The 288358-nt window shown below is 42.8% G+C and overlaps 2 protein-coding genes, 1 non-coding gene and 2 pseudogenes across 12 annotated transcripts; 1 reads left to right on the top strand and 4 right to left on the bottom strand.

Annotated features, from left to right (window-relative positions):
* Positions 1 to 43578: 43578 nt before the first annotated feature.
* Positions 43579 to 44224, bottom strand: LOC142430879 (lipoyl synthase, mitochondrial pseudogene; annotated as a pseudogene).
* Positions 44225 to 86487: 42263 nt separating this feature from the next.
* SERBP1 (SERPINE1 mRNA binding protein 1) lies at positions 86488 to 103363 on the top strand. 8 transcript variants are annotated; one of them, XM_075557277.1, is made up of 8 exons: positions 86488 to 86933; positions 90138 to 90288; positions 91096 to 91236; positions 91361 to 91432; positions 92156 to 92230; positions 95744 to 95921; positions 99242 to 99415; positions 100681 to 103363. In XM_075557277.1, the coding sequence occupies exons 1-8, from the start codon at positions 86603 to 86605 to the stop codon at positions 100735 to 100737; spliced, it is 1179 nt and encodes a 392-aa protein (XP_075413392.1). In that variant the 5' UTR covers positions 86488 to 86602; the 3' UTR covers positions 100738 to 103363. The 8 variants fall into 8 exon arrangements, with proteins under 8 accessions (XP_075413392.1, XP_075413388.1, XP_075413390.1 ...); XM_075557273.1 differs by having other exon boundaries at positions 92111 to 92230; XM_075557275.1 differs by having other exon boundaries at positions 91343 to 91432.
* An 11445-nt stretch (positions 103364 to 114808) lies between these two features.
* IL12RB2 (interleukin 12 receptor subunit beta 2) lies at positions 114809 to 205214 on the bottom strand. Of its 3 annotated transcripts, XM_075540012.1 has the most exons (15): positions 205139 to 205214; positions 203366 to 203653; positions 188941 to 189055; positions 187862 to 188046; positions 186499 to 186641; positions 184874 to 185024; positions 165877 to 165956; positions 153238 to 153457; positions 139285 to 139485; positions 136082 to 136180; positions 135837 to 135995; positions 129518 to 129655; positions 123729 to 123819; positions 121134 to 121233; positions 114809 to 115324 (listed from the first exon to the last, which is right to left on the bottom strand). In XM_075540012.1, the coding sequence occupies exons 1-15, from the start codon at positions 205212 to 205214 to the stop codon at positions 114809 to 114811; spliced, it is 2562 nt and encodes an 853-aa protein (XP_075396127.1). The 3 variants fall into 3 exon arrangements, with proteins under 3 accessions (XP_075396127.1, XP_075396137.1, XP_075396139.1); XM_075540024.1 differs by lacking the exon at positions 121134 to 121233 and having other exon boundaries at positions 115291 to 115324; XM_075540022.1 differs by lacking the exons at positions 135837 to 135995; positions 136082 to 136180.
* LOC142437944 (U1 spliceosomal RNA) lies at positions 166911 to 167074 on the bottom strand. Its single transcript, XR_012782442.1, has one exon. It is a non-coding gene; the product is annotated as a U1 spliceosomal RNA (small nuclear RNA).
* A 2016-nt stretch (positions 205215 to 207230) lies between the features above and the next one.
* Positions 207231 to 207384, bottom strand: LOC142438023 (U1 spliceosomal RNA; annotated as a pseudogene).
* Positions 207385 to 288358: the final 80974 nt, after the last annotated feature.

The following is a 288358-nucleotide window of genomic DNA, read 5'->3' as shown; positions in this document are numbered from 1 at the left end:
GATTTCAACATACTCTCCGAGGAACACAATTCAGCCATAAAACTGCATGTACGTCTAGCACAGAGGAAGGCCATGCACTGAATGTTTCGATGGCCCCTGTGAAAATCTTGGTGATGGCATTTCAGCTTCATTTGAAAGTCATAAGAGTGAAATCTGCTATGAGGCACTGGACAAAGCACTGCTCCTAGGCTGCCCCAGTAGCTCTTGTGAATCTCAGCCCACCCCTGAGCAATCAGTCCTTAAACTCATACCCCAAACCATGTGTTAAGAAAACCCTTTTAACACCTATCACGTTACTGCTCTTTTTCTCAAAACCCGCCAGTGGCTTCCCATCTTACTGAGAGGAAAAACCAAAGTCATTACCGAGGCTAAATGTACTGCCCCTTTGGCCTGCTTCCTCTTTCTCAATTAATCACTTGAAGGTTTAGTACCTCCCACTTACATCACTGCTCCTGCTGTTTTTGCTACCTAGAATCCTCTCCTCTATTTATAGGTCATATCTCAGTTCAAATGTCACCTCCACAGAGAGGCCTTCTTTGACCGCCCCCTTCTAAACAGCCTACGTTCACCTCTCATACCTCTTACTTTGTTTTGCTTATTGCAGCTGTCATCTGACATCCGCATTTCCTCCTCTCTTTATTGTCTGTCTCCCCAAATAGACTGCAAGGTCCTGGAGGAAAGGAGAGTTCTCTATTTTTTCTCTCTTATGTTTATCCCTAAAGGCTTGAATAACCCATAGAGATACCCAAAAATGTTGTCTGGGATAGAAGAAAGAAAAGAAGAAAGGAAGGACAGGAGGATGGGCACGAGGGAGGGAGGGAGGGACTATTGACAACCCTATTTCATGACTCCAAGAGGTAAAATAACTTGCTCAAGGTCACTCGGCTAGTTAAATGGCAGAGCAAAGACGCTGCTCATTACCAGGACAAGGTTCTGGCAGTACCTATTACCTCACACATACTGAAGCATTGGAGAGCTCATTTATAATGTGTATTAGGCTGGGTTCTCTAGAGAGAAAAAAAAACAGTGGTGCTTGTGTGTATGTGTATAGAAAGATTTTTAAAAACATTTTGTTAGGGACTCATACAACTCTTAGCACAATCCATACATACATCATTTGTGTAAAGCACATCTGTACATTCTTTACCCTCATCATTTTCAAAGCATTTGCTTTCCACTTAAGTCTTTTGCATCAGGTCCTCTTTTTTTCCCCTCCCAGAAAGATTTATATTAAGAAATGGCTCTCAGAAGAGTAGCAGTAAGTCCAGCCAGTTCAAGTCCGTGGGTCAGAGAGAAGGTGAAGGCTTCTCCTGGCTCCTGTAGCCACAGGGGTGGAGAAACAGGCAGCAGAAAAATGAGGAAGGAAGACCCCAGGCTTGTGCATGCAGGGCAGAATACATCTGAGATCCTCTGAGCGAATCCAAGACTGGAGGTCACCTGAAAAGCTCTGGGATGGGCAGACAACATACAGGAGGTCAACGAGACAGATGCAGGATCTCAATCCAGCAGAAGTCACACCCTGGGAATCCGTACTAAGGTAAGGCCACGTGCTGAATGAAACCTGCCTCAGTCATATCAAGGCTGGGACCAGATGAAGGCTGTCTATGGCACAGTAGTTATGCATTGGACTGCTAACTGAAAGGTCCCCAGTTTGAAACTGCCTTCTCCCGTAAAGAGTCTTAGAAACCCAAAGGGGAAGTTCTATGCCGTCCCAGAGGGTCACTATGAGTCAGAATTGACTAGATGGCAATGCTTTTAAAAAAAAATCATTTTATTAGGGACTCATACAACTCTTATCACAATCCATTGCCCTCATCATTCTCAAAACATTTGCTCTCCACTTAAGCCCCGGCATCCGCTCCTCATTTTTTAATGAATGCCATTCACAGGTTAGTTGCCTTTTAAAATTAATAAAGAAAAAACAGAAAGAACACACGCACACATGGTGAGTTAGAACACAAACTTAGAAGTGCTTGAATACCACAGTTGGTTGTGGTTTAGTACCTCCTTTTCATTCCTTTCCATGTTCACATGGAAAATCCATGGGACACTCCCTTTGTCTGTGACAGGGAGCAGTCCTTCCAAATGCCTGGGTCCTGGGCTCATCTAAAAGGCCAGAGTCCAGACAGCTTCTCTGAATGCTGAACCTATCCTTCTTATTTAATTCAAGGTGGTCTAAATCTTTCAACATCCACTTTGTTGTTCAGCTGTAGCATGCTTGGGATATTGGAGCCTAGATATTATCTTTTCTCTCTCTTTGGTTTCTAGTAAAAAAAAAAGTGGAAGAAACTCAACTCACTGCTACAGAATTGATTCTGACTCATAATGACCTTACAGGACAGGGTAGATAGAACTGCCCCTGTGGGGTTCTAAGACTGTAAGTGTTTATGGAAGTAGAAAGCCCCGTCTTTCTCTGTTGGACCAGCTGATGGCTTTGACCTGCTGACTTTGGGGTAAGCAGGCTCACACATAACCCACTGTACCAGGAAGCACAAGAATGATGTTCAGGGAGCACCTGGTCCACCCATTCATTTTCCAGATGAGGAATGTAAGCCTCTGGGAGGTGAATTTCTATATATACGATGATTATATTTGACATTTGCTTTTAAATTAGCATGGAGATATGTCAAACGAACCCCCAAAGCTGAGAATATATAGCCAAAAAAGTCCATATGTTTCCTTAGGATCTGTGTTGAATCATGACACCAGTTTTCTTGTGTCTCTAAAAAATGTGAGTTTTACTGAAAATGATCTCATGCCTAATGGGGAATGAGACTGCTGCATGGGACTGTTAGCTTCACATTATCCAACTGGCCAAATACTGCCACGCTTTGTGTGCTCTGGGCCTCCTTTCAACCCACCAATCACTGTGGAGCTCCACCTCTGCTCAAGGGTCTGACAAGGAGCTACAGACATGTAGACTTGGCCTCCAGCCAGGCAAGAACTTGAACCTAAGGGTCCTCTCGATGTGCCCTCAGCGAGATCCTAAGCACAGAGAACTCATTAGCTTGGACAGAGAACAGAGTAAGTCTCAACAAGTTCTTTTCTTTTTTTAACCTGTTCCATCATGCTTTGATGCCCTTCTGTTCTTTTTGCTCCCTTCTTGGTAGTAGCATAAGTACATGTATGAAGCATAAAACCTAGAAGGGATAGCGAGGTAATGAGAATATTACCTCAAAATCTAAAATCTCATCAACAAGCCTCCAAACCCATTGCCACCGAGTGGATTGATTCATCACTGTCCTATGTAGAGGCTGCATCTCTTAATGGAAGCAGACTGCCTTAGCTTTTATTCCGGAGTGGCTCATGGCCGTGAACTGCTGACCTTGGCATTTAGTAGCCCAACGCTTACTGCAGAGTGCCACCAGAGGTCACCCAGTAGAGATGCGAATCGTTGGTGTGACATTGAGAAAACAAGCCTGCTTGAGGAAAATCTGGAAACACAGCTCCAACATCACCAACCAGAACCTCCTCCACATGTGCCCAACTGAGAAAGAAGCTTCATGTTGGGTAGGCAGGCCCGGGGGGAGGGGGACAGATATCATGTCATTGAAGTCCTGAAAATAACCCACCTCAAAAGGTGGCTTTCTGGTCAATGGACGTTAATACTACACAGCTGGCATGTCATGGGTAAGCCCCTAGGGGGCTCTGGCGCCAGGCTCCCTGGGTTTGAATCTGTTCTCCGTTAGTTAAGGCAGGAGAGTTACTCAACCCTACTGAGCCTTAGTTGCCCCCTCTATAAAAATGGCGACCATAATGCATTTCTCTCTGGACAACGTGGAGATGTAGTGAGATGGACTTATGGACGTGGTAATGGAGAACCGAGCACACTGCACTGCAACTCACTCCTCACTCAGCATGAGCCGCTCGGCCTGAGGGCTTTCGGGGCAGATCATGGCAACCAGAACCAAAGAAAGAGTAAGAACAGGGTGACTTTGATGGGGATTCATGGAGCTCAAAGGGGGACAAGACACAGTCTGCCAACTGCTCCAAGCGCAGGGTGCCGGAGCAGCACGGGTAAGGGGTGTGAAAACATCTCTGAGACTGAGCAGGCCTGGGTCAACCCCTTCTCGGCTCTAGCATGCTGTCCAGGTGAAATCTAGTTAAAAATGAGGAGTGTGAACAAAAGCGCAGAAGGAATGGAGGCCACCCAGGGATCATCTACAGCCTGGGGAGGAGACGCGCACCTCCAGCGCCCTACTGAGGAGGGCAGGAGAGGAAAATGAAGGCAGTCAACTGGTTCCTGTGGCAGGAAGGTCCTCCGGAGCCAGAATCAGCGTGGGGAACCAGGCCAGGCCTGGTCTGTCAAACCACAGAAAGAGCAATTACGGGGAGAGTGTGCCCAGGTACCTAGGAGAGGGGAGGTGGCACATCCTCTGCAGAGAGAGATTCAAATAAATACTTTTCTTTTACTGTTATCTACTTTTCAGTGGAAAGGAAAACACACACCCTCTCTGCTATAATGAGAGGGTTGCTCGGTGCCTCCATTCGACTTCCTCACAAACAACCACAGGCAGCAGAAAGACTCCTCAGTTGCCTCCCGACCTTGGGAGCTGACCTTTGGAAAGGCATTACACTTCAAGATCTGACAAAAATAAACTAAACCAAGCTCAATACCTGCTTGTGAATGATGGTTTATTCTGCTGGGGGCCCTGTTTTCCCCCTTTTAATTCATCCCTCACTCTACAAATTAAGATAACTATGATACATGCAGGAGCCCTGGTGGTGTAGTGGTTACAAGTTGGACTGCGATCCCCATGGTCACCAATTCGAAACCACCAGCTGCTCCTCAGGAGAAAGGCTGAGCTTTCTACTCCTGTAAACAGTTACAATCTCGGAAACCCAGAGGGGGCTGCAATGAGTCAGCACTGACTCGATGGCAGCAAGTATTACAAACACACACACACACAAGTATATACACACATCAGATCATTCCTCCTCTAAGGAAAACCAGTCACTGCGTCCCACTGTCCTAAAGTTAAAATCCTAACATCGATGAAATGTGCAGAGTTGGAATTAGAAAACCAAGAGGGAAGAACAGAGTTAGCATTCCTCAAGCTAGAAGAACTGAAGGAAATACATTCCAGACGAGGTGCAACATGGACAAAATATTAAACAATACAGGAAGCATCAAAAAAAGATGGTAGAAATACACAGAATCTCTATTTTGAAAAGAATTGGTCCCTACAGAACCATTTTAGAAGGCAGCTTTTGGTCAAGAACCAATGGTATTAAAGAAAGACGTTCAGGCTGCCCTGAAGGCATTGGTTAAAAACAATGCTCCAGGAAGGGATGAGATATCACCTGAAATGTTTCAACAGATACTGGAAGTACTCAAGAGTCTCTGCCAAGAAATTCACCAAAAAGCTTGGTCAATTGCCTGGGAAAGATCCAGATTTGTGCCCCTTCTCGAGAAAGGTGATCCAACCGAATTCAGAAATTCTCAAACAATATCATTATCACATGCAAGTAAAATTTTATTGGAAATAATTTAAAAACAATTCCAACAATACGCACATAAGGAACTTCAGAAATTCAAGCTGGATTCAGAGGATTTGGAACAAAAGATATCATTGCTAATATCAGATGGCTCTTGGCTGATGTATAGATCAAGAGGCAGTCGTTTAAACAGATCAAGAGGATACAGGCTCATTTAAAATTAGGAAAGGTGTGTGTCAGGGTTGTATCCTTGCTCTGTGCTTGTTCAATTTGTTTGCTGAGCAAATAATACAAGAAGGTGGACTATATAGAGAAGAATTTAGCATCAGAATTAGAGGAAGGCTCACTAACAACCTCTGGTACGCAGATGGCACAACTTTGGCTACTGAAAGTGAAGTACTTAATGGATGAAGACCAAAGACTACAGCCTTCTACATAAATTACACAGCAACATAATAAAAACAAAAATCCTCACAACTGGCCCAGTAAGCAATATCATAATAAGTGAAGAAAACATTAAAGTTGTCTAGAATTTCGATGTACTTGGATCTACAATGCAAGCAGCACGCAAGGAACCAAATGACAGGTTTAAAGTGGTATTCATGTTAGGGAAGAAATAAAGTTATCTCTGTGGCATGGTAATAGTCATCAGAAAGATCTGAGGGAGAGTCGCTTAGTATATGTACCCTGGGGTTAGACTGCTTCCATTCCAATCTCCACTCTGTCTACCAACATCGCCAAAAATTTCAGTTCTCTAAGTCTTAACTGAGTCAAGTAACTCATTTTTGCTCACTGGTGAATTGCAATAATTAAAAGTGACAATGTGAACATATAAAAAAAGTCAAATACTGTATTGCTTTGGACAAGTTTACTGTAAAAGATCTCTCTAAAGTAAAGAAATCACTTTGAAAATTAAGGATGTTTCTGACACAAACCATGGTATTTTCTATTGCTCGGATGCGTGTGAAAACAGACAACAAAGAAGCTGGAAGAACTAGGTGACTTGAATTACGATGTTGATAAAGAATACTGATTACCGCTATACCATGAACTACCAGGAATATAAACAAATCCGTTTTGGAAAAAGTACGGCAAGGATGCTGTACTTCATCTTACATACTTTGCACGTGTTATGAGGGCCCAGGAGAACCCAGCCCTTGGAGAAGGATCCCTGGGAGGATAGAGAGTCAGTGAAAAAGAGCAGGACCTTTAAGGACACTGAGACAGCGGTTGGAAAAATGGTCTCAAATATAACAATTGCGAGGATGGGTCAGGACTGGACAGTATATCATTCTGCTGTGCATGGGGTTGCTATGACTACTATCCTACTTAGAGGCCCTAACAATATCCGTAACCTGACTGTGGGCAATAAGGTCTCCCATAATCCTCACTTTGCCCGCCTTCCATACTGCGCTCTAGCTGCTCATTGCTATCCAACGTCCCTGGCCTTCTTGTTGGATGTTGGCAAGCTTAGTCCCACCGAGGAGCCTTTGTACCAGCTCTTCTTCCTGTTCAAAACGTTCTTCCTCCTGATTTCTGCACGGGTCACGACTTCTTGCCTTTTTCATCCCCTTCCAGTGTCACCTGCTCAAGAAGGCCTTTCCTGAATCACTGACTCGGTCCCTTTAGGCTTTTTTCTGTGTGTATTTTTTTTACGGACTGTTGCCTTTTGAATGGGGCATGAGAACCAGGCTCATAGGTCGTCTGTTCTGTTCACCATTAGATGCACTGGGCCTGCGGCATTGCCTGATCGCCTCTGTACCACACAGATACCCACATGCCTTCCTCACCCCACTTGGGAGCTGCTCTTCCATCCCTCTCATTCCTCCATGATCACTCTTCCACTAAACTAGACAATGTAAGCGTGCAACCTAAATATCTCCCCAGAAACCCTGAGCTTTCTCTCAAAGGCGAAGAAGGCAGGGTACTTACTGGTCAAGCCAGTGACCAAGGTCTGAGGTTCACTGTGAATGTTAAATGAGCTCAGCACATGCCTGGCACATTATTAGGCACTCAATAGATGTTAGCTAGTTTTATCACTATTCTTAATTATTATAATTAAAAGTTCTTATTTTATTCTGTCCCCTGCCTCTTCTCTCCCCTTTGCTCCCATTTTACCCTCCTTGGTTCATTTATGGAACCCTTGTGGAGTAGTGGTTACAAGTTGGACTGCTAACTGCAAGGTCAGCAGTTCAAAACCACCAGCCACTCTGCAGGGGAAAGAAGAGGCCTTCTACACCCATAAAGAGTTACAGTCTCAGAAATGCACAGGGGCAATTCTACACTGTCCTATATGGTTGCCATGAGTCAGAATTGGATCGATAGTGGTGAGTTTGGTTTTTTTGGTTTGGTTCATTTATATGCAATTCAGTTAAGACTTCTTGATTTGGATATGAGGGGGTGCACCCCCCCCGAAAAAAACAAAAACAGGACAAAAGCTACACTGGGTGGAGCTTTCATAGTGTGCATTTTCCCACTAGGGGAGCATTGAGCAACTCCCTCTGAGTTAGTGCACCCAGTGGCATCACCTGAGAAGGTTCTCTCTGGTCGCAATGAATTTTTTTTGTAAAAGCAGTTTTGCTTGAACCTTTTTTTTTTGTGATGACTGATTTGAGAGAACAGCGTACACACTCAAGTGGCTTTCTCATTTCAGAAAAGGTGAAATGTCGATTGATGACAAACCTTGTTCCGGATGTTAATTAACCTCCTGAATGGATGAAAATGCTGGAAGAATTTGTGCACTTGTGCTCTAAGATGTCGCTAGACCATTGAAGAGATGGGGAAGTTATCTGGACTACCTTGGAGCTTGGTTCAGGGAATTTTAATGGAAGATTTGGGATGAGAAGGGTCGCTGTGTAATTTGTGCCTCTGGTTCTGGCCGACCAGGAAAAAGAGCTTAAAGTGGAAACATGCCATGCTTTGAAAGAACAGCTCTGAAGTGACCCAGAAATTTTTTCCAAGGTCATTACTGGTGACGAGACAAGGTGCTACTCATATTCTTATGACCCTGAAAGCAAGCATCAATCAAGCCAGTGGAAGATGCCATAGTCACCTCACCCCAAAAAAAGCCCTTCAAGTGAAATCAAAGACCAAGACAATCAATGCTCATTTGTTTTTGTTTTTAATATGAGGGGGATAATGCATTTTGAGTTTGTTCTACCATGTCAGGCTGTTAATCAAGTTTTCTATTTAGAGGTTAACAGTGTACAACAAAAAAGGCCTGATTCGTGGCATAAGAGGCACTGGTTTTGCCACCTCGACAATGCACCTGCTCACGCAGCACCCAGTACACCAGTTTTGGCAAAAAAAAAACAAACAAACAGCATGCCTCTCTTGTCCCACACACCTGACTCACCTGACCTCACTCCGTGTGACTTCTTTTTGTTTCCATGAATGCAGAGGGACATGAAAGGACAGCGATTTGAGGATGTAGAAGAGGTGAAGAAAAAAACAAAAGAAGTGCTATCAGCCATCAAAGCAGATAAGTTTGAAAAATGTTTCCAAGAATGGAGTCACAGATTTGACAAATGTATTTAGGGTAATGGAGAATACTCTGAAGGTGATACGATTTTTTTGTATTAAAAAAAACCCAAAACTTTAAATGCATAGCTTTGAAGATAAAATTCTAGTGCTTTTTGTCGGGGGAGGGTACACACTACACAGAGTTCTGACAGAGTAGAATCATCTCAGAGCAGGTTAGAGAAGAGCTGGTAACTCTCCACGTTCCCTGGGGAAACTGCTGGTTCCATCTAGCTTTAGGCTCTGTTTGTCACCAGTGGACCTTTAAAGCTTTCCAGGTCAGCAGGGAGGTCTCCAAGTGGGGCAGGTGAGGTACAACTGTATTTTCACTTCATGGGCACTCACGAAGCCAATTTCTCCTTTGGGGTGGGGTGGGGCATTAGCTCAGAGTTGACTATGATCCCTAACGACTTTGGAGGCTTTCTTTGTCAAGGTCTCAGGCATCCGGAGAGGCAATCCTGGGAAACGATGGTGAATGCCTGGCCGAGTTCCCTGTGAGGAAGACGTGAGGGTGAACACAAACAGGAAGCTGCTGGGCTCCACACACTGCGGGCCGTCAATGGAGGCAAACTGAAATTGAGCGACCCTTTCTTTACTTCTCCTCAGATAAGTCTCAGGTTCCAGTGTGGAGAACTTTCAACATCCAAAGTCTACGTTTGGGTCAGATTTAACAATCATGATCACAACAGAGAGGGGACAGTGATTATTCTGCGATAGAACCATGCTGTTCCATTTGGAATCCCCGGGCTACAGTCCCGGCTGGCCACCGCTCTATGAGTGGAAGCTTGCATGTTGCTGTGATGCTGAACTGGTTTCAGCAGAGCTCCCAGACTCAGACTAGGAAGAAAGGGCTGGCTGATCTACGTTCAAAAACCAGCCAAGGAAAATCTGAGGCACAGCTGTTTCATCCTGTTATAGAGCTGTCATGAGCCAGGGACTAATTCAACAGCCGCTAACTACAACAACAACATACAATCGATTCTCAGGTATTTCTTTAAAGAATTGGAAATGAATGAGAAAAGGGACTCAGAAATGGGTACGATTTGTGGCCCTATAGTTACAAGTGACTGGCAAGTCTCGGGTGACCCGGACGACTTTATAAAATTAATGGTGTCCATAAACGTGCTGATGGGATGGACGCTGAGCTACATGCTAGGGATGCGGTGATGAAGAAAGCAGGCCCAGTGCCTGGCCTTGTCATGCTGAGTGCACAAGTGAGTACAATAAGGTGTGCTAGGTGCCACCCCAGGAAAGGAAAGGTACAGGGTGATCTATCTGGGAGTGCTTGGAAGGGGAACTAGCCCAGATGATGTAGGGCCCAGACTTAGCTGGGCATTCTTGGAGGTCAAGATGATGCCTGAGCTGAAGCTTAAAGGCTGAGTGAGTCCACCAGGTGTTGGGCAGAGCGAAGGGGAGGCGAGACCAAGAGCATGTCAAAGGATAAAAGATGAGCATGGGCCTCCTGCTTTGCAGAAAGAGAGGAGCAGATTGTGAGGGCTCTCTGGCCAGAGGGTCTGGTTTAATTGGTCTGGGATGGAGCCCAATCTTGCGATTGTTTTAAAAGCTTCCCAGATGACTTGAATATGTGGCTTGGGTTGAGATCCACTGGACTAGAACAGAAGATGAAAATGGGGGCGTGTGAGATTGCTGAAGGGAGCTCGGCCAGATCATGGAGGATGTGCAAGGCTGGGTTGAGAAGCTAGAGTTTTCTTCCCCTGAGCACGGGCAACTACGGAAACACTGGAACAGGGGGATGAGCGGCACGATGCGACTTGGCCTTTCGAACATCCCCGCTGTGGACTATGGATTAGAGGGTACAGGAGTAGAAGTGAGAAAACCAGTTGGGAGGCCGTGGCAACGATTCAGGAAAGATACTCCCAGCTTGAACTAGGCTAGGGCAGCAGGGCTGGAGAGCAGGAGATAATTGCAGAGATATTTGAGAAGTCGAACTGATAAGCCTTGGGGAAAGACTGCCTGTGGGACGGGAGACATCAAGGGGCAGTTCTTGTTTGGCCAGTTGGGTGGATGGAGTGTCATTCTTGAGATAAGGATCACGGAGGGCATCCACGAGGAGGAGGAGGAGGAGAAAGCAGGGTGGCAGCATATGGGTGAGAGCATTAACCCCTGGAGGTGTTGCGCTTGGGGTGTAGTTGTGACACTGAAATGAGGCAAGCAGTAAGCAGATGGTAGGTCAGCTCCGATCAAACATCTGGGTTGGAAATTTAGATTGAGAAGGTATCCAAAGTGAGTGATAATGGATGAGATCATGCAAGGAAAAGTGTGGAGTGAGGCAAGGACCCTTGTACACCCTTCTCACGCTCCTGGTAGATAGTCCTAGAACTTTGAAGGGCAATTAGACTACGTGGTAAAGGGACTTGTCCTAACGAGTCCTTCTCAGGTCTGTGAGCTGGCTTACCTGGGCGAAGTGAACCCTGTTTCTGGCCTGTCTTCATCTGTAGCTGTCAGTGCAGTTGAATCAAGCTGACTTGCAATATGAGGTGACTGCCAGTTATGTCTTGCACCCATGAAGCTTGGCTGTGGAAAGCCAAGTTCCGGATTCCATGGCTCTGTTTAGAGGTTTCTAAATACAGTGGTAGCTCTGTGTAAGACATCTGAGGCGTTTTCAAGAAAAGCAAGCCCAAAGCATCTGAGAACGGGAACAGGTGACAGACGCTCAACGCAAAGGGCCAGGGGAGAATGTGCTGCGGAGAAGGAAAGGATGGGCAGCCAGCTCATCATCGAGTCTCGGTTCCACCGACGGGACTTCTGGTGTTGATTTTCTATGTGCCTGGATCCAAGTGCCCCCACGATGTCCTCCGGTATCAGAATCAATAACCACTACGAAGCACTACTGCACGAAGCAATGACTTTACTCCTAACTATAAGCCTATCAAAGGCACAAGGCCGGTGTCTGCCGCATATTGAAGATGAGGAGGATGAGACTAGAGCTAATCAACTTGCTGGGCGTTGCAGAAAATGATCATGGGGCCAAAGATCTAATCGAGTTGTCTGTTGCCCAATCCACTTCAAGGTCCCAACTCCGGTGCTCACCTCTTTAAAAAGAGGGTTATAAACTCATTCTGGAGAAGAACAAAAAGCAGGATGGGCAAGAAACTTAGCAGGCACCTCCTGTGATTGTTGTGTTTGTATGTGCATGCTTTTGGTTTTGTTTTCCCCCTCTGCTCTTAACCTCATCCCAGCATGAAACACATAAACTCAGTGCCAAAAAGGGTGCAGAACACTGTCTGAAAGTGGTCAGAAAAACCTGATTCCAGATGAATTAGAAACCCCCTGAGCTAGAAGTGACCACATGGACCCTCTCCTTTAATCCCTCATTACAAGTGGCTTGCCCAGGCTTGCAGAGCCACGGTGGTAAACACTGGTCGGAACCCTCACCTACCGCTCTAGACCCATGATGCCGTGTGAAAATAACCTGAGACTGAGGACATGAAAGCAAGCAAACTAATCGTATGAGAGAACAGAGATTTGACATAAAAGAGACAGGACCCATTCTGCTCCCCTGTTCCTTTTTCTTCGGGATCTATTTCTCTAGGGCTCTGAATGAGCAAGTTAATTGAGGGGAATTGTCATGGCGCTCTCTTTTTACTAAAGTCATGGGAGGAGGCAGGTGGAAGTGATGAGAAAACAGAGTGGGTGCAATTGGGAAATTGCTCTGTAAGATTTAGGTTGATGACAATGGGATTTTTGGTCCACTAGTTTATTATTCACTAGTCACTGGAATTAACCATAATAACAGCTTGCGTTTGTACAGCATATTCTAATTTACTAAGGGTTTTTATGACATTATCTCATTTGATCCCCTAGACAACCCTGTGAGGTAGACAAGGCAGGTATAATTATCCCACTTTATGGCTGAGAAAGATGAGGCTTGGAGAACGTACATGACTTGACCAAGTTCACTCGGTTATTAAACCCGAGCCTGGACTAGAAAGACGATGTTCCTACTTAGCTTCAACTTTGGCAAGGAGATCAGCTAAGCAGACTTGAATCCCAGGAAGGCTGCTTCCAGAGCCTACACTTTTAACCACCCTGCTCTACAGGTTATTCAGCCAACATTTACTGAGTGTACCTTGTTTTCTCAGCTCCATGTCTATTGCAAATAGAATGCATGTGCTCTGGCTGAGGCAGGTGCGCCTTAGTGGAGAAAGGATGGGTACAGCATTCGAGGGCCCTCTCCATCCCTCAGCAAACCATTTGACTGAAGATGGAAACACAAACCTGTGGCCTAATCCCAGAGTCCCCACAAACGCTAATTGCAGGGAAGCTAAGCCAAAAGGAGGCTGTCTCACAGCCCAGGGAGAACAAGCGGAGTCCTCGCTGCCTTCAGGCTGTGGGCCCGTGAGGATCTGCTGCGGGTCCCTGTCCAGCCTGAGTGGCAGTGGAAAGGAGGAGGCCAGTCTTTTTCCCCCAGGAGGTTCTTGTGTTGCATTCTGTCTTGTCCAACTAGCATTTCTTCTTAAAAACGGGTCGAAGCTGGTTTTGAAAATCACCCTGCCCCAGCAGATCGAGATACAAATCACACAAGGCCTCTGTGGGGCCAGAGTCCTAGGACTGGCCGCTCCATAAATAGCAACTGTGGTATGTGAAAAAGGAGGTGCGTCCCCAACATGTACTAGTTTTCCTTGGGGATTGCAAATCCTTGAGTCTAAGTAATGCATGCCAGGCAGAAAGGTAGTTCTTAGGATATCGGGGTAAATGCTACACTAATTCGCCAGATACCGGAGCATCCCTTTAAAATTAATTTGTTTGTCAAATAGGTGAATGGACTGAAAATAATAATAACATGTGGTACATCTGGATAATGGAATAATCATTCAGCCATAAAAAGAAATGAGCTATCGAGCTACAAAAAGATTTGGAGGAAACTTGCATGCACATAGAGTGAACGAAGTCAGTCTGGAAAAGTTACATTCTGTCTGATTCCAACTATATGGCATTAAAGAAAAGTAAAACTGAAGAGACTAAAAAGCTCAGTGACTGCCGGGAGTGGAGGTGGGGAGAAGGGACGAATAAGTGAAGTACTGGGTGTCTTAAGGGGAGTGAAACTATTCCGTGTGACCCCACAAGGGTGGCACATGACATTATGCATTTGTCACAACCCAAATAACCGTGCAATGCAAAGAATGAGCCCCACGCAAACTACCCACTCGTCAATGAAAATAAGCCCATATCAAACCATCAAAGGTCGCAAATGCATTGATGCACAGTGGTAGTGATAGTAGAAACATTTCGGGAGGAAGAGGGGGTACATGGGAAACTGTAGTTTCTCTGGGATTTTTCTGTAAACTTACAATGGAATGAAAAATAGCTATTTTAAAATTTTTAAACACTGGTTTACGTTAAAGGTTGTTTGTGACCTCCTCTTCCTCCTCCTCCTTCTGTTTGACTTCCTTCCTCTTTCTTTCCCCCAGTCCGTGACTTACATGCCTTTCCATCTTGTCTGTCAGATGATATTCCATAAGAATCCAGGCTGAGTTTTTCTGGCTCTATTTATAGCAGACAGTTGTGCAGCTTTAGCCATTGCGGGAACCAAAGTTTGGCTCCAGGTTATATTCTATGTGTAAAACTTCTAGAAAATGTATTTGTTCTCAAATGTTCCTATCCCACTTCCCAGCACGTCAAGCGGCCTCTTAGAACAAAATATCCTTCTCTGTTTTTTAATGGAAAATATTTTTCTTAACTATAAAAGAAGTGCACACTCACTAAAAGTTCCAAATAGTGTGTGCATACGTGTGTGTGTATAAACAATCACGCATGGTATAATGTTCTTTGGGTAACATCTGACTTCATATATATACACCCCTGACCCCAAGCCTTGTGTTATGTGAAAAGTCAAGGTACATACAGTGGTTGGTAATGACAAACGCACACTATGTTTCTTTGAACATCAAAACATCATCGTTATTATTAGTGCTGGTGATTATAATAAGATGTTCCGGTGTTCTTCATAAAGTTTTCAGTGGTTAATCCCTCAAAAGGAGACAGCCTATTCCATCTTTATAGTCTGCTCTTAGTCTAGAAGCTCTGGTGCAACCTGTTCTTTGGGGATGACCCCGATTGTGTGTGAAAAACACTGGAGGCTTAGCTTCCAGTATCACAGCAAGCTGAACAGTACTACAAATTGACAGGTGAGTGGTGGCTGTAAGAGGCATCATGATTGGGAAGGTAAAGGCTCAGGGAAATGGAGGAAGACCCTTGACGTGACAGACTGACACCGTGGTTACAAAAAAGGCTCTAACACAGCTGCACTTGGGAGGATGGCAGAGACCAGACAGTGCGTCATTCTGTTGAAGACAGGCGTGCAACGACTTGGAAACCACAGGATGGCACCTAACAATAACACCACTGTAAACTCTTTTAAGCTATCTAGAAGTGTTTAAAATGTTTATGAATTGAAATGTACAATATATACTAGGACAAACATTTGAGTGACATTAGATACTAACTATACCTAACTGTTGTGACTTACATAAAAAAATTAAAGGTAGATTTAGGAATGGAACTTGTTTGGAATCTGGGGAATGACTTTACTAAAAATGGTGTTCAAATAATGGACAAACACATGCTATCCTATTTCACAAATGCATCATGAATTTTAAGCAATGCATGACTTTGGATGAAATACATTAAAGTGCCTTTTAATCTTTCATCAGCGATAATAGTAATTGTCAATGGTTTGGTGTCTTTGGAGACTTTGGTAATGGTCCATGGAAACAGTAAAGAGCTATGTTAGTAATATGTAAAGGAGGAGCTAGATATGAGATATTTCAAAGTATATATTCGAATATAAACCAACCCAAATTTCAAAGTATATATTCGAGTATAAGCCAACCCAAATATCAGCCAAGGCACCTAATTTTACCACAAAACTACATTAAAAATACGATGAAAAACTCGGCTTATCTGTGAGTATATATGGTAAAGTCAACAAGATAGAGGAGCTGAGAAAGGAGAAGAAAATGACCCCCAGGCTTTCAGCCTGGGTGACTGGGTGGGTGGTGTCTTATGGACTAGTCCCAGGGAGTCGAAAGGAGGAACAGAGCTGGAAGATGTTTAGTCTGTTGGGCCTGAGGTCATGGTGTGTCAATTATCATCATTATTCTAGGAACTACAGTTACCAATATTTTAAAAGCCTACAGTTAGCCTCACAGAAAACTGTTTAGGATTCCAAACTCAGATCTCAGCAGATATTATAAGCTGGGAGCGAGGGAGAAAAATCAAATGCAGAACATAGTGACCCATCTATCTGAGCAACCAAAAGTTTTCCATCATCACCTCCAAACAGCTGCTTGAAATGTTTCAGCCTAGTTTTTAATAAGCTCAGTCTTAACCTCTCTGGGAGCTAAACACTCTTTCATCGAAGTTGCTTCAACAAAATAAATAAGAGTTGAGAGCTATAACTTAAGCAAACCTGTATCTAAAGGCTAAAGTAAGATGTTGTTAAAATTCAAAACAAACAAGCAAAAAAGACCAGGCTCACAGAACCAATGAAGAATGATGGGACCCCCCCAACGCTGTGGTCCTTAGTCATTCTTGGACCCTATAAGATACCCCTGTGGCTCACCTTTAAGCCATACCAATGACCCATAATGGGAACAGTAACACCAGGCTGGAATCACATAGTAGAGCAACCAACCAGACAAGATCAAATCAGGAGGCAGGAAGGGGAAGGACAGAATAGTCCAAAGGAAGGACGTGGGAAGAGTACTGTCATATTGTGGGAATTGCATAAAAGTGTATGAATTGTTGAATGGAAAATCAGCTTGACCTGTAAACTTTCACTCAAATCACACACAAAAAATTGTTTTTTCGAAAAGATGTTGTCATCGGTTGCTGTCAAGTCTACCCTGACTCGCGGCAGCCCTATGGACAGAATGAAGCATTTAGTCGTGTGTCATTGTCAAAGTCATCACTAGTTCAAATTCAGTGTGTAACCATTGTGCCAAGTCATCCACCAAGGGTCTCCCATGCCTTCAATGGCCCGCTCCTTTACCAAGTACGATGTTCTGCAGTGATTGATCCTGTTTGTCGAGGTGTCCAAAGAAGTGAACCGGCCAGTGCTCTGCTATGACCCATGGGATTTTCATTACCTGATTTTGAGAAGTAGGTTATCACTCTGTCTCAGTCTGGAAGCTCTGTTACAACCTGTTCACCGCAGGTGACCCTGCAGGTATGTGAAATACTAGTTATGTCGTTTCCAGCATCGCAGTAACATGCAAGCCATCATAGTACCAAAAAACTGAAAGACGTGGGGAAGGTAAGATGTCGACGGTTTCTAAGTTGGAAAATGAGTGTTGCCGACCTACTTGGGGGCACATCAGTCAGTAATTAAGGCAGACGAAGAATCTAACTTTGATCCTGCCACAGTTGTCATTACTTAATGTTGTTGGCATTCGTTGCTATATGTATGACCAAAAAAAATTCTAGCTTTAGGACCTTGACAAACAGGTCCCACTGGTACGTCTCTTCGTAATTCAATAGTCAGACGTCACGCTCTATTAAGTAGGCTATAATCATGCCAGTTCGTATGTACCTTGAACTGGGCCAGTGAGGAGCAGAGGAACCCTCTGGTCCTGGTGGTGCCAGCCTGGGAGGGTTATTCCCGCTGACTGGCAAGTCTAGCTCCCCGAGGCTCTCACTTCCTGCGAGTAGCCCTCGGCAAAGTGTTGGATGGGCATGATTATTCCTATATCTGCAATTTTCTTCTTTTTAATTATCACAAAAGGAAAATAAAAGTGCAGAGATAATATTATGATTGCTGTTACTTGGTTTTGTTTTTTTTTTACTTACTATTTTAGGTCTTTACATCGGTTCAAATAAACTGGAGTTTAAATTCTCTCAGCATAGGCCAAGGTAGAACTAGGATAAATGAAAAGAAAAGGAAATAAGTTAAGTTCCAGCTAAAAATCGAGCAAGAAGGCAGAGGAGCCAGAGTCGGAGCTGCAGCGTCCACCCCCTGCTGCAGCTGGCGGCGAAGGACTTACAGAGGTCTTCTCAGAAACCGTCACCCCTGAACCCTTATCTTCCGCTGCAGTCTCCCCGGGGACATGGAACCCGCCGGAGACATCAAGAAAACAAATTGGCATACTTCTAGAGGCTGTGGGAGATACCCCTATTATGAAAGCGCAGGAGGGGGCTGTAGAGCGGACCGGAAGTATCCAAGGACTGTTGATTTCCTCAAAAAGTTCCTTAGCTTATTCATGTGACTCAGTCCTTTGCCCCTTCCCCAGACCAGGAGGTTGGAACACTCTATGAGGTTTCGGATGATTTACTGCCTCAGCAATAAAAAATTCCTGTGTTTGAATTTGTAATACCAATTTTAAAGTAATGTATTACGTCATTAAACCTAAGGTTAGCTAAAAATAAAAAAAGTTACAGCTACAAAAACCAACCAACAAAAAACCCAGCTACTACCGAGTCAGTTCAGCCCCTGGGTACCCCGTGTGTCGGAGTAGAACCGTGCTCTGTGGGATCTTCAGTAGCGGCTATTTGGGGAAGCTGATGGTCAGGTTATTCTTCTGCGGCACCTCTGAGTGTGCTAAAATCACCAACCTTTTGGTTAGCAGCCAAGTGCATTACCATGTGCATAACCAAGGATGGAGTGAACATCTGCTTGACTATCAATATCTCTCTCTCTTTCTAGCAAGAATCGAGTTTAGGTAACCGAACCCCACGGACAAATGTTGCCAGGTAAAGGTAAAGGCAGTGTTACCGGAGCATGGCAAGGTGGCTGACCATCTGCCAGGGGAGGGGAACACCCCGCCCGAGGCCTGGACAAGTCCATGAACTCATCAATACCAGTTAACATCACACGCCTCACCAAAGAGAAGCCAGCCCAGCCACCGCTTTAGGGGTAGTTCATAGGCTGTTTGACCAGTGTGCCTCCCGAATGGTGTTATAATATCCAAATGATCCCTGGCAGAAAAAAGGCTGCCTCCCTCGGAAAGCATCTAGGCATTATGCAGGTGTCGTCATCAGATTTCCAGCTCACTTTATCCCTTTGGAAAGCTCATAAATGGAGTTTTAAGCATTACTAAGGGCGATCAGCTGCTAAGAGACTCATTTACCAAACACACAGGAGACATAAATACATACAGGCACGCTTCAGAGCTGCTGCAGGCTTGGGTGCAACCATCAAAGTGGAAACAATATCACTATAAAGGCAGTCGCATGCCCTTTTTGGCAGTTTGTTTCCAAGGGCATGTTAAAGATATGTTTATGCGATACAACAATCTATTGAATGTGCAATAGCACCATGAAAACGTTGACAGGCTGTGAGAACTACCCAAAATGTGACACAGAGACCTGAAGGGAGCATATGCTCCTGGAGACATGCTCAACGTAAGGTTGGCACAAACCATCAGTTAGCCAAAAAAAAAAAACCCCAGTATCTGAGAAGCATAATCAAACTAAGCAAATCTGTATATAAACTAGTGAGCTATTCATTCATCTCTATTCAGAAACACATAACCACACAGCCTATCGAACAGGCTAGTCAAGAAGAAAAGCAACAAAGCATACAGACAGGGGCAAGTCAAAAGTATTGTTACGAAATCGTAGAGGCCTCACTAGACAAAAAATATCAAAGTGGGAAGCCATTGTTTCTCGACGGCATCCTCCGCCCAGGACGACACACTACTGAAGGTAGGGTTTCATCTCTCGGACCCTTCCCCAAGGATTCTTCACTCTGGCTTCCACCATCTCAAAATGGACATTTTTGCCATCCTCGAGGGACTCAAATTATATTCCTTTGAAATACCTCTGAGTTCTGGGAAGAAGAAGAGTTCAGAAAGGACAAGATTAGAACTGTAGGGTGATGGGATAAGGCTTCTCAATGAAAATTTCCAAGGACAACCACCCTGCTATTCTCAAAGAATGAACAGGTGCATTGCCATGAAGGGCATAAAAAAAAAATCCTTGGCACAAATTTCATAGCCTTTTTTCCCCTCACCAATTCAGTGTTTAATTTTCTTCAAATTTCTTCCTAATAAGCCACTATGATTATCATGTATCCTTTAAAAAAATCTCTCAAGATTGCACCTTTGGACTCTGTCCCCTTCCCCGCTCGCCCCCTAATAATCACCATAACCTTTTCAGCAGAACCTCCTTTGCATTTAACTGGCCCTGCAGAACTCCTTGGAGACCACTGTTTTGATGAGACCTATTCCCGAAGGCATCCTAGTGACCCTCTTGCTGTTAGGTGCCATTGAGTTGGTTCAGATTCATAACGACCCTATGTACAACAGAGCAAAACCCTGCCCCGTCCTGAGCCATCCTCACAAATGTTCTTAAGTTTGAGCCCATTTGCAGTCACTGTGTCCATCCATCGTGTTGAGGGCCTTCCTCTTTTTCACTGCCCCTCTGCTTTACTGAACATATTTTTCTCCGGGATTGGTCTCTCCTGGTAATATGTCCAAAGTAGGTGAGATGAAATCTCACCATCCTTGCCTCTAAGAGGCATTCTGGCTGCACTTCTGTCAAGACAGACTTGTTTGTTCTTTAGGTAGTCCATGATGCTTTCTATATTCTTCACCAATTCAATGCATCGGTTCTCCTTCGGTCTCCTTATTCAATGTCCAACTTTCCCATGCACCTGAGGTCATTAAAATACTGTGGCTTGGGTCTACATATGACCTCCTCCCTGGTGATGGACAACAGAAAAGTGAATGAAGGATACATTGGACAGTGTAAGATATGACAACATAATAATAATTTATAATTTTTCAAGGGTTCATGAGGGAGTGCGAGGGGAACAGGGAGGGAAGGGAAAAAACGAGGAGCTGATAGCAAGGGCTTAAGTAGAAGGCAGGTGTTTTGAGAATGACAATGGCAACAAATGTACTTGACACATGGATTGATGTATGGATTGTGATAAGAGTTGTACGAGCCCCCAATAAAATTATTTTTAAAAGACCATGGCTCGGGTCAGATGCACCTTAGTCCTCAAGGTAGCATAGTTGCATTTCAATGCCGTGCAGAGTTTCTGGGCTGCAGGTGGACCCAATGCAATGTGTCATTTGATCTCACTGCTGCGTCCGTGAGCGTTGACCAAGCAACATGAAATCCTTGACCACTTCAATCTGTTCTCCATTTATCATGATGCTACCTACTGGTCCAGTTATGAAGATTTTGAATTTCTTTATATTGAGTTGAGATCCATAGTGAAGGCTTCTATACAACTAATGAAGCTAAGACAGGTAGGCATATTATTAAGAGAATATGTCTCTAGCCCTCCACTGTCAGGGGAAATATGTTTAAATATGTTGTGTTTTGAATAAATTTATGCAAATAAGAACAGGAATTGTAGTAGCAATACTTTTAATTTACCTTTATAGCTATATAAGTGAGCAATATTTGTAAGAATATATGTAGCTAGGCAGCTCATACTTTTAGCTCTCTCAGAATTGAAAGAAGATTGGTATTTGGAAAATATGGCCTTTGTGATAGAAACCGTACAGGAGATTGCATAATAAAATTTATCTTAAGCTCTTTGTTAGTTAGTGAAGGTTTAAAGAGCAGATCATAATTTTACCTTCAACAATTCATACATATTCTGATTCAACTCATCCATCGCAAACCGTCAATGCACAATTGCTTACCCCACTTCCTCTCAGTATTTCCTGTTTCCACTCCTCTTTCTTCCCTAAACCTCTGGACTTGGGCCTGTAGTAAAAATGATCTTATTCTAATTTTGAATAAAAATCAGTTCTTCTAATGTGGAGGTGAGCTCCGTTCCAGACTTGTTGGGTAAGGGTCATAGTCTTAGGGGTCCCACCAATCTCTAAGTGACCAGTAGCCTGGTCTCTTTCATTGCATAATAGAATTTTTTTTTGCAGAATAGAATTTTTCAAGATCAACTTGTTCATTTCAAATGCCTCTTTTTCAACAACATAAATAATGACTATGTACAGAGACTTCATGAAGATGGAATATACAGGAGCCAAATATATTTGTAGAAAGCAATGATGGAGAAACTCAGTTTCTCAGTCAGCCCAAGGCTCAGGCTGACAAAAACAGACCATCAATTGCTCATATGCAAGTTAAAGTTGAAGGTGAAAGAAAGTAAAACAAATGCAGGTGAGTCATGTCCCAATTTAGAGATTATCTCAAGAAAAGATTTTACACACTTCACACTACTGACTGAAGAACAGTTGAGTTATGGCATCACCTCAAAAACATCATACACGAGAAATTAAAAAGTCATTACAAAGATGGGAAAGGAAGAAAAGACAAAATGGGATTTCAGAAGAGAGTCTGAAGTTTGCCCTTGAATTTAGAGTAGCTAAAGCAACTGAAGAAATGGCCAAGTAAAAATGCTGAACAGGAGATTTCGATGAATAACTCTAGAACAAAAGTACTGGACTGAAGTATGCAAACAGCGGGGGTTAGAAAAACAAAATGGAAGCACAAGCTTAGTATTTCTCCAGCTGAAAAATCCGAAGCAAAAATTCAATCCTATATAGAAAGTTTCTGTGGAACAATTATGGAAGGACACAGGAGGCATCCAAGGGAGCTGAAAGGCACACACTTGCTGTGCCAAACAGAGAAAGTAGTGCGTGATAAAGAACCGATGACGCGGAAGGAAGGAGGCCAGGATGCATTGAAGGTACTTGCTAAAAACAAGGCTCCAGGGATTGATGGAGTGCCAATGGAGATGCTTCAACAAATTGAGGCAATGCTGTAAGTGCTCACTCATCTATGCCAAGAAATTTGGAAGGCAGCTACCCAGCCAACTGTGGTAGTTCCATAATTTCATGTCAGCTTGAAGAGAGATAAAAGTATAGAGGCGGTACTCAACCTGTCATCCAGGTTACAGCCTGATGATGCCTTCTTATGGGTGTGGCCTTCTCATAACGAGAGTCCTGGGAACCTCCCAGTCTCTCTGTGCCTTCGCCTCCCTGCTGGCGTGCCACTCTGGGACCTGCCAAAGCCTTGTGATGTTTCCACCTCCACTGGATCCACAAGACTTTGCACTCACTGGGTTGTGGTGTTCCTGCATTCTGCATCATTACATGTGGCTGTGTGAGTCTGAAGAGGGACTAATGGACTAGTATCAGACTTGTGGACTTGATTTGGACTGGGCTGGGATATTTTCCTGATATACAATTACTTCTTGATATAAAGCTCTTTCTTACACATATGAGTGTCACTGGATTTGTTTCTCTAAGTCAACCTGGCCCAACACACCAACTGACTAGAAGAGATCCATATTCATGCCCATTCAAAAGGAAGGTAATCCAGCAGATATAGAAACTATCAAACAATAATATTAATGTCAGATACAAGTAAAATTTTGCTGAAGATAATCAAAGACTATTGTAGCAATACATTGACAGGAAAGGATGAACATTACAAGTCAGATTCAGAAGCAAATATGGCAAGAGACACCACTGCTGATGCCAGGTGGATTTTGGTGGCAAGCAGAGAGTTCCCCAAAACATATTTGCATGTCTTATATTGACTTTGAATAGGCCTATGACTGTGTAATTCACAACAATTTACACCTGTCTTAGTTATCTAGTGCTGCTATCATGGACACACAAGTAGATGGCTTTAGCAAACATACATTTATTCTCTAGCACCATCCAAAACCTAAACCCACTGCCATCAAGTCGATTTCAACTCATAATAACCCTATGTAAGGTTTCCAAAGCTGTAAATCTTTCCTGGGGCAGATAAGCCCAGCTTTCTCCTATATGGTCTGTTTTGAACCACCAGGGGTTAGTAGTCTAATGTGGCCAGTAGTCTAATGCTTACTCAAAATTATCCCCATGGGGTCACACTGTGGGGGGCTAGAATCCCAAATTCAGAGTGCCAGCCACAGAGGAAAGCATTCTCTCTCTACTGGTCCTGTGGGCGTGGCATCCCTTGAAGATCTCCATGTGTCTCAGCATCAGTCCTTCCCTGGGTCTAGGAGGTCCACACTCAGAAATTGGAAGTCCAAAGGATGTGCTCATCTCCCAGCTCTTCTTTCGTCATGGGAGTTGGTCCCTTTAGGAATGCAGTATTGATTGTGGTTTAGCACTTTTGTAGATCGTTGTTGTTATCGTTAGGGGCTGTCAACTCAGTTCCAGTTCATGGTGACCCTATGCCCAACAGAAGGAAACACTGCCGGGTCTTGCACGAGCCTCACAATTACTATATTTGAGCTATTTATTGCAGCCGCTGTTTCAATCCATGTCCTTGATAGTCTTCCTCTCCTTTTTACTAACTTTAGCAAGCATGGTGCCCCTTTCCAGGGGCTGGTGTGTGCTGATAACAAATCCAAAGTATGTGAAATAATATCTTGCCATTCTTGCTATTAAACACCATTCTGGCCAAACTTCTTCAAACATAGATTAGTTTGTTCTTCTGGAAGGCCATGGTATTTTCAATATTTTTTGCCGACACTATAACTAAAATACATCAATTATTCGTCATCTTCCTAATTCATTGACTGACTTTCCCATGTATATGAGGTGACTGAAAATAAGATAGCTTGGGTCAAATATACTTCATCCTTCAACGTGACATCTATGTTCTTCAACACTTTAAAAGGGTCTTGGGCAGTCACTTTTCCCAATGCATGTATTGTTTGCCTTATTGACAACTGCTTCGTAAGCATTGATTATAGATCCAAGCCAGAGGAAATTCTTGTAACTTCCTCCATTTATCAGGATGTTTTCAATTGGTCCAGTTGCAAAAATTTTGGTTTTCTTTACATTGGGTTGTTCTCCATGCTGAAGGCTGGAGTCTTTGATCTTCAACAGCAAGGGCTTCAAGTCCTCCTCACTTTCAGCAAGGAAAGCCATGAGCTCTGCATATTTTCGGTCGTTGATAAGTCTTCCTCCAATCCTGGTGTGCATTTTCCTTTCCATAGTCCAGCTTCTCAGATGATTTCCTCAGATTGAATACATATGCTGTAAAGGACTAACACTGGCAGACACCTTTCCTGATTTTGAATCCCGCAATATTCCCCTCTTCCCTTCGAACAGCTGCCTCTTGGTCCATGTGCAGGTTCCACATGAGTACAATCAAGTGTCCTGAAATTCCCACACTTCTCAATGTTATAAAAAGGAAACGCAGGGAGTCCAGGACAGGTGAACCCTTCAGGACCAATGATAAGAGTAGTGATCCCGCTGGCCCCACCATGAGACATGATGCCCCTCAGTGACTAAGGGCGATACAGGGGACAGCACCGGAGACACAGTGTGGGAATTGCACCTGACTTGATCCCACCACACCGAGGCAAATCACTGGGGGAGTGCAGCGGAACAGCAAGGGAATGGAGTGGCAATGTCCCCAGGGAATGCTGAAAGTGGACTTTGGGGCCAGGGCGTGGTGCCCCAACAGAATGGACTGGAAAACGCGCCTAAGGGCCAGCAAACGATCCCTGAACTAACTACAAGCTTTTCTCTTGTGAACTGTTTTGTTCTGTTCTTTGTCAGTGGTTTGTTTTTGTTGTTTTGTTGTCTGGTTGTATACTGTTGCTTTGTTTTCCTCTGTCTAGTTTTCGTGCATGTTAGTGACTCCACAGGTCTGTCTGAATAGGACAGGCTGGATGAACTATCTGGAGGAAAAACAACAGGACCGACAGTTCTGGGGGGACTTGTGGTGGGGGGGGTAGGGAGGGGTAAGGAAGTGGTGTTAACAAACCCAGGGACAAGGGAAAAACATGGGACCCCAAATGGTAGAGAAGGGGGAGTGGCAGGCCTGGTGGGAAATGATCAAGGGTAAGGTTGCTTAGAGAAGAGGTATACTCTAGCCCAGGTGGCGATGAAGCATGGTAGTAGGGCAGGAGGAAAGTCAAGGGAGATGGAGGAAAGAGCTAGGAGTCAAAGGGCATTCATGGAGGTCTAGACAAAGACATGTACATGCAAATATATATAGGAGGATGGGGAAATAGATCTATGTGTCTATATTTATAGGTCAAGTATTAAGGTGGCGGAAGGACCTTGGGCCTCTACTCAAACACTCCCTCAATGCATGAATACCTTCTTTTATTAAATTGGAACTCTATGATGCTCACTCTCCCGACACAACGGCTGGAGCCAAAGTGGGTGAACAAGTAAATGTGGTGAAGAAAGCTGATGGTGCCCGGCTATCAAAAGAGATAGTGACTGGGGTCTTAAAGGCTTGAAGATAAACAAGCGGCCATCTAGCTCAGAAGCAACAAAGTCCACATGGAAGAACACACCAGCCTGTGTGATCGAGTGGTCCCAAAGGGATCAGTTACCAGGCATCAAAGAACAAAAAATCATATCATTGACTGCACACCTCCATGATAGGATCGCTGAAGACAAATGGGTGCACAAGCAAATGTGGTGAAGAAAGCTGATGGTGCCCGGCTATCAAAAGAGATAGTGTCTGGGGTCTTAAAGGCTTGAAGGTGAACAAGCGGCCATCTAGCTCAGAAGCAAATAAGCCCACATGGAAGAAGCACACCGGCCAGTGCGATCACGAGGTGCCCAAGGGACCAGGTATAAGGCATCATGCAAAAAAAAAAAAAGATATAAGTGTGTGTATGTATGTGTATATGTATATATGTATGTGTATGTATGTATGTATGTATATATATATATATCATATTAAATGAAGGGGGAAGTGCAGAGTGGAGACCCAAGGCCCAAGTGTCGACCAATGGAGATCCCCTCATAGAGGGGTTTAGGAGAGGAGATGGGTTAATTAGGGTGTGAGGTAGTATCGATGAAGAACACAGCTTTCCCCCAGATCCTGGATGCTTCCTCCCCCCAACTACCATGATCCGAATTCTACCTTGCAGGGCTGGATAGGACAGAGGCTGTACACTGGTGCATATGAGGGTTGGAGGTACAGGGAATCCAGGGTGGATGATACCTTCAGGACCAAGGGTGTGAGGGACGATGCTGGGAGAGTGGAGGGTGAGTGGGTTGGAAGGGGGGAACTGATTACAAGGATCCACATGTGACCTCTTCCCTGGGAGAGGGACAGCAGAGAACGGGGGAAGGGAGACTCCGGGTAGGGCAAGATATGACAAAATAACGATGTATAAATTACCAAGGGCACATGAGGGAGGGGGATTGGGGAGGGAGGGGAAAAAAAAAAGAGGACCTGATGCAAGGGGCTTAAGTGGAGAGCAAATGCCTTGAGAATGATTGGGGCAGGGAATGTATGGATGTGCTTTATACAATTGATGTATGTATATGTATGGATTGTGGTAAGAGTTGTAAGAGTCCCTAATAAAATGTAAAAGAAGAAAAGAGAAAAAAATGATTAGGGCAAAGACTGTACAGATGTGCTTTATACAATTGATGTATGTATATGTATGAACTGTGAAAAGAATTGTATCAGCCCCAATAAATTGTTAAAATAAAAAAATTAAAAAGTTTATATTCTTCAAAAAAAAAAAAAAAAGAGTAGTGATCCTAAAAGGGTAGGGGCAAGGTTGTGGGGGAGAGGGAAACCGATCACAATGATCTACATTTTGCCTCCTCCCAGGGGAACGGAGAGCAGGGGAGTGGGTAAGGGGAGACACTGGAAAATGGTAGTCATTTGTAAATTATCAAGGGTTCATGGGGGAAAGAGGGTGGGAGAGGAAGGGAAAGAAAAATTGAGGGGCTAATGCCAGGGGCTCAAGTGGAGGAAAGATGTTTTAAAGATGATGATGGCAACAAATGTACAGATGTGCTTGATACAATGGATGGATGGATGGATTGTGTTAAGAGCTGTACGAGGCCCCAATAAAATGATTTTTAAATAATCTCAATATATAAGTAGTTTGTTATGATACACACAGTTAAATATCTTTACATAGTCAATAGCGCAAGTAAACACAGCTTTGTGGCATTCTCTGCTTTCAGCTGAGATCTATCTGATATCACCAGTGATATCCATTTTTCCAAGATCGCTTCTGAATCAGGCCAGACTTTCTGTCAGTTCCCTGTCAATATATTGCTACAATTGTTGTTAATCTTCAGCAAAATTCTGTTTGTGTGTGATATTATTGATCTTGTCCTATAGGTTGTGCATTCTTTTAGGTCACCTTTCTTTGGAGTGGGCATAAATATGGATTTCTTCTAGTTGCTTGACCAGTCTTCCAAATTTCTTAGCATAGACGAGTGAGTGGTTCAGCAAGTTGTTGAAGCATTTCAATTGGTATTCCATCAGTTCCTGGAGCCTTGCCTTTAGCTAATGCCTTCAATGCAACTCTATCTTCTTCCTTCGGTACCACTGGTTCTTGATCAACCGATTCCTCTTGAAATGGTTGGATTTTGACCAGTTCTTTGTGTACAGTGACTCTGTATCCCTTTCCTCATCCTTTTATGCAGCCTGCGTCAGTCAATATTTTAGAACAGAATACTTCATTATTGCCATTTGAGGCCTGACTTTTTTCCTGCCATTCTTTCAGCTTGAGATATGCTGTGTGTTCTTCCCTTTTGCCTTTCTAACTTCAGATCTTTGAACAATTCATAATAATATTTTTTTTTGTCTTCTCACGCTGCTCTTTGAAACTTTCTGTTCAGCTCTTTTACTTGATCATTTCTCCCATTTCTGTTAGCTACTCTACAATTAAGAGCAAGTTTCAGAGAATCTTCTGACACTATGATCTTTCCTTTCTTGTCTTTTAATGATCTTTTGCTTTCTTTGTGTGATGACATTTTTTGTGTGACATTCTTGATGTCATCCCAAAGCTGGTCAGGTCTCCTGTCAGTAGTGTTCAATGAGTCAAATCTATTCTCAAGATTCAGGTGGGATATACTCAAGGTTTTATGTTGGCTTTTGTGGACTTGTTTTAATTTTCTTCAATTTAGCCTGAACTTACACATGAACAATTGATGCTTTATTTCAGATTTGGTCCCTGGGTTACCTTTAGCTGCTAATATTGAGCTTCTTCATTACCATTTCCCACAGATGTAATCAATTTGACTTCTATGTATTCCCACTGGGGAGATCCATGTGCACAATCATGCTTTATATTGTTGAAAAAATACCTTTGCAATAAAGAAATGCTGGTCCTACAAAATTACCTCATGTAACCTCCAGCTTCATGCTGATTACCAAGGCCACATTTTCCAACTGCTGCTCCTTCCTCTTTGCTGCCAACTTTTGTATCCCAATTGCCAATGATTACCAATGCATCTTCAGTGCATGTTTGATCAATTTAAGACTGAAGAAGTTTATAGAATCCTTCCATTTCTTCATCTAGCTTTAGTGGTTGTTATGTAAATTTGAGTAATAGTTATATCATCTAGATTTCCTTGTATGTATATGAGGGGGTACTACCCACAAAAAAACCAGATTCCCGCCCCCCCCCTCAAGCTATATTTTGGAAAATATATTTTTTTACAAAACAACCTTAGCACTTCCAAAATATTCTCCATTACCCTTAATACATTTGTCTATACTTAAAAAAATTTTAATTGGGGGCTCTTACATCTCTTATCATAATCCATACATCCATCCAGTGTGTCAAGCATATTTGCACATATGCCACCATCAGCATTTCAAAGTATTCTCTTCCCACTTGAGCCCCTGATATCAGCTCCCCATTTATTCCCCCCTCCCTCCTTCACAAACCTTTGATAAGTTCTCGATTATTATTTCCATATCTTACATGTGATTTCATTCTTGGAAATATTTTTCAAACTCATCTGTTTGGATGGCTGACAGTATCCCCCTTGTTTTTTTCATCACCTCTGCTGTCATTGAATTGCTGTCCTTTCATGTCACTCTTCATTCGCAGAAGCAAAAAGATGTCACCTATCTAGGTGAGTCAGGTGCATGAGGCAACAGAAGCATGCTGGGTTTTTGCCAAAAACTGGCACACTGAGATGGTGGTGTGAGCTGGCGCAAAACCAGTCCCCTGTCTGCCACAAATTAGGCCTTTTATGTGTCACACCATTACACAATCTTTTCAGAATCTCTAAATGGAAAGCTTGATTAACCATCTGACCTGGTGGAATGAACTCCAAATTCACCACAAGTTGATAAACTGGAAAAAAAAAAACTGCTTGTAGTAAAGCATGCAATCACACGCAAATGAAAATTTCTATCTGAAACTGGCAGAGCACATGCAGAGACATTTCACCATGACTACATTGTTCCTATTGTTGTGGGCCATCCTGGTGACCGGTGTGCAGCAGAATGAAGCACTGTGAGCATGTCAATTACCACGTTCCTCCTGGCCGTTCTACCTGTGTGATGTCGTATGATTCTGGATTCTAGGTTTATGACTATGATCCAATTTTGGAAGGAGTTTTTGTTACAGGATTAAGGTGGGACTAATTCCTGACCTTAGTAGAGAGTATGAACCAAGCCCGTGTTTCCTTATTGGCATCTTGAGGCCTGTTTGGAGGTTCTAGCAGGAAAGCACAGCTACTCATGTGCCCTTGACCAAAGAAGGTCCTCCTTCTATCGGGAAGGTCAGAAAGGGTGCACATGGAGTGCTGAGGGAGGAAGGGGATACCCGTCTAGCCAGCCAGATCAGCCGAATCCACCCTGCCGACTCCTAGGACAGAGTAATCTTCCCCAGTGAATTTCTGAAACTGTAACTATTTATGGAAGTAGAAAACCCTATCTTTCTCCCAGGGAGCAGCTGGTGGTTTCGAACTGCAGACCTTTAGATCGTAGCCCAACATGAAACCACTATGCCACCAGGCCTCCTTTTATTTAAGATACCATCCTTCAGTTTCCTTGGAGGAAAGATCAACTAAAAGAGAAACCACACCTCCATCATAGTCATGCCTCAGTAAATTAGAGCCACCTGGGACACGGGGAACAATTGGAGCACCACTGGAAGAGCACATCCAAGATGTCTATCTGAAATGGTGAGGTCTCCAAGACCAGATGTACTAGCGCAGACACCCAGAGCAGCAGCACTAAGATATGGGTCTTTTCTTTCTCCTTATCTTGCCCTAGACTATGAACTGTGAGATAGAGTGACAGGTGGGATGTCTTCCTGGCCCATGGAGGCAAAGGCCAAGGGACTATGTGGTTGAGAGAGACAGATATTGGGTGAGGAAATCAATGACAGTATTCTCACTGTTTGCTGACCATGACTTGTGGACATTGATTAATTCTCCTAATAAACCCTGTTAACCATGAGCATCGTCTGTGATTTCTGTGTGGCCATTGTAACGAATTATAGAACCCAGCAAAGACGTAGAATTTTGTGAGAGAAATGGTTTGTGTCAGTGAGATAGTTAAGGTTTATTGCGCCAAGCTGACCAATAAACACATGTGAGGTTAATTGAAGGGCAGAGAGATAAATGACTCAGTGAGCCTCACCTCTCTAGTTCTCTGGTCTCTGGCTTTCTGATGGTCATGTCAAACCAGGGTGCAGCTGCCTTAGGTAGTTTCCTGCTTCAACTGGCAAGGCTCACTTCCTGTGAGACATTCCTGAGGAGTAGCCACATGGACCTATTCCGATGCAGCCCTGGGTGCTGGAGCAGCCGTGTGGAGACCCCTGCCAGCGCTGAGATGTTTACATGTTCACTAATTCAGCTTGCCTCCTGCAGTCGGCATCATTGCGTGTGTTTTGTGAGATTAATGAGGACATTGTAGATCAGTGTCGGACATAAGGGTTAATGTTGGACTTGTGGGTTTGGGCAGCACTGGATTGGGATGCTTTCTTAATATACACTTACCCTTTATATAAAACTCTCTCTTATACCTTTATATAAAATTCTGTCTTATACATATGAGTTTCTGTGGATTTGTGTCTCTAATGTACCCTGACTAACACAGTCAGTAAAGAAGGATGGAGGAGGGAGGCCTGTTTTATGTCTATAGGGAAGCCGGAGGAGGCCAGACATGTCCATCTCTGTTGCTGTTTACCTTGCACTGCTCAGTCCACACCATCCTCACCATCATTGTTGCAGTCACTGTGCCAATCCACAGCATTGAGGTCTTCCTGTCTTTTGCTGACCTTTTACTTTGCCAAACCTGCTCTCCTTCTCCAGGGTCTAACCCCGCCCCTTCCCCCCCACCCCCCCACCCCCGAGAACACAGCCAGAGTACATGAGACAATATCTTGCTTTCCTTGTCTCGAAGGAAGGAGCTTTCTGGGTGTGTTTATTCTAGGATGGATTTCCCCCCCATTCTTCTGGCAATCTATGTTATATTCTATATTCTTCACCGGCACTGTAGTTCATATACAGAGAGAAAATAAATGTATGAAAAGATGTTCAATCCCATTCCATATAAGGAAATGCAAATTAAAACCATGATAAAAATGGCTCAAAGACAGTGACAACAACCAAATTTTGGTCAGGTTGTAGAAATAGAAGCACTCAGATGAGGGGACTTCAAAAAGTTCATGACAATTTAGATGAATTTTAATTCCATTTTTTCTTTCAGCATTTTTAAGTCTTCTCACAGATTCTGGTGGATATGTAAAATTGTACAATTTCTTAGGTTGAGTTCTCTAGAGAGGAAAAACCAGTGAAGCTTTCTTTTTATATAGATACAAAGGATTTTACAGCAAGTGGCTCATATGGTCATCGAAGTGGGCAAGTCAGATGTCAGACTGGAGAACTCTCTTGACTCATGCAGCTGTAGAGGCTGATGAACCCAAGATCAGCAAGTCAGACCGCAGTCTTCAGGCTTCAGAGAAAACGACGACAAGGTTGGCAGGTAAGATGACAGGCTGCTGATGACTCCTAGGATCAGTAGGCACTATATCAGGACACTGGCTCAAATCCAAAGAACCAGAGGTGAAGTGAGAAGTCAAGTGCAGGAACCAGATGCAGCCAAGAGCATGCATGCTTTTCCACAGCATCTACTTACATTGGAAGAAGACTCCATGTCCAGAAGACCTCATCACAGGGGATGACCACATCTCAACTGCCAAACCACTGAGAATCGTGGCTCAGAGAAATGGACACAAAACCTTGTTTAGGCTAGAATTCTATCTATAAAACATCCTTGAAAGGGCAATTTCTAGAAAAAGGGAGCAGGTCAATGAATGCCAGGAGTTAAGAACAGTGAAGATGGAGGGAAAGGGGCATAGCTGTAAAAGGGCATCATGAAGGATCCTCACGAGGGTGGAACAATTTTGTCTGTGACTGTATGCATCTCACCATGCTGACTGTGACAGTGTTCCATCTTTTAGCAAGATGTATCACTGGAGAAAACAGGTGAACTGTACAGCTGATCGCTGTGTATTATTTCTACAACTGCATGTGAGTCAACAATTATCTGAAAGTACAAAACCATTTTCAAGACTATCATTGGGCTCTGCCCCCTGCCCAGAGCTGGCTAACATTTTAGGGTCCCTTGAAGATTCGCTTTTGCTAGAGTCTCCAGCACTTGCCGGTGGAAGCTTCTGACCCCCTCAGCATTTCCATGCCTCTTGGGCAAAAGACATAGCTCAGATTTTAAAACAATTTCTTCCTCATCTTTCTTCTCTCTTAGACTGTGAGGAGATGATTTCTTGCTTCTCTTTTTATGCCAGTATATGATTGGCAGCAGTGAAAGTGGTCTGAGCAAATGAATGACTGGGCAGACAGGCTACTTAACTTCAAAGAATTGAGGCCAAGCTAGTTCTCACATAAGGTCAGAAGGTGTTCTTTGTGATCCAGATCAATGAAAAGGCACAATTCCAAGCAGTTTCCGAGTTCCAGAAAATTTCCTTGGTTTATAGCTGTCAAACGTGGCATTTGACAATGAAAAATGAAAGCAGAGGAAATTAAATTAAACAAATCTCTATCCTCAGTACAAACGATTCTTTTATTTAGCAGGCCTGACCCACTCCCTATTTCTTTGCCTCAACTTTCCAAATTGCTCTATTTCTTTCTCTTATGCCCCATTCTGTTCTTTGAGCTAAAAATTCTGAATTCAAAAGGATTATGAAAGTCATCTCTTGTACCTTGCTGTTCAATAAGAAAATATCTTATAGTAAGATTAGGTGTGAACTCGCTAACACCATTAGTGACAGTAGGGATGTAAGCTATATGCTCACTAACAGAAGAAATTACTTGCAAAAGAATCTACTAGTCTCCTAAACCAGTGTAACCATTTAACACATAAAACCAGACTTGTTTTTAAAAAATAGCCAAATTAAAAACTTTGAAATACATTCCAAAGGTGAGTATACAAAGTTTTACTGAATATATTTATGTTATGAGCCTGGTTCTACTCCTGTTGTTGTTATTAAATTCCCTCGAGTCAATTCGTTCATAGCAACACTATGCACAGCAGAACTGAACGTTGCATGGTTCTGGCCCCTCATCACATTTAGTTCTGTGTTTGAGCTTATTGTTACAGCCATTGTGTCATTCAATCTTTGGAGGTATTTCCTTTGTTCGCCCTGATTCTCTATTTCATCAAGCATGATGTCCTTCCCCAAAGACTGGTCCCTCCATACCATGTTCTGAGGACAGGAGACAGTCCCTCCAGCCTCACTTCTAAGGAGTATTCCAGCTGTACATCTTCCAAATCATATTTGCTTTTTCTTCTGACAATCAGTGGTAGATTTGACATTCTTTACCAAGACCACAATTCAAAGGCATCAGTTCTTCTTTGATCTTCCTTATTTGTTGACCAGTGTTTGAATGCACATGAGGTGATTGAAAATACCGTGCCCTTTGAACAAATAATAATGAGTTAATAAATTGATTCATTCATGAAAAGAAAAAAAGGGGAGCCGGCCCCAATCCCAACTACATGGACACCTGCCCCTCCCCCCAGAATAATTTATTTCAGAGGACAGCACTGAAGCAGAAGCTGCAGCTCAGGGAGAGGGACATGTCTGATCAGAGGACACGGGGGCAAATAAAGGGGGAAGAAGAGAGTGGGGGCACATCCTGGGCCACCAAGCCTTGATGACGATATTCCCTCTCAGAGCAGTCAGTCCACAGAGAAGATCATATGGCCAGCTCCCACTATGAGACAAGACATCCCTCACTGACCCATAGCCTTACAGGGTCAACATTGGAGACACAGTGTGGGAATTGCTTCCAATCTGATCCCACCACATTGAGGCACAACATTAAGGACATGCAACAGAACAGCAAGGGGAACAAAGTCCCCAGGGAATACCAAAAATAGACTTTGGGGCCAGAGCTTAGCAGCCCATCAGACTCAACTGGAAAACACTCCTAAAGGCCAACAAATAGTCCTTGAACTAACTACAAGCTTTTATTTTTGTTGTTGTTGTGGGGTTTTCTGTTATTGGTTTTTTGTTGTTGTCGTTTTTTTTTAATTTTATTGCTTGATTTAGCTCTGTCTTGTTTTTGTGCATGCTATCATCTAAATAAGATAGGTTGAATGAACAATCTGTAGGAGAAAACAAGGGGACCAATGATTCCGGGGGGACATGGGAGAGGGGGAGGTGGGGAGAAAGGAAGTGGTGTTAACAAACCCAGGTACAGGGAAAAACAAGTGATCCAAATCAGTGGTGAGGAGGGTGTAGGAGGCCTGGTAGGGCTTGACCAAGGGTAATGTAACCTAGAGGAATTATTGAAACCCAAATGAAGGCTGAACATGATAGTGGGACAAGAGGAAAGTAAAAGGAAATAGATGAAAGAGCTAGGAAGCAACGGGCATTTATAGATATCTAAATACAGGCATGTACATATGTAAATATATTTATATTTGAGGATGGGGAAATAGATCTATGTATATATATTTGTAGGTTTCATATTAAGGTAGCAGATGGACATTGGGCCTCCACTCAAGTACTCCCTCAATGCGAGAATACTTTGTTCTATTAAACTGGCATTCCATGACGCTCACCTTCCCGACACGATCACTCAAGACAAAGCGGGTGCATAAGTAAATGTGGTAAAGAAAGCTGATGGTGCCCACTATCAAAAGATACACCGTCTGAGGTCTTAAAGGCTTGAAGATAAACAAGCGACCATCTAGGTGAGAAGCAATAAAGCCCACATGGAAGAAGCACACCAGCCTGTGTGATCATGAGATGTTGAAGGAATCAGGAATCAGACATCAAAGAACGAAAAATCATATCATTATGAATGAGAGTGAGTGTGGAGTGGTGACCCAGAGCCCATCTGTAGGCAACTGGACATCCCCTTACAGAAAGGTCGTGGGGAGGAGACAAGCCAGTCAGGGTGCTGTGAAGCAACGATGAAACATATAACGTTCCTCTAGTTCCTAAATGCTTCCTTCCCCACAACTATCAAGATCCCAATTCTACCTTACAAATCTGGCTAGACCAGAGGATGTACACTGGTACAGATAAGAACTGGAAACACAGGGAATCCAGGGCGGTTGATCCCTTCAGGACCAGTGTGAGAGTGGCGATACTGGGAGGGTCGAGAGAGGGTGGGGTGGAAAGGGGGAACCGATTTCAGGAATCTACATATAACCTCCTCCCTGGGGGATGGACGACAGAAAAGTGGGTGAAGGGAGAAGTCAGACAGTGTAAAATATGACAAAATAATAATTTATAAATTATCAAGGGTTCATGAGGGAGGAGGAGCAGGGAAGGAGGGGGAAAATGAGGAGCTGATGTCAGGGGCTTAAGTGGAGAGCAAATGTTTTGAGAATGATGAGGGCAACAAATGTACAAATGTGCTTGACACAATGGATGTATGTATGGATTGTGATAAGAGTTGTATGAGCCAGCAATAAAATGATTTTGAAAAAAAAGAAAGAAACAAAGAAAAGAAAGACTAGACCTTGGGTTCGGTGTATCCTAATCCTCAAAGTCATATCTTTTCTTTTTAACATTTAAGGAGGGCTTTTGCCGGAGATTTGTACAATGCATTATGCTGTTTGATTTCTTGAATTCTTCTTCCATGGGCATTAATTTTGGATCCAAGTAAAATAAAATTCTTGACAATCTCAATTTTTTCTCCAATGATCATGCTGTTGCTTCTCAGTCCAGTTTTGAGGGCTTTTGACTTAGGTTGAGATGTAGTCCATACTGAAGGTTGTAATACTTTATCTTCATCATTATGGGTTTCAAGCCTTCTTCACTTTTAGCAAGAAGTATGTGTCATTTGCATATTACAGGGGTGATTAATGGCTCTTCCTCCTATTCTGATGCTCCACGCTTTTTCATATAGTCCAACTTCTTAGATTATTTGTTAAGCATACAGATTTAATAAGTATAGTGAAAGTATGCAACCATGATGTACACCTTTCCGATCTTAAACTATGCAGCATCCTCTTGTTCTGTTGGAATAACTGCTTCTTTGTCTGTGTAGGGGTTCTGCATAAACACACTGATGTGTTCTGGAATTCTCATTCCCGTGACTACGTCAGTTTAGATGGTATGTTAATTTGGCTGAGCCATTATTTTTAGTAGTTTCACAGGCATGTAGCGATGTGATCACCTCCTATCATGAGATCTGCTATGAGTAGCCAATCAGTTAAAACGGAGTTTTCTTGGGGGCATGAGAGCATCCAATATATATATATATATATATACACACACACACACACTCTGGCAAATCTATCTATCCATGCTCTGGCAAAGCTTTCTATCTTTTTGTTCACTCTGGATACTACATCTGGCTCCTCATCACCTAATCTCTGGTTCTTGGGTCTTGAGCCACTGGCCTGCTACAGTGCCTGCTGATCTTGGGCTCATCAGCTTCTGCAACCTGTGAGCAAGCAGCCTGCCATCTGAGTGGCTCCTCTCAAAGTCATTAACCTCTGCAACTACATTTGTATGAGAAGCTTTCAGCCTGATATTTGACCATGTCAACTTCGACAATCAGGTGAGCCATTTCTTTGAGATGTAATTTTCTCTCGATATACACACACATGCATAAGCTTCACTGATTTCGTTTCTCTAGAGAATCCAGTCTAAGGTATAATTTGTTGCTAAGAGTGGGGTGTTGCTCTAAAAGAGACCTAAACTGTGGATGCAGTTTTGGAACAGGGGAGTGAGTCGAGGCTGGATGAGCTTTGAGGTGAGTAATAGACCTGTGGGGCACTGCGGGATAAACATGCACAGCTAACCACCCGCTCAGTGGTGGAAGCCTCCAGAGGAAGCTGTGTGCTTGTGTAGACATTTACAGCCTTGAAAGCCCTCAACTTGTTGGCGGTGGGTTTGGATAACAAGTACAAGCCTAGATTTCCTTGAAGAGACTCTTGGTGGAATTAAGGACATCAGAGGCAATTCTGGTGAGGACTCAAAAGGAAGTGAGGCAAGTTATAAAACTGGAGATGGTGCAGATTGGGGGAAGCAGCAGCAGACAAATGGTGGCAACAGAACTAGGAGACTGGCAGGAGATTGTATGGGAGCTGGACCAGGCAGCCAAGGAGCTGAGTGCAAGAGGACACATGTTTGACCACAATAGAGAGGAATACATTTGTGAAAGGGCGTACTGCCTCCTGGAAGACTGTGGTGATTGCTATTTTACCTAAGTCAGATTTGACAGTGGATGGAAAATACTCTAATTGGATTAACACACTTAACTACAATAGGGCTGATTGGACCTCATAATTGTAGGAGACAAGGGACAGCACTCAATCAACAGAGGACAGGTGGGCATGGTTACACTAATGGACAGCAGTCAAAACCGTAATCGGAGTAGACTGACTAGTACAAGTTAGGAATAGTGTCCCTAGGAGTGGTTAGAGATTGGAAATCTACTAAATAAATAAAGAATTCATTTGATCTGCACAAGCAGCAGGATTCTAGGTCAAATGGACCGCTGTTTAACATGAATGTCCGGAAGAGAAAGTCGTAGACAATCAATCCTGTCCTAGAGTTTGCAGCATCAGAACAGACCAGGTTCCCGAGAGGAAGGACCCCACTGCACTACCCAAAATGGATATTGCTGATCTTCTCTAAGCCTTCTCCAAGGGATTTGGGGTCTTTTAGGAAAGGAAAAGGAAGTAATCAGCTTTTTCTGGGATTGGGATTATTGGACACTAACTCTGAACAAAGGAGGCCCAAAATAATACTTTGGTCCAATGGTCACAGTAGGGCATATGGAAATCAAGTGGTTAATGGAAACAGAGATCATTCCTGTCTCACAGTGGGTAGCAGTGATCTCTGGACCCATCCTGTGGTAATTTCCTCAGTTCCTGGATGCATAATTGGAAGACATACTCAGCAACTGGTGGAAACCCCATATTGGATCCATGATATCTGGATGTGTTAGTGTGGGTAGACTACCAGAGGCATTCATATGTGTGTAAGAAAGAGTTTAATATACAAGAGCAATTGAATACTGAGAAAACATCCTAGCCCAATCCAGATCAAGTTCATAAGTCGGATATTAGCCCAAATGTCTGATACCAATATATAAATTCTTCTACACACTCATGTAGCTCATGCCAAGATGCCGAATGCAGGAAGATCACAAGCCAGTGGGTGGAAAGTCTTGTGGATCAGTGGCAGTAGAAGCATCTCCGTGCTGGGTTGGGTCTCCACGTGACTCCTCCAGCCCCGGGATCTGGCTTCATCAGTGTAGCACCAACAGGTTCATTGTCAATAATGTCTCACAGGGAGTGCGCATGTGTTCCACATCCAGTGAGCTATCTCCTTAGTGCCTCCAAATGAGGTCATCAAGCTGCAACCTGATTGACAGGCTAGACTCTGCCACTCCACTCTTAAGTCTCAAATTGACAAAAGATTATGTAACTACCACAGACCACCCCTTGTCAATTTGACATGTTCACACAACTCTTTAGTCATACATAGTTTTCAAACAACCAATAATAAAATCATATCTCTACTTAACAGGATAAAACTAAAATGCATACAATTCAATATGTGCCCACCCTCATTTTTTTTCCTCCATTCTCCTACTTCTTTTTTTTTTTTAACATTTTATTAGGGGCTCATACAACTCTTATCACAGTCCATACATATACATACATCAATTGTATAAAGCACATCTGTACATTCTTTGCCCTAATCATTTTCTTTTTTTTTCTCCTCTCTTCTTTTTTTACATTTTATTAGGGGCTCACACAACTTCCATCACAATCCACACATATGCATACATCAATTTTATAAAGCACATGCATACATTCCCTGCCCCAATCATTCTCAAAGCATTTGCTCGCCACCCAAGCCCTCTGCATCAGGTCCTCTCTTTCTTTTTCCCCTCCCTCCCTGCTCCCCCCTCCCTCATGTGCCCTTGGTAATTTATACATCGTTATTTTGTCATATCTTGCCCTATCCGGAGTCTCCCTTCCCCCCCTTCTCCACCGTCCCTCTCCCAGGGAGGAGGTCACATGTGGATCCTTGTAATCAGTTCCCCCCTTCCAACCCACTCACCCTCCACTCTCCCAGCATCGCCCCTCGCACCCTTGGTCCTGAAGGTATCATCCACCCTGGATTCCCTGTGCCTCCAGCCCTCATATGTACCAGTGTACAACCTCTGCCCTATCCAGCCCTGCAAGGTAGAATTCAGATCATGGTAGTTGGGGGGAGGAAGCATCCAGGATCTGGGGGAAAGCTGTGTTCTTCATCGGTACTAACTCGCACCCTGATTGACCCATCTCCTCTCCTAAACCCCTCTATGAGGGGATCTCCAGTGGCTGACACTTGGGCCTTGGGTCTCCACTCTGCACTTCCCCCTTCATTCAAAATGGTATGTGTGTATATTTACATATATATACATACATACATACACACACACATATATATACATATACACACATATATCTCTTTTTTTGGCATGATGCCTTTATCTCTAGTCCCTTTGGCACCTCATGATCGCACTGGCTGGTGTGCTTCTTCCATGTGGTGCCCACCCTCATTTAAATATAACATTCTATACGTGACAAAACAGAACCCTATGAATATGTTCCAGTGGTTGTAAGCCAACCACTTCATGACTTTATCCTCCCCATTTTGGATATCCAATTTCTATACTACCCACTTACATCAACCCAGCCCTCTGAGGAAACAATCACAATCCTGACATGAAGTATCTCCATTCCAGTTGGAACCTTGTGAAATCTGCATCAAATCAGGACAGGCCATCCATAAAGTCGGCAGCAATGTGCACCAGGCTCAAATATCTTCTCTTCATCTGGTCGGGTTCTGCTCAACTCAATGCGGGCTGCCTCACTTAGCCTCACCAGAATGTCCATTGGTCGCCTCGCCTTTAGACCATGGGCTCATCATAAATTCTCAACAAGCTTAGCCCCATTGTGCTAAGTCATGAACTTCAGACCAGTCCACCTGATCTCATCTTCTCCTCTAGTTCCCTATAAACCAGGTCCATGGGTGTCAATGCCCAGACTCAACCCATCTCTCTATTGCTTTTCTCCCACTTCCACTCAACAAGGGGGTCCAGATGGTCACCTAGCAAGCATTTCAGGCTGCCACAGAGAGCTTTATAACAAAGGGCAATTGTATCTTGAGAAAACATCCCAGCCTAGCCCAGGTCAATTTCATAAGTCTGATATTATCCCATAAGTCCCATATTAGTCCATAAATTCCTCTTCAGGTTCATGAAGCACTTGCAGGAGGATCACCGGCCAGTGGGTGAAATGTTTTGTGGCTCCAATATTGGTGGAAACATCGCAGCACTGGCAAAGGTCTCCACGTGGCTATTCCAGCTCTCTGAGTGTCGGTCCCAACAACAGGAAAGTGAAACAGCGAGTATGTGTGGTCTGCCTTCAGGGAGAAAGAGAGGAAGTTCCCAGAACCCTATGAGATGGCCACACCCACAAGGAGGCACCATCAGGCTGTCACTTGATTGACAGGCTAAACAACACCCCTTTCCTCTTTTATCAAGTTGAGACATGAAATAGTTTAACACAGTGTAGTAAGAGTTATGGTAGGAAACGCCAAGTGGAAGCCACTGAAACTACTACCACCTAAGAACCATCATTTGTGTGTCAGGTTGCTGTACTGTGGTGGTTTGCATGTTGCTGCGATGCTGGAAGTTATGTCAGCAGCATCTTAAATACCAGCAGGGTTACTGACAATGAACAGGTTTCAGCAGAGATTCCAAACCAAGAACAGACAACAAGGAAGGCATAGGCTGTCCATTTCTGAGGGATCAGTCACTGAAAACCCTATAAGTAGGAGCAAAACGCTGTTGGATACAGTTTTGGAAGATGAGCCCCTCAGGTTGGAAGGCCTTGAAAACGTGACTGGAGAAGAATTGCTTCCTCAAAGCAGAGTCAACCGTAGTGCTGTGAACAGGTAAAGACTGTGAGACCTCCATGTGCTGATGGGGCATGACTCAAAATGAGAAGAAACAGCTGCGAACATGAATTAATAATCAGAACATGGATGCACAAAATATGGATCTAGGAAAATTGGAAGTGGTAAAAAATTAAACAGAATGCATAAAGATCAATATTCTAGGCATTCGTTGGCTGGAATGGATGGAGATTGGCCATTTTGAATTAGACAATCATATGGTTTACTATGTAGGAATGACCAATTCAAGAGGAATAGTGTCATACTAATTGACAAAAATTGATCTTGAAGTTCACACTGCCTGGGATAAGATAATAATACTATATGAGGTCATCAAGCTGTGACCTGATTGACAGGTTATACTTCACCCTTTCAATCTTAAGTCTCCAATTGACAACATATTCTGTAACTACCACATACCATTTATTCACTTTTCCTTTCATGGATCATGCGTTTACTGTCATAATTAAGAACTCTTTCCAAGAAAAAAACTCACTGCCATCAAGTCGTTTCCAACTCATAGTGACTGTAGGACAGGGTAGAAACTGCCTCTGGGGGTTTCCAACACTGTGAATCTCTACTGGAGGAGAAGCCTTCATCCTAAATCCCACCGCTTTCTCCTGGGCTAGTTTTATTAAAATATTACAGGGTTTTGTGTGAATAGAAGTGAATTTGGGTCGTTTCCTTATCTTGCCTCTGTGCTTCTTTTTACAAATTGCTTCAGTGTCATTCTTTGAAAAGGCTACTCTTCCCTCCCTTGAATTGCCTATGTGCTTTTGTAAAGGGAAAAGAAAATTCAGCATATCTTGTAGGGCTATCTCTAGATTCTCTATTTTGTCTCATTGACTATCCTCCCAGCAGTAACACCAGGTCTTAACTACAGTAACTGCATAATAGATCTTGACATGCTGCTCTTGTTAGGTACCAAGGAGTTGGTTCCAACTCATAGTGACCTTATCCACAAGAGAAGGAACCACTGTCGGGTCCTGTGCATCCTCTGCCTGAGCCCATGGGTGCAGCCACTGTGTCAATCCATTTTGTGGAGCGCCTTCCTCTTTCCCATTCCCCTCCACTTTACCAAAAATAATGTCCTTCTCCAGGGACTAGGCTCTCCTGACAACATATCCTAAGTATGTCAGACAACGTCTTGCCATCCTGGCCTCCAAGAAGCATCCGGGCCCTACTTCTTCCAAAACAGATCTGTTTGTCTTGGCAAAGGAGCATCCAACTCTTTCCACAGCATTCTTCTGTTTATTCTGTTTTAGCTATTCAAATTCCTTTACCTTTCCATATACATTTTTGAAATAATCTTGTCTGTATTACAAAAAAAAATCTTGCTGACCTTTTAATCGGAAATACCTTCTACCTAAAAGCCATTTGATGACAACTGCCATCTTTCTTTCTCACGGTAATTACATATATTTAGTTTATGGGCATTTTTCTTAAAACAAAACTGTTGTGGCGGCTCATCCACTGCAGCCGGGCCGCTGGCTTCTCTGTGACCATCCCATCTGCCAGCTCTCACGGCCTTGCCCGTTTGGTCCGTTTCAGCCTAGGAAGGCGTTTGGTTTTCTTTTGGCCACAAGATTTTTCAGGAAATATTCACCTGCTTTATATGGAGAACGCACCAGAGGTCCATTTGCAGTATATTGAAAGCCAAGGTCATTTCCTACTTTTCCCAGGATTTGAACTTTTCTGGAGTAATGTATTCTTCAACCTTCAGGTGGCGCGTTGTCGGCTGCACGTGTTGTCCTAAAGTCAAGCTGCCCACATCTGCCCTCGAAGAGCTTTTGTCGTTGTGTGGACTTGCTCATCCGTCTCCCCCAGACCCAACATGATCGATGTTTTAGAAATAACATCTGGCCGAACCTCCTTGGCATGTGTCAGGACCCGGAGGGACCGGTCGAAATGGTCCCGGAGGTCCCAAACTTTCCTCGGTAGTGCTGGGACTGTTTCTACATGGGGTGCACACACACCTAAGCCGGACAGAGAATCTTTCTGTACTGCTTTCAGATCTCCCCGGGAATCAGGGGTAAGGCACGCCACAAGAATTTTTGGATTCCTTCCCTTTAAGTATGACATGGTCTTGGCAAAGTGCCGAGCTCCGCTGTCAGGCATGTCATCTCGGGCCACGGTCATCTGGATGACATGCTCCAGACCCCACTCTGCAATTGCCTTTGCACTAGCTGCCATCTTTCTCACGTTGATCCTTTCAATCCACGAGCACAAGATGTATCTCCACTTATTTAGGTCTCGTCAAAACTTTTTCATCAGCATATTGTCGTTTTCAGCACCCAGTTCTGTACATGTTTTTAGATTTAACTTAAATATTTGATATTTTTTAGCAAATGTAAACTGGATACTTTTCATTGCAGTATTCATGTGTCTATTATTAATATCTAGAAATACATCCAAATTTAAATTTAAATGTTTTTCCCCTTGTGTTTTGCAACATTGCTATATTCAAGTAATAACTAGGAGATTTTTGTGTTGTTGTTTTTTTTTGTAGATTCTTTAGAATTTTCTACACAGCTCATCATGTAGTACACACTTTAGGGACAGCTTTATTTTTGTCCTTTCTGACCTGTATCCCTTTTATTTTCTTTTTCCTTGGATCGCACACTGCTGAAAACATCTGGCATTATGCTGAATAAGGCTGACTGAAGCAGATCTGCTACCCCGCTTCTCATCTTACAGGAGAACCTTCTTTCTTTCACCATTAAATATGACGTTAAATGTCAGTTTTTGTACATATTCTTTATCAACATGCAATTCCCCTCTGTTTTATATTTTTCTAAGACTTTCTATCACAAACAGGTATTGAATTTTGTCAAATGCTTTACCTGGACCAATTGACATAATTGTGATTTTTCTTCTTTAGTGTATTAATATGGTGGATCATATTCAATGATTTTAAAACTATTAAGCCAGCTTGGCATCCCTGGAATAAATTCTACTTAGTCAGAGTCCACAGTTATTTTATGTATTGTTGAACTCTATCGGTTACTATCTCATTAAGGACATTTAGGTCTATGTTCACTAGGAGCATTAGCCTATCATTTCTTGTTTGCTTTTATTGCTTGGTCTTTTTTCAATTTAACCAGAGCAATAGTAGCATCATAAAATGAATTGACATGTATAGCTTTTCCTTTGCACTTTCTAGAAAAGACGGTCTAGCATCAGGATTAATTTGTTTTACATCTTTGATAGATTTCTCCAATGAAATTATTTAGGCCTGGAGGTTCTCTTTTTAAATTCAGAAATCAAATTCCTTATTGGTTCCATTGTAACCTTCTGTGTTGTGGAGCCCGTTCTGATTCACAGTGACGCTCTGTGGCAGACTGGAACTCGCTCGTGGTTTTTCTTAGACTGCTGCAGTTGTAAAACCACTTGGTGGCTAAGCTAAAACCCAAGGGAATGAATCTGCTCTGTGCGAGAAAGGTGTAGCAGTCTAATTCTAGGAAGATTTACAACCTTGAGAACCCGGTGGGCTGTTTTATTCTGGCTTACAGGATCACATCTAGGAGTCAGAATTCATGAATTCATTCATTAACCGCACACACAATGATTTTTTTTATGGGTTGGCTGACTCATAACTAAGGGCTTAACTATTGTACAACCCAGGATTCTTTAAATAGTTACAGGGCTATACAAATTATCTCCACCACTTGTCGGTCACTTTGTCCTACTATGGTGGCTTGCTGGAAGCTATGTCACTGGTATTTCAAGTGCCAGCAGGGTCACCCAAAGTCAACAGGCTTCAGTGGAGCTTCCAGACTAAAGAACAAACAAGGAAGAAAGACCCGGCTCTCCACTTTGGAGGAAGAAGCCGCTGAAAACCTTATGCAGAGCTCTGAAGCTTTGTCAGATACTGAAAGCTGAAACAAAGGAAGTTGGGGATAGTGCCAGAGGACAGCCCCTCAAGTCCGAGGGAACTCGAAGTGTGACCGAGAAGGAGCTGATTTCTCGGAGAGGAGTCGACCTTGGTGACAGGAGTCAGGTAGAGCCTGCGGGAGTGGCGCCTTCAAGCTGGTGGGGGACAGCTCAAGGTGAGGAGAAACAACTGCAAAAAATCTTCTAGTGATCTGAACTTGGAACGTGCAGAGAATGAATATAAGAAAACTGGAAGTCATCAAAAAAGAAACAGAACACATAAAAATCTATATCCTTGGTTAGTGAGCTGAAATTGAGTGGTATTAGCCAGTTTGAATCAGAAAATCATGATTTACTATCCAGGAATAACACAATCAAAAGGAATGACCTGGTAATTATTAACAGAAAGGATTTGGCTAAATTCATCACAAAGCACAATGCTGTCTATAATAGGATTATATCTATCTGCCTTCAAGGAAATCCAATCCATATAAGTATTATTCAAATTTATACACCAACCACAAAAGCTAGTGATGAAGAAATTGATGAATTCTACCAATGACTTCAGTTGGAAATTGATCAAACCTGCATTCAAGATGCGTTGGTAATTAGTGGCGATTATAATGCAAAAATTGGAAATAAAGAGGAAGGAAGAGTGGTTGGAAAATATAGACTTGGTGACAGAAATAAAGCTGGAGATCATATGATAAAATTTGCAAAACCAATGACTTATTCATGGCAAATACCTTGTTTCAACAACATTAAAGGTCACTATATACATGGACTTCCCCAGATGGAATACACAGAAAACAAAGTGACAACATCTGTGGGATGACACAATGGGGAAGCTCAATATCAGCAGCTAAAACCAGACCAGGGGCCCACTGTGGAACAGACCATCAATTGCTCATCTACACAGGCAGGAGAAAGCTGAAGAAAATTAAAACAAGTCAACAGAGATATCAAGATCTTTATTCCTGAAGAAAGCAAAAGGTCATTAACAAGAAAGACAAGATCAAAGTGGATGTCAGAAGAGACTGAACTTTGCTATTCATCATAGAATAGCTAAAGCAAGTGGAAGAAAGACTGAAGTCAAAGGACTACACCGAAAATCTCAAAGGGCAGCTTGAGAAGACAAAACCTAATATAACAAATTGTGTAAACACCTGGGATGAGAAAAGCAAAAGGGAAGAACATGCAGCATATATGAAATTGAAAGAACTAAAAAAATGGAAGCCTCGAGTTGTGATCTTGAAAAATTCTAGGGGCAAAATAATGCAGGAAGCATGGCGGGAAGATGATGAGAATGCGCATAGTCGCCGTCCCACAAAGAGCTAGCTGCCAGTCTGCTATTTCAGGAGGGGCCATGTGAGGAGGAGCCAATGGTGCTGAAGGAAGAGGTCCGAGCTGCACTAAATGCATTAACCAAAACAAGGCTCCAGTTATCGATGGAATTCTCAGTGAAATGTTTCAGCAATCTTCAGAAAGAACTGGAAGTACTCGCTGGTCTAAACCAGGAAATGTGGAAGACAGCTACTGGGCCAACTGACTGGAAAAGCTTCATATTTGTGCCCATTCCAAAGAAAGGCGACCCAACAGAATGCTCAAACTATAGAACAATATTATTGATATCAAACACAAGTAAAACTTTGCTTAAGATCATCCAACAACAACAAAAGATCGTTCAACAACAGTGGCAGGAGTACATTGACAGGGAACTTCCAGAAGTTCAGGCTGGATCCAGAGATTCAGCTGATGTCAGATGGATCTTGGCTCAAAGAAGAGAAGACCGGAAAGATGTTTACAATGTTTTCAGTGACTATGCAAAGGCATTCAACTGTGTGGACCATAATAAACTTTGGATAACCTTGAAAAAAAATAGGCATTCCAGAAACGTCATTGTGCTCATGGGGAACTTATATTGGATCAAGATGCAGCTGTGGGAACAGAACAGGGGCATACTGCACAGCTTAAAATCAGGAAAGGTGTGCATCAGGGTTGTATCCACTCACCATACTTGCTCAATCTGTATGCTGAGCAAATGATCAGAGACTCTGGATTAAATGCAGAAGAATTTTGCATCAGGATTTGAGTAGGACTCATTAACAACCTGCAAGATGCAGATGTCAAACTTGCTTGCTGAAAGTGAGAAGGAATCGAAGTGCTTACTAATGAAGATCAAGGATTGTAGCCTTCAGTATGCATTACAATTAAATGTAAATAAGACAAAAATCCTCACAACTGGACCAATAATAACATCATGATAGAGATTGAAGTTAGCAAATTGTGTCTTGCTTGGATCTGCAATCAATGCTCACGGGACCAACAGTTAAGAGATCAAAAGACATATTAGGTATACCTGTTGCACGTGACCTCTTTAGAGTATTGAAGAGCAAGGATGTTGCTTTAAGGACTAAGGTTGATCTGACTCAAGCCATGCTATTCTCCATTGCCTCATAAGCATGTGAAAGTTGGACATTGAATAAGGAAGACTGTAGAGGAACCAATGGATTTGAACTATGATACTGGAGAAGATAATTGAAAGTGCAGTGGACTGCTAAAGGACAAAGAAATCTGTCTTGGAAAAAGTCAGGCCAGAGTGCCCCTTAGAGGTAAGAAAGGCAAGACTTTGCCTTACATGCTTTGGACATCTTGTCAGGAGAGATCAATTACGGGAGAAGGACATTGTGCTTGGGAAAGTAGAAGAGCTTTAAAATAGAGGAAGGTGCTCAACAAGATGGATTGACAGAGTAGCTGCGTCAATGGGCTCAGGCATAGGAACAATTGTGAGCGTGGCAGAGAACCATGCAGAATTTTGTTCTGTTGTTCAGAGAGTCCCTATGGGTTGGAGCTTATTTGATGGCACTTAACAACCCAACAACAAGAAAGATCTGTTTCATAATGGGTAAGATGGTGTTTGTGTTCTGTAAGCAATTGATTCATTTTATCTGATTTGTCAGATTTGCAGATTAGCAATTATTACGTAAGTTCCTTTATTTTCCTTTTAATATCTGAGCACTGCCTGTGTCATAATCAGGATGTGACATCTAGCATCATGACTTCCATTCAGTGCACCCACCAGGCCTGAGATCTGGAGAAATGAAGAGTCAGAAGAAAAGGGACCTGACCTGAAAATCCAGGTGTGAGTATCGAACGTAATTGTTTTAACTTGAAGGGGTTACTTGGCTTCTTTACAAGTCAGAAAGAAAAGAAAACAAACAACAACAAAACACCATCTAGTCAATTCCAACTCATAGTGACCCTGGGTAGGGTTTCCAAGACTATGAATCTTCACAGAAGCAGACAACCTCTCTTATACACCGTGAAATAGCTGGTGGGTTTGAATTGCCAATCTTAAGGTTACCAACTCAACACCTACCCACAGTACCACTGAGGCTCCTTTCTCCAGATCTGTTTCTTCCCATTTCGAATCGGACTATATAGGGGCAGGGCTTGGAAATGGTTCATTCCAGCGCCCCTCACTGCTGAGAATTTGCATTTCCACCCCAGATTCTTACAGTTCCCTACCAAATTCTTATAGCTCTATAAGGTTCTTATAGATCTTACAGTTTCTTAGACATGTGATTCACCTAGAAATCGTATTTAAATTTAGATTCTGATGCAGTATATCTGGGGTGGAAATGAAAATTCTCAGAGTGAGAGAGCAGAATGAACCTGTTTGAAGCCCTTCTTTGGTAGCGTGGTCCAGGTGAATTGGCCCTGCTTTGGTAACGTTGTCCAGGTGAATTGGCCCTGCTTTGGTAACGTTGTCCAGGTGAATTGGCCCTGCTTTGGTAACGTTGTCCAGGTGAATTGGCCCTGCTTTGGTAACGTTGTCCAGGTGAATTGGGCCACAGCTCTAAAATACCCGAGCGTTGTGGAAGAAAAGCATTTACCAACTTATAAACAGCATAATTAATGGTATCACTGCCAATATTATTGTTGATGAGGGGGAAGAGTTCAGTGTACAAGTAAACTTGGTAGTTGGAAATATTTGTTTTAGGGAAGTTGTGAGGGTGAGTTAGGTCATGTCTATAAAACACCTGAGTTACAAACCTAGAAACAACGTCATTAACGGCATCCTCGTCACTGTTGACGAAGATTAAGTCCAATGTACCTGTCAACTTAAGAATGGGGAATGTTTGTTACAGAGAATGCGAATCTGAAGACTTTCTATGGGACTTCTCTCTCTCCACTCCCTTATCTGATGGCTTAAAACATCCCACTTCCACAGTCCTGCTGCTCATTGAAATATCCAAAAACCAAACTCACTTCCATCAAGTCAAACCAGACTCATGGTGACCCCATACCGGATTTGAGGCTTTGTAACTCTGTGTGGTAGCAGACAGCCTCGGCCTCACCTTTATCCTGCAGAATGGCTGACAGGTTTAAATCGCCCCCCTTGCAGCTAGCAGTCCAGCGCATACTTGTCAGTGCCACCATGGGCTCCGACCTCTGCTCTTAGAATGGTCATCTTATTCCCAGCAATAAAATGTGTGATTAAAAACTCCCTTGATCCTTCACCCCTCTCTCTCATAAGGCTTCCCTAGGTGTATCATAGGTGGAACTAGAAAGGCTTTCCCCACCTGTGGACTTGTCTACAGGTGGCATTGGTGGCTCAGTGTTGGAATTCTTGTCTTCCATTCAGGAAACCTTGGTTTCATGTCTACCTAGTGTACCACATGTGCATACACCACTCATCTCTCAATGGCGGCTTGTTTGTTGATCTTGTTCTGAATAGGTTTCAGCAGAGCTTCTGAACTGAGACGGAATAGAAAGAATGACCTGGTGAGCTAATTCTGAAAGTCATCAGTGAATACTTTGTGGTTCATACTTTTCTGATCTGAAACCACTGATTGGATGCTAAAGGACTGGGCCTCATCCTGTTGTCACCATGAGCCAGGCCCTACTGGACAACAGCTAACAATACCAGCCTCACCGGTAATGCAATATCTCTTTCAGAATATCAACTGCTAATATTGACTAGGTTCAATTTCATAACGGCCTGGAACACTTTTCATTCTGAACTTTTAGGTCTCTACTGAAAGGTCATCTAATTATAGAAGCTTTTAAGAGAATTCCATATAAAGGAAAACCCTCTCCCCTACTCCTAGTCCTTTTACCTGACTTTTTTTTTTTAACAATAGCATTAAGTACCATCTGACAGATTTCTGTATTGGTCTATATATTCTCTGACTCTACCATAAGAATGGAATGTCGGTAAGGCTCCGGATTTTGGTTTTTTTCTGTGCCTATCGCCAACATCTAATATGGTGCATGACACATCATGAATGCTTACAAAAATACTAGTGAGTGAATACATCACGTTATGAGTTAGGTGGGATTATACTACTTTTCAGATAATGAAGCAGAAGCTTCGAGATTTGCCCAGAGTGCCACCATAAGTATCAGAACTGGGACTGGAAACCCAGATTACTTGACTCTGACAGCTAACCTCTGGCCCCAGGCATCTGTTTTCCGGACAATAGCAGAGAAGAGGCATCAGTGCGGTGGCATGCTTTTGGTAGAAGAGTCATGAACACTCTGATAGGAAGGAAACCAAGGCAAAAGCTGTGTCTGCAATGTCAAATAAACTGGAAGCAAGAAACAGCTTCTAGTGAATTCTCCTTTCCTCGACTCCAACACTTCTCGGATCTAAAATGATATGTCAGCTGTTTCTGGGAGTCTAGATGTTCAGGGCTCTTGGATTCTATCTATCCCTCCTCCTCCTTTAGTCTGCTTCCATCAGTTTACTGCTGCCACGGAATTTTAAAAATGTTGACAATAAGAAGAAAAGAGCTGTTGATGTTTACTGATACGATCCACCTGTCTGTGTTTTATATGGTGGTAGCTGCATGTTGTTATGACCCTGGAACCTATCCGTATTTCAAATACCGGCAAGGTCACTCGTGTGGTAAAAATGTTAGCTTCCAGGTGAAGGTTAACTAGAAAGAAAGGCCTAGAGAGCTACTTCAAGAAAATAACCAAGGAAAACCATGGATTAGACTATTGCCCAATAGAGTTCCAGAAGATGAGTCCCTCCTCTGGAAGGCAGTTGACAATGGGCCTCAATATATCAATGGTCATGAAGGCCCACAGGACCCGGCAGTGTTTGCCCTGTTGTACACGGGGTCACCATCGGTCAATGCCAACGCCACAGCGACTAACAAGTCATGTTAAGGAGTTTTGTACTTCCATTCAGGAACCCAAGAGGATATGATTGGAGTTGTTTTGTTTTTCATTAATTTTGATGTTGAGAATATAGAATGAAACAAACACCAATTCAACAGTTTCTTGTCTATAATTCAGTGACATTTATTACACTCTTTAAGTTGTGTAACCATTCTCCCTTGCTTTTTTTCTGAATTGTTTCTCCCATATTAACATAAACGCCCTGCCCCCTAAGGTTCCTATCTAACCTGTCAAATTCCTGTTGTCAATCAGATTCCATTTGAAGCAGTGGTTCTCAACTTGTGGGTCGCGACCCCTTTGGGGGTAGAATGACCCTTTCACAGGGGTCACCTGACTCAACAGTAGCAAAATTACAATTATGGAGTAGCAATGAAGATAATTTTATGGTTGGGGGTCACCACCACATGAAGAACTGTATAAAAGGGTCATGGCATTAGGAAGGTTGAGAACCACTGGTTTAGAGAGTTAGTTCTTATGGAGAATATAAAGGTCAAGGTAAATTTTTTTTTAACTAGTGGAGCTAAACTCTTGTTTGATTTTAAGAAGACTTCAAGTACTCTTTTGATTAAAGGTTTAAAAATCATCCCTGGAAAATATATAATTCAATTTTTTTATGATTCAATGTTGAATCAATGGTTGCAACAGGGGTTGATAGCACAGGACCGGACAGCATTTCATTGTGGGTGGGGTTCGCATGAGTCAGAGCTGATTTACAGCAAGTAACAGCATTTAGGGGGCAACTAATATGCTCCACCCACTGCCCTAGGCATACTTTTTCTTTTTATCATTTTATTAGGGGCTCATATGAACTTCCTAGTTGGCATTAGGAAGTTCTGACAACCTGAGATCTGCTGAGCATGCTTTCCATTTTTGACTTTCTAACTCCAGGTCTTTGCACATTTCGTTATTATACTTTACTTTTGTCTTCTCTGGCGGTCCTTTGGAATTCTTTCTACTCTCCTCTGTCTATTGTTTGACTGAAAATTGAACTGAGGACCACAGTCTTAGGATCTGATCAGCAAGCCTGATCTCTGTCATGATTTAGAGTTCTGTTCCACCCTTTCCTCCCACTCTATCCAAGGCCTTCGCATGTGATCCCTTCAGAGCAGTCAGCACTGGTAGCCAGACACTAATCGCCAAAGGATTCGGAGTATGAGAGACATAGGTAACATTTAGTCCCTAACCTTTTGGACTTCTGCCAGTGAGAAGAAGGCTGGGATTCCAGCCAAGCTGGAATCACACTGAGAAGAATGGGAATTCCAGAATACTTCATTTGTGCTCATGCAGAACCTGTACATGGATCAAGAGGCAGTTGTTTGGAAAGAAAAGGGTACAAGGGCACAGGAGGGAGGGGTGAGCGGGGAGGGAGGGGGAAAAAAAGAGGACCTGATGCAAAGGGCTTAAGTGGAGAGCAAATACTTTGAGAATGATTTGGGGCAGGGAATGTATGGATGTGCTTTATACAATTGATGTATGTATATGTCTGGATTGTGATAAGAGTTGTATGAGCCCCTAATAAAATGTTTTAAAAAAAAGAAAAGGGTATACTGTGTAGTTTCAAATCAGGAAATTATTTTATCGCCATTTCAGAGACTAGAAGCATGAATTCAGGCACTGGCTCTGGAAAAAGCCTTTCTCTCTCTGTGGGCTCTGAGGGAAGGTCCTCGTCCCTTTGCAGCGTCTGTTCCTGGGCCCCTTAGAGGTCTTCATGTGGCCCAGCATCTGCCTTCCTCTCTGTACTTGTTGTCATCTCTGTCGAACATGAACTTTAAAAACTGTATATATATTGGGTGTGTGTATATATAGATATATATTTACCAATTTTAAGTCGTTTAAAAAAGTCATTTATTTGGGGCTCATACAACTCTTATCACAATCCATACATCCATCCATTATGTCAAGCACATTTGTACATTTGTTGCCATCATCATTCTTAAGACATTTGCTTTCTACTTGAGCCCTTGGTATCAGCTCTTCATGTTTTCCCTTCCCTCCCCATCCCCATCTCCCTCATGAATCCTTGATAATTTATAAATTATTATTATTTTGTCATGTCTCACACTGTCCGACATCTCCCTTCACCCACTTTTCTGTTGTCCGTGCCCCAGGGAGGGAGTTATATGCAGATCCTTGTAATCGGTTCCCCCTTTCCACCACACCTTCCCTCTTCCATCCTGGGACCGTCACTCTCACCACTGGTCCTGAAAGAATCATCTGTCCTGGATTCCCTGTGTTTCCAGTTTCTATACCAGAGTACATCCTCTGGTCTAGCCAGATTTGTAAGGTAGAATTGGGATCATGATAGTGAGGGAGGAGGAAGCATTTAAGAACTAGAGGAAAGTTGTATGTTTCACTGTTGCTACACTGCACCCTGACTGGCTCGTCTCCTCCCCAAGACCCTTCTGTAAGGGGATGTCCAGTTGCCTACAGATAGGCTTTGGGTCCCCACTCTTTACTCCCCCTCATTCACAATGATATGATATGATTTTTTTGATGCCTGATACCTGATACCTGATCCTATAGATGCATAGGCTGGTGTGCTTCTCTCATGTGAGTTTTGTTGCTTCTGAGCTAGTTGGCCACTGTTTACCTTCAAGCCTTTAAGGCCCCAGGTGCAGTATATTTTGATAGCCGGGCACCATCAGCTTTCTTCACCGCATTTGCATATGCACCCATTTGTCTTCAGCAATCCTGTCAGGAAGGTGAGCATCATAGAATGCCAGTTTAATAGAACAAAGGGTCCTTGCATTGAGAGAGTACTAGAGTGGAGGCCCAATGTCCTTCTGCTACCTTAGTACTAAACCTGTAAACATATGCACATAGATATATTCCCCATCATCATATCTGAATATATTTATATATGTACATGCCTGTTTTTGGACCTCCATAAGTGACCTTTGCCTCCTACCTCTTTCCTCTATTTCCTTTTACTTTCCTTTTGTCCCACTATCATGTTCAGCCTTAATTTAGGTTTGAGTAATTCCTCTCGGTTGCATTGCCCTTGATCAAGCCCTACCAGGCTTCTTTTACCCTCCTCACCACCAATTTGGATCACATGTTGTTCCCTTGTCCCTGGGTTTATTAACACCACTTCTTTTCCCCTACCTGCCCCTCTCCCAGGCCCCCCCCAACCATCAGTCCTGTTGGTTTCTCCTCCAGATTGTTTATCCAGCCTATCTTATTTAAATCTGCAGAGATAGTAATATGCACAAAAACAAGACAGAACAAAACAAAAGAAAACAACGCAACAACAGCAACCAATGATAACAAAAAGAAAAGCTTGTAAACAGTTCAAGGTCTGTTTGTTGACCTTTAGGAGTGTTTTCCTGTTGAGTCTGATGTGGTGTCACGCCCTGGACCCAAAGTCCATTTTTGGTATTCCCTCGGTACTTCCTTGCTCTGCTCCCCGTGCTGGTCTGTTGCACGCTCTTAGTGTTTTGCCTCAGTGTGGTGGAGTCAGATCAGGTGCAATTCCCGTACTGTGTCTCTAGTGTTGTCCCCTGTAGGGCTATGAGTCAGTGAGGGATATTGTGTCTTACAGTGGGGGCTGGCCATATGATCCTCCGTGTGAATTGGCTGCTCTGAGAGGGGTATCGTCCTCAAGGCTTGGTGGGCCAGGATGTGCTCCACTCTCTCTTCCTCCCCCTTCATTTACTCCCGTGTGGTCTGATCAGACATGTCCCTCTCCCTGAGCTGTAGCTTCAGTGTTGTCCTCTGAAGTAAATTCTTTTGGAGGGAGGGGTGGCTGGACCTGAAAGGAGACTCTGGGTGGGGCCCCAGTGCCAATCTTTGGGCAAATAGTCAAGCATTTAACTGTTCATACCACCAGGGCCTTCACACCCATAAATCTAGCAGTTAGGGCTGGCCAAACATATTTTTGAGGGGACACACGTGAATCCATCACAGAAGGTGATAATTACCACATGCCATTCAGGGACATGTCTTTTTTTTTTAATGAGTACTGAATACATTTTATTGAATATACACAGGTATTGATGAACATTTAAGAAGGATATTTTAAAAAAACAATTTTACTATGTTTTTGTGAAGGTTTACACAGAAAATTAGGTTCCCAGTCAGGAATTTCTGCACAAATTGTCCAGTGACATTGATAACTTTATTTCTTTATAATGTATCATTTTGTTTCAATTAACCTTGTTTCCTGCCCCTACTTCAACCCCCCAAAATCTTCTCGTCTTTATTTGAAAACAATTGTTAACCATTACTTTTAGGATAAAAAAAATTATTTTTAAAACGTATTAATTGGGAGTTAATAGCATATCATTCCACATTTCAATCACGTCAAGCAGAATTGCACAAGGACATGTCTTTTTTAAAAATCATTTTATTAGGGACTCATACAACTATTATCACAATCCATACATACATCAATTGTGTAAAGCACATCTGTACATTCGTTACCCTCATCATTCTCAAAACATTTGCTCTCCACTTAAGCCCCTGGCATCAGGTCCTCATTTTTCCCCTCCTTCCCTGCTCCTCCTCTCTCATGGACCCTTGATAATTTATAAATTATTATTTTATCATATCTTGCTCTGTCCCATGTCTCCCTTCACCCACTTTTCTGTTGTCTGTCTCCCAGGGAGAAGGTCACATGTAGATCCTTGAAATCGGTTCCCCCTTTCCAACCCACCCTTCCTATGCCCTCCCAGTATTGCCACTCACACCACTGGTCCTGAGGGGATCATCTGCCCTGGGTTCCCTGTATTTCCAGTTCCCATCTGTACCAGTATACATCCTCTGGACTAGCCAACTTGCAAGGTAGGATTCGGGTCATGACAGTGGGGGCGGGGGCGGGGAAGGAGCATTTAGGAACTAGAGGAAAGTTATATTTTTCATCGTTGCTTCATCGCACCCTGATTGGCTCATCTCCTCTCCAAGACCCTTCTATAAGGGGATGTCCAGTGGCCTACAAATGTACTTTGGGTCCCCACCCTGCACTCCCCCACTCATTCACTCTGGTAAGATTTTTTGTTCTTATACCTGATCCTTTGACATCTTGTGATCGCACAGGCTGGTGTGCTTCTTCCATGTGGGCTGTGTTGCTTCTGAGCCAAATGGCCACTTGTTTACCTTCAAGCATTTAAGACCCCAGATGCTATATCATTTGATAGCCAGGCACCATCAGCTTTCTTCACCACACTTGCTTGTTCACCCGTTTTGTCTTCAGTGGTTGGGTCGGGAAGGTGAGCATCATAGAATGCCAATTTAATAGAAGAAAGTATTCTTACATTGAGGGAGTACTTGAGTGGAGGCCCAATGTCCTGCTGCTACCTTAATACTAAACCTATAAATACAGGCGCATAGATCTATTTCCCCATCCTCATATATATATTTGCATATGTACATGTCTTTATCTAGGCCTCTATAAATGCTCTTTGCCTCCCAGCTCTTTCCTCTGTTTCACTTGACTTTCCTCCTGTCCCACTATCATGCTCAGTCCCCACCTGGGTTTCAGCAATTCTTCTTGGTTACATTACCCTTGATCATGCCCAAACAGGCCTCCCACACCCACCTCACCACCAATTTGAATCACTTGTTGTTCCCTATACCTGGGTTTGTTAACACCACTTCCTTTCCCCCACCTCCCCCTATCCCATGTCCCCACAGAACTGTTGGTCCCGTTGATTTCTCCTCCAGATTGTGCATCCAGCCTATCTTATTTAGACAGACCTTCGGAGATAATTACACGCACAAAAACAAGACAGAGCAATCCCAAGCAACAATATACAACAAAACAACAACAACAAACCACTGACAAAGAATAAAACAAAACACAACATGAAAGAAGAGCTTGTAGTTAGTTCAAGGATCATTTGTTGGCATTTAGGAGTGTTTTTCAGTCCAGTCTGTTGGGACACCATGCCCTGGCCCCAAAGTCCACCTTCAGCATTCCCTGGGGACCCTGCCGCTCCACTCCCCCAGTGTTTTGGCTTGGTGTGGCGGGATCAGATCAGCCGCAATTCCCACACTGTGTCTCCAGTGCTGGCCCCCACAGGGCCATGGGTCAGTGAGGGGTGTCATGTCTCATAGTGGGGCTGGCCATGTGGTCCTCTCTGTGGACTGGCTGCTCTAATTGGGGTCATTATCCTCAAGGCCTGGTGGGCCAGGATGTGCTCCACTCTCTCCTCCTTCATCTCCTTCATCTGCTCCCCTGTGCTCCAATCAGATACGTTCCTCTCTCGGAACTGCAGATTCAATGCTGTCCTTTGAAATAAATTCTTCTGGGGGGAGGGGCAGGCATCCACTTAGTATTTGATACTGGAGCCAGCCCCCCAGACCTCTCCAGGTATACTTCATATTTTATCTCTACTTCTCACAGATTCACTTACAGCATTTTAAATCCACATTCTACAGATGAGAAAATGAAGACCCAAAGAGACTAAATATCTAATCTAAGACAGAGCTTGTTTTTTTATGCACGCTCTTTGTCCATACAGATGAAGACAGTCAGACACTGGGGGCTTTACCTAGTTTGTAAAGCCAACGAAATTCTGTTTCGTTTGCACGGACACTGGTGACAATGACAAGTTCTTAAGTATGTTGAATAGTCAAGGTAGCAGGAATTGCCACACAGAACAAAATGACAAGATTTGAACCTCTGCACTTGTTTGAAGTAGGTCATCCTCATCTTCTGCACTTGGTCTGAAGATGCTCTTCAGTCTGGGAAAAGGCACAGTCCAGAGCTAAGCATCCTCTAACTTGGAGGCTTTACTTCTTCCAGGTTGGGTGTCAATGCCTCGGGGAAAGGTCCTGGTTAAAAGCAGTTATCCTGAACTATAGCAGAGTCAGGCTACGAGAAAACTGATCAAACCCTGAGAGACACGAGGGAAGGGATATTAAAGGAATATAACCCTAAGGAATATAATTCCTAAGGAATATAACCCTTAGGAATATAACCCTAAGATTAAAAGGTCATGAGACTTCAGAGCAGGGTGATGGGAAATTGGAGCTGGCACTTTCATCTCTATTAGTACTTTCTTCCTAACTACCTCTCCGGTGTAGCCCACCCAGCCCACACACATTGCCTTCTCCACAGGACATTAAAGTCTTGGTCGAATGAAGATGCGGGGTTTTGTAATATTCTGACCACGTTTCTCCCAATTTTATAAGTTTGTTAGTTTCACTTAATTTCTGTCTCTCAGGTTCCCAGAGAGGTGGCAGATTTCCTTAAGTTCATCCGGCACTTGTATTACTCCCCCTCTGCCTGACACAGTCCTTTTAGATGATAGCTATCGGGGGGGGGGGGGGGTGTGCTTGACAACAACAACAATAGAAGCAGCAACAACAGACAACCAGATTGGTAAAGGAAAAGCAAAGGGTAAAGTACGGAACCAAATTCACATCTAGTATAATTAGATTTGTCGTACATTGCACTCACTATGAAGACACTCCTTCAGTGTGGCACTACAAGGAGCCAACTTATAAATTTTTCTAAGTGTTCTAAAATTATCATCTTTTTGTTTGATTTTTTGGGGTAGCTTATTTCCTGACAAGACCTAATCTGGCCTGGATTCATTCTGAGGTAAAATCTGCACTGTGAGCTCACATGTCATGTGACTAATTATAGTTTCTATTCCCTTTTTAATGAATATTCATAAGCTTATCTCAGGAATATTTAGTTGGGTAACTATTATGAGTCTGTGGTAGGAACTACTGGAGAATTATACAATCTACATTGTACACACATATTATCTTTCCAAAAATCTGGAAAATGCTGAATTCTGAAAACCTCTGGTTCAAAGGTTTTGGATAAAGAATTGAACAACATCTTTCTAAACTTAAGTTTTAATAGCTGAATGTTAAAAATGGAAAATTAAGTCCATATGTTCCACCTTTTAAAGGAGAAGTCATAGAAGAAAAATTAATAGTAGACATCTAGCTTTTTTTTAAGGGTTTTCTTATCCACAAAACTAAACACTAACCATAGAAAGCCGGCCAGATCTACTCAAACACTCCTTCAATGCATGAATACGTTCTTTTATTAAATTGGAACTCTATGATGCTTACTCTCCCGACACAACGGCTGGAGCCAAAGTGGGTGAACAAGTAAATGTGGTGAAGAAAGCTGATGGTGCCCGGCTATCAAAAGAGATAGTGACTGGGGTCTTAAAGGCTTGAAGATAAACAAGCGGCCATCTAGCTCAGAAGCAACAAAGTCCACATGGAAGAACACACCAGCCTGTGTGATCGAGTGGTCCCAAAGGGATCAGTTACCAGGCATCAAAGAACAAAAAATCATATCATTGACTGCACACCTCCATGATAGGATCGCTGAAGACAAATGAGTGCATAAGCAAATGTGGTGAAGAAAGCTGATGGTGCCCGGCTATCAAAAGAGATAGTGTCTGGGGTCTTAAAGGCTTGAAGGTGAACAAGCAGCCATCTAGCTCAGAAGCAAAAAAGGCCACATGGAAGAAGCACACCGGCCAGTGCGATCACGAGGTGCCAAGGGACCAGGTATAAGGCATCATGCAAAAAAAACAACGATATAAGTGTGTGTATATATGTGTATATATGTGTATATGTATATATATACCATATTAAATGAAGGGGGAAGTGCAGAGTGGAGACCCAAGGCCCAAGTGTCGGCCAATGGAGATCCCCTCATAGAGGGGTTTAGGAGAGGAGATGGGTTAATTAGGGTGCGAGGTAGTACCGATGAAGAACACAGCTTTCCCCCAGATCCTGGATGCTTCCTCCCCCCAACTACCATGATCCGAATTCTACCTTGCAGGACTGGATAGGGCAGAGGCTGTACACTGGTACATATGAGGGCTGGAGGTACAGGGAATCCAGGGTGGATGATACCTTCAGGACCAAGGGTGTGAGGGGCGATGCTGGGAGAGTGGAGGGTGAGTGGGTTGGAAGGGGGGAACTGATTACAAGGATCCACATGTGACCTCTTTCCTGGGAGAGGGACAGCAGAGAAGGGGGGAAGGGAGACTCCGGATAGGGCAATATATGACAAAATAACGAGGTATAAATTACCAAGGGCACATGAGGGAGGGGGGAAAGGGGAGGGAGGGGAAAAAAAAAAGAGGACCTGATACAAGGGGCTTAAGTGGAGAGCAAATGCTTTGAGAATGATTGAGGCAGGGAATGTATGGATGTGCTTTATACAATTGATGTATGTATATGTATGGATGGTGATAAGAGTTGTTTGGGTCCCTAATAAAATGTAAAAAAAGAAAAGAGGAGAAAAAATGATTAGGGCAGGGACTGTACAGATGTGCTTTATACAATTGATGTATGTATATGTATGAACTGTGATAAGAATTGTATGAGCCCCTAATAAATTGTTAAAATTAAAAAATAAATAAAAGAAAAAAAAGAAAGCCGGCCAGAATCTCCTCTGTCACCATGTAAATGTGTCTTCTCCAGCTAGAAAGCAGTAGTCTATAATCCAAATCTCAGAAACAATCTCCTGACTGCAGGGCAAAATAAACTACTCTCAATTGACCTCCGTGAAGGGAGAAGTCAAGGCTATCGGGCAGATTGGTTGAGAGCGGATCTCCCATACACACTTCCCCCTCCTCTTTAACAAGGAGGACTCATGATGCAGTCATCACTGCAAGGCAAGCATGAGGTTTCCGCTTTGGAAAGGGGTTACATCTTATAAATCCACAGGGGCAGTTCTACTCTGTCCTATAGGGTCACTTGGAGTCTGCATCAACTCAGTGGCCATTAACTTGGAGTTCTCTATAACAATTCATTTGTTAAATCCAGCCGGTTGATTTTTCAGAGTGGCCTCCCTATATGTATATATAAAATTACTGCCCAGCATAAATCTGATGCCCAAACTTTGGTGGGTTTTGATTATTTTTTGACAGGTGAAAATTAACATCCATAGAATAAGAGTCTCCAAGCACACAAATGTTTTCCCATGAAGCTGGGGCCAGAACTTCTGGTGCTGGATAAATTTAGCTGGGGGGCGGGGGGGGCTCCTACACAGTCCCAACCCGAATCATCTAATTTTATTCTTAATGGTTATGAATCTAGCTTGTTTCAACCTTCTCTCATGGGCTCCCTGAGCATGCATGCCTTTGAGGGTCCTGGTTTATATATATACTAAAATAGGGTTTGAAATGTGGTAACATTTAGAGGAAGTGGTTTGCAGTAACATTTCTGCTAACATATAATAAAAACTTATATTTCGTTATTCACCAAATAAATAGTGGTTAAAGCATTCAGCTGCTAACCAAAAGGTCAGTGATATAAACCCACCAGTCTCTCTGAGGGAGAAAAATGTGGCAGCCAGCCTAAATAAAGACTGACGTGTGGAAGCCCCAAGTACTGTTCTATTCTGTCATTGAGGGTCTCAGAATCAACTCCATGGCAGTGGGCTTGGTATTCACAAAAAATATATATTTTTTTACTTAAATCACTTAAAGTATTAAATCAATACAATTTTAAATGATGATTGATATCACCCCTCAGGTGGTTTAATCCACCAGTAGGACACAAATTGCAAGTTGGATAGTGAACATAATAGTCTTTCTGTCTTGTAACTATCTCAGTAAACAATAACAAAAAATTCAAAACAAAAACAACAGCATAAGGAAAACAAAAAATGCTGCCATAAAGTCCATTTGACTCACAGGGCAGAATCGAGCTGTCCCCTACGATATCTAAGACTATAGCACACAGCCTCATCTTTCTCCCACAGAGTAGCTAGTGGGTTTGAACAGCTGACCTTGTGGTTAACCGTCCAATGCTTAGCCCACCATGCCACCAGGCTCCTTAAGTATATTTCTAAGACAGTTAAACAACTCGCTTTTTAAATAATGCCAAAAGGTTAAATTTGAGGTTTTTGAATGTGATACCCAGGCCACAGGGCTCTCTGGACTGCCTTGTGTCAGGGCTCCTGGGCCGTCTTTGGATTGTTTGCTTTCCTATTTTAATGCTGATCTGCCAACTGCTCAAAACTCAGTCACCAGAGCTGCCAAGTTGGTCCTTCAAGACATTCCCTGCCTTGTGTACTTCTGCTATTAAATTTACAGTATTCTGTGTTTTGTCCATAATCGTTATGGGAAAGACTCACATGCGTGGGGCTGAGACTTTCTATCCAGTGAAAATGAGGCACAGGGACTCCAGGGTGGACGATACCTTCAGGACCAGGGGTGTGAGGGGCAATGCTGGGAGAGTGGAGGGTGAGTGGGTTGGAAAGGGGGAACTGATTACAAGGATCCACATGTGACCTTCTCCCTGGGAGATGGACGGCAGAGAAGGGGGGGAAGGGAGACTCCGGATAGGGCAAGATATGACAAAATAACAATCTGTGGATTATCGAGGGCTCATGAGGGAGGGGGGAGCCGGGAGGGAGGGGGGAAAAATGAGGACCTGATGCGGAGGGCTTAGGTGGAGAGCAAATGCTTTGAGAGTGATTGGAGCAAGAATGTACGGATGTGCTTTATACAATTCATGTATGTATATGTGTGGATTGTGATAAGAGTTGTATGAACCCCTAATAAAATGTAAAAAAAGAAAATGCCTCTTCAGGCTCTAGAATGCTAGCCACTCTTCTCCACACTGGGGTGGAAGGCTGTTAGGGACCTGTGGCTCCAGCCTGTGGAAAAAGAGTGCTGACTGGAAGGCCTTCTTTTCCTCTCTGGTTGTTTCCTGCTTCTCACTGCAATTGTCCCCCTGGCACAGGAACCACCTGCCTGGCTCTCCAGGGACTGAATGCAGCCAACTGACCTGGGCTTTTCTGCTTAACTACTTCATGCCTATCATAGGCCCCATCTACAGACAATGAAACTGAACCTGAGAGAGTTATGTAACTTGTCCACAGTTATATAGCTGATCAACAGCAAAGCAATAACACCTATAAACATGCTTTAGTCTACCATAGCATACAGGTAAGGTAGTCTGACTTGTATAAAGCAAATCATTTGTAACTGATCGTGGAGTCAGGTACAAATCACCTAGCTCTGCTCTTCTGTGACCCACAGTTCTCTTCCTTTTCCTCAAGAAACACATGCAATTCTTTGTTAAATGCCTTGAGTTCCTTATGGAATGTGCAGCAACTATCAAAATAGAAGAGAAGAAATAAGACTAAATCATAGAGCAAGACTTTCTGAGCACCAACCTGAGTCCCTCATGATTCATTCCTCGTGAGTTGTTGTGGGATCCTAGTGGCCAATTCTTCCTCTTCTAGCAGTTCACAAAATAGTCCTTTAACATGCGGTCCCAGAATCTAGCCTAAGATGCACAATGAAGTCATTAAGCTATCGCTTGTAAACTCTGCCTGCTACGCTTTTAAGAACAGCAGGCTATTGATGCACTCCCAAGAACCACAGAGAGATAATCAAGGTGATTCAGCTCCCTTATTTTTAGCCTCTCGGCTCTCATGGCTCCAATACATCTTATTGAAGAGTACAAGTTTATTCACATTTTGTTTGTTTTTTATTTTTAGCACCAATGCCTCTTCCTTCAACTGTTCCTGAGACAGGTACAATGCCTGCTTTCTCGGGACCCAAGTGCAAAAGAAAGCCCTCAGAGCCTTGGAGAGCTGGAGTCTGGAGTCTATGCGTTGCATTGCACAAAGCCCACCTCCTGGTGTGAATTTGAGCAAGGGGTCTTTTCATGGATTTGCTGTTTTTAGCCCTTTTCTGGTCAGGGCTGCCTGCAGCTATTTTGTGGGAATGTTCAGCTTATCTATTATTATGTAAAGAATCATTCCAAAAGCGAGTCACTTAACATAACAGCTTTTCATTGTCTCTCCTGGGTACAGCGGGTTGACTGGTTATAGTTGGCCTATGGTACATGACCATGCAATTACACAAGGCCTTATGCTTCGATGAGGCTTGTGCTTTGTTCAATGCTCTGTTGATGCTTTCTTGAAATTCTTAAAACTTTTTGAACAAAACATCTTGAATTATCCTTTTTCATTGGACCCTACAAATTATGTAGCCAGCTCTGGCTGAGGCCAATGAACTCTGAAGGCTTGGGTAGACTGGGTATCACAGGTCTAACAGCTGGTGGTAAGGAGATCAGCTAGGACTCTCACCTGGAGTCTCCCTATCGACTTCTCTATGACTTAGGTTTGTCTTAAGTATCTCAAGAGTGAGAGATTCAAAGAAATCAAACCAAAAGCTTTGAACTTATTTTTATAATTTATCTTAGAAGACCCAGAATTTTATTCACAACACATTTGTTGTGCAATTACATAATCGCCTATAAATTTGCAAAGGGGTGGAGTCTAGCCTGTCAATCATGCCACAGCTAATGAGGCCTCCTGAGGATTCTGGGAACTCCAATCTTCCTCCCTGGAGGTGGGACACACTCTCTGCTTCATTTTTCTGCTGACAAGACAAGTGGAGGTGCACTGAGAGTCAGAGCCCTGGAGCTGGAGGAGCCATGTGGAGACCCACACCAGCGCTAAGATGTTTCCACCACCACTGGATCCACAAGACTTTCCACCCACTGGCCTGTGATCTTCCTGAATGCTGCATCATTGAATGTGTTGCATGAGTCTGAAGAGGAAGTATCAGACATATGGGCTAATATTGGACTTATGAACTTGATCTGGTTTGGGCTGGGATATTTTCTCAATATACAATTACTTTTTATACAAAACTATTTCTTGTACACATGAACGTCTATGGATTTGTTTCTCTAGTCAACCCAGATTAACAATATTCTACTGATCAAGCAAGTCATTAAGACTATGCCAGATTAAAAGACACTAGACTTCAGCTTTTCATGTAAGATCACATTTGCAAACCAGCATGAGTGAATAAATGATCTTGCTGTGTTCCATCTTGGGAAATGCATTCTACCACCTGGTACCTGGGCGGACAAGGGCTTTGATTCAGTGCTGGGCCAATCTAGGCTTTGGTGCAAGTTCCCCTCTGTTGGTAGTTGTTCCTCATAGGGTTTTCCAGATGACATTCTTCCTGGCAGCAGACCACCAGGTCTGGTCATCTACAGAGCCACTGAGTGGGTTCCAGCCATTGCCTTTTCACTTAGCAGCTGAGTACATAATCATTACATCACGATAGCTCATTCCCGAACCTGATAGAGTGGAAAGAGAAGATTTACAGTTTGATAAAGCTGAGAATAAATCCCAGTTATACCACTTACAAGGTATGTAAGTCTTTAAGAGTTTCTGAGTCTACAAATTAAGACTAATGATACTTATCCCCATGATGTGGTTGTGAAAGAAAGGTGAGATAATATATTAAACAGCAACAGAAAAACAAAACAAAAAAAGACTTACTATCAATCCGTCAATTCCAACTCATATAGCCATCCTATAGGGTGGAGTAGGATTGTCCCTTTGGGTTTCTTAGACTTTGGATCTTGACAAGAGTAGACACTTCATCTTTCTCCCATAGAGAGACTGGCGGGTTTGAATCACTGACCTTTGGGTTAGTACCTCGATTTGTAACTCACTACACCACCAGAGCGCCTTTTGGGTAATGTAGTTGGTAGTCAAAATATGAAAACTGTTCATAGTAATCAGAGTCTTTGACCGATGCAAACAGTTATTTGCTCGGCTGCCAATCAAAAGTGTGGCAGAGTGAGTACACACAGAAATGCCTGAAAAGAAAGATCTGGCAATCTCCCTAAGGGGGAGTAGTGGAGTCGGTGGGGGAATCAAACATTGAAAATCCTGCAGAGCACAGTTCTACTCTGAGGCATACAAGGTCACCATACAATGCCAACAGAAAGAAGTTATTAATAAGTGTGTCAGATCCTTGATTCAAGTTATTTTTAGACTGAGACCTGAGGATCCCTGGTGGTGTAGAGGTTATGATTTAAGCTGCAATCTGCATGGTCAGCAGTTCAAAACCACCAGCAGCTCCTTGGGAGAAAGACTGGGCTTTCTACTCCCATAAACAGTCACAGGGGTTCACTATGAGGGTACTTCAATGTGTTAGGATGCTGTGAGGTAGGGACTGTTATATTTCTAATTTTAGAGATGAAGAAATCATGTTTGGTGAGAGGAAGCAATTTGACCAAAGTCACCAAAGCATGCAGCATTGGTCCAGGGCACAAACCAAGGTCAGTTGGCCATCAGCAGCTTTGCCAGATCATCATGAAATACAGATATAAAAGCCTTCACATTTCTGATCCCTTTACATGTGATCTGTGATCCCAGGCTCATATTTGGTGGCAGGTTTGGGAGCTAAGCCTCAATATTTTATCATTAAGTCGGTCTGTGAGATCTTGGTGATGTTATGGTGTGAATTGTGTCCCCAGAAAATATGTCATAATATGTGACTTTACATGTGAAACTCACCAGATGGAAAAGAGAGGAATCAAATTGCCAACATCTTTGGGAAGAATGATGGAGAAGCTAACTACCATCACCCAAAACAAATCAGGGACTAAGTGTAGAATAGGCCACAAATGGCATCGGTAGGAGTTCAAATTAAGGCTAAAGATAATCAATACAAGTCCCCAAAGCACAAATACAACCTTGATTACATCTCACCTGAATTTAGAGACCATCTCAAGAACAGATTTGATACCTTAATGAATGACCAAAGACCAGATGAATCACAGGATGACATAAAGAAAACAATTATTTTAAAGACCAAAGTAGATACCAGAAGGAACTATGAAGCTTGCTCATGAAGGTAGAGTAACTAAAGAGAATAAAAGAAATTATAAAGATCTAAAATTTAGATTATAAAGATCTAAAATTTAAAAACTAAAAACAGACTTTGAGCTCAAATAACTGAAGGGTGGAAAACATCAAACCTCAAGTTGCAATATTGAAAGACTCTATGCACAAATATTGAATAATATAGGAGGTATCAAAAGAAGATGGAAGGAATACATATCATTATGCCAAAAAGAATTGGTAAACATTCAACTAATTCAAGAAGAAGCATATGATTATGAACCAGTGGTACTGAAGGAAGCAGTCCAAGCTGTACTGAAGTTATGAATAAAAAGCGAGCCTCAAGGAATTGGCAGAGTATCAACTAGCATATTTCACAAATTAATCCAATACTGAAAGTACTCACTCATGTATTCCAAGGAATACATGGCCAGATACCTGGAAGAGATCCACAAGTGTGCCCATTCCAAAGAAAGATGACGCACCAATGTGTGGGAATTACCAAGCAATCTGCCCACTATCACATGGCAAACAAAATTTTACTGAAGATAACTTAAAAATAGTTGTAGCAATATATGAACACGAAACTGCCAGAGATTCAAACTGGATTCAAAAGAGGATGAGGGATGTCATTGCTGTCATCCGATGAATCTTGACTGAAAGCAGAGAATATCAGAAAGATGCTTATTTGTGTTTTATTGACTGTGCAAAGCCATTTGGCTGTGTGGATCATAACAAAGTATGGATGGCCTTGAGAAGAAATATACTTCCAGAACACTTCATTGCCCTCATGCAGAGTCTGTACCTAGACCCAAAGACCCCCATTCAGTGCAAAGGGATGGGGCATGGGTGAATGTCAGAAGTGTTCATCAGGGTTGGAGCTTTCCCCCAGACCCATGCAATCTGTATGCTGAACAAATAACCTCGGAAGCTGGACTATATGAAATAGTGGCATCAAGACTGGAGAAGGCTCTTAACAGTCTGTGATACGCCGGTGCCACAACTTCACTTAAGGAAAACTAAGAGGCCTTGAAGCACTAACTGATGAAGATTAATGAGTATAGTCTTTAGATGGCATTGGGATGAAATCCAGGGGCAAGGTGGTCACTGAAGACAGTAGAGGGACCCTATTAGAAGCTGCTGAGGCTTAGACATAATAATGTTCTGGATAGAAGGTCTCATTCCAAAAACTGCACCCAGAGGAAATGAAAAAGAAGATGGGTGAGGACATGAGTTTCTCCATCCGGAACTTTTGTATCTCTGTGGCCTTGCTGTAAGTCACTCTGTGTATCTTAAGTCAGATAGCATATGAAGGTTTGGCAGGACATGTGAATGTATGACATGAAAAGCCCACTTTCAGTTTCTCCTCGGATCTGCAAATGAGCAGAACTAGGAAGACATGAGACTCTGCAATTGAACAGAACTGAAGATCCTGCTTCTTAAGAGAAGATTTGCTTTGGTGACTGACTTTGATAGCTAAAATATAAAATTAATTGAGAACCATGAAAAGATTTCTAGTAATGGTACTTTACTCTTGTTAGGTGCCGTTGGGTCAGTTCCGACTCACGGTGACCCTATGTGCAGAAACAGAACACTGCCTGGTCCTGCCCTTCCTCACAATCCTTCTTCCTGTGCTTGAGCTCACGCTTCAGCCACTCTTATGTCTGTGATATTTAGCCTCCATGAAGGCTGACGGAACTGTACATAATGCCGAACTTCTTTTTGTAGAAAATGTTAATTGTAAAATAATTGGGTCTAAAGACAAAACAAACAAAAACAAATACTACAGCCTTCAGTATGGATAAAAATTCAATTTAAAGAAAACAACACTCCTCCTAACTGGTCTAGTAGACAAAATCACGAAAAATGGAGGGTGGGGGAGATGGAAGTTGTTAAGGATTTCATTTTATCTGACTCCATGACCAATGCTCATGCAAGCTGCTGTCAAGAAATCAAATGACCTATTTCATTGGACTAATCTGTTGCACAAGACCTCATTAAAGTGTTAAAAAGCAAAGACATCATTTTGAAAACGGTGAGTCTGACCCAAGCTATGGTATTTTCAACCACCTTGCATATTTGCCAAAGCTGGGAAATAAGAACTGAGGAACGGATGCATTTGAATTATGGTGCTGGCAAAGAACATTGACTACACCACGGACTGCCAGAAGAACTAGCAAGTCAGTATTGGAAGAAGTACAGCCAAAAGCTCCTTAGAAATAAGGAGGGCAAGATTTCGTCTCAAGTAATTTGGACATGTAATCAGGAGGGGCTAGTGCCCGGAGAAGGGCATCATGCTTTGTAAAGTGCAAGGTCGGTGAAAGTGCAAGCCCCTCAAAGAGACGGAAGGGCAGTGGTTGCAGCAATGGCCGCAAACATAGCAACAGTTGTGAGGACGGCACGGGACCAAGCAGTGCTCTGTCAGTTGTGCATCGGGTCAAGTGTGACTCAAAACTAGAGTGGCCACCCCTAATCCCAACAAGAACAAGAAATCGAGTCATGGAGGAGTTTCTAAACTCATCCGCCATTTCGGTTGGAGATGCGCATGTCCCTGTGGGATGTAAGCTTGGAGAGGGCAGACCTTATGATGGGCCGGGCTCTCAAGCACGTGGTGGGGTAGCTTTCAGCAAGGCCTCTGACATTTGACATTTTCCCTGGAAGGTAGCCACGAGGATTGAGTATTTCTCTGTTTTCTTTTACTTTCATTCGTAACCTTTCCTCTCAAAATAAACAAAAAGAAACCCAGAGATTTTACGAGTAGACATGCATTTTTAAAAAGTTGTTTGTGAGGGAAACTTTGTAGCTGGAGGGGAAGGGGAAGGGAAAAGAATGGGTAATGGAACAGGACCCATAAAATATTAACAGAATTCAGAATTCCCTTAAGCTAAAAAACTTTTGGGTAAAAGTAAAAGCTGCTCAAATTCCTCAAAAAAGAGGCATTCTGTAAGTGTCACACATGGTCAAGCATCTCTGAATGAGCTGTAGAGAATCCCTGAGGTCATTAGTGATTTTTGTTGCCATCCCCATCCCAACATTTCATTTTAGTGAGTCTTTACAATGATCTTCTCTTTCCTAGCATTGAATTCCCAAACCTACTGAAAACAGCAGGAATGTGTTTATGGCTGGAAGATTTCTCTTCCATGTTCAACTCATTTTGAAAAGATGTTGGGAACCCTTCAAACCATGGACCTGACTGCTTGGCCATGGTGCCCCTGCACAGACCCAAGGGAACAAAACTTATTTTCCCCCTTTATTTATTCTTTTAGTAGTTCATGTCCTGACTGGTCCTAAGTGTTTGACTCATTAGAACACAATTTTACTCAGTGCCCAAGATTAACCCATTGAACCCACATCACCCTATGAGAGTCCTAGTAACTGCATCCTCCTTAACAGGGGAAGAAACAGCGGCTTAGGGAAGTTAGGAAGCATGCCCAAGTACAAGGGTGATGGTGTAGTGGGAAGGTCTTTATTCTGTAGCAGCAAGGTATAGTCAAGCGAAGACAGCCCAGGCTTCAGAGCAGGTTCTGTCACGTTCCAGTAGGCTCTTCAGCCAATGCATAATTGCTTACACAGCCTGCCGTGCACCTGAACTTCTCATGGCATTTCAATCATTTTTCCTAGGTTAAAAAAAAAGTTCATTCCGGTTCCTGATGCATCTTCGATCCTCCTTCCCTAAAGACTCAAGAGCTCCTGGGATTCTACTTCTGTGAAGGTTGCAAAGGGTTCCAGTGATTCACCCCCTTATCTCACATGCACTGAGAGACACCCAGGCACTATGGCCTCGTGTGAACAGTGCAGACTGTGGACCCAGACTGAGCTGTTGGAATTGCATCTCTGCCACAGACTTGCTCAGGTTTCACTGCTTGTGATTTAACCTTTCTGTGCCTCGGTTCCCTTATGCAAATGGGTTCAGGTAGCACTGACGTCACAGAGTTATTATAGATTTAAATGAGTGGCCTCAGATTAAAGAGTCCCTGGATGGTCCAAATGGTTAACTGTCTGTTAGTTGAAAGGTTGAACCCACCGAAAGGCACCCTGAAAGAAAGCCTAGGATCTGCTTCTGGGAAGTCAAAGCCTGGAATAGCCTATGGAGTGGTCCCATTCTGCACACGGCAGGTAGCCAGGAGTTGGAATCAACTCAATGTACACTAACATCAACAACAATCCATATTCAACACAGTGAAAAGACACAGAGGCTGTATCTGACCTCCTTTGGCTACAAAAGGGAGGAGAGACCATATCCACATCAGCCAAATAGCCAAGGCCTCCACCCTCCATCTTTCCCTACCTACGCTGATCCCAAGCATCCCTCCCTCCCATGATCCTCTGCTTTTCTGCTGAGTTCGACAATTTGCTGGAAAGGCCATGCAGAGCTCACAGACAAGACTCAGGATTATGAGGTCTCATTAGGGAAGGTATCAGGTTACCACAAGTCAGGATTATAAAACATTAAGTAAATAGTCTTTGGTCCTCAACAGCATCTCTCCTTAGGCAGCAGCCAAGTTCCTCACTCTGGTCCTGAGTCTCTCGGTATGTGATCCCTTGACCTCTGCCTCCATGGACCAGGAAGCACAGCTGCTGCTTTACCACACCATCTCATGGAATAAGTGCTCAGGGGCACAGCCCCTCTGCTCTGTCTCAGCATGGCTCCTTTGCTCCCCTAGTTTCTGGGCTGTGGCTTCTGGTGCCTCTGCTTTGCACCCTCATTGCTTTAGGCAGGGATCTCAAACATGCTCCCAAGTGTGCGCTCTTGGTGTCTTTTCTTCCTTGATGGTCTTGGGAATTTTCTCCATCTTCCTGTTTCTCACATGGCTCTTTACACGCAGGAGTGGCAACTCAAACTGGCCAACCCCCTTTCTTAAGTGTTTCACACGCCATATGTGTGTAGTCCCACCCAATCATTTGGGGGGAGTTTCAAAAGCATGGATAGAAGAGCCATATATTAAGAAACTTCACTCCACCACAAACACTTAGAACAGTGCCCAGCACACAGCGAACACTCCATAAACATTAGGTATCATTGAGCGGGTACTTAGGAAATAGATGCATGGCTACTAAACAAAAAAGAGCAAAGGTTCACATAGTTTAGAAGGAAATGCAGGATGCATTTATTGCTTCAATGGATACTTTTGTGTGCTGAGCCATGAATCCAAGGCCTAACAAACACCACATATTTCCTAACTATTAGAAAAGGTGAATGTTGAAAGTACCATGGACTGCCAAAGGAACAAAGATATCTCATGCAAGTAAAGCAGAATGCTTCCTAGAAGCAAGGATGGCAAGACTTGGTCTCACGTACTTTGGGCAAGTTATCCGGAGAGCCCCGTCTCTGGAAAAGGACATCATCCACAGTAACGTGGAGTGGCAACAAGACGGAGGAAGACCTTCAAGGAGAAGGACTGGTGGAGTGGCTGCAATGATGGGTTCAGACATAGCCGTTGTGAGAATGGGGCAAGGCCGTACAGTGCTCCGCTCTGTTTCCATAGACTCACTATGAGTTGGAACCAACTCAACACCACATAACAACACAAACGGTAAATAGACACAGGCTTTATATGGGGCTCACGCAGGAAGGAGAAGAATAAGCAGTGTTGTATGGCTTGAGAGCTCCACTACAATAGAATGTCAGGGCATTGGGTGCTGTTTGGACTTTATCGCTTAGGTAACAGGGAGCCATGAAAAGCTAAATCTAGGAGTGATATGATGAAATAATCCAATTAAAGTTAGGTAAGGAGCGGAGCTTCCAGTACAGCGGCTGCGATGATCCTCCTAATGAGAAAAGAAGGCCTGCATTGGATGGGGATGAAGAGTAGACAGTGGGAGATAGAAAAAAAATAGGTAAAATGTAATGACTAATTAAACCTTGAATGGAAAGGTAGTCATATCCTCCATCATCCAAACTTTCTATGCTTCTAGCCAAGATGGGTACTTTGTTTAAGAAATTGGAAAAGCATTGATGGCATAGGAGCTGGAGGGGGTGGGATTCAACAATTTCTACCATGGGTTAGTGCCAGGTTTATTGTTAGGTGCATCGCTTTGGTTCTGGCCCATAGAAACCCTATGCATAACAGAACAAAACACTGCCTGGTCCTGCACTACTCTCACAAACCTTCCTACGGGTAAGCCCCTGGTTGTATCCACTGTGTCAATCCATCCTGGTGAGGGCCTTTCTTTTTTCGCTGCTGCTCCACTTTCCCCAACACAATGGCCTTCTCTCCGGACAACATGTACGTAGCATGTAAGACAATGCCTTGCATTCCTCGCTTCTAAGGAGCATTCTAGCCATACTTCTTCCAAGACAGATTTGTCTTTTGGGCAGTCCATGGTACTTTCAATATTCTTTTCCAGCATCACAATCAACGGCATCTGTTCTTCTAGTCTTCCTTATTCAATGTCCAACTTTCATATGCATATGAGACAATGGAAAATACCATGACTTGGGTCAGGCCCACCTTAATCCTAAAGGCAACATCCTTTATCTTTAATACCCTAAAGAGGTCTTGTGCAGCAGAATTATCTAATGTAATACATCCTCTTGACCTCTTGACTGCTGCTTCCATGAGCAATGGCTGAGGATTCCTACAAGACAAAAATCCTTGACAACTTCAACTTTTGTTCCATTTATGATGATGTTACCTAGTTGTCCAGTGATGAAGATTTTGGTCTTTTTTACATTGAGCTGTAATCCATACTAAGGGCTGCAATCTTTGATCTTCATCAGCAAGTACTTCAAGGTCTCCTTGCTTTTAACAAGCAAGGTTGTGTTATCTGCATATCACAGGTTGCTAATAAATCTTCTAATCTCAATGCCACTTTCTTCTTTGTGTAATCCAGTTTCTCCATTTGGTCAGCATACAGATTGAATAAGAATGATGAGAGAAGACAACCCTGACACATAACTTTTTTTTTTTCATTTTAAACCATGTGTTATTCCCTTGGTCTGTTAGCACAACGTCCTCTTGATCCATGCACAAGTTCCCCATGAGCGCAATGAAGTGTTCTGGAATTCCCAGTCTTCTCAAGCTCACTCACAGTTTACGATCCACATAGTCCAATGCCTTGTCATGGTCAAGAATACACAAGTAAACATCTTTCTGGTATTCTCTACTTTCATTCAAGATTCATCTGACACCACCAATGGTATCCCTTGTTGCATATCCTCTTCTGCATCTGGCCTGAACCTCTGGCAGCTCCCTGTCAGTGTACCGCTACAACTGTTGTTGGATGATCTTCAGCAAGATTTTGCTAGCATGTGAGATAAGTGATATTCTATCATTTGAGTATTCTGTTGGGTCACCTTTCTTTGGAATGGGTACAGATATGGGTCTCTCCCAACCTGTTGGCCAAGTAGCCGTCTTTCAAATTTCCTGGAATCGGCAAGTAAGTGTTTCCAGGGCTTCATCAGCATGCTGACACAGTTGATTAGGTATTCCATGAATTCTTGAAGCCTGTTGTTCCTTCTGGCCAATGCTTCCCGTGCAGCTAAAATGTCTGCCTACGTCGCCGTCAGTCATGTGCTCCTATGCTATTTCCTGAAATGGGCGAATGGCAACTAGTCTTTTTGGTGCAGTGTCTCTGTGTATTCTCTCCACCTTCTTTGGATGTGTCCAGCATCATTCAATGTTTTGCTCATGTTTAGTGTAGATAATAACCTGATTTCACTGTGTATGAGTATTAATAAGATATAAAGCATTTAGCACAGAGCCATCAATGATAGCTGTGAGTGTTCTGGGATTAGAGAATTAAACCCTAGTCTGAGATGCATGTTTAGCAGCAATTGTTCTTAGTATTTGGGATATTTTTAGATGCTTTTTAAAAAGGTAACTTGGTTAAAATATAATTCACATATCATATAATTCACCTATCTAAGATTTCCAATTCCAGGTTTTTACTACGCAGAGTTATACAACCATCACCAACCACAATGTAACTTCATACCATTTCATCGCTCCCTAAGAAATCCCACACCCATCAGTAATCACTGACTGTTCTTCTGCAATGCACCTTCAATTCTCCTCCCCGGCCATCACTAATCTACTTCTTGTCTCTATGGGTTGGTCCTTAGATGCTTTTGAAGATCTTATGAAAGTAACTAAACCTCTATCCTGAAACATGGAAGTATGTTCAAATTTTGTATGCAATTTGTAGGATATCTGTGACCTTGGATTGCAATTTTAAAAGGAATACCCTTAAGAAACAGGAACATAGACTCTCCAAAGTTCCCACTGAAGGAAGAAATTTCCAGCAATGCAAGTATTGGTAGTGGTGGTGGTGGAAGGGGTGGGCAATGGAACATTTTGGCTCTCAACTCCTGTATCTGCCTGACCAAGAGCTCTGAGCATACACACACTTTTCTCCAAAATGTCTACGGACAATCTCTGCTGTGAATATCAGCATGAGGCTGCCCATCTTTGCACTTTCCACTTGTCACCTGTGGGAGCTGCAGAAATCTGATCGATTACAGGCAGCAACCACAGGAAGTGTTATCTCTGGAGATTGTCCTTAAAGCCACGAGATAGTGGCTACCAGTTGTTATGCGCTTACTATGGTTCAGCCAGGAACTTATTATCATGTCTTTTATATGTCACCTCTAATGATATCACCTCAACATTTCACTTTCCATTCTGTGGTTAAAAAAGTCACCATCCAGTCCATTGTACGTCACAATGTCTTCCAGTGTGTCAGAGTAGAACTGTGACCCAGAAGGTTTTTAATGGCTGAGGGTTTTCCTCATAGATCTCCAGGCCTTTCTTCCAGGGAATCTCTGAATACATTCAAACCTCCAAACAATCTGCTAAGCAAATGAGTATCTGATCCTTTGGTACCAACCAAGGACGCTGACCTCTACAGTGTTGTTGTTCAATGCCATCAAGTCACTTCTGAATCAAAGGGACTGTGAGTTAGGTTGTAAGTAAACTTGGGTGGGCCAGGATTCTCCCATGAGATGATGTACCATGGTTTGGTCAAGTCCATGGTGGAATCTTCAGTGAAGCATCTAAGTCAGGCATCCTCAAACTACAGCCTGCGGGCCACATGCGACCCGCAGAGGACATTTATCCAGCCCGTCGGTTGTTTTGTTTTTACTTCAAAATAACATATATGCAGTGTTCATAGGAATTTGTTCATAGTTTTTTTTTTAAAACTATAGTCCAGCCCTCCAACAGGTCTGAGGGACAGTGACCTGGCCACCTGTTTAAAAAGTTTGAGGACCCCTGATCTAAGTCATTGTGGAAAGAATACAGTAGCGTACCACCTTCTTAAGTGGTGACAGACTTGTTACAATTGAGGAAGGTTTCAATTGGGTGTGGCTCTCAGTATGGATTGAGTGTGCAGAAGCTAGCCCACATCTGCTGCTGGAACTGAACCCTGCATCCAGTTCTTTGACCTTCTTTTATATCACCTGCCATTCCTATGAGCCATCAATGGACTACCAACCTTAAATTAATTCAGCTCTACATCCACCAGCTTGTGGTCTTCCTGCTTCATCTTCCTGCTTCCTGTTCATCAGCCCCTGAAGCTACAGGAGTCAGGAGGAGAAGCCTTCAGCTTACACCTGACTCGGACTTGAACTGAACTGGACTTACCCATTACTACAACTGTATGAGCCAGTACTTAACAGAATCTCTTTCTAGATACATACACATGCACGCATCACTGGTTTTGTTTCTCTAGAGAACCCAGCTTAACACAGCCACCCTCCGTATAACAACAAAACACTTCCCAGCCCACCCCAGATTGTGCCATCTTCACAATCGTTATATTTAAGCCTATTGTTGCAACCACTGAGTAAATATACCTCTTTGATAGTCTTCCTCTTTTTCATTGACCTTCTATCTTACCCAGCATCTTTCTCCCCCAAAACAGCTGGTGGCTTTGAACAGCTAAACTTGTGGGTAGCAATCCAGTGCTTACCCAACAACACCACCAGGGCTCCTTACTTAGATGAGTAGGCATTCAAGAAACAGTTGTTAACTGTTTTTCAGAATGGGTAAAGTTTTAAGTGTGAGTTATATTCTTATATCCCCAAAGTTTATATGATGTATTTGGAACATCAGGGAACATATTTAAACCTAAAAATGTATTTGCTTTGTGAAGTCCAAAGTACAATGTTTGTTTTTAAGGCTAAGACGAATAATATCATTATCTTTATTTGTTATTGTTATTTTAAACTTTTTATTTTTGGTTTGACAGATTCAAATTTAAGCAAAAAGGAGGGAGAATTCATGAAACACAAAAATTAACTTAATATATATCACAGACTATGTTAGTCCGGATAGACTAGAGAAACAAGTCCAGGAAGACTCATATGTGTATAATAGATAACTTTATACCAAAGAGTATTATATATTAAGAAAACATCCCAGTCCAGCCCAGATCAAGTCCCTAAGTCCAATATTCGCTCGTATGTCCGATACCAATGTATAAGTTCCTCTTCAGACTCATGCAACACATGCAATGACGCTAAATGCAGAAGATCACAGGCCAGTGAGTATAAAGTCTTGTGTATCCCGTGGTGGTGGAAGCTGTGTGTGGGTCTCCACGTGGCTCCTCCAGCTCCAGGGCTTTGGCACCATCCACAAGCTCCATGTGGTTTGTCAACAGGAAAGTGTAGCAGACAGCGTGTGTCCCACCTCCAGGGAGGAAGAGAGGAGTTCCTAGAATCCTCCGGCGAAGGCCAAGCACAGCAGAGGCCTCATTGGCTGTGGCCTCATTGACAGGATAGGCTCCACCTCTTCACAAGTTGACAGGAGATTACGCAACTGCCACACAGACCTAAATGGAGGATCTTAAACTACTTACACACACACACACACACACACACACACACACAGCAACAGACCTTTAGAAGAAAAATTATTTATATGCCCTTGATTAGGAAAAGGCTTGTAAGATAACACCAAAGCACTTGTGATAAAATAAGAGGAAAACAGATAAGTTAAATGGCATCAAAATTTAAAAAGCTTTTGTAATACAAAGATCTACCAAGAAAGTGAAGAGTTATCCTACAGAACGAAAGAAGATATTTGCACATCATATATCTGGTAAGGAACTTATATTTAAAACATAAAGAAAACTTGCAACCCAATTATAAAAATAGTCCAGTTAAAAATAAGCAAGCTTAATAGATGGTGTTGCTTTCACTAAGATGTACAAGACTAGCCCCTGGAGAAGGACTAGTTTGGTAAAGTAGAGGGGCAGCGAAAAAGAGGAAGGCCTTCAACAAGATGAATCGACACAGTGGCTGCATCAATGCACTCAGGCCTAGGAACAATTGTGAGGATGCCTCACGCCCATGCAGTGTTCCACTCTTGTGCATAAGGTCATTATGGGTCAGCTCTGACTTGATAGAACCTAACAACACAAACAAGATGTACAAATAAGCCAATCATTATATGAAAAGGTGTTCACATCATTAGCTATTGTTATGGCAGCTGCTGTTGTTAGGTGCAATTGAGTTGGGGGCACATTATAGCGACTCTATGTGCCATGGAATGAAGAACTGTCAGGTCCCGTGCTATCTCACCCATCTCATGGAGGGTCTTTCTTTTTTTCCGCTGACCCTTGACTTTAGCAAACATGTTTTCTCCAGGGACTGGTCTTTCCTAATAACACTGTCAAAGCACGAGAGATGGAATCTTGCCATCCTCCTTTCCAAGAAGCATTCTGGCTGCACTTCTTCCAAGACAGATTTGTTTATTCTTCTGGCAGTCCATGGCTTATTCAGTATTCTTTGCCAATATCATAATTCAAATACATTAATTCTTCTCGTCTTTCTTATTCATTGTGTAGCTTTCACATGCACACAAGGGGAGAGGACGTACCAAAGTGACCCTCTCACTGACAGCAAGTCAATTCTGAGACACAGCAACCCTATAGAGCAGAGTAGAAGTGCCCTGTGGGTTTCCAAAGCTGTACATTTTTATGGGAGCAGAAAGTCAACTCTTCCTCTTGTGGACTGGTTGGTGGGTTTGAACTGCTGACCTTGAGGTTAGCAATTCAACAAATAACCCACCATACCACCAGGGCGCTTAGGCTTGAATAGGTGTACCTTACTCCTGAAAAAGAAGTCTTTTGCAACATATTTGCCCAAAGCAATACAATATGATTTCTTGACTGTGCCTTTTTTGGGCATTAATTGTGAAATGAAGTAAAATGAAATCTTGGATGACTTCATTCTCGCCCCCCCCCCATTAATCATGATGTTGCTTATTGGTCTCCATGTGAGGATTTGGGTTTTCTTTACATTGAGGAAAAATGCATGTCAAAATCATAAAGCGATATCACTTTATATCCTCGAGGATGCCTAGAAAAAATAGTACTGATGAGTATATGAAGAAATTAGAACACTAATCATTGTTGTGGGAATTTAAAATGGCAGTCTCTTTGGAAAAGCTTGGCAGTTGCTCAAAATGTTAAATATAGTTACCATATGATCCAGCAATTGTACTCCAGTTACAGAAGTGAAAACACATGTCCACACCAACCTTGTACACAGATGTTCATACTGGCATCATTCAAAATAGCCATAACGTGGAAACGACCAAAATGTCCATCAATCAGTGGATGTATAAATAAAACTTGGTCTATTCATACAATAGAATATTATCTGACAGTAAAAAAATGCAATACTGATATATGCTCCATCATAGATTGAAAATAGTACACTATATAAAAGAAGCCAGTCACAAAAGACTATATATTTTGTTAATCTATTCACGTAAAATGTCTTGATTTGCCCAGAAATTAGACCAGTTAGCTGGGCCTAGGCAGCAGAAGGAAGAGTGAGCACCAATGAAGGAGTTCTTTAGGGAATAATTCTAAAATTAGATAGTGATAATGGTTGTATAATTCTATAAATATACTAAAAACAGTGAATGGTATGGTTTTAATGAAAGATTTGTGTGGCATAAGTACTATTTATCAATAAAGCTTTAAAAACAAACAGACATGGTGGGTGAGGAGACAGGTGGCTCAAAATCAAGAGTATCACTCCTGAAAGTAAACTTAAGGTAACAAAGTAGGGATATAAATATTTCTATTTTTAGCTCTGCTAGTCTAACTATAGCAAGAGGCTATCCTTACAATAGTATACTTAGTATTCCATCCTCAGACATAGAGAATTTGCCCTTTTCTTCATAAACCCTAAAACCAAATCCACAGCTATCAAGTTGATTTGACTCATAATAACCCTGTATGGAGTTTCCAAGACTGTAGATTTTTAAGGGAGCTTACAGCCTTGTCTTTCTCCCAAGGAGCAGTTAGTGGGCTTGAACTAATGACCTTGTGGTTAGCAGTCCAACATCTAGTCTATAGCACCACTCGAGTTCCTTTTTACTCTATAAGAACGATCTTTCTTAGTTTTAAAGATACTTTAAAAATGTATTGTAGGGGCTGGTCCAATCCCAACTATGTGGACAGCCCCCTCCCCACCTCTCAGAAGAATGCACTTCAGAAGACAGCACTGGAGCTACAGCTTGGGGGGAGGGCATGTCTGATTAGAGCACACAGGAGAAACGAAAAAGGATGGAGAGGGACACAGTGTAGGAATTGTGCACAATCTGACCCCATCATGCTAGGGTGAAACACCAAGGTCATGCAACAGAGCAGCAAGAGGAGCAAAGTGATGAAATCCCCGGGAATACAAAAAATAAACTTTGGAGACAGAGTACGGCACCCCATCAGACTCAGCTGGAAAACATTCGTAAAGGCCAACAAACAGACCTTGAACTATTCATAAGCTTTTCCATTTTTGTCAGTGCCTTTCTTTTTGTTGTTGTTTGTTGTTGTTGTTGTTACTGTTTTGTTGGTCTTGACTCCCTTTGTTGATTTGTTTGGCTTTGCATGACAACAGGATCAATGGTTCTGTGGGGATACGGGATAAGGGAGGGTGGGAGAAAGGAAAGGGGGTGGGGACAAGTGAACTAAAATCATTGGAGAGAAGAGCGTAGGGTGCCTAGTGAGGCTTAATCAGTGGCAATGTAGCAGCAAGGAATTGCTAAACCTGAATGAAGGCTAAACATGATAGTGGGACAAGAAAAAGGAAATACAGGAAAGAACCAGGAGGCAAATGAGATTTATAGAGGTCTAAAAACAGACATGTACATATGTAAATAGATATATAATGAGAGGGGAATAGAGCTATGTAATCATATCTATATGTTAAGAATTAAGGTTGCAAATGGACATTGGGCCTCAACTCAAGTATTCCCTCAACACAGAATACTTTGTTCTAACAATCTGGCATTCTGTGATGTTTACCTTCCCAACACGATCGTTGAAGACAAAATGGGTGCATAAGCAAATGTGGTGAAGAAAGCTGATGGTGCCCGGCTGCCAAAATATATAGGGTCTGGGGTCTTAAAGGCTTGCAGATAAACAAGCGGCCATCGAGCTCAGAAGCATCAAACCCCACATGGAAGAAGCACACCAGCCTGTGTGACCATGAGGTGTAGAATGAACCAGGTATCAGACATCAAAGAACATGAAATCATATCATTATAAATGAGGGTGAGTGCAGAATAGAGATTCAAAGCCCATCGGTAGGCAACTGGATACCCCCTTACTGAAGGGTTGTGGGGAGATGAGCCATCAGGGTGCAAGGCAGCAATGATGAAACATATAACTTTTCTCTAGCTCTTAAATGCTTCCTCACCCCCACTATCATGATCCCAATTCTACCTTACAAATCTGGCTAGACCAGAGGATGTACATTGGTACAGATAGCAACTAGAAACACAGGAAATCCAGGATAGATGACCCCAACAGGACCAGTGGTGAGAGTGGCGATGTCTGGAGGGTGGAGGGAATGTGTGGTAGAAAGGGGGAATCAAGTACAAGAATCTACGTATAACCTCTTCCCTGAGGGATGGACAACAGAGAAGGGGGTAAGGGGAGATGTCAGACAGTATAAGATATGACAAAATAATAATAATTTATGAACTATGAAGGGCTCATGAGGGAAGGGGGAATGTGGAGAGAGGGGGGAAATGAGGAGCTGATATTAAGGGCTCAAGTAGAAGGCAAATTTGTTTTTGGTTTTTTTTTTAACTCTGTGAGATGTTTGTTATTGTTTCTCCAGCACTAAGAATAATGTCTGGCATATGCAGACATTCAATAAATACATTTAAAGAAGATTCTTCTAAAATTCACTCTTAAATGGAATGAAACATATTGATAGTCTTAGAATACTATCACTTAGTCAACTAATCACTTAATAATTATACTAATGCACTAGCTGTATCCCTAACACATACATAACACATATAAATTTTATTTTATAATATGGTAATATTAAATACATTTTAAAAATCCCTTCAAGTTAATTTGTATAGTTGTAAGTTATTATTTTCTTAAATCATTTTATTGGGGCTATACAACTCTTATCACAACCCATACATACATCAATAGTGTAAAGCACACTCATACATTCGTTGCCCTCATCATTTTCAAAATTTGCTTTCCACTTGGGTTCCTGGAATCAGCTCATTTTCCTTTATTCCCTCCCCCTCCCTCCCCGCTCCCCTCTCCCTCATGAACCCTTAATAATTTATAAATTATTATTTTATCTTATCTTACACTGCCCGGCATCTCCTTTCACCCACCTTTCTATTGCCCATCCCCCAGAGAGGAGGTTATATGTAGATCCTTGTAATCTGTTCCCAAAGGCAAATGTTTTGAGAATGATGATGGCAACAAATGTACAAATATGCTTGGCACAATGTATGTATGTATGTATGTATGGTGATAAGAATTGTATGATTTCCCAATAAAATGATTTTTTAAATAATAATTAAAAAATTAATATTAAAAAAAAGAATTAAGGTTGCAAATGGACATTGGGTCTCTACTCAAGTACTCCCTCAACAAAAGAACACTTTGTTCTAACAATCTGGCATTCTGTGATGTTTACCTTCCTAACACGATCGCTGAAGACAAAATGGGTGCATAAGCAAATGTGGTGAAGAAAGCTGATGGTGCCCAACTATCAAAAGATATAGGTGTCTGGGGGCTTGAACATAAACAATTAGCCATCTAGCTGAGAAGCAACAAATTCCACATGGAAGAAGCACTAACCTGTGTACTCTGAGGTGTTGATGAGACCAGGTGTCAGGCACCTAAGACCCAGAACAAAATCATACCCAATGTGAGTGGCAGGGGTGGTGTTGGTGGTGGCACGAAGGGCATGGAGTGGAGACCCAATGCCTATCTGTAGATAATTGGACATTCCCTCACAGAGGAGTCACAAGGAAGACATGAGCCAGTCAGAGTATAGTATACCACCGATGAAACACACAACTTTCTTCTAGTTCTTTGGTACATTCTTCCCCCCACCATCATGACCTCAATTCTACTTTACAAATCAGATTAGACCAGAGCATGCACACTGCTACAGATAAGAGTCCACAACACAGGGGATCCAAGATAGATAAACTCCTCAGGGCCAACAATGAGAGTAGAGATACCAGGAGGATTAGGGAGGGTGGGGGGATTAAGGGGAAATCAATCACAAAGATCAATCTATAACCCCCTGAGGACAATGTAAGATATGACAATAATAATCTATAATTTATCAAATGTTTGTGAAGGAGGGAGGGCAGGGAAAGGAGGGGGAAGAAATGGGAAACTGATATCAGGGGCTCAAGTGGGAAGAAAATGCTTTGAAAATGATGATGGCAGCGTATGTGCAAATGTGCTTAACACAGTGGATGAATGTATGGTTTGTGATAAGAGATGTAAGAGCCCCCAATAAAAGTATTTAATAAACAAAATTTATTGTACATTCAGTGTACACTTCAAATTAGAGAGTCTCTTATTTACAACTGGGTGGTGCCTGATTCCAGTGTTGCCACAGTGTTAGAAGAAATAAGACCTACATTTGGTAGCATTACAAGGTAAAGGATAGTGTTCTTCCTGCCATGTGCCTGACAAATACAGTAGGTGGAATCAGAGTTCCAGGACTCGTGTAGACCCTACTTTGAATTTGGAAGAGGCACTTACCCTCAGTTAACCTAGCGATCGAAGGTCTGAACCTAACGTAAAGGTATCTGAAAAGAAAAAGACCTGGCATTGGCTTCCATAGAGCACAGCCAAAAACACCGTATGGAGCAAGTCTACTCTGTAATGCACACGTTGGAATCTACTAGACAGCAATGGCCTTAAAGTTTTGCTGGTTTGTTTTGGGGGAAAAGAATGGATATGTTAACATATGGAGATTTCCCAATTTTTTTCTTGAGCTATTTTCAAGGGGTTGGTAAGACTGTTCAAAAGCTCCTAGTCTGCTCTCTTGGTAGGAGCCACAATAGGGAGAGTCTATGGACAAAGGGAGTGTGTGTTCTGGACGGAGCAAAAGGAAAATAGACTGGCGTGGGGACTCTAAAAGCAAGGCATGCTACCACATGCCTGTAACATGACTCTTGTCTTCTGGTTTCCCTGTGAAAGAATTGATTAAAATCTGCTAGGAAATTGATAAAATGCATTAAACACTCAGACCAACCCTGACCAACATGCAATGATGTTTAAATCCTATTCAGCATTAGGAACTAGTAAATGATTGGGCGTGCTATCAGAAGCCAGAGTCTAAACAGTGGATGTCAACAGTGTCCTAAGGAGTTAGGTGACTGGGCACTGGCATTTAGCAGGGGTGTGAACTTGGTAAGTCATCCCACCTCTCTGAAGTGGCTTTACTTGTGGAAAGGGGAAACATTACAAGTTGTTGTGGAGCTTAAAGTTACTCATGGACTTTGGCATGTGAGAGGTTCACTTTGTGTTAATGGGGAAAGATTTAAATATCATTATGGGCTATTTAAACACTTAGCGCTAACAAATGTTTGCATATGCATTGACGCTGAATTAGCTTAATAGACCTTCAGATTCTCAACCAACATCACTGCTTTTAGTACTGTCAGTGAACGTGCTGCCACGCTTTTCTCCCCAAACGAAACTTCCAAGCACAGAGATGCTCTAGCCCAGTCACCAAGTCCTGTATCCTAAATACTAATGAACAATTACATTCGCTCTGGAAAATTTTTCAAGTGCCATTTCGAGGCTTGCCCAGGGTCTAGTGCTGAACCGTCAGAGCCCTGAAGCAACAGTCGCAACACCGGCATTTCTGGCTTGGGAAAAGCGCGCAACAGACCCATGCGAGGGTTCAATTTGTCTTTTTGATTAATTCTGCTACCGGAGTTCGCGTCTCCATGAGAGGAAGACTATTCCGCCTCGTAGTAAACAGAAGGGCCTCGCTGTTCATTATTAGAGGTGTCGAAGAACGACTCCAGCAACCGAGCGGCTAGGTCCTCGGAACCGACGGGGTCTTGCCTACCGAGGCCGGTGCGGCACCTCTGCCCCCCACCCACCTCCCCTACCCCGGAAGTTTGTGAGTCTCCCGCTGAAAGATCTGAGAGTCACCTTGACCCTCCAGGAGAAGTGGAGAAAGTTAGCCTTGGCTCGGAGGCGGGGTGAATAAAACCAGAGCCTGAGCACTTTCACGAGTACAAGACGCCGTCACGTTTTCCTGTTTTCAGAGTAGCTGGAGACCTAGAGAGTTTAAGGGCGGTGAGAGCAGGTGGCAAGACTCCGCCCCCCACCACGCTTCCACCCCTCCCTCAGCTCGCACGCTCAAAAACCTTCTTCAGGTCCCGCCTCTGAGGCGCGCGCGAAGAGTTGTCACGCGATGCATTCTGGGAATTGAAGTTCAGCCTCCGAGAGCCGCCTCTGGAGAAGCGACTCTGGCCTACATAGCCCATGGTGCCGTGCGGCGCTGGCCGCTCCCGGATGTGTGCCTGGCGCCGGAAGAGAAGACGGCCCCCCTCTCTCAGCCCGGCCATCTTGTGGGAAGAGCTGAAGCAGGCGCTCTTGGCTCGGCGCGGCCCGCTGCAATCCGTGGAGGAACGCGCCGCCGAGCCACCATCATGCCTGGGCACTTACAGGAAGGCTTCGGCTGCGTGGTCACCAACCGATTCGACCAGTTATTTGACGACGAATCGGATCCCTTCGAGGTGTTGAAGGCGGCAGAGAACAAGAAAAAAGAAGCCGGTGGGGGCGGCGTTGGGGGCCCAGGGGCCAAGAGCGCAGCTCAGGCCGCAGCCCAGACCAACTCCAACGCGGCAGGCAAGCAGCTGCGTAAAGAGTCCCAGAAGGATCGCAAGAACCCACTGCCCCCCAATGCTGGCGTGGTTGACAAGAAAGAGGAGACGCAGCCGCCCGTGGCGCTTAAGAAAGAAGGTAAAGCTTGGGTGGAAGGTGGGTAAGACCGGGGACGGAGGCGAGGACTGAGGGGAGTCGGTTTGCCACTTGCCTCCCCAGCTCCGAGGAGCCGCGACAGATTTTGCCGCCTCTTCCCGCACGTTTCTACCACGCGACAAAAGCCAGGTCCTGTAAAGTGCAGAGAGCGTGGGTAGTCCCAAGTTCAAGCCACTGTCTGCAAGGCTCTCCGGAGCCACCCCCTTCCCGCCTCTGGCTCAGCGTGGAGGAGCGTGGTGGCGGACGGAGGAGCCCTGAGGAGCGCTCTTCCCGCCGGAATCCCGCGGGCGGGCGGGCGGGCGGGCGCATGGGCCGAGGTTCGGGGCCCCCGGCCGTAGCTCGACTGCCGCTTGCTGCGCCGAGTTCTTTCCCAGCGGGTTCCTTTGAGGTGGCGGCGTCTGTCTGAGCCTTCCATCCTGCCATCTTGTCCCACGACGGTGTGAAGCTGGGGGTCGGCGTGAGCCCCGAGCGGCTGTCTCTGCTCGAGACTAGCCGGTCCCGGGGAGTCAGGCTGCTGATTGGGGTGCCGCGTGTGCCTCACCACCAGCCCCCCCCCCCCCCGAACTTCTTAGAATCGCGTAACTTGTGGAGTTCGTTCTGCCACTGGGATAGGGCAGGACGTGGAGGCACTCGGCCCGGCGGGCGGCGGAATTCTGGAGACGGATGGTTGCGGGAAATCCCGAGACTCGGCCCTTGGGTTCTCCCCGCGCCCGCACTTCGGGGCGCGTGTGGCGCGGCGCGGCCGGAGCCTCGTGGTGCGCGCCGCGCGGCCGGGCTGTCACAACACGAGCCTCTGCGGCCCCTGGGGAGCCTGCAGCCTTTCACACGTGCGGCAGCAAGCGGGGTCCGGATTTTCACTGGCCCCGGGGTGGCGGGTGGTGAGAGTTGTTTCAGGGGCCTGTACGTTTCACTGGATGGGCTCCTGCTGGGCTGTAATAAGCCTTCTCGCTCCGGACCGGTTTCTGTTTCGTGTGTGAAAACGCAAAACAGTTGGAGTTGAAGGGGGAAAAAAAGTAGGTGTGGGCTTTAAGTTGCCTGTTTTCATACGACGAGAGAAGAAATTGCATTATCTTTTAATTCACCTTTTCCAGGAATTTTGAAGCCGGGGAGGGGCAATCTTGAGAGTTGGAGATTACCACGTGCTCTAGAGTGAAGTTGATGTTCATTAGCCTTAGTTGAATTTAATGGCCTTCCTTGGGAGGGGGCGGCGCTGCCGAACAAAATTTAATACGCCTTCAGAACATTCGTATTTACGAAATTTTGGATATTTTGCTTAAATATTTTTGAGACGAAAAACTAGATGATACATGGGAAAGAATTGTTAGGATTGTGGGTTGGGGAAAGCAGAGTATCAGGAAATTTTACAACACTTAGATGATCAGTGAAGTTTTATGGCCACCTGTAGCACAATGGAATAAAACATTTAATTACTAACTTAGGGAGCACACATTTGAGTAATTGTTTAATCTTTGCTCAAATGTGTCTCCTTGATTACACTCGTCCCAAAACACGTGAAAGAATAAAGTATGAAACAGCTATAATGTTACCAGGTAGGTGTGTTTACATGATGTGAATTAATGAAAGTATATGAAGCATGGTTTAATGCCTCAGTTGTTTAAGTAGAACCAAGTTCACCTATCTATAGTCCTTTTCTTGGACTTTTTCATATTAACTCAACATTTTCCTTAACATTTCACAGCACTCTTAAACTTGAGTTGCATAATACACAAGCTTATGAATACAGAAAAAGTTGAAAACGAACATTTGTCTTTGGTATAAGCCTATAAATAGTGTCCGCCGTCTTGCAGTGGGAAGGATAGGCCTTGCTACAGTGATATCGAATAAGTTATGAGGTGTTTATGTTATGTAACTTGATCTTGGACCATTTGAAGAACTAGAGAGAGGGACAACAGAAGAGCATGTAACCCATTCAAGTTTTTAAAGCATGGGATCTAGTGTAAATCGGTCTGGAGTGTATAGCAAGCAAATGTGACAATCATTGCTCATTGGGGAATTGATTTTACTAAGTTTTCTAGAGTTCGTAGCCTCTTACTGACTATTGGGTGGGGAGGCACTCCATTGTGGGTCGGGTGTGTTCAGCTGGGATAGCAGTGTGGGGACTGGTTCCATAGCCCCACCCCAATATGCTGTACCTCAGAAGGAACAAATGCTGGGGCATAGGGTCTAACACCTGAGGTCCGTGCTGCAAGTTTAAGTGGCATGAACTTTAAATTTTCATTAAAAGGTTAGATAATGTACTGTACTGACTCTAGTTACTGTACACTAATTAACTGGGCGTGTCCTGATGGTGTTCCACTTTCTTAGAAAGAACCAGAGTGAATCAGTTTAAGAACTTATTTCAAAAGCAACCCCTCAGCAGCATTTTGGCTTTGTCAGAAGTTGTGGTTTGGGAATTACAACATACCTGAGATCTTACAGGTGACTTTATAAATTGATGAACTTACCTCATCAATCAGTTTATACTTAAGGAAATCAGTAAAGCATAATGGTTGCTTTTTTGGTGGGCCTCACACACTGAGGGAAATCGTAAAAGCTTCAGCTATCACACACGTTTTCTGCTTGAAGAGTGGTTTAACGGGGAACTAAAAAGACTCTCCTTACTCTCCAATCAAAAATAAATAAAATTTTTCAGTGGGCTTATATAAACATTAAAGGTTTGGTGTGTCTGCACATCCGAGCAAGATGTACATGCGTATATCAATTGATGATGGTACAGTTTCTGCTTTAAATGGCTATTTTAAAATAGCTATTCAAGTAATAAATGCCTTTCAGATTTATAATACAGAACTTTTTTTAACTACTGTGTTTTCTTTCAGATAATAGAGAATAAAATCATATGGCCTTAAACTTATTTCTGAGGGGCCATATGGATCTGATGGGTGTGTTGATTTGATTATTTATGAATGACTAGTGTCTTATCAAATGTATCATTTCCTCAAAAAACATTAATTTATTAATGGAGTGAGTGGCACTTTGAAAGTGAGGGGAAATGGCTCCCCAAGTGATTTCCAAGCCAGTTACAGGGACTGCTTCAGAGGTGAAAAGTGACTTGGGCAACTAAATAGGGGTGTGAGGCACATTTACTGTTTTCTAATAGGAACTACTTAGTGAACTGAAAGTAGTCCTTTATTTAACAGTTTAGATCTAAACTTGTGTTGCAAAAATAATTTGCTGTTAACTTAGGAATAAGGCGTGTTGGAAGAAGAACTGATCAACAACTTCAGGGGGACGGGAAAATAATTGATCGAAGGCCAGAAAGGCGACCACCTCGGGAAAGACGATTTGAAAAACCACTTGAAGAAAAGGGTGAAGGAGGAGAATTTTCAGTTGATAGGTAAGTTTTGTTTCATGTTTTTTTTTTCATTATGGTGTTAGATCTTAACACAAAGCTTTAAGTTGGACCTAATTGCTAGGTAGTAGCGTACTTGTAACAGGTGGTTTGTTTTAAGAAAAATATCTGGATTTATGTTATACTTTGGACCATTTGGTAATCACTTTTAGTGTTCAAACTTAGATTTCTTGAAATGAAACACTGGTAGAATTGGCAACTGAGTCCTTTCACCAGGAGCCCTGATTACAAGTAGGTAATGGGCCAGTCCGCTAACTAAAACGTTTGGAACCTACCTGCTGCTGCATGGGAGAAAAGCCCTACAATCTGCTCCTTTGCAAAGGTTTCGGCCTAGGAAACCCTAAAGGGAGTACTCTGGTTGTACTCCGCCCTGTAGTGTTGTGAGTTGGAATCAACTCAGTGGCACACAACATGTTATCGCCTGCTATTGCTTAGGTGTTGAATTTTTTTTTAAAGCAAAATCTTTTTAGTTATAGCAAACACTTGTACAAATGGTTTGTGTTTAAAGTTTTGTTAGTTACTAACGGTTTTGTCTAGATTGATAGACAATGATGAGGGGGGCTAAAATGTTCACTAGTGGTAGTTTTTGATAAAATGATTTATTTAGTTTTCACCGGGGGGGGGGGGTGCAGACTATGTAATTACTTTAATTTAGCATACTTTAATTTTGGAAAATGCTTTTGTTAGATTACGAGCCAAGTAACCTATTTGTCTGATTTTTGTGCCACTGAATCATGTCACTCCCTTTTCTTTCTTTCTGGGAACCTTGGATGTGTGTGTTTTGTCTTGCAGGCCGATTATTGACCGGCCTATCCGAGGCCGGGGTGGTCTTGGAAGAGGGAGAGGAGGCCGTGGACGTGGAATGGGAAGAGGAGATGGCTTTGATTCTCGTGGCAAACGTGAATTTGATAGGCATAGTGGAAGTGATAGATCGTAAGTCTTTGATGAGTTTTCATTTTACTTTTATAGTTTAATCTGTCCCTTAACAAAATTTGAGTGTCTATAACTAAAGAGTATTATGTTAACTCAGTTTTTTTAGTTCTTTTTCACATTATAGTGGCCTGAAGCACGAGGACAAGCGTGGAGGTAGCGGATCTCACAACTGGGGAACTGTCAAAGATGAATTAACGTTGGTATTTTTTTTAAAGTTTTATTAAATTAATTGATTACCTAACTAGAGATACATTCATACTTGTATTTTTGTCCGTTCCTGGCCAAGAATAAAAATTCATATTATCTCAGCCACTTATAATCAAGATAATATCTTATTGGATAGGTTTAGGTTGTACTTTATTAAATGACCAGTATGTGTACTCACACGTATGCATATATAGAGTTATATAGCTTTTCCTGAAATCTTAAGTTGGCTATAATTGGGTCTTCTGATTACCCAAGTCTTTTATTGTTTCTTTTCTAGCTTATGTCTTTTCAGTCATCACAAATTTTATAAGTAAAGTACTCAGACCAACTTGACGAGTATACTTTTTTATACTATTCTGTTAAGAGGCCTGGTGGAGAGTAATTATAATAGAGCAGTTCTCAACCTTCCTAATGCTGTGAACCTTTAATACAGTTCGTGTTATGATGACCCCCCAACCATAAAATTATTTTTGTTGCTACTGATTTCGCTACTGTTATGAATCGGGCCACCCCTGAAGGGGGTTACGACCCACAAGTTGAGAACCACTGATAGAATAGAAAAGGACTATTAGGGGAGTTTGGGGAATTTTAATAATTCTGCATTTTAAAAATCCTTCCACTACATGTAAATGGACCTAGATGCCTTTCTTTTTCTTTCTTTCCTTAGAGAGTGCCCCAAATACATTCAGAAACCAATGTCTTATAATTGCAGTGACTTGGATCAATCAAATGTGACTGAGGAAACACCTGAAGGTGAAGAACATCCCGTGGCTGACACCGAGAATAAGTAAGTGGCTTATAAGTAATAATGCTTAATGGGCCAGCATTGGAACCAGTTTAAATTTCTAATACAATAATAGCATATAATCCCTTTTTTTTAGTGCTGTTTGCTTGGTTTTCTAAATCCCTATGCTTCAGAAACCTAGCTTGATACTTTGCATTTATGTTTGTCTAGTGTTGGAAAAGGGATGTTTTTAGTATGGTTACTTCTAACTTCATTATTTTTCCATTGTCATACATGTGCTGGAGAGTATACTGTTAATTGCCGAAACATAATATATATATACATATACATATATGTATCTTAGTAAAACCTGCTGACCCTAAGCACAAAAATTACCTTCCAAATGTGACGTGAGAATGAAGGCTAGGAATAAGTTATTAGCTCCAACTCCCTTGCTCAGTAAATGGGGAATTCTAGTGATGGTTGTTTTGCTATTGAACATATGGTAACTGGATGCCGGGTTTCCAAAAACTCTTTGTTATGGAGTCAGATCCGACTCCTAGCAACCTTATAAGACCCAAGATAGAATTGTCGCCAAGAGTTCCTGAGAAAGCAGCTGGTGGTTTCAAACTGTTGGCCTTGGAATTAGCAGCCCTTTGTGAACCCTGGGATGTTCCCAAGGCTCACCGGATGCTGGATTTAGGAGCTTCTGGAAATTAGTGTTATCAGGACAGACCAGACCCTGGAAAAGGATGTCATGTTTGGTAAGTGGAGTAGTAGCAAAAAACAATAGAAGACTAGACGCGATATATTAACACCATGGTTGCAAAAATTGGCTCAAACATAACACTTGTGAGGATGGTGTGGACCAGGAATTGTTGTGTTCTGTCGCTATAAATGTGAGAGGACTTGATAGTGCCGAAGAACAAATTGTGTTAAATGTTTTAAAGTTAAAGAAGTAGTTACTGGTACTATTTAGAACTCATTACTCTACTTTTTAATTCTACACAAGTCGATAAGGTTTACTCTGGTAATAGTTAAGTGGTAGTACACATGACCATTTCAAAATTTGGTTCCTCCTATCTTGTTACATGTGAGAGGATTTTTTTAAATATCCAGTTATGTTAAGAGATGATTTAGTACCTCTAGTTTCTATTGAGAAGCCCTGGTAGAGCCCTTGGGTAAGCGTTGGACTGCTAACCACAAAGTTAGCGATTCAAACTTACCTGTCACTCTTGGGAGAAAGATGAGGCTGTGGCAGGATAATTGGGTCTAGTTTCCATCAACCACGCTGATTATGGTTTAAATTTGTATCAGTTTATTTAGGACTAGCTTGCAACCAGGACTACTGAGTCATCTTCAAAGTTTTCTGCAAAAACTTAATAGCTGTTTACCACAGGGAGTGTATTATTAATAGGGTATTGGAAACGAATCCATAGCTCTCACAGGAATGAAATTCAGGATACTTGGTCTAAAAAAGATAACAATCACATTAGAGTGACTAGGTTGGTTTTTTTTTAAAAAAAAAAGCCAAAAAAAAACCCAGTGCCATAGAAAGTTGATTCTAACTTAGGGTTTCTGAAACTACATTTTTGAGGGGAAATGGCCTCACCTTTTCCTGCGGAGTGATTGGTAGGTTTGAATTGCTGGCTTTGTCTAACAGCCTACCTAACCACAGGGCCACTTATCAGTGCATTTTTTTTTTAATGATGGAGTTAGGCCACTCGTCCTCGGCATATTTTTGGTCACTAGTAAAATTTGAAAATAAGAATGCAGGGTTATTGTCCATTAGAAAGTTCCCCAAGGTCGATAACCTCTGCAAAAGCAGATGCCTACATTGTATCCTGGATTATGGGCACAAAAGGTTTAATGGGGGGTGCTCATGGACCGGTGGAGTTTTTTTCTTGGAGAAGTGAGTCTAGTGAGTTTGGGCACTTCTGCATGACGCTAGAATAATTACAGCCATGTATTTAATTCTATTCATCAATCTACTGGTGATTTGAAATTATTCGGTTACACAGTTACAAAACCAAGTTCCGTACATACTAGGGGATCTTCCAAAAGTTTATGGAAAAGGAATAATTCGACAAACTTTCAAAACCTCTTTGTAGATTTACTTAATTTTATAAGCAGCCTTTCTGAGTTATGTAGGTGGGTGGGTCAACTTCACAGATCTTACCTAGATCACTTGGTAAGAGGCAGGTGATTTCGTTTCTGGTCTGATCTGGCGCCATAGCAGGGGTAATCTAAGTCTAGAATGGCATCTTGGATGTGGAAACATAAATTTAAGAAACATAGCTTTGGTGAACTTAAATTAGCTACTTTATTTTTTGGCTCTAATTTGATTTAACAGCCTTTAAAGTGTAGTGTAATGACTGCAGTTAAAAGGATATGCTGGGTTTTTTCCATATCAAAAATTATAAATAACTAGGTGTGTTATTTAGCACTTTAAAGAATGAAATTATTTTCTGGCTTGTTTTTTGTCTGCCTGGAATTGGTGGGACACATATGTCCCAGGAGGTTTCTCTGCTTCTGTGGTTGGTGGGAAGCAGCTCATTCTTTCAGATTCATGCAGTTATGCAGGACCCTCTCCAGCAGTACACAGTAGAAAATGAAATTGCTTCCTCCAGTAAATCCTAGGGTGGAAATATAGGAGATTCTTCTGTGTACCAGAGATCATGAAAGGGTTCTTTTCAGTGTTAAAACTGACAAAAGTAAACTTGGTAGCCAAGAAAGAGCCTGCAACTTCAGTGTAAAGTTGCCCTCAGAGACTTTATGACCGGGTTTGTCAGACAGTAAATGGCAGCATCAAATGGAGATATTTGAGCTGCAAGGCTTACTGAATCACCCGCTATCTTTGGAAAAGAAGCAGCTCCTAAAATAGAAAACAACTTGCTTTGGTGACAATTGGAAATTGAGATTAGACTATAATTGGTTTCTTGGTCCATGCTTTGTTTTTCTTAAAGAGAGAGATGATGTAAAATATTTATAAGCTGAAAATTATATTTGGAAATAAATTTAAGTATGGAAACCAAGTGTGGTTTGTAGAGAAGTCTATCCCTAATGAAGGCATTCGCTCCTGCCATGGATATACTGGTTTGGAGGTTGGAATCTAGAATTTGTGGGAATTTGACTTGTTTGTTTATGTGTTAGGTGCTAGAATCAAGGATAGAGGAAACAATTCACTTACATTCTAAAGTATAAAGCCTGGTTACTTATCAGGTATCCTAATTGATTTCTACTGCATGTGTTTTAACAAGTTATGTATTAAGAGAAAGTAGGCTAAGGATTTTAATAACCGAAGAGTACGGTTTTAAAGTAACAATAGTGTAGTTTAAGAAATGTGTATTTTAGCTTTGGTAAGACCAGTTTAAGACTTACTGACTGATGATGTAAAAATTTATAAAGGTAAAGTTGAATATTCTGTGCCTTAACAGTTGAGTTCTAAAGAAAACTTAACCCTCCCACCTGTGTGAACTTGAGTCTTTAGCCAACCAAGATGAACTTTTTAAACAATCGTTTGTTTGAAATATATTTATATAAATTATCACTATAAAATTAAATTTCTCTTCACAGGGAGAATGAGGTTGAAGAGGTAAAGGAAGAGGGTCCAAAAGAGATGACATTGGATGAGTGGAAGGCTATTCAAAATAAGGACCGGGCGAAAGTAGAGTTTAATATCCGAAAACCAAATGAAGGTGCTGATGGGCAGTGGAAGAAGGGATTTGTTCTTCATAAGTCAAAAAGTGAAGAGGTAAAATTTAAGTTTGGTGATTGAAAATAATTAGATGTGGTTTAAATAATACTTGATTTTTATTTTAAATTTCCAAATGGATATATTTCTGAGAAGAGAAAAACACTGTACGTGGGATCATTGGGGACGATTAACTATTGATAAAAGGAAACCTAAACTACATTACTTAGTCTAGTCCTTTAATCCATTAATACATATCATATATGGTAATGGCTCTTGAAAAGCTATTTGCCAGAGGAGTTATACAATTTGTTGGTCTTTTGAAAAAAATAGGGAAGTAAAACCTACAAAAGCTGCAATCTATGATGGAAACCTGTCAGAAAGGGAAAACTCAAATATTCCCCACCCAAATGAGTAGAAAGTGGTCAGACTGCAAGCTATCAAAGTTGGAAAAATTGCAAGACCCAGAAAAGGCAGTTCCCTCAAGTTCTGACAGGCGTCGCTACATTAGGTTGGCATTTTCATCTGGCAAAACCAAAAAGTCTAAGTGGCTTTATTTAGTGCTTGTCTTTGAAGCTATTGGTATATTCCATATGTAATAGTCAGGCTCAGTAAATGGTAGCCTGCCTCCTCCTTTACTGAAAAAATAGTCTTAGAAAATCAGGATTTTTCTTTACTTTGGGTGACATGGAAATTAGTGAAAATACTTGAGAAAATCACTGGCATTTGATATGTTGGCTCCTGCTTAGTCTTGGGCACATTTTTAAAGGAATATCCTATCCTATTTGTACATCAAATGTCAAAATGAGTTTGTATATTTTCTAAATCAGGCTTTGTCAGAAATTCAGAATGCAAATTCTATCATTCCTTTTAAAAAGTAAAATTGAAATGCTATAAAGATATCCTTTAAAGTATTTTAAGTTATTCAAATGGCCTCGTGTGGTGATTAGTCATGATTATAAACTTATTACTTGGTTAGTGTCGCTATTTGTTCCATTGATGTACATTGCTTTGTTTGAACCACATAGATTTTTATGTAAAAGCATAAAGAATTAGTAAGTGAGCTGCTGAGACTGCTTGGGTGCAACCAAACACAGGGTTTAGATCCTTTGTTTATTGGTTTAGGTTAATGGTATCCTGGAATATCCTTTAGTGCTTCTGTCTACTAATTAGTTGTATAGCGCCTTAGGTCTTAAAAGCTTGAAAGCAGCCTTCCAAAACAGGATAATTGGCTGATTCACATGGAGCAACTAAGGAAGGAGTCAGGAGCTGGAGAGCACTGGAATGTACATGGTTAATTATTTACATGAACAACTCCCTGTGCCGTATTACCATAAAACGCAGAAATCTCAGATGGTGCCCAGCTACTAATACTGTACATTTTTATTTTCAAAAATTCCACAAGAATTCTGACCAAAATGGAGATGATGAACCAAATTTCCAAGTGTCTTAGATTCTAGCCTCGTAAGCTGTGGAGACTGAAAGAACACCTAAAAGGCAAAGGATAGCATTGAAAGGTGGTGAGCTGATGTTCATGCGGGAGGAGGGCCACTCAAATGAGGGAAATACACAAGTAAATTGAAATCCGTGTCACTGACCTGCACATCTAGAAACTTGGGGTGAATGCTTTATGTACATTCTCAACAGCAGCAGAAAAGAGAAGGGAGGAGAAAGAATTGGGAGTCATGGGAAAAGGGGAGGGGGAGTCAAGTCCTATAAGTGGTCGGGGGAAACAAAGCCATCTTACTTTTTTGTTTCTTTGCACCTGCCCCATAAATTTGTTAATGTATCAGGGTAAAAGTCTTAAAACTTGATTTAGGTATTATGGATCAGTTTTAACCGATGACTAAATTGTCTAAGTATAAAGATGCACCTACAACTTTAGGAATATTCTTTGACTTTTGACAAGTCTTGCCTGTGGGCTTTTTTCCTTGTACAAACTGCACATAAAATTCTGGTTGTAATTATTAGGTGATTAATAATAATTGCAAACATCGCGTCAGGCCAGATGATTAGTTTTAAAACCAGCTACTCAGAAATAACTTACACAAAACAATGGTTATGAGCAAATTTGTATCAAGTGATTTTCATTGGCCCACTTGACATGATCTCGATATAAAAGTTGCATACAACTCTTGAAGCACTGTTACATCCTTAACAAATAAAACGGGGCTTCCAAAAGCTTCTGGGATGCTGAAATGTTTCCGTGAACTTTTTGAAACTCCCTGATCTGAGGTAGAGAAAAGTTAACTTTGAAAATGTGGAACAGGGAGGGAGGGGGGGAGAAATGGGGAACTGTTATCAGGGGCCCAAGTGGGAAGAGAATGCTTTGAAAATGATACGGCAGCCTATGTGCAAAGGTGCTTGACACACTGGATGAATGAATGTATGGATTGTGATAAGAGATGTAAGAGCCTGCAATAAAGGTGTTTTTTTGTGTAGAACTGAGTTGTGAAAGAGCAAACTAGCATTGTCTCTTGATAATTGTTCACGGGTGGGGGTGTTGGGTTAATTTATACTTGCAATTGCTTCAGGGTGGATTGCCAGGCCTGAAACTGTACCATTGGGTGGTGGGATTTGAGTGCCGACCCACTTGTTGATGGTCAAGCATACATGTAGGTGCCACACACAAAAAAGTCCGCTTACTATTGTAAAACTTATTTCAGTTGAGTATTAATTTGTGCTTTTTGTCGTTGCTTCTATGCTCTAGAAACCTAGTTAGTGAACTGATAAAACCAAACTCTGGCAATCAAGTCAATTCCAACTCATAGCAGCTTAATAGGGGCAGTAGAACAACAGCCCACCCTTTGTGGGTTTCCAAGACATTGACATGGAGTAGCAGCTGGTGGTTTCAATCTGCTGACCTTGGAGTTAGCCCACTACTAAGGGGTCCACTGAATTGGTAGTGTTTTGAAATGGCAAGTAATTAAATTTGGCAATTCATAAATATATGTATAGTTCATTGCTTTTCATAATTTGCTTTCTTGTGGATTTGTTTGTCTTAGCTTTTCTAAGTGCTTGTAATATCAACAATTTTAAGAAGAACCTAAACTCTGTTGTCCTTCAATTACAATATTTATTTTAAGGCATTGCCACCAAAGAATATTTCGTGTTGAATTTGAATGATGTGGATTGTTGCTGATGACTCGAGTTGAACTGCTCTGGGGATTTTGAGGAGAATCCGGCCTATTTTGTGGCACCTTTGGATGGATTTAAACCACTAAGTTTTCATTAGTATTAGCACTTGTAACCACCCAGGGACTACTGATGTGCATCCTCATAAAATACAAATAGAATTTTTGGCCTTTTTAGGACAGTTACTTTTTTGTTTGTTTGCAGCATTTATATTTTCCTTTTGTGGTTGTTGTTTCCATTTTTAGGCTCATGCTGAAGATTCTGTTATGGACCATCATTTCCGGAAGCCAGCAAATGATATAACATCTCAGCTGGAGATAAATTTTGGAGACCTTGGCCGCCCAGGACGTGGTGGCAGGGGAGGAAGAGGTGGACGTGGGCGTGGTGGGCGTCCCAATCGTGGCAGCAGGACTGACAAGGTAGTTTTGCACCTTTTTTTCTCCTTTTAAATGAACACGCTTCTTTTTGGAAAGTGCTTGCTGTGAGCTTTATATAAGAAGGAAGAATAAGAAAACAATAGCCTCCCAAGTAGAAAGTACATGTTTTTAATAGTAATGATGATGGCAACAGATGTGCTTGACACGATGGATGGATGTATGGATTGTGATGAGAGTTGTAGGAGTCCCAAGTAAAATGGTTTTGAAAAGAGAAAACAGTAGCCTCCAAGAAGCTACATTTAGGCCATCTTTTTGCTTGGAGCAAAATGCAACCAGTTGTTGAATAATTGCTCAGAACTATTCTCACTGAGTTGGCAGTGGCTCGGTGGCGATGAGACTATGATGACGTCCCTGTTTACAGAAGAAGAAACTATCTTGAAACACCAGCCTTTTCCCTTTACTTTGATAATTTCATAGTTCCTAACTTTTTTGAGATCGTTGAACGGTTTTTCCTCTGTGGCATGCACTCGATGGCTGTGGCCATGCACACATACACTTGATTTCTTACTAGACTACACTTTTAGAGCTGCCGTTCATTACAGCCTTCTTCCCACACTTCCCGTTGCCAGTCAGAGTAGGACAAGGTAAGTCCTTGATGAATTCTTGATAGAGAGGCCCTTCTCATGAATAAACTGTTTTCTGGTGATATGCTCCTCCGTACTTTTAATGATGATAAACCGTTAAACTTTAAGTACAAAAGGTAACCTTTGTGTCACATCATTGTCTCTTTTGGTTTAATTGGAGAAAAGCCATAATGCCCTTCTGAATTCTCAATCTGCAAAGTTAGAAAACTGACAGCTTGATTGGTTAAGCCACTATTTGACTTTATAATGATAACTTAGTATTAGATTTTTATGATGCCTCATTGTTTGTACTTTGTGGGTATACTCAGCGGTTGGTTCTAGTATTGATGAATACACTACTTAAATAATGGCAAATGGATTTCTAGTCTATTTGAAAATTGATAGGCAAAGTATAAGAAACCACAGGCCTATTCAAGAGTCTATTATGTGATTCATTTTTAAAAACTTGCATTGGTAGTTAGTAGGAAACACTGATGGATCTTAAAATTTGGAATAAAGCGCATTGCAGATATTCAGTCTCTTTGGATCAATAATTTTGCCAAATAAGAGCTTGACACATTTTACTTAGTGGTCACTTTTAAAACTGTGTCTTTGTTATAGATATTGACGATCCATTATTAAGATCTGAGCATTGTGGTTAATTTTAATTTGTTTCTCTTTCAGTCAAGTACTTCTGCTCCTGATGTAGATGACCCAGAGGCATTCCCAGCTCTGGCTTAACTGGATATGCCATAAGACAGCCCTGGTTCCTCCGTGGACCCTCCTCCGAGGCTTTGCATGCTTAAGGATCCCAAACGACTAAGAAATTTAAAAAAAAAAGACTGTCATTCATACCATTCACACCTAAAGACTGAATTTTATCTGTTTTGAAAATGAACTTCTCTCGCTACACAGAAGTAACAAATATGGTAGTCAGTTTTGTATTTAGAAATGTATTGGTAGCAGGGATGTTTTCATAATTTTCAGAGATTATGCATTCTTCATGAATACTTTTGTATTGCTGCTTGCAAATATGCATTTCCAAACTTGAAATATAGGTGTGAACAGTGTGTACCAGTTTAAAGCTTTCACTTCATTTGTGTTTTTTAATTAAGGATTTAGCTGTTGCCCCAATTACAAAGTGGTTTTAAATAGTGGACATAATATTGGTCTTACTACCTGCTTTGCATTTTCACACATGGTCAGCTGGGACATGTAACATTGATTTGTCCAATTTTATGCTGTGTGGAATACTAACTACTTTATGTATTTTAACTTAGTTTTAAGATTTTCATTTGGGCGAAAACCTCTTTCAATTCTCATGATAGCTGTTATATATGCTAAATCTTTATATACAAAAATATCAGTACTTGAACAAATTCAAAGCACATTGATTTATTAACCCTTGCTCCTACGGTGATGCATGGTTCATTAGGTTCAAATTAGATTCACAAGTCAACGTTATGACTTCCCATTTTAAAAACTAAATTAGATACACTATTGATTAAAGTTGTGTATGTTTATTGTTGAGGGATAAATCCTATCGAGTGAAGTGGTTACATGCTTGTGGATTTTTTTCACCCTCCATCGATGAGTGGAATGGCAGTCATAATATTTAAACTATTTCTGTAAAATAGTTTATGGCCCTTAGGTATGATTTGTATATTTGAAAGATCCCCAAATCAGAATTTTACTTCTATAAACAGCCCTTTAACCCTTGCTTGTTCTAATGAAACCAAAGGGTACTGGTTGGCATGGAGCGAGGGAAGGAGTGTTTTATATTTAGGACTCGGGAAGCAGACAGCTTTAGAAGCTTTGAACAGCAAGCAGCATTAGCCATGAAATATAAACCAAACATTCTACTGTTTCTGAGTTTCCTATGTTGCTATTCTGATTTTCAATTGAATATTTGTTCCACACAAGGTTAGCAAGAATCTTCTTCCTCTTCCACCATTAGGAAACTAGGTTAATAATGGGTTCCTTGAATAGGAGTACCACCACTTACTGAAATACACTTGGAGAGATCGATTAATAATAAACAGGTTTTCTAGGACTTTTCTGCCACATTTATTAATAGACATGAAAGGAATTTTGTTTCAAAAATCTTAAGCCACTCAATTTTCTCATAATCTAAAAATGGTTAGTGCCTGGTTTTTAAATTAGGGAAGATCTTAAAAATATCTGTTTAACTGATTGGTTCTGCCACATACATGGGGGTTCAAAAATTTTGTGGGAGAACATTACCTTCTAAGTACATTTTCCCAAGAACTTTTTTGAAGCCCCATCATACAGAAATTGTAGCGCATCAGAATTATTTGTGTTCGATTTATTCATCTTTATTTGATATTTTAGGGTAAAGATGATTATTTTTTTTAATGGCCAATAAAACATGCTGATATTTTGGATCTTAGGATGCTGGGCATGTTCTGCACTGGTGCTAATGTCTAATATAATTTTATATATTTACAAACAAATTACCCAGGGGCAAGTATTGAGTCCATATGGGCTGTTGACCCCTCTCAAGAATATAGCATACATACTCCTAAACCAGTGTGTTTAGATTTAAGCATCTAACTCATTTCTGAACATGTGTGGCATTAGCTATAAGTCACTTGATTTCTAGCAATATTTTAGAAAACATTAAGTAGAAAATTCTTTAAAGGTTCACTCACTGTCACTGCTGGCCGTTTGTGAGGAGAATACGAAATACCTGGTATGTGCGAGCTTTCCAGATAGCCTGTGCTTTACAAAGGTGCTCCATTAGTTGTCTCTAACGGATAGAAATTTGCCTCATTCACTTTGTCAAGAACTAAAACTGTGAACCTAACTTTCTTATTGGTGGGTAATAACTGAAAATAAAGAATTTATTTTCATGCTCACTTTTTAGAAGTTATAAAAAAACAATCAAATAGGAGCCCTTTTAAATGTGTGTCATTTGTTAAGCCATATGGCTAAATCACATTTGAGAAAGATAACCCTTAATGGCATTACAGTTAGAAGTGTTAACTGTAATGTCTCTTAACCCGTATCTTGATGGAAGATTAATCACACTGTGCCACTTTTTACTGAGAATAGCTATATTAGAAAAATCCCTTCTTGGACACATCCTAAAATGCAATTAATTGGTGGCTCTAGAATATTTTTGTGAACTTGACACTTTTTCAATAAATAGAAGTATCAGCTAAAGGATAGATTAAGGTATTTCCGCTTGCATTTAAAATAATTGAGGATGTATTTATTAGGTAAGATACTGTTTTGAACCCTGTTGAATTAAAAATTGTCAGGTACTATGCCTGCCTTAGCAATTTAGTTTGTGATTGGATGCAGGACACATGATCTCCAGGGTTTTAAATATACTTCAGGCTTACTTCTGGTATGGATTTGTAGAGGGGACATTTAATATTTTATTCTGATTGTTTTATTTTTCTAATGAGATGCTTGCACCCAAAAAAAGTGTTGTTAGTGCTTTGGGCGGTGGGGTGTGTGTGTATACAAAGTCTCTTGTACATTCAATATTTTTAATCTTGGAAGAGAGCACTAGGTAGAAAAAACTATGAAGCTGCTAGAACCTAGGTGGTGTTGAGTTTAAAGGAAAGAATACTAGATATATAGCTAAACAAATTCTAGGCCTTTTGGGTGTACACAGTTCACTTTTATGGCAGCCCAAAGCTTTATAGTTTGAAAAATAGCATGTAAATAAATGATTAGTGGATCCAAATAAGCTAGAGCTCAAGTTTCACTGTAAAAGACCTGAAATTTTTAATTAAGCTTTTGGGGCTATATCTAGTAATACGCTAGTGGTTAGAATGGAATTGTTTGTCAATGTTTGCAAAATGAATTGTCTTATCATTGGGGTTAGTCTTAAGTGGCACTTTTCAGGAATTTTGAATTTTTGCTTAGAATGTATAATAGAAACTAAAAAGATCTCTAATTTGAAGCAGTGACATTGCTCAGTTTGAGAGTCTAAAAATAATCCAGTTTCACTTGGGTCTTAACATTTGCTCATAATTCTGTCAGATTTGAGATGTAAAAGAAATTTATGACTAGAATTTAAGACAGTTTGCATTGGGAGCATTGCATATAAGGATTTCAGAAAGTTAGTTGGGAAATTCTATTTCACCACAGACTTTGGAACTCCTTTGTATTGGATTCCTGTTTTCACAGCTTGGGTATATGAATCCACAGTCAAATTGCTTCATTTGGCTAATAACACTTTGACAATACTTCAACAAGTGGTAAGTTTGGATATTGCAAAGAAGTTTAACACTCTCAAAGGAGATGGTGGTGGTTTGTCTGTTTTGAGGCTGTGTATGTTTAGGCTAAAATGGTTGGTGAAATGAACTAAAGGCAGAGCTACCATTCTGCTCAGAGAGAAGATTCATTGGTTGGTTGCCTTGTCCATTTTCTCTGAAAATGATTTTCTAGTGTACCAGTTTTTTGAGGTAAAACAGCTTTTCCATGGCTGTAGTTCCAAGTTGTATAGCACCCCCTGTTTGGCAGGTTCACCTAAGTGCTAATGTCTAAATTTGCTGCTGAAGAATACATGGTAAGATTGGATTGAGTAAAACTTTTTAAGGTAGAAAATGTAAGGTATATATATTGTGTGCCTCTAAGGGATTGTATTTTGTGCATGACGGTATGTATCTTGATTGGTGCTTCTCATTCTGTATTAATGAAACCCGATAGATGCAAGTGTTTTTATTAACAGTTGGATGACCTCCATCATCTTGAGCCAAATGCTAATACTGGAAGTCATTTGAAGTAGAGAAGTGAGTGCTTTGGATGCTGTTTAATGATCAGTGAATGAAAATACATCTTCTGAGGAAAGTTCTCTTCAGGAGAAAATGGACTAAGTCATAACAGGAAATTACCAATAAATTTGCTTGGAGATCTTAACTAGCACCTCATTTACAGGAGGCGCAGATGTCCCCACCCCCATCACCCATCTTTTGCAACTTAAGGGTTGTTGAACTCTAAAGATGACTGCAAATTGTTCAGGATAAAAATTGAAGATTGCATCTATAGCTGGAGAAAAGACTTATTGACTTAATTATTTTTGCAAGTTATTTATAACCACTACCCTTTAAAATTTTATTGCGAGCAGGTCAAAAGTAGGTGTTATTTTTTAAAAAGCTGTTTGCACCTGCTCTGGAAGCGCTCCTTCCATAGATCAGATTGGGGAAAATGAAGGGCAAAGTATTTTTACAGGCATAAATGGGGAATCTAGTTGGAATGGAATTTCGGCACAAGTGACAGAAATGAAAAACCTTTAGGAGACATCTTTCACAATGCTGTGAAAAGGAAAATATTTATTCCTTTGTGATGGAATAAAGCAAATACTGTTTCTGTGAAATCTTAAAGGCATCCTATCTTCATCTTGGGATTTAAAAATTTTTTTTTTTTTCGTGGGTTTGTATATGCTTGGTTTGGCCCACAGGAGAAAAATACCTTCAGGTTACACAGGTCACCTGTTCCAAGCAAATCTATAAGGATATCAAATTAGCAAGTGAGTTGTTACCCAACTTTGAAACATGTATATATAGTTTTTGTTTAACTAGCAAGAGTGCCCAGCACGTGTTGGGTCCAGTAAAAATTCAGGCTTCTAAAGATTCTATGAGAATGAGGTAGCTTTCAGTAATGTCTTGGGTCTTATTATCCACCCTTTTACACTGCATCACCTCTGGAGTTTAGGTTGTAAAATGTAGAAATTGACTAGGGAAAATGTGAACTTCACCTGCATTTTTCAAGACAAGAAACTGTCTCAGAAATAAATTTTGTCAGGATTTTTGACAGTTGGAGGACTATGACAGGGTCTAATGGCATAGTGTTGGGTACATTTGGGCCTTTGTGGGTAAAAAAAGTGACTACTCTGAATTGTGGAGCAATTTCTATAGAATGAAGAGTTCAGATTTATACAAGATTGGGGGTAGATGCTTTTTTGTAACTTACATTCCAAGTTTTAATGCATCCCTAATGTACTTAGTAGGTATAAGGAACATTGATTGAGTGGAGTTAAAGCTATTTTAGTTCAAAGGAGGAGCAGGATACATTACTGTTTATCCCGTCTTAAAAGTAATGGTTTAATAAGGATGCTCCCATTCTTTAAAAGAATATACTTGAGTGGCACGTGCCATCTATAATCTGCCTGTACCTTGTATGTAACCTTAGAAGACTGAGGGAGATGTACTAGCAATCTCAGGGGTGCTAGATTTTGTCCTTATGGTGATGTTCTTTTACCTGTTTTTTTTTTTTTATGTACTTGAACTATGAACTACAAATTAGGGTGGTGTGGTGGCCTAGTAGTATAAGTAATTTGAAAGATCCTATAATTTATTGAAGAATTTAAATTCATGTATATTTCTCTGGAAAGCTGTCCAGTGCACAGAAAGGAATGAGGCGTGAAACCAGACTGATAGGAAATACTAATTGTGTGACTTGTACAAATTACTTTAAAAAAATTATTTTATTGGGGGCTCTTTCAGCTCATCACAATCCACACCCACGTCCATTATATCAAGCACATTTGTATGTGTTGCCATCTTTTTCAAAACATTTTTTCTACCTTAACCCTTGGTATCAGCTCATTTCCCCCTCACACCTCCCTCATGAACCCATGATAATTTTTCATTTTCATACTTTACGCCGTCCACTGTCTCCACACTTCTGTTGTCCATCCCCCTGGGGGTGGGTTACAAATAGATCATGTGATTGGTTCAACTTCTTCCCATCTCTCCCTATCTTTATCACTACCCTTATTGGTTCTGAGGGATTTATCTGTCCTGGATTACCTGTGTCTGGAGCTCTTATCTGTACCAGGGTACATGTTCTGTCTAGCCGGAATTGTAAGGTAGAATTGGGATCATGATAGTGGGGACCGGGGAGGAAGCATTAAAGAACTAGAAGAAAGTTGTATGTTTCATTGTTGCTACACTGCACACTGGCTTGTCTCCTTGTTACCATTCTGTAAGGGCATGTTGGACAAATTACTTAACCTGTTTCCTGTCTGATGGAGACCACAGGACTGCTAAAGCAATTGAAAACAGCATGTACTGAATCCTGTGTTAGGTTCTATTCTTATTCACTATTAACTGTTCATCTTAGAATGAGAATTTAGCAAAGGTTGACTCTAGGTTTTGAAAATCCATTTATTCATTATTACCCTAACCAACCTGATTCCTAGGTCTATGTTATGTTTTTGCCTTTCTGTTGTCTGAGAGCAGTGCCATGGAAATGCTAGGCACTGACAGATCAAAATGGAGGATGAAAGAATGGACCAGTAGGCAATTTCTGCAAAGTACTGTATATACGTGTATATAAGCTGAGTTTTTTTTCACATTTTTTTGTGGTAAAATTGGGTGCCTCAGCAGATATTCGGGTTGGCTTATACTCAAGTATGATTCAGGTCTAGAGATAGTCACACATAGTATTCTTTTAGAGTCTTCGTGCATCAGTCATAAAAATGATCATCTGATACGGTGTTTTCAATGTCAAGCCTTGACCCTATAACTGTCATGCACTGATCTACATTTTTAGAAGGTCAATGCATTTTATAAATCCTAGGGTCCATCCCAATTTCAGATGTTAAAATGTGAGGGTGGAATCATAATAGCATGTGTTACGTGCCAGCGAGTTGTTTCTGAGCAGGGGGACCCCATGAACAAGGAAACTGCCGAATCCTACACCATCTTCAATTGTTCTTGTGTTTGAGCCATTGTGTCAATCCGTCTTAGGAAAGGTTTGCCTCTTTCACTCCCCCTCTGCCAAGCCTAATGTTCTTCAGGTACTGTTCTCCCCGACAGCATGACCAAAGTACAAGTGATGAATCCTGCCTTCTTTGCTCAGGAACATTCTGCCTATACTTACAAGACAGGTTTGTTGGTTCTTGTGGCAGTCCGTAGTATTGTTCACCAGTACGTAATGCAAACAACGTTGATTCTTCTGTCTTCCTTACTCTGTCCAACTTTAACATGAGTATATGAGGCAATTGAAAATACCATGACTTGGGTCAGATGCACCTTGGTCCTCAAAAGTAACCTTGCTTTTCAACTCTTTAAGAGATCTTAAACAGCAAACTACCCAGTGCATTGCTTCATTTGATTTCTTGACATGTGGATTCAAGCAAAAGGAAATTCTTTTGTTCTTCTCTCCACTTATGGTCCCTACTGGCCCAGTTGCGAGGAATATGGAAGTTGTAAACCACACTAAAGGCTGTATGTCAGCTTTGGTCATCAAGTGTTCTGAGTCTTCACTTTAAGCAAGTAAGGTATTACCTGCATATTGCAGGTTAATAAGCCTTCAGTCCTAATGCTGCATTCTTCATGTAATCCAGTTTTGCTGGCTGTACAGATTGAATAAATACACTGAGAGGATAAGCCTGGACATACTTCTTGATTTTGAACCATGGGGCATTCCTTTGTTCTGGTCTCATAGCTGCCTCTCGATCCTGTGTGCAAATTTTGAATAAGCTCAAGTGAGTGTTCCAGAATTCCCATTCTCAAGGCTATCCATAATTAAGATCCACACATCAAATGCCTTTGCATAAGTAATAGGCTACCTGGTATTCTCTACTTTCTGCCAAGATCCATCCAAAACCAGCAATGATAGTCCTGGCTTCACATCCTCAGCTGACTCCAGCTTGAACCTGTCCAAGTTCCCTGTCAATGTACTGTTAACACCATTGCATGATCTTCAGTAAAATATTACTTGCATGCGATACTAATGATAGTACACTATAATTTGAGCATTCTGTTGGATCACCTTTATTTGGAGTGGGTACAGATAAGGATCTCACGATTGGCCGTGTAGCTTTCTTCAAATATTCTTGGCATAGACATGTTTCTGGTGATTTATCTGCTGGTTGAAACATTACCATTGTCCTAAAATGGTTGAGTGTTGGCTCGTTCTTTGCTTCAGTGACTATTTGCATCTTTTGTTGTTTCCTCATCCAAATTTTTGTCCATAGAATCTAAGTACTGCCACTCCAGGCTTGGTGACTTTCTGTAGCTCTTTCATTTTCAGATATGCTCTGTGTTTTTCCTTGTTGGTTTTCTAGCTAGGTTTTTGCATTGTAATAGTTTTTTTGTTCTTTTCTTCGAGCTGCCCTTTGAAAAGTTTATTTGCAGCTCCTTGACTAAATCATTTTTTCCATTTGCCTTCACTACAAGTAAGAGCAAGTTTCAGAGTCTTCTCACATCTACACTTGTCTTTTCTTCCCTGTCTTTAATGACCTTTTGCTTAATGAATGGTGTTCATGATGTCATCCGACAGCTCATGTCGTCTTTCATTAATGTTCAATTCAGCAAACCTGTACTTGAGATGTTCTCAGAATTAAGATGGGAAGTAGGCAGGGTTCTATTTTGGTTCTAGTGGACTTGTTTTTTTCTGAAGCTTCAACCTGAATATGATCAGTTGGTGCTCTTTTCCACATCAGCCCCTGGTTTGGATTTAGGAGTAGTACACATAGTCACCATTTGTGTTGAAAACAGTATTTGCTATGAACAAGTCATTAGTTTTTGCAGAATGCTATCCTGTTGCCAGCTTCATTTCTGTCTCCGAGACTATATTCTCCAATTATTGTTCCTTCCTCTGTTTCCAACTTTTGCATTCCAATTGCCAATAATTACAGTGCATTTTGATTGCATGTTTGATCAATTTCAGACTGAACACTTAGCGTAAAGTTTTTCAGTTTGCATTTGCTGGCTTTAGTTACTGATGTATAAATTTGAAAAATATTTTTATTGATTGGATTTTCTTGAGTGTGGATAGATAGAATCCTATCACAATTCAAGAAAGATCTTGTAATGTCCATTTTGATATAGTGTCAGATGATTTTATCATTCAAAATGGCCAGATCCAGTCCATGTCAGCTCACTAATACTTAGAATATCGATCTTTATGTGGTCCATTTCATTTTTGACAACTGCCAATTTTTCTAGATGCATATTTAACACATTCCAAGTCCCAATTATTTACAGGTTTTTGCAGCGCTTTATTCTCGTTGACTTTACTCCATGGGAGCCATTATGGTCAACTACTTTGAGAAGGCAGCGCTTCCTCGGTCTGATTATGAGGGCCTTCTGGGCCGTCCTCCAGCACTCTCTCACAATGTTCCGTGCTACACATAAGGTGTTCAGTGGCTTCTTCCTCTGCAGTAGACAGCCAGCCAGTTCCTTTGTAGTCCATTCCAGTTTGGAAGCTCCACTGGAACTTGCTCATGGGTGAGCCTGCTGACATTTGAAATAACCAGTGACAGCTTTCAGTGTCCCAGCAACGCACAAGCCGCCACCGAACAACAAACCCGACAGACAAGTGGTGGATATAATGGCATCCTAGCGGGCGATTTTTTTTTTAGAACATAGTATGGTGTCCTTAAATGGTGCAAGCTTGTATAGGTATGATTTAAACAAGCCCCTCCTAAATGCTGTCTTCTATAATCAATGTGATAAATACCACGTTCAACTTAGATTTATACTGCTGCATCATGAGCGGTAGAGTTGCTGGTTTACCTTTTACGGAGTATTGGCCAATTGCCCTTGAGAAAGAGACCAGCAGCCAACCTCTGGTTGCAAACACAACTTTCCCTTAAAGGCTCTTTTTTTCCTCTTTAATCTTTGCGAGTCTAAAGTGAAGGGGGAAAGGGACAGTGTCTCACTTAATTTTCATGTGTGTAGGCGATTGCTTACTCTTGCTTATTGGGCACTTGCATGTTTTTGATGAGTTTCTCATCCACAGTACATTTTCTTTGACCTTTTTTTCTCATCGTAAGCAATCCTTGTTAAGAAGCGATCTGAGTCAAATCTCAAAACTTTTTTTGGTCTAAGTTTCAAAATACAAAAATGTATTTTGCAGGGTTTTCATTATTGAAAAATGTATTCTGTTGATGTAAAGATGTGACTTGTTTTATCCCATTGTTTAAGGCGCCAGTTACTTGAATTACCTTCCTTTGGTGGTAAAGCTGCCTTCCTGGTTTGGAGTCCTGTTTCACTCAGCCATTCATACGGGTCCATGATGTGAACTGTCATTCATTCCTGCTAGGAAAGGAAGGAGAGCAGGTGACAATTGCATTAGGTGAAAGAAAAGGGACCTAAAGGGAGGAGAAACAAGATTCTAACATGGAATTGACAAATAGAGTGTTCAACTTGACATCTCTCACTGGCCTCAGGACATTGGTGAGTTGTAGCGTTAGACAGTTATTGGCACAGAGTGGAAGAAGGTAGCATTAATTTGACTATCCTAAGGTCTATAAGGAGGAGCCCTAGTGATGTGATCTGCGAGGTCAGCAGTTCACAACCACCAGCTCCACAGGAGAAAGATGGCTTTCTGTTTGCATAAATAGTTATAGTCTCAGAAATCCACAGGGGCTCACTATGAGTCAGCATTGGCATGATGACAATGGGTTTGGTTTTGGTAATGTCTATAAAAATTCCCTAGCTGATGCAAACAGTGAATGCCCAGAGGTGCCTCAGAAGAAAGGCCTGGCCATTTACTTCTGAAAAATCAGCCATTGAAAACCTTGTGAAGCGGGCTTCTGTTTTGATACCTGGAGGTGCCCTAAGTCAGGGTTGGTTATAAGAATGACCTGCCAAGAAGACAATCTGACCAGTGAAAGGGATGCTCTTTCAAGGAATAATTAAAGGTAAGAATCTCTACATAAGCAATGGTGTTAGAACGTCCCATGGATTCATTAAGAACACACTACAGGTTTTTATTATTTTAGTGGGTCAGTGACTAGGTCCTACAGAATTAGGTGATTTTATATGTAAACTTCAGTAAAAGATTCTAGGTTGGCTTTGGAATGGGCTGTCATACCAGGAGGGAGCACGTTAAGTTACTGTGCAGTTTCAAGTAGAATGAGTGCTTGGCTTTACAGGTGTGAGTGTGTGCCTTCTGATCCTGGGAAACCTGGTTTGAGGTTTTCACTGGCAGGGAAGGAATTGTGAAAGCTACTTGGCAAGGATCGGGGCAAGGCTACCCATCTTGTCATTCCTGGCAGAGTAAGCAGAGGCTTGTTTAAACATCTTCAAGAAACCCCTCCAAGATCCCTTCAATGCCTTCAATGAAGGGGTCCAAAGAGTATGTAAGCACAGCCAGAGTGACTTGAAACAAGGAACAAGATGAAAGGAGGCAGATGACCTTTTAAACTTTTTATTGCAAAACATCACAACCAGAGAAAGGTTGAAGTGGTCAAGTATTTCATTTTACTTGAACCTACAATTAACCCCCATGGGAGCAGCAGTCAGGAATTCAAACGAAGCGTTGTGCTGGGAAAATAAATCCATTACAACTATTACAAAGCAAAACTTACATGAGGACCAAACCATAGCATTGTCCATCGCCTCATGCACACCACAGCTGGAGACCAGTGATGCCTTTGAATTAAGTGGCGGAATATTGACTGCCGAAGTAAAAAGATGTTCACGTGCTTTGGACACGTTCTCAGGAGGGCCCAGGAGAACTTCATGCTTGATAAAGTAGAGGACTAATGAAAAAGGAACACCCTCAGAGAGATGCATGAAAACAATTGTGAGGATAGCCCAGGGTCCAGCAGTGTTTCCCTTTAGTACAGTCACTGTTGTATGAGCCAAACTAACTCGGCACCTAACGACTGACCCACAGGAGCTTTGCTGACACAGTGGCTCAGTGCTCAGTTGCTTATTAAAAGGTTGGCGATTTGAACCCACTTAGCAGCTCCATGAGAGACTTGACAATCTGCTCCCCAAAGATTACAACCTAGAATGCCCTATGGGGCAAATCAGTATCAACTTGACAACTGTGGACCAAGAGTGGTACTGGGAAAATATGCTGAGGTTCCTGCTCTTTTAAGTTTACAGACCAGTAGAGGAAGTACATGCTTGGGACCATAGAGGCAGGGGTATCGGCAGCAGTCTAAAGGGAGGGACCATGGGAGACATCAGTAGAAGTGATGTTTAAGCTTTAAATGTTCTTTTAGGGAGACACGAAGACTAGTCACCTGTGGCTCAAAGGGAAAGGGAGTAAAGGAAACGAGTCCAGTGGTGGGAACAAAGGACAATGGGAAGAACCCCCAGAGGGAGACAAGTAGCACTGCCAAGAGGTAATCAATGGGGTGGCCTGCATCTGAGGAGATGGGCTTCCCTGTGGTAAACAAGTTGAAAGGGCTCTACATCCTGGGGGCAAACCAGCCACAGCGGATGCAAGGAACCATGGGGGGGCGGGGGGGGAGGAAGGGATGCATAGTAGCTATGTGGAAATTTAAGGGGAGCTTGAGGTTACAGTCTGGGAGGTCAGCAAGCAAGACTAGAACTTCAGTGGGAACAAGCAGAGCAATTGTTCAACTAGAGCTTGGGGGCATCTGGTAAACCAAAAGGCTGAGAATCAAGGAGGCCTGGTGGTGCAGTGATAACAGTGCTTGGCCACCAGTGCCCCACCAGGGAGAAAGGAGGGCCAATCTGCATCCATACAGATTCCAGCCTTGGAAACTATGGGGCTGTTCCATTCTGACCTATAGGTAACATTTGGAATTGACTAGAAGGGGGTGGGTTTGGGGCTGTTAGTATGAACGCATTTCTAGTTTGGTTAAGGAAGAAGTAGACATCTGTAACTTTTATTTAAAAACAAACATCCAAACAAAGGGTAGTAAAGATGCTACCTCAATTCCAGTGTGAAGTGGTAGACATGGGGTGTGGTATGGGCCAGCTGCCAGGTTCGGAGAGGGATTTAAGAAGATCCTTTGTGGACAGTCATCATTTGGAAAGATTACCGCCTGAGTTGCACAGGAATGAATGATGAGCAGTTTGGCCTGTGACTTTCCCACCAGCTCAGTGGAGGAAGTGCTTATGGTGAAGGCAGAGAGGGGAGGATGACAAGCAAGGGTACACAGGTTCCAAGCTGTAGAACATGCATTATGATTCCAGTCTGAACTTGACCAGCTTAAAGTCTTTTGAGAAAGGCTTGCTCAGAGTGCTTCCTTCAGTGGGTTTACGGTAGCACCCTAAGCTGCTCTTGATTCATCGAAAGAGGGTGAAGGCAAAATAAAACCAAACTGCAAAAAATGAGTAAAAGGTGTGTTGATAGACCACAAACCGGTGTTCATGCACGTCTTATCTTCTCCAAAAGAGTAGGGCAGTTGTTTTGAAAACCAAACTCACTGCCATTGAGGACAGGGTGAAATTGCTCTTGTGGGTTTCTGAGACTCACTCTGCCAGAGTAGAGAGCCCAGCCTTTCTCCCGAGGAGCAAGGAACAACCAGTGGTTTTGATTGCTGACATTGAAGATCACAGCCCAATGTGTGACCACACTGTTTTGGCTCCCTTTAATGTTCCATAGTGGTCTTCACCATCCAAGGGGGGAGCTACAACCACTGGGTATTTCCATTTAATTGTAATGGACATTCCATGTCTGGGTTGTGTTGGACACAACCCAATAGCCAGGAGTCACATGTTGCTATTGTACCATATCGACAGGACAGTTGTCATCGCAGTGCTGATCTGGAACACACAGGCTGGTGTGCAGGAGGTGTTCTTTAAAAAGCTGTTGCATAAATGATTCCTTCCCTTAACCCCTCTTTTCTGGCCAGCATAGCCAAGAAAGTTGCCAGGGACCCAAGTTGAAGTCTTTAGGTCTACACAGTGGAGGATGTAATGTTAAGGCTCTGGAGAAGACAAGATGAGGTGTCTGGGTGAACCATATGAGCTGGCTTGAGGATCCTCCCCTGGCATCCAGACCTGATGGCAGCACCTGGAGGCATTGACTGCTGGAATGTGTAATTGTGCCCCACTTGGAAAGGGGACTGCTTAGGGGCCCAGCAACTTCCCAGGCTTCAAGGTTCAGTCTCTCAGAGCATGAGGGAGCCACACCCCATTTTCAACCGGTCCAGAGTCAGCTTCTCACCACAGGAGAAGCTAAGCGGGTGAAGGGAACTTGAGGGGAAAATGGAAAGGGAGATGTGCTGAGGCTCCAGCTCTTCCAGGGGCTCCGGGACAGGAGCCTCGTGGGACGGGAGGTAACCTATGTTGGAGGGTAAGTAGCCCTCCTGGGTGGGAGGGTAGTCCACTGGGAGGACGGTCAGGGGGCTGACTGGGTTTCCAAGGTCTGTGACAGGACCCCTGCCCCCCAGCACCTTGTACAGATCCCCTGGTTGTCTTGTCTCAGCTCTTGGAGGCGCCAGGTCTTCCTCGGCAGTGTAGGGACCTTGGACTCCTGGTCCGCTTTGCACTGGCCAGTTGGGGTGATGTGGATGAGTGAAGGCTGGGGCTTCCTGATGAATGACCTCATTGATGACCAGTGTCTCGGGTTCTTCTGGAGAGTGGCCGGCTATCAGGAGCCTGTCTGAGGGCAGCTGCATCTTCTCCTGAGAGAAGGGAGGTGGAAGAGGTTCTTAGGAAGTAAATAGCCTGGACACCTGACTTCACTCCGCCCACAGGCCTCACAGCCTGCACTGCCCACACAGGGCAAGGGGCATGGGTAGAAGTCAGCATTGTGTGGGAGTCTGCATTGGAGGAAGGTGTGGGGATTTTTTCAACTCCACAAGTCCAGTTGAAACTTTTACCCGGCTCTCTAAGGTGAGTCACACTGCAGACCACCTGCTTCGGTAGCCTAGAAGGCACAGGGGGTACAGAGGAAAGGCCGGCCTGGCCAGTGTCTGGGAGGGCTCAGGGATAGTTTTATGACCACTCCCACCCCACCCTGGGTCATGAGGTGATGCTGAATTGAGTCCGGACAGATGTATAGGCATTCCCATGTGAGGAAGTGGCAGGCCCTTAAGACTGTGTTTTCTGGAACCAGGGTCTGACCACCAGCCATCCACGGTTTGCGACTCCATAGAAACGTAAGGGAGGGGCAGGGTGATTTAAGATAGCCTGAGGATAGGGGAAACTGGGTTCTAGTCCCAGCTTGGACAGTGTCTGGTCTAGGAAAACCCCTTCTCTGGATCCCCGCATTTGTCAGATGGCAAACTGCCAGATGGTTTGGTCTGGAATGGCCTCTGACTGGTCCAGAGCCCAACATCATCCCCTTCCTTTGCTTTGGACTCTGCAGGAGTCCAGAGAGTGAAAGAGACTGCTGTCTCCAGCAGACTGCCCCCAAGGGCCCTGGTGAGCAAGGAGTCGGGGTGTGGGTGGTGTGTGTATGTGTGTGTGTACACGCACGCATGCATGTGCACTTCTCTGAGGATGTTTGCACCAACTGGCCCTGGCAACTCGTGGCAGCTTTGGAAAGCAGCGTGCCCACAGAAGTGGCGGTGGAGGTTACACAGAGCCTAGGGCGGGCTGCCTGCGTGTGTTCACTAGGTGAGGCGCTCCCTCTGCCTGCGTGAAGTGTTGGCAGTATTGACTGAGGCTGCTCCGCAGGGCTTTGAAGAAGCAGGCTCTCTGGCCTGCACATCCCAGGAGGAAGCCTTCTGTAACCACTCGTAGCCCAGGCACCTCATGCCTGGCTTTGAAAGCTGTTTTTAGTTTTCATGAGCTCAAAATGAGTAGCATCCCAGAGACCCTCTTTACGATGTAGCCTTTTATCCCCACAGCCATGAGATGTGGTCTGTCAGCTACACCTTGGGAAGCAGTGGAGGGGTGCAAGGTCTGAGAGATCTGGACACATTTTGCTGGAGGTGAAGGATAAAGGCTCGAGTTGCTGTCTTCCTCCCTCAGCCTAGCGCGCCAGGAAGGCAGTTTCATTCTTTAAAAAGGATCTACCTGCTTCAGGGTCAAGCAAGCCTGAAGTTTCTCCAAGGCCTTCATGTCAAAAGGTTATGTTTAAGCTATATATAGATACTATATATACTCGTGTATAAGCCGAGTTTTCCAGCACATTTTTAATGCAGTTTTTGTGGTTAAAATTAGGTGCTTCGGCTAATATTCAGGTCAGCTTCTAATGAGTATGCGGCACATCTTGGTGGCGAAGTGGGGGGTGCTTTGGGCTGCTCTGTGGGAGTAAGGCTTCCTAGTGCTCTAGGCGTTGTTGTTCAGTGCGGGCAGTCAGTTCTGACTCACAGACACCTGCTGCACAGGGAGAACCAAACCTCCGCAGTCCTGCACTGTGCTCACAGGTGCTCTCGTGTTTGAGCTCATTGTTCGGCTGTAGTGACAAGCCAGCTCCTTGCGGTCCTTCCGCCACTGCCCCTCAGTTTTACCAAGCTTGGTGGCCTCCAGGGACTGGTCTCTCCAGACAACATATCCAAAGGATGTTAGTCGAAATTAAAAGAGTCCGAGTCTCGGAAACCCACAGGGGCCACTCTCGTCTGTTCTGTAGGGTGCCGAGTTAGAATCGACTCGCTGACAATTACTTTGCTTTTTGTGCCTATGTGTGAATATAAATGTATATATTTTACTGGTTAGTTTTGAAAACTATATTATAGATTTTTAATTTTTTTAAATCAGAGAATTGTGAATTTCTCCCCCTCCCAAAAGGCAATACCCCATAACTTTATATATATCATATGAAGTTTATATATATCTTACAAAGTTTATATATTATATATTATCATACAGAAATATCCTGTGCATATTTGAGAAGTGTGTGTGAGGCAAATCTCACTTCTTTGTATGCAATGGGAACTCATTATACATGATTCTTACAAACTTGGCACACACACCCCCCCACACACACACACTTAAAATACCTTGGAAAGAAAATCACTGAGGAAAAAAAAAGAATGTTGATATGTGGAAAGTGTAGCCAATTTCATTAAACAATGTGTATAGAAATTGTTTAATAGGATCCTATTTTGCTACATAAATTCCCACCAAACACAACAAATATATAAATAAAATAAAATGCCTTGGAGATATTTGGGAACACACAAATCTACCTCATCCTTTTACACAGCTGCATAATGTTCCCAGTGTACAAATGCATGAGAGCAAATTGTATGAACCGTCTCACCGCCCCCCACCCCGGGTTGGGCTTTTACATGATACTCAGGTCTTTCCCCCTTATTTATAAGGTTGTAATAAACACACTTCTATGCCATGTTGGACATAGGGTCGGCCATTTCTGAGTGACCGTCTGCCAGTGTGCTTTTCCTCAGGCCTTGGTGCGTCTCTCTTAGCACTCCTGGGCTTTCTTATGGCGTGTCACTGGTTCAGCAGGCTGCCGCCTCCCTGATGAGTTAGGCAGAGGCCACTGGAGCCCATGATGCCCAAGCAACCAGGCTGGTGTCTGTGACTGACCAGGACTAATTCCCACCGTGTGCTTTCAGGCTTGTGGGACACAGGAATGTGGAAGGCCAGCATTAGGTGATCCCCGAAAGCCCCGCTCGTTCAACTCCTGGTCCTTGGAGCCTCTCTAACCCTGGCAATGGCAACTTCCCCTGAGGTCAGCACAGCACTGTCCCCAAGGGAAAGCCCAGTATGGAGACACCACTCTAGTTAATGAGTTCACACTGGAGACATTGACTGTTACGACACTGCCCCCCTCCTTGTGCCGAGAGGTGCTGGCCAGCATGTGTTCTGGAGCCGTTGTGTCTGGAAGTGAATGTAAGATCCACCATTTGTTGACTGTCTAGCATTGAACAAATGGGCGCTGATGGTGTCGCGGGTTAAGTGTTGGGCTGCCAGTTGCAAGGTTGGTGGTTCAAGCCTACCAGCCTCTCCATGGGGAACGGTGCAGCTGGGTGCTCACATAAAGACTGATAGTCTCCCTAGGGAATAGCTCTACTGTCTTAGAGGTCTCTGTGAGTCAGAATCAGAGTCATGGCAGTGGTTGGTTTTTTTTTTTTCAATGTTGGGCAAGTTACTTCAACCTTAATGCTTCCAGTTCCTTGTCTGCAGAATGAGGAAAATAATGGCATGAACTCTGAAAGCTGTCCCACAGATTTAAGGGTTAATGTCTGCAAAGTGTTGAAGACCGAGCCTGCCACAGAGAAAGTTTGTTTATATATACACACACACACACATACATACATACACACACACATACATACATATACACACACATACATGCATACACACACACATATACACACATACATACACACATACACACATATACACACATACACACACATACATACATACACACACATACATACACACACATACGCACACACATACATACACACACACACATTTTAGTTGCCATTATTGTTATTCTCCTTCCTGTTGGATCTCAGCAGGGACAGAACTTCTTATCAGAGAAAGGAGTGTGAGATTTACTGAGAAGAAAGTGAGGTTTTTGGGGGGGGTTTTTTGTTTGTTTGTTTGCTTACATGGTGTCTTATTTAAAGCTCACAATGGTATTCTGGTAAGGTGCTGTTGACTTCTCTTTCATACAGCACCTGAGACTCTCGCAAGCTACCCAGGGCTTAAACATGGAGCCAGTAGCCCAGGCGTGGTGTGCATCCATGCCTAATTCCAAAGGCACAAAAGTTTAGCGACCTGAAATTCCTACCGAGGCAGACATGGCTTGGGACGCCAGTTTGTGGCCTGGGAAGCAAGATGTGGATGACTGCAGGAGAGAAGGGTTGTCCCGCCTGAGAAAGGGAGCCTGGGACTACAAGCCCCCCACCCCCACCCTAACCCCCAGCAATAAGAAGCCTGTTAACAGTGAGCTTCCCTCCCAGATTGCTCCGGGAAACGCTTCCATTCCTGCCACACGTGCAGAGGGCTTCCGGCCTTTCCCGGGAGCCAGAGCACCTGGCTTCTGTGGCTGCCTCGCCTCCCTCTCTCCCTGTCTCCTCAGTGCGCTCATCTGCCTCCTGCCTTTAAATCCCATTCCTGGCAGAAGGGAATGGCTTCCTGGCTTCTTGCCCAATCCCAAACAGTCTGGGTTCTGTTTATCGTTCCAAGCTCAGCTCAGACCGGGTATGTCACGAGAACGTGTCAATGCCCTTGAAGCCGGTAGTCAGTGCTCGGGCTAACACTTAGCAAATGGCAAAAATGCTTACCCAGTGTCCCCGCCCCCCCCAGTCCCTCACCTCCTCACGTTGAGATGAAGGGGAGTACATTCATTCATACAATAGGACATTCATTATACAAGGGGGCTTCAAAAAGTCTGTGGGGGGAAATATCTAGTTCCATTTTCCCATGAGGATTTTGAAGTCCCCCTCGTACCATTGTTTGAAAGAATGAGATCTCAGTCTCTAAGTAACCATTGACATTGAGCTGATTCTGACTCACAGCCACCCCTACAGAGGGTTTCCACGAATGTACATATTCACGGGAGCCAGCAATTTCATCCATTTCCCTTGGAGCAGTTGGTGGGTTTGAACCTGAACCCTGCAGTTAGCAGCCCAACAATGCCTAACTTATGGTACCACCTGGAACAAAAAGAGCATGCTTTTTTTTTTCCTTTTAGTGTTAGGATTACAAATTTTAGAAAATTCTTGTGCATATGTTGCTCTTAAAACCCAGGAAGCCAACGGGGTGAGGACTCTGGTGGTCACCTATATGGGGGACTCATCCTTAGAGTTGAATGAACCCAGGGTTCCTTCTCTTGGGGACTGCATTGTTTCCTCAAGAAAGCCCTGTTCACGTGGGTAGGCCTGATTCTCAGTGTGAGGTAGCTGCCCTTTTTTGTGACCTGACACAATTATCTTCACTGTCCTGGAACCCATTCCAACTCCTAGCAACCCCAGAGGAGACCCACTGTCACTGTGGGTTGAATTGAGTGTTTACAGCAGTTGAAAGCCTGGCTTTCTCCTATGTGTTGTAAATCCTAACCTCTGTAATGTTAATGAGACAGGATGAGAGGTGGTTAGGTTGAGGCCAAGGAAAATCTACTGGATCAGGCTGTATCTTAGTCAATCTCTTGAGGTATAAAAGATTAAAACACAAGTGAGTGGAGATCAAAGTGATCTCAGTACTAGCAAAAAAGAAAAAGCCCGAGCGGAGCTAGTCTTTGGGACACTGGGTCCCTGTGCTGAGGACTTCCTCCACCCAGGGGAAGAGTGATGCCAAGAGTCACAAAGGACCCACCCAGAACCCAGAGCACCTTCCCCTAGACCCAACACAAAGAAAAAGGCTGCCCTTGAAGCTGGTGCCTTGAATTGAGACCTCCAACTTCCTACACGGTGCGAGAATTCATTTCTGTTTGTTAAAGTCATCCACTTGTGGTATTTCTTTTACAGGAGCAGCTGGTATGAAAGACACCTTCTAATTTACAAGGGCAAGCATAGGTGGCCAGCTAGCACCCCATCAAGCAGACACTAAGGTTTTATACATTACCTCTGAGATGAGATATTTTTTAGCCCAACTGCTATTTGCTGGGTCTGGAATTCCTTTGCTGTTCCAATGCTGTCTGAGAGTCATAAGGAGAACAAACACCCTAAAGGCAAAAAGAAAGAGAGAAAGAAAGTGATGTCTGCTGGCCTTGCTATACAAGTTCTTAAAGGCGGTCCTTTCAGGGTAGGGCTTGCTTTTGTTTGCAAATAAGTGGGGTCAAGGCATTGAAGGAGACAGGTGAGGTAGTATTCCAGCCTGGAGTCACTGTCAGGTTTCACTTCCGCCACTAGGGGTTTGCTAGCGACATCATGAAACTTTCATTCCGCACAATGCTCAGTTACTGCCACTACACAGGCATGCACTCATTCAGCAAACACGGATTGAACATTGATTGACATATCACCAGCAAAGGCCCTATGCTGTGGGCAGAGCAGAGAAGAAGACATGGTCCTTGCTTTTGGGAAGTTTCCTATTTAGTTAATTAAAATGCTTACAAACAAGTTGTGATGACAGGGACCTCATACAAAAAGCAAAAGCAAACAAAATAAAACCCCAACATACAGGGTTCAAACTGCTATCAATGGCTTGAACAAAAATATATGTGTTTTTTAAAGACAAGGAAAAGTATCCTAGGGAATGAATCTGAGCTGTCAACAGTGATTATCTCTGTTGATGGGGGAAATAGGGATTTTTTTTCCTCTGAGTTTTGGAAAATATTTCTAAATGAGTCTATGTTACTTTTATTGCATAGAAGAATCTTAAAAATGGTCTTCTAAATGCTTTTGACATCAATAGTTTGAGTATCTTTTAACAACCCAAGCAATATGAGAATTACTTGTAAAGATCTAGCTTCGGTAAGCTTTGTGTCTAGTTGCGGTGAGCTTCTGGGGTGCATTTAAGACTTCTGAAGCCAGAGACACAGCCACGTGACTGATTTATCTCTAAACAAATGTGAGCAGACTTGCCTGTGACCTAGTCCAGGCCATGCAAATGAGGACTATGCCGCCTGACTGCTGGGCCCCTAACCTGAAAGAAAATCTGATCCCTAAGCGGAGTTTCCCACCACTGACTGACCTTAGGACGATTAGTTGAGAGAGAATTGGGCTTACATTTTATCTAAACCACTGTATTTTGGAATCTCTTTGTTATAGCAGCTTAGCCTTATTCCTTATTGATATTGCTCACTCGCACCCAGAAGAGGACACACACCCATCCTAGTTGGCTGCTTTTCTGTTACAGTTTTTCAGAATTAGCCCGGAGAGCTGTGCTCTGGAGCATCTGCCATGAACCCCAGGTGCAATCAACCCCAGGTCTTCCAGGCAGGTTGGGAGAAGGACTGTGCCTGTTTCCTGACACAGCATCAGGAAAGTACGTCATTGAACAAAGAAATGCTCTTCACGGGATAATGGGTGTTTGCTAAGGGAAGGTTAGCAAATACAGTGGAGTGGGTCTGACAGCCTCTGTGAGTCTGTCCCCTAACGGAACCACCACTGTTCTTTTTGTCCAGGTCCTCGGGGCACAAACAAGCGGCCAAGCCCATTGCTGCCGAGATGATCCCAGCTCCTGCGACTCCGCGTGTTGCAGAGTTGCACTGCTTCATGGGCTTTCCTGCTGTCATCGTCACAGGAGCAGGTTGCCAGGCCTTTCCTCCATGGTACCCACCCGAGTGACTTTGAACTGCCTGGCTGTAGGATAGCAGTCAAGTACTAACCATCGATGCCAGCCAGGGACCCAGCTTTAGGAAGAGAACCCTAAATTGGGGGTGACAAAATGAGACCGATTAAAAGTGCACCTTTTCCCTCACTTCACCAAATGCTAGCCACGTGAGAGGTACCCAAAAGTGTCATGAGTGACTTTTTATGGGCACCTTCAAAAGGAAGCCCGGCAGCTTCCTCCCTTCTTTGTGGAGCAGTGGTTCCTGCAGTCATTGGATCATGGGGTGAACTTGAGGATCTCAGGATGGCGGAGCAGAAAATTAGTTGGAGCCTAGGGCCCTGGCAGCTCTGGTACCACCGCACTGGCCCTTTAATGGGGTTCACTTCCTCCCCTTGAAGGAGAAGCAGTTAGTGAGGTGGACCCCTATTATTTTGATCTTTATGACACATACAACCAAAGCTGAGCTAGTGAGCATACCGGTACTGCATATGCCTGCGTGTGCATGTGTACGCACAATTAAACACGAACATTCAAGTACATAGTTTTGCAACCTGTTGTTTTTTGTAATACGTGATAGTGTAAATATTCTTCTAAGCCGTTTAATTTTCTTCTGCATCGAGTTCCGTGCAGGCACCACATTACCACCGTATGGGCTGTGCTGTGCCTGAGTAAACCACACCCACGGGCTCGGGCATTTAGTTTTCAGCGAACATATTTGACACTAAATATCTGTCTACCTCTATGACATACTAAGCATAAATCCCTCCGGAGAACTCGTTAGGTCAAGAAGTATCATATTTTAAAATCATTGGTTGCCCAGGGAAGGCTGATAAATCTTACACCAACAATATCGGAGAGTACTCATTTCCCTGACCTTAGCAGCAACGGCTATTATTGTTTCCAAGAAAACACTGGTCAAAGGAGCTGATGTGACCAACTTACTTTTGCCGGATGTAACGCATTGAGAAAACGCCCACCAGGATGACAGCGAGGCAGATACTTGGTGCCAAAAACACATTCCAGTGGGTTTTACCTAAAAAGATATTAAATCTTATGATGGAATTCTCTTCCACGCACATTTCAAAATTCTGACTGTTGTGTGACAGGCACCCACGCCCAGCCTGGGCCCTACCTTCAGGAACAAGACCAACTAATTTAGGTCCATTTAGTGGGCCCTGAAGGTAATTATTGATAGGAGCCCTTGTGGTGAATAGTTACCCTTGGCTTGCTAACCACAAGGTTAGCAGTTCTAAACCACTACCCGATCCCTGAGAGAAACACAGGACTTTCGAGTCTCATAAAGCATCACAGCCTTGGAAACTCACAGGGCAGTTCTACCCTGGCCTGTAGTGTTGCTGTGTGTCAGCACTGACACAGTGAGTTTGGGGTTTTTTGAAGGATGACAATACTGTGGCTCTAAGGGAGGCAGGAAAGGAGATGGGAGATGGAACACAACGTACTGAGGGTGAATCAAGAGCCCTGAGACCTGGCCTTGTTTCTGCAGCTCCCAGCTGTGCAACCGATGGCCCTCGTTTTCATGATCCAGAAAATGTGAATGCTAATGTGACGCCTACCTTGCAGAGGGCTGTGAGGATTAGAGATGGTGTCGTTAAGCACACAGAAGGGTCTCAACTTCAGCCCGGTGCACCAATACGTGAATGCAACATACTGGCATGAAGCAGGGAACCCATAGAGAAGCCTGAGGGGCCAGCCCCAATCCCAACTATGTGGACAGCCCCCACTCCCCGTAGAAGAATTCACTTCAGAGGACAGCACTGAAGTTGCAGCACAGAAGAGAGACATGTCTGATCAGAGCACACAGGAACAAATGAAGGGGGAGGAAGAGAGAGTGTGGAGCACTTCCTGGCCCACCAAGCCCTGAGGACGATATTCCCACTCAAAGCAGCCAATGCACAGAGGGGACCACAGAGCTGACCCCACTATGAGACACAACATCCCTCACTGAACCATAGCGCTACGGGGACAACACTGGAGACACAGTGCAGGAATTGCGCCCGATCTGATCCCATCAAACACTATGGGTGTGCAACACAACAGCAAGGGGAGCAGAGCAATGAATCTTCCAGGGAATACCAAAAATAGACGGGCCAGGATGTGGCACCCCATCAGACTCTACTGGAAAACACTCCTAAAGGTCAACAAACAGACCTTGAACTATTTACAGCAGCGATTCTCAACCTGTGGGTGGAGACCCCTTTGGAAGTCGAACAACCCTTTCACGGGGGTTGCGTGATTCATAACAGTAGCAAAATTACAGTTTTGAAGTAGCAATGAGAATAATTTTATGGTTCAAGGGTCACCACAACATGAGGAACTGTATTAAGGGGTCGTGGTCACGGCATTAGGAAAATTGAGAACCATTGATTTACAGGCTTTTCTCTTTTTTGGTCATTTTTTTGTTTTGTTGCTTTGTTTTGTTGTCTTGTTTTTGTACATATTATTATCTCTGCAGGTCTATCTAGATAAGATAGGCAGGATAAACAATCTGGAGGAGAAAACAATGGGACCGACTGTTGGGAGGGGGGACATGGAAGAGGAGGAGGTGGGGGGAAAAGAAGCGGGTATTAGCAAACCCAGGGACAAAGGAACAACAAGTGATCCAAAATCGATGGCGAGGAGGGTGCAGGAAGCAGGGTAGGGCTTGATCAAGGGGAATGTAACCGAGAGAAATTACTGAAACCCAAATGGAGGAATTACTGAAATGAAGGCTGAACATGATAGTGGGACAAGAGGAAAGTAAAAGGAAATAGAGGAAAGAATTAGGTAAAGGGCATTTATAAAGGCCTAAATATAGGCATGAACATATGTAAATGTATTTATATATGACAATGGGGAAATAGATATATGTGCATTTATTTATAGGTTTAGTGATGGACATTGGGCCTCTACTCAAGTATGCCCTCAATGCAAGAACACTTTGTTCTATTTAAAATTGGCATTCCATGATGCTCACCTTCCCAACATGATCACTGAAGACAATGTGGGTGTATAAGCAAATGTGGTAAAGAAAGCTGATGGTGCCCGGCTATCAAAAGATATAGTATCTTTGGTCTTAAAGGCTTGAAGGTAAACAAGCAGCCATCTAGCTCAGAAGCAACAAAGCCCACATGGAAGAAGCACACCAGCCTGTGTGATCACGAGGTGTCAAAGGGATCAAGTATCATGCATCAAAGAACAAAAAATTGTATCATTGTGAATGAAGGGATGTGTGGAATGAGGACCTAAAGCCCATCTGTAGGCAACTAGACATACTCTTACAGAAGGGTCACAAGGAGGAGATGAGCCAGTCAGGGTGCAGTACAGTACTGATGAAACATACAACTTTCATCTCGTTCTTTAATGCTTCCTCTCCTCCACCATCATGATCCCAATTCTACCTTGCAAATCTGGCTAGACCAGAGCATGTACACCAGTACAAATAAGAGCTGGAAACAGGGAATCCAGGACAGATAAACCCCTCAGGACCAATAATGAGAGTAGCGGTAGGAGGAAAAGGGGAAGGTGGGGGAGGAAGGTGGAACCGATCACAATGGTCCACATTTGACCCCCTCCCTGGGGAATGGACAACAGAAAAGTGGGTGAAGGGAGATATCAGTGTAAGACATGGCAAAATAACAATTTATAAATGATCAAGGGTTCTTGAAGGAGGGAGGGAGGGAGGGGGAAAATGAGCTGATACCAAGGGCTCAAGTAGAAAGAAAATATTTTGAGAATGATGATGGCAGCAAATATATTAATGTGCTTGCAACAATGGATGTATGGATTATGAGTTGTATGAGCCTCCAATAAAATGATTTAAAAAAAAGAAGGGTGTGAACACAGGAGGCCCTCAAGAGCAACTAACTATTCATTTGGCTAAACCATGGGACAGATCCTCCCTGTAACTAAGGTCTTACATGTTGCTCCTTTTCTTCCAGTGAAAAGAGCGACCGCGTTTCCCGGCCATCCATTAATTCATCCAACACTTATTAAGTATTTACTGTCCAGTGATGGGATACAAAGATGAACAGGACATGGGCCCGGCTGTCTCAAAAAGTCAGGAAAACAGTACAGGCAACAGATGTGAGGACATGCAAACCATACTGCTGCGGGATAGAGGCGTGTAAGAACGGTCATGGAACAGTTTGCAAAACTATCTCAGGAGTGAGTCAGCTAAGACTCACTAGGACAGGTTTGGGAAGAGAGTAGAGGAAGGAAACTGCAAAATCCTGGAGGGAGCACAGCAGGAAAATGCAAGGAGCCTGCCCTTGCTTTAAGGTGCAGAATGTTGGGGTGAGCGGCAGAGGACACTCACAGGGCCAGGAAACTAAGGAGTTTGAATTCTAGCTTGAAGGGAGGCCTTTGGTGAACTGCTGATGGGTTGCAACAAGGGGTGGGATATCTGGCGTGGGTGTTTTATGAGATGCTTCTTCTGGTTGAATAGTGAGGCTGGGAAGGAGAGTAAGTTGGGAATGGTGGGTCCAGGTAGGCCCTGTGAGAGGTGTGTCAACAGGGCCTGAACTGGGGAGTTCATGGAGGCCTGGTGGTGTAGTGGCTACACATTGGGCTGCTAACCTCAAGGTCAGCAGTTCACAATCACCAGTTGGTCCACAGGGGAAAGATATGGTTTTCTACTCCTAAAGAGTTAAAGTTAGTTCTGATGACATGATCCTGCTTGACACACACCTTCATGAAATGACCACTGAAGATAAGGGTGCTGCAGCAAAGTGTGAAGAGAGAAGATGGTACCCTGCTAGCCATCAGAATCGATAGTGTCTGAGGTCTTAAAGGCTTGTATTCTCACAAGCAGCCAACCAAGCGAGCAGTCAAGTCTACATGGAAGAAACACACCAGCTTGTGTGATCCAAAGAAGACAATAACAAAATTTACATATGACAAAGGGAAAAGTATTGAACACCCAATTTGTAGAAGGCTATAGAGGACAATGGGAGCCCAAAACTGATCTGCAGAGTATCCAGTCAGATTAAGCTGCTGACAGATCCCCTCTAACACAGGCAAGGGTCTCAAACAGCTTTACTATCAGCTAGAGATCACTGTAATCGTGATTATACTGGATCAAACCTGATATTTGGTCAGTTAACCTCCCTCTTGACCCCACCTGAAATTGTTCTAGGTGCAAATATTTCTTGCTTGATCCATGGCAAAAATTATTCCCCTGGCCGTTTAAATACTGATGGTGGTCTTTCCTTTCTCACATATTATTTGTATTTTTAACTTTATATTGTTAGTATTTCATCCTTACCACTTTATTTTGTTTCTGTGTTTTATTATTTCTATTGGATTTTCCAGTTTGTGAAGCACAGGAGTAGATGAATAGAGACAATAACTGATGCAAGGGTTTATAGGGGAGAGAGGGGTTGGGGGTAGGATAGGGAGGGTGAGGGGGTTGGAGGAGCAAACAAAGTATGGGAGGGAGGAGGGAGCACTAGAATGGAAGGTAATTGCTCAACAACTCCTTTGAAAAGCAATTTAACCATGAAAACAATGTTCTAAAATGGAATTGAGTAATGATTGTACAATTCTTCTTGACATGACTGAATTATTGGAACTATTGAATTGTATGACATGTGGATTGTATGCCAATAAAAATAAAAGGGAGATAGAGAGTTCCAGTCTTGGAAACCCACAGGGGCAGTTTTACCCTGTCCTTTGGGCCTCTGTAAATCAGAATCAATTGGTGGCAGTGAGTTTGGTTTGGTTGGCCTTGTTACCACCCTTCAGTTGGCAGAATGTGACTTTTCTTCAGTATCTGCCTGCCTTCCCAGACAGATGGGAGGAGTGTGGAGTCCCACTTGTGGAAAGATGCTGAGTTCTTAATGCCCGCTCATTGGCTACACAGGTGGGCTGCAGAGATGAGGGCTTGTCAGTTCCCAAGTGGAGAGGAACCTGGCCTAGAGCAAGCTTCTGAGTGATGAGCCCACGTCCCAGAGTAATAACACATGTTTGATGCGTAGAGCAGATGCAGGCAAGCTTTGCCAAAGAGAAGAGGACGGGAGCCCATGCTAGCTGGTTCACTCCATCAGGTCCTCAAAGCTCACTGAAGTTATGTAACAATTGGAGTGACTCATAGTTGTACCACTCACCACTTCTATGACCTCAGGTAACCTTGGCCTCCTCAGTTGTCAAGAAGCATAATTATCCCTCCTTCTTTTATTCATTTCATACCCAGTGTCTGTCGCCTGGGCCACAGACTGTGCACGATGGTTGTAAGGATGAGAAGATCAAAGGTGTGCAGTGTGCTTAGCACAAGGACCGGCACATAATCAGCAGCCCAGGTGCCCTTGCTGCGTGGTTACAGTTGGTGTTATCCTCATCATTCACTGGACAGAGATTTCAGGAGCCTGTGCTGGGCCCTATTCTCCACCTTGGAGGTCAAGGTAAAGAAGTACCAGACCCGTCCCTGCTGGTGGTTAGGCCTGGGGGTGCAGTGCATATTAAGTTCTGTAGTGGGTGATGAAAGGCATATGGAGGTGCGTCTGGGTAGGCTGCTTGCAATGGAAATATCCCCGCTGAGTTTAGAAAACTAAGTGGACCCCGTCTCCAGGCAGAGCAGTAAGTGTTAGCGCACTGCAGAGAGGGGAGCACAAGCGTAGCATGGAGCTGCAAGGAAGTCGTTAGTGAGTTCAGGCTGCTCATCCGCAAGCCAGACATAGTGGGAGGACACAGCCAGCATCCAGGGTGGGCTGGCTGTCTCTAAAGTGGTCTCTTACCTTGCAGGTTCAATTCCCACTCACTTCCTCTGGGGCTCTCACCGGCAGCTGTCAGCGCTGTCATCCACAGGACGTAAGCCACTCTGGGCTGCAGGCTGTTTATTGCATGTGAGTTTTGGGAAACTTCATAGGGAATTTCTGGAAGGGAGGGTAACGATAAAGGGAGAAAAGGCACAGATGAAAGAAAATGCTAGAATGTGGGCTTTTATTCATTTAAATATTTAATATTTTATTTACTTTCAAAGGAAAAACAAAACAAAAGTCCCACCCCCATCACCACATTGCTGTTCTCAAATAGTTCTGGTGCCCCAGTACTTAAAACCCGAGTAAGCCTCCGACATTCTTATGGAGGCCCTACTCCACAGCACATAAGATAAACATGTTTTTCCTCCTGGAACATCTTTTGAGAAGAAGCCTGGTGGATTGATGGTTCAAAGTCCATGACTGTTAACTGAAACATGGGTGGGTCACACCCACAGCCAGTCCTTGGGAAAGAGTCTGCTTCCGTAAAGATTTACAGTCTTGGGGACCCCACAGCGCCGTTCTACTCTGTCCTATAGGTTCACCATGAGTTGGAATCAAACAAGAGCAACAAATTGAGTGGTTTTAAAATCTTTTGATTTTAAAAAAAATTTAACATCTTGCTATTTGAAATTATAGAGCTTCAGTAAACTTTTATTTCCTATGACTCTAATTTTTCATGGGGGGGATGAAATGTACAAACTATTTTCAAAGTAATAGAATCTTTACGAAAACTAAGTTTAGCAATTAATGAAATAGACATTGAAGTCACATTGATTCATTGATTTTGCACCCTTTGGGGACGGGGGGTCAACTCAGGGTAGTGAGTATAGGGGCTGAATCATATGGTGGATCTTCTTCAATTGGCGTGAAAAAGCATGGAAACATGAGTTTCATAAATAAGCTATTTATCCTCCTGTGATCAGCTGGCAGGAGTGTGGGAGGCACATCTCAATGCCAAGCTCAAGCTCCCTGCCGTCAAGTCAATTCCGACTCCTAGCAACTCAAAAGGGGCAGAGGAGGGTCGCTCCTAAGGTTTCTGAGGCTGGAGGTCTTCATGGAAACAGCCAGCCTCAAGTTGTAAATGCTGACACAGCTTCCCAGGGCACAGCCACCAGGGCTCCTTAAAGGACAGTGAAGTCCAGCCCAAAGATGGGCTGGCTTCAGCAGACTGGCTCTTGAGCGGGACAGGAAAGTGGAAATCAGAGCGCAGCACTCGGTACCTGACTTGTATGCCTGCTCACAAACTCAGGGGCAGGCAAAGTGATGGGTTTATTTCAACGTTCACAAAAATGTACTCAACCTCTCCTCGAAGCAAGGCACTGACTATTCAGAAGTTCAGAATCTGCCTCGAGGAGTTCATGGATCTAGGGCATCTCATAGTGTCCTGCGCATGCCGGCCGGGAACAAGGGTCCAGGATGCTGTCTCTGTGTGAGAGACGAGGCTGATTTGAGAAACCCTTTATTCTGCAAGCGAGAGGCAGGAGACAATGGTGTTTGCGACCACCAGACTGCTTCAAAAATCCTGTGGAAACCAGGCCACTTGTACCCTAAACTATGTGACAAGAACAAGGTTTACAATGATACTTAAAAAAAGGGGTGTGTGTGGGGTGGGGCAGGCTTTGCAATGATCATAGGGAATTATGTGTATCTACATTTCTCCAAATTATCTCTATCTACAAACCTTTCTCCCTGAAGCCTCCTGCGCACCCTTGTTTATCTCAATTGGGGAATGCTTCCACACCTGGCCTTCCCAGACCATCCCTCCCTGAGGCCTCATGGCTGGCCAGCGCTTCTTGTCTGGTGACAAATCTTAACAGGCCTTGCTTACTACTTTCATGAGATAGACCATCCCTACTGATTAAGCTAAAAAGGAACTTTTACTGCAGGGGAGGGGGCTGTTACATTTTGGATTCCTAACAAACCAAATAGGAAATCATGGTATATTTTTAATTACCAGCAGGCTAGCTCTTCTACCCGCTCCATCACTGTCCCTGCTTTCTCTTTGGTAAGGGACAAGATGGAGCCCATGCAGATGATCCCCACTTAGCCTGAAGGGGCTGGGGCCTGAGCAGATATTTCAACAGCTGTGAGCACAGAGGGTTGTTTTTTTGTTTGTTTTTTTTTACATTTTGCATCCTATTGAAGAAAGCACCTTGTGGAAAATTCCCAAGCTTACGCTAGCCTGATGAAATTGCTTTCACAAATTTAAGTTATATGATTGAGCTAAAAAATTTTTTTTAAGCCTTTATTTCCTAAGGCAGGGGATTAAAGAAATAAATTTCAGAGAGGTTGTTGGCTCATCTTGCTGCTGCAGAGCCTTGGTGAGGGCTAGGGAGTCAACAGCACTGCTGTATCGGGCGTCCTTAGTTTGCGTGAATGATGGGACGGTGGAGCAGGACAGGGATCTGTACTGAAAAAGTTTACACACACACACACACACACAAACGCACACAGGTGCGCACCAGGAGAAGCAGAAGATGCTGGAGGTGTCGTTTTGACTGGCTGCATAGGGAGAGCTGAGTAACGAGAGAAAGAAGCAGGGAATACTGTCCCTGTCGCCTCCCCTTGGGCTTTGATCCCTGGCAGTATTAGGAGGACCGTCCAATCCTCTGTCTGAAACCCGAAAGGTTAGGCTCCTTCAGCTCAGGGTGGCTGAATGGCCAAGGCGCCAGTTTATGAGTGTTAGTGGTATTAGGAAAAATAGCTGTATTGTTACTGGAAATAGGTTTTTAACTTAACAATCTCCATTGGCTTGACAAAGTATGGGCGCGGTCCTCAAAGCCACCTGGAAATGGAAAGCCAGTGCATCAAGACTGACTCATGGTGACCCCAAGCATGTCAGAGGAGACTGCTCCCGAGAGAGTTCAATAGCTAAGTTTTCACCAGTTCGATTGCGAAGGCTTTCTTCCCTCACGACCCTAGGTATCCTTGAACCTCGGCCTTTCAGTTAGCAGCAGAGCAGGACCACCCAGGAAGGTCACAATGTTCATCCATTTTTTTATTCCACGAAAACAGCACAGATTGCATACCCATATTGTGTCTGTGTCTGTTACAGGTACAGGGAGGACAGTGGTGAGCCAAAATAAATAAATAAATATTTTGGGGGGGCATGGCTTCTGCTCTCATGATGATTGCAGTCTGATAGAGAAGACTGAGAGAAGTAGGAAGTCTGATAGAGAAGTGGAAGGAAGTCTCCTGTGTGCTCCAGTAGAGAAAGGTGGCGTGTGCTTGGTGCACAAGACAATGACCACAGATTTCTAGAGGAATGCCTGTCCTCCAGACTCCCCTGTGGATCTATAACAGGTTATTCCCCGAGTTGAGGCCAACTTCTGGAGAGCCCATGTGTGCAAAGTAGAACTTCTCTAAGGAGGTTGCAAAGCTGTGACCCTTTGGAGGCACATCATCATCAGCCCTGTCTTCCAAGGGGCCTCTGGGTGGGTTCAAACCATCGATCTGTGGCTGGTCATCAACTGCTTAACTGGGCCATCCGGGGACAATCTTGGATGTCTGGCTCCCCACAAATTTTACACTTCTCTCTTGACCAGTTGAGGCTGCTCTCAGTACTGCTGCCGGCTTGTCCATGTCCACGGACTAGAGAGAAGAGGCCCTGCCTGCGTGGAGCTTCTTTCTCCTGTCTCTCCAGGTGTCTTTCTCTTCCTGTCCCTGCCACTCCCTAGACACTGCCTGTGGACTCATCAGTGACTCCCAGATGCCCAATGCAATGGTTCCTGTCAGTCCATGCTTATTGCACATGCACCGTGTCAGCATATTTTCCAGGTCCGCTACTTAGACTGTGAGCCCTCTGCAAGGGATGAGTCTTTATTAGTATGTGCTAGCTGAATTAAACAAAAATGTAACCTAAATTGGTTTGAAGCTCTCCAAGTGCATGCCCCACCTCCTTTTAAGCCATTGGGAAGAGCCTTATAAGTGTTTCATGAGTTGGATTTGGAGCAAAATGAGGTTAGTATTTTACTCAACATCTGAAAAACTGCTTCAAGAACCAGCTGATCATGTTGATCTTTCTGGCTGTAAATAAGCATCTCTGTTTATATACTGCCAGAATGGAGAAGGAAAAAAAGGAGGGAGGTAGGGTGGAGTGGGCAGTGGCAAATTTCACGCAAAGAATTCCAAATGGATCAAGAGGAAACCGATTCACTCATCTTCTCTTGGAGTACATTTCAGAACTAACATTACCAGGCATCCTCCATGGGAAGCAGTTCTGGTTCAGTGTTATATAACCTGTCCATCCATGGGGTCTACTCAAACACAGGATCATAAGCCTTTAAATGGGAGACTTCAGAACTGTTAAAAAAAGAGTAAGGCAGATCCATATCAAACGATGTGTAAGTATCTGCAGTATGTATTGCTGGTTGGTAAAAGGAACCACCGCAAAGAATATAAAATAAGAACCCAAATATCTGCTTGTATTTTTTCTTCTTCAAGTACAATTGCTAATAGTAGTTATCTGTTAGAGGGAAATGGGCCTAAGTGTAGTCAAAGGAAGACCTTTCATTATGCAACTTTCTGAATTATTAAAGGTTCTCACCATCTGCAAATATTATTTATATGAATTTCCCAGGTAAAACCCCTCTAGCAGCCAGCTTTCTGTGTCTACTTCTCAACGTGGCTTTGCTATAAATTCTTCTTGTACCTTATAATTCTCCTAAAGGATTAAAATATTATTTCTTTTGAAACACATGCCCTGGAAGAGAATGCCAGTGTGTATGTAGTAAAGAGAAGGTTAAACTTGAGGGCGGATGGAATAACGCTCTGAATTATACAAAGATGGAATATCCGACTTGGCTAGGGGCTTGGGGCTATTGTGTGAATGTGGGAGTCTAGGAATGCATCTGAGGTCATCCCCCGGCCAGAGTTAACTGCAGTCGCTTTAGTCTTAGGCATAGAATTAGGGTCATATGGGGCTACTTCAGCTGTGTTGTATTTTATCATTTTAGGGAGAAAATAACATGCTATGGTGATACTTAGGTATTGTATTCATTTGGCTGGGCTTGGATTCTTAGGGGTTTGGCTTTTAAGACTTTACTAAATTACTAAATCCCCATTATGTGATCTATGTGATCTAACACAATGTGATCACCTCTATAGTGGGATCTCCTATATGCAATCAATCAATTTTAAGAAAATCAGTGTGGGATGCAACTCGATGACAGTTCTGATGCAATCAGAAAGTTTTCTCCAAATGAGACTGCTGCCAGTATAAGGGGATGCTGTGGGAAAGCTTGCTTTGCTTTTTGTTGGGTTTGGATTCTGTAACTGCCTCATGGACCTCTGGTTTGTTGAACTTGAGCCAGCAGCCTGCCATATTGCCTGCCAATCCTGGGAGTAGCCAGTGACCTGCCATCTGACCCTCAGACCTAAGATTCATTTGCCTTTGCAGTCACAAGCCTGACCTGTTGACCTTGGAGTCAGCTGCCTTTGTAATCACAAGCCTATGGTCTTTCTGCTGGTCTTGGGCCCCACACCCCACAGCTATGAAAGTCAGGAGAAGCCCCCAGCCTAATATCTGACCCATGGACGTGGAACCTGCCTGGGCTTGGGCTTGCCTGGTGTTATATTTTCTCAATGTAAATTTCTCTTCATGTATACATATATAGGCTTCATTGGTTTTGCTTCTCTAGAGAAGCTGGCACTTACAACTGTGGAGAATCAAAAGTTCCCCAAATATATTACTTTTGAATCAGCATGGTCTATATAGCGTTGAAGTGATTTTGTTGCTTTTTGAAACACCAGCTCCCTATTGAACTAAGCAACTTAAGAGCCTAGTCAATGCTTTGCACTTCTGTATCCTTAGTAGTTTATTTAGTAAGTGACATCTCTAGTAACTGTGTGTGTGGGTGGGGGGGTGTGTTTGTTAGCTGCAGTGTAGTCAGTATGCTGCCTGGTCCTGTGTTGTCCCCATGATGAGCTGAGGATTGGCCTGTTACAATCTATGGGACTTTCGTGGGCTGGTTTTTCAGAAGTAGATCACCAAGCTTTCCCTTCCTAGTCCATTTTATTATGGAAGCTCTGCTGAAACCAGTTCAACAGCATAGCAGCAAACCAGCCCCGTGAAAGATGAGTGAGGTTTGCTCCTGGGGTACATTAGCTGGGAATAGAACACAGGTCTGACTGTGTGTGTGTGTCCAGCTGTCGTTTATATTCATATTCTTCACTCATTTAATTCTATAACATTTGCGTGAGTGCCCACTAAGCCCCAGGCCTAGTGCTAGCTAACACCTGTAAGCACACATGCACAGGCATGGATGCTTCCACTGAACTTGGTTCTCACACCTACCACAGAGCTGAGGCTGGGAATCTGAGTCCTGTTTCTTCCAGTAGATCCTATAAGACCAGATGCAGCCCATTTGTTCCTTGACTGGAATTCTGTTCCATGAAATCAAAACCATTCCCTTTTGCTCTGTGATGCCATTAATATGAGGGCCACTCCGCAGTGCTGTGAAGTAGAACAGAGAAGGTTTTTCATCATTCTCCATATCAAAATCACAAAAGCAACATGTGGCAAAGGGACCCAGGGCTCACCTTTATGCTTGGAGTCACCCCGAACAAAGCTGCAGCCTGTCTGGTCTCCTGACAGTGCGCACACTCGAATTTCATAACAGATGTAGTGCTTGATGTTCTCTGTAAGAAAGGAGACTTCTCATTATAACAGATGTGGCACAAGGAACTGTAGGCAGATGCATAATTCAAAATATCCAACAGAGCCATGTCCTAATGTAGTTTATAGTAAGCATTGCTCACTTCTGTGGGGTCTCAGGGTTTACCAAGTACCTTTTTGAAAATAGTGTCTTGTGATTTGAGGGGCAGAACATCCCTGAAGGAAAACTGGTCTGATTGCAACAATACCAAGATCAGAGATCAGAAGACTTAAGAGGAGATTGCTTGTCCTACAAGCATTGCTTGTCCTACACCATTAAGACTAAGAAAGGTCTTTCTCACGTTGAACTAAAATCTGCCATCTTAAAATTACCATGCCATCTTAAAATTACCTTTCCTCTCCAGAGCAACAAAGGACTCATGGTCTCTAAGACGCACCAGTCAAAGCCAGCAACAACCATCAAGCGACCCCTACCCCATGTCTTTCACACTTCTAGAATTCTCTTACACACAAGCTAAATGGACTCTAGATAATAAGTTCCCTCGTGTCGCATTTGCCTTCTCTGTGTGCGTGTTAGGTAATCCAAGTCAGGACTCTCTTTAAGTGTAGTGATTAAAACAAGCACACCCAACCACTGTGGGTGGGAATGGGAAATGATATAGCCACCTTGGGAAACAGCTTGTTGGCTCTTCAAAAACCTGAACATAGCACTACCATGTGATTCAGCAATCTTCGTTGTGTGTGTGTGTGTGTGTGTCCATGTGTTAGGCCTAGCTGACCAGAGAAAGAATCTAGGGACACTCATTTATGTGTAAGAAAGAGCTTTATGCCAAGAAGTAATTATAGATCAAGAAAATGTCTCAGCTCAGTCCAACTCAAGTCCATAAGTCCCATACTAGTCCACATCCACAAGCAGTGACACAGAATGCAGAAGATGACAGGCCTGCAGGTGCAGAGTGTGTCGAGCCAAGGCTGGTGGCAACATGACAGCTAGCAAGCAGGAAAGTGACCGGGAGAGAGCACGCTGTTCCTAGGGCCCTCTTTATGAGACCACACTCTCAAGGAGACAGCACCAGGCTGTGACCTGACTGACGGACTGTATACCTCTCTTATGCTTTTTTGTATCTTCAAGTGGACGTACAATTATTGAACTGCCACAGCCATGAAGAGGTGAAGACAGGGATGCAAACATGCGTGTTCGCTGCAGCACTCTTCACGATAGCCAAAGGGTGGAGAGAATGGAAATGACCATCCACAGGAGGATGGCTAAGCAGTGTGGGTATCTACTACTCAGCCATAACGAGAAATGAACCTTAAGCATGGGTGAACCTTGGGAACATCTCTGCTGAGTGAACTAAGTCAGTAACAAATAGACACATTTGTATGATTCCACTTATATGAAATAAGTAAATATATAAACTGAAGCTGATTAGAGGCTATCAGGGGTGGGAGTGAGTTCCTTGGTGGCCCACCCACAGGATTAAACCCTAGCCTTCAGGCTGTGAGGATTGGCAGTTTGAAATCACCAGAAGAGCCTGGAATACTGGCCTGGTTATCAGCTTCGTAAGGTTGTAGCCTTGAAAACCCTTGGGAGCAGTTCTAATCTGTGCACACAGGGTTGCTATAAATTAGACCTGACGCAGCAGCAGCCAATAAGAGCCGAGGTGGAAGGGATGGGGGAGGGAGCATTTTTCCCCTTAGTGGGCATTGAGCTTATGTTAATGATGGTGGAATAGTTTGGAGGGCAGGGAGAAGGATGGTACCACTTGAAGAATGTAATCAATGTCACTGAACTAACTGTACAAGTAGCAACGGTTGAGAGCAGATCTGTTTCCCTATGTATGTTTTCATCAAACTAAAGAAGACACACAGCCCACTAGAATCCGAGGAACCCAGACCACAAAGAGGAGGGTCCTATATTATTTGATCTGGGTAAGTTTTGACTACCTCAGCAGGTCGCGCATAGTCTCCAGGACAGTTGTAATGATTGTTGTGGTATAATGAAAAATTGTGAGACTTAGAATTCTAAAACCTATGCAATTCTAAGCACAGTTACATATAGCACTACCTAACTACATCGAGCATCTAAATGTGTCAAATACTGTTCAAAACGTTTCTATGTGTTAATTATTTCAGTGTTCACAATAACCCGATAAGGCCAGTCATATAATTAGCCCCATCTTACTGATCAGGAAACTGAGGCACAAAGAAGTCATTTGACCTACATCATGCAACTAATAAGTGGCAGAACTTAGACTCAAACCTAGGAAACCTTGCTCCAGAATCAGGACTTTAACCATTACATAGAACTGCCTCGTGCTTAAAACTGACATTAATAATCCTTTTCATATATTCTCAACTACTTTCACTTGGATTTAACAATGAACAAACAAGGAAACTGAGGAGCAGAATACGTCATCATCACAGAGATAATTCTGAATTTGTGATCACATGAATAAGCAGTAGATTTTGGGACTGAAATGTAGATCTCGTGGTTTTCTCATGATTGTCTGAGAAAGGAATGAGCTCTCAAATGCCAAGGTGTGTCCATCGCGTTCACTGGTTACCAGCTCTCTACTCAATCACTCCATTCAGAAGCCCTGGTAGCATAGAGGTCATGCCTTGAGATCAGCAAGGTCAGAGGGGACAAAGAGGGGATATCTACTTCTGAAGAGTTACCTTCTCAGATACGATGACTCAACATCGACTCAATGGCAGTGAATTTAGGTTGAGCGTTGTAGTAGCTGTTGGGTGTTGGGTGCCACGGAACTGATTCCGGTTCATAGACCCCCAAGTGTGGGGAGAATTGCTCCAGGGGGCTCTCGCTGCCGCGCTCCTCACAGAGGCAGGTCGCCAGGCCTTTCTCCAGCACATTCTCCGCACACAGGCATTTTCACCACCAGCCTTTTGGTTGGCAGCGGAGTGGTTATGGGAACTCCTCCCTGGCTCCGCGGGCCTCGACTTAAGCATTCCCAATACTGCTGGCCTTGTCGGACCCCAGCTGACCCTCAGAGGCTGGAGTGGTTAAAATCTGAGGGGCTGTCTGGGCGAGCTCTAGGCCACCCTGCTCCCTCTTAGCCTGGAGCCCCCTCGGTGACACTCTAAAAGGGAGGTGAACCATCAGTACCTGAAATCAAAGCCGACGTGTTGTAGGCGGGGCTCCTCAGCCAGTCCAGATGGGGCTGTGTGCCACGTGCTGAATGAAGGTCCCGCCATGCCACTACGTACTCCTGGACAGCAGCCCCCGTGCTCTGTGGGGACTCCCAAGTCACCACCATGCTGTTCTCGCCCTCTGAGTGTACGGAAACCCGGCGAGGAGCCAGCAACTCTTTATGGGGAAAGGGGGGACAAAAGTGTAGGGGATAAAGATGTACATAAAACACCTCATCTCCCCCACCCCCTGCCCCCCACCAAACCCCAAACCACGGAAAACTTTTTTTCTCTTCCTGTTTTTGCTAAGGACTTCAGGTTCACACATTTAAGTTCAACCTACTTCTCAGCTCCTGGCAAACTAGCACCATCAATTTATATGAGAATCCCATGCAATGCTATCTAAGAATGATTTTCCCCTTCATCATCCATTCCTCGCTGCAGTCCTGTGTTTCCGTTAGTACCTGCTCTAGAGAATGTCATATACATCCTTTGAATCCATCCTCCAACAGAGTCCAGGAGGTGGAGTGGGTTACTTGTTGGATTGCTCACCACAAGGTCAGTGATTCAAAACCATTAGCTGCTCCCTGAGAGACAGAGGAGGCTGACCCAGAAGGTTTAAAACTGCTCAGAAACCCAAAAGAGGAATTCTATTCTGCTATATAGGATCTCTATGGGTCCAAATGGACTTGACAGAACAGTTTTAAATACATTTTCTATTGTTTATTTCACCAGAATAGACAAAAACAGTTGTAGCAGAAGAGATACTGACTCATAGCGGCCCTACATGTGTCAGAGTATAGACATTCTTCATTGGGTTTGCAATAGTTAGTTTGGGGACTTTAGGTTGCCAGACTTTTCTTGCAAGGCATCCTTGGGTGAACAAGAATTTCAAGTTTTTAGTTGCTACCAATCACATGAACTACTTGTACCACCCAGGATCAATATGTGGTTGTTGCTGTCATTAGCTGTTGTCCAGTTGGCTCTGACTCACAGTGCCCTTGTGTACAACAGAGGAAGCACTGCCTAGTCCTTTATCATACACGCAATGGTTCTTGTGTCTGAGACTATTGTTGGAGCACGATGTCACCTCATCTTGTGGACGGCCTTCCTGGTTTTTGCTGGCCCTCTACTTAACCAAGCATGATGTCCTTCTATGGGGCCTGCTCTGTACTGATAACACGGCCAAAATTCACGAGACAAAGATTTCACCATTTTTGCTTCTAAGGAGCCTTCTGCCTGTACTTCTTCCAAGACAGATTGATTTGTTCTTATGGCAGTCCATGGTACTTTCAATATTCTTCTCCGGCACCACCATTCTAATGTTCTGCTTCTTCTTCTGTCTTCCTTTTTCAGTGTCCAACTTTCACGGACATATGAAGCAATTGAAAATACAAACCTGGTTAGACCGGAGGATGTACAATGGTGCTGATAGGAACTGGAAACAGGGAATGCAGGACAGAAGAACCCTTCAGGACTAGTGGTGAGAGTGGTGATACCAGGAGGGTGGAAGGGGGGTGAGGTGAAAAGGGGGAACTGATTACAAGGATCTATATATAACCTCCTCCTTGGGGGATGGACCACAGAAAAATGGGTGAAGGTAGATGTTGGGCAGTATAAGATATGATAAAATAATAATAATTTATAAATTATCAAGGGTTCATGAGGGAGGGGGGAACGGGGAGGGAAAAAAAAAAGAAAAATGAGGAGCTGATTCCAAGAGCCCAAGCGGAAAGCAAATGTTTTGAGAATGACGAATGTATAGGTGGCTTTACATAATTGATGTATGTATGGACTGTGATAAGAGTTGTATGATCCCCCAATCAAAAGATTTTTTTTAAAAAAGAAAAGAAAATATCATAGCTTGGGTCAGGCACACCTTAGTCCTCAAAGTAGCATCCTTGCTTTTCCACACCTTAAAAAGGCCTTGTACAGGAGATTTACCCAATGCAAAGCATTCATTTGATCTCTTGACTGCTGCTTCCAGGAGCATTGATTATGAATCCATTTATAAGTATCCTTGAAAATTAGTGTTGCTTCGTGCTTGAGTTTTATTTTCAGGAGATGCACTGTGAAGTCAATAGAATACTTTTTCCAGTTCCCTTTTTTGCTCTGCATTATGCTTCTGGGATATCCCCATCCTGCTGTTTCTCCAGCTCACTTAATCAAGCTGCTATCTAAACCCTTTTCTTTTCCAATCTCCAAGTTGGAAGAGTCTCCACGTTCCTTCCAGTTCCTTGCTAACACTTCTTATGTGTCCATGTGGCTCCATCAACACAGAACTGCTTGCACTCAGAGTAGACACACACATATTATTTCATGAATTACTGACAGATTGTTCTCGAAAATAGCCCATCAGTGGACCATCCAACAAGAAAAATATGAGAGTTTCAATTTCCCCTTGGTATTTCTTAGTTTCTAATTTTCACCAAACTGATACTTGTAAAACGGTTTCTAATTATGGTTTTATTTTCATTTTCTGGGTTTTTTTTTGTTTTTTCATGAGATTAAATTTCTCTTTATATATTACTAGCCTCATGAGGGCTCCACTCATTTTTTTTCTGTTGAATTTTCTGTCTTCTCCCTGATTTGCAAAATTGCCTTTTGTTAAAAAAAATGCCTTTGTAGTCTAGATATTAATCACATTTCAGTTTTCAACACTAAAAATATTTTGCCCCATTCAGTCAGATCTCTAAACCTTTTAAGATGTGTTTTTTGCACATAGGCAGCCATGTTGACATAAGTATATTTGCGTATTTTGGGTCCTGTGTGTATGGAATCCTCTCCACTCTTGGTTTCACTCAGCTACTCAGTCACATTCCCTCCCATTAGCATTTAATTTTGCTTTTTACAATTACGGTTTTCATCTAATTCCATCTTAAAGGTTTTCTCCCACTTTGTTTTTTAGAATCAGGAGAAAGATGGGATGACTGTGAGGTGCTGTTGAATCAGCTCGGACTCACATCAACCTTCTCTATGCATAACAGGATGCAACACTGCCCAGTCAGTCGCATGTCATCTTCGCAGTTGTCGTCCTGTTTGGGCCCATTGTTGCGATCACTGTGCCGACACATCTTTTTAAGAGCCTCCCTCTTTTTCAATGATCCTCCACTTTACCAAGCATGATGTCCTTTCTGGGACTGCTCTCTCTTGACCCATAGCGATCCTATCTGGCAGGGCAGAATTGCCTCGGTGGATTTCTGTAATGGTAACGTTAGAGGAGAGAAAGCCTCAACCTTCTCCAGCTGATTGACTGGTGGTTTAGAAGTGCTGACTTTGTAGTTAGCAGCCCAACTCAGAACCTGCTACGCCACCAGATTCTATGAGTCAGAATAGACTCGAGGGACGTGAGTTTGGGCTTTTGAGTTGGCCTCTCCCATAACATGTTAAAAGTATGAAAAGGAAGTCTTGTCCTCCTGCTTTCTAGGCACATTCTCTCTGTAATTGTAACGCAGATTTGTTTGTTGTTCTGGCAGACATGGGACATTCAGTATTCTTCGGTCACACTATAATTCAAATGGATCATTTCTTCTCTGGTATGACGTATTCATTATCCAGTTTTCACATGCATATATATGAGGCTATTGAAAATACCATGGCTGAGATCAGGTACCCTTTAGTCGTCCTCAAAGTGACATCGTTGCTCTTCAACACTTTAAAGAGGTCTTGTACAGCAGATGGAATCAATACACTACATCATTTGATTTCTTGACCGCTGCTTCCATAAGTGTTGATTGTGGATCCAAGCAAGATGAAATCATTTGATCTTTTCTCTATTTATCATGATGTTGTCTATTGGTGCAGTTGTGAGGATTTTTGTTTTATTTATACTGAGGGGTAATAATGATCGAAGGTTGCAGAAAGTGCTCAAGTTCTTTGCTTGCAGCAAGCAGATTCGCGTCATCAGCACACCACAAGTTGTCGATGAGTCTTCCTTCAATCCTGGTGCTGTGTTCTCCATCTAGTCCAGTTCTTTGGATGATTTGCTCAACATTCAGATTGAAAACGTATGGTGAAAGTCTACAACTCTGACACATTCCTGTCCTGATTTTAAACCAGGCAGCAACCCCTTATTCTGTTCAAATGACTCTTGGTCTGTGTACAGCTTCTGTGTGAGTGCAATGAAGTGTTTTGGAATTCCCATTTCTGACAATGGTATTCATAATTTGATATGATCCACACAGTTGAATCCCTTTGCCTAGTCCATAAAATACTAGTAAAAAATTTTTTCCTGGAATGAAGTGTCATTACTTTTTCATGAATTGAACCAATTTCCCCCCAACAACTTCTAAGTATCCCTCTAGTTTGTGACTCCTCCTCTATCACCCACCACGTTTCATACTCTCATAGCTCTGAGTCCTGGCTCTGCTTCTTCATCAGAAGGCACTGGCCATGGCATTGGGCTTGGGTGGGGATGGCTATTAGGATGGTAAAGTCTCTTTCTCTGTGGCTCTTCTTTTTTCAAAGTGGTATGAGTGTTCATGAACTTTCATTCTTCCATATAATTTTTAGAATCAGTTCATTAGTGTTCCCAAGTATTCCAACTGATATTAATTTAAATGAAATTAAACAAATGATTTAATTTAGGGAGAGTTGATAGTTTACTATGTTAAATTGCCCCACTAAAATGCTATTTGTTTGTTTGCATAATTATTCAGATCTCCACTTACACTTTTCTGTGGTGGTTAAAAAAGTCCTATTTAATATTTACTTCCACTCTTTGTAAGGTAAGCTCCTTAATTCCTAGTCACTTTATCTTCTTAGTTTTCTATCTAAATGGCATTTTATTTCCTGGTGTTAAAAAACAAAAAACTATTAATCTATGGATGTTGATTTTATTTCTGGTAAACCTGCTAGCTCCAATAATTTATTTCTTACATCGCCTTCTTAAATTTTCTCTGTAAGCAATCACACTGGCAGCAAACTAACGTATCCTCTCCAGCCAATCAGTACAGTAAACCTTTTACTTCCTTTTTTGGTTTTTAGCTTATTCCTAACTTTAAAGGGTATGTGCTTGCAATGCTTTCTTAATAAGAGGTTTGTTGTACGTGTGGGGGAGAACGTCTTCAAAAAGTTCTTTTCTATTGCTAGTTTTCAAAGATTTTGAAATTTTATGACATGCTATAGAACATTGCTAAATTCTTTCTATATCTGTTGCCTCTTTTAAGACGGCAGCCTTTTTATCCTTTTAAGTTTTAATATGATTACCTGCATTGCACAAATAGGGATTCGCTCTATTTAGTCATTCTACATGAAATGTTTTATGATTTGTTAGAATTTTTTATTTTACCTCCATTATAAAGAATTTGAATGATGTAGAATATGCCCGATAACGTTCAGGCGCTTTTCGCTCTATCTCTGTGTGATGCTCTTTATTTAACGAGCCGGTTACGAAGCTGAGGGTGGCCTGCGGGAGCAGTTTCCTCTCAAAGTTTTAAGGGGAGCTCAGGGCATCAGACATGGGGGTTCCTCCGCTTTCAACCAGCCCACCAAGTCTAGACGTGTAACGAACCTGAGCTTTATTTTATATTTTCTCCTATTCTAAATTTCAAAGCCAGTCTTTTAAAATGCATTAATTTTTTTGTTATTGTTCAAGGTATTTCATCTTTTTGAGTGCTTTTGGACAAATGTGCCCCCGACCTCACGTTCACTCATTCAGTCTTCAGACAAGCCCTGTCTGCGAGTTAATCTCTGGTGAAATTCTTTACTTCAACAGCACACTTCTCGGACGGAATCGACGTGGCTGCCTCTCGGCCCTTGGTCTCTGACATTGGGCAGGCCTTCTCCTTCTAAGGTTATGTGCTATGTTTATCCCAAACGCCTGTTTCCTGGGGTGCAGACTGTTCCGTGGGTTGCCTTTCTTTCTCAGGACTTGAGCTCCTAATTTTCTCCCTTGGGATCACATTTTATTTCCTTGGACTGATCGGCAACTTAAGCCTTTGTTTTATTTTGTGGCGGGAGGGGTGAAAGCTTAGCTGTGGCTCCTGTCCTCTGGTGAGGTTAGGGGAAGAAAGAGGACGAGTTTCCAGGGACTAAAATCCAAGGTATGGAGACTCTGAGCTGTCCCCAGGTGCCAGTGTGCATACCTAGCACCCCTGGAGCTCAGCAGTGCCTTTGTGAAGGGCAGTGACCAGGGGAGTGCCCACAACTGTTTTCTTTTCTGATTGCCAGGTCCGTGGGGTGGGTAGCAGGAGGAAATAGTAATACCTGCTCATAGTCACTCTGCTCTCAGGCCCCCTCGCCAGCTGAATTCCAGGGCTTCCTTGAAGTTTCTCTGCCCTGTTCCTTAGCTTCCAGCCACAGTAGCCACAGTCACTTTCCTGCCCATATAGTAGACACGGCTGGGCAATGATCAGCCCAGGACAATGCCAACAACAGGAAAAAGTTTCACTAGAAAGTGTTCCCTCAGTTCTCCAGGTACCGCAGCCAACAGCAACATTCCCCAAGACAGAGAGCCTCGGTCAGCCACCTCCCTCTCCTGCGTCATTATCAGGCAACAGCCTGTCACCACCTCGCCAGGATCTGGCATTTGCTAGCAGTGACTCTTGTTTAAGTCATTTGCATTGATATTTGATGTCCTGCTGACACCATGGGATTGTTTTTGGAAATCAGATTTCTCCATTCAGAAAATCTTTTTTGGGCCAGGTGATGTAAGAGCTCTGGTAGTGTAGTGGGTTACATACAAGTCAAAAGGTCAGCAGTTCAAACTACCAGCCTCTCCCCATGGGAGAAAGATGAGGCTGTCAACTCCCATAAAAATGTACAGCCCCATATGGAAGAAGCACACCAACCCGTGTGATCATAAGGTGTCTATGGGATCAGGTATCAGACATCAGAAGACCCAAAACAAACAACCATTTTGATGCAAACGAGGGGGGTCAGAATGGAGAGCCCATCTGTAGACAGTTGATCATCTCCTCACAGAAGGGTCACAAGGAAGGGACGAGCGAACCAGGGTGCAGTATAGCACTGACAAAATACACAACATTCCTCTAGTTCTTTAATGCTTCCTCCCCCATCCCCCCAATATCATGACCCCAGTTCTACGTTACAAATCTGGCTAGACCAGAGCATGTACACTGGTACAGATAAGATCTCTTGACACACAGAATCCAAGACAGATAAACCCCTCAGGACCAATACTGAGAGTAGGGAAACCATGCGTTGAAGAGGGAAGATGGGGGAAGAAGGAGGAAAAAGGGGGAACCAATAGCAATAATTGACGTACACCACCCCCCCACCACCCTGGCCCTGCAGGGAGACGAACAACAGAAACATGGGTGAAGGGAGACAGCGGATGGTGTAAAATATGAAAATAAAGATAATTTATAAATTATCAAGGGTTCATGAGAATGGGTGGGAGGAGAAAAAAGAGGAGCTGATGCCAAAGGCTCATGTAGAAAGAAAATGTATTGGAAATGCTGATGACAACATATGTACAAATGTGTTTGATGCAATTGATGTATGGATTGTTATAAGAGGTGTAAGAGCCCCAATAAAATGATTTATTAAAATAAAAATTTAAAAATGTATAGCCCTAGAAACCCAAAAGGAGAATTCTCCTCTGTCCTATGAGTTGGGATTGACCCATTTTAAGCCAGACGATGGGATAACATTGCCAAAGAGGTTTTCTAACCACTGCTCTAAGCAAGTCAACTTGGCCTTGCTCACAGCCTCAGCCTCTGAGTCACCACGTTTGCCAAGAACTGGTTGGAATTTCCTCCTCCGTGATGTTTGTCAGGACATGTTTTTTTCCTTCACAGCTTCGCTAACAAATCACCTTCTTCTTTTCACTTTGCCAAATGATTTCTTTTGCTTTTATCGCTCAGCTTGCCATTTCGATTTTCACTGAGAGCTCTGAGTAAGTGAAGCAGTTTGTAGGATATGTGAAAAAATGTGTCTACCTATGAAAGAGATAGGCTGTTAGTCCAGCCCAGTCCTGCCACTAACTGGATGTTCGATCTTGGCTCAGTTGTTTCACCTCAAGAGCCCCAGATGGACATTTGGTCAGGCCCCTGTTTATGATTGTGCTGGCTTCTAGCTCTTCTTATACTGCAAAAGTTCTTAATCATAGGCACAAGGTTTTTGAGATGTTAAAAGCTCTATTCTCTGACTAGTGAGTTTTATACTGACCCAACTTCCATCATAATCCAACAAAAGCATGCTTGTGTCTCTTGATACACAATGCCCTGGCAGCTGCCTTTCAGGATAAGTGTATCCCTGGTTACTAAAAATCAGCACCCATCGGTCTGTGGGGCATTATTTTTCTCTTTCTAGAAGGAAAGGCATAGATGAGGATAATGGGAGCATATATGAAAAGAGAGGGAGACAAATATGGATTTCTTCCAGTGGGTTGACCATGTGACTGTGCTGTAATTTTCTTGGCACAGATGAGTAGGTGCTTCCAGCATTGCACCAATCTGTTGAAACATTTCAATTGATGTTCAAATTCCTGGAGCACTGTTTTTCCAGCTTGGACCTCTTCTTTCAATACCACAGATTCTTTTAAATCATTTTATTGGGGGTTCTTCAGCTCTTACCACAATCCATACATCCATTGTGTCAAGCACAATTGTATGGCAAGCACATTGTATCAGCTCATTTTCCTCCTCAACCCTCCCTCCCTCATGAACCCTTGATAATTTACAAATTATTATTATTTTCATATTTTACACCAACCGCTGTCTCCCTTCACCCATGTTTCTGTTGTTTGTTCCTCTTCTCAAGGAAGGGGTTGGTGGTTTATACATCGATCATTGTGATCAGTTCCCCCTTCCTCCCCTTACCTTCCTCCTACCCTCATGGTGTCGCTACTCCCATTATTGTTCCTGAGGGGGTTATCTGTCCTGAATCCTGTGTGTCGGGAGCTCTTATCTGTACCAGTCTATGTGCTCTGGACTAGCCAGATTTGTAAGAATACCACTAATTCTTCATGATCTGCCCCCTTCTGAATATCGACCACTTCCTTTTGACACAGTGTATTCCTCCCATCCTTTTTTGATGGTGCTATTTTGCTCATATGCATGTCTTCCATGTGAGGAAGGCCCTCAATTAGATGGATCCATACAGTGGCTGCCACAATAGGATCAAACCTAACAAGGAGGCACAGGGCCAGGTTGGGAGGATGATGCATTGTGAGGACGGAGCAGAAGCAGGCTAGGCTTTGTGCTGTTGTACAAGGGGCCAATTTGAACCCTTCAATATTACAACTCTACTCTTGAGTTTGGTTTTTTTGCTTCAGACATTTGAATGTTTCATTATAATACTCGGTCTCCTTGAAGGAACCTTGGTGGCACCGTGGATCACTTGTTGGGCTGTTTACCGCAGAGGCTGCCGTTCAACCCTGCTGGCTGCCCCACAGGAGCGAGATGAGGCACTCTACTCCCAGCAGATCTACAGTCTCAGAACCTCAAAGGAGCAGTTCCACTGTGCCCCAGAGGGTCATGATGAACCCAGATCAACTCCCTGGAAATAGGGTCACTTTGGATTAGTTTTCTTGAGTTGTCTTTTGATGACGTTTTCTTTTTGGCTCTTCTGCTTCATCAATTTTTCATTTGCTTTAACTGCTGTTGTTAGGTGGCCTCCAGTTGGTCCCCACCCACAATGGCCCTTGCACAACAGAATGCAACACTGCCTGATCCTGCGCCATCCTCAAATTGTCCCTGTGCTTGAGCCCATTGATGCAGCCACGGTATCACTCCATCTCCTGGAGGGCCTTCCTCTTTTTCTCTGTCCCTCTATTTGATCAAACATCATGTCCATCTATGGAGACAGGTCTCTCCTGACATTTCCAAAGTATGCAAGACAATGTCTTACTATATCCTTGCCTCTAAGGAACACTCTGATTGTACTTCTTCCAAGACAGCTCCGTTGGTCCCTTTGGCAGTCCAGCATACTTCCACTATCCTTTGCCAGCACCATAATGCAAATGCCTCACTTTTTGAGCCTTCTTTACTCAAGGGCCAACTTTCACACACATATGAGTTGATTTACAATACCATGACTTGAGGCAGGCACACACTAGCCCTCAAAGTAACTTCCTTGCTTTTCAACACCCTAAAGAGTCTCATGTAGCATATGCCATTTGATCTCCTGACTGCTGCTTCCAGAAGCGTTGATTGTAGATCTAAGCAAGATGAAATTTTTGACAGCTTCAATCTTTTGTATGAAGTACTCTACATCTAAGAGCAAGTTTCAGAGCCTCTCTGACATCCAACTCTTACCATAAATCCAAAACAATCCACTGCCCTGGAGTGGGTTCTGATGCTCACAGTGACTCTATAGGCTAGGGAAGAACTGTCCCTTATGATTTCCCAGATTGTAATTGTATTTCTCCCATGGAGCAGCTGGTGGGTTTGAACCACTGACTCCATGGTTAACAGCCAGTGCCTAACCCACAGTATGACCGGTTGCTTGTTTATGTGTATTCTTGAACTTGACTATATAAGGAACTTCAAGATCTTGAATACACACACACACATACATCATATATACATATTGTATATATTTACACATATATTCTAATTTCCTTATGTAGTACATGCTGAACAAATTATTACTGAAGGAATAATGTAGTAGTGAACTGGGTAATAATGAATGTGGCATTTGAGAAGTTGTTACTAAGCAAGGTATCAGGAATGGGCCCATCAAATTCATGAAGTTTATATTTTCTATAATGGGATTTTACGAAGCAATATGTTCTGATAACAAAAGAAGCAATGCATCCCGATCATTTTTAAAGCATCGAGATGCTAACATTAGTATGATTTAAATTTTCTCCGGACTGCTCTTTGAAAAGTTAGATATACTGTACTCATTCACTTTAGGGACAAAAACTAAATATGTCATAGCAAACAGGAGAAAAAGTCACACCTAATCCCTTGATGCAAAGCTAACCTCCGTATTCTGTTAGATATTTGCTACTGTGCAAACTGTGTGCCACTTTAAATGTATAATCCAGTGGCACCATTCCATAGCCTCCTTCTATACATAGGGTAATGTATGCATTTTACCATATCAATCAAAACATAGGTGTCGCTAACATCTCTTTAGCATAAATTATGCTGTGGGATTAAGGCAGGGTGAGGGCGGTGAGTGAGGAGTTTAACCTGTCATATTACATTTGCATATCTCCCAGTGTTTCACTTTTTCAAAAATGTTTCACAAATATCTTGGTGCTTACATTTTGTTTTCAGCACTCATCTTCATATCTGTTGAATACCCACTCCTAGTGGTATAATTTCTTGGTCAAAAGGACACTTATATTTAGTGTGTTACCCATTGCCAAATCCCTTTCACATAGTTGACCAATTTGCACCCCCTACTTGCAATGAACCCTAAAAACCAAACCTGATGCCACTGAGTTGATGCCAACTCATCAGTGACCATATGGGGTTTCTGAGGCTGTAAATCTTTATAGGAACGGATTGATGGTGAGATTTGAACTACGGATCTTGCAAAACAAAGGGGAAAAAAAACCAAGAACATGACTTGAAGCAGGCCAGTTAAAATAAGGTTTATAAGGAGAAGGAGGCTTAAAAATGAACCCTGATAATTACTCCTTAGGCTTCATCTGTTTCCGTTCCTTTTGTATCTCTTTTTTGAGTTCCCTGTTCATACCTTCAGTTTACTTTTCTATTGAGATGCTATCTTTTTGAGAAAAATTGTTTATATATTTATATCTGTTTATATATATACATACATCTATATGAAGATATCAAACTTCTTTCTGCATTTTTCTTAAATTGCTGTCTGTGTCTTAAAGTTTTATTATTTTTTAACCATTATGGATAACTGTATGTGTTTCCTAGAAACACTTTTAATAGTCCATTGTCTCCTTCAAGGTTTCTGTCTTGGGTGCCTTCCCTATCTGAGGCAGAGATTGGCAGCTGCCTTGCAAATATCCTCTTGCCTTCTTGGACAGGGACTAGCCCTTCAAGAAGGAGCCCCTGGATGATGCAAATGCTGAATGTAGTGAGCTTAGCTGCTAGAAGTTCAAATATACTCAGAGGAAGAAAGGCCTGGCAATCCACTTGTAAAAAATTCAGCCACTGCAGAGCCTCTGGAGCACAGCTCGAGCTTGACCCTCTCAGGGCTGCGGTGGGTCAGACTCCACTCTACAGCAACTGGCTTTAGCGACACCTCTGCTGGAAGTAGCCTCCTGGGCCTCCTCAGTAAGGAGGTGAGGGCTGTGTATGGGGGGAAGACTCTTCTTTCTCCCTTCTTCTTCCTGGCTGCCTAGACTCTACTTAGAGGCGGAAAGAGCAGTTTGGGAGAGGAAATAGAGAGACTGGAACTGAGGCTCCCAATGCTGTCATGAAGCTGCCACACCAGCCCCAGGCTGCCTATAGCTGGACTTCTTCAACATAGAAGAATAAAGGACCCATAAATAAATAAGAGCATTAATTCATACACCAGCCAAGGTCATACCAATAAAACCCAACCAAAATCTCTGCCGATGAGTCGATGCTGACTCATAGCAACCCCCTATCGGTTTCTGAGACTGTAACTGTTGACAGGAGTAGAAAGCCCCATCTTTCTCCCATGGAGCTGCTGGTGGTTGTTTAGAACTACCAACCATGTGCAACACGTAACTACTGCACCACCAGGGCGCTAAGAGAAACCTTATACCATTACTTACAACCTTATAGCAATCTCACCTGTATTTTCTCCTAGTAATTTTCATCTCCTACATTATTTATAAGGGAAGCCTGGTGGTGCAGTAGCTATGCATTGGGCTGCTAACTGCAAGGTCAACAGTTCAAAACCACCAGTAGCTCTAAGAGAGAAAGACAGGACTTTCTATCTACTCCTATAAGGACTCTCAGACACTCACAGGGGCAGTTCTACCCTGTCCTATTGGGTCATTATAAGTTGGAATGGACTCAATGGCAGTGGATTTTGTTTGGCTTTGACACAGTATTACATATATAGGCATGAAAAAACATAGAATCAAGATTCAACCATTCATGAACAACACTAATAATTTGATAGAAATTTCTTCAAACTGATGATACTGGGTCTACATGTCAATAAAATTAGACTGAATTTGAAAGAAGACTCTAATTAGTTTCATTCCATGGTGGAATGTTTTTAAGAGTTAGGTTATGAATCTTGACATACAATTGCTTGTCATACAGATCTTAAGAAACAGCCCTCCTATCCACTTTCTGGGCTAATCGTGGATTTTTACCCTGAGAAGTAAATTATCAGAGGGCGTGAGTTTGCCTAAACATAATGTGTGATTCTATGTTTAGTTGGGAATTTAAAAATATAGGTAATTGAATACATGCCCATGTCTATGTAATTAAGGGAGACAGTACAGTGGAATTCTACTACAACTTCATCATTATTGGCTTTAACATTTATCTTAACTACAAGTGTAAAATGTTTTGTTTTGTTTTTCCTAGAACTGGATGATACATGTGAGGGGGCTTCAAATAGCTCATGGAAAAATCCCATTATCTTCTCATTTCATTTTTTCATGAACATTTGGAAGCCCCTTCATATTATTCCTGCTTTTATCAGCATTAACCCCGTTGTCAAGTTGGCTGACTCATAATTATCAGGCCAATGCTTCATCTGTTGCACCACTAGAGTGTCTTCTATCAACATTAGTCAGATTTAAATGTTTAATTTACTGTAGCTGCTATTTACTTAATTAGCATTTATTAAGCACCTACTATGTACTAGTTTTTGTATTTAATCTCACAGCAAGACAAGAACTATCATCCTTCTTTTAGAAAGGCGAAAACCTAAACTCAAAAGTGTGAATTCATTTGCCCAAGACACAAAGAGTGTGTGGAAAAGACAGCCTCTGAAAGCTATTGACTCCCAAGGCTCAACTCTGGTGCCAGGCCCTGGGCTGGTCCTGCAGGAGATAAGAGATGGTGTATCCCCAAGGCACTACTGAAGAGAAGTTGGCACTTACCTGGCCCGCACAGGTTCGTTATGTTAATCCGAGTAGGCAGGGAACTGCCTTTTGAGTTGACAGCAGACACAGTCATAGCCCATCTCTCAGTTCTAGGAATGACCCAGGTCCAGGAGTTCTGTTTTGTGGTGTTCTGTAGTGTGGCCTTCCCACCTGCCACTTCCTGTAAGGTCACCTGATAGTGGAGGATTTTTCCTCTTGCCTCTGATACACTTAGATTCTGTAACAGAAGACATCACTTACTATTTGCTCTCCAGATATTCAGCGTCCAGACCCACCCCACCCCCCCAACTCACACCCGCCACACACACACCTGAGTCACCTTTTCCTTTATCCTCTACCACATACTTTCTTTGAGGCATGTTGTCCTTTAGAAATGAAAGCAGTTCACATTCTCTCAATACAATTCTTCAAAGAGGTTTTCCTCTCTTGCCTCAAAATGAACTGGAGAGGAGCCAATCGGATCACATCCAATGGAGCACCTGTGACATCTGAACTCACCAGGTCTGAGTTGGAGTTCCTGCTGTACCAGTCACCCGCTGAGTGGCCCAAGGAAAGGTGCTCATCCCTTCCAAGTCTCCATTTCTAAAGCAGAGGAACATGTGTGCACATATGCACACACACTAGAACTTTTTAATACAGATAACACCAGACTGCTTAAGAAATCAAAACCAACATCTTCAAGAGCTAAATTGGTAAGATCCACATGCAGTGACTTGGATTAGCCATCTGCACTAGGAAACTCAGATACTGTTTATAAATGTATGACTAACAAGTTTTATAACTACAAAAACTTCAGTGGGGATTGTCTGGGAGCCATCCCAGGAAGTAAGCTGAAAATTAATTATTGGTATTGTCACCCAGTTTGGGCAAGGACCATGGGAAACCCAAGCATGGCAAATGGAGAATTCTCAGCATCGTGGAGACAAGGCGTTGACAATTTCCATGCATGCCTCTTGGCAAGCTTCTCTCTTCCACGGGAAAGGGTCCGCAGCTGTCGCTGTTAAGAAGCGCACCTTATCATCAGCACATGCCCCCTTTCCTGGTTCCCTGCTTATCAAACACCCTTCTAATGATTTGGCTTTCTAAGCAATGTATCTGTCAGAAGAGGCTGGGCTCATATGCACATCTGGTCCACTTAAGATTGTTTTTTTGTTTTTTTACTTAAAGTGTGTGTAGTAGCCTTCTGATTACAGTTTGGCCGCAGAAACAATTAGTATCCCGGGAGAGAATGTTCCGGTCTGCTGACTCAAGCTTTCTGGTTGGCCCAACAGCTGCATTTCTCACTGTAAATTATACCACATCCAGCTTCTTACATTTCAGCTGCTGGTATCTTAATTAAGGTGGGTTCTATCTCAAGTGTCCTTGTGTAGGACCACCAGGCCCAAGACTGGATCTTCAGCCACCGGCACTGCACTGAGGGGAATCCCACATTACAGGTGGAGGGTTTCCCTCACTGGAAGTTATCCTGTGTTCCGCCAGAGAACCAACAGCGGGAGCATTTCAAACCTATGTCGCAGTTGATCTCTTACATCATCGTGTGGATTAAAATAAGCAAGTGATTTTTAAACTGTGATGTTCTAAACTGTTATTAGAAAACAACAAGGTGACATTTAGTCAACAGTTGACTTGGAATGTTATCCCATCCGTTATCTCTCACCTCATCCCTTGTACCTGTCTTCTCTGGAGGCCCAGAGTTAGCACTGCTTGCTTGCTTGCTAGCTTGCTCGCTCATTCACTCACTGCCAAGGAGTCCATTCAGATTCATAGAGACAGAGTAAGACTGCCCCTGTGGGTTTCCAAGACTGTATCTTTACAGGATCCCACGTGATGGTCTCCAATAGATCGCTGAGCTCACACATGCAATTGAGTTCAATTGCACTCAAACAGTTAAGGAGACGACTAATTAAAAAGTAAAACAAAATGCTTTGCAAATCATCTTTTATCACTTCCCTCTTGCTGTCTTTTGTAGATAACCCCAACACAACTCCTCCCACATGATCTCATTCAAATTGTTGCTAAACTGTTGAAAGAAGGGGGAAATATCAAGTTGTCTTGGGTTCAATGCATTGGAACAGTGGCTGCTGGGGCAAAGTGGCCCAGTGGCACTAAGGTAGTGCACCGAGGGATGGAGCTGAAAGATGAGGGGAGGCTCCCAGAGCGGTGAAGCCTCAGACCAAGAGCCTCACAACTGCATGTCCCCGCAAAGCCCATGTTTTAGAGCAGAGATATCAGGGTGATGTGTGTGCGCGTGTGTGGGGAGGGTGCTAAGTAAATAGAGTAGACTGCAATATGCTGTGTAAGGTGCTACGCTCAAGTGTCAGGTATTTGGAAACAAGCCTGACCAGTCTAACAGGGTCCACTTAGAGAAAAACAGGTATTTAGTCAGCTGAGCAATACTATAATCAGCATAATGAGTTTGGCCCTGATGGAATGAAATAGCGTCACAGAACCAACCGAACAGGAATTGAGTGTAAGGATTAACAAATTAATTCAACGCGGCATCTTATACACGGGAAACAAAGGCCCCGCGAGGTGAGGTTATGTGCTCATAGAGGAGCTAAGAGTCGAGCAGAGGGCTTCTGACTGGCAGGTCTCTGCCAAGGTGTCTGTTGTTGTCAGCTGCTGTCAAGTTGACCTCACACAGTGGGGCCAAGGGCGGCCCAGTCCAGCCTTCTCCGCCATCCCTCACGGATCGCTCCGGGCGTCTACAGCTTTCTCACTGGCTGCGTGTGAATTGCGAAGCGTTTCTCCCTCTTCTGGGTTAGTCTGCAAGCTTCAGCCGGCCTGTGCAGCACCGCAGTATTGCTCCTCTGAACTACAAGCCCGAGACAACCCAATATGGCCTCCCCGGCTCACAGCAGGAATCCCAGCCACCCGGCTCGCCGAAAGCTGCAAAGCAGCTTCTCTAATTGTGAGGTGGTGACGCGTCTGATGCGGCGCATCAGCACCTGGCAGGAGTGGAGCAATTTGAGGAGGGTGGGGACGGGACGCAGGCTTCTTTTCTTCCAGAGGCAGCAGGCCCTGAGTCACAGGGAGACACACGGGGAGCCCCGCACCAGACGCCACGCGCGAGCTGATTCTCCCCAGATAGGCGTTCATCCGGTATGTGGGCGGGAAGCTAACGTTTGCTGCACGCCACGCGTACCAGGAGCTGAGTGTCCGAGCCAGCCCGCACAGCGCCTCGTCTGATGAGCCAGACATTAAGAAGCCCTTCGCTCGGACCGGAAGGAAGTGGCGTGAGGGGCCTGGCGCGCCCCCTGGTGGCGCCCCGAGCGCGCGCGTGCGCAGAGCCACCACGTGCCGCGCTGCCCGTGCATTTCTCCGTCGTGCTTCCGGCGGGTCTGGGCCGCGTTCGGGCCGCGGGTTGCTCAGTGCGCTCAACAGGAAACGCGGTGCTCGGGCCTCCAGCCTTCCGCCTTACTCCTGCTTCTCCTCGTGGGAAATGACCTTTCTGACTGGCTTGTGCAGGACGCAAACAGCTCCCTCAGTAGGCCCAGTGTGGGCGTCCTGCCGCCCGCAGAGGCCCCTGGCACCCACGTTTAAGAATGCCCGCCATCTGCTTTCTCCCGAAATGAAGAACACCGTAACGGAGGGCAAGTGTTTCTGTGCCGCGGTGAATCCTGCCGTGGGTGGGCTTGGCAACCCGACAAATAAACGTAGCAACACGGCAACAACCAACACAACCGCTGCATTTCCATTATCTTGTTGTTTTTCCTTCTAAATTTCCGCGGATGCCAATAATGAGACGGTTCACGAAAGCTGGGGGCGTTTGAGCTTTTTTTATTAGGCACGGTTTTGCCTGTGAGGACGTCTTGTGTTGGCTCCTTTGCGGATTGGAGCGTGGCTGATGGACAGCTCTCGGCGGAGTTGCCAGACGAACCCCGGAAGAAAAGGCTGGTAATCCACTTCGGAGAATCCGCCAATGAAAACCCTGGGGATCTCAACGCGCCTATCGGCCCCACGGAGTCCGGAGAGGTGAAGGACCAGGACAGCGTTTGTTCTGCTGAGCACGGGACATGGCCGCGGCCCAAGACCATTTCAGAACCGTGACTACCTTCGGCAGCTCCAGTCTAAAGTGAAGGAACGACTCACCCGGAAATGGTTTTTTAAAAAAATCACTGCGTTGAATATGGATTGATCTTTCCACTAACTTGCAGGTTTCTCTTTACACCCTCGATGTCATACACTAGTATGTATATACACATATATATACACACATTATATATACATTACATATATATTTCATGCACTCGTATTGCCATCAAATCAATTAGGACGCCTAGGGACCCCGCAGTGTTCCCAAGGCTGTCGATTGTTTCATGAGCAGAGAGCCTCCTCTTCCGCCTACAAACAGCTCGTGGGTTTGAGGCTAACACTGACCCGAGAGCCCCGGCAGAAAAGAAGGAATGAACAGACGAGCGACTGCAGCTTGATTTGTGCATCGGGCATTTCTCATCCGGACCTGTAGCCTCAACCATCATTGCAGGAAGTTTGGGATTTGCCATGATCGAACCAGTAAGAGGACTCCAAAGTAGCCAGCAGAAAAAAGATTGGAACGGTTCATGTGCCGTTAAGGAGACCTCATGGTGAGGCGGTTCTGTGTTGAGCTGCTAAGCGAAAGGCCATGCTTCAAGCCCGTGCGAGAAGAGATACGGTCTCTGCTTGTTCGAATAGTGCTGGCCGTGGAAACCCAGGGCAGTTCGGCCGTTTCCTGTTAGCTCACGCTGAGTGCAATCAATGCGGTGGCAATGAGTTGTTTGTTGGCTTGCTTTTAGTGGGACATTGACCAGCTCAGCTTAGCTTTTCCAGGCCATACTTACATCTTCAGGGTGATTTTCTTTTTAAAGGCTGCACGCTGTTTCCACTAGAGGAAAAGGGGAAGCACGTATTGAATTGCTTAGAGGCCAGGGAAGCAGCACGGAAGGGGGCGGTAGCAGGCGTTGGAGGAGGGGCCCCCAACCACAAAAGGGTCACAATGCAGGGCTGTTGGCCAGACCACAGCATGTTCTGCAGGAGAAGGGTTACTCTGTTACTGCATTTGTTGTTTTCCACCGAGCATGGGTGTTTTTGTTTTATTTCGTACGTTTGGTTGCCTGTTTTGGCTCAACACAGAACATTTTTGTTGTTGCTGCTGTTTTCCTTTTAAAAATAGCCATGCACCAAAATAACAGGATGTGTTTGAGGAAACAGCTTTTAGAGGAGGCAATCAGGTGTTGGGAAATTGAGTCACTACATGGGCAGCATCATCAAAGCAGAGGAGTCGATCATTTGTGACACACACACACATCACATAAACCTGCACACACTCAAACATACCTTCATACACATATCAACCCCCACACCTTCACACTGACGGATTCACTCACACCCGTGTGCGCAAGTACATACAGACATATACCCCTTCCACAAGTTTACAGGAGCGTACTCATGCTCACACACACTTGCATACTCACTGTCACTTATATGCACTCACACAATTCACACACACAGACACACACCCCTCACACACTACATACATGCATACTCAGCTCACACACAGAAGCTGCACCCACCATGCCCATCGAGCTCTCCTGCAATGTAAACACCCTGTAAAAGTGAGAGGGCTCCTCACGTTTCCCCAGGCCCAGGAGAAGGGTCCTCTGGCTTTGTTCACAGGCTCCCTGAGCTGACCATAGGGCTTCCCTTGGGGCCAACACCTTCCCTCCCTGCAGTGGCTGGTGTCCCCTCACTCGTTCCTTTCCCCCTATTGCTCAAAGAAAGATAAAGTCAACAACGGGACAAAAGCCATCGCACACACATCTTTTCTGCCTTTCCTCCATGAGGTGTGACGGGCTCCGCCACAAAACACCCGTTCTAACCTGAAGCCTGACATTTCAATGAGCCCCTATGTAGCTGCACCCCACCCATACCCCACAAGCCTGTGGAGAGTGGCAGGTGGGAGTGGGAAGGGGGGCTGCAGCCCAGGAAACTCCCACCAGCAACCACCATCGTACCTGAAATCCCCTCACGTGAAATCACTTCATGTGTCTAGACCCTAGTTTCGTATCTGTGGCGAGAAGGCAGAACTTTCACACTAGCCTTTTCTTATTCTGGGCTCCCAAGCAGGCCTGCTTACCTCGGTAAGTCAGGGCAGTGTTCTTGCTCCTACCCCTGGTGAGTGGCCTGTTTGGGATCACTGAAAAGTCCCACATTTGGCAGCGCAGGACTCCGTTTCATAATGGCCCTGCAGAACTTAGGACTGGCCAGTGTTTCTTAAAGAGATCGGCTGGTGAACCACGGCACGTTGTTTTGTTTTTGCATCAAAGGTTTTAAAGTTGTCCTATTATGATGACTACCTGGAGCCAGGTTGTAGACGCTGTTAGCATTTATGAGTTTGGTTTCTTATATGGCCCCAGTTCTACTCCAAAACATCTTTCTTGGGCCTATCATCATTTTGGCTGCCCAAAACAACAACACAAATGCTTTTTAAATAAGAAGAAATGTGCAACCCCAGCCGGGGTCATGTACAAAATAGGATCTTACTGTTGTGGAAAGTTCCGTCAGAGACATCTGTCTGTCCTAGGAGCATAAGGAAGCAAGGTGGGCTATAGTTAGTCTCATGTTGTCATGTTGACATGGCATTCCAATGACGAAAATGTTGCCTTTCCCTGTGCCATGCCTATGATCGCTGTAGACTGAGACAAGGGTAATCCTGGAGAGCAGTGAGCTGAAGCCAACGCAGCCGCCATTGAGTAGACGGCCCCTGAGGGTGGCCTCGTGTGTTACAGAGTACAGCTAAGCCCCAAAGGGCCTCCACGGATGTGACCTTCCAGAAGCATCGCATCAAGCCCATCATCTGAGGTGTATCTGGATGGGGTTAGCGCACCAACCTTCCAGTTAGTAGTCGAGTACTTAAAGCCACCCAGGGGAGCCAGACTGAGCCAGAGAGCAGGGTTTGCATGTGTGTGTTTGCTCAGTGTTAGCAGTGGCTCGCACATAATAAGGGACCCCTGGTAGTTCAGGGGGAAAGAGACAAGTTTTCTACTTCCATGGAGAGATAGTCTCAAAACCCTGCAGGACCACTTCTACGCTGTCCTGTTGGGATCAGTTGGAATTGGCTTGATGGTGGTGCTTTATTTATTTATTCACTTGTTTATTTTTTGCGTTTTGGTGGTGTGATGGATTGTACATTGGGCTGCTAACCATAACGTCAGGAGTTTGAACCCACTATGTCCTTTAGGGGGGGAAAGACAAGACTGTCTACTCCTGTAAAGGACATCCTAGGGAAAAATCCTCAGGAATTATAGAAGAGCTAAGAACTGGAGTGGACTCTATAATACTCAAAGTTCTACTCTTTGCTATGGGCTCCCCGTGAGTTGGAATGGACTGATAGCAGTGGGCTTGGTTTTAGCAAATACATACTTTGATATCATACTGTCTCAGAGTGATCGTGCCTTTTATAAACTCTGTTACAGTGAGAAGCTTCACCAGGTGTGGAGTTCGGTTTCCAAAACTCGGAGAACACTTCGAGATATATTAGACATCGAATTTTATGTTGGTGGCCCTGGTGATTTTCTATATGGGTGTCCTCTGAGTTACTGGCCCCAGGTGGTCTAGTCCACTGGGCAGAGCCTGGTCCCATCACCTTCACTCAACTCAGAGAAACCCTTGAGCAGAGACGAGTGGAAGACGACTAAACCAGCCTATCTTTCAGATCCCTGTGGAGGACATTTCCAGGGGAAGGAATCTTTTGGGGAGAGGATTTTTGGTTTTAACCAGTCACTAACTTATGAAAAGAACAACCGAGAGCCAAGAACTGAGCTGGGCTACTATGTAATATTCACAGATTATAGCTGGGAGAATGGTCCTCTCATTAAAGGGGCTTAATTTTAAAATAAAATTAAAGCTGTCCTTTTAGTTTCAAAAAGACTCACCAACCTAATTATGGTAGACATGTATCATTGTCTTATGTTTTCCAAACCAATAGTCTTACACTATTTATTATTAAACTTTTTTTCTTTTATTCCCCCCCACCTCCCCCCTATTATTAAACTTTCAATGCGGAAGCATATAAACCAATGAAAAAGATATTTGCCCATTGAGTGTTCAATTAATCAGATGGTAGCAAAGCCTTAAACTGAGCATGACAGCCGCTAGTGAGCCTTGGGAAATGCCATCCCTTGGGGCGGTGGTGAGGGGTGGGGGTGGAGGGGGAATACTCCTTCCAGACCCAGCCTGGTTCTTCTCCAACATCTTCTCTTGGGGTTGTACCTGATCTTATTACAAGTTTTTATTTGAATCCATTGGGGGATTCTGCTTTTGTTTCTTTTCAGGACTGTTGATCCTGAAAGTCTTATGAGACGATGTTGTGAAGATGGAAAACCACCACACTCCGTCTGGCGGCACAGCAGAGAATAGAGTTGTTTTTGTTGGTGTTCGCTGCCCGCAGTGAGTTCTGACCCAGAGGCACTCTATGTCCGACAGAAGGGAACCCTGCCGGGTTCTGCACCACACTCAATGTTTCTGATGTTTGAGCCCACGGTTGCAGCCACGGTGTCAATCCATCCTGCCCAGGACATTCCCCTTTTTACTGCTCCCTCCACTTTTACGAAGCACGATGTCATTCTCCAGGGACTGGTCTCTCCTGATAGCATGGCCAAAGTCCTTGAGACGAGGTCCTGCCATCCTTGCCTCTCAGGAGCATTCTGATTGTACTTCTGCCAAGACAGATTTGTTTGTACTTTTGGCAGTGCATGGTACTTTCAATATTCTTTGCCAGCACCACAGTTAAAAATGCATCGATTCTTCTTCGGTCTTCCTTGTACAATATCCAACGTTCACATGCATATGAGGAAAACACCGTGGCTTAGGTCAGGTATAATTAAGTCCTCAAAGTAACATCCTTGCTTTCCAATACTTTAAAGAGGTCTTGTGTAGCATGTTTACCCAACGCAATGTATCCTTTGATCTCTTGACTGCTGCTTCCGTGAGCATTGGTTGTGGATGCAAACAACATGAACTCCTTGACAACATCAATCTTTTCTCCACGTATCGTGGTGTTACCCGCTGGTCCAGTTGTGAGGATTTTGGTTTTCTTAATGTACATTGAGTTGTAATCCATCCTGAAGGCTACAATCCTTGATCTGCGTCAGCAAGTGCTTCAAGTCCTCCTCACTTTCCAAGGTAAGGTCATATCATCTGCACATTGTAGGTTGTTAATAAGCCTTCCTCCAATCCTGACACCAAGCTCTTCTTCACAGAGTCAGCTTCTCTGATTATTTGATTAACGTACAGATTGACTAAGTATAGTGAGAGGATACAACCCTGACACACACTTTAAAAAAATTTAAACCTTGCAGCATTCCCATGTTCTGTTCACAATTGCTTCCTGATCTGTGCACAGGTCCCACATGGGCACAATAAAGTATCTTGGAATTCCTATTCCTCTTAAGGATATGAATGGTTTGTTATACATACAGTTGAATGACTATGCATAGTCAATGAAACACAAGTAAACATCTTTCTGGTATTTTCTGCTTTCAACCAAGATCCATTTGAAATTATCAATGGTATAATTTGCTCTGTGTCCTCTTCTGAGTCTAGCCTGCATCTCTGGATTTCTACTTCGTGTCTTCCAGCTTCCGATCACTAATTGATGTTTGCAGCCATTTCTTATCATTTTGAGTCCTGCCCCATCCGCAAATGAAGGTTCTGAAGGCTTCACTTCCACAGGTTTTCCATTTAAAGTAGACATCTCTTATACTAGACCGTGTGTGTGCATGCGCGTGCATAAGAGAGAAGAGATAGAGGAAGCAAGGGGTCATTTCTTAAAACCCAATGACTGCTGGGATCAAACCCCTCATGCCAACCCTATCAGAAGATTTTACAGTCATTACTCTGATGCTTCTGCTTGGTTGATCACCAGATTCATAATTCCAAAAGGGTTTATTTAACTTGGTGGTTTAATGAGGTACACATTGGGCTGCTAACCAGAAGGCCAGCAGTTTGAAACAACTAGTCACTCCGAGGGTATACGATGAGGTTTTCTATTCTCATAAAGAGTTACAGGCTTGGACACCCACAAGGGTAATTTTACCCTGCCCTGTGGGATTGCTATGAGTCTGATTCGTCTCGATGTCACTGAGTCTGGTTTTTTTGTTTGCTTGTTTGATTTTTGGGGGAGGGATGTTTTTTTGAGAAGAGATATAATGAAAGCTATGAGAACTTGGGAAAATTTTTAAAAAATACAGCTCACCCCAAAACCTCTTCTAATGTGTCTCTGTTCAAATGGTATTTTCTTAATACAAAGATGAGTCATGTTGTGGCTCAGAGTTCTAGGTGTTGTACAGGGTACAGATCAGAGCTGGAAACACAGGGAATCCAGGACAGATAAACCCCTCAGGACCAATAATGAGAGTAGCCATACCAGGAGGGTAAGGGGAAGATGGGGGGGGAGGGGGAGCCAATCACAATGATCAACATATAACCCCATCCCAGGGGCATGGACAACAGAAAAGTGGGTGAAGGGAGACAGCTGTCAGTGTAAGACATGAAAAATAACAATTTATAAATTATCAAGGGTTCATGAGGGAGGGAGGCTGGTGGAGGGAGGGGAAAAATGAGAAGCTGATACCAAGGGCTCAAGTAGAAAATGTTTTGAAAGTGATGATGGCAACAGATGTACCAATGTGCTTGACACAATAGATGAATGGATGGATTGTGATAAGAGGTGTAAGAGCCAATAAAATAATTTTAAAAAGAAATAAATACCAAAAACATGACGAGAGAAAAAAGAAATGTTCACATTCTACAATTGTGTGAGAGTTCGTTGTTTTCTAGGAGATTGCTTAATTTGCTACTGTTTTATTACTATTCCTGAGCAAAGTTTGCTCTCTATACCTGTTATTTTCTGTTACTATTATTAGTATTCTGTAGTACCTGAGTAGTGCAAGTGGTTATTGTGCTCAGCTGTTAACCAAAATGTTGGCTGTTGGGATCCACCCAGTGGGTCCGCAAAAGGCCTAGAAACCTCCATCTGATAAACTAGCTTTCAGAAACCCTCTGGAGCATCATTTTGTTCTGACACATACATGGGTCACCCTGGGCCAAGATGACATGACTGCAGCAGCTGGGCTTTTATTAGTATCCAGAGGGGAGACCGCATCTGCTGCACCCAATACTTCCCTGACTAAAACCATGTTCCTAAATCCCCCCATCCTCACTTCCCTGGTGCTTACTGCCAACAAGGAAGTTGACATGGCCGCTACCAGACATATTGTATGTAGGGGCGATGAGGACCAGCAGAGAGTTAAAACTGAGAAAAGTCTGAAGTAGTGTAGTTGGGGTCAGAGGATGGAGGACTCCTGAGGATGGACTGGGAGTGAATGTGCTTGTTCAGAGGGGGGAACCCTGTCAGAGCTCTCACTCTTGTCTGTCAAAATCAGACAACACTGAGCCACGTATGAGGGCATGTCTGATAAGATGAGCTCTAACCAAGTCACGGAAGCCTTGTTTCAAAACCACTGTAAACAGTCTGACTGGAAAATTATGGTGATAGGGTTTTTTTGGGTGCCACCCTGGCACCCTTAAGAAGGTCACAGTCTGATGGTACTTCCTAGTGGGCATGGTCTTCTCATAAGGAGGATCCTGGAAACCTCTTTCTCTCTCTGCCTTCACCTTCCTGCTGTTGAGCCACTCAGAAACTTGCTGGAGACCTGTGGGAGTCCTGGAGACGCATCCACTGCCATTGGATCCACAAGACTTTGCATGTACTGCCTTATGATAGCCCTACTTTCTGCATCATTGCATGTGCTGTATGAGTCTGAAGAGGGACTTACGGACTACTATTGGGCTTATGAAGTAATATTGGGCTTATGAACTTGACTTTGGACTGGGTTGGGATGTTTGCTCGATATATAATTACTTGCTGAAATACAGTTCTCTCTTATATATGAGTGTCTCTGGATTTGTTTCTCTACCCAACCTAACACAGTTATCATTGAGTTAAATACAGTGGTAGTTACATAATCTGGTGTCAATTTGAGACTTTAGAGGATTAAGAGTGAAGGGGTAGAGTCTAGTCTGTCAATTGGGTCATACCCAATAAGGGCCTTTGTATGTGCATGGCCTTTTCCTGAGGATTCTGGGAACTCTTGTATTTCCTCCTTCGGAGGCAGGAGTCTCTCTCTCTCTCTCTCTCTCTCTCTCTCTCTCTCTCTCTCTCTCTCTCTCTCTCTCTCCTCACTCCCTGAGAGACATCCTTGAGTAGAAGCCACATGGACCTACCCTGATGCAGCCAGTGCCCTAAACTGGAGGAACCATGTGGAAACCCCTGCCAGCACTGAGATACTTACAGTGCCACTGGATCCACAAGACTTACCACCCACTAGATTGTGATCTTCCTGCATTCAGCATCATTGCATGTGTTTCATGAGTCTGAATAGAGCTTTATAGATTGGTGTCAGACCTATGGGCTAATATTGGACTTATGGACTTGATCTGGATTTGGCTGGGATGTTTTCTCAATATTCAATTGCTCCTGTATATAAACTTCTTTCCTGTATACATATCAGTGTCCTTGAATTTATTTCTGTAGTCTACCTGGACTAACACAAGTATCTAATTTCATGGAATTTTAAGTTGACACTGAAAACTTACCTTCCAGAAAAGAGAAATCTGTTGTCTCTCGTGTCCAATGTGCTCGTTCACATACCACACATCTAGCATCCCAATAGGCTCTGTTTCAAAGGATAAGAACACATTTTTATACATGTCTACACAAAATCTTTAAAAGCCAAAGGATCATCTATTAAATCAGCAGTTCTCAACCTGTGGGTCGCGACCCCTTTGGGGGTCGAACAACTTTTTCACAGGGGTCACCCAATTTATAACACTAGCAAAATTACAGTGATGAAGTAGCAACAAAAATAATTTTATGGTTGAGAGGTCATCACAACATGAGGAACTGTATTTAAGGGTGGCGGCATGAGGAAGGTTGAGAACCTTCAATGGTCTTGAGTAAGGGTTGAGAACCCTCAATGGTCTTGAGTAAGTAGGGCTATAGGATAATTCTCTCTGTACTTCAGTATCTTTCTTTACAAAAAGAGAAGAGGAAAGGGGGGGACTAATTTAACTGAATAGATATGTAATTCTTGGTCATAAAATTCAGGAAAAAAAGCAACCAAAATTACATTTAAAACAAAAAATTTAAAAGGTAACATATATATTTAAAATCAAGATAATATGTTTACTTATATCTATTTTACTAAACAGCAATCCTTTTAAAAAATGGTAAAATACAAATTGCAAACCTTAAGTTCGTCCCCATCCCTGAACCTGCTGTGTTGTATGTAAGTAGTTTTGTGGATCTCTAGTCAATGACTCAAGATCTCTTTCCTCTGTATTAGTAATCTTCCACCTACACATTCGAACAATGCTTAGACTGCATTCAGCTCTCCACTCTTAAATGATGGACAAAGAAATGTGCAAATCAGCCAACATTATCTACTTCATGCTGACACTCACACTGAATGGATAGAAGAAACTCTGTCCTGTTTCCCTAAGTGGGAGATACCATCTCTTGGTGGGGACTGGAATAATTCAAGGTGCTACAAAAGCAGATACCTATACTTATCCTGAATTATGAGCTATAATACAAAAGTTTTCATTTTTATTTATTAATTTTTTTAATTTAGGAGAGAGTGCGAACACAGTCCCCCACTACCACAAATTATGCAGTTGAGTTTCCCACATTTGGGGAAATTGCAGGGGTCAGCACATCCGGAGTGCAATGGATAAGCCTCGCCCCGGGAAAACCACCTTCATGATCATGGTATCTCCCCTGCCAGGTAAAATACAAAAGTTTTTCATTACCAGGGAGTGGGGCGCTGAGTAATTGTTTTGTTTGAAAAGGGGGCAGTAAGCCAAATAACTTTGGGAACATATGTTCTAAGACAATGAGACCATTGTCTAGTGTAACTTTAGAACATTATCCAAACATTAGCTCACTATGAACTAGACTTGACGGCAGTGTTGTTGTGTATGTGTGTGATCAGTTATTAAGAAGTCTGTGGGTGGAGCAAGCAGTTAACACTCACAGCTATGAACCAAATGGCTGGTGGTTTGAGTTCACAAAGAAGACCTTGGTGAACTACTTCTAAAAAATCAACCATCAAAAACCTTATGAAACACTGTTCTACAGCTTTTGTGTATGTGTGTGCAGATTTACATACAGGTTTAAATGCTAAATATTTAATTTTTTATTGTACTTTAAAAAATATCACTCTTAAATGTAAACAAAACTCACTGCCATTGAGTAGATTTAGCCATATAGAGACCCTGTAGAACAAGGTAGGACTGCCCCTGAGGGTTTCTGAGACTGTAACTCTTTATGGGATTAAAAAGCATAGTATTTCTCCCTTTAAATGTAAAGTTCCCCAAAATATTAGAAAGGAGGATGAGGCACAAGAATTTGGGCATGGCAGAAATGTGAATGTACAAATAATCAAGAGAAGGAGGTCCAAACCAAGAGGAAAGTAAAAGGAAATAAAAGACAGAACTAGGAGGCAAAGGGCATTTATAAAGGTCTAAGTACAGGTATGTATCTATGTAAATATATTTATATATGATGATGGGGAAATAGATCTATGTGCATATATTTATAGGTTTAATATTAAGGTAGTAGATAGACATTGAGCCTCCACTCAAGTACTTCCTCAATGCAAGAACACTTTGTTCTATTAAACTGGCTTTCCATGATGCTCACCTTCCCGACACAATCGCTGAAGACAAAGCGGGTACATAAGCAAACGTGGTGAAGAAAGCTGATGGTGCCTGGCTATCAAAAGATATAGCATCTGGGGTCTTAAAGGCTTGAAGGTAAACAAGCAGCCATCTATATCAGAAGCAACAAGGCCCACATGGAAGAAGCACACCAGCCTGTGTGACCACGAGGTATCAAAGGGATCAAGTATCAGGCATCGAAAAACAAAAAGATCATGTCATTGTGAATGAGAGGGAGTGCAGAGTGGAGACTCAAAGCCCATATGTGGGCAACTGGACATCTCTTTACAGAAGGGTCATGGAGAGGAGATGAGCCAGTCAGTGTGCAGTATAACAGCGATGAAACATACAATTTTCCTCTAGTTCCTAAATGCTTCCTTCCCCCAACCCCCACCCCCACTATTATGATCCAATTCTACCTTAAAAGTCGGGCTAGACCAGAGGATGAACACTGGTACAGATAGGAACTGGAAACACAGGGAACCCAGTGGTGAGAATGGTAATACTGGGAGGGGGGAGGGAAGGTGGGATAGAAAGCGGGAACCAATCACAAGGATTTACATATAACACCCTCCCTGGGGGGATAGACAACAAAAAAGTGGGTGAAGGGAGACGTCGGACAGTGTAAGACACAACAAAATAATAATAATTTATAAATTATCAAGGATTCATGGGGGTGGGGCGCAGGGAGGGAGGGGAAAAAATAAGGAGCTGATACCAAGGGCTCAAGTAGAAAGAAAACGTTTTGAGAATGATGATGGCAACAAATGTACAAACGTGCTTGACACAATAGTTGTATATATGGATTGTGATAAGAGTTGTACGAGCCCCCAATAAAATGATTTAAAAGAAAAAGAAGGAAGGAAGTCCAAACAAAAGCAAAACAATCACAAATAACCATCCACAGGGGCTGATGACATGGTTTCAGGACTTTGTCTCACACTACACCATTTTATGTTGTGGCATTCAGGAGGACAAGTTAATTAGTGGACTTGCCAGATCAACATTCCTTTTCCTTTTTCAAACGGTGTACACCAGTTCTTTATGTTTTTGCTTTCCAATAGTTGACTCATATTTGTTTTGGTTTGCAGCCAGGAGTAGGATCGATAGAAACCACCACTGAAAAGAGACCTCAGTGGCTGCAGTCGAACTTCTTAAACCGTGAAAGCTGAATGTGGATTTGAGGTGAGGCTGCTCTGCGATTCTTTCTGGTACCCCAGTGGACCTTCCCAGGCAATTAAGTGGCCATTTGGACAAGCTGTTGGGAAGAGGTGACAAGAGAAAGGGATGTGGATTGACAGACTGGCGTGATCTGAGCAGGTCTATTCCCAAGGGCTGTCTCCTGCCACCTAGCTCACTGCGATGATGTAGATGTAGGGCAGCAGCTAAAGGGCGAATTGGGCAAATCCAAAGCCATGAGGTTAAGCACATGTCGACCAGTGTTTTCATCTGTCAAATGAGTACAGTAATACTCTATATCCTGCATTGCTATTGCGAACATATTCAACGAAGACAGTACAGCCTGCAGATAGCAAACACCATAAATTTCACTGCTGCTATTTTCTTCACTGGACAACTGAAGTCCTGAAGGGTTACAGCCACTGTTCAAGGACCCCAGACGAGGAGGTGCGGGATCGGGGCGTTGAACACAAATCTGTGGCATCGCCCATTCCATGGTCTGAACTGCACCACGGAGTGGCTTGGCCTGGAGAAAGTGTGTGCTTTCTCTACGATGGTTCCATCCTCCATCATGTGTGTTTCACTCTCGTCCTTTGTCACTTCTTCCTGTTTCTCTCACCTGGTTCTTTCCTTTTTCTTCTAAACACTGATTTCTTTTCCTCCCTATAGCCGTCTTTTCTTTCTCCTGCAATCCAACCAGTGGTAGTATTTCCCCCTTGCTTCAAGGACATAGGGGTAAAGAAATGTTTACCCCAAAACATTCTTAAAACACTTCCAATCTTTCAGGATTAGGAAGAAGGACTCAAGGATCTTTTTGCTGCTCCAGTTGTCCAAATGAAAATAAACCTGAAAAGCCCCACAAGTAAGAGGGGCAAAATGAAACCTGCCATTTCTTAGCCAGCAAAGGTATCCAACTGTGTGGGTTACTGAGAGTGTTAAGGTTTATTGTGCCAACCTGGCCAATAAAAACATGTGGGATTAATTGAAGGGCGGAGGAAAAATGGCTCAGTGAGCCTCACCTTTGTGGTTCTCAGGTCTTTTGCTCTCTGATGATCGGATCAGGGTGTAGCTGCCTTAGCCAGTTCCTTGCTTTAGCTGACAAGGCTCATTTCCTGTGAGACATCCCTAAGGAGAAGTCACATGGACCTACCCTGATACAGCCCTGGATACTGGAGAAGCAGCGAAATGACCCCTGCCAGCGCTGAGATGCTTACACATTCACTGATTCGGCATTTCTCTTGCAGTCGGCATCATTGCGTGTGTTTTGTGAGATGGAGGAGGACTTTGTGGATTGGTGTTAGACATATGGGCTAATGTTGGACATGTGGGCTTGGAAACACTGGTTTGGGATGCTTTCTTAATGTACACTTATCCTTTATATAAAACTCTCTCTTATACACATGAGTTTCTGTGGATTTGTTTCTCCAGTCTGCCTAGCCTAACACAGTCACAGTGACCTCTGACTGGCCTTGAGAAGAAGGGGAATTCAGAACACTGCATTGTGCTCATATAGATCATTGTGCTATACATGGATCAAAAGGCATTTGTGCAAATGGAACAGGGAACTTGGTTTGATATCATGATTCTATCCTCTCACCATACATATTCAATCTGTCTGCTGAGCAAATAATCAAAGAAACGGGATTCTATACAGAAGACTATGATACCAGGATTGGAGGGATGCTGATGAAGAAAATGTTGCTGCTGACCGCATTCCCACTCACTCTGACCCTAGAGAGCAGAGCCGGACTGCCCCAGAGGGTTTCTAAGGCTGCCATCTTCCCAGAATTAGACTGCCACGTCTTTTCGGCGTGCCTCGGGATTTGAACCACCCATATTTTGACTGGCAGTTGGGTGCTTAACGACTTGAGATGTAGTTAATTAAAAAAGCCCTTCTGGCCATTATTCCTGATGTCTTATAATTCTGGACTCCAGGCCTGTGGCTAGAATCCCATTTAGTTCTCTGTTATAGGATAAAGATGGGATGCATCTTTAGGCTTTACTACTAGAGTGTGTGACTTAAGCCATATCCTTTGTACCTTGGAGGTGTGGTCTGCTAACAAACGAAACCACACCTCCACCAGAGCCATACCTTCTGTGTATAAGGGCCACCTCAGAAACAGAGAGAACTCCTGGACTACTGGAAGAGTACGTTCGGATCTTTGAAGTCGTGGAGAACAAGAGCAGAGGCGCAGTACTGAACCTCTGGAGTCCCTTCTCCCTATCTGGCCCATGACTATGGGACTGTGAGACATCCCCAGATGGGCAGGCTTCCTGGCTCACAGAGACAAGCCAAGGGACCACGTGGCTGAAAGGCTAAGGACATTTGGCTGCTGGCTGAATCTAAGTGTTGCTGTGGGCCACTGACTGTGTCCATCCTGTTAGCTCATCCTGACTTAATTATTCACTTCCCTAACAAACCCTCATGATTGCGAGTACTCTCTTTGAGTTCTGTGTGGTCGTTGCAAGGAACGGTTGAACCCAGCACAGAAGTAGAGTGGCATGGGAGGAAGGGTTGGGGTCAGAGTGGGTAAAGAAGATTGGAGGGTGGAGACATGCCAGACCCCTTCTTTGTGGCAATAGGGAAGCCAGAGGAAGTCAGATATGGCCCCAGGCCATTTACTGAATGTACTGCTAACTCCCCCTCCCCCCAACCCCCACCCCCCAGAGCGCTTTCTGTTCTCACTGCAGTGTGGAGCAGAGTAGAACCCTTCAAAGACTAGATTGCCTTTGACTATCGAATCCAAATCTGGAACCGTGAGGTCTCCACAGTCTTCAAAGGCAGATAGCTTGTGCCTTAGCACTGAATGTTAATTACATGTTGGTAAGAAATTGAAAGAGAATGCCTATTATCTCATTTAAAGACCTGTAACCTAAAAAATGAGTATAACATTAAAGATGACTTATCAAGGCTTAATTTCTTCAAGGATAAATTGCAAGTGAAACTTATTTTTTAATGGTGCCTGCCCGAAGTGTGAGCGTATGTGGGCGCACTATCATTAATTTAACCTGTGCGGGTTTTGAAGTGTAAGATTTCCTGACCAGGGGTGTCAAACCAGTGCTGTTTACAACAGCCTTAGGGCTCAAACTGAAGCGAACATTGCCATTCAACAGTCTCACAAACCAATGGGGTCCTAACCTCAGAGCTAGCTACGGGACAGGTGGAGCTATTATGGAACAGGAAGGTGAGAAAGAGAAAGTCAATCGCCGGCGTGTTGGAGACACAAGGCTACCAATGCTTAGAAATACAAATGTGGGAAATGCAAGTCAGCTCTCCTGAGATGAAACTATTGCTCTCATAGAAAATCTGTCACTTTAGTAAAGAGGAGGAAGTCACTGAGGGTAGAAGCAAAGGGGCTAATTTAAGCAGGAGACTGGCTTAAATGACCATGAAGGGTCATTCCATTCGAAAACCCTAAAGTTCTAGGATTTCATGAAACAGGATGTGTGCTCAGTTCATCAGAAAAAGCCACGTGTTGCTTCAGAGGTAAGAATACAGTCACTTCTCTATTGTTTCATTGGTTGCTTGTTTGTTTTTTTAATCAGCATTTGACAAAACTGACTATTCCCACAACCTTTTAAAAAATTTTAATGAAACACTATCTCTTAAGATTCAGAACCCAAGTGGCATGGGTGTCCTCTGATAGAAGCAGAGATGTTTCCATGGAAGTGTTGCGTTCAACGGGGAAACAAGTAGTTGCAGAAGGTCATATACCTCCTTGTGCTTGTTGTTAGGGGCCATCTCCTCAGTTCCGATTCATCACAGAATGGAACGATACAAAGCCGTGTGCTATAAGCTTGAAGCCATGGTTGCAGTCGCGGGCAATCCATCTGGTCAGGGCCTTCTTCCGTTTTGCCGCCCATCTATCTCTTCTGAGCATATCCTCAAAGATGAGACGAAGTCTTGCCATCTTCACTTCTAAGGAACATTCTGGCTGAACTTCTGTCCAGACAGATTTCTCTGTTCTTTTGGCAGGACATGGTACTTTCAAATGTTTCCATTCTTCTTCTGTTTTCCTTATTCAGTATCCAACTTTCACATGCATACGAGGTGGTTGAAAATACCATGGCTGTGTCAGGTGTACCTTAGTCCTCAGGGTAACACCCTTGCTTTAAACTCATCTTGTAGCAGATTTGCCCAATGCAATGCGCCCTTTGGTGTCTTGACTATTGCTTCCGTGAGCATCGATTGTGGATCCAAGCAAGATGAAATTCTGGCGACAGCTTCAATCTTCTCTCCATTTATCGAGCTATCACTGAAAGGTGCAGTTGTAAGAAGTTGGGTTTTCTTTAGATTGAGTTGCGATCCGCACTGGAGGTTCATCTTCATCAACAAGCGCTTCTGGTCCTCTCCACTTTCAGCAATTAACATTCTGCCATCTGCACACAGCAGGACATAAATAAACCTCCTCCAATCCTGATGGAAATTCTTGTTCACACATTCCAGCTTCTTGGATCATTTACTTAGCATACAGATTGGATACGAATGATGAGAGGGAACAAACCAGTCACTCACCTTTCCTGAGGTGTAAGCCATGCAGTATTCCCTGTCCTGTTCTCGGAACTGCCTCTTGCTCCACGCACAGGTTCCGCATGAGCACAAGGAAGTGTTCTGGCATTCCCGCTCTTTCAAGACCATCCATAGTTTGTTATGATCCACGTGGTTGAACGCCTTGGCATAATCGTTAAAACACAAGTAAACATAATTCTAATATCCTCTGCTCACAGCCACGTTCCACCTGACGTCAGCGATGATGTAATTTGTTCCGAGTCCTCTTTATCTCTGGAGGCTTTACCCTGTCCATGTCGTTGTGGTTGACTCTGCTTTGAGAAGACAGCGCTTTCTTGTTTTTACTGAGTGCCTTCTGACCTGCGGGCTCAGCTTCTGCACTGTATCTGACAATGCTCGGCTGCTAACCATTATGTTTTCAGTCTCTAACAATGCTTTGCTCTGTTCACAAGGCTTTCAGTGGCTAACTCTTCAGGAGTGGACAGCCTTTTCCTTCTTCATAGTCTAGCCTTCGTATGGAAATGCTGCTGAAACCTGCTCACTGTGGCGACTCCACTGGTATTTGAAACATCCATGACATAGAAACAAACAAGCTGCCACAGTACAGCAAGCGGACAGGGGAGTAGTGGTGCGTGCTCTTAGGTTCTATTAAGTCTGTCTGACTCACAGAGCCCCTAAGGACAACACAATGAAGCACTAACTAGGCTACACCATGCTCCCAATTACTGCAGCCAAATTATTGCATCAATCCTTCTGGTGAAGTTTTCCTCGTTTTCTATGACCTTCTAACTCACCAAGCATAATGCCCTTCTCCAGGAACTGGTCTGTCCTGATACTGAAAAACTTGAAAAGGGCTTTGTTTCTAAGGAGCATTGTATCTGTATTTCTTTTAAGACAGATATATTTATTCTTCTGGCGATCCATGGTATATTCAATATTCATTGCCAGCACCATCACGCAAATGAATCAATTCTTCTGCCTTCCTTATTCAATATGCAACTTCACATGCTTATAAGGATAATAAAATATCCTGGCTTGGACCAAGTTCACCTTAGTCCTCGAGGAAATCTTGTGCAGAGATTTTCCCAGTGCAATATAGCATTTGGTTTCTTGACTTCTGCTTCCATGAGCATGGATGGTAGAGCCAAGTGAAATGAAATCCCTGACTGCTTTGAGATCTTCTGTCTCTCATGAGGTTGTCGATTGGTGCAACTGTGAGGGTTTTATTTTCTGGTCATGAATTGTAATTCATACTGAAATTTTCAGTCTTTGATCTTCACCTGCAGGTGCTGTGCGTTCTCCTGGCTTTCAGCAAGCAAAGCTGTGTGATCTGCATAGCACAGGCTGTTAATAAACTTCCCTCCAGTCCTGATGCACCGTTCCTCTTCTTATGATCTGGTTCTAGGATTATTTGGTCAACTTCCAGAATGAATAAGTAGGGAGAGAAGATATAACCCTGACACACCCCTTTCCTGATTCTAAACTAAGCAATGTTTCCTTGTTCTATGGGGATGCTGTCTCTTTGTGTATTTTCAGGTCCTGCTCAGTTAATGCTCTGGAACTTCCCATCTTTTTGCACTGTGATGTTTGTTATTACCCACGTAGTCGAATGTGATTTGGACAGAGCCCCCAAACAAGCACGTCTCAACATTGTTTAGAGATACAGCTGTTTGTGGAAACTATGAGGGAGAAAAAGGATGAGGAGGATAAACACAGAACCTAAAATAGCAGTTCGTCTGAAATAGCATTGATAACTGCAACGTAAGCCCTCATTTTGCTGGCCAGATTGTGTACAGGAGAGCATATTGATGTCTCACTTCAAAGCCACTAAGGAAATGGAAGATTTTTTTTTGCCTTGAAGTTCATCGTTTGAATATCTAATTCCACTGAATTTTAAGTTGACAATGAAAACGTACTTTCCAGAAAAGAGGAATTTATAGTCTCCTGCAGTCGTGTGCTGTTTCATGTACCAGACAGCTTTATGATGATCAAGTAACTAACTAGGATGGGCACAGTGGCAGGGGCGAGAATGAACAGATTTTGAGAATATCCTGATAAAGAATCAATTGCTCAGACAGGAGAAGAGGGGAAAGGAGAAATTACAGCTGATTTCTCTATTGTTGACTTAAGTAACTAGGAAGACAGTGGTGCCGTGTAATGAGAGAGGAGAGAGAAAAGCAGAAGCACTTTGTTCCAGAAGATAAGTAAAGGTTTTTATTTCATTTTTGTGAGTTTGAAACCACTGTCGACATAGCAGTGAAAATATCGCTGGAATACAAATCTAAAGTTCTGGTGAGAAGGTAGACGTGTGTGTGTGTGTGTGTGTGTGTGTGTGCGTGTGTGTGTATGTGTGTGTGTATGTGTGTGTGTATGTGTGTGTGTGTGTGTGTGTGTGTGTGTAAGGCACTGAGCAGCCACCAGGGAAAAGGAGGCCCAACGTTGAGTCTTAAGGCATCCATCCATTCCCTTGAGTTGGAAAAGAGGAAGATGAGCAGAGAAAGCATCTCAGTAGACGAGGCCAGTGGATAGAATTAAACACTAGGAACGCTAAATTTCACCAGTCTAGAACATCAAGTCCTTCAAGGGAGGGTCGCTCCCTTGGAGGCCACGTGTCCCAGAAGGAGGGGCTGCCAGCTTCTCTTTGGGCGTGGCATTGCACCTTGGTGTCTCTTCCTCCAGCCACCTTGCTCTCACCTTCCACGACACAGTCTAAGCCATAGACTCTGGGGGTCTGGTTGGCTATTGGAGTTTTCCAGCACCTAGCACAGTTCTAGAGCCACATACTCCTCACCAGCCTTACGGAGAAGTATTTAATACTCCAACACATGTCTTCATATTCAGAAGATCCCTATCTTGCCAGATGATGAGCCCAGACATCTACTTATCCCAGGGTGGGAGTAGAAGACGGGGTGGTGGTGGCTATTACTAGATCTGAAGCATAATATTCACCCGCTAATGAAGATGTTTACATATATCCTTTTTGGAGAGTAGAGAAACACACACTCTTGATTATTTAAGCCTGGGCACAAAGACATACATGCACCCTAAGTCTGCTGGTTCAAGGGGCTGTCGTGGCAAAACCATTAAGCATTGGACTACGAATCGAAAGGTAGGAGGTTTGTGCCCATCTGTTTATCTGTTATCTGCGCCTGTTTTCATGGTACAGCAGTGCATTCTAGTAGCTGCAACAGAGACCAGACAGCAGTTGTGTGGTTCGTTTCAGAAAACGTGCGCTGACTCCTCAGCCGAAGTGTTAGGAGATGCTTGCCACCCAAAGGGTGAGAGAGTGTCTGGCATTTCTTTCTTTTTTTCTCTCTTTTTTTAATCATTGACTTAAAAAAAACACTATCTTAAGAATGTCTGGTATTTCATTGGTCATGCTTGGGCAATATTTTGAAGTTATGAATGGATGAATGGATTCTCAGCATAGAGACAGGTGGCTGGAGCTGTTGATCCGGCATTTTCTCTGTCTTTGGGGATCACTCTTCACTGACACCACTACCACGGGAAAAGACTCCTCTTTTAATGCTCTGGCCCAAGCATGGGCAGGCAATGCTTAATGCTTCCTTTATTATCCGTCCATAGGAGAGTTGAGTATGAGTTAAAAAAAGCAAACAAACTACGGAAACACAACACCACTTAAGTCAGACGTTAGGAAGCAGTGAATGAATTGGCAGAAATATGTAACGGTTGAGCTTGTCCTAATGTACAGCTCATTCATCTCTATTTTAGAGCCTCCTTCTGGGCTCCACACCACCTGCATACATTCTCAAGCAGGCTTTCCCACTAGAAGCAAAATGTGGCTGCTGGCTTCCCAGAAGAACGATTGCAGACCCAGGAAAGTTTTTTCTTCCTGCCCCATACTCCCAGCCCCCCTAACCCATTGCCATGTGTCATTCCGACTCACAGTGACCCCATATAGGGTTTCTGAACCGTCAGCCTTTGAGGGGGCCGACAGCTTCATCTTCCTCCCATGGTGCAGCGGGCGGGGTTGAAATGCACACACATTTCTCACAGCGGACCTGGACCGACCGTAAGAGGAGTTTAATCTGATAACACAGAAGAGGGTCATAGAGAGCAAACAGTGCCCTGATACTGTGCTGAAGCGATGCCGATAACTGAGTCCACGGGATAAGAGGGGGTCACGTGCCTCTCAGTTTGGGGGAGCAAAGACTGCAGGAGCTCTGTCACCTAACCACCAGCAGTTTTGAGAGTAACTGAAAAAAGCTTACAGCCAAATTCTCTCTCTTTTTTACTGTGCTGCCAAGTTACCTATGAGGACACACAAAGAGTTAAAAGGAAGAAGTGTTTAAAAAAAAATCACACCTTTTTGTTTGACCTAAGTTGGTATTTCATAAAGAAACTGGTGACAGAAAGTGGTTATCAGGTGAAAACCATGCAGCTCAGTCAGAGACCAAAGAGCCTCTGTCCCCAACAACCCATACAAATATCAAAGGCAAGAAAGGGTGATTCAGATGTTACAAGGAAGCTTAGTGAACGTGGTGGATCTGAGTCTCCTCTTTGTGAATGTCAGCAAAGGCAAAGGAGTAAGCCACTTCCCGGCTCAGTTCACCGCCATCCACACACCCACCTGCTCTGCAGCACTCACCCCAGGGAGGTGGTATGTTTTATGGCATGCCAGAAAGAAAACACCCAGTTTTGTCATTTCAGGGGGGGGGGGGCCAGTATTTGACAGATAAACACTTTTTGAAAAACAGCCAGGCAAAAACCATCCACTAGAAAAAACTTTCACACATCTCAAAATAGGTCACTCTCAAATATAAGTGATAAGAATCCACAGGCCTAGAGTGTCCTTGTTTATAGTTGAACCTAAAGTGGTACAACTTAAATACTGCTCGGCCTTATTTACTACCTCGGACTTAGACACCAAATCTGACTCAGTTCTTAGAATTTTGTCGGTAGCATGTAGAAACAGGGAGAAAGACGAGGCTTTCTATACCCATCAAAATGTGTAGTCTGGAAACTCACAGGGCAGTTTGACCCCATCCTGTAGGGTCACTGCAAGCCAGAGTCAATTTGATGGCAGTGAGTTTGGTCCAGGGTATAAACAAAATCTAATTTGTAAAAATAAAAGCATATCATTTGCAAAAAGAAGAATCTAATTTATAAGCTATTTTAAAAATATATAGCACTTGGACTATGTGTAACCAATAAGGATATTAATGGTGAGCTCTTGCTTTTTAAAATGACAAGTATTTAAACAGAGAAAGTGGCTTAAAATTAATTTAAGACACTTTATTATAAAATGGGAGAGAGAAAATTATAATTTGTTGGGTTATTTGATTAATATTTTTCTTTTTTCTTTATTATTTCTAATCATTTTATTGGGAGCTCATAAAATTCTTATCACAATCCATACATACATCTATTGTGTAAAGCACATTTGTACATCTGTTGCCATCATCATTCTCAAAACATGTACTTTCTACTTGACCCCTTGGTATCAGCTCATTTTCCCCCTCCCTCCTCCCTCCCCACTCCCTCATGAACACTTGATAATTTATAAATCATTACTTTGTCATATCTTACACTGTCTGATGTCCCCCTTCACCCACTTTTCTGTTGTCCATCCCCCAGGGAGAAGGCTATACATAGATCCCCGTAATCGGTTCCCCCTTTCTCCCTTACCTTCCCTCCACCCTCCTGGTATCGCCACTCTCACCTCTGGTCCTGAAGGGATCATCCGCCCTGGATTCCTTGTGTTTCCAGTTCCTATCTGTACCAGTGTACATCCTCTGGTCTAGCCAGATTTGTAACGTAGAATTAGGATCATGATAATGGGGGGTATTTCATTTTTAAACAACATTTTTAAAAACTAGCAAGATGTGATTAATACAAGAAGAAAGGAAAGGGAGGATAGATGATTATTCTACACATGTGTATTTAGAATTTACTATCAGGTATCAATCTAAAACTAGGTATTATATTAAGTATGAAAACCCACATTAGGTATTATAAATTGGCTCCTTTGGTGGCTGCCTCTCATTGGAGTATCATGTCATCGCTTACAAAAACCATTAGTGGCTTATAGAAAATGAATGCAACTTCGTCGGGAAGCTAGTTTATGTGCAAATAAGTCTCACTAAAAAGCATTTAGAGCAGTGGTTCTCAATCTTCCTAGTGCCGCGACCCTTTCATTTGTGGTGACCACCCAACCATAAAATTATTCTCGTTGCTACTTCATAACTGTAGTTTTGCTATTTTTATGAATCGGGCAACCCCTATGAATCGGGCATTCCACTTCCAAAGGGGTCGCGACCCACAGGTTGAGAACCGCTGACTTAGAGTTTCTCACAGCAGTAATAGAAGGACTTCAGGTAATAAGGCGTCGACTCATCTGTGCACAACTTGTCCTTTGAGCCAAATGTCCACAAGCTATGGAAAGATCCACACGATCTCACTCAATTAGTCAGATGGCTTCTTTGTGTGTCTCCAAGGACCTTTTAAAATTGACATGAAGTTTATGTCTGCATTTTTGCCTAAGTAAAATATTTGAATCCACTTCAATAAAATTGCTTTCCCATTAATTCCCCCCCAAATATATCATAATGAAAAATACGTTTGATATTTTTGATAGCTACACACAGTCTGGTGATGTTAATCTGGATAATGGATGTCAATAGCTTGAAGAAATACGTAAAATGTAGCCATTTGAGTCTTTTTTGGGGGATGGGTGGGTTCTTTTTCCATCTGAATCTACTTTGATAGTGGTGGTCCATGTGCATCAAAAAACCCTTGCCCCACCAGATTTTCAATATGAATTATTTTGAAGTAAGCAAGTTGTCAGGTGTTCCTACAGAGAAGTGTCTGGGTATACTTGAGCCTCTAACTTCCACATGAGCTGGCAAGAAGAGCATCAACCATCTCAACTAGCCAAGACTCCCTGAAGATGTACACATTTGGAGAAGAGAGGATCGCTAGAAATAAAATTTTATTTTAAAACCATGATTCCAGACCTATTTTTTTTCACACTTTCAGAACGTAGGATAGGCATTGGGCTGCTAACTGCATGGTCGGCGGTTCAAATCCATCGGCGACCCTGCCGGAGGATGATAAAGGTTTCTGCTCCATGAAAACTTACAGCCTCAGAATCCCCAGAGAGCAGTTCTACTCTGTCCGATAGGTTCACTATGAGACAGAATTGACTTCAGGACAGTGAATTGGCTTGGTATGCAAAAATTCATTACCATCAAATCAGTTCCAACTCATAGCAATCCTGTAGGACTGTAGGGTAGAGCGGGCCCTGTGGCTTTTAAGACTGTAAACACCTAGATGAATAGAAAGCCTCATTTTTCTCCCATGGAGCAGCTGGTGGTTTCGACCCTCCGGCCTTACAGTTAGTAACCCCATGTGTCCACCAGGGCTATGCCACCAGGCCTCCTCTAGTTTGGTATAGAGCCACGTTAATTTTCATAGAACCAAAGAAGGTAAAAAGCAGCAATGTTTAAATATTAAGCATGAGATTAATCACTCAGAGCTTTGTGGAGTAGAAGAGTAAGATGGTAATGAACAATTTGACCTGTAACAACAGAGCAGAATTTGCCTAATGTTAAACATTTGTCAGCAATATAAACATATCTCCTTGGGAAGTATTAGCACTTAAGATAACGTAAAGACTAACTTGTCAAATGATATAGTCATGTTTTCTATTTAATACGGGTAATTTAAGGTGCTTAGGGAGTGCCACGAGGAGCCCTGGTGGGGTGGTGGTTACAAGTTGGGCTGTGATCTGCATGGTTGGCAGTTTGAAACCACCAGCAGCTCCTCAGGAGAAAGACTGGGCTTTCTACTCCTGTAACAGTTAGTCTTGGAAACCCATGAGGGGTTACGATGAGTCAGCATTGACTCCATGGCAGTGAGTTTCAGGGTGGTGCCATGGACTGCTAACTCATCAGATACTTCATGGGAGAAAGGCAAGAAAGTTTGCTTCTGTAAAGATTTACAGCCTCAGAAACCCTATGGAGAAATTCTACTCTGTCCCATAAGGTTGGAATAGACAAAAGTTAGGGGTACCTGTAATTTAAAAAAAAATCCCATTCCAAGGAAGTTATTACAGGCAAATGTAAATCAAAACCTTGCTCTACAAGGATTCAAAGAGAGAGAGAGAGAAAGAGAGAGAGAGAGAGAGAGAGAGAGAGAGAGAGAGAGAGAGAGAGAGAGAGAGAGAGAGATAGGGAGAGAGACTGATATAACCAACAAATTCCAAAGATCATGAATTTGGTAGAGCATATAATGGAATACAAGATAGCCCAAAGGATATGTCTACCTCATGCCACTGCTACCCTTCACCTGGTTTATAGTTTACAGTTCACCAATAAAATCACTCCTTGGTTCTCATTCCACCATTCTCAGTCTGGTCAAATTACTAGTTTATTTAAACTTAACTGTCAATCTACTTGATATTCACACCAAAAGAGACACTGGAGGAAAAAATGACACAACCCTGATGTTAAATACATGGTTAAAAATCTCCAGGGGGCTACTCCATGCTTCCTGAGAACTGCATCATACTTCCTTATTGCATTCAATACCCAACTCTTCTAGCACAAACCCCTCCTTTCCTTTGAACATCCAATGACCCTGGTGCTTATTACTGTACCTAAAATATGTGGAAAAAATGGAACAAATCAGAAGAGAGTCCCTACACTGTCCTAATTCCCAATAGACTGAGCCACCTCATTTGTTCTCAGACTCTTTGTCTTCTTTCCAGAAGATTCCTTCCGTCCAGAGATTAAGGCCACTGCAGATGCCTTAATCTCTCCTCCTAACAAAAGATCTCTTCCTCTGGGCTCCATCTCCATCCATCCCCGCGTGCCTCATCAAGAAACTTGTTTCTTTAATATGCTTGTCTTCAACAGAGACATTTGAGAATCTCAAAACATTAAAAATAAAACCTTTTCTTGGCCCTGTGTCGTCCTCCCTCCTCTAGCCATTACAGCAATTGTCTGCTATTCATTAAAGCAACATTCAAGAAAGTTACCTGTGGGCACCCCTTTCCTCCCTGTATCTGCTTCTCAGGCCATTCCAAACGAGTTTCTGTTTTATTTCCCCACGGAAACTCTTCTCATCATTTTCATTATATCTACTGCAAACTCCAGGTATTACTTCTATCCTATTTGATGTCTGAACAGCATCAGATACATTTGAATACTCTTCTCTCGGTGTATCTGACACCATACTCTCCCAGTTCTCATTTTGGCTCACTAGTCGTCCTCTCTTCACTTTTATCTATAAAGGTAATGGAGCCTTAGGAGCCCCTTACACACATTCTCTCTACAATAGCCCATTTAGTCCCATTACATTCCGTATACCGTCTCTGTACCGATTCACAAAATTGTATCTCCAATCCACAGCCTCCCTAGAACTCTAGACAAATATAGTAAACTATATATTTGATAGCTTTACCAAGCTGTCCAATAAGTATTTCAAATAAGACCTAAACAAAATTCTTATTTTTCTCCCTCTTCCTTTCTGCACATCCATTTTAGCCCTAAATTATTTCTATTTCAGGACAAATTATCAAGGTGCTAAAGTCAAAGAGCCAGGCACAATCATTTATCCTTTCTTTCTATCATCTGCCACCTCATACCCATTGATAAAGCCTGTTAATTCTGTCCAAAATATATTCCAAATCCATTCGTTTTTCTCAATTTCTGTCACTACCACTTTACTCCATGCCATCCTATCTGTCTCCTGAATGCAGCAATGGGCTAAGTGGTTTTTTCTTTCTGCGTTTACTCTTGCCCCCATCCCCTCACAATCAGTTCTTCACCCAATAGCCAGAATAAACACTTCTAGCATTAATTGAAATGAAAACTCATCAAGAGCTTCCTACTACACTTAGGGGGAAAAATCCAATTCCTCACTCTGGCTTTTCAAACCCTTATGATCTGGCTCCGGCCTATTTTCAGCTGTTCCCTCTTCATGTTCCATCCAGACCTTCACATCACCAACCCATCCCTACTCAAATCCAGTTTTTCATGTTACGTCTTCAGAGAGCCCTTCCTTATAGGCATCCCAATGCCATGCCATAACCCTAGTGTAATTTTCTGAATTATACAGATATCTGATATTTTAATGTTTGTTTCCTATAATTCATCTTTCCCAACTGTGATGTAAGCACTACAGGGTCAGAATTTGTCTGTTTTTCTATGACTCCAATACTGTATTCACTGGTGGGGCGTGACTATAATCAAATATTTGCTGGAATGACTGAAATGCTATATTTGGGGTTGTGATGGTTAGGGATACAGTCAGCGAGGCACTCCTGGCTAAGGATAGGGGTGGAGCCCAATAATCAGGACACAGTCTGGTGACGCCTCCTTGGGGGCGTGGCCTTTTGGATAAGCAGGAAACCCAGCAGAACTGATTTCTTTCTAGTCCTTTTCTACCTGCTGGAACCTGATCCTAAGTCTGTCTCATCGATTTCCCAGGAACCATCAGCAGACTACCAACAGTGGATTCATCCAGCAGACCTCAGATTCGTTTACATCTGCACCCTCCAGTCTGCTTCGTCATCCTGCTTCTTGTTTGTGGCCTTCCACAACTTCACGAGTTAGGAGAAGCCTGACTTGACCTGGACTAGGTTTATCTACTTCTGCAACTGTGTAAACCATTTCTCTATGCAACTATATCGAGATTTGTGTTCTATATACAACACATACAAGCCTCACTGGATATGCTTCTCCAGAGAACTCAACGTAGCACAGTGTCCCATAGTGATAAACTGCACGAAACAATGTAAGGTGAAACAGAGAGCAAAAAATGAGCATTGATCCATTCAAAAATGAATACCTTACTAATCGTAAGGACTTGAAGTAATGGTGAAATGAAAAGAGCTGGAGTTAGGTAAGTCCTAGATTCATCAATTAACAATCTGTTACACATTAGACAAGCGTCTTGGGCTACTCATTTATTTAGAAAATGAGGCTAATCCTACCATTTTAACAAGATAATCACTGTGGCCGACAAATGTGTGGTATCCTGAGTATTCTGTAAATTTTAATCTATCACTTGGTAATCGAAACAGCAAAAATTATCTAGCAAATTAAATTAATATCTTAGTCATCCTTACCATTGCCTATTAAAAATTCTTGTATTCTCCTTCCAAAATGTGTCCCCTCTCTCCTTCCCTCCCTCCTGTGTTTCTTTTTTAATACTGACCTTCTTCTGGCGTTTGAGCCCTCAGCGCCTCGCTCCAGTCGCCCCAGCTTCCTGTCTGAAGATGAAACTTAGAGGAAATCTGAAATTCATATTCTGTATAGGGTTTCAGGTCAAGCAAATCGTGTCTTCCTTTGGCACTTGTAGCATTAACCTTAAATCAAACACATTTTAAAAGATGTCTATTAAGATTAAGTTGATTTAAAGAATCTTAACACAAAGGGAATAAGCTAGACCAGCTGACCCATTTTAGAGAAATATTTCAAATCTGTAATTTTGTGAGAAGAAATATCAATTAAGTTTCTAAATGCACATGATGCTAATCTGAAACAATGTAGGATTTGGGGTGGGGAAGACACCCACAAACCCTCCTGGTTAAGAGCCCTCCACATGGGTTCTAAGGACCTTGAAACTGCTGAACAAGATTAGAAACTCCCGTTTCAAAACTCTTAGCAAAGCTACAGCTGAGATTAAAAAAAAATCTGGTTACAATTAGGATTTAATAAGCTTTTTTGTTTTGTCTTTTAATAAGCTTTTTAATACAGACATGGAACTTGTTTCAAAAAGAAAACTTCAATTAGTTATACCTGCCTTGTGTACTGGGTAAGCGTGGAATTAATTCTTTATTATTATAAGGCACTGTGTTTTATAAAAGTTCTAGAAAATATCATAATCCTAAACCTTATATCATTTAAAAGATAATACTTATTAGTGTATCAAATTGTGGTCTTTTAACTTATCAATCATCTATTCCATATAAGACTCTATGGATATCCTCTGATATTTCTGTTTCTAATATTGTAAAAAATACCCTCCCCCTCAAACCCACTGCCATCAAGTCATTTGGAAATTAATGTTGATTTTCAGATGCCCATGACTTAAAGATTTTATCATTAGTTATAAAAATTGAAGCTTAAGAGTTGATCCTCTAATATATCCCAAGCACATACTTTTAGGCTCACTCAAAAACTCAGTGTCATCAAGTCAATTCCAAGTTAAAACAGCCCTATAGGGCAGAGTAGAACTGCCCCCCTTACAGTTTCCAAGCTTGTAAATCTTTAGGGGAACAGGAAGTGTCATCTTTCTCTCACAGAGTGGCTGGTGGTTTGGAATGGCTGACCTGTGGTTCACAGCCCAACACGTAATAACCTCTACGCCACCAGGGCTCCACTTGGGGGCTGGATCTACTTAAACTGCTTATTTTTTTAAAACATTTTATTAGGGGCTCATACAACTCTTATCACAATCCATGCATATACATACATCAATTGTATAAAGCATACCTGTACATTCTTTGCCCTAATCATTTTCTTTTTTTTTCTTTTCTTTTTTTTACATTTTATTAGGGGCTCATACAACTCTTATCACAATCCACACATATACATACATCAACTGTATAAAGCTTATCAGTACATTCTTTGCCCTAATCACTCTCAAAGCATTTGCTCTCCACTTAATCCCTCTGCATCAGGTCCTCTTTTTTTTCCCCTCCCTCCCCGCTTCCCCCTCCCTCATGAGCCCTTGATAATTTATAGATTGTTATTTTGTCATATCTTGCCCTGTCCTTATTTTGCTAAAAAGAAAAGACAAGTCTGAGACGCCTTCCCCTTTACTCTTACAGCCATTACCAGAGTCCAGGACCCACTGTTAGTGGGCCTGTATTTGAGTCGATTAAGTGTCACCATTCCATCATCTCTCCAATGAAGGGTACATCTTCTCACAGAAGTATTTGCAAATGTGATTCTGATGTCCCACGGAGGAAGAGGTCTCACTAGCAACCAGGACAAAAAAGGATAATTCAGGCTCCATGCTTACAAACTGCCCTATGTATTAATATTTAAAGAACTGAACAATGTCATTCCTAAGATGCACAACCATCAAAGTTGGCAAAATACATGTGATAAATCCATTGTTGTTTTTTAATAAAAATTTTGACTTGCTCATAAATCATTAAGATAATTCCCTTTAATGCACTATGATTTTTACCAAATAAAATAATACCAACATTCTCAATGGTATCAACTCTTCTTACTCTAATGACTTAAAAGAAAACTATCATGCTAATCCAACAGATTCCTAGGGATAAGAAGGCAGAGGTGGCTGCTGGTGATTGCTCCTAGAAGGAGATGATATATTGGTATGAAAACTCTTAGGAAATGGACAGAGAAACCAGGAAGCAGGTGCAAAGGCTACGAGGAGTGAAAATGCTCAGAGAGATAAACTGTCTGTGGACAATAGGATGTGGAGAAGTGTAGAAGGAATTTGCTTTGAAAACACAGATGCACAGACTCATGTAATTGGCTGCATGTATGGGAAAAGATATTAAAAGAAGAGATAAAATAGAAAGGTTGTGTTCGGCTGCCATTTCAGGTAGACTAGAAGTCCAGCCCTGCCTGGGACCGTCAAGACTCAGAGGTGCCTAACATTGGCCTCTGACTTAACTGGTCCCATAGTATTTACTCAGAAACGTGCCAGAGCTGGTTCCCGCCAGCTCTTAAGCTGATGAGAAGGTAAATCAGCCCAGAGAAAGATGAATCTATACCTGGATACATTCTAGTTATGGTTTGTATCTGACTGCTCTTGCCCAGCAGGACAACACGCAGCCATCTCGAGTCCATGGCAATATCCATGGGGTAAAACACCTCCCTCCAGAGGGGCCTAGACTGAGCTTCTGGAATCACCTCCCAGTCCATGGTATCACAGGCAGTTGGTGCCCTCATGAAATGAATGCTTTCATGACTTGAAGCCAGGCACTCTGATTTATCCAACATCGAGAATAATGTTCAACATTCCATTTCACACAGCCATCTCTATATGGTTCTCAGCATCCTCTTTTATTTGAGCAAAGTCACGTCCACCCTTTACCTATCCCCGCTGGCCGCTTCCTTCCACCACCGCCTCCAATGAAACAATCACTTACATGAGACTGAAGTATTAAAAAAAAAAAAAGAGCCAGTGAATGATACCTCGTCAAAGTGAAATAAAACACACCTATCTCCAAGAATGTGAATGTGGATGGGAATGAAGAAGAACGTCCAAGCTTATTGCTGGCAGTGACCTTGGCTGTGTAATTGGATTCAATTGACTCAGGGGGTAGGCTTATTCCAAGATCCGATTTATTACAATAATGACCCTTACATTCCTTCTGCAAAGTTAAATTTTTGGGTCCCTCTAACCTGTAAAAAAAAATACAAGTATGTTAGGAAGATACTTGATGGGCTACTTTCTCCTTTATATACAAAAGAATAAAAAATAGACATTTTTTAAAGCTCAGTGTTATGACCAAGGGAAAAACCATGGTAATATTTGTATTCTATGACCATAAATATGACCAGATTTCTCTCTCTCTCTTTCTTTCTGGATAGAACTTAGTTTATAATTGTGGATATTTATAATATTTATATAGATGAGCAACTCTCTTGAATATGCTGCCCGAATTAACAGACTGCCATCTTGCTCCTGAGAGTAATTTCAATCATTATCCACAGGATGTCTGGTGGCCATCTTGGCTCCAATTGTACAAAAGAGCCAGGTCCTGGTATAGCCATGGCCAAACTAGAATCCTGGTCACACCTCCTTCCAGAAACCAGCTAGGTCTTTGGATGGGATCATGGAATCTGCTCTTCAGGTCTTCTCTTCTTGTGGACTCTCAGGTCTGGAAAAGTATTTTGAAAAGAGAGGCCTTCACAGAAAGCTACCCCAAGGAAGAATCTCTTTACACATCACAACCCCAAGAGTTTGCCACTGCGAAAGAGGGAAGTAATATGAAGTGGTTAGTGGAATCTTACTAGACCAAGGAACAACTCACAAAACGTGAGCACTGGATGCCCTGAAAGAGTTCTCTGAGTTAGAACTCAGAAGAATATTTTCCATGTCATCAGATCTCACATTTTGGTTCAAAGAACCTGCTGTAACTAGTGAACACTGGAGTGTTTAAAAATTTAAGTCTCTAATTGTCTGGAGGTGTCCATTGGTCTTTTTTTTTCCCCCAAGAAAAATATGTGTTATATATTTTTAAAGCTCATCAAAGAGATGTTCTAAGGGCCGCAAAAGTTCAGCCTTTCACTCACTGTAAAAGGTAGATGGTATAAAGGTGGGTGTCTCTTCCTTGGTTCCAGCTGCAGACCACAGTCCCACGCTCTCCGTTCTGTGTGCAAGATATATTTTGAGGTTGTTCTGGAACAACTTTAAAAAGAATATCACAGAAGGGATATTTAGATCTTGTATTTGACTAACAAGATGACAGTACTTGCCAACCCTTCTGTCTTCATATCTGGGAGGCATTATATGAGGGGGCTTCAAAGAGTTCATGGAAAATGGCAGGAGATGACCATGGAAAATTTCTGGAAACTTTTCGAAGCTCCTTCATAGAATCCACCAAGTTCACATTCACTATCAAAGCATATATATTTTTAATACTTGTAAAATTCCAATAAATATGAGCTAAGCTCTTAGTGCATGTCAAGCCGCATGCTAAGAGCTTTACATGCTGTTTTTCTCAAACAATATAGCAGCCATATGAAGTACATTAACCTCATTTTATCAACAAGGAAACTGAGAAGTTAAGTCGCTTTCCCAAGTTCACAAGTGGAAGAATCAGACCAGAGACTAAGTACGGCTCATTTGAGTCCAGTCCTTTCAACCCTACCTTCTTCTGCTTCTTTGTTTGTTTTGTTTTGTTTTTCAAATCATTTTGTTGGGGGGGTCTTACAGCTCTTATCACAATCCATCCACCCATCTATTGTGTCAAGCACATTTGTGCATATGATGCCATCATCATTCTCAAAACATTTTCTTTCTACTTGAGCCGTTGGTATCAGTTCCTTTTCCCCTTCTTCCACCTTCCCCCCTTCATGAAACCTTGATAATTTATATATATAATTTTCATGTCTTACACATTTCTGTTGTTCGTCCCCCTGGGAGGGCGTTATATATAGATCATTGTGATTGGTTCCCCCTTTCTCCCCCTACCTTTTCCTTATCCTCCTGGTATTGCTACTCTCATTATTGGTCCTGAGGGTTTATCTGTCCTGGATTCCCTCCCCGTGTTGTGGGCTCTTATCTGTACCAGTATACATGCTCTGGTCTAGCCAGATTTGTAAGGTGGAATTGGCATAATGATAGTTGGGGTAGGAGGAAGCATTAAAGAACTAGAGGAACGTTGTATGTTTCTTTGGTGCTATACTGCACCCTGACTGGCTCCTCTCTTCCGTGTGACCCTTCTGTAAGAGAACATCCAATTGTCTACAGATGGACTTTGGGTCTCCGCTCCACACTCTTCCTCATTCACATTGATAGGATTTTTTTGTTCTGGGTCTTTGATACCTGATCCCACTGACACCTCATGATCACACAGGCTGGTGTGCTTCTTCCATGTAGACTTTGTTGCTTCTCAGCTAGATGTCCACTTGTTTATCTTCAAGTCTTTAAGACCCCAGATGCTATATCTTTTGATAGCTGGGCACCATCCGCTTTCCTCACCACATTTGCTTATGCAGCCATTTTGTCTTCAGTAATCATGTCAGGGAAAGTGAGCATCATGGAATGTCAGGTTATTAGAACAGAGTGTTCTTGCATTGAGTACTTTAGTAGAGGCCCAATGTTCGTCTGCTACCTTAATATTTAACATGTAAATATATGTACATAGATCTATTTCCCTATCATAATATAAAAATCTATTTACATATGTACATGCCTGTATTTAGATCTTTATAAATGTTCTTTGTCTCATAGTTCTTTCCTCTATTTACTTTTAGTCTTCTCTTGTCCCACTATCATGTTTGACCTTCATTCAGGTTTCAGTAATTCCTCTTGGCTACATTGCCCTTGATCAAGTCCCACCAGACATCCTACACCCTTCTCGCCATTGATTTTAGATCACTTGTTGTTCCCTTGTCCCTGGGTTTGTTGACACCCCACTTTCTTTCCCCCACCGCCCCCTCTCAGTCCTACATTCTTCGTTTCTCCCTGAGAGTGAAAATCCATCATCTGCTCTGTTACTTAGGGTGACTGGTGAGTTACTTTTTTTAGAGTGAAGTCCATTCAAATATTAAAACCAGTTGTCATTTCAGACTCAGACTCATGGCGAAGCCATATGTATCAGAGTAGAACTGTGTTCCACAGGGGCAGTCAATGGTGTTGAGATCATACCTCACCTCCTCTAACTTCTCTATTGCCAAGAAGCAGGGGTCAGCCATGCCTCCATGCTCCATCCTCATTTTTCTTATTCTGACACTGACCATTTCTCCCACACACTCAATTTCTCTGCTGGGTTCTGTAATTCATTGCAGTGGCATCATAGAACTCCCAGGCAATACAATTATTAGGTTTATTAGGGAAGTTAATAGGGTCTCACAGGTCAGGGTCAGTACAGAGTAAAGAGACAGTCTTTGGTCCACAGCAACACCTCTTCTTAGTCAGCAATGAAATCACTCTCTGGTCCTCAGCTTCTCAGTCACGTGTTTGCTTGGTTTCTGCCTTCCTGCACTAGGAAGCCCACCTGCCATTTTGCCTCAAGTTTCCATAATCTCAGTACTGCTCCTCTTGCTCTCCCCCTTGGTCTCCGTTCCACCTTTCTGATGCCTTGTCTCCGCCTCTGTCACTTCAGATAGAGATCTAGAACGTGTTCCTCTGATGGACCTGGGCTTTCTCTCACTGCTGCTGCTTCCAACCTGACCCCTTTGGGTGGGGGATGGTGAGATGTCATCTCGGGGAATTTGGTCATGTCATCAGGAGAGGCCACTCCCTGGAAAGGACATCATGCTTGGTAAAGTAGAGGGCCGTGAAAACCAGGAGGGCCCTCAAGGAGGTGAATTGCCTCCGCAGCTGCAACCAGGGGCTCCAGCAATTGTGAGTGCACAGGATGATGTGGTGTTTAGTTCTGTTGCACACAGGGACACTCTGCGTCTAAGCCAGCTACAGCCCTGAGCAGCAACACCAGCTCCAGCCCTTTCCCCCGGGCTAGTCTCCCTGAATGTGATCTCCAGAGTATGGCCATGGTCAAATTAAGCAATTCTTCTTATTCACAGAGAGCGAATACTTCTCAAAGGGCAGGCACAGCGTTACTGGTCGAAATGCAAAGGAGAATGTGTCAGATGGCATCCCTTCTCTCATAGGGAGCGTATGTACAAAGGAAGCCACTTGATGTTCAAAGACTGAGAAGGTTTTCCACATATAAGGAAGGACAAGAAACGATTCTTTTAGTTGTTCTCCTGTCCTACTGTCTTAGGAAGATCTACCCCTAAAAGTCTATCTGCATAGAACAGATAGTTTCCTTTGATTAGATAAAATAAATATCACCCCAAAGCAGGAAATGGTGTCTGTTACACACACACACACACACACACACACACACACACACACACACACACACACAGCTGCAATCAACGGGCTAAATGCTTTGTTTTGTTTGAGTTGTCTGTGCACACACTACAGGCATGGGAATGACATTGGCCTATTGTGTGACCTTTGACAAAGACCATGTGTTTCTTTGTCTGTAAGCCAGTTGCAACAATATTTAGCTCATATAGCTTTGTTTTAACAATGACATATGGACAAGCTTCAATGAGTCAAATAATTGCACAAGGTTTGTTACAACAAAAATAATAATCTTCTGCTCCCTCCCACCAACTCTTCCCTACCAGAATCTATTGCTGTCAACTTCTTTTCATCCGATTACCTTGGCATTTTCCTCCCCAGAGCATATCCACGTAGCATATCATGCTATTGACTATTCATTTTTCACATAAACTGTTTGGTAAAGACTACTCTAAGAGACCTTGTGTGGTGCGAATGGTTAATATACTCAGCTGCTAACAAGAAGCTCTGGAGGTTTGAGGCCAACCAGAGGCTCTGGTGAACAAAGACCTGGTGGTTTACTTCCATCAAACCTGACACTGAACCCCTATGCGGCACTTCCACTCATGCACATGGCTTTACCAGGAGTTAGATTCAACTTCACGGTATCCTGTTTGGTTTTGGTTTAAAGCACTTTCAACGTGGTTATTTAGCTGTCTTTTCTCCCTCTTGTGAAGCTATAACACATTTTGATTGGGTCAATATTCAATCCAGATTCTTATAATAATACACACATATATATATATATATGTAGCAGGAACCCTAATGGCATAGTTGTTATATGTTGGCCTGCTGCCTATAAGGTCTCCATAGGAGAAAGACGGGCTTTCTACCCTATCCTCTAGGGTGACTATGAGTTGTCATTGACACAATGGCAATGAAGTGAGGCTTTTTGTATTGTTTGATCATGTTGCTCTTAGGTGCCTTCAAATCAACTCTGACCCATAGTGACCCTAAGCACCACAGAATGAAACACTGCATGGTGCTGCGCCAACCTCACAATTGTTCCTATGCTTGAGACCATTGATGCTGCCACTTTGGAAATCCATCTCCTCAGGGGCCTTCCACTTTTGCACCACCCTTCCACTTTACCAAACATGATGTCTTTCTCCAAGGACTGGTCTCTCCTGGCAATCTATCCAAAGTATGTAGGACAAAGTCTTGCCATCCTTGCCTCTAAGGAGCACTCTGACCTGATTTCTTCCAAGACAGAGTGGTGTGTCTTTTTAGCAGTAGTTTCAATAGTTTATGGTAGTTTCAATATTTTTCTCCAGCACCACAATGTAAATGCATTGATTCTTCCAAGGTCTTTCTTATTCAAAGTCCAACTTTTGTATGCATACGATGCAATGGAGAATACATGGCTTGGGCCAGGAAAACCTTTGTCCTCAAAGTAACATCCTTACTTTTCAACACTCTAAAGAGATCTTATGCAGCAGATTTACCTAATGCAATACGTCTTTTGATCTCTTGACTGCTGCTTCCGTGAGCATTGATTGTGGGTCTGAGTAAGATAAAATCTTGTTCCAGTTGTGAGAACTTTGGTCTTCAATACATTGAATTGAAGGCTAAAATCGTGATCTTCATCAGCAAGTGTTTCAATTCCTCCTCACTTTCAGCAAGCAAGGTTGTGTCATTTGCATACCACAGGTTATTAACATCAGCCTTTCTCCAATCCTGATGCCACAATCTTCTTTCTATAATCCAGCTTCTCTCATGGTTTGCTCAGCATATAGATTGAACAAGTACAATGAGAGGATATAACCCTGAGGCACACCTTTCCTGATTTTAAACCACGCAATATTCTCTTGTTCTCTTTGCACAACTCCCTCTGGATCCATGGGCAAGTTCCAAACGAGCGCCACGAAGTGCTCTGGAATGCTCATTCTTCTCAAGGTTGTCCACAGCTTATTATGAGCCACACAGCCGACTGCCTTTGCACAGTCAATGAAACACAAGTAAACATCTTTCTGGTATTCTCTGCGTTGAGCCAAGATCCATCTGACATCAGCAATAATATCCCTGTTCCACGTAGTGTTAGTCTGGGTTGACTACAGAAACAAATCCAGGGGCACTCATGTATGTATAAGGAGCTTTATATCACAGAGTAATTGTGTATTAAGAAAACATCCCAGCCCAGTCCACACCAAGTCTATAAATCTGATATTAGCCCATATGTCCGTTACCAGTCCATAAATTCCTCTTTAGACTCACACAGAACATGCAATGATACTGAATGCAAGAAGATCACAGGCCAGTGGGTGGAGAATCTTGTGGATCCAGTGGCAGTGGAAGCATCTCAGCACTGACATGGGTCTCCATATAACTCCTCCAGCGCCAGGGCTCTAGCTTCCATCAGCATAGCTCCACGGGGCTTATCAAAAGGAATGTGTAGCAGAGAGAGAATGTGTGTGTGTGTGTGTGTGTGTGTCCCGCCTCTAGGGAGGAAGAGAGGAAAGTTTCCAGAATCCTCATGAGACGGCTATGCCCATAAGGAGGCACCAATCAGACTGTGACCTGATTAACAGGCTAGATTCTACCCCTTCGCTCATGTTGACAGGAGATTATGTCACTGTCACACAGGTCCTCTTCTGAATCAGTTCTGAACGTCTTTCTGACAATTCCTTGTCAATGTACTGCTGCGACTGTTTACTTGTGTGTGGTATCAATGATGCTATTCTATAGTTTGAGCATTCTGTGAGGTCACCTTTCTTTGGAATGGGCACAAAATATGGATCTCTTCCAGTCAGTTGGCCAGGTAGCTGTCATCCAATCTTCCTGGCATAGACAAGTGAGTCCTTCCAGTGCTTCTTCAGTTTTCTGAAACATTACAAAGAGTATTCTGATAATTCCCGGAGCCTTGTTTTTGGCTAGTGCAATCAGTGCAGTTAGAACTTTTCCCTTCAACACTATTGGTTCCTGCTCACATGCTGCCTCCTGAAATGGAGGCGTGTCCACTAGTTTTTTGGGTACAGTGGCTCAGTGTATTCTTTCCGTCTTCTCCAGATGTTTCCTGCATCATTCAACACTTTGCCTATAGGGTCAGAATTGCACATCACAGCTAGAATTTCTTCTTGTTTCGGATATGCGGAGCACGTTTTTTCTCTTCTAGTTCTCTAATTCTAGGTCCTTGCATATTTTGTTATAATAGTTGGCTTTGTCTTTTCCAGATGCCCTTTGAAACTTGCTATTCAGCTCTCTTCGACCTTTTGGCTTTAGCTACTCTACGATTAAGAGCAAGTTTCAGAGTCTCTTCTTGACATCCACTGGGATCTTTTCTTTCTTTCTTGTCTTTTGAATGACTTTTGCTTTCTTCATGTGTGATGTTCTTTATGTTCTCCCACAGTGTTCAATGCATCACATCTGTTCTTGAGATGGTCTCAAAATTCAGGTGGGGTAGACTCAAAAGTTCCTACTTTGGCTCCTGTGCACTTGTTTTAATTTTCTTCAACTTTATCCTGCACTTACATCTGAGCAATTAATTCCACAGCCATCCCCTGGTCTATTTTTAGCTGCTGATATTGAGCTTCTCCATCGTGTCTTCTCACAGATGTAGAAGATTTGATTTCTGTGTATTCCTTCTAGAGAAGTCCACGTGTTGTCGAGGGGAAGTTGCCTTTTGTGTTGTTAAAAAAGGTATTTACTATGAACAAATTTTTAGGTAAAAAAAATTCTAGGATGCCATCTCCAGCTTCATTTCTATCAAGTCCATATTTTCTAACTACTGTTCCTTCCTCTTTGTTTCCAATTTTTTTTTGCATTCTGATCATTAATAACCATCTTGATTGCATGTTTGATCAAATTCTGACTGAAGTCATTGGTAGAATTCTTGAGCTTTTTTATCACTAGCTTTTGTGGTTTGTGCATAAACTCGAACAATATCTGATCAGATTTAATTTCTTTGAAGGTAGTTATATATAATCCAGTCACATATAATACCATTGCACTTTATGATGGATTTAGCAAGATCCTTACTGACAATAAATGCCACCCAATTCCTTTTGATTGTGTTATTCCCAGCATCGGATTTCCTGACTCAAAAAGGCCAATCCCAGTCCATTTCAGCTCACTAAGGCCTAGGATATTGATCTTCATGCATTCCATTTCATTTTTTACCACTTCCAGTTTTTGTAAATTTGTACTCCACACATCCCAAGTTCGAGCCATGAGAAGATTTTTGCCACTGTTTCTCATTGCCTTGAGTCCTACCCCATCACCAAATGAAGATCCCAAAGTCTCCACTACCACAGGCTTACCCTGCTCCCATCACCATGGCTGAATCCTCTCCAAGAAAGTGGCTCCTCTTCAGTCACATTTCTGGTACCCTTGGACCCGAGGGGCCTATCTGCCAGCACGGTCTCTGACAATGTTCTGCTTACTTTCTTTAAGCTTTCAATATCTGAAAATGCTTCGAAGCTCTACATAAGTTTTCAACGGCTTCTTCTTCCGAAGTAGGGAACTGAGTCCTTCTTCCTTGTTTGTTCTTAGTCTGGAAGCTCAACTGAAACCTGCTCACTTTGGGTGGCTGCCATCTTAAATGTCAGTGACGTAGCTTCTAGCATCACAGTAACGCACAAACCACCACAGTACGACAAACTGACAGACAAATGGCAGTTTGATCATATGTGCTATGATAAAAATACACAGGCACACCACTACTCATGATTGAACCACCTACACTGCTATGATAACCTTTCATTTTCTGTGCTACTTTTTGTTTTTCCTGGAATTAGTAATTGTCTTGTGTAAGAATGGAGTGGGGGCCATGTCCAGTCTCCTCTGTTGTCCCAAGGGGGAAGAAGAAGCAACTCTACATCAGCCCAAAGGCAACTCCTATGAAGCTGAGGTCAGACATGCCGCTACCTTTCAACCTTCTTACCAATTCTGATACCAACCATCCTTCCTCTGGCACTCCCCACTTCTATTTGGGGTGTAATAATTAATTGCAGGGGTCACATAGACCTCATAGACCACACTCACAGCTAGTACATTTATAAGGGAAGTTAACAGGATCAAGAATGCTCAGAATACAGTTCTACTGGTCAAGGCAGTCTCTTCTCAACTGTGCTTGTAGGCAGGCCTCTCTCTGGTTCTTAGCTTCCAAGCCACAAGGACCCCCATTATTTGCCCTCCTCTGGCAATGTTACACTGCCAAACGGGCACATCACTCAATTGTAAGTCACAGCCCAAGGGCATTCAGTTCTAACTCCATAGTTCTAGCACCCCCATTAAGTGCCTGGAAGCACCCCACTCTGCAAATTGAGCCTCCTGTCCAATGGTACTCAGCTTTACTGGCTCCACAGGCTGGGAAGTTCACCACTCAGTCTTGTGTTTTTGGTTATGATCCCACCACTCCATTGCTACTCCTGCTCATCCTCTATCTTCTGGATCAAGAGGTTCGGCATAGGGATCTCAGGGTCCAAACGATGAGCTCCACTCCTGGCTCTTCTTTCTTGATGGTAGTGACATTCCCCAATTCCTGCTTCTGACTCATTTTGTACCACGCAAGATGGCAAAATAGACTCATCCTCATGTTAGAGTTCCATACACCCTATTTGCTGGGTCACACCCAGTTATTTGGTGGGTGTCACAAAGGCGATGGCTAGAAAAACCATATCAAATAATTCACAGCACCACGGCATGCTTTCCATTTGCTTAGTTCTCTACGTTCCTTCTTATTAATGTGCTTACAAAGCCTTGTAGCAATCACCTGGGTCACTGTGCACATATTTGGATGCATTGGAAACTCCACCAGTAACAGCGACTTGAAACTCTCTCTAGCCATGTGAACTTCCCAATCAAAACTAGTTGCCTCTGCACTTGGGTACACAACTGCTATTCTGAGATTGCCTGCCTTCAACATTTTCAGGATTCATTCCCCATTTTCCTGTATTCAAATTCCTATTTCTTAAATTCAGTCCTTTCTTTTTTCTTTCACTTCCTTTGGAAAAAGTACATGGGAGGAAAAACTTTGATCATGTCCATATTTACCCTATACTTGGTAGATTCTTTAGCTGAGTATGTTGACATTTTAAGTTGGAAAGAATATTCTTTCAGGATTCTGAAGGCCATGAAGCCATTCTGATTCTTCATCTATTATAAATGATCTGTTTCTTCTCTGAAAGATTGCAGAACCTTCTCTTTGCCCAATCCCTGAATTTTCAGAAAGGTGTGCTAAGGGAGGTTCCATGTTCACCTATTCTTATTAATTCTCAGAGTTCATACATTCTTTGAACATTTGACCTTCAGTGTGGGAAACATTTTCTTAAATTATTTCCATAATTATCCCCTTTCCCCCTTTTTTTTCTTTCCAAACATCTCTATTGTTCTTGAGTTGGACATTCCTCTAATTTTATCTTCTATATTTTAAAATTCATAGTGTTTTTGGTCTGCTATCTGGGATCTAGCCTCAGTTTGTATTTCTATCTTTCACTGAGTCTTTAATCTCTGTATACTATCTTTCTGATACAGGGTCCATGCTTTATATTTTATGAATGTTTCATTGTTTATGGATTGCATCATGGACTCAGGAGACACCATGATTGCTGAAGCAGGGGGTAGTGAAAAGGAGGATGATTTTCGATGAGATGGATCGAGCCAGTGGTTGCAACAGACATTAAGAATGATTGTGTGGATGGTGCTGTGCTGAGCAGTGCTTCATTCCGCTGTCCACAGACTCACTATGAATCAGAACCAAGATGGCACACAGCAACAACAATTCTTGTTTTTGTGTGGGCAATATTTTTTCTTAATTTTTGAAGCCTATTAAAGATAGTTTTTTTTAAAATTTCTTAACATTTCTTCTCCTTGAAAACTTTCCAGCTGTTTTTCTACTTTGCTTATGTGCTTTGTTTCATGTATTTTATTTTTTTTTGTTTACCTCTTTTATGTTGGACATTTTCCTCAGAACCTGTATTTTCAATCATGAGTGCTTGAGTGACACCAACAGTTAAGATGTTTGACTGGTAACCCAAAGGTTGGAGATTCAAATCTACTGAGATGCATTTGGGCGGGGGGGGGGGGGGCGGGAAGAGAAAGCATGGTTCTACTCTGAAAAACTGGTCAATGAAACTCCTGTGGAGCACACTTCTATCATGAGCCCTATGAAGTCACCAGGAGTTAGAATCCACTCAGTGGCAGCTTGGGTAGGAGCAGGACATTCAGCTGTAGATTGGGGCTCAGTCGGCATGTCAATTTGGGAGCATTCATGGCCTTCAGGTTTCATCCCCAGGTGATGTGGCTAAATATTTTGGGGAACTCCTATTGTGGTAATTTTAAATGATTTCCTCTTGATCTGATCACATTTCTCAGAAAAAGAATCTTCGAATCTGTCTGGAGAGTATAGACCTGGCTGCGAGCATTCTGGGGGCTCAGTAAGAGTTGTGGATCACTATTCCCGAATACCTTGGGTTTTCAGTCTGCCAAAGAAGACCTATAATGACCCTTTGGGGCAGACTAGAACTGCCTCCGTGGCTTTCCAAGAATGCAAATCTTCACGGGAGTAGAAAGCCTCATCTTTCTCATGGGGAGCGGCTGGTGGTTTTGAACTAGCCTTTGTGGTGAGCAGCCCAGCATGGAACCCACGATAAAACCAGGGCTCCCTGGCTTGGGGACTTGCATCATCCAACTCCGAGAGTCTCCGTGCAGTTCTAGCCTTCGGTCCGCATGGGTAGGAGCATCTGCAGCATTATGTGGAATTGGGAAAGGAATCTGAGATTTTAACTGCATTTTGGATAGATTTTCAACCGAAGTGCACAGTGATATCAATTTTGGGGTCTTGAGGGGAGGAGAGCTTCTGCCAGAAAGCATGTTTCACCGTCATTTGTCACTGTAGGTGAAGCCAGTTACCACTGGGCCACCTACTTCTCAGCTTCCCAAATCTTGTCTATATGTCTCCCCCGGCCCCTCCCTCAATCTTTCTGTCCTTGAGGGCTTAAGCCATTTGGAATTCTTGTAGTCTTGACCTTATGTCCGGAGAAATGAAGATTCAGCCCATCATTATTTCCCTCAACACTTCTCAAGGTGTAGTGAGGAGCAAATGAGATGTGACGTGCGCGGGGCTTTTACATAAAGCAGCAGCATTCTCAGCGCCTCTCTGCGCATACTTTGAAGGCTTCATGATTTGGGGTGTGCCGCATGCACCTTCGCGAAGTCAAGGTGTCCTCTTAGTGCACACCTGGCTTTGACACAGCCTGCTTTCCGCCGATGAGGCCCTGGTGACATAGGGGTTACATGTCAGGCTGCGAACCTCACGGTCCGCCATTGGAAACCACCAGCGGCATCTCGGGAGAAAGATGGGGATTTCCACTCCAGTAAGCAGTTACAGTCCTAGAAATTCACCGCGGTACTTCTACTCCATCCTAAAGGGTCACTAGGAGACAACATCTGCTTGATGGCAGTGAGTTCGGTTTTGGTGTCGTCTGCCACTGAGGAAACCAGAAATACTTCTCATTGTTCGTGACAAGGCAAGCGCAGCAAGGATTTGGGAAATTTAATCAGCTTACAATATTAGCAATTGTTATAAGTAGCATGGTTATGGGTGCTTTTAAAAGCCTTGCTTACAATGGGAAGTACATAAATCGCAGAAAAACTAATTTCAGAAATAGTCATGGATAAAGCATATGTTAAAAACCACCCAGACAAGAATTCACCTCCTGTCTTGATTGCCTGAATGGTCTGTGGATCAGCCCTCTGAGGGTAAGTAGAGAGAGGGCTGTGTTTAGTTATTCCAGGCCTGGAGAGCCAAATCCCCAAATCCATTGCCACGGAGTCAATTCCAACTCAGAGCAGCTCTACAGGGCAAAACAGACTGCTCCTTAAGGTTTCCCAAACTGCACATCTTTGCGGGAGCTTCCAGCCTCATCTTTCGGCTCGGCTGGTGGGTTTGAACCACCGATGACGAGGCCCGGGGGGAAAGTGAAACCTGTGATTCACAGGAAAGTGTATTCTTGTGAGTTGCTGAGACTTTGAAATCTTTCTTCCTCAAAATGGCTGGTTGGGGTGAAGTGGCTGACCTTGTGGCTACAGGTCCACATGTGGCCCCTCGTGCCACAAGAACTTCTAAGGTCTCTGAAGGGGCCAGGGGGACAGACTAGAATGTGGCCTGCCTGTTTCCGGTTCTGAAAAACCGGCCAACTTGCTGGACATGTGGTGACCCTATGCACTTGCACTTATCACAGGAGAGAAAACGGGGAGTTCACTCCTTCATTAGGAATGAGCATATCACGCTGGGTGGAACCAGAATTCGCGGTTTCTTTTCTTGGAATGACTACCCCTACTCAGAAAAAGGCATCACTTCCAGGCAGTCCTCGACCTCAAAGGCGCTAAACTTGCTCAAAAGAGCTGTCACTTGATAGTGTGGTTACTGCCTATTCATGTTGCGTGAGCAGCGTTAGGGCAGCACCACCCAACTCAACTGTGCCAGGACAAGGTCAGCTTCGCGAGTCCCCCCCCCCCCATGCCCCCTTGCCTCCGGGTCCTGCCATTGTCACGGATTCACTGGATGGAAAGGTGAAAGCTACAATCCTCGCTCTCGTCATCCAAGTGCCTCCTGTGTGCCCGGCTCTGGATTAAGCATGTTGAATCCAAATCATCTAATCACGACCACTAGCTTATTCGGTAGATGTTCCTATCTTCATAACAGAAATGGGGGAACTGAGGCCCAGAGAATGGAAGGTAAGGGGGCACTGCCAGAGGCAGGAGGCTCAGACTCCTTTCACTCACCACAGGCTGATTAGGAATGCCCCCCCCCCCCCCAGCTGAGCTGGGAGAGAAGTACTGGATCTAGCTCCTGCCACCTCTTGCCTTCCTGATTCCCTGCCAATTGGCTTGGCCGTGGTTTTCTGAGGACCATCTAGGAATATGACCTGGCATCAACCATATCCTTACAGGATATAGGGATGAGGCTTCCATCTTTCCGGATTCTCCTGGCGCTCTATGTCACTGCTTTCATCGCAGAGAGCCTGCCCTGGCATGCTGGCCAGCCAGGCTGCTGCTGTAACTCTTCTTCCCCTCAGACTTCTTGCTTCTGCTCCACAGCTTCCCTGGGACCGCTACAGAGGTGGCCACCACGGCCTCCCTACGAGCTGTGTCTGCACACTGGCTTGCCTGGCTGGGCCTGCAAGGCTAGAAGCTGCAGGCAGGTGTGCTGGTGACTTGCCCTACAGACTGTGGCTTGTGGTACAGACACCTGCTCTGACATCTTAGTTCGTGCCCCTCGGCAGCTGCCTGGAGGGACCATGAGCGCAAGCCAGCAGCACTGAGCTGTTGCCCTGGACGGTGATCTTTGATCAGGGAGAGGCAGATAAATTCTTTTCCCCCTGGTGTTGCATTTCCATATGCTCTTCTGGGGAGGCCCCTAGTGACCAAGCAACTAGCTGTGCTTTCCGTCAAAGCTGGGGCCAATTAGTCACGGGACTACCTTGTGTTTGCTTTCCCTCCTCTCCTGGCTCGGGTCCTCACCCGCCTCCCGAGGATGTACACTTCCCTCCCCCAGGTAGGTTGGCATGTCACTTTTGTCTCAGGCAGTTTTCTGGAGAACCCAGGAATAAATATAAGTATCAGGGCAGGTCTGCTGAGTACGGTACCTAGTGGTCAGAGCTGATTGTAGTTGGAAGCAAATGAAAAGAACCAGGAGAACTAGGATTTAAAACAATATTTTAAAACAAAATTTGCCTTTTGAATACTGCCTTGTTTATTTACGAGAACTGATTTTTGTGCAGTTAGAAGGAGGGAGAAGTGTTCACAACCTGGGAAGCCAAAGGCGAAAGACACATCTTCTCTCTCCTCCCCTCTCCCTGGGCCTTTTGGAAGTCGCATCTTTGAAGGAAACCTCTTGCTGAGAAGGCACGAAAACGGCGTGCCAGAAATTCCTATTTCCTGCCACCGGAGTGCAAGGAAAGTGCACCGATCAATGGTCTTATTGGCCCAACCAATCAAATGAACAAGGGCAATCACCATCCCCTGCCACCACCACCCCCCCCCCCCTCAGTCTTTTTGCACTTCTCCAATTGAGGAGCTCACCTGGAGCTATCAAGATAAAGTGCTCCCATGGATTGCAGAACTATTTGTTCTCTGTTTGGGTTGCTCATCTCAAGTAGGAAATGTACCCCATCTTTTAGAAATCCAAGGAATGCTCACCACCAACGAAGATCTCCGCCCCACAGATTCGAGTCTCCTCGCTGCCGCTACAGGCCAGGTTGCAGCGAAACATGGTGGTGCCCAGGGGGAGGCCTGAGACTTGAGCGCTGAGGGAGGGGCCCGGCTGAACATGGACTGTTCTGTTGAACTTGTAGAGGATCAACCTGTTAGACCTGGAAGAGCCAGCGCAGCCTTGTTTGGGCTTCAAAGAGCATGAAATATTGACAGCTGATCCAAGTGAAATTACATGGGAAGGCTTCACGGTCACACCTCCTTTCTTGCACACATCTGCAACAAGATACAAATGCAATTCTCAGCTGGCAGTCAGAAGCCCATTTCAGAGTAGAAGGTGTGTGGCGTTCCTGGAGGCCGGGTGAAATGAGCCCTGTCGCATCATGGACACACACTCCACACCTCACTGGCTGCTTGGGCAATGCATGATTGAGTGATTGAGACCAGTGGGCAGCCATATAAAAGCTTAACTGTATTTGAATTAAAATACGCATCCTTCTCAAAACAGTAATACCACAACCAGGAGTGAGAAAATGGTGTTGAGAAAACGTTCAGGAATACAGATTCGGGAACAACCAGCCTCGATTATAGGCAAATAATTCACCAGAGCACTCCTGAGGGTTTCTCAGAATAATATTTGTTTTTATCATTTGCAATTTATAACGCCTACTCTCTAATCATCATACCAAACAAATTCTAAAAGGGTACTGCAAATTTCAGGGAAAGATTTAGGAGTAAGTTTTCCTCTTGCTCTATCAGTAATGCAACATAGAGTAATCTCAAAGATTGCACATAACAAACTATTCGGGGCCCGGGTATGTTTGTAGTTGCTGGGAAAGGTATCAAGTCGGTATTCCGATGTCACGGTCCAGGATTTCTTCAAGAGGTAAGAACCATCGCTATATGTTCAAGAACCATGACTAATGGTTCAGGAAATGAACCATGACTCTATGTAAGCAGTAAGGAATGGCATGAATATGTTATTCTTCTGAGGGCAAGTTCTCCACTCTGCTGATATACCATGTGCCCTATGAAACTCTCCTCTAAGAGAGAGCGTGTCCCCACTCCCCTGGAGCTCCATATTAATAAACAGCTCTCTACTCAGACACTTGTAGTTGTTTGTGGGATTCAGTAACTATTGATGATAAGAACTTCATAATTATCGATTCACTCAGTATTTTCAGATGTGATATAAAGATTCCACTGAAGGTCTCTTTTATAAAACTGTAAGATAACTTGGTTCATAAAAGACATTAAAAGGGAATTAAATCAAATAAAGGAAATACTGAAAATCACTTTAAATGAAAAAGTTCTCATTTTATTTTCAGAGCAAGTCTCCCTATCTCTTACCGCTGCTTCTTTTATTTGCTTCCTCTTCTTAAAGAGTAAGAAAGACAGAAACAAGCACCTAATCAAAAGAACAGAAAATGCTTGCCAGTAGTTTTCAGCACAATTGAGTTCATCCATGAAAACCCCTTTGTTAAAATGTACCGCAATGGGAAACCTGCTATCTTGATGCCAGGCTGGACTACCTACCCACTACCTTCACAGGACAGCATGTGATTGGACAGACATTAATAATTGAAAACTTAAAAATACACGATCACTACAGGCACAGTACTACACTTCTATACTTAAATGATCCCAGAGGGGCTATGCATGACTAACGACGAGAACCTTTACCAGAAAGGCATGATACACTGGTAACCGAGAATGTAAATCTCCAACCCTTCCACAGATCAGTGTATGGAAAGCTCTTACCTATTTCCCCTTTAATAGACAGGCACGTGACTGTGCAAACAAATGCCAGCGCGCATGCTCTCGCAGGATGCGCCATCAAGAGTCAACTCTGGAGAGCACGTCGGTATTCTTCCTTGTCAAAGACACAAATTCATTCACGTTAAGCACGCACAGAAAATACTAAAAGCAAAATTGTTCAGAAGGCCGAAAAGGCCATTTTATTTTTATATGTTGCAAAGACACTGATGTTTAATTTTTAGAACTAAAGTACACCTTTAAAATTACAACATTGGAACTTTTAGCTCTCCTCCCTACCAATGAGTCTTGGATCAGCTAAGGAGAAGCATGGGTTTGGGAGGTCTAAGTACTTTGTGACCATGGTCAAGGTTATTTAATATTTCTGAGCATTAGCCCATTCCACAAGAAAACAGGAATATTGAAACCTATCTTTCAGAGTTTTGATATAAACAAGTTGTATGTATAAAAGCATAGTGCTTGGTATTGAATAATATTGGTTTGCCAGACAGCCCCTTCTTTAACATGCAGTGTATTGTGATCCAGTAGTATCATGAACACCCTTTTTGTTTCTTGAGGGAAAGCTCTCTTTTAATACCTATCATTGACTGAATTAACCAAAATGCTAGTACAATGCTTCCTTTGATTCGCTAACTCACTATCCATTCAAACACTTGTCATTTGCCTGCTTTATATCAAACACTGTGCTTATTGAAGAGTTTGCAAAGAAGAATGGGAAAGGTGTAGCTCCTCCCCATGAGGGTCTTAGAGTCCAACATGGGAAATAAATATCAATAATTATAATACAAGGTGTGATATTCCTATAATAAAGGAACAGAATTATAGAAGGACCATAGAGGAAACAATTGATATTTTGTGAGGTGAGGCAATTACTGAGGAAGAAAGAGACTTACAACAAACCCAGGGACAAGGGAACAGAAAGTGATTCAAAATCAGTGGTGAGGAGGGTGTAGGAGGCCTGGTAGGGATTCAGCAAGGGCAATGTAACTGAGAGGAATTACTGAAACCCAAATGAAGGCTGAGCATGATAGTGGGACAAGAGGAAAAGGAAATAGAGGAAAGAACTAGGAGGCTAAGGGCATTTATAGAGGTCTAAATACAGGCATGTACATATGTAAATATGTTTATATTTGATGATGGGGAAATAGATCTATGTGCATATATGTATATGTTTTGTATTAAGGTAGCAGATGGACATTGGGCCTCTACTCAAGTACTCCCTCAATGCAAGAACACTTTGTTCTATTAAATTAACATTCCATGATGCTCACCTTCCCTAACACAATCACTGAAGACAAATGGGTGCATAAGCAAATGTGATGAAGAAAGCTGATGGTGCCCGGCTATCAAAAGATATAGCATCTGCGGTCTTAAAGGCCTGATGATAAACAGTGGACATCTAGCTGAGGAGCAACAAAGCTCACATGGAAAAAACACGCCATCCTGTGTGATCACGATGTGTCTATGGGATCAAGTATCAGGCATTAAAGAACAAAAAATCCTATCATTGTGAATGAGGAGTGTGGAGTGGAGACCCAAAGCCCATCTGTAGGCAACTGGACATCCCCTTACAGAAGGGTCTCAGGAAGGAGACCAGCCAGTCAGGGTGCAGTATAGCAATGATGAAACATACAACTTTCCTCTAGTTCTTTAATGCTTCCTCTCCCCTCCCCCGTCCCCACCATCATGATCCCAATTCTACCTTACAAATTGAGCTAGACCAGAGGATGCACACTGCTACAGATAAGAACTGAAAAAAACAGGGAATCCAGGACAGATAAACCCCTTAAGACCAATAATGAGAGTAGCAATACCAGGAGGGTAAGGGAAGGGTGGGGTAGAAAGGGGAAACTAATCACAAGGATCTACATATAATACCCCTCCCTGAGGGATGGGCAACAGAAAAAATGGGTGAAACAAGACATCGGACAGTGTAATAATAATAATAATAAGTAATAATAGTAATAATAATAAGTGGAAGGAAAATGTTTTCAGAATGATGATGGCAACAAATGTAAAAGTTTGCCCGACACAATGGATGTATGTATGGATTGTGATGGGAGTTGTATGAGGCCCCAACAAAATTATTTTATTTTATTATTATTTTTTTTATACGAGTTTCCCACATTTGGGGAAATCGCAGGGGTCAGCACATCCGGAGTGCAATGGATAAGCCTCGCCCTGGGAAAACCACCTTCGTGATCATGGTATCTCCCCTGCCAGGTAAGTATCCAAAATTATTTTAAAAAGAAAGAAAGATAGCTACAAAACACTTTAAAGAAAAAACAGAGGACATCTAAATTTGGTTTGAAGGGCATCTAGTTAGAAAATGGGAGAAGAATTTTAGAATATGTTGTCTACTAAAGAGTCCTAACTTCCATGAATCATAGATACCCCCCACCCCCACCCTCAATGTATATCATAAAAATATCACTTTGACAGAAGAGACCTCCCCCCAGCTGGGGGTCAGTTTTTCAAGATGTAAAGAGTGGGCAGGGAGAGATGATCATTAGTTGCTGCCGAACAAAATTGTGCTGTCTCCCCGAATCTGCTGACACTCCTCTCCAGAATGCTAAGAGAACCTCACAGGAAATTTAAGTCAAGATGCGAGGAGGGAAGTATTTTTTAAAAAGAGTCTTAACTGCTGTTTTCTGAATTCGGTTAAGAAAGGGATTTCTGTTAACCATCAGACTCACTAACAATATTCTCGGGGTTCCATCCCTGGGCTTTGATGTGTTAGCCTACAGAGACATCCTCCCACGGCTAGTAGTCCAGATGGTTCAAATGATCTGAAAGTGCCCTCATACTTCTGCAGGAGATGTTAGCCCCATTTCAATTGTTCCTTCAAACAGACCAGAATATAAGCAAGAGTTACTGTCTGTCCCCAAAAGAAGACATGTGAGCAGCATTACATTGTGCTTGCTGATTGCCCCAAGGCTGCCATAAAACTGAAAGCCAAATGACTTTGAGTTCATCCTTGGTGTTAAAATAATCATTAGGCAAGATATATTCTTTATTCTAAAGGGGTCTTCTCCTCCTCCTCCTCAAATAATAGTGTTAAACTCCAAAAAGACTGAAAATTCTGATCTAGGCATATGCTTCTGGAAAGAACACTAGATGCCAATGGATCATCCTCCCACCCCACCCCAGCCCCGCTCCACACTCCCTCCTTGCCATTCAGAACTTAGTGAAAGATCAATCTGTTTGGCAGTAAGAAAGGAATTCCAAGAGTTATAAACATAATGCTTAGGCTTTCCATAGAAGCTTAATTTCATTTCTTTTACTGAGTATTTTCATCGTAAGTTGCTCAGAAGATAAACCTGATGAATCTGATCTGCTCCAATGGCTGGTTCTCCCAGTCATTGACAAGTTCTCTCTCCAAACCTCCCTGCCATGGGGGTCAAATCTGACCCCCTGCAATCCCACAGAGCACAACAGACCTGCCCCTGAGGGTTTTTGAGAGCATTGGAGTAGAAAGCCCCATCTGTTTCCTAAAAGTGCCCAGTGGATTCAAACTGTTGAACTCACAGTTGGAAGCCCAATGAGTAATTCGTATGTGAGGGAGAAAGGCTGGGCTTTCTACTCCCATAAAGACACTTACAGGGACTCCTACAGGGAGTCACTATAAGTCACCATTGAGTCGATGGTAGCGAGAGGTTTTTGTTTATTAAATACTTTCATTGGGGGCTTTTACATCTCTTATCACAATCCATACATTCATCTATTGTGTCAAGCACATTTGCACATGTGCTGCCATCATCATTTTCAAAGCAATCTCTTCCCACTTGAGGCCCTGATATCAGCTCCCCATTTCTTCCCCCTCTCTCTCCCGCCTGCCCTCCTTCACGAACCCTTGATAAGTTATAGATTATTTTCATATCTTACATTCTCCTCTGTCATCCCTCACCTACTTTTCCATTGTTCATCCTTCTGGGAGGGTGTTATAGATTGATCTTTATGATCAATTCCCCATTTCTACCCCCACCCCAATCCTCCTGGTATCTCTACTCTCATTGTTGGTCCTGGGGAGTTTATCTATCCTGGGTTCCCTGTGTTGCCAGCTCTTGTCTGTAGCAGTGTGCATGTTCTGGTCTAATCCGATTTGCAAGGTAGAACGGAGGTCATGATAATGGGGGGAAGGAAGCACCAAAGAACCAGAGAAAAGTTGTGTGATTCATTGGTGCTGTAGTGCACACTGACTGGCTCATCTCTGCCCTGTGACCCCTCTATGAGGGGATGTCCAATTATCAACAGATGGGCATTGGGTCTCCACTCCATACCCCCCACTCCCATTCATATTGGGTATGATTTTGCTCTGGGTCTTAGATGCCTGATACCTGATTCCATCGACACCTCATGATCTCACAGGCTGGTGTGCTTCTTCCATTGTGGGCTTTGTTGCTTCTCAGCTAGACAACCGCTTTTTTATCTTCAAGCTTTTAAGACCCCAGATGCTATATCCTTTGATATCCAGGCCCCATCAGCTTTCTTCACCACATTTGCTTATGTACCCATTTTGTCTTCAGTGACTGTGTCGGGAAGGTGAGTATCACAGAATGTTGGATTATTAGAACAAAGTGTTCTTGTGTTGAAGGAGCAATTGAGTGGAGGCCCGATGTCCATCTGCAACCTTAATTCTTAACATATAGATATGAGTACATAGTTCTATTCCCCTCTCGTTATATATATTTACATATGTACATGCCTATATTGAGATCTCTATAAATGTCCTTTGCCTCCTGGTTCGTTCCTCCATTTCCTTTTACTTTTCTCTTGTTCCACCATCATGTTTGGCCTTCATTCAGGTTTAGCAATTCCTCGCTGCTGCATTACCCTTGATTAAGCCCCACAAGGTATCCTATGCCCTTCTCGCCATTGATTTTAGTTCACTTGTTCCCTTGTCCCTGGGTTGGTCCCCTTCCACTTCTTTTCTCCCACCTCCCCTTCTCCGTATCCCACCGGGAACCATTGGTCCCATTCTTTTCATCTCTGAGTTGTTTTTCCTGCTTATCTTATCTAGATAGACATGCAGAGACGGTAATAAGTGCAAAAATCAGGCAAAGGCAAACAAAACGACAAAGGAAGTCAAGACCCACAATACAATAACAACACCAACAAAAACCCAAACAACAACAAAAAGAAAGCCACTGACAAAAATGGAAAAGCCTATAAATAGTTCAAGGTCTGTTGTTTGTTGCCCTTTAAGAGTGTTTCCCAGTCAAGTCTGATGGGGTGCCACATTCTGTCTCCAAAGTCTATTTTTGGTATTCCCCTCCCCTGGGATTGCATCACTTTGCTCCCCTTGCTGCTCTGTTGCATGCCCTTAATGTTTCACCCCAGCGTGATGGGGTCAGATTGTGCACAATTCCTGTGCTTTGTCTCTAGTGTGGTCCCCCACAGCGCTATGGTTCAGTGAGGAACACTGTGTCTCATGGTGGGGCTGGCCCTATGGTCCTCTCTGTGCACTGTCTGCTCTGAGCAGGAATATCATCCTCGGGGCTTGGTGGGCCAGGATGTCCTCCCCTCCCTCTCCATCCCTTTTCATTTCTCCATGTGTTCTAATCAGACACCCCAGCCTCCCCAAGCTGTAGCCGCAGTGCTGTCCTCTGAAGTACATCCTTCTTGGGGGGTGGGGTATGGTAGTGTCCACATAGTTGGGATTGGGGCTGGTCCTGCAGACCTCTCTATTGGTTCCCTAGTGCATGCCCGATATGTTATATTCACCTCTCACCTCATGGGGTTAAAACCTGGTCAGCAGCGAGAGTTTTAGAAGATGGAGGTAGGGTCCCCAAACAATGATTTGTATGTCTTGTAGGTCATGGTTAAAATATTTGAGAAACTAATCTAAGCCCAAATGTTATGGTTTCCCCTCTATCTAAAGCCCAAGGTCATGACAGACAATGCTTTTTATGAGCAAATTCCTCTTTATCACCAGTCACATACACCACTACGCTCTGCAGACACCATCAGAATGCCTAGCAATACCATGATACTTATCCTTCCCCTGGGCTCCCAAGGCTCATTGATGCTTCTGCATCTTTGTTCATGCTAATCTCTCTCTCTCTTTGGCCCCTCCCCCATATCCTTAGAATAGCTTCATCTTACTGACAGTCCAAACTCAGCTCAGATACTTTTCATTTAATCATTTGTTCAACAAATATATATTATACACCTGTGATGTGCCAAGGGCCACCACCTTTTGGTTGTGTCTGGAAGTTATGCCACTGGTGCTTCAAATACTAATAGGGTCATCCATGATGGATAGGTTTCAGTGAGGCTTCCAGACTGAGAAAAGGAAGAAAGACCTGGTGATCCATTTCCAAAAATTTAGCCAATGAAAAGCCTATGAATCAAAAAATAATATGCCTAACATGGTGCTGGAAGATGAACTCCCTATGTTGGAAGGCACTCAAAATATACAGTGACCACAACAATGAACTTGTGACTACTAATTTGTGACGATCGCACAGGATGAGGCAATCCTTTGTTCTGCTGCACATGGCCAGGGCTGCCACGAGGCAGTGCCGACTCAACAGCAGTGACCAACAGTGTCAGGTGCCAGGGGCTAGGATACACTGAATAACAAGACAGACAGGACACTGTAGATTGGAGAGACGAAAAAGATAAACCACAAGCACATATACTCAGATCATGAGTGTAAAAGGAAAGAAAGCCTGGGGAAGGAAGAAGCCGGTCAGTGACAGCACTTCTAGGAGGGGATGCTTGAGTTGAGACTCAAATGAGCGGAAGCACCAGCCAAGCGACAACGGCAGGAAGAATTATCTAGGAGAGAAAATGGGTAAAGCCTGAGGACAGAAGGCTGAGTTTGCCTTTCGCGTAGTCGTCTGTGCTGTGGAAGGGGTCCTGGATTTTACCATCAAATGTATGGAAAACTACTCAAGGGTGTAATTAGGGGCACTGCAAAATATGAATGACATTGGGGTCGGGGGAGAGGGAAACACCCTGGACTCGGAGTATGAGGGCCAGAGTAGAAGCAGGCCAATGGGCAATTGAAGGGTAATTGCCCAGGTCCCACGGAGGAAGGAAACGATGACGATGTGGATGGTGGTTAGATAACTGGAGAGAGAGAGAGATCTCAGCAGGACTTACCTAAGTCTTCAGTCTATCTCAAGACTCCTACCAGTATTGTCATAGTTTCCTAGCAAATCTTAACTTATTGCCATTAAATCAGTGTGAACTTATGCTGAACCCATGTGGGTCATACAAGATCTGAGCTCTGTGGGGTTTTTCAATGGCTGATTTTGTTTTTCTTCCAAAGTGACTGTGATGGACTTGAACTGTCAACCTTATAGTTAGTCCTGAGAGCATTAACTGTTTGCACCACCCAGGGTTCCTAAATTCACCTTAAAACAAAACAAAAAGCCATTGAGTGGGTTCCAACTCATAGCAACCGTAGGTAGGGTTTCTGAGACAGATAATCTTTACAGGAGTAGGCAACCTCATGTTTCTCTCACAGAGAAGCAAGTGGGATCAAATGGTCAGTCTTTCAGTTAGCAGCCTAAGACCTACCCCTTAGCACCGCCAGAGTCCCATATAGCCCTAACTTAGTACTCCTCTATAGAATAGAACTAGTGTATTTAGGGATTTTCTTTTCTCCCCAGAGAGCACACCACAATGAGTGATATGCAATAAATACTCAACACATATTCCAACCTGACAACACGTCTATGACTTTTCTCTGTTGATTAGTTTGTAGTTTCAGTTTAGTTTGAAGTATTCACAATAAAGGAAAAAAACAAAACAAAACAAAAAACACCCAAAGCTGTACTGTCTTATAGTGTGGTCAATATCATTAATAATTTTTTAATACAAAGAATATTTATTAAGTTTTAACTGGGGCAAGGACAAGAAAACTACAAAGATCTATTATTTGGATGAGGGAGACCATTACCATGAGGTTAGAATGCTGTCCAAGGTTTTGCTGGTATGCATAGCTTTAAAAAGGACTTGGGTGGTCAAAGAAAATTGTCACATAAACGTGGTTGTTGGCAGATCAATATAGCATAGTTCTGGTGTGACTCTTAAGAGTGGGATTGGGGTCATGATTGGGGCACATGCATTATGCAAGATGAATTTGCAATATTTGTCCAAGGCAACCAGGGCACAGATTATGACCATGTTACCTCCCAGCATGGGATCTATATCAAGGACACACACAGATAAGCCCGTAAGGAAGATTATCCCTCCTTGGGCTGGTCAGAGGTGTAGAAGTAATCTGCTTTCCAATGCACTTTGTCCCCACAAATTCAATGTAGGCTTAGCCCTTGTAGGGACTACAAGGCTTAGTCCCTTATAGGGACTGCAAATGGATTTTGGGCTTTTGCTGTCATGCATAATCTTCTGCAAAACAGGTGTTCAAAATTTAGGCTTAAATACAATTTCCTCCTCTGATCATGAATTTTATTATTAAAAATCCTTGGATCACAAAGGCTGGTATACTCCTTCCATTTAGAATTAGCCGACATCTTACTTGGATGGCTGCTTGCTTTAAGACAATCCTTTAAAAAAATAATTTTATTGGAAGCTCTTACAGATACTATAGCAATTCATAATCCAGTTAGATCAAGCATATTTGTACAATTGCTGCCACTATCCTTTCCAAAACATTTTCTTTCTTATTGATCTCTTTGATATCAGTTCCCCCTTATCTTCTCCCTCCCCTCCTCTACTCCCAGGCACCCTTATTATTATATAATATGTTGTTATTATTATTATTTGGCCTATATTACACTATCAAATGTATCCATTAACCTACTATTTTATTATTCATTCCCCTCGAGTGGGGCTATACAGTCATTATTGCTATCGGTTCCCCCTCCCCCCCCTTCCTATACACTCAGGGAATCATTACTCCCATTACTATTTCTGAAGGCAATCCTTTAAGATCCTAGATGTTACTCTCTCTGATAAATAGTCACCAACAGATTTTTTCACCACACTTTACTATCACACCCATATCTTCAGCAATCACTTCATAAGTACAAATACTGAGCAGGGCCATATTATAAGAACAAAATTGCTCTTCGATTAGTGTTTATGACCAAATGCAAGACAAAAATCCATTCACATACCTAAGATTTATATATATTCCTGACCCACTTTAGAAGCAAAAGTATCAGCTTCTTGAGAAATAATATAAGTAACCTACCGGTGAAATCTGGTAACTCTAATAACCTGATTTATCTAGCAATGGTATAGAATTTAAAGTGAAAAAGGAAAATATACACATATAACAAAGCTTAATATACTAAAACATGTGAAAGCAGTGAGATTTAGACACAAGGCAAAAATTTCTCTAACACTTATTCACTAAGGCAAAAATATATCTTCAGAACTAAGACGTGTCATAAAAAACAAGGAAAATATGAAAATAGCAAAAAACATATTGGAATTAAGTTTTCAATTATTGGACAATCTTGAAAGCAAGGTATTTGAACAAAAGACCAATGACTTCAAAGTTGGAAGAGCAGTCATCTGCTTATTCTCACCTTAGGATGTTTCAGCTTTAAGTCCAAAGGAATGTTTCAGTTCTTTTAAACAGTTCATGTGTTTTTCTTTATTGTAGCTATTTTAGTTGCTGCATTAAAACCTGGACTATTCTTACATAGAGGAAGGGACAGATTGAGCTAAAAGACAATTTGATGGGACAAATACATACGAACTAAATAGGTCTTTGCTTCCTAACTGCAAAAGACATCTCCAATATAGCTTTATACACTTTCTCCATTAGCTTGGCAATTTACAAAGCTATATAGTATTTTCTGCATAGTAAAGTATTCAAGTGATCATCCTGAGGAGCTTTAGAATGAAGATATACACAGAAGAAGGAAATCAAACAGAAAACAACTCTTGAGTTTTTATAGCACAATGACTTAAACACAAACATGCTCCTTTTCTCTAAATACCAGGTAAAAAGCAGCTTCTCCATTTATGAGAAACTCAGAAGCCCCACATTTTCAAGTAAATGAGCTATCTTCCAATAAAATGAAACCTCCTATCACTGTAAACATCCTTCATATTACTTGCTTGGAAGGTTGATATGAACACTACAAACCTCTCTTGAGTCAGAAAGCCAGAGTATGCTATGTCATTGACTCACCACTTAAGTTGGGGCAGTTTCCAGATGGCAAAAACAACGTGTTAGATGAAAGGGGAACCACAGCCAGAAACACAGCGACTGGCAGGAGGGCAGAGGGGACAATTACCCCACAGTTGAGTCTCGTTCCCTACAGAGAAGCACAAAATATGCAGCTCCTTCACGATCTTTGTTTTGTTTTAAACTAGTCTGGGAAGAAACCTTTCAGCCTTTCTCTGCAGGTGATCCCTTCAGATTGGTAGGATACCTTTCAACTCCTGCTTCATCTTTTGTTACCTGGAGCACTATATTAAGTGCAAGGAGCAGTACGCTATGATATTATGGGGAAAGGTGATCAAATCTGCGTTGTGCTGTATGTATAACGGTGAGAGGTCCACTTCTCATCTGTACAAAAGAGCCACAGTGGCACAACAGGTAAGCACTTGGCTACGAACCAAAAGGTTGGCAGTTCAAACCCACCCAGCAGCTCCATGCAACAAAGACCTGGCCTTCTGCTCCTGGAAGGATCTCAGCCGAGAAAATCCTTTTGGGCAGTTCTCCTCTGCCACATGGGATCCGTGCCAGGTGAGGTCAAATTTGACACCCCACAATAACAGCAATGGCAAGGGGAATAATAATCCCCACCTACAAAAACTGACTGTGAAGGTTAAGTGATAATCTCAAAGGCCTATGAGAATACCTAGTACAAAGTACACACCCCACTGAGATAAATTATCATTTCATTTTAAAGTTACCTGTGACTTTCAAAGTATGGGATCATATATTGGTTAGACTACAGGTTCAAAGTACTCACTGTCATGGAGTCAGTTGTGACTCATAACGACCCTATAGGAGAGGGTAGAACTGCTCCTGTGGCATTCCCAGACTGTAAGTTGTTTTTTTAAATACTTTGATTGGGGGCTCTTACATCCCTGATCACAGACTGTAACTCTTCAGTGGAGTAGAAAGTCCCATCTTTCTCAAGAAGAGCGGCTGATGGTTTCAAACTGCGGATCTTGCCGTAACCACAATGCCACTAGGGTGCCTTAAGACTGCATGTCAGGAAATATTTCTTTCCAATCCTGGCTCTCAAAGAAGTTTAACAATCAGGAGTGGAAAGAGCCCTTCAAAGTCATCTAGTAAACACCACACCCTGCGACTCTCCCCCAGCACAGCTGGCCTTCAGGCGCACTCCTTCGAGTGGAGTGCACAGCCGTGCATCCAGCAGGGAGAGGGCTTTGCAAGAGCCTCCGAACTCTCTCTCTCTCTCTCCCCCGCCCCCCCCCCCGTCACAATAGGAATTGCTTTTATTTTAAGGCTCTTTATATTTAGCTAATAATTTTTCAATGTTAAAAGAATGTGTTGTGGCAATAGTGGTCGTTTCAATTACGTACACGCTAAAAAAAAAACAGTTACCCTGTCCTATCATTTAGTTACTTTAAATTGGGAGTAATTTGCACATACCATCTCACTGCATTTAAAAAGTCCAAGTTTTCACTAAGCCCCTGGAGGTCATTATCTCCTCTACAATATATCAAGCCGTGAAAGTAAGGCATCGGGTAGATAGAGCATTCAGACTGTGGAAGAGAAAAAAATACAATGTTTGATTACATGCATACTTGTTGAATTAATGCAAAGCAGATTAATTATGGATATCTACTTCAATGAAGAGCTTTGCATTGATAAATATTTTATATGATATTTCTTCGTAGGGCAAATCTACTGATATCTTATATTCTTAGCATAATTAATAATTAGTGAGTTTGCATTTGTAGACAGTAGAGACTAGAAAAATGATAATGATCTTTCTTTCATAGGATAGGCAATTCCCTGGGTTATGAATTAGTTCCTTCCCTAAATATGAGTTTAAGTTGAATTTTTACATAAGTCAGAACAGGTAGGTATGATTTGTCTAACACCAGTTAGTCAGATATTTGTCTTACTACATCGCAGATAGTGCACCTTTCTATGCATAATAATTAAAGAAATGTTTCCAGATACCCTAAAACATCTTTAGCATAATAACCCAGTAATAACAATAGTAGTGCTTTGATGCACACTGCAAAACAGAACCTGTTTACTATTATGAACTACTACATGTACCTCAAAATTTCAATATAACAGGCTTTACAGGGGTTGGTTTGTAATTCCAGATTGGACATAAACCTGATGTCTGTAACCCAGGACTGCCTATAAATATTTATTGTCCTGTAGTAAATTATACCCTTGATTAGAAATAGAGGCCAGAGATCAGCAATACTAGTGATTTTTAAATGCAATATTTCAGCATTTAACTTTAAGTTTCTCAGTTGTACTGTTAAGTTTTATAAAAAATACAAAAAAAATTTTCTAATACAAAAACATTTCTTATACCTAGTCCTCCTAGAAGAATCTGTACACTTCTAACATATTGATGACCTTCTTTATCACAGAAAACAAAGTCTCAATTGATCGAGGTCCCCGACTGTCCCCAGCACTTAGGAGGCACAGGGTAACTATAGTTGACTAAAGGCGGAAACAGAGGCTTGGACTAGATGAGCTCTTTGGGAATTTTGTGAACCTTTCTTAGTGTGTGATTCCCCATCACTACTGTTATTACCTTTAGTGGGACTTGTTAAGTTGGTTGTTTTGCAAATGTATGTCGCTAATTATCCAATGAGACAGGATACAAAATCTTTCCTCACTGTTAGCAAAGCAACTTAGAGACATCCCTGCCCACTGGCCCATCAGTCTGGGGATAAACGTATCTACCTGTCCAGGGAGGACTTTGGAGTTTCTCTACTCCGCCTAGCCCACTATACAGATGGATAAACCAAGGCCTACAAAAAAGAAGGAACTTGTGCAAGACCATAGTCATCACAGAATCCAGTCAGTGCTGGGTCTCCTGAGTTCCAATCTAACATTCATTGGAGCACGCGAGGCTGCTGCTGGTCAGTAGCAAGAGCAGCAGTTGAAAACCAGGGCTAATATTAGCAGTAACATTAAACCTAACACTAATGCAACAGGTTATTGATCACTTACTGTGTGCTCGGCACGATGTTTGATACATTACATATATTCTAGAGATAGAGATCCCTATAATAAATACCTAATGCTTTCATCTTTGGGTGCCTGAACCGTTCCTTTTGAGACCCACCACACCAAAAGCAGATGAAACAACAGTAACAACCAAGACCAGCGCACATACAATATGAAAGGAAGAAAAAAAGTTTTGCTATAAAAAATAGGAGCCCCTTTTAAAAGCAAAAGCATCAAAATGCGAAGTTACTGCTTTGGGGCCTCTACCTGTAGGATGGACAAAGTAAGGTTTCTCAAGGGAATGACCCTAGGACAGACCTCGCTACCTTCACAGAATGAGCAGGCACGTGGTTGTCACGAAACAAGCGAATTCCTTGGTACACATCTCCTGGCCTTTGTCTTAACAATGCAATTTTCAATGAAAAGACCAAAACTTCTTCCTACTAAGCCCCTGTGAGTGATCATCCTGTGTCCTTAAAGAAATTCTATCAAGATTGCCCCAGGGACTCCCCCGGAGTACGGTGGTCACTGTCACTTTCTGGTCGGATCTCTCTGCCTGTATTGAACTGGCCCAGCAGATCCTACAGGAAGCCAGTTGTAAAAATTGGATCTAATTTTTTCTAAGGCACCCTAATGAGACTAACACGAGTGTATGATTTCAAGAACTTGTCCGAGAGACACATTTAAACATGTTGTACTTTGTATAAACCCATGACCATGTAAACTGGAGCCCAAGTAGCAGTATATTTTTTAAATCGGTCTTACATATCCAACACTGGTTTGTCAGTCTGTTGTACTGACAAACATGTTATAACTCACATGTTTCTGTAATTTCAGAAACTATGCTACTAGTATTTCAAAGGTCAGCAGTCACTGAGGGTGGACAGGTTTAAGTAGAACTTCCACGCTAAAATGGACTGGGAAGAAAGACCTGGTAAACTTCTTACCAAAAATTAGTCAATGTGAGCCTTATGGGTCACAGAAATACATGGTCTAACTCACTCCTTGGACACGTCATGAGGAGGGATCAAGAACTAACGAAGAACATCATGTTTGGTGATACAGAGGGCAAACAAAGGGAGGGATCCCCTGAGTGAGGTGAATTTACCCAGTAATGCAAAATACCAAGTAGCTAACTTGATAACGCTCCTTTTAAGCATCGAGGCAAACCTTCTCTCCTCTACGGCTTTTTATGAGCTACATTATACAAAATATTCTCCTGGCTGAAGACATGCTTCCTTCTTTTCTTCTGAGTCTACTATTTGATGAACAACCGTGAAAAACCATAAGCAGACTCGGCACGGACAAACGATGAGAGATGGACTCCAGCCGTCGAGTCAGCTCCTGGGTCACGTCATGGCAAACGGCTTGGGAAAGGAGGAAAGTGACACCACACACCCCCTCTGCTTTTTCTTCTTCTTTTTTTTTAATTGGTGATCCAAATGGGTTTTTATTAAGGAGAGAAGGTGATAGAGAGAGAAGAGAAGAGAAAGAGAGGAGAGGGGGGGAGGGGGAAAGAAAGGATTGAGAGAGAGAGAGAGAGAGAGAGAGAGAGAGACAGAGAGACAGAGAGAGACAGAGAGAGAGAGAGAGAGAGAGAGAGAGAGAGAGAGAGAGAGAGAGAGAGAGAGAGACCACAGCAAAACAGCTGCTTTTTCTTCTTTTGACCCAATAGTTCAAACTCTCTTTACAGGAGCCAATTCAACACACACACCTGCTTCCTTCTGTTGTGCAGCTGTTAAGACTTCCTTGAATTTTCTCTCATCTCACTGCTTAGTATTTGCAGTCTGGTAGGTTTTATTCTAGCTTCTCCTAATTATAGAAACTTTCTCTCTTGCTTGAATTAGAGGTTTCTAAACTTTCATTCTTTTTTAAAAACAAAATCCCAGTATGTTTATTCCTGGCCCTCTTGCTGACTTCTTCATTATTTTTCTTTTTAAAGAAGTGTCCCTTATCTTTTTGTCCTTTTTTCTGTAAACAGTTTTCTTTCTTTGCATTTCAGATGTATCAAGCTTAACACAACAAATGGGCCCCTGAATGTGTGTGAGCAGCATCTAAATGTATTAGAGCATCTTACCCTAGTTCCTTCCTTTCACACTCTTGAACAATTAGCACTGTGAACTATTTTACACACTGAACAAAATTAATCCAATATAACACCAAAGATGAAAGAAAGAAAAGGATACGAATGTACTCTTGAAGAAACAAGACATTTAGAAGTCTACTGGATGTTACCTGCTACACTTCCTCTTTTCTTGTTTAGGTCCCCAAAGTCTACAACTTATATGGAACTTGTACAATGACACTTTAAAAAATCCAACTCTTTATTTTTACTCCCTGTGCCTTCCTAAAAGCATGAAAATGCAGTTTTTAAAATGCACTTTTCTACTGGGAAAGGTGATATGCTAGAAAGAAAGTGGTCTCTGGAGCTGGAGGAGGAGCCCTGATCACACAGTGGCCTTTGCATTGGATTGTTCATAAGGTCAGCTGTTCAAAACCACCACCAGTAGCTCTACCGGAGAAACGAGACTCTCTATGCCCATAGAGATTTATGGTGCTAGACACTCACAGGGGCAATTCTATAGTATCCTCTAGAGCTGCTATGACTCAGCATTGACATGATGTCAGTGAGTTAAAAAAGATGATAGAGGACCAAATGTCATCAGTGTTTCCTCCACATATATCATCACCATTACATGTAACTTCGTATTTCACGTTTCCTTATTTAAAAGTGAGGATCTCTCAAAATGATATCATATCTAGGAATAAATCTAAGCAGGGACATAAAAGTCTTAAAGAATGTAAACTACAAAACATTAGCATAAGAGATTAAAAGAGACCTACATAAATGGAAAGACATTGCTCATGAATTGGGTGATTTAATATTGTGAAAATGTTCATACCCTCCACTTCTCAAAGGGACCTATCACTTCAATATACTCCTGATCCAAATGTCAAAACTCTTCTCTATTAAAATGGCAACGCCAGTCACCAGCCTTACGTGGAAAAGCAAGAGGCCAAATCATGAAAACAATATCGCAAGAGCAGCACAAAGTATGAGGCCTCATGCTTTTGGTATTGTGAACAGTGTTACAATGAACATGGGTGTATACATATCCGTTCATGTCACTTCTGATAGGTCTCTCAGGTATATACCCAGAAGTAGGACTGTGGGGCCATTTCTAGTGTTTTGAGGAAGGGCCAGGTCATTGAGGTTGTACCATTTTTCAGTGCCATCCACAGTGGCATGTAGTACGAGTTCAAGAAATATGATATCTGTTATTACTCTTGTTATTATTAAAAGAAGTATAATAATACTAATTACTTTTCTCAAGGACATTGTTGGAATTAAGAAGAGCAGTCTTGCTTTTGACCTTTCTCCATGTCCATTCATCTGGGTCTCAGGCCACCTTTAAAACTCAGTCTCAAACCTCCTGATTTTATTAATTCTTATCTCCACAAATTTTGAAATTTTTGAAGATAGAAATTGGGTCTAACATTTCTTCATGTTCACCACAGTATCTAGAATAATGACTTGAACATAATGGATGCTCATCATATATTTGTATTTAAAACAAACATCATTATCAATAGTAAAGAACACCACAAGATTCCAAGAGAAAAGGAAAGTGGATGTATCTTCTTTGGGGATTTTTCTTTCTTTCAGATTATTCTATACAAGTATATACATCGAAGTTGAGAGCAGCCCTGGGAGAGTAATTACAGAGATGACAAATAATTTGCCAGAGAACAAAGTAGGTGCAGAATGGTAGTTATATAATCTGGTGTCAAGTTGAGATGTAAGAGTGAAGGGGCGAAGTTTAGCCTGTCAATTAGGTCACAGCTTGATGACCTCATTTGGAGGCACTATGGAGATAAATAGCTCACTGGAGGTAGGACACACTCACTCCCCATGAGACAATCCTGTGGAGAAGACACATGGAGCTACACTAGAGCCCTGGAGCTGAAGAAGCCACTTGGAGACCCCTGTCAGAGCTGAAATGCTTCCTCTGTCACTGGATCCACAAGACTTCCCACTCACTGGTCTGTGATCATACTGCATTCAGCATCATTGCATGTGTTTCATGAGTCTGAAGAGGAATTTATAGATTGATATTGGACATATGAACTAATATCGGACTTAATAGACTTGATCTGGACTGGGCTGGGATGTTTTCTCAATATTCAATTGCTCTTGTATATAAAGCTCTTTCTTTTTTTTGTACCCCCATAAAACTTTCTTTCTTATACACATATGTGCGTCTATGAATTTGTTTCTCAAGTATGCCCAGACTAACACATGCAGTAATTCAAAAGTAAATTCACAATTGAAAAGTGTACAACTTCCATTCTGTTTCCATAAATATAATTCATGTGCTATAGATTTTTGAAAATATTAAAATGCATTCTAACACAGCAGAGATTCAGAGTTTGTCAACATTTGGACATTAACATCCAATATAATCATCATGGCATTCCCAAACATGTGGCAATTAAAATAAAATAAAAAATCATGCAGCAAAATCTAGAGTCTGCTATGCATAACAAGTAATGCATTCAGGATTTCACACATACACCAAACCCCAAAACAAATTCACCCCAAAACAAATACTGACTGTAACGGCCCTATAAGACAAGGTATAACTGCCCCTGTGAGCTCCTGAGATGCTAACTCTTTTCTCCAGCTGAGCAGCTGAGGTTTGGAACTGCTGACTTTGCAGTTAGCAGCCCAAAGCATAGTCACTATCACACACACACACACACACACACACACACACACACACTTTGGTGAGTAGAGTGGCAGCTCTTAGCTTCGAAGGTCCTTTCAGATGTGCTAAAGGAGAATGAGCAGGTGCATAAGCAAATGTGGTGAAGAAAGCTGATGGTGCCCGGCTATCAAAAGATATAGTGTCTGGGGTCTTAAAGGCTTGAAGGCAAACAAGTGGCCATCTAGCTCAGAAGCAACAAAACCCACATGAAACTACACCAGCCTGTGTGATCACGAAATATCAAAGGAATCAGACATTAGGCATCAAAGAATAAAAAAATTCATAGAGAATGTGGGACAGTGCGAAGTGGGGACCTAAAGCCCATTTATGGACAAATGGACATCCCCTTACAAAAGGGCCTCGGGGGGGGGGGGGGGGAGACGAGCCAGTCAGGGTGCAGTGTAGCAACGGTGAAACATACACCTTTCCTCTAGTTCTTAAATGCTTCCTCCCCACCATGATTATGATGCCAATTCTACATTACAAGTCTGACTTGACCCGAGGATGTAAACTGGTACAGATAGGAACTGGAAACACAGGGAATCCAGGGCAGATGATCCCTTCAGGACCAGGGGTGAGAGTGGTGATACCAGGATGGTGGAGGGAAGGTGGGGTAGTAGGCGGAAACTGACTATAAGGATCCACATATAACCCCCTCCCTGGGGGATGGACAACAGAAAAGTGGATGAAGAGAGACATCAGACAGTGTAAGACATGACAAAATAATAAAAATTTATAAATTTTCAACCGTTCGTGAGGGAGGGCGAGCATGGAGGGAGGGAAAAAATGAGGAGCTGATACCAAGGGCTCAAGTTGAAAGCAAATGTTTTGAGACTGATGATGGCAACAAATGTCAAATGTGCCTGACACATGGATGGATGGATGGATGGATGGATGGATGGATGGATGGATGGATGGATGGATGGATGGATGGATGATGATAAGAGTTGTACGAGCCCCAATGAAATGATTGTTTTTAAAGGAGAATGAGAGTCCTTTGCATTGCTCAGTGATGTGTCTCTCATTATGACCCAGAAGCTTAGGAAAGATCAGTTAGGAGCCGGAAACCTGCAACTCCCTGTCCACGTGAAAGTTTCTACCTCAGGAAAATGGGAAAATAAAAAGTGGCATCGTGCGGATTGTTTGAAGGTTTATATAGGAAAACGATGGGTACCCAATGGTCATGCACACAGGAGCTACTCAACAAAGATTTCCACCTTCCTAGAAGCACGCGTGTGCACACACGGAGAAGTTAGTAACAAGTATTCAAAGTTCAAAAAAGAAAGAGATCGATTGGGTCCTGTCCTTGAGCTACCCGGAAAGAAGTCTTGAATTTGTAGGAGATCAGTCTTCCTAAAGCTTGACTGTAACCGTAATAGCTTCCAATGTCTACATTTCGTGCCCCACCCCATCCCCACCTCCCCGCCCCAGCTGCGAAAGAAAGGGCTCCCTAACGCAGATGGGAGAGCGGAGGCTGGTCCGCTAGGAGCCCCGCCACTCACTGGCCGAAGGAACCCCAGATCTGCCTAGAAGTGCCTCTCTTCCATCCCTAAGTATCTGACCGTCAGGCGGTGGGGCTAGCCCCAGGCTGGACCCGAGGCCCGGGTCTCTGCCCTCTGTTCTTGAAACACTACCCTCCCTCTATCCCCACCCCAGGGAGCGCTTCGGAGGACCCCTCCTCTTAGCCCGCTCACCCCGCACCCACCCGAGCGAGCGGCACAAGGGCCCTTCGGTGCCCGGAGGATGAGGACAGCGATGGTGGGAGGCCGCCATCCGAACACCCCGCCGCCCCCCCCCCCCCCCGCGAGACTCAAGGCACAGAAACCCGCGCTTTTAGAGCCTCAGCTGGGCGCGTGCCCGGGAGTGTCTGGTGCTCCCTGGGTCCCGGTCTCTGTCCCCGTGCCCGTGCCCGTCCCAGAGCCAGTGGCCACTCACCGCGCGCCGCGCCGCCAGCCCGCGCGCCGGGTCCGGAGGTGGGGGACCAGGTGGCCCGGTCACCCAGGGCGCTCCTGCGTCCTGGGTCGCTGCGCCCCCGCAGCGGACGGACGCCGGGCAGGTGGGGACAGCGCTCGCCGCGGGGACAGCCAGGACCGCCTCGATCCGTGCAGAGCGCTTGTCATCCGCAGGCAGCGACTGGACGGGCCAGGGTGGAGGTCCGCGTCTCCTGGGTTGGGCCTCTGCCGCTTCGGTAAGGTTAGTGTCTCCTGCCTCAGTTTCTCCTGGTATGAACCCGCCCTAAGATTGCTCGAGGGCTGGCTGAGAGAGCACCCAGAAGTGCCAGGCAGGCAAAATCATGCTCTCCGCTTTCTCAGCCGCCAGAAGTGGCACCTCGGTGACGCTTATCACAGAATTTCCACAGACATCTTCCTCTGTGTTCACTGGGCCCTCCCAGCCCTCACCACACTCGTCTGTGGTCTAAGAGGCCTGTGGGGGCAGAAAATGTTATCATTCTCATTTGCATTTGTTTTCTAAGAAGAAAAAGAGAAGGGGGGATACTTAGCATTTAATAATAGATGGCATTGTAGTGGCCCTAATTGGGCCCATGTTCTAGAAACAAGGCTCAGAGGAATGAGGAAAGTTTTTGATACCATAAATGTCCTCATTTCATTGACCCCAACAAGTCATCTACCATGACACATCTGATTATTTTAGTATCAGTAAGAAACAAAATGGTACCAAAGAGAAATAAAAATAAATGAAAATAAAACCCCATACACTACGACACAATACTTTCTTACCATTTAGATGCTTTCAATGGAAGTTCCTTTAAAAGAATTAGTTATTGAAACCGCTTCTTTAGATAGATTTATTTAGCTAGCTGAGTATTTGTTTACTGTCACTGAACTTGTGGGTTCAGAGAAAGGAAATAAGCTAAATGAATTGTCCGAGACCTTCTTTAGACGTCGCCCCACAGAGTCCAGCACTTACGACCTGTTTCTTGGTTGTTTGGTTGTTGTTCCGCTGAACTCCACATCCTTCTGGGGGACATCGAATGACACGAAGACAGCATTTGTTCACAGACAGCTGTATTATTATGCCTGCGGTATTACGCACCTCAGTTTTCCTTCCTGACCTTTCACGGACAGCGCTCGCCCTTGATGCCCGGTGAATCGTATGAGACTTCTTGAATTTGGAGGTAATAAATGCGCACTTGAGAGTTGACAATTTACACTTCATTGCTTTTGTGGGCTTGAGATATAAGCCAGCAATTTATCTGCCTGAATAACTTGATAACAAATAAGCTCAGGGTTGCTAGGTAATGAGAGAATGAATCATTTATCGCAAAGTTAAAAGAGCTGTCATCTAAAGACGAGTTGCTTTTTATTTTGCTGTTTTTAAATAAAAGGCAAATATTCTAAACTTGCTCAGCGTTTCTGTGTTGATTTATGACTTCTAAGGAGTATAAGGTAAGCAAAAAGTACTGCTATAAAATCATAGACTCTATTAGATAAAGGTATCACCATGTGAAACTATTGTTTCTTCCCATACCCTCCATGTACTTCTACATTTCTGAAGGTTGAGTTTCCATCTCGCTGACCTTTCTTCAAAGAGTTCTGGGCTCTTGGATTTACACCACATCAAAATGGCAGTTTGGGAATCCCCAACAAGGAATGGGTTCAAATCTTGTTTTCCAATGTTCTGAGTTTGGGGGGGTGGGGGAGAAATCTGAAGGAGCAAGTTCCAAGCTGTAGGGTAAACGGGGTCTGGTTTCCCAGCAACAGTCTCGTAGAACAGCCCTTGCTCCCCTCCCAGAATGAGCAGCGGCACTGTCATCACCAGAACCCCAAACCCCTTAGTGCTGCTTTCCTGGCCTTTTTCTCACCAGTGCAATTTTCAATTTTCTCAAAACTCCTTCCTAATAAGTCCTTGTGTCCTTTGAGAAAACCTTTCAAGATTACCCCCTTTGAGATCCCAATAAACAAGTCACCATCTCCTTCTGAGCGGACTTCTCTTCTTTGAGTTGAGCTGGCCTCACTGGTTCGCTTGGTGAACACTACAGTAACTGGACTTTTATTTTAAGTGGTACTTTCAGGAGGCTAAGACACATGAGAGAACTTGTCTGCAGCCATCCACCAATCACAAAGTCATGTTCAAACTCGGTTTAGAATAAACCCATGGGTGTATGAACCAGAACTCGTCACAATACTGTGTTGATTTACTTTTGTACGTACCTAATACTCTAACTTTTTTTTTTCTGAAAAAGAAAATCACAGGATTCTTTATTTCCTCAAGGTAAAGCAAACCTTTTAAATCTGGGTGAGAAAATGTTATGAAGAAAGCATTTTGAATATTTCCCCATGTTGCCACTGTTGTGTTTCTGGTGCTGACAAGTGGGCTAATCTCTCATCTACAATAAAGATTCTTGAAACACTTAGAAACCACATGCCAACCCGTTTCAGTCTTCCAGGTGAACATTTCAGTGGGTTGTTAAACAATAGGAACAACAGCTTCTGATTAGTATGAATCAGTAACTGACGGATGTCAAGAGTAATTTATTTAGAGCGGACACATTGATAAATAAGACTGGGATCGTTCATAGATTAATTTATTTTATAATAATTTTGAGTGAGAAGACATATTTTAATTTGTTAATAGATTATTCCAAAATAAATCTTTTTTATTCTCATATAAAAATGTAATACATGTTTTTGTGTACACTTTGCAATGCCTGAGGAATTTTTAAGTAAATAACAGCAACAACAATAATGGAACATTCATTGGGAATGCATTTTCAAAGCCCCTGTTTTCATGTGAAGGAATATGTAAATTAAAACGTGTAAAGACCACTAGTCTATCCACTTTTAATTTTAATCTCAATATCTTACAACACCACCAGGTTAACATAAGGTGATGTTCCATTTTCTCTGGAAGGCAAGATGAGAGGCGGTGGTGACAAGACTTCACCTTGGTCATAACCCATGGCCAAGAATTACACAAATATGTTAAGATGCAAGCTTTCCCCCCCTCCAAATGGAAATAAGTTGGAGGATGCATTATTAAATAAGTATCCATTGGGGGAAATGGCTGACCTTATAATGTCCTATAAATAAATATTGCTAGAGGCGTAACTGTCAGGGGAAGACTTGGACTAAGCATTAGTAAAAACAGTAATCCTCTTGTCTTACATCATCCTTAGATTGCACAGTCTGTGAGTTCAAAGATGACATGTTTCTTGTTTTACTTCATGTTTCCCGGAATCTGGGCAAGAGTGCTATCAATATGACAGTTTTGTCTCCAAAATTGGCTCTTTCTGGAGAACTCTCATGCTCTTTGACTCATCAAGGTTGGAATTGTTGTTGAAGCTTCAACACTTGAAAGAGTTAAAAACGCAGCTGGAAAATTAGGAAGTCGGCAATCCTTCCTTAGGAATCCAATAGCTCTAGAGAAGTTTCTTCATAATTTCTACTTCTTCCTTCCTTTTTCTGCCCCTTCCTCTTCTGTATAGCGATTAAAATATTGTCTGTCTACTTAGGGGAAATATTCTTGCTTCTGTATTTCCAGACAATGATAAATGCTTAATGAAGCTGGAACCCAGCACACAAACCCAAAGGTGAAGATGTACTTGTTTGGATAATTAGTTTGAAAGCTACTGGGGTGAGACAGCTTTCTGGGGAGTTGAAGTTACATGAATGTACTTGCAAATCAAAAGACCAAGGAGGTGAGTAACCACAGTGACAGCGACAAAGCCTTTTCTAGGAAATAGTAGTTCAGTTTCCATTTCTGTTATTTTTGCGTTTCTTTAAAAGTCTATTTTGGCTCATTCTTGATACCAAAAGTCCTGAAACTATTTCAACACATCGTTGCTGATGAGCTCTGGTCTGCTTTAGCTATCACTTGGTGGGATAACTGTCGCGAGGTGATGGACGGACCCGGAGAGTGACTTCGGGCTTCAGGCACGTGCTCACACCAGAAAGTCGGCAAGAGAGCCTGGGCACATACTTTTACAGTTTGCTCGTAGTAATGACAGCACCAACGACTATCTGCTCTTCCCCACTTTGCCAAAGTTTCATTTCTAATAGTTCTCACCGAATTAGGATTAGACTTATCTAAAGTCTTACATTTATAGGACTTCAATATAACTCTAAATATACTCCCAGTGTTATATGCTAAAAAGATTTCTATAAAACACGCACTGCAGGATTCTGAGATTACCAGCAATCTCCAAAGATTTTTAAGTTGCAGAGCGGACATTTTCCAAGGCTGACACTGAACAATCACAAGATGTTCATAGGGCAGCGGTTCTCAACCTGTGGGTTGCTTTGAGGATTGAACGACCCTTCCACAGGGATTGCCCGATTCATCACAGTAGCAAAATGACAGTTATGACGTAGCCACAAAAATAATGTTATGGTTGGGGGTCCCCACAACATGAAGAACTGCATGAAAGGGTTGCGACTTGAGAGAGGTTGAGAGTCACATGTAAAGTGCCAGGGCTTGAGTAGGAGCAGTATATTTTCTTTTTTTTTTTATTTTAGTCACTTTATTGGGGGTTCTTACAGCTCTTATCACAATCCATCTATCCATCCATTATGTCAAGCACATTTGTACATATGTTGCCATCATCATTTTCAAAACATTTTCTTTTTAATTGAGCCCTTCGTATCAGCTCCTCATTTCCCCCCTCCTTCACCATCCTCCCTCTCTGATGAACCCTTCATAATTTATAAATTATTATTGTTTTTTCATGTCTTACACTGACCTATGTCTCCCTTCACCCACTTTTCTGTTGTCCTTCCCCCAGGAAGGGGGTTAGATGTTAATCATTGTGATCGGTTCCCCCTCTCCTCTCCCACCTTCCCCTTCCCCTCCTGGTATTGCTACTCTCATTATTGGTCCTGAGAGGTTTATCTGTCCTGGATTCCCTGTGTTGTGAGCTCTTATCTGTACATCCTCTGGTCTAGCTGGATTTGTAAGGCAGAATTGGGGTCATGATAGTGGGGGGAGGAAGCATTAAAGAACTAGAACAAAGTTGTATGTTACATTGGTGCTATACTGAGTCCTGACTGGCTCATCTCTTCCTTGTGACCCTTCTGTAAGGGGATGTCCAGTTGTCTACAGATGGACTTTGTGTCTCCACTCCACATTCCTCCTCATTCACATTGATAGGATTTTTTGTTCTGGGTCGTTGATACATGATACCTGATCCCATTGAGAACTCATAATCACAAAGGCCTGTGTGCTTGTATGTGGTTTGTTGCATCTCAGCTAGATGGTGACTTGTTTAACTTCAAGCCTAAGACCCCAGATGCTATATCTTGTAATAGTTGGGCACCATCAGCTTTCTTCACCACATTTGCTTATGCAGCCATTTTGTCTTCAGCAATCGTGTCAGGAACGTGAGCATCACAGAATGCCAGGTTATTTGAACAAAGTGTTCTTGCGCTGAGGGAGGACTTGAGTGGAGAGGCCCAATGGGAAGACTAGATTATTTTAGAATAAAAAAAATTTTAATGAGGATTAGAGATAGGGGGATATAGATTATTTCTTTAAAAATACTCTTTGCAAAGGGCTTAAGTGGAGAGCAAATGCTTTGAAAATAATTAGGGCTAAGAATGTACAGATGTGCTTTATACAATTGATGAATGTATATGTATGGATTGTGATAAGAGTTGTATGAGCCCCTAATAAAATGTTAAAAAATACTCTTTCGTGTTTGATTTTGGTAGTTATTTTCCCTTCTCTCTTAGCCATAGTTGACCTGATTGATGTTGGTCTCTTTTTATAGAACATTGTTGGTCTACAGGATGGATTCTCCTTAGGAGAAATAGAATTCTCCTTAACAAGGTGTGTTTTGTATAGATTTCAAGGTATTTATCACTTTCTATGTATAGAATTGTCACCCATCTGTGAGTTTGTTATACTACCTTGCCTCATGGGTTGCTACGATTCTGGAAACGATGCCATTGGTATTTCAAATATCAACAGGGTCACCCACGGTGGGCAGATTTCACCACAGCTTTAAAACTGAGAGAGACTACAGGAAACAGCTTGGTGATTGCCTTTCAAGAATTAACCAATGAAACCCTAAGGACCACAGTCAAATGTTGTTTGATACTCTGCTAAAATATAAACCCCCTACGTGGGAAGGTGCTCAAGCCGCAGAGTATACACCGAGCATCCCAATAATGGTGAAGGGGCTATGAGAATGGGCAATGTTTCGTTCTGTTGCATGTGGGGTTGCCGGGAATCTGAAATGCCTTGACGGTAACAGTGCAGTTATATTTGTATAGATCCCTCTCTTCCACAGAACGAGTACTCCCTCTGAGAGGCAGTGTAATTGGAAGTTTTGAGCATGGGCTCTTGCTGCTGACTTGATTCTAGCCCCAATTCTGCTATTTACTAGGTGGGTAAACTAATCAATTTGTCCCTTAGTTTCTCTCCTGTGAATCTGGCCTGATGATGGCCTCTGCCTTATCGAATTATAGTGAGGGTTAAGTGAGTTAATTCATGAAAAAGGACATGGTAGGGTTACCTGTAAAACTTCGTGAATATTAACCATTGCTGTGATTTTGACAGGCAAACTGAGATAGCCTGCTATTAACCAAAGTACTAAAATCATGTTATTTTAATATTTAGTTTGTTAAAAATTCAAAATGTAACAGCTCCCTCCATTACAGTAAAAATTCCTTTAAAGCTCAATCTGTATGGATGTTCTAACTCAAGAAGGCGGGAAAAGGCCATTTAGACAAGTAGCCGGGCAGAAAGCATCCCCATTCAGAGGCTTCAGGGATGGCATTCTGACAAGGCCACGTGCACGAAGCTTCAGGGGACAGTGGTCTAATGGCCTCTGGAGATATGCAGGTATAAATAATATCCTGGTGATCATTGCAGAACCTGTCTTCCTAGAGTATCAATTGTATCCTTTGATTATTGTAAAAACCTGCTAATAATTTCCTGTAATCATTGTAAAAGCTTGTTTCTGTCACAGAGTTGAAAGTCTATAACTTGCTTGACTTTTGCTGCATCTTTGGAGAAGTTTGGGAGTAGTAAGCCCCATTGCTTCCTTCTGTTAGTGCTTGCAAAAGTAAACTTAAAATTATTGACTCAATCTGGTCACTTTCTTTAGCTGACCAGGGATAGAATTTTGTAGACCATTGTTTCTTGGCATCAATTGTATTACCAGGATTTTTTGGGGGGAGGGGGGTCTCTAGTGCCTTCCTCATAATTGTTAAGTTTGAACTCACTGCTGCCTCCGCTGTATCTTTCCATCTTGTTGAGGGTCTCGCTCATTTTCTCGGGCCTTCTGCTTTGCCAGGTATGTCGTTCTTTTCCAGGGATTAGAAATGTTTAGGAAGAATTTAACAGAAGAATGATGGGTCATCTGATTTGCATGGTAAGAGGAATGTGCAACCTATTTTTTCCCCTCAAACTCAGCTCCACTTCACGATGGGGAACAAAACCATCTAAGACTCCAGAATCGCACACCTTATACCTCATCTTCTGGGATGGGAAGTCTGTTCCCTTCATCCTGTGGTTGAATGGCAGCCAGAAGCTCTCAATTAGGTGGTGACAATATAGAGAGACACAGGGTGTGTCCTTCAGTTACTTTCTATTCACCATTTTAAATACTGGCTGAAGGTAAATGTGGTAGTGTATGTGAAAGCTAGACCGTGGGCCTGGTCCCTTACTGTCCTGTTCACTGTTAAAGCTCTAGCTCCGCCTCTGTGTGCAGAGTGTGGCTCCTAGAGATAAGTAGATAGGTAGCTGCTATAAAGTCAGCTCTATCTCAAGGTGACCTTATGTGTAACAGAACGAGTCCTTACAGAGACAATCAGCTTGTTTGAAAATCCATTGTAGCTCTAGTACAATTCTTCACACCAAGTGTCTCCCTTGCCTTTGCTGGCCACCAGCTCCACCAAACATGAGGTCCCCCTGCAGTGATCGATCTGTCCTGACGCCCTGTGAAAAGCAAGTGGATCAGACAGCATTCTGTTGTCATCTGTAAGACGTCCTTAGCTCATTTTTGGAAGTAGGTCAGCAGGCCTTCTTCCTCATGTTTTAGTCTGGATTCTCCACTGACACCTGTCCACCATGGGTAACTCAGCTGGTATTTGAAATACCAATCTCATAACTTCCAGTGTCACGCCAACACATAAGCCACCACCAGAAGACAAATTGACAGGCAGAGATAGATGGTGGCTGACAAGGTGCAGCGTGAAACACCCAGTTAATGCACTCTATTAGCTGAACATCCACAAGCACAGAGTAGGGAACTGGAATGAGCTCACCGAAGGCCAGCCGAGCGAGTGTGTGAGGGACACAGGGCTTCAGCTCAGCCCGTGGGCGGCTTCTGCACGTAAAACCTCCCTCCCTCATCTGCACGGCTTTCTTCCTTCACTTCCTCACCTATCGAGAAGATAAAGATCGTGTGCTAAAGCTGTTATAGTTCTTGCTTTCCACCTCAGGAGGTGCGTGCTTTATTCTTCAGGCCCCTGGAAGAAATCATCACTTTTGGTTTAAGATCAGCACCGAGAACACTGATGCTCTCAGCGCTGTGCCTTACCTCCCCCTTCAATTATTGTGAGTTTTTTATTAAACATTTTATTGGGGGCTCTTACAGATCTGATAGCAATCCATACTTCAATTGTATCAAGAACACATGTACATATGTTGCCATCATCTTTTCCAAAACATTCTTTTTCTACTTGAGCCCTTGGTATCAGCTCCTCTTTTTTCTCCTCCCTCCCCTACCCTCCCACCCTCGTGAATCCTTGATCAATTATATAGTATTATTATTCCCTACCTCATACTGTCCGTTGTCTCCCTTCACCCACATTTCTATTATTTGTACCCCTGGGGGGTGTTATATATCCAACCTTGTGATTACTTCCCCCCTTTCTTCCCCACCTCCCCCTAACTGTCCTGCATTCCATGTGTTGAGAGCTCTCATCTGTACCAGTGTGCAGTACTCCAGTCTAGCCAGATTTGTAATATACAACTGGGTCGTGATAGTTGGGGAAGACAGGGCGGGGTAGAGGAAGCATTTAAGAGATAGAGGATTGTTATGTGTTTTGTCAGTGCTATGCTGCACTCTGGCTAGCTGGTCCCTTCCTGTGACTCTTCTGTGAGGGCATGTCCAATTGTCTACAGATGAGCTTTGGGTCTCCACTCCAACTCCCCTCTTTTACATCGATATAATTGTTTTGGATCTTCTGATACCTAATACCTGATTCCGTTGATACTTTGTGATCACACAGGCTGGTGTGCTTCTTCCATGTGGATGTTGTTGCTTCCCTGCTTGTGGGGCACAGAAAGATTTCTCCCAAGGCGTCTCCCCCAAATATATGTTAGACTTAGGACACTACTTGCAGCTAATGGTAAATTATTGTCAAGTCACCTCCTTGAAGGCAATCAGCTGCCAGACTACTGTCTGATCCCATCACAGGTAGAACCCACGCCCTGCTGTTAAGGACAATGGGCTACTTCTCCCCAAAGGCTTGCAGCCATCAGTCTGGTCCCTGTAAGGGTGGGTTTAACCCTACTCATAATGGTTTCTATAGTGAGCCAGAGAACAGGCCAAACCGGTTCAGTAACATCCAAAGTTAGGCTGCCATCCTGAATCTAGAATCTGCCCATCTTGTCACATGTGTACCCCAATCCCTCCTCTTCCTATTGAGTGGATACCCCAAATCACCCCCTCCCATTACTGTATTACCTATAGCACAACCCTTTCCTGTGACATATGTCTGTAATTAGGGGGCTTTCACGTCTCCAGAGAATATAAAAACTTGGTTAGCAATCAATATCTCTCTCTCCATGTGGACCACCAAGTGGGGATGAGGTGAGCATGCTACCATGAAATGGGTCTGACTGCATTATTTCAATCTCTCTTCTATATCTCATGCTCTCTATAACTTCACTATAATCTTTACTTATTATCGCTCTACAGTTATGCCTACCGGACTCATGATGATGTGTTAGGGGCTGGTTAACCCTGACACCTGCTGGATGGCAGCTTGTTTAACTTCAGGCCTTTAAGACCCAGATGCTATATTTTTGAATAACTGGGCACCATCAGCTTTCTTCACCACCTTTGCTTATGCGCACATTTTGACTTTAGCAATCTTTCGGGAAGGTGAACGTCACCAAGTGCCAGATTATTAGAACAAAGTGTTCTTGTGTAGAGGGAGGCGTTGAGTAAAGGCCCAAAGTCAATCTGCTCTCTTAATACTTAACATATAAATATATGTGCATTGACCTATATCCCTATCATTATAAATTAATATATTTACGGTACATATATACATATCTATAAATCTATAAATAGCTTTTGGCCTCCTAGTTCTTTCCTCTATTTCCTTTCCTCCTGGCCCACTATCATGCTCACCCTCCATTAGACTCTCAGTAATTCCTCTTGGATACGTTACATGTGATCAAGCCCCACCAGGCATTCTACACCATCCTCACCATCAATTCTGGGCCCCTTATTGTTACCTAGTCTCTGAGTTTGTTGGCTCCCCACCCTCTCCTCTCCTACGTCCTCCCAGAATCACCGGTCTCATTGTTTTCTCCTTGGGATTGTTTATCCTGCCTATCTTACATAGATATACATAGAGAAAAAGAGAAGAAAGAAAGAAATCCTATAAATAGTTCATGTCTGCTGCTGACCCTTATGAATGTTTCCCAATTGGGTCTGATAGATATAGTGCCAAGCCCTGCCCACCACGTCAGAAGTATATTTTGGGGACTCCTCTGGGACTTTGTTACTTGGATCCCCTTGCTGCTCTGTTGCACTCCCTTCATGCTTTGCCCACTGTGTGTGGGGCAGACAGGGCACGCTTTCTGCACTGTGTCTCCAGTGCTGATTTCTGTAGCATTGTGGGTCAGTGAGGGGACATCATGTCTCATGATGGGGCCAGCCCTATGGTCCTTTCTGTGCCTTGGCTACTCTGAGCAGGGATGTTGTCCACTGAGCTTGATGGGCCATGTTGAGGTTCTCTCTCTCTCTCTCTCTCTCTCTCTCACTCCCCCCCCCCTCTTAGTTTGCGCATGTGTGGTCTGGACAGACCCGCACCCTTCCCGGGTCTATATTTTCAGTGCTGTCCTCTGTATTACATCTTTCTGGGGAGGGGGCCAACATAGCTCATCTTGTGTCCTGCCCCCTTGTCCTCTCCTTTAGTTCGCTGCTCCATGCCAGTATGTTACTCTCCAGACTTGGCACTCCAGGATGAGGTCTGATCCCTCCCTGCCTTTCCCGTGGAGACATAAACAATATCCTCCCGGGGGTGGGTTAGTGCCCTGTTCCCCCACCACTCTCATTTATTTTTATTTTCTCCTCCTTTTTAGTTGGATGCCATATACATCCCTGGGTTGGGTCTGACCCCTGCCAAAGTGCTTAGACCTCAACCAGGATTTATGCATTAAGGAACTTATCCTCTATGCCCATTGTGCTCGTTTGTGCTTATCTCAGTGGACTCATGTTGCACTTGTCCCTTTGTGCTTGGCTAACTTCGCTTAGCATAATTTTTCCAACTCTTCCCATGAGAGTATATGCTCCATGCGTTTGTCACTGTGTTTTAGAGCTGCATAGTACTCCATTGTATGTATATATCCATTCACCAGTTGACCCCATCAGTTATGATTACTCTATATTTTTGTTTTCCTTTTTCATTATTTCCTTCCACATAGTCTTCAGTAGGCTCATGTATATCAGTTCTAAAACAGAAAATTAAACTTAAAAGAAAATGAAGATAACTTTCAGTTTGAGACTTCTGTCCTTCAGACGGTAGCCTCTTACTTCCTTTACCTAAACGTCTTGAAGGAATAAAATATGCTTTGTGGTCAATTATTTTCTATACTCACCCCATAAGTCCTCAAATGAAAAGAATTTCACAACCATGGTTCTGGCGGTTCTTTCTAAAAAATGCTAACAACATCAACCAACTGCAGACATTTGGGTTTTTTAAAAGCTTGTGTCCTCTAGAACGGTTGATACATGTTAAGACTGTCATCTCCCGTGACTTCTTTTCATGTGGCATTCACTACTCTCCTCTTGCCCCTTTGACTACTGTTTCTCTTTGTTTCTTTTTCCTCTCAAATATCTTAAGTATTCATTTCTTACACCTCTTCCCAGTGCTCATTTATTGTACTTGTTGGAGAGTAAATATGGCCTGTTGGTGGACCAGCGTTCATGGTCATATGTTTCCTCCTTCAGTTTGTAACTTTTTACTTTGGGTTCTTGTCCACTATTATTTTCTGCAAAGACATGTTGCACCAGGTAAATCTGCTACATGAGACCTATTCAGAGTGTTGAAAAGCAAGGAAGCTACTTTGAGGACCAGGTCTGCTTGACCCAAGTCATGGTATTTTCAATGCCTTGTATGCATGTGAAAGTTGGACATTGATTAAGGAAGACCAAAGAAGAATCGATGCATGTGAATTGTGGTGCTGGAGAAAACGATTGGAATTATTGTGGACTGCTAAATGGACAAGCACATCTGTCTTGTAAGAAGTACAGCCATAGTAGTCCTTAGGAGGTAAGGATGGCAAGATTACATCTTCTGTATTTTGGACACGTTACCAGGATAGACCAGTCCCTGGAGAAGGACATTGTGCTTGGTAAAATGGAGGGGCGTGAAAAAGAGGAAGGGCCTAAATGAGGTGGATGGACACAATATGTTTAGGCATAGAAACAATTATGATGGAATAGATTTGGGCAGTGTTTTGTTCTCTTATGCATAGGGCCAGTATAGGTTATAACCATTTTGATGGTACCTAACAACAATAACAACAACATTAATAATTCTCTATGGGTGTGGTAGTTACATAATCTGGTGTCAATTTGAAAGGATTAAGAGTGAAGGAGTAGAGTCAATCAGGCCATAGCCAATGAGGCCTCTGTGTGGGCATGGCCTTCCCCCTGAGGATTCTAGGAAATGCTGTTTTTCATCCTTGGAGGTGGGAGACACCACTCTCTCTGCTCACTCCTTGAGAGACACTCTACTGACAAGACACCTGGTACTATGCCCTGGGAGCTGGAGAAGCCACATGGACCTACCCTGATGCAACCAGATCTCTGGAGCCAGAAAAGCCACTTAGAGACCCCTGCCAGCACTGAGATGCTTACAACACTATTGGATCTATAAGACTTTCCACCCACTGGCCTGTGATCTTCCTGCATTCAGCATCATTGCATGTGTTTCATGAGTCTGAAGAGAAATGTATAGGTTGGTATTGGACATATGGGCTAATATTGGACTTATGGACTTGACCTGGACTGGGCTGGGACGTTTTCTCAATATTCAATTGCTCTTATATATAAACCTCTTTCTTATTCACATATGAGTCTCTTTGAATGTGTTTTTCTAGTCTACCTGGACTAACACAGTGGGAGTCGCATGCGGTCTGAGGTGTGGAGAGAGCCCTACAGAATGGCTTTACGTTTGCTTGTACTGGAACCCTACAAGCCTCACCATACCAAGCACCAGAAAAACCAGTGGTCATCAAGTTACCCCAACTTGTGGTGGCCTGTGTGTGTTAGAGTAGAACCGTGCCCCCTAAGGCTTTCTTCCACTTAGTTTTTGGAAGTAGATCACTAGACCTTTCTTCTAAGTCACCTCTGGGTGGGTGAGCTCAAAACTCCTATTTTTTGGTAACCAGACAAGTTCTGTTTGTCCCACCAAAGGAGTTCTCATCCACTAGGCCAGCTTCTATGATAAATGATATGTCTGAGTACCTGCTTGGCAGGGGCAGTGTGACTCAGACCTTGCCGCTTTCTGTGCGGTAGCCTTTGGGTTAAATTTCTGCCAGTAACCCCTTCTCTATGCATGGTCACACAAGCCAGAGTCCTTTCAGCTTCATCAGGTCAGAAGGCAAAGCGAGGGGTATTTTTGTTTAAGTTTACATGCATTTACTTGTGTTTCTTTGACCTTATCTATATCATTCCAAAAATAGCTTTAGGCAACTTATTCTATCTAATACATGTCACACAAGTAGGTAGAATATAAATAGAATTTAAAAGGCCATGTTTAGTAAACATAAAGGTTAAAGTGTTAACTGAGATTGGAGGGAGCTTTCAGAAACTGCTGGTTGTGAGATCCTACACAGAGTAAATTTCATCTCAGCAGATAAATATTAAGGAGACATGAGGTCCAGACATCACAGATTCCATAATATAAGATTTGTTACCTCATCATCATAGGCAGAATTTTGAGTTCTCTAAGTGAGCTCGTTGTGGGTTCTTGGAGCATGGAGTTCCTTGATGGTGAAAACTGTAGTGATGTTTTGTAGTGGCGCTCTTTTACTTCTGTATGTTTCTTTTCTATTTTATGTGCTTCTCAATTAGTGTTTCATGAAGAGCCCTCTGGGACATGCATGCTTAGTGAGTTACACTTTCTGTTATTTTCCATTCTTCTAGGCTCCAACCAAGGGTCCTTGGTGACGCAGCAATGGAAGCTTTCCATTACTACCCCAAAGCTCTGCACTTAGACCCTACCAGTTGCTTCGTGGCCCAGAGAAAGATGTGGCTATCTGCACCCTAAAGATCATAGCCTTAGCATCAAAGAACAAAACATCATATCATTGCCAATGAGGAGGAGTGCGGAGTGGGGACCCAAAGCCCATCTGTAGGCAACTGGACATCCCCTTACAGAAGGGTCACAAGAAGGAGACGAGCCTGTCAGGGTGCAGTGCAGCAACAGTGAAACATACAACTCTCCTCTATTTCTTTAATGCTTCCTCCCCCCCACTATCATGATCCCAATTCTACCTTACAAATGTGGCTAGACCAGAGGATGTACACTGGCACAGATAGGAACTGGAAATCCAGGACAGATGATCCCTTCAGGACCAGTGGTGAGAGTGGCAATACTGAGAGGGTGGAGGGAAGGAGGGTAGGAAAGAGGAACTAATTACAAGGATCTGCATATAACCTCCTCTCTGGGGCATGGACAACAGAAAGGTGGGTGAAAGGAGACATTGAACAGTGTAAGATAAGACAAAATAATAATAAATTATCAAGAGTTCATGGAGGGGTTGGGGAGGGAGAGAAAAAATGAGAAGCTGATACCAAAGGCTCAAGTAGAGAGCAAATGTTTTGAGAATGATGATGGCAACAAATGTACAAATGTGCTTGACACAATGGATGGATGTATAGATGTGATAAGAGTTGTATGAGTCCCTAATAAAATGTAAAAAAAGAAAACAGGAGAAAAAAATGATTAGGGCAATGACTGTACAGATGTGCTTTATACAATTGATGTATGTATATGTATAAACTGTGATAAGAATTGTATGAGCCCCTAATAAATTGTTAAAATTAAAAAAATTTTTAAAAAAGAGTTGTATGAGCCCCCAATAAAATGATTTTTAAAAATGATATGGAAATCTTAAAAAAAAGAAAAGATTATAGCCTTAGAAATCCCGTAGCTCTACTCCACCCTGCAGGGTCATTATGAGTTGTAATCAATGGCAATAGAAATTAGGCTCAGATCCTTGCTTCTACACAAAACATAGCCTCCGATTCACAAGTGAGATAACCCAAAGTCCCGTGCAATCTGTGCGCAGCAAGCCTTGCTTATGGCACAGTGAACACAACTCCTCTGGGTCAGCAGCCCGTCTGCTACTTGCGTTCTCACTTTACATTCACAACGTAGAGTGGTGGAGCAGGAGCATCGAATGCACCCTTTGGAAAGGAGGAAAATGCAAGATGCTAGAAATCACTGGACAGAAGCCCTTTTGTCTATAGGGTTGATGTGTTGGAGATTTTGTTTCTGGCCTAAAGGACATCTGGCCCTCTATAGTAGAGGACCAACTATACAGTGTCCTACTGCTGCCATAATTCAAACGTGACAAGGATGTAGCTTTAAATACCAGAGATTTATTGTCCCACTGTTTGGGAGCCATGTTTGAAGTCAGGATGGTTGCGGGACTTTGTTTACTCTAGTAGATCTATCCTTACCTCTCAGTTTCTGGTAACCCCAGGCATTTCTAACCTGGTCTTGATTGGCAGATAGGTTCTCACAATGTGCCTTCCATTGGGTGTTTGTCTATTCATATCTGTGTTCCCTTTTTATAAGACACTACTCAGTAGGGTGTCTTTTAAAAAAACTAACCCTCTCTAGCTCAGAAGCAACAAAGCCTGCATGGAAGAAGCACACCAGCCTGTGCGATCATGAGGCGTTAAAGAGATCAGGTATCAGGCATCATTAGAACAAAAAAATCATATCATTGTGAATGAGGAAGGAGTGCTGAGTGGAGCTCCAAAGCCCATTTGTACCACTGGACATCCCCTTACAGAAGGGTCTCAGGAAGGAGACGAGCCAGTCAGGGTGCTATGTGGCAATGATGTAAAATACAACTTTCCTCTAGATCCTAAATGCTTCCTCCCCACCCATGTATCGTGATCCCAATTCTACCTTACAAATCTGGCTAGACCAGAGAATGTACACTGGTACAGATAGGAACTGGAAACACAGGGACTCCAGGGTGGATGATCCCTTCAAGACCTGTGAGTGGCGATACCGGGAAGGTGGAGGGAGGGTGGGTTGGAAAGAGGAAATTAATTATAAGGATCTACATGTAACCTCCTCCCTGGGGAATGGACAACAGAAAAGGGGTGAAGTGAGATGTCAGACAGGGCAAGATATGACAAAATAATAATTTATAAATTATCAAGGGTTCATGAGGGAGGGGGGAATACGGAGGGAGGGGGGAAATGAGGATCTGATGCCAGGGGCTTAGGTGGTGAGCAAATGTTCTGAGAATGCTGAGGGCAATGAATGTACAAAAGTGCTTTAAACAACTGATGTATAAGACTAGAGCAGCTAGACCCCAATTAAATATTCTTTTTTTTATCTCTCTCTGAGCTTTGCTGCCGCCTGGCTGGCCACGGGGCAGGAGCACCCAATTAAATATTCTTTCATGCAATTATATCACTGTAGAGTTATATCAAATTTTAATAATCTTTACTCTTCCTTTTAGTCTCTACCTAAAAGGTAATAGTCTTGTAAAATCATTCCATAATTTTCTTCACTCCTTTATAGATGTATAAAAGCAATAAACTGTTTACTCTATCTTTCTCTTTCCCTACAATTTATCTTTTATTTCTTTCAGTCACACATTATATATAAACTTCATTCCATAGCATGCATAATAGATTTAACTCATTTTCCAAAGATCACAGTACTTATTAGTCCTGGGGATTTTATTTTTCAGTTTACCCCTTAACAAATGATGCAATATGTTGTTAGGTGTAGTAGAGACTGCTCTGACCCACAGTGACCCTATGTACAAGAGAACCAAATAGTCCCGCATCTTCACAACTGTTCTCATGTTGCAACCATTGTGTTAACGCATCTTGTAGAGGGCCTTCCTCTTTTCACTATCACCTGACTTCACCTAGCATGATGTCCTTCTCTGGGGACTTGTCTCTCCAGACAACATGTCCAAAGTACATGAGATGGAGTCTTGCCATCCTTGCCTCTAAGGAGCATTCTGACTGTACTTGTTCCACGGGAGAGTGTTTGTTCTTTTAGCAGTCCACGAGACTTTCTATATTCTCCACCAGCATCATAATTCAAACTCATCCTTTCTTCTTTGGTCTCCTTATGCAATGTCCAACTTTCATATGCATATGAGTTGATTGAAAGTACCATGACTTGAGTCAGGCACACCCTAGTCCTCAAAGTAAGATCCTTGCTTTGCACCCTCATAGTGAAGAGGTCTCGTGCAGTGGATTCATTCATGTAATGCGTTCTTTGGTTTCTTGACTGCTGCTTCCAGGAGCATTGATTGTGGATCCATGGAAAACAAAATCCTTGAAAAAGCTATTCTTTCTGTCTACACTAAGAAATTTAGAAGACAGCTATCTAGCAACTAAGTGGAAGAGGTCCACATTTGTACCAATTCCAAAGAAAGGTGGCCTAACAGAATGCTCAAATTATAGAACAATATCACTAATATCACATTCAAGTAACATTTTGCTGAAGATCCTCGAATAACAGTTGCAGCATGACAAGGAGCTGCCAGAGATTCAGGCCAGATACAGAAGAGAACATGGAATAAGGGATAATCATTGCTGATGTCAGATAGATCTTAGCTCAAAGTAAAGAAAATCTGAAAGATGTTTACTTGCGTTTCATTGACTATGTAAAAACATTCGACTCTGTGGACCTTAACAAATTATGGATAGTCTTGAGAAGAATGGAAATCTCAGACACTTACTTGTGCTTACGTGGAACCTACAAATGGATCAAGAGGCAGTTGTGAGAACAGAACAAGGTAATACTACATAGTTTAAAATGTTTTAAAAAGATGTATGTCAGGGTTGTATCATCTCACCGTACTTACTCCCTCTGTATGCTGAGCAAATCATCAGAGAAGTTGGGTTACCTGAAGAAGAATGTGGCATGAGGATTGGTGCAAAGCTTATTAACATCCTGTCATATGCACATGACACACCTTGAAGCAGTTGCTGATGAAGACCAATGATTGCAGCCTTTAATATTGGTTACAACTCAATGGAAAGACCTGAAAGTCCTCACCACTGGACCAGCACATAACATTGTGATGAATGGAGAAACGATAATGCAACATACCTACCAATATAAAAATAGTCTGCCCCCCCCTTTAAAAAAAAAAAACTTCTCTGTCATCTATCCAGTGAATTCTCCCTTCTAATCCCAAATAATGTATCAAATAATGTTTCACTTAGTATCAAATAATGTTTTGCTTAGTGTGAAAAAAATTTTTGTACTCTTTACAATAGTGGTCTCATAATATTTATCCTTTAATGATTGAGTAATCTCACTCAGCGTCATGTCCTCTGGGTTCATCTATGTTATGAGGCATTTTTCAGATTCATTGTTATTCTTTGATGTTGCATAGAAGTCCATCCATTTCCCCACTGGTGATCATTTACGTTGCTTTCATCTCTTTGCTATGTGAGCAGTGCTGCTCGAATGAACATAGGTGGGCATATATCGACTGATGTCACAGCTCCTATTTCTCTAGGGTATATAGTGAGTGTAAAGATTACTGAACCATTTGGTATTTCTATTCCCAACGTTTGAAGGAAGTGCCATAAATACTTTCCACAATGGGTGCACCATTTACAGCCCCACCAGCAGCATATGAAGGTGCCAGTCTCTGCTTACTCTCAGTAACAACTACTCTTTCCTTATATGCTGTTGCTAAACAAACAATGGATACCTGCACACTTCGACCACATTCCCTCCTCAGCAGGAATGACTCTCAGTAACTATATTAATTTCGGTTTCTTTTCTAATGACTATGTCTATATTTCAACTACTTATTGAGAATCTCAACTTGGGTCTTAATATTTCAAACTCAACACAGTAAAAATTTGATGTTAAGGATGCATGAATATATCTACAAATTCTTAGTTGTAAGAAAAATATTTACTCATGTTCAGAGTCTTGCATTTTCATCAAATACACAAATAAAGTTGATTTTAATTACTTTATAAAGAACTTGCAATCCACTCACTAAACAATTGGCTAGGTTCAACAGAACTACAAATTGGATATCAGGAACCTCAGGGTATCTCTAGTGTTGTCAGGACCTAAATGCTGCTGTGTCTTCTGTATTTTCAAAATCTAACTTCATGCTATTCCTCTAAACCAGCTTTTGTAAAAAGCTACTATCATTGCAAGTTTTAAGATAATGATAGGTTCATTAATGGTATCACCATCCTCCAAACTATCTACCCCACAATTTTAATTTGGTGATCTGAGATTTTGAGTAGGGAATGCTTGAAAAATTATTTTCCTAATTTATTATGCAAAAGTTTTGTGAAAGATTTCATGTGCTTTCTTCTCATGGGTGTCCTCAATTTTCGGTAGATTTTAAAAGAGGCTTATAACGGAGTAAAATTGGCTTACAAGTTAATTTTGTTCCCTTCCTCTTCCTTCTACTTCTGCATAGCTGTCAAATTCTTTTAACTTGGCCACCTTGATATTAGTGTTTCTACCAGTATTTCAGTAGAGTTCTGGTGGCATAGTAGATTATGCATTGGGCTGCTAACCTCAAGGACAGCAGTTCAAAACCATTGGTTGCTCCATGGAAGAAGGATGGGATTTTCTACTCCTGTAAAGAGTCCCAACCTTAAAATAGCACAGAAACAATTCAACCTTGTCCTTATAATCACGAATGAGTTGAAAACTAGTGTAGCAGTGAGTTTGATTTTAGAGATCACTACTTCGATCATTTTAGTTTAGGCTTCCTTTTTTTCTCATTAAACTCCTAATTAATCATTTTACCAAGTTAATTTTCCTAAAGCCCATAGTTGAATGTTTGTTTATTCATTAATCTATTCCATCAGTAGTGATGAAAGTAGGTTTTATGTATATCATGGGTATACATATATTTGTGTGTATAATATATAATTATATGGATCATTGGTTCTCAACCTTCCTAATGCTGTGACCACCTCATGTTGTAGTGACCCTCCCAAGCATAAAATTATTTTCATTGCTACTTCATAACAATAATTTTGCTACTGTTATGAATTGGGCAACCCCTCTGAAAGGGTCGTTCGACCCTCAAAGGCATCACGACCCACAGGTTGAGAACCACTGATACAGATCATGGATAAGATTAAGGCATAAGAATAAATTCCAGCTGTACATATTGCCGTGGGAATACCAAAACTCATTTTAAAGAAATTGAATGTGAAGATGGCTCCCAGGAAAACAGCACATGCTGAGTTCTTTCGTACATGGTGTGTCTGGTGCCCAGGTGGCTTAGTGGAAGGATTCTGGTGAGTGAGAGGACACCCTGGGATAACCCCCCTCTCCACCCCACACCCTCACACATCTGTCCTGAGCTGGAGCCACTGGGATCTGAGATCTGATCCTTGGGACATCTCGGCTCATCAGGCTGAGCTGCCCCTGCACCGCTGCTGCTGCCACAGTCACCAAATGAACCACCCCACCGCCAGGCCTTGTCTCCACGCCAGGAGGTGCTTGGCTGCCCCGCCAAAACTCAAACAGCTGTGGCAGGACCCCCTACAGAAGCTCTCCACTTGGAGAGCAGCTCCATTTCCTGTGGTTCCCCTCTCCCCACATGGCAGTGATCTGCTGTCAACCTTGGGTCTCTACTTCCATTCACCCAGGGCCCCAGGACCTGACCTGCAGTCTACTGTAGCAGGTTAGGTGACCGGAAACTGGGGGGAACCCACCCCCATTGTTGCCTCCACCAGCACCCCGCCTGCCCACCTGCTTCAGCAGTACCTGTGCGCACCCACTAGTGCCACTGCCACTCCCTGCATGGGGCCACACGGCTTCCACCACTCCAGAGCACCAGAAGATGCCACAACAGCACACTTCAGCATGCTTCCTGAACTGGCAACCCTGAGCGCTCCCACCCCACTGCTCCAACCAGCCTCAGCCCACGCCACTACCATGTGCTTCCTGCCGGCTCCGCTTTTGCCACTGGCTCAGTACTTCCCTACCGTGCCAGGCCAGTGGGGAGAAGGGGGTAGGTAGTGCATCCTTGATCTGAAGAGCACACATTCCCCCACACATAGCCTGGTTCCAAAGCCCTTGATCAGTAACCCCTCCCATGGCAGAAAGGCCTCTTCCACCTTTGCCTTCTATTAGGTATCTTTGAAAAAAAAATTTTAATTAAACAAGAGAAAAGGCTGCTAAGCATGGCCTGACAGACCAGGTCAAAGCAGCCCAGGGGCATACATATAGGCTCCAGACCCCATTCCAGTCACTGAAACTCCTCACCACTGTTGGCCACTGAACCACCAAGGAACTCTGCCTACATGGTAGTCTGGCCCACCTCTTTAGTAGATCACAGGTAGCCCCCTGAAAGCATCCCTATCAGTAGCACAGAGAAAGACTTCAGGGACCCCTGGTCTCCCAGAAACATGGCACCTACCTCCATAAAGGGGTCAGGGAAGCATAAACAGACCACATCACTCTAAAAAAAAACCCCAAAAACCAGAGACACAAAACATAGTAGTAAAGTTATTGATGCTCATGGAAGAATTACACTCAGATCTACCACAAAAAGAAATCTTCAGAAGACTACTTGGAATAATACAGGAGTTGAAGGAAGCAATGCAGAATAAGGATGCAATGTTAGAAGAGATGAAGTCCACAATTGACGGGATGAAGACCACAAAGAGGCACTAACAGAGGAGGTAGCAAAAAACAACACATCATTTTACAGAAATTATGAGTAGACCTGAGGCAGAAAACCGTATCAGTGATTTTGAAGACACTAAAACAAACTTCAGCAAGTGAGAAAGACTGTCATATAGGAAAATGAAAGAAGCGTAAGATACCCTGAGATCAGTGACAGATGCGATGAGGAGGAATAATATTTGAATAATTGGTCTCCCAAAGCAGAACACCCCACACAATTTGACAGCCAACATAGCAAAGGAATTTATGGAAGCAAACTTTCCCGCCTTAATGAGTGAGAATCAGGCAGTCATACAGGAAGCAGCGGACACCAACTAGAGTAAACCCTAATAAAAACTCACCAAGACATATAATAGTAAAAATATCCAACTGTGAGGAAAAAGAGAAAATTTTAAGAGCAGCAAGAAAAAGGTAGACAATCACATACAAGGAAGCTCAGGTAAGAATATGCTCAGACCTATCAGCAGAAACCATGAAGAGGAGGATAGAGTGGAGCAACATCTTCAAAAAGTTGAAAGAAAAAAACTACTGCCCAAGAATCCTTTACCCTGCCAAATTATCCATTAAGATAGATAGGGAGATAAGGGTCTTCCAGGACAAGAAAAGACTCAAAGAATATGTTGCAAGATACCCAACCCTGAGGAAGATACTGGCCGACTCCCTATGGCCAGAGGATCCATCTCCACCAAGCACAAGCAGGAGGCCACAATATAGCCCAACTCCATCCGGAAGCTAACATGCCAACAACAATCACCAAGGTAACAGGGCGTCAGATAGTAAAGAAGACAAGGGAGAAGACTTCACACAAACACAGTACACTGATATGAAGGGACATGGGAAAACACTCTAAACACAAGACACGATATGCCAGCAATGAATCCACAGATCGTGATAATGACTCTGAATTGCAATGATCTCAATTCATACATTAAAAGAAAAAGGCTTGAGAACTGGCTCAGAAAACACAACCGAACAATCTGTTAAGCCCACAGACAGAAATAAACTAAGAATAAAAGGCTAGAGGAAAGTATAACAGGTAAATGGCAACTTAAAAAAAGCAGGGATGGGAATCCTAATCTCCGACAAAATTGGCCTCCAGGTTCAAACCATAAAAGGAGACAAGGAGGGGCACGATATAATGCTCAAAGGATCAGTAAACCAGGAACTAGTTAGCATATTGAAGATTTGCTCACCTAACAATGGAGTGGTGGATTTCGTCAAACTATTAAAAGGATGAAGAAAAAATTCACAGATACAATAATCATAGTAGGTGACTTTAATACTCAGCTATCAGAGAAACATAGATCACTGAGAAAGAAGCTCATCAAAGAGACTATAGAGTTAAACAATACAATTAGGCAACAGGACCTGATAGACATTTATAGAGTTTTCCATCCAAATGCAAAAAATTCACATTCTACTCAAGCCCACATGACTCATTTTTGAGAATAGAACACATGCTAGGACATAAGTCAAGCCTGAGTAAATTCAAACACATAGAGATTATTCAGATGTCTTTCTCAGATTACCACCCCATAAAGCTGCAAATTAATAAAAGGGAGACCAGAAAAGCCAGGCAAACAATTGAAGGATGAATAACAATCTTTTGTGACATGAATGGGCCTAGATTAGAGGAAATTAGGAAGTTTCTAGAAACTAATGAGAACAAGAATACAACGTATCAAAATTTATGGGATACTGTGAAGGCAGTTATCAGAGGTAGCTTGATATCAATATAACTGCATATGTTAAAAAAGAGAGACTTATGGTTGATATGTCATCACAAAACTTCCAACAACTGGAGTAGAGTCAACAGAACAACCCCTCCAATAGCAAAAGAAAATAAATAATAAAAATCAGGGCAGAGTCAAACCAGTGGGAAAACAAAAGAAAGATGCAAAAGATTAATGCAGCAAAAAGCTTGTTCTATGAAAGGTTCAACAGAATAGACAGACCGCTGGTGAACCTAACCAAGGAAAGGACAGAGCAAACACCAATAGCCAGGATGAGGGATGAAACAGGGGTAATTACAACAGATCCCAATGAGATTAAAAGGATAATCACAAAGTACTATGAAGGACTGTATTCTAGTGAATTAAAAAACATGGAAGATATGAATAAATACTTGGAAAAACAGTCGCTCCCTAGATATCCCAGGCAGAGGTCAAGAACCTCAACAAACCCACAGTGAAAGAAGAAATAGATAGGGTTATCAAGAAAATACCAACAAAAAAAGCTCCCAGACCAGATGGCTTCACAAGAGAATTCTACCAAGCATTCAGGGAAGTGTTGACATTGATACTCCATAAAATATTCCAGAGCATAGAAAAGGATGGCAAACTACCAAACTCATCCTACAAAGCCAGTATAACTTTGATACCCAAGCAGGCCAAAGATCCCACAGGAATAGAGATCTATAGATCGATATCTCTAATAAACATAGAAGGAAAAATCCTTAACAAAATATTGGCCAATAGAATACAAAAGTATATAAAACACATCATTCACCTTGACCAGGTAGGATTCATCCTAGGGATGCAGGGATGGTTTAACATCTGAAAAGCCATCAATACTATACATCACTAAGATAAGAAAAAGTATAAGAAACACATGACAATATTGATAGACACAGGAAAAGCATTTGACAACATTCAATGCCCATTCCTAATTAAGGAACTCATGAAGGTAGGCCTGGAAGGAAAATTCCTTGAGCTAATACAAACTATCTATGAAAAGCCAACAGCCAACATCATAGTCAATGGAGAAAAGACAAAAACAATCCCACTGAAAAAGGGGACCAGACAAGGATGTCCCTTGTCCCCACTTCTATTCAATGTCGTACTGGAGGTTCTAGCTAACAACATAACACAGCGGAAGGATATTAAAGGTATCCAGCTGGGAGAGGAGGAGGTGAAACTATTGCTATTTGTAGATGACATGATTCTGTATACTGAAAACCCCAAAAGCTCCACAACAGGAGTACTTACTGTGATAGAGGAATATGGAAGAGTGGCAGGATACAAGATCAACAAACAGAAGTCGATAGGTTTGCTATTCATTGGACAGGATCATGGAAGAGGAGGTCAAGAAGGCAGTACCCTTCACAATAGCCAAGAACAAAGTGAAATACCTAGGAATATATTTAACAAAAAACTAAAGACCTATACAAGAAAAGTTACAAGACCCTACTAAAGGAAATCAAAAGCAACCTCCACAAATGGAAGAACATCCCATGCTCGTGGATTGGAAGGCTCGACATAGTAAAGATGTCAATCTTACCCAAAGCACTTAATACGTTTAATGCTATTCCGATTCAAATACCAACAACCTTCTTCAAAGAATTGGAAAAACTGACCACCAGTTTTATAGATAGGGAAGAAGCTCAGAATTAGCAGAGAACTCCTCAAGAAGAAGGACAAAGTCAGAGGACTTTGACCACAGCCACAGTGGTCAAAATAGCGTGATACTAGCATAACGACAGATACTCAGACCAGTGTAAAAGAATAGAAAGCCCAGAAGTAAAACCATCAGCATATAGACAACTGATCTTCGATAAGGGTCCCCAAAGCACTAAGTGGGAAGCAGATGCCCTCTTTAACAAGTGGTGATGGAAACAATGGATATTCACATGTAGAAAAATGAAACAAGATGCTTACCTCACCCCATGCACAAAAACAAACTCAAGGTGTATCACAGACCTAGAAGTTAAACCTCAAAGCATCAGGACCATCAAGGAAGGAATCGGGACCTGCCTAAGATCATTGGCACAAGAAATACACAGGATCATTGCAGTAGGAAAGGGTACACACACGGGTAAACTAGAAATTGACAAATGGGATTTAATAAGAATAAAACACCTGTGCACCTCGAAAGACTTCACCAAGAGGGTAATAAGGCAACCCACTAACTGGGAGAGGATTTTAAGTAATGACACATCAGACAAAGATAGAGGAAAAGAGTTACCCCCATGAGGAAGTGGGCAAAATAACTGAAAAGAAATGTCACTAGGGAGGAGATCCGTATGGCCAACAAACACAGGAGAAAGCATTCCCATTCATTAGCCATCAGGGAAAGACAAATTAAAACAACCATGAGATACCATCTAACACCCTTGAGGTTAGCCAAAGTCAGAAAATCAGAGAGCAACAAATGTTGCTGGTGGTCTACTGCTGGTGGTTGTGTAGATATGTACAGCCACTGTGGAAAGCAATCTGGTGATACTTAAAGAAAATGGAAATTGATCTACCTTATGACCCAGGCATCCCTCCACTGGGCATTTACCCAGAGGAGGTAAAAAATCAAACACGACCAGTCATCTGCACTCCAATGCTTATTGTGGCACAATTCACAATCACAAAGCGTCCGAAACAACCTAAATTTCCATCAATAGACGAGTGGATTAGTAAACTATGGAACACATACACAATGGAGTACTACACAGCACTAAAAATCACAGACAATCACATGAAACACGTTGTTTCATGGGAAGAGTTCGAAGGAATTATGTTAAGCAAGGTCAGCCAATCACAAAAGGACAAGTATAACATGAGTCCCCTGAGCTAAGTATCATCAGCACAGTAGGACTAGAAGAAAAGGCACTTATCCCACAATATATGGGTGTAGGCACAGGCAGTTGGGTAGAGGTCAGACCAAATCCAGGGAGGTACATGTGAATCCAACATAAAGAAGGGGAAGAGGGGAAAGAGGAGGAATAATGGGGATGGGAAGAAATTGAGATGATGACATGGGGGGAACAAGGTACTAACCCACCCAGGGGGAGAGTATTGGGCTAGGAGGGGCAGTCCTCAGATCTCCCCAGGACCAGGGGGGAGGGACTTATGGGGGCCAGCAAAGAGACCTGGATCGGATCCATGTAGGGTTTTTTCTTCTCTTTCCTTTTCTTTTTTCAACCATATGTTTTCTTATTGTTCAGACTAGGACATTGCTGTTTTACCTACTTATATGGGATGCACATGGGAGGGAAGCTTGGGGAGAAGGCAACGGAGCCAATGACCCCAGAAGATCTAGGGGGAAGAAAGGGGTGGGAAGAAGGGTGTGGTGAGCGGATGGTGTCATGGACAGGGGAACAATTAGCGAATCAAAACCAATATCTAGGAGAGGATAGAGATTCTGTGAGTATTAGAGCAACATCACGCTAGTGGAGAGGAAACACAAAGAGGTGGAAGAAGGGGGAAAGTGATGGCAGGGCAGGAGGAGGCAAAAGGAAACAGAGGTAAGCTCTAGGAAGCAAAGGTATAGATAGGGATATTAACAGAGGTGTGTACTTATGTAAATACATTAATCCATAAAAATAGAGGTATTGACCTATGTACATATAAGTCAATCCACTGAGGCTGCAGACAGACCTTGGGCTTAGCTTATACCTTCCCTTAATACAAGAACACTGTGCTAACAAATTGGCATTCTGTGATGCTCACCAACCACCCCGCTGATCTGCTGAAGACAAATTGGGTGCATAAGCAGATGTGGTGAAGACAGAGAATGGTGCTCAACTATTAAAAGGTATAGTGTCTGGGATCTTAAAGGCTTAAACAAGCAGCCATCCAACAGTGAAGCAACAAGCCCACATGGAAGAAACACACCAGCAGATGGGGTTTGAGGTGTTGTTGAGACCGGGCAACAGGCACCAGAAGATTCACAACAAACAAAAAACAAACATGCATTGGTGAGAATGAGGTGGGGGTTCAAATGGAGACCCAAAGTCCATCTGTAGATAATGGAACATCCCCCCACAGAGTGGTCGCAGGGAGGGGATGAGTCAATCAGGGTGCAGTAGAGCACCAATGGATCATGCAATATACCTCTGGCCCCTTGAGGCCTCCTCAACGCCCACTAACATGACCCCAGTGCTGCTTTCCACTCTGGAATAGACAGGAGCATGTACATAGGTATAGGCAAGAGATAAAGCTCACAACACATGGAACCCAGGAACAGGAATGGGAATAGCAATACCAAAAGGGTAGGGGGAAGGGTGGGGGGAGAAATGAGAAGGGAGGTGGGTACCGATTGCAATAAATGGCACATAATCATGTACTCTCATCCAGGGGGAAAAACAACAGAAACCAGAGGGGAAGTGAGACAGCAGTCAGTGTGAGATTTGAAAATAATTAATCTATAATCTATCAAAGGGCCACGAGGGTTGGGAGAGGGGAGGAAGAAGGGGGAAGGAAGAGGAGCTGATATCAAGGGCTCAATGGAAAGTAAACGTCTAGAAAAAAATGATGGAATATATGTACTAATATGTCAGATACAATTGATGTATGGATTGTAACAAGAGTTGTAAGAACCCCAATAAAATGTTCTAAAAAAAGAAATTGAATGCAGAACCTTATAGGATGTGGCACTTATTCATCGAGTCTGGAAGGGTGAGTGGAAACTTTCCAGGATGAATGGGGTGTGAAAAGGCAATCTTGGTAGATGAAATAGTGTGGACAAACCCCCCAAAATTGTACAAGTGCAGGTTGTACTTAGGGAGATGTGAGTCGTTTTATGTAACATTAGGATTCATGGGCTAAAAACAAAAACTAAAACTGCCATCGAGTCAATTTTGATGCATGAGCTCTCCAAGGCCATAATCCACTGTCATCAAGTGGACTCTGACTCACAGTGATCCTATTGGACAGAGTAGAGCTGCCCCTGTGGATTTCCAAGTCTATAAATTATATGACAGTAGATAGCCTCATAGTGACATGTGGTTTAGAACTGCTGACCTTGTGGTTAGCAACCCATTGAGTAACCACTATGCTACCAGGACTCATGGGCTAGAAGAAGTATATATGTCCCAAACCAAACTTACTGCCGTCAAATCAATGCTGACTCATAGCAACCCCCCTGTGAGTTTCTAAAAAATGTAACTGTCTAAGGGAGTAGAAAGCCCAGTCTTTCTCCTGCCAAGCTGCTGGTGGTTTTGAACTGCCGACCATGGGGATCATAGCTCAACTCATAACCACTACACACCAAGGCTCCTGGAGTATATATGTAATCAAAAATATTTAAGAGGCTTGATCAAAGTTTCTATAAGTTATATAAAGAATACTGATGCCGGGAGCAGACAAAGGGGCAGGAGGAGAGAGTGGAGCACAGCCTGGCCCACCAGCCCGTGAGGATGATGTTCCTGAGTAGAGCAGCCAGTCCACAGAGAGAACAACATGGCTGGCCCTAATATGAGACATGATGCCCCTCAGTGACTAAGGGCGATACAGGGGACAGCACCGGAGACACAATGTAGGAATTGCACCTGACATGATCCCACCACACCGAGGCAAATCACTGGGGGAGTGCAGCGGAACAGCAAGGGAATGGAGTGGCAAGGTCCCCAGGGAATGCTGAAAGTGGACTTTGGGGCCAGGGCGTGGTACCCCAACAGACTGGACTGGAAAGCGCTCCTAAGGGCCAGCAAACGATCCCTGAACTAACTACAAGCTTTTCTCTTGTGAACTGTTTTGTTCTGTTCTTTGTCAGTGGTTTGTTTTTGTTGTTTTGTTGTCTGGTTGTATACTGTTGCTTTGTTTTCCTCTGTCTTGTTTTCGTGCATGTTAGTGACTCCACAGGTCTGTCTGAATAGGACAGGCTGGATGAACTATCTGGAGGAAAAACAACGGGACCGACAGTTCCGAGGGGACTTGGGGTGGGGGGTTAGGGGGGGTAAGGAAGTGGTGTTAACAAACCCAGGGACAAGGGAAAAACATGGGACACCAAATGGTAGAGAAGGGGGAGTGGCAGGCCTGGTGGGAAATGATCAAGGGTAAGGTTGCTTAGAGAAGAGGTACACTCTAGCCCAGATGGCGACGAAGCATGGTAGTAGGGCAGGAGGAAAGTCAAGGGAGATGGAGAAAAGAGCTAGGAGTCAAAGGGCATTCATGGAGGTCTAGATAAATACATGTACATGCAAATATATATAGGAGGATGGGGAAATAGATCTATGTGTCTATATTTATAGGTCAAGTATTAAGGTGGCGGAAGGACCTTGGGCCTCTACTCAAACCCTCCCTCAATGCATGAATACCTTCTTTTATTAAATTGGAGCTCTATGATGCTCACTCTCCCGACACAACGGCTGGAGCCAAAGTAGGTGAACAAGTAAATGTGGTGAAGAAAGCTGATGGTGCCTGGCTATCAAAAGAGATAGTGACTGGGGTCTTAAAGGCTTGAAGATAAACAAGCGGCCATCTAGCTCAGAAGCAACAAAGTCCACATGGAAGAACACACCAGCCTGTGTGATCGAGTGGTCCCAAAGGGATCAGTTACCACGCATCAAAGAACAAAAAATCATATCATTGACTGCACACCTCCATGATAGGATCGCTGAAGACAAATGGGTGCATAAGCAAATGTGGTGAAGAAAGCTGATGGTGCCCGGCTATCAAAAGAGATAGTGTCTGGGGTCTTAAAAGCTTGAAGGTGAACAAGCAGCCATCAAGCTCAGAAGCAAAAAAAGCCCACATGGAAGAAGCACACCGGCCAGTGCGATCACGAGGTGCCAAGGGACCAGGTATAAGGCATCATGCAAAAAAAAAAAAACCAACGATATAAGTGTGTGCATGTATGTGTATATGTATATGTATATATATACCATATTAAATGAAGGGGGAAGTGCAGAGTGGAGACCAAAGGCCCAAGTGTCGGCCAATGGAGATCCCCTCATAGAGGCGTTTAGGAGAGGAGATGGGTTAATTAGGGTGCGAGGTAGTACCGATGAAGAACACAGCTTTCCCCCAGATCCTGGATGCTTCCTCCCCCCAACTACCATGATCCGAATTCTACCTTGCAGGCCTGGATAGGACAGAGGCTGTACACTGGTACATATGAGTGCTGGAGGTACAGGGAATCCAGGGTAGATGATACCTTCAGGACCAAGGGTGTGAGGGATGATGCTGGGAGAGTGGAGGGTGAGTGGGTTGGAAAGGGGGAACTGATTACAAGGATCCACAGGTGACCTCTTCCCTGGGAGAGGGACAGCAGAGAAGGGGGGAAGGGAGACTCCGGATAGGGCAAGATATGACAAAATAATGAGGTATAAATTACCAAGGGCACATGAGGGAGGGGGGAAAGGGGAGGGAGGGGAAAAAAAAGAGGACCTGATGCAAGGGGCTTAAGTGGAGAGCAAATGCCTTGAGAATGATTGGGGCAGGGAATGTATGGATGTGCTTTATACAATTGATGTATGTATATGTATGGATGGTGATAAGAGTTGTATGAGTCCCTAATAAAATGTAAAAAAAGAAAAGAGGAGAAAAAATGATTAGGGCAAAGACTGTACAGATGTGCTTTATACAATTGATGTATGTATATGTATGAACTGTGATAAGAATTGTATGAGCCCCTAATAAATTGTTAAAATTAAAAAAAAAGAAGTTAAACATAAAGGAACAAACATGGATATATAAAAAAAGAATTCTAGCTATGTGGCAATAAAGCAATCTCATTTCAAAAAAAAGAATACTGATGCCAGATAAGTCAATTATAGTTGTGGAACTTGGGGTGGCCAGGTAAACAAGAAATTTATAGAGAAGGCATGATAGTCTGGGTTGACTAGAGAAACAAATCCAGAGATACTTATATGTGTATAAGAAAGAACTTTATATAAAGAGTAATCATATAGTAAGAAAACATCCCAACCAGTTCAGATCAAGTCCATAAGTTTGATATTAGCCCATATGTTCAATTCCAATTTATAAATTCCTCTTCAGACTTCCATAACACATGCAATGATGCAGAATGCAGGAAGACCATAAGCCAGAGGGTGGAAACTCTTGTGGATCCAGTGGTGGTGGATCTCAGTGTCGGCTTGGGTCTCCGTGTGGCTTCCCCAGCTCCAGGGCTTTGGCTCTATCAGCATAGCTCCATGTGGCTTGTCAACAGGAATGTCTCTCAGGGAGGGTGTGTGACCCACCTCCAGCGAGCTATTTATCTCCAGGGTGCCTCCCAAAGAGGTCATCAACCTGATTGACAGACTAAACTCCACCCCATTAACTCTTAATAGTCTCAAGTTAATACCAGATTATGTAACTACCACAGAAGGTGATATAAATGGAAGTGTTATTTGGATTTGGCATCAAGAACAGTTTGTTATCATCTGAGTTAAGAGGGTTTTTCCAGAGGTAGGCAACTAGTCTCTAGTAACAGAATCGTATGCACCTACCATCCTTAGATGGCAATTAAGCATGGCCCTTGGGAGTGTCCTCTGGCAAGAATTGCAAACACAGTCTTTCTAGTCCTACCTATTCCAGGGTTTCCCTGGGTGGTACAAACAACTAAGCACTCAACTACTAGCTGCAAGGTTGGTGGTTCAAACCTATTCAGAGGTGCTTCAAAAGACAGGCCTGGTAATATGTTTCCCAAAACTCACAACCTTGAAAACCCTGCAGAATAATTCTACTCTTCCCACATGTTGTCTCCATGAGTCAGAATCACTCATTGATCAGCTAACAAAAACAGCACTGGCCCTACTCCAGATCTGCTGAACCAGAACGTCCGTTGGCAATTTGAATGCACTTAAAGTTAGAGACACGTTGTTTGAAACTAGCTCATTCTCTATGTGTCCGACAGTGGAACTAACTCCACCCCTGACTCCTCTTTTGAGCTTGGCCTAGACAATGAGAGAATTGCATTTCCCTAGTAGTAGTGATGAATTAATTTAAGCATAATTATGTGACGCCTAGGATATGTCCAGCAACGTACACATTTGAATTTGTATAGGAATGAATTATCTGAGAAATTTGTTGTTTCACAGGACTACTAGAAGTCTGGGTGATATGAGTCTGGGGTTGTTGGGGCCACCACATGAAGCCTGAAAATGAAGCCCAGCTTTTCAGAAGGCCAAGTCAAGCGATGGGAAAAGCTAGATCCTGATGCCATCACGGAGCTCCTGGATCAAGCCGCACTTGAAGTCAAAGCTGTCCCTAGACTTAAAAAAAAACTTTTTAGAGAGGATTTGCATTTATAGAACAAAAAACTGCAGCGAGTTCAGAGGTCCCATATTCCTCCTCTCTCCCTGCACGGTGTCTCCTATTATTAGTATGCTGCATTTGTGTGGTACATTTGTTACACTGACAAACAAATATTGATATGGTACTGTGACCTGAAGTCCATGGTTTCATTAGAGTTTACTCTTTGTGATGTCCAGTTGGGTTTGACAAATTCAGGGTATGTGTCTACCTAACAGGATTACACAGAAGAGTTCATTGTTCTCCAAAGGCCTTGGTTCCTTATCCTTTTCCTGGGAATCACGGACCTTTTTATGATCACTATAGTTTTGTCCTTTCCTTAAAAGTGTCTTCCACCAAGCTCATGAGTCAAATAGAGACCGGGGATCCCTCAGGGCTATGGCCTTGCGCTACAGGCCTGGAATGGCCACATTATAATCGTTGCCACATTAGAATCACGCATCCTTTAAGATCAAAAGGGCAGCATCTCCCTAAGGACAAAGTTCTGTGGGCTAAGGAAGAAGGAGGGAAACAGGAAACGCGGGGAGGAGGTGGGGTAAGTGAGAGTGTATTGAGGAGAGTGCAGAAGGGAAGTCGAATAAGCGTGTCTATTTTTCCAAAACATTTTCCTTCTACTTTTATGTACAAATGTCTGTGATAAAATTGATGTATGGAATGTTATAAGGCCTGGAAGAGCACCAATAAAAATGATTTTTTAAAAAAAAGGTATCCCTCAAGGAGATGGATTGACACAGGGGCTGCCACAATGGGGAAAATTTTAAAAATTAAAAATAAAATAAAAGAGGGAAAAATAATGTTTATGTATGGCTGAATGTTAATCTATTTTCTGCTCTATGAAATCTAATCACAAAAGGTTTTTTAATGTAGCAGTTATAATCTTGCAGTATACATTTTTTTCACCCAGACTGGCTTCTTTCACTTAGCGCTATGCATTCCAGGTTCCTTTGTGTCTTTATGTAGCTAGATAACTCATCTCTTTAGTTCAATAATCTTCCACTACGTGGCTGTACCAATTTGTTTATCCACTCGCCTGTTGATGAATATCTTATTTGCTTTCAACAAGGCTGCTCTAGACACTTATGCACAGGTTTTTGTGTGGAAAATGCATTTTAAATATATCCCTGAGCTTTTTCGTTACTGGAGGGCATAAGTTCCCAGTTCCATTTAAGCTAGTTTGTGTCATCTTTTCTCTTCTTTGATACTAAAAGAGCCTTCTCAGATATATTCCTCTTCTGTTCATGGTTTATATAAGGTGACCTGGCGATGTGTTTGCTGCACTTTGTGTGTGTGCACCAGCAGATGCACACTGTGCTGGAATGATTCTATTTGATTAACAAGCTGAAGAAATTCACTGGATTATTAACACATTTCCACTTCATTTTATTTTAAATTATACCAGTCCTTGATGAAAAATATTCTCCATTGCATGTGTTTTCCTTTCTTCCTCTTCAACACACACAATTCCATTGTAGCTTTTAATGGAGGTCTGGCAAATTCCAATGTGTAATAGCATGTTTCCTTCGGGGTGGGGCTTCCTTAGTTGGTTCCCTGAGCCAACAATGCTGAGAATGAAAAGCTCCGTTTTCACATCAGAAAACAAGCGTATCTTTGACCTGAGTCTTACCACCCTCATGTTCAAAGTTTCTTTTTCAATTGTAGCTTAAGTTTTATTAACTCAAGGAAATGATTAACCAGGCTTTTAAAAAATACATCAGAGTCCTTTTCTCTTCCAAGCATTCCAACCCATATTCTAGTTATCTCTAACTGTGCTGCAGGGTAAAGAATTTTCTCTGTAAAAGCCCCCAATAGAATTATTTTTTTAAATAAGAATTTTCTTGAATGTTTATTGAATTTTGTTACATGAACTCTACAGGCACGCATAAGCAGGCTAAAGGTTATGAAATCTTTTTGAAGTTTTCGATCTAATTGAATATAGATCATAAAGGGAGCCACTTTACATGATTTTTTTTCTTGTTGTAAATGGATTATCCCTTTCTCATGGTTTTAAAGAAATAAACATTATAGATAAAGCTAAAGTTCTAACTCTACCCATCTTTTCTTTCAACTCTTTCCACAGAGGTCAAGTCTTTGGCAAAGTCATGTGCCAGGCCAATGTATTTGTTTTTGTATCGTTTTAGTGACTGAAAATTAACATAAATGGAAACTTTGTAAGTGGATCTTTTTGCAGCTGCTCCCTTCCCCCTCTCTCACTCAACATATGTTTTGGAGATTTATCCATGTCATTACACATGGGTCTCCCTAGGAAACACTTCCACACGATCGCAAAGAAATATGTAAAAGATGCTCAGCAGTCAGCTTTGTAGTGGTGCAAAACTCAAGATGAGCCGATGTAGGGGAATGGATGAGCCGAGGCTGGTCAGTATAATAGAATCGGGCCTGCTTTCCACCATTTGGTGGCAGTGTGGCATGATCAAGAGAAGTTATAGGAAATTACAAATCCCACTCAAATGGGTAACAGAAGATCTGAACCCCTTAATCCAGAATTCCTGGTTCTTAGCCTAGCACTACTTTCAAAATTAATCTTATATTTTCACTGATTTTAGAATTTAGAGAACAATTGTGGAGCCACTACAAAGAATTGCCACATACCCCGTATTCACATTACACGCTTCTGACAATTAGTCACATTCTTTTATTCTCCCTTCAGTATCTCTCTCACCTTGTCAGAACAGATGTGGCTCATCTGGGGAACGCCCCTTTAATACGTCACTGTAACTTTATACAAGTGAAGACAAACCACACCGAAGAAGCTCACTGCCTTCTGGTAGATGGCAACTCACAAGAACCCTGTAGAAAGGCTCTTAAATTCTCATGACAGGTATCAATTGTAAGAAAGTTAACATTTACCATTGATACACACACACATACACATATGGACGAGGGCGAGTGAAAAATTATTACTATAATTTTTCTAGTTCATACAGGCACCAGTTTATTTCAAATAACAATGCGTTTAAATGCATCTCGACAATCAGCCCACAAGATCTCTCAGTACTAATCTTAGTCTCGGGAGTATACGTACTTTAAAAAAAGTGCAATCAAAGCAGTGGCTTCGAGCAGGGTCTGCTGAGTTAGCTCAATGCCAGGCAGAGAGGTCAGCTGAGAAGGAGATGGTGACTGGTCTCTTTGGAGTCTGAAGTGGTGAACTTGATAGCTTGTCTCAAAGAACACAGGGCAAACATAGGGGCTTATTAGGAAGATGTTTTAAGGAAATTGAAATCTACACTGGTGATAAAAAGACCAAGAAAGATGCTTTTTTTTTCTTTCCTGGGGGTGGGAAGATTTTGTTTTACCCATCATGAAATGCACTCTTCATTCATTGGGGGTAGCAAGAGCCGTTGGATGAGAATTTCGTTGGTAAAACTTACCACATCCCCTGTACAGCTCTGATTGTTTCCCTTCAGATGTTCTCTTGTTTCCAAAACTCAAAGAACATTGAAAAGGAAAGCTATTTGAGTCCCCGGAGGATGGCAAAGCTCCCATTTTTTTAAATAACTAATTTTATTGGGGCTCATACAACTCTTATCACAATCCATGCATACATCACTTGAGCAAAGCACCCTTATACATTCATTGCCCTCGTCATTCTCAGAATTTGCCTTCCACTTGGGTTCCTGAAATCAGCTCATTTTCCTTTTTTCCCTTCCCCTCCCTCCCTACTCCCCCCTCCCTCATGAACCCTTAATAATTTATAAATTATTATTTTATCTTATCTTACATTGCCCGGCGTCTCCACTCACCCACCTTCCCGTTGCCCATCCCCCAGAGAGGAGGTTAAATGTAGATCCCCCGAGATCAGTTCTCCCTTTCTACACCCCCTTCCCTTCCGGTGTCACCACTCCCACCACTGGTCCTGAGGGGTTCATCCGTCCTAGATTCCCTGTGTTTCCTGATCCCTACTGCACCGCTGTGCATCCTCTGGTCTAACCAGGTCCGCAGGGTAGAATTGGGATCATGATAACTGGGGGGGAGGAAGCGTTCAAGAACTAGAGGAAGGTTTTGAGTTTCATTGTTGCTACACTGAACCCTGAGTGACTCATCTTCTCCCCACTACCCCTCTGCAAGGGATGTCCAGTTGTCTACAGATTGGCCTTGGGTCCTGTATTGGACAGGGTTCTCTAGAGAGACAAACCAGATTGCTAGTAATTATATATAAATATATTTATAAAGATAGACATATAATTCAAGAAATAAACCATTAAATAATATATAGATAGATAATACAAGAAATTAACAGTTAAATTATAAAGCAGTGAAACACTAGCAGTCCTTCAAGTTTTGAGAGCTGCCAGGTGCCAGTCCCCTTCTGTAGAGAGATCTGGGCTATATATACCCAGGCAGCAAACAGCAAGGCAGGTCCCCAAATGTCATCAACTGTCAGTCCCCAGCTCCAGAGATGAACATTCCAATCATGTGGGCTTAAAGGGACCTCAACTTACAGTGACACAGTCCACAGGCTAGGCATCCCACAGGTAGTGTACCCCTTTAAACTGAGGCACAGAACAACCAAGGTGAGGCTCACCGAGCCATTTATCCCTCTGCCCTTCAGTTAATCCTACTTGTGTTTATCGGCCAGGCTGGCACAATAAACTATAGCAGGTCCCCATCACACACTCCTCTCATTCACAGTAATAAGATTTCCCCCCTGCCTTTGTTGTATGAAACCTGGTCCCCTCGGCCCTTCATGATCACACATGTTGGTATGCTGCTTCCATGTGGGCTTTGTTGCTTATGGGCTAGATGGCCGCTTGTTTACTTTCAAGCCTTTAAGTCCCCAGATGCTATATCTCTCAATAGCCGGGCACCATCAGCCTTCTTCACCACACTTACTTATGCACACATTCGTCTTTAGCGTTTATGTGAGGAAGGTGATCACACAATGATGGTTTTTGTTCTTTGGTGTCTGCTACCTGGTCCATTCAACACCTCGTATTCACTTAGGCTGTGTGCTTCTTCTCTGTGGGCTTTGTTGCTTCCGAGCTAGATGTCCAAAGCTCCCATTTTGGTGTGGTGTAAGTTCAAGGGCACAGAATTCTTTTAGAGAAGGATTGGAGAGATGGAAACACCAATAGACTTAGAGGGAGGATTTGTAAAAAATAAATAAGATAAAATAGCTCCACATTTTGATTTGTGTTTAATAAAGGATTCTGTGATTTGGTTGTAGTACATTTTTACTTCCATGTGTGTGTGTATGTTTATTGTGTGTGTGTATGTATAGTCTGCATGTAAAAATGGTGTGTGTGTGTATATATATATGGCTTTTAAAAGTTCATGAAAAAAATTGAATTGAAAGAAAATGGACCTTTCTTATAAGTTAAAAAGATAGTTTTATAAGCATATAATCCACATATCATATAATTTAATCATTCGATCGTATTAAGAAAAGTTGTGCAGTCATCACCAAAATCCATTTCTTCTCGTGCTCGTTTTAGCTCCCCATTCCGCACAAACCTCCCTGGCCATGACCCTCAAAAACAAACTAAAACTCCTCACCTTCATCAAGTCAATATTGACTCTTAGTGATCCCATCAGGCAGAGTAGGCTTGCCCCTATGGCTTTCCCAAACTATAGCTATTATTATTATTTAACAGTTTAATTGGCATATGATTCACAAAGCATACAGCTCAATAGTTCAGTCATCTTAAGAGCTGTACAATCATCAGCAATTTTAGAATATTTTCTTCCTTCTTATTAGCTCTCCACTTCCTTCCAGACTCTACTGCCGTAGTCTCAATGAAACACTGTTACTTGTCCCTAAGATTTACATACCCTGGATTCCATATGCAGGGAAACATTTAAAAGCAAAAACAGAGTAAAAGAGAGGAAAACCTCAATCTAAAAGAAAGCAGAAAATATGAAACACTAATTTAAAGTGGATCACAAGTGATAAGGTACCAAATTTTTACCTAACTGCAATAATCTATTTTCCAATGCATTCTGCATGATTGCCCGGTTGTTCGCATCCTTGGACTATGGTCAAAGGGGAGTCACGGGGGCTCAATCCATGTGTATGTCCCCATCACTTTTTTTAAGTGAATCAACTTTAGAATGGGTCCAAAGAGAGATCAAATAATAGGATATCACATTTTGACCTAACCATTTATGCCATACTGACTTTATAATGCTCCCTGTCTGAGAACATTGTCATTCACTTCTCTCAATCCATGTGGGAACCCTGCAAATGGATTTTGAGTTTTGACTCATCCATAGCCCTCTGCAAACCAGGTTCACAATTTAAGTTCTGATACCATTCTCTCCTGTAGATATATTATTTACCATCCTTGCCTGGTATGCTTCTGCCATGTGGACTTTGGTTGATACCCTGATAACCTCACTTGGATGACTGCTTGTAAACAAACCTTTAAGACCCCAGACACTACTCTTCCTAATAGCTGGGCACAAGCTGACTTCTTCACCACACGTCTACAGCACCCATATCTCCGGTGATCTCTTCTTGAGGGCGAGTATCCAGTAGGTCATATCAGAGAACTAGTGGTCTTTAGATTGGGTCAAGAATCTAAATCCATTCATTGATCTATGGTTTATATCACTCTCTGATTCACTTCAGATACATCATGAGCATTTTGTGATAGTGAACATTAAAAATCACCCTCCTGGGGCATATGGTAATTCAATGATAGTATCATTAGGTTAGCCAATGGTACTGAATTTTAAAAATCATATAGAAATTAAAACTGTTGAGAAAATGAAATTATAATGTATAGACAGCTTTTCAGACCAAAATACACAAATTGTTGACTTGTTCAGATTTAACACTTAAGTGACTGGCCTATTTACTGGGACCGTGGGGGTTGTTGGTAATACGGTAAAATTTTCAATAATGCTCATTCACAAAGGCAGAACCATGCCTCCCAGACAAATGCATGTTATAAGGAAGCAAGGAGAACATGAAAATAGAAACACATGGTCATCCCAGGCCAAAGTTTCTTTATCCATTCTTCTACTGATGGGCATTTGGACTGTTTTCAGCCTCTTGCTATTATGAACTGTGCTTCACTGAACTTGAGAGAGCATGTTCATGTTCTGTCTCTTACTTCTTTGGAATGTATGCCCAGCGAAGGTGTTTAGGTGGCATCATATCACTTTACACAAGGGTTGTACAGATTGACAAGCCCACAAGTGGTGTGTAAGAGTTTCAATCTTTCCACACCCCCTGTTCTATTTTTTATTTGTTTGGGGTTATCTCAAAAAAATTTTTGAAGCCTCTATTTTTTGGCCCCATCCAGAGTCAGTCTCATCGCATGTATTTTGGGATGTTTTCAGGAGAGGCCAGTCCCTGAGAAGAGCATCGTGCTGAGTAAAATAGAAAGGCAGTGAAAAGAAGGAGGCCCTGGACAAGATGGATTGACACAGTGGCTGCATCGGTGGGCTCAAACAGCAGGGCAAGGGTGAGGCTGGTGTAGGACTGGGCAGTTTTCGCTCTGTTATTGATAGGGTCATGATGAGTCCGAACTGACTGAATGGCAGCTAACAACATCATCCACAACCCATGTTTACATTTTGCTAAACGAAAATTAGCAGCGTTGATTACAAACCGAGGCCCCTTTCATCTCACTCCTGAGCATAGCATTCAGTTCAGGCTCATGTGTTGCATTTAGTGACCAAGACGTGTCTTGTAGTTATTTATACTCGGCATCCGAACACTAGATTCACGGGTGTTCATAATCCCTCAATAATCCATGCCTGCTGAGTTCAATCAGACCACCTCGATATAATTATTATATTTTTGGTTCTGTACACACAGTAGATTTCATCATGCGGTTTGACTGCATCTTAACTCCCAATCTACTGAGGATCTTCATCCAGTCAAGTTGACAATCTAACTATCACACCACCTCTGGCTTGCAGCTTCAGCAGAATCACCTGGAGGGCAGGACCTTGGGACTTTTGGTTTAGTCCAGTATACATATATATGTATAATTAATTTTGTTATTGGTGAGATACACACAAACTTATTATTGGTGAGAATATACACACAAAATTCAACAGTTTCTACATGTACAATTCAGTGACAGTAATTATATTTTTTGGTTACTCTCCTTTTCATAGTTGTTTCTCCCTCATTAACATCCACTCACTTTCCACTAACTATCCTAGCTCATCTTCCACGTTCTTGTCAGTATGAGCCTATAAGACAGTTCTTAAAAGGGCACAATGGTCAAAGTAGACATTCTTTATTAGTTTAGCTAAATAACTGCTTGGGTTTTAAGAAGACGTCAGAGACATCTTTGGTTTCAGGATAAAGATGATCTCAGAGCACTTGTTTCAGGAGTTTATCCATCCTCTGTGGCTCCTGAAATTCCAGAGTGCCTGGGACTTTGAGATTCTGTTCTGAATTTCCTCTCCGCTGTCTCACAATTCTCCTATATAATCTTTCAGTAATGGTAGCCAAGTGCCATCAGTTCTCTTGGTCTCACAGAACAGGAGGCAATAAGGTCCACCTCCTCCACCTTCTTCTCCTTCTCTGTTTCTCTTTAAACTCTTAAAAAGCAAACATGTCATTTGTAGGACCTCTTTGACCCAAGCCTTGATATTTTTCATTTGTCTCATCTGTTAATGAAAGTTGGGCAACGTTCTTAAATGCTCACCCCCCCACCCCACTATCATGATCCCAATTCTACCTTACAAATCCAGCTAGACCAGAGCTTGTACACTGGTACAGATAGGAACTGGAAACACAGGGAATCCAGGACAGATGACCCCTTCAGGACCAGTGGTGAGAGTGGCGATACCAGAGGGTGGAGGGAAGGTGGGGTGGAAAGGGGGAACTGATTACAAGGGTCTATGTATAACCTTCCCCCTGGGGGGTGGACAACAGTGAAGTTGGCGAGGGGAGATGTTAGACAGTGTAAGATATGACAAAATAATAATAATTTATGAATTAGGAAGGGTACTTGAGGGGGGAATGGGGAGGGAGGGGGAAATAGAGGAGCTGATACCAAGGGCTCAAGTAGAAGGCAAATGTTTTGAGAATGATGATGGCAATAAATGTACAAATGTGCTTTAAACAATGGATGTATGTATGGATTGTGATAAGAATTGTACGAGTCCCCAATAAAATGATTTTAAAAATAGAAAAAAGAAAGTTGGACAATGAATAAGGAAGGCAGAAGAATGATGGTTTTAGGAAAGAATATATTCAATGAACAATTTCCTAATTTTTTTCCCTTATAGCTAGTACATAACAAATAAATCTACGTTGGAAGAAGCACATTCAGAATAGCAGGCAGTGGGATTAGGCACCGTCAATTCGGTTCCGACTAACAGCAACAGAATGTTGGTTCTGATATTGATGCAACACAGAGCGAGATGATGCTCAGTCCTGGAACATCCTTACAATCGTTGTCTTCCTCCAAGACAGGACTGTTTGTTTTCTGGAAGTCCGTGGTCCTTTCAGTATTCTTTGCCAGCACCCTGATTCAAATACATCAGTTCCTCTGCAGTTTTCATTATTCATTGTTCAGCTTTCACATGTATATGAAGTTATTAAGAACATCATGGTTTGGTTCGAGTGCACCTAAGTCCTCGAAGTGACATCTGTGCTCTTCAGCACTTTAAAGAGGTCTTTTACAGCAAATTCGCCCAGGGCAGCACGTCATGTGCCATTTTGCCTGCTACTTTTTGATGGTTCCTGCATCATTTCATAGTTTGCCTTCGAATCCTTTGATATTGCAAGGATTCAACCTGAGGCATGAATTGTCTTTCTGCCTGAGATATGCTGAGCATATTCTCCAGTTTTGGCTTTCTAATCCCAGGTCTTTGTACATTTCATTATAAAGCTGGATAATCTCCTCTAACTGCCTTGTGACATTTTTTATTTAGTTCTCCTACTTCCTTGGAAGAAAGATGGCTTTCCTCTCCCATAAGCAGTTAGAGTCCTGGAAACCCATCAGGGGGTTGCTATGAGTAGGCACTCGCTTGAAGGTGGTGAGCTTGGTTTTTTACTTCTTAATTTCTCCAAGTTGCTTTAGATACTTTACGTTCAAGAGCAAGTTTCAAGGTATTTGCTGACATCCACTTTGGTCTTTTCTTTCTTTCCTGTCTCTAAGTGACCGCTTACTTTTATATGTGCGATGGTCTTGATGTCATCATACAACTTGTCTGGTCTTCGGTTCTCAGTTTCAACGTGTCAAATATATTTTTAAGATGGACTCTGAATTCAGATGGGATATAGTCAAGGTTTTATTTTGGCTCATGTGATCTTGTTTTAACTTTTTTTCAACTTTAACCTGAGCTAGCATGAGCGATTGATGGCCTGTTCTACAGTTGAACCCAGGCCTTGTTCTGACTGATAACGCTGAGCTTGGAAATCCTCTCTTTCCACAAGATCTAGTCACTTTGATTTCCGTGTGAGGACCACATGTGGAGGCACCGTTTACGTTGTTTAAAAGAGGTATTTGCAATGAAGGAGTCCTTGGTCTCCCCAAACTCTGTCACGTGATCTCCAGGTTTATTTCTATCACCGAGGGCATAATTTCCAAATGACAATCCTTCCTCTTTGTTTCCTACTTTCACATTCCAATCACCCATGTAATTATCAGTACATCTTGACTGCCTGCTGGATCAACTTCAGTGTGAACACGGTTGTAGAATTTGTCGATTTCTTCATCCTTGCCCTTAGTGGTTGGTTTGCATATTTGAATAATAGTGCTATTAACTGATTTTCCTTGTATGCATATGAATATTATCTTATAACAGTCTTGTGCTTCCACATAGATCTTGAAATGTTCTTTTTGCCATTCCTATTGATTTTGACATGCACAATACATAGCAAACCATATAATTGCCTCACTCAAAGTACTTAATACTGGTCCCATCTCCGCTTGCTTGTGCCTAGGATTGATCTTCATGCATTCCATTTCATTTCTGATGATTTCAAATTTTCCTAGGTTCATATATTCCACAGTCCAGTTATTCATGGATGCTTTCAGTTGTTTCTTTTTGTTTTGAATCATGCCCCATCAGTAAATGAAAGTTCGGAAGCTTGACTCAACCCATATCATTATAATTGACTCTACTTGGAAGGGAAATCTCTTTCCCAATGGTATTTTGAGTTCCTTCCATATTTAGGGGTTCACTTTCTGTCACTAAATCAGAGAACATTCGGGTGCTATTCATAAGCTTTTCTATGGCAAATCCCTCTCCCGTCTTCCTGTAATGTTCTCAGTCTTGAAGATCTGCGACAGCCTGTGCACTAAGTGTAGCCCTGCTGGTATTTGAAAGTCTCGGCGAAGCTTCCAGCATCACGGCACCGTGCAAGCCACTGCACAGTAGGGCTTAACATATAAGATGGGGCTTCGAAAACTTTGTGGAAATTTTCCATGGTCATTCAATATACTTTTTTCTCATGAACGTTTTGTAGCCCTCTAGTACTTTTGAGAGACAAAATTCAATTCATAACAACCACCCAGAGGGAGAACCCTGTCTTACATGACAAACGTCAACGTAAAGGAACATTTGGGCGCAGGAGCTCATAGCCCTTGGGGAGGCCACAGTGCACTGCGATACTTCATCATTTACCAGGTAGGCTATGCTGGCCAAGACGTGGCTCCTCTCTGACTCAGCCACGTCAGTTATAAAATAGTAATGACGATACCTGCCTCACGGCGAATTGGAAAAATGAAGTGCAAACATGAACGGGACGAGTCTTAGTTGGTTTCATAGAACCTTTGTTTCCTAGGCTCATTTGCAGCAGATACCTTTTCTCCAATGTGTGCACTGAGATCGTGTTGCTGTCAAGTCAGCAGCATCTAATCGCCACGACAGGTTACAGCAGCCTTGACTGCGGTTTACAGCAGGCAACGTGGGAGGTGACACTTAAGTCAGTACTTCTCCAGTTTTTGACAAGGTCACTGGTTCCTGCTTGCACCCAGAGACGGGCGCTTTCTCTTTTATGTGCTCTCCCACAGCGAGCTCTGTGTTGTGTGAAGAGTTTTGCTTATGCACTCACAGGAAAGAAAATTGGCATCAGTTTGTTTGAGCATTTTGGTTAGCCACAGTGCCTCACATCCTGAGCCTAGTCATGTAGTCGAGAGGGGTTATCCTCCTCTGAAATGGCATGCGGCGTCTTATCCGGGTATTTAGTTGTCGAAATGGAAAGATGCCAGGGATAAACATTCATAAAAATATCACCAGATTAGTTTTATTTTAGTCTTCCAAAGAGGATACACAATAATTTGATGATGCAATTCCGTGATCCTTCACAAGTATTTAAACTTTCTCATGTTTTCTTCCAAGTGGATTGCATTCAAGACTAATTCTCTGGTGATGATTGCATAAAAACTGCTGTCAGTGGGAGCTGCCATGATGGTTTGAGATTTAACACTGGTAGCAATTCACGGAAAATAGCATCAAATGCTTATTTGTGCAATGGTCCTGATTCCACTTCAGATGAAGCAAACACCCTCAATGATAATAATGATATAACGATAATAACAATTCTAACAAAGTCTTAGTGTGGTTAAGATGTCATTTCAGAGACCAGTTTATAGTCAAAAATTTATCCACATTTGGTTTGAACTTACCGATTTCAACCCCCCAATGTGCCATCACATAGTACACTTCATCGGAGTATCTGTCTTCACTCCTCCTTAGTTACTACCCTCATTCCTTAGCTAAGTGCTGCCCTGTGAACTTCAGTAATTACACTGAATGTGAGCTGAGTTCAGGTCCAATATGAAGGGTGCCTAAGAGCTATTGTTTGGTTTTTTATTTATTTCCTATCTTTTTATTAATGTCCTTCTGATTTCTTCAGGTATGATGCCCTGATGTTATTCTATAACTTGTTTGATCTCCAATCATTAGTAGCGCTCAATGTATCAACTCTATCCTTGAGCTGGCTTCTACATTCAGGTGGGATCTATACCAGGTTGTACTTGGCCTCTCATTGATTTGTTCCATTTTCTTCAGCTCCATCTGCCTGAATGTGCGCTTGCGCAGCTCGTATTCCTTCTGCAGTCAGCCTGCGGTCTCATTCTGACTGATGACATGACGCGTCTACATAAACGTTTGCCGCAGATATGGTCAATTTAATCCTTGTATATCGCTTCTGCTGAGGTCCATGTGTACGCTCACCATTTATGCTGTTGAAAAAGATATTTCCAATGAATAGCCATGGGTCTTACAAAAAATTTTTTTAATCATTTTATTGGGGGCTTGTACAACTCTTTATCACATTCCATACATCCATCCATTGTGTGCCAAGCACATTTGTACATTTGTTGCTTTCATCATTCTCAAAACACTTGATTTCTACTTGACCCCTTGGTAGCAGCTCCTCATTTTTTCCCCTCCCTCCCCACTCCCCACTCCCTCATGAACCCTTGGTGATTTTCTCATGTCTTACACTGTCAGACATCTCCCTTCACCCATCTCTTACACTGACATCTCCCTTCACCCACTTTTCTGTTGTCCATCCCCCAGGGAGCTTATATGTAGATCCTTGTAATCAGTTCCCCCTTTCTACCCCACCTTCCCTCCACCCTCCTGGTATCCCCACTCTCACCACTGGTCCTGAAGGGATCATCTGTCCTGGATTTCCCGTGTTTCCAGTTCCCATCTGTACCAGTGTACAAGCTCTGGTCTAGCTGGATTTGTAAGATAGAATTGGGCTCATGATAGTGGAGGCGGGGGGAAGCAATTAAGAACTAGAGGAAAGTTGTATATTTCATCATTGCCACCCTGCACCCTGACTGGCTCGTCTCCTCCCCATGACCCTTCTGTAAGGGAGTGTCTAGTTGCCTACAGATGGGCTTTGGGTCCCCAATCGGCACTGCCCCCTCATTCACAATGATTTGATTATTTGGTCTTTGATGCCTGATACCTGATCCCTTTGACACCTTGTGATCACACAGGCTGGTGTGTTCTTCCATGTGGGCTTTGTTACTTCTGCGCTAGATGGCCGCTTGTTTACCTTCAAGCCTTTTGAGTATTACAAAATTTTATCATGCAATCTCTAGCTTCGTTTCTATCACTGAGGCCATATTTTCCAACTACTGGTCTTTCTTTTTTGTTCCTAACTTGTGTGTTGTAATCATCAGTGAGGATCAATGCATCTTGATTGCACAGTTGAACAATTTCAGAGTGCAAAAGTTGGCAAAAATCTTTAATTTCTTCATATTTGGCATTCTAATCGTTGGTCCATAAATTTAAATACTAGTTATATTAACCAGGATGGCAAGACTTCATCTTAAAGGCTTTGAATGTCTTGGTAGGAGAGACCAGTCCCTGGGGAGGACATCATATTTAGTAAAGTGGAGGCGCCACTTCCAAAAATGAGGAAGGCCCTCACGAGATGGATGTGACACAATGGCCGCATCAACAGACTCGGGCATGGGAACAATTTTGAGGAGGGGCAGCATCATGCAGTGGTTGTTCTGTGTGGGTCAGAACGGACTCAATGGCTCCTAACAACAAGTGTATTCACCAGTCGTCTTTTTAGGTGTATGTGTATGACTGCATCACCAACAAAATTATACTTCAAGATAGATCTTAAAAGGTTGCTTTTGATGATGAGTGCAATACGATTCCACTTCATTTCTGGTGCACTAGACCGCAGGATTGTCTGATTCCAAATGACCACCACTAGTAGTTTCAGCTCATGGACACCTATGTTATTGACTTTTACATATTTCATTTCATTTTTCATAACATCCAATTCTCCTACGTTTTCCTGTATGAGGAGATCATAGAAATTCCTACAGAATGTGTACTAGCGAGCAATCCCAGTATCTCAGGACCGAAAAAAGGCTGAGATGCTCATGAGGCTGTAATGCTGGCAGTGCTGACCACCGCGAAGAGACTGGTCATGGCAGTGACTTTGTCTGTTACAGGACGTGGAATGGGAAGTCATCGGCAAGTTTTGAATAGGCAAATGTATTAGCAGGACCATATTTCTACATTTAGCTACTCTATGAAAGAGGCTCTTTTAAAAACCCAGGTGAACGATGTTGGTAATTGGGACTCGTGTAGCTGAGTTGACGTGGGGAGCAAACAATCCACTTCTGCATAGGTTTCAAAGGTAAGGGGGTAGCGTTCCCTGGTAAAGAGGAAGTAAGGGTTGAGAGAGAAAAATAAGTCAAGATATTTGAGCAACTGCAAGCATGGCATTACTTTGTACTGAGATGAGGATTGTCCGGGGAAAGAGATTTGGGCGGTCACCTCGGGAGCTCAGTGTAGGGCTTATTGAGCTTCCCAGGCATTGCTGACGGACCAGTGAAGGGGAAGCTGGAATTCAGATAGAGGCTGGGCTGTCTTTGATCGAGGAAAGTTGTTTTTGTAACATGTCAACCAAGTGGCTGCTATAGAGTGCATTCATTCATGACAACCCCATGTCTCTCAGAGAACTGTGCTGCAGGGCTTTCAATGGCTGTGTTTTTTTTGTTTTCTGAAGTAGATGTTCAAGATTTTCTTCCAAGGCACCTCTCGGGGGGAAGGAGAGGGTCCAACTTCAGTTGGCAACCAAATGTGTTAAATATTCTCATGCGTCACGGACACCTCATACCTTGTGCTTAATTTTTGTAGTTGCAAAAATACATGAGATCACCCCAAGGGGGAAGAACAACCAAGCTGCAGGGCCTCTGACCTTTGAGAACTGGAGGATGAGGACCTCATCTTTGTCTGAGGTGAGAATCAGGGGTCAGACCAAGAAGAGGAAAGCGTCCGCCATGTGGTCTCGTCCACGGGTGGAGTGTGCTTCCAGGAGGGAGTCCTTAATGCAGCCCAATCTTCTCAGGCAAGGCATGAAGACCCATGTTCCTGCCTCAGAAAACAGTAAGGACAGAGAATGTGGAAACTCCAGAGAATTGCCCAGGGTCATTTGGCCCATGTCAGATTTGAAATTCAAAATCACGGACAGTTTCAGCTCAACCACGCTCTTCAAAGGAAGCAAACAAACTAAAAGAAAGGTAGTCGAATGGATGTACAATGAGAGTCATAATTTGTAGTTCTACATGCATCCCTGGAAATGTGTGGCTGGATTCTGATTCCCATTGCTTTAGTAAAACAAAGCAAGAAAAACAACACAACATGAGTTCTAAAGAGTATTTTTCAAAACCTTCCTTATTTCAGTGAATCTTTCATCTATTGTGTTTCTAAAGTTCCATATATATATATATATATATATATATATATATATATATATATATATATATATATATATATATATATATAAATTACCTTTCTTCATTACTCTGGGCTTCGGCAAGCTCCCTTCCTTCTCTCAGCGGTTCTGCATGTGCTTCCCCTAGTCAAGCAAATGGAATCTTCACAACAACAAATTGGATGGAATGCGCAATGAATACTAAAAAAGGAAAATAAACTTGCAAATCGCTCAGAGCTGGCAGCTTCTTAAAATCCTCTAAAAATTCCTCCATTTAATGAAATCCAAGTGATTTCCAATTTCAGTAACAAAGATGCAATAAATCTTCTACATTGAATCCAAAGTAAAGTGAAGGCTGAATTTTGTTTACCTCCAAATAAGAAGAGAAAACCCCAAAGCCAACCCCACTGCCACGAAGTCAATTCTAATTCAAGACAATCCTATAGGACAGAGTAGAACTGCTACATTGGGTTTGCAAGGCTGTAAATCCTTTTAGGAATAGACAGCCTCCTCTTTCACCTGTGGAGTGGCTGGTAGGTTTGAACCACAGACCTTGTAGTTAACAGCCAGTAAAAATGATGTGTAGTCCGTATCTGACCTCTGCCAGCTTCAGCTGGGAGGAGATCCCATCTCCACACCAGCCCAAGGCCTATTGTCACAAGATCAGATGTGCCATTTCCCTCCATCCTTTTTCTAACCTGTTTTGACGCCAACCCATAGCTCTGTACTTCTCTGCCTATTTTGATAACCCGTTGAATGGTCGCAGAACTCACAGACAATGCTCACAAATAGGAGAGTTTTTTAGGGAAGTTAACAGGATCAGAAAGCATTATGGATACAGTCTTTGGTCCACAGCAGCACCTCCTTTCAGCCAGCAGCTCCATCAACCCATCAGACTCGGTTTTCAGCCTCTCGATCACAGGATCCCTTGGCGTCTTTCTCTGTTGCCCAGTAGGGCAACTTACCATGCCACTTCACTCTTCCATGGTTTCAGTGGCGCATGAAGCCACTGTTTCTGCTCTGTCCTGATGTGGCTCCTTTGCTTTGCTCCAGGGTCCCCATGATCTGCTGGTGGCTCTTCTTCCTTGATGGTATTGGGATTCTCTCTTCTGGTTTCTGAAATGCCTCTTTGTTATAGCCAAGGGCATGGCAGAACTGACCAATCCCTAAGGCGATCCCTAAGGTAGAGCCTTCTATACCTTATTTGAAGTGATAAATAAATGGATAAAAGAAACTTATTAATAAATTCCCCTTCAACACAGCCCAGTAGTTAACCGCTGGCAACACTAGAGCTCTTTGATAAGAAGAGAGTTGGAATAAACATTCCAAAACCAAGGTTACTGCCATGGAGTTGGTGTTGGTAGTTCATGTTCACAGTGACCCTGTAGGACAGGGTAGAACTGGCCTTGAGTGTTTCTGAGACTGTCACTCTTTTTTAAAATAAATAATTTTATTGGGGGCTCTTATAGCTCTTATAACATCTATACATCAATTGTATCAAGTACATTTGTGCATATGTTGCCATCATCATTTTCAAAATACTTTTTTTCTGTTTGCACCCTTGGTATCAGCTCCTCTTATTTTCCGCCCTCCCCTCCTCCCACCCTTGTAGACCCCTGATGAATCATAAATGAATATTTTCATATCTTGCAACCCGAGACTATAACTCTTTTTGGGAGTACAAAGTCCCTCTTTCTCCCACGGAGCAGCTGGTGGTTTTGAACTGCTGACGTTGAGGTTAGTGACTCAACTCGTAAGCAGTAGGCTACCAGGGACCCTTGATCGATTATAATACTAAAATTTCTGTGCATCTAAATGCTTTAATTTCTGTGTTTGCTTCAAAATCCTAAACACTAAAATGAAAGATGAGGAATAAGCTAGGAGTTTAGAGTGCACAAGGGCAATCCTCTGCTGAAAAGAGAGGGCTCTGAGTTCCCTAGCCCAGTTCCATCACCTCTTCTTTCCCCCACAACCCACTGACCTTTCCTCTGGTCACTCAGGTACTTAGGATTTTCATTCCTGTTATCTCAAAATTTCTCCGTGACTACCTTGCGCCAAGCACTCTGTTTTTAATAGATACTATTTTATTTCACCCTCTCAACAGATGGCCAAAGGAAGGTGTTAATGTGATTGTTTCTTTAAAGAAGAAACTAAACACTAGAGAAGCTAAAACTTTCTAGAACCACGTAGCCAGGATATGAGGAGGCATGATTGTAATCAGATCTATGCCCATATTTTATTCCCATTGCTTCATGCTAACATTACGTATCCAGTAGTCTAATTTTAAAATGAATTTTGCAAACTACAGGACACAGCCTATCTATCATAATGGAACATAGCAACCGAGTGACTATATACAACCTTAAAGCATTTGTATAGCAAAAGAAAACAAACAAAATGAAACCAACAGACTAGACAAAAGTATTTGGAACATATGTAACAGAGGGAATGATCTATAAAGAGCTCCTGCAAGTGACAAAGAAGAGAGCAAACAGCCCAATAAAAACATGAAAAGGCAAATAAAAATAAGAAATACAGAAAACCAATGAATATATGAAAAATGTTCAAGTTAATTTTTTTAATGTTTAAATCATAAATTATTTGAGAAACTATTTTGTGGTATGGTGTTATGCATGTATCTAATTTTACATTTTCAACTTTTAAAAAAACATTTTATTAGGGGCTCATACAACTCTTATCACAATCCATACATATACATACATCAATTGTATAAAGCACATCTGTACATTCTTTGCCCTCAACTTTTAGTCAACTGTCTTAAACCCTTTTGATTGTTTATCGTTGTTGTTTTCAGGTTGGCTGGTCTGGATACTCAATTTGGCTGTTGAGGTCTTCATGCTGTGACCTAACATAATGTAATCAACTCCATGCTCATTCTCATCTAGAACTGGCAGGAATATATGAGGGGGTACCAAATAAAAACCTGAATTGTACTGGGCAGAGCAGAGCTTTCATAGCATGCATTTTTCCCACTAGGTGAGCATCAAGCAACTCTCTCTGAGTTAGTGCACCCAGTGGCATCACCTGGGAAGGTTCTCTCTGGTCATAGTGAGTTTTTTCATGAAAGCACTTTCACTAGAACTTCATTTTTTGTCATGGCCAATTTCAGGGAACTGCCTCAGAAACTGTTGTGATGTTGAACACAACTGAAAAGGGCAGCGCTATACGAAAAATGAGTGATTTTCTCATTTCAAAAGAGGTGAAATGTCAATTGATGACAAACCTTGTTCTGGGCATCAGTCAACTTCCCAAACAGATGAAAATGTTGACTGGTAGTAAATTTGGAGTTTGTTCCCCCAGGTCAGACTGTTTATCAAGCTTTCTATTTAGAGGCTCTGAAAAGATTGTGTATCCGTGTGTGACAAAAAAGGCCTGATTTGTGGTAGACAGGGGACTGTTTTTGCCACCACGACAAAGCACCTGCTCATGCAGCCATCTCAGTGTGCCAGTGTTTAAAAACAAAAAACCTGCCTCTCTTGCCCCGTGCACCTTACTGACCCAACCTCATTCCATGTGACTTCTTTTTGTTTCCACGAATGAAAAGGGACGTGAAAGGACAGCGATTTGACGATGTACAAGAGGTGAAGACAAAAATGAGGGAGGTGCTGTCAGCCCTCCAAGCAGATGAGTTTGAGAAATGTTTCCAAGAATGGAATCACAGATTTGACAAATGTATTAAGAGTAATGGAGAACACTTTGAAGGTGAAATGGTTGTTTTGTAAAAAAAAAATTTTAAAACAAAGCTTTGAAAAACAAAATCCATTTGGGGGGAGAGAAGGAGTGAAGGGGGATACCTCCTTGTAAAGTGGCAGTCTTTGGGGAGGATATTTAGCAAATTTGCCAGAAGTAGATGGTTTTTCTCTTTTGACCCAGGATTCCACATGTATCACTCTGTACTCCGTCCTCACGGAACACCTCCTCTCAAACCCACACAGTAGGAAGATATTACAAGATTGACCATAGGACTGGCTATACTGGGAACGACTGGAGAATTCCTAACTGTCCATTGATAGGGCTTTATAATTCATGTATTCTATGGAATACTATGCAAATATTACAAAGGAAAAAAAGTGAAGTTATATAAATTGACATTGAAGATCTGCTGTTACTCAAGTCATAGACTAGTTTCTACCATGAAAGTAGAAAAGATCAAAACAAGTGGAGGGGAAGTCCCTCACTGGTTGCTCCCTTTGATGATGGGGGCAGGGAGTGGGGAGCAGGGGGTGGAGAGGCTTGGCTGTCTTTCACTCCATTTGCACTGGTATGGCTTTGATATTTTTAAGTGTATTTCCATGGAGTAATTTCATCATTTGAAAAGAAAAATGAAAGAACTGCTTTCTTTTTGTTTTACTATCAGAGTCTTCCGCTCCCCCCCCCCCGCCCCGCCCCTCACTCTCTTCTAAGAAAGTTGTCAGGCAGGATAGGAAGAGAAAGAAAAAGGTCTAGTTTATTGACTTCCGTATCTCACATTTGGGTTCCAGTGTTTGACTATTTATATTTCCTTCCTGTGCTTCATATAGAGTGGCTAATTTTAGTCACGTCTTTATGATAAGAACAGCATTTACTTGAAATTTTGAACAAAAGAATCCAGTAAAGAACTGTTTCTACACTTGTTGAATTTAGTTGATGTTGTGTGTGTGTGTGTGTGTCCCTCCCCTGCCCCTCCCCCTGCCATAAAGATAAACCTGAATCTTCTTAGGATCTATAGTTGATGTTGTTGCTGCTGTTGTGTTTGTGTGTGAGGGTGTGGGGTGTCCCCGCACCCTCCCCTGCCATAAAGGTAGACCAGAAACTTCTTAGGACTTCAAACAAAACTAGGCCATTTAAGAATGTGAATGGGTTCTAAATTTGTTATTGAATGCTGATTATGAGAATTACATAGGTTGTGTTCCTACAGATGCAGGGAGGGAATGTATCTTCAGAAAACTGATGGAAACTTTGAATATAAAAGATTCAGGATATTCATCCTAAATTAGACCAAAGCTGAGCGTCCCAACATGAAATATTAATTGGGATTTAATGGTGTAATCTTAGCAGCAGGAAAGAGACATAATAACATTCTTTCAAATCTTTATTATAGCTCTTTGTAATTCTGCCTTAACTGTAGCATCCAAGAAAGTTGTGCATAGTCCATTCCATGAATCTGAATCCAATTATTTTATATTGGTTTTTATGCTTCTACCCAAGAGAGATACATACATTGTTTTTAATCACTTCCTTTATTTTAAATCAATAGTGTCTGCCAAGTGGGTAGCATTTCCCGTTAAAACACCACCTCTTATAATTGGTATAATTACTTCAAAAGGAGATAAACTGCAGCACAAATCGACACTCTTTGGGTTTATAAAATCTAATTGTGTTCACAACATAATCTTTTATTCTTAGCGATCTCAAAAAATTAAAATTGAACAAAGTCTAGATGTTTATGATAAGGTAATTAGAAAGAAGCAAGTTAATTATTGCAAAAAAGCACAGCCTCCAAGAGTATCCTCCTGTTTTGGGAAGTCAGAGTATGGAACGGTGTTGGGAAGTCTGCTCTCCTTAACTCGGGTTGCTGAAGGGTAAGCGTTGGGCTGATAACTGCAAGGTCTCTGGTTCAAACTCACCAGTGACTTCACAGGAGAATGAGTCTATCTACGTCTGTAAATATTTACACTCTCGGAAACACAATATAGAATCACTCTGATGGTACTGGGTTTGGTTTTTTGCTTGCTTTTGATGGGGGAGGTAGCATGAATTGACATCCTTGTGGCTGATGGGGAGCGTGTGGTACCCGGGTGTGAGAGGGTTCACCTTCCTTCCCTAGATTGTCATACTGCATTTGTAAGCTGTTTCAGAGTTCGCAGCAGATGGGAGAGAGAGAGCCTCTCAGAAAAGAGGTTTGCTTCTCTCTGTCTTCCACTTGGCAATTCTGTGACAGATTTCATTTGAGAAGGGATTCATTGCTAAAATCCATTTTCTAAAGCCTCTGGCCTAGGTCACAGTCATGTGCAAACTCTGAAGGATGGCTAAGCTAACAAAAGGTGCCGGGTGTACCCTTTCGTTGAGCCAGCAAGGCCAAGCAGCAACCCACAGTATCTGACAGCCATGTCCTCGCGCCTGCAAGCCTTCTTATAGCTTCAAGATTACTTCTAACTTTGGTAAAAGGGAAAAAATGCTATTTTAAAATGGTTAGAAACAGATGTATACATACCAAGAAAACACCCCAATCTGAGCTTTTGTTTGTGCATTGCCCAGTTGATTCTGTGTAAGTATACACTCAAAAAGGAAAAAAGTAGACAAGATGAAATAGGAGCCTGAATGTACGGAAAGGCCATGTAGCAAAGAAAGGGCGAGGAAGCCGAAGGTGCAAAGAGAGGGGGATGTCAGGAGGAGAGAACGTTAGGGTGAAAAGAGGACTTTCAGAAATTAAGCCACACAAATATGTTGCATAACCACTCTTTTCTTTGTGCCCATGTGAACAAGATTAGTTAAGATCCACATATTAGCTAAAGGTTTTGTGCACTGGGGAGGATGAAATGAAGTGAACCTGACCTTCAGGTTATTGGTGGGCATTAGAAAAGGTTACCAAAGACCCCAAATAAAACAAACAAGCAAGATCATATCAATGGAAATGGGGGGGGGCAGAGTAAAGACTGAAATACCATCAACAGTCAATCGTGCACCCACCTCCTTGTCAGAAGGGTTACAAGGAAGAGATGAATCAGTCAGGGTGCACTATAGAAACCGATGAAACACGCAAACTAGGACACACGCCAGAGCTTTCTTCTGATCCCGACGCTGCGTTCTGCTCCCCACAGTCCAGCATCTCGGATTAGTTGCTCAGCCTACCCATCAAATACCTATGGTGCAAGGACCCAAAGCTTCCCTGATTTTAAATGATGCTTGTTCTGGTCAAACGACTTGGCGTTCACATTGGTCACAATGTCATGATGGTGCCACAGGCCCGAGTCAGCCTGTGAGCTGGTCTTGATGAGCTGGAGAACAATCTTTGTTGTGCAAAAACGGACAGCCAACAGGACAGGGTGCACTTACTGATGGAGAACCAAAACGACGGCTTTCAATACGGATGACACTTCAGTGTAAAGAGAACAAGCTCACAACGGAACCAATCATCTTTTTGTCTTCTGTGTCTGGCGCCGGGCCAGATTCGGGGAAGGTTCACAGGACGGAAAGTGGACATGATGTTGCTGAGACCAGGAACAACTAGAATTTGTGCGGAATAAGCTCAACCTGTGTGTGTATCTCTCCACGGTTGCACTGCTGTCTCCCTGTCTCTGAGCTGCCGATTGCTCTGGCGTGCACGATCAGCAGGCGGCAAGGGCATTCCTGCCACAGAACCACTGATTCACCCGAACCAGGTTCCAGGAGAAGCTAAGAAAGAGCTCTTGTAAACGCTGTTGGATGTTTGGACCTGTCCTCTGCGTTGTAAGAGGAGCCAGATATTGGACACAGGAAAACATGCCTGAGTTACGACAGAACCCAACCTACTTTGACTTCGGAATAAACATAGCTCTTGCTTCACTTCTGCTTTCCAGATAGCATGCCTATTTCTTTGGGGACCAACCTTGATTAGAAGCATACAAGGAAGAGAATTCTGGGAAACATACTCCAGCTTTGTCGAGTTAACGCAGTACAGTCACCACACTTGATGTGATCTGACTTCAGAGTTCCACATGCATAGCGCTCTCATGAGGCTTTCCTGATTAAAAGCCATGCTTGAGGTGCAATGGACTGAAGAATAAAAATTCAAAGTCTTTTGCATGGCACAAAAAGTTCTTCATGCACTGAACCCCATTACCGTCTCCCATTTTCTACCCCCACACTGTGTCCTATCATTAATACTTGCAGTAGTCTGTACCCACCAGCCTCTTTCAGGTCTATGAGACCCTTGTTTATGTCATCTTCTCGGTCTAGAATTCTCTCCCTCACAATTTTCCTTGAAAGTTTTATTCAAAATTCATCTGAATTGAGTGTTCCTGCACTGAGAGAGAAACCACACTAAATCGGAATAAGACAAAAGTTAACAAAACACACAACTTTCCTCTAGTTTTTTAATGCTTCCTCCCCCCCATCCCCACTATCATGGCCCCAATTCAACCTTACAAATCCAGCTAGATCAGACCATGTACACTAGTACAGATAAGAGCTGGAAAAAACAGGGAATCCAGGACAGATAAACCCTCAGGACCAATAATGAGAGAAGCAATACCAGGAGGGTAGGGGGAAAGTGGGGGGAGAAAGAGGGGGCCAAGCACAATAATCTACATATAACCACAGAAAAGTGGGTGAAGGGAGACAGTGGTTGATGTAAGACATGAAAAAAAAATTATAAATTATCAAGGGTTCATGAGGGAGGGCGGAGGGTGGGAGGGGATAAGCTAATACCAAGGGTTTAAGTAGAAAGAAAATGTTTTAAAAATGATGATGGAAAAATTTGTACAAATGTGCTTGACACAATGGATGGATGTATGGATTGTGATAAGAGCTGTAAGAGCCAATAAAATGATCTTTTAAAAAGTTAACATAAACATTTGTTAAGCAGATAGTGGACTACTGTTAGGGATTGAATTGTGTCTCCATACCAAGGACATGTGACCACCCTAAGCCTATGAATGTAATATTGTTCAGATAGAGGGTCTTTGAAGATATGAGGGTATATCAAAAAGTATTCCTACTGGGGTTCTGGTTCATGCATGCATGTGTTTATTCCAAACAAAATGTGTTTAAACGTGTCTCTGTGACCCGTGGATGGCTGCAGCCAAGTGCTCTCAGTTATACACTTGTTTTAGTCTCACGAGGTGCCTTCAAAACTAAAGGTCCAATTAAAACAGTGGCTTCTATCATTATTTGGAACCCAGGATTGGTTAACCTACACAGCAAGTAGAATAAGGATTCGGGGAGAGGGGGGCTACAGTGGTACAAAGGGTAGGGGAGATGATGTCAGCGAGTCCACGTATACAATAAATATGTGGAAATTAATTGTGGTATCCAATGTGCAATTCTGCTGTACATGATTGAACTATGGAAAGATATATGTATTAATTCCTAATTAATAATAATAACCCTACTGGCTTCTGAAGGGATTTACGAGGCCAGTGAAATTCAAAGTAGAAAGGATGATTCAGGAAGTTATCAAAAGGGGTAATCTTGATAGATTTCTTAAAGGACACAGTGATCCTGGGTCTTATTAGGAAGAATTTTTAAGAAAATTGAAAACTGCATTGGTGAGAAACAGAAGCTAGGAAAGTTGTGCTGAGGAAGTTCCCCTCATGATCACAATATACCTACTCATTCTGTGAGGATGCCCAGGGAAGGCTTAGGAGAATTTGATGGGAAATCTGACCCCATCCACCCTACAGCCTTGATCTTGCTCATTCACGCTTCTTGTGGTCCCCCAACTTCAAAGAAGTTTTAGAAGAATCTATTTGAGTCTCCTGAGGATGTCACAACTGCCAGTTAGGCTTAGAATAACACAGAGCACAGGATTCTTCGAGGGAGGGGGTCAGAGTACCAGAATCACCACCTGCAGAAGCACATAGACAGACAGACGGAGGACATGTCAAGAAACAACCTCCTCACCGTGTTCCTTTTTTGTTTCATAAAAGACCCTATGATTTTGTTGCAATACTTTGACTTATCTTTGTATTTCCATTTAGCAGGCAGTCATACTAAAATAAAAACAAACTTGCTGCCATCAAGTCATTGATGACTCTTGGCACCCCAATAGGACAGGGTATAACTGCCCCTGTGAATTTCAAGACTGTAACTCTTTATGGAAGTAGAACACCCACCGTTCACCTTGGGAGTGTCTGGTGGTTTCGAACTGCTGACCTTCCGGTTATCAACCCAACTCATAACCACTATGCCACCAGAGTTCCATATACTAGAATGGGATGGGTGCTTATGCAATCTGAGTGCTGTTTCTTGGAAAGAGAAGCACAGATACACGGAGAGCCCAATGGCAGCTAGCCAAGTGTAGAGGTTTCTGCAAGCTGAGGGAAGCCTGGAGCGCTCAGAAGTTGAGAGAGACAAGAAAGGCTATTCCTCCAGGCGCTACAGCCTAGAGCCTTCAGAGAGAACATGGCTCTGCAGACCCACTAAGTGTTGACTAGCTTCCAGATCCCTTGAAACACACTTCTGTTGTTTAAAGTCATACGTTGTAATACTTTGTTCCAGGCACCTTGCGAAACTACTTCAACTGCTGAAAGAGGGAACAGTCAAGGCTATAGAGTTCTACAGGTGGCATCCCTAGAGATGAACTTAGAAACCTAAGGGAAAACCTGGAGAGGACCTGGAAAGGGCCCCTTGAAGGCAAGACTCAGAGCATGCTCCTCCCCAGCTGTGGAGACAGTAGAACTTGCCTAAGGGCACCCATCACTGACTCGCAGGTGCCCCTACCTCCTGACCTGTTCACGTCCAAACGGAAGTTCAGAACATTGAAAGAAGGCAGCCTTCTCTTCTTCCCCTAGCGGCATCGCAGACGCTCCCATCACCCTCAATTGGCAAAATCATAATCCTCGTCTTCTAAGTGGCGTCCTGGTTTCATTTACCAACCAGTGCACTTCCCACACAGCCACCACCCATCTGCCAGTGGTGGCTTGTAAGGTCCTGTGAAGGTAAAGAGGTTTCCCTGGAGTTTGCCGAAGAAGACCCACTAGGAAGAAAAGCTTGAAGATCTGCTTCCAAAAGTCAGGCAAGAAAAACCCTATCGATTGTAATAGTCAGATCCTGGATGAGCAGGCAGTGCTTCATGTCCTTGTGCGTGGTGGGTCACTATTGTTGACAGCTAGCAAGACATACCTTTGAGCCCACTGGCAAAGAGAAATGCATCTTCCGAATCCTGGCTTAGTCTCAAAGCAGAGGGCAAAGGCAAGTGGGTTGGAACTGAGAGGCAACAAGCCCATTTCTTCTGCTTCTAGACTTAGAGATCCTAGCAGACATCTCTGTTATAGCATCTCTGAAACGGGACAGAATCTATTTCATACAATTTCCCAAAGCTCATTGCTGTCGTACAGCATCGCTCCACAGGGTTTTCAAGATGTAACCTGTTCTCACATGCTGAGCTGGAATCCCTGACCTTTCACGCAGCCGCTATGTGCTTAACCACGTGGCCCCCAAGGCGCCTTCTAGCTAAGAAAGTTACACCTCAATGCGATCAAGAATGTAAAGGGATGGATACAGAGCCCTGCAAATATTAGTTCCCTATTTTTGCAGGGAAAGGGCTCCTAGTAATACTTGTAAATGAACAAATACATGAAAAAGTTAATACTTCCCATGAACAGTATTACTCCACTAACTACCACATGCTATGATTCACGGAAAGCAAAACAAAGCAGAACAAAAAGTGAAATTCGTTAGCACTTAGTGACAGGCATGGCAAATGGATTTGGTTACTGCTCTATTTGAAAATCAGCAAAAGGGAGAAAACACACACACACACACACACACACACACACTATGATGCACACACACACACACACACTATGATGCACACACACACACACACACTATGATGCACACACACACACACACACACACTATGATGCACACACACACACACACACACACACACACACACACTATGATGCACACAAATAGGGGGCATTAAAATGGTTTTGGAACTTTTTTTCTTTTAAAAATAATTTTTGAAGTCCCCTTTGTATATATTTGAGCAAGGTTTGACCAAGGCCAAAATGGAAGGATTCTTACCCTCAGACAGCTTTCAATCATATTGTGCAAGACTACGGCACTCCAATTGCTCCAGCGTTACTGAGTATGAATTTGCCTTTCTTTCTTGGCATTTCATTCCCCTTTCTCCATTTCATTGGTGCTTGAGGGATTTTCCCTCTTCCACCTTGTCTTTAGCTCCTGTCACAAAGCATGACGCAGTCATTTGGGAAGTATCGGCAGGATGGTGAGATTCAGAGTAAGAACATTAATAAGCTCAAGGAATAGATGGAATTATGAAAACATAAACACTCGACTCCTGAGTCCATAGAGAAGCGGAGATAAGGAAGGGACAAGTGGAAGCTAGTGGGGAGGGGGCACTTGGAAAGAAGTATAGAAGCTGGCCACTGCAGAATGTTTATATAGAAGGAACTTGGATGGGGGAGAGGAACTTGGAGGTGGCAGTTTGGTTCTCACTTGCTGCTTCCTTCCTGCATTTCAGATCGCAACGAGACATCTCGGACCACACAGAGAAAAGAGGTTAGTTACCCAATTGTTCTCCAGCATGGTATTGCATTTTACTTCTACATGGCACTTTTTATCTGGCATTTTTCTTCTTTGTTTGTTCTGCCTTTCCCCATCCTCACCCCCTCCTACAATGTAATTTCCTCCAGGACAATAACTTGGTTGCATGTAATGCCTGTCTCCCACTTCGAGAACAGGAACGCCATGATAGCAGGCATTTGACTGCTCTTGTTAGCATCCTTATGCCTCAAAGTATGTATCTTGGAAATAGAAGGGGCACTCAGTACTTAAATAAATATTTATTGGATCAAAAATTATAGAGTGATATCCCTTACCTCTTGAATTAGCTACCTAGTGTAGCAATAACACAGATATCATAGGTAGGTGACTTTAAAGAACAGAAACACACTGTCTCATAGTTTCAAAGGCTAACAGTCCAAGTCAAGGTCTCAATCATGTAAATTTCTTTCTTGTTGCTAGCTCTAGGTGTTTCTTGGTTCCTTTCTTTCTCGGTGATTTCACATGTCACCTGTCTTCCACCCTGTGTGTATCTCTGTGTTCATTCTGATCGTTTTATAATTCAGAAATGATTAGGTTTAGGGTCCACTCCATACTAGAATATTCTCAACTGATTTATTCATTATATTAGATTGGATTGCTTAATGGAAAGTAACCTGATCTACCCAAGGACAACTTACTGAACCATACAGAACTACTCCTTGGCAGCTACTAGACTAGTGAGGATGGAGAGACTTTGTCTCAAACACCTTGGAATGGTGTCCGGAGGTATGAGACGCTGGAGAAGGACATCATGCTGGGTAAGGCAAAGGGGTAGCAAAAAATAAGCCCCTCAATGAGAAGGATCGACCCAATGGCTGCGAGAAGGAGCCCGACCACCACAATAATTGTAAAGGCATCAATAGGCTCCCTATGAATTGAAGCCAAGTTGATGGCTCCTACCACCACCACCACCACCACCACCAACAAAACAACAAATGATACACAGTACAACAAAACGGATTGTCGAGGCAAAACCAAACCAAAAACAGGTGAATTACTTATAGAAATAAAAAGTCCATTCCCATTGAATCAATCCTTATAGAGTTTCTCTCAGTCATATCATATAGCATACCTCCTATGATATATCATATTATGACTGCTCTATGGAGTTTTCTTTACAGAAGCAGACTACCACATTTTCCCTTATGGAACTCTTGGTAGCTTTGAACTCCCAACCTTTTTCAGTTAATGGCTAAGCCCATAGGCAAGGCTCATGAATTATGTATATGCTTAACAAATAGATTTAATGACATGATTGATTTTTTTCAGTCCAAGTCGAGTTGATTCAAGCTTCTGAAAGTAAGAGTAGAAACTAGTAATAGTTACACAAGTATGACAGACAAATCCAGGGGAGATTGAGTATAGCTTCATGTACTCCAGGGGCCTTTTATAGAGACCCCCAAAACTACTCCTACATTAAAAAATACCTAAACAAAATACCTTGATCATGTATTAAACATATGGAAGGCGACTGATCCTGTTTGGTTAACTGTTCATTTCTTATAATAAAGTTTACCTAGATTTTAATACACATTATTATTATAGAGCAAAAAGAGAAATGAACCAAAATAGTAAAGTCTGATAGGTGTCTTTTCTCAGTTAAAAATGTGCATTTCATTTTTTCAGGATCACTCACCTTTTAAGGTTGACCTGGTTGACAATAGATGTTATCTCTAATCCTAGACCTTACTGAATGTGCCAGCAGGGAGTACAGTATTGAAAGGACTAGGGAGTCACCTTTGGACTCAGCAGAAAGGCCCATTAATTGGTGATGTCTGCTGAGCCCATGGGAGAGGGAACAATGGCAAATGTGGCAGGTACT

This window comes from Tenrec ecaudatus, chromosome 1, assembly GCF_050624435.1.
Source record: "Tenrec ecaudatus isolate mTenEca1 chromosome 1, mTenEca1.hap1, whole genome shotgun sequence".
NCBI lineage: Eukaryota > Metazoa > Chordata > Mammalia > Afrosoricida > Tenrecidae > Tenrec > Tenrec ecaudatus.
This window is presented reverse-complemented; position numbering and strand designations above follow the sequence as displayed.

Bases quoted from the DNA above. Each gene is read 5' to 3' on its own strand.
- SERBP1 (XM_075557270.1), top strand. From the start codon at position 86,603: ATGCCTGGGCACTTACAGGAAGGCTTCGGCTGCGTGGTCACCAACCGA. The intron at 95,922-99,241 runs GTAAAATTTAAG...TTCCATTTTTAG, and splicing joins ATAAGTCAAAAAGTGAAGAG to GCTCATGCTGAAGATTCTGT. The intron at 99,416-100,680 runs GTAGTTTTGCAC...TTTCTCTTTCAG, and splicing joins GTGGCAGCAGGACTGACAAG to TCAAGTACTTCTGCTCCTGA.
- IL12RB2 (XM_075540012.1), bottom strand. From the start codon at position 205,214: ATGGCGCATCCTGCGAGAGCATGCGCGCTGGCATTTGTTTGCACAGTC. The intron at 189,056-203,365 runs GTGAGCATTCCT...TTCTTTTTAAAG, and splicing joins GGCGGAGATCTTCGTTGGTG to TTGTTCCAGAACAACCTCAA. The intron at 121,234-123,728 runs GTAAGTTGGTCA...TTTTGCCTTTAG, and splicing joins ATGCGTTACATCCGGCAAAA to GGTGTTTGTTCTCCTTATGA.